Here is a 288,358-nt window from a genome sequence, read left to right as displayed (position 1 = left end):
TAATACACCTTAACATGGCGCAGAAAAAAATCATTCCCTAAATATTCATCCTTTAGTTACAGGTATTAGACCAGTAATAATTACTTGTGTTGTAATTGTGTATAACATTTCAGTACGCCTTATTTATTTTCGCCTGAAGAGTACGTTGATATGATCCTGATTTATGGAGAATGCCTAAAAAATAGAAGAATTTCTTGACAATTATAATATCAACAAAGGTTTCCAAATCGAAACATTCCAAGTGAAGAAACATTTAAGAATTTGCAACGCTCACTTAGACAGGGACATTTTCCAAATAATAAACGAGGTACAATTAAACGCACAGTAAGATGTAACCAAAACCTTATTAATGTACTAGGATATGTTAATTTTAATCCCAAGGTGTCTGTTAGAACCCTTGCCAATGAATGTGGCATTTCAAGAAGTTCTGTGCATAGAATTCTCAAATATTTTAAGTACCATCCTTTTAAAGTGCACCTCGTTCAAGGATTACAGCCTGTTGATGACCAAAGACGTCTTGATTTTATTGCAAAAATGATGTTAAAAATCAATGATGATCCACTTTTTTTATCAAAAATATTGTGGAGCGATGAGGCTAGATTTCACAATAATGGTGTTGTCAACCGTCACAATTCCAATTATTGGTCTCCCGTGAACCCACATGAAGATTGAAACACGATTTCAGAATATTTGGGGTATAAAGTTGTGGTGCGGTTTATTTAATGGCCGTGTTATAGGTCCTTACTTTTTTAACTGCACTCTAACAGGTGTTCGATATTTAGACTTTTTAGAAAACATTCTACCCGATTTGCTAGAAGATATTCCTCTTCACGAGCGTCAAGAAATGTGGTGGCAACAAGACGGAGCTCCTCCACATAGTGCGAGAATCGTTAGCGACCACCTACAAAACCGTTTTGATAACCACTGGATAGCAACCAACTCTCCAGAAATTATGTGGGCGGCACGTTCACCTGATTTGTCACCTCTTGACTCTTTCTTTTGGCCAGCGATAAAAGATATTGTTTATCAACCAAAACCGCAAAATGTAGAGAAATTAAAAGAAAACATAAGACAAGCATGTCGCCAAATTACTCCCGAAATAATTCGAGCCACATGTACCAGAAATCTTCTGGAACGATTCGAAATGTGTGTTGCAGCAGGTGGGTTACAATTCGAACATTTAATATAAATAATATTAGTTAGTTAGTTGGTGTTTTCATTTATATTTTTTTCGTGTAATTTTTATTGCGTTTATTTTTATTGTTCTTTTAAGTTTTATTGTTCCTAAGGTTGTATTTTATTTGTACGAGTAGTATGTTCAATTTGCAATTTATTTAAAGTTTGCAATACAGTGTTTTTGTTTTACTTTCATTCTTTTATTTTGTGATATTGACGATTTATCTAATTTCAGTGACAAATAAAGCATATTTCTTTTCTATTCAATTTTTTAAGGCCATCTTGATTAATTTAACAAAAATAAAAAATAAACTGATATTTTCTTGATACCTTACAACCCATTCTATTTTTAAACAATCTGTTAAATAGACGATAGAGGACCACATCCAAAACTATAAAAATGTACGGGGTGCTATTAAAAAAATTTAAGTTAGGGGTTGTAACTAAGCGATGAATATTTAGGGGATGATATTTTCCTCGCCATATTAAAGTAGAAATAGTTTAATATTAAAATGGAATAGATCAGTTTTTTCCCCTTTAAAAAATCTATATTTTGTTAAGAAATATAGCCTGTATAAATTAGTATGGGACACTTAATTAAAAAAATAAAAAATAAATTGATTTCTTCATTATTTACGAACCGATTTTATTTTTAATAAATCTGTTGATTAGACGATAGAAGACCACATCCAAAACTATAAAAAAATATACAGGGTGCTGTTAAAAAAATTAAAGTTAGGGATTGTAACTAAGGGATGAATATTTAGGGGATGATTTTTTTTACGCCATATTAAAGTGTATTATAAGTACAATAGACCACTTTTTGTCCCATACGAAAATCTCTATTAGTTTAAGAGCGTGGCTAAATTAGTGTGGAACACCCTGTATATAGTCCTTTTCATGAGCATTTTTCAATTCGTCACAAATGATAGAAAAAAAGGTAAGTCCGTGATAATACAGATTTATAACATTTATTTAATATGGCATTTTAGTTAAATCGGACAGTTGTCACATTTTATTTGCTATTTGGCATAAAAACAAATCAATTGTGTTTATTGCATTTATAAAATGCTGTTTTCTTTGATTTGTATATAGTCTTATAAATTGTACAGATTATATTCGTAGATATATTATATAATTCGTAAATAATTTTTTTTCGATTATAGCGCCGTCTATCGACAACTAGAATAAATGTTATAAATGTCTCTAATCACAGACGTGCCTTTTTTCTGTCACATACAATTTAATGCGTTAGAAAGAAATCGAAAAACTGTGATGCACTGAAATATGCTCATGAGAAAAAGTTTGCCTATTTCCTATTTCTCTTTGCCAACGAACACTCCATTGGATCCCACCTTAAGAAAAACAAAATGGAACGTTCTGGAAAGCTTATCGGGTGCTATGCGTATCTACGTTTCAATAGAGACCAGAGTAGAGAATAGAAACGGTGGAATATTTCGGCGGTGAAGAGAGAATTCTCGACTTCTTTAAAGCACAGGGCCGCAATCAGGGGTATGTTACAAAACATTATGTTTAAGTCTCATCACGTCTAATCGAGTTGTTAAATTTTGTCATAGGAAATAATATAATAGTAAAACTTTAAATGTTTTATAAGATTTTATAACTTACCGCGGTTTATTTTACAAAAATAAAAATATTTGCGGGTATTTTTACTTTAAAACCGGTTATAAAACCACAAAGGAGTTTAGTGATAAGTTACTAGACCTAGGGCTCGAATAATCCTAATAAGGCCCAAACCAGATGGGCCACTCTCTAGCGCTACTCTGTGGATCTACAAAGCAGCTTCCGATGATTTACAGTAGGTTATTATGTGAAGTAGACGTCGCGTCGCACCCCAGACGAGCGACTGTGGTCAGCCACAGTCGCCGAGCCTCACTGCTAGTGGCGTCCTCTAGTGGCAAACGCCATTCAGATGGACCACTTTTGTAGCTGCCGGAGATGTTTATGAGAATTTATAGGGTGAGCACCTAAAATTAATTTCGATTCGGAACGGTTTTTGATTGAAGTGCAAAACAGATCGGATATATTATGTGATACAAGAACCCGAGGGCATATTTATAGGGCATTCAAAGGAAAAGCGCGGGACGTCATCTTTGAATTATTTGTTTCTAATTTTAAAGAAGGTAGCCCCATCGAAAAGAATAAATCCCATAAGCAATGTTTTTCTCTATTTATATTTACATTTTATTATACATTGGCTGCATTTGAACTGAACAAAACAAATACAATATTGTTTGTTTATTTATGTTAAATAGTGGGGTCCCATCCTAGGTCAAAAAAGGTTTTATTGTTTGTTGTTTAAAACAAAACGATAAGATATCAGTTAAAAGGGGGTTGCAAGCTAACATGTTTTTCACTTTCACTCAGTTGTCAGGTTGTATCAAACTATTTTACGCCTGTAGGATACCAGATGTAATGGTTGATTTTTTATGTGCTTCTTTTAGTCCTGTCGCAAGGGGGGTACAACGGACTCCTTAATTCAGATGGACTAACCCAAGTTTTTTTATGTATTTTGACCCGTAGAACACGAATTTTTTGGGTAACAATTTGACTCCGGATGTCGATAAGATTGTTATATACAAAGAACTTGAGGAATCACATAACAGCGATTTTTCGCAAAACCAAACATTTTTTTGTATTTTTTGGGTTATTCTCAGCAAAAAATGGTCTTACAAGTTTTTTCGTAGGATGCATAGTTTTCGAGATAAACGCGGTTGAACTTTCAAAAAATCGAAAAGTGCAAATTTTAACCCAAATAACTTTTAACTAAAAAATAAAATAGGAATTATGCTTACTGCATTTGAAAGTTCAAGTCAAATTCTATCAGTTTTGATTATTTGCATTGCTAAAAATTAAGTTTTTATTTGTTAAACAAAGCCATAAACACATAGTGTTTCCCGTGCCCAATGCATGCGTTTTAACGTACGTAATCTAAACCACATTCAAATAGCAAATTCCCAACTACAAACAAACGCACGTGTTACTATTCGCCGTCTCATTCGTCAAGAGGCTGTTAAATGTAATTTATTGCCCCAAACGAGGTGGATTCTCATTTTACAGGTCCAAACTGGTCAGTCTGCAAATTCAAATTGTATGTAGCGTGTTGGTTTTTAGATACACTTCAGGATGACCCTGTTTAGCTTCCATGCGCGTTTGTGTACAGTTGGGAATCTGTAAAATGAATGGACTTTACGTAGAAATTGTCTGTATGCGCGCCTACTCGTTGGATTTCAAATGAGAAATGCATTGAAAACATCATTTAACCACTATGTGTTTATAGCTTTGTTTAACAATAAAAAATTAATTTTTAGCAATGAAAGTAATCAAAACCGATAGAATTTGACTTGAACTTTCAAACGCAGTAAGCAGAATTGCTATTTTATTTTTCAATCAAAAGTTATTCGGGTTCAAAAATTGCAATTGCGATTTTTTGAAAGTTCAACCGCGTTTATGTCGAAAACTATGCATTCGACGAAAAAACTTGTAAAAACATTTTTTGCTTAGAATGACCCAAAAAATACAAAAAAATGTTTTGTTTTGCGAAAAATCGCTGTTATGTGATTCCTCAAGTTCTTTGTTTATAAAAATCTTATCGACATCCGGATCGACTGTTACCCAAAAATTCGTGTTCTACGGGTCAAAACACATAAAAAAACTTGGGTAAGTCCATCTGAATTAAGGTGGCCGTTGTACCTCCACTGGCGACAGGACTATTTCTGTGATATAGCTGATTTTGTCCGGTTCTTCTTAATTCCATTTATTGAGTTTATTGGTATTTTTTCAAAAGCGTTGAAATTTTATAAAATATTTAAAACTATGGACATTACAAACACTGACTTTGACTAACACACTTTTTTAAAAGATTATTAGGCGGCAAGTTTTTAATAATTTGAACAAGCTTACTTTTTTTCTTACTCATTACTCCACTTTGCAGCGTAGTCGCCGGCGCTAGAAAATCGCCTGTTTCAGCCACTCTGTGAATACACAGAGTAGCGCTGCAGAGTGGCCCTGCAGAGTGGCCCGTCTGGTTTGGGCCTTACAGCTCGCAGGTGCACTTTGGACTCTCTCTCCTGTCGTTTCCCCATTACTGAGGATCGTGATTTCTTCCAATATTCCTAACAATGTTTCTCCATTGGTCTCTATCTTCAGCTGCTCTAAGAGCTTCGCAGAATGAGTTTCCAGCTGAATGATTTATTTGGTCAGACCATCTAGTTGGTGATCGTCCTCTTGATCTTCTCCCGGAACGTTTCCAGAAACAATTAATCTCTCCAAACTTTCGTCACCTCTGCGAACCACGTGACCAAAGAATTGCAGAATTCGTTGCAGACATATTGTGGACAGCCTTTTTTTAATATTGAGTTGGTTTAGAATGGAAACGTTTGTCCTATGAGCTGTCCAAGGTACGCGCAGCATTCTTCTCCAGCACCACATCTCAAAGGCATCAATTTTTTGGCGCTCGCATGCGCGATGAGTCCAAGTCTCTGCTCCGTATAGAAATATTGAGAATACAAGGGCATTCACCAGTCTCATCTTGATATTTTGAGAGAAAGATCTGTCTTTCCAAAGTTTAGTTAGGCGACTCATCGCATTTTTTGCCATACCAATACGTCTCCGAACTTCTGCTTCACAGTTACCATCGTTAGTTATACTAGACCTGAGGTAGACAAAGGTGTTTACTATCTGGTATTCCTGTAATGTGTTAGTCAGTTGAATAGTGTCAAATCTGTCGACCACCATTATTTTTGTCTTAGCTTTATTGATTTTCAGACCAACTTTATTGCTTTCGTACTCAACTTTTCGCAGAAGATCAAACATTTCTTGCTCATTTGCTGCTATAAGTGTAGTGTCATCAGCAAATCTTAAATTGGAGATTTTTCTACCACCTACTGTTACTCCACCGGCCCATCCTTCTAAAACCATCCTCATGACATGTTCACCATAAATGTTAAATAAGTCAGGTGACAACACGCATCCTTGTCTAACACCTCTCTCGGTCTTGAATTGGTTTGAGAACTTCTGATCTAGTCGTACTGTCGCTATATTAGACTGGTACAGATTTTTAATAAGTGTCACCAGGTGCATTGGTGCGTCCATTTCTATTAAAATTGACCACAGATTTATCCAGCTTACACAATCAAATGCCTTTTGGTAGTCAACGAAGCATATAATCATAGGTACTTGAAATTCTCTAGACTTTTCAATGAGTTGTCTCAGGTTCAGGATTTGTTCCCTTGTACCTTTACCCTTTACAAACCCCGCTTGTTCCTGAGGTATTTGGTAATGTAGATAGGTTTTTAATCTGTTTTTGATGATATGCAACAAGATTTTACTAGCATGTGTTATTAGTGACAGTGTGCGGTAGTTTTCACATCTGGTAGTAGTTCATTTTTTGTGTAGTGGGATATAAATTGAGGTACACCAATCAGATGGCCATTTACCTGAATTCCAAACAGCGACACAGATAGAATGGATGATATGTAATCCTTTGTCACCTAGTAACTGTAGTATTTCACATGGTATTGAATCAATGCCTGGGGATTTATTTCTCTTTAGTGATTTAATTGCATCTTTGACTTCAGCGAGTAAGACAGTAGGGTCTCTAGGGTAGTCAGAAGGTCACTGATTATCTGCTGATACCTCGTTATTTTTATATAGCTCGCCACAGTAGTTTCGCTATGTTTCCAATATTTCATCAGTATCGGTCTTTAAATTACCTTCCTTATCTATTACAAACCACGTTTGAGGTTTAAATTCTCTGGTAAGGAGTTTGATCTTCTGGAATAAGTCCCTCGGTTCATTTCGACATCCATGTTCCTCTATCTCTCTGCATATTTGAGAGATGTAATCAGCTTTATCTTTGCGGCACTGTTTTCTGATTTCTCTCGATAACGCTCTGTATTCATCGTTTGTTCCGTATCTAGTTTTATGTTCTTTTCTGCGTTGAATCACAGTCCACGTATTATCGGATATCCATGGCTTACGGCCAGTGGAAACCGCTGCCTCACAGTCTTTTGCAGCCTCGATTTCCTTATCTTTGAGATAGATCCAAGTGCTCTCAGGCTCACTATCTACTTGGTCTATAGAAAGAGCATCTTCTAGGTTTTGTTGGAAGTCATTGATTTTTGATGGACTTAGAGACATGACTTTTCTCTGGGGTGTTCATTTGGGGACTTTGACACGAAGTCGAACGTTCAATACCAGGAGTTGATGATCGCTTCCACAGTCTGCGCCAGGAAATGTTTTACAGTTGATGGACGACGACTTCCATCTTGATCTTATTAGGATGTAGTCTATTTGATTCCTTGTTCGTCCATCTGGGCTGCGCCATGTGTATAATCTCCGTGGATGATGTTGATATAACATGTTTGTAATTGTAAGATGTTGTTCTACACAGAACTACACTAGACGGTCGCCATTCTCATTTCTCTGTCCCAGTCCATTTTTGCCCAGCACTCCTTCAATATTTTGATTAGATGACCCCACCTTGGCGTTAAAATCTCCTAAAATTATGACGAGTTCACGATTCGGAATAGCGCGAACAGTTTCTTCTAGACGACCATAGAACCTGTTGATGTCTTCTTCTTGTGCATCTGTTGTAGGGGCGTATACCTGGACAAGGTGTAGGGTATTGGTGGATATTCTAATTCTAAGGGTTTTTAAACCTTTGGACAGGCCAGCTTAAATACGAAGGATTATTTGCACACGGCCTCGGCGCTGACTTCAGAAACCAGCGTGCAATATGGACGCGCCCTTAGAATCAATCACTTTGGTGTATTTTTAGTTTTATTTATTTTAACAAGAAGAACATTGTATTAACATAGACAATTTATATTTTATGACACAGTTATCTAAATATAGTCCTAAGTTTCTTTCGAATTAGTTTCCTAATTCTCCTCACTCCGTAATATCTTCGATTTTCTTCTAGAAATACAAGAAATGCAAATAGCAGTCCTAGACACCACAGGAAAAATATAAACTTCAATTTTTCCAATGTTAGAGCCCTTGGATTATATACAAATAATGTATTTTGGAGGTAGTTCCTAGTAAGTTCAGCTTCGTTGCTTGTCCTGAAAATAATTATAGTACGTTATTTAACGGTAAAATATTGCAAAACCTCTAAATTTTAAAGAACCGTTTGGATTGACATGAAATTTGGCATACATATAGCTAACAAGTCAAAGAAAAAAAGTGATGTTGTGCCGATATGTGCTTTTGCCCCGGGGGTGGTTTTCACTCCCTCTTGGGGGTGAAAAAGTATTCGTCCAAAGTAAGTCCGGAAATTGATAAACTGACTAATTTTAAGTAACTTTTGTTCTATACGGTGTTTTTCAACATGTCAATACTTTCGAGTTATTTGCCAGTGAATATGTTCATTTTTTCAACAAAATAACCACGCTTTTAGACGTTTTTTTGCAAATAACTCAAATAGTAAGTATTTGTCGAAAAAACATTCGTAGCAAAAATGTAGCCTGTAAAAAATTTTAAAAAATGATGTATATATCACGTTTATATACCTAGTAGAAGCAGAGTTATAGCTAATTAAAGATAGGTTCATATCCGTCAAATTCCAAATGGAATAATTTAACGTGAAATAACCAAAAATGAAGCACATTTCGGGGAAAACTCATTAAAACTTATTTAAAGTGTTTAAAAAAAAATTCTAGCATCAAAAGTAAACAAGTTACGCTCAAAATAAAGTTAGTCCCTTTTTTTTTGTTAAAAAAATCTGGAAAATCATCCCCTAATTAGTATCTCAAATGAACTTAATCGTTACGACTTCACAAATTTCTTGACTCATGTATGTACTGTTTATATGATCTGTAAGTTTCATCGGTTCAAAGTCCATATTATTGAAAGGGCTGTAGTTAAAAGGGGTTGAACGAGTCACTGATCACGAATGTAAGCCAATTTAGAAACAGCAAATCTTAATTTTTGTCTAACAGAAAAACAAAAAAATACATGATATTCAGAAAAACAATGCTGACTTTTTTGTTTTTCGAGATTTTTGGTATCTCTAACAATTTTTAAGTTATTTTGAAAACAAGCATATTTTTCAAAATTAAAATTTTTAAAAATTTTAAAACCAAATTTTTTTCCAAAATAAGCACTTTGAATGGATGAAACTTACAGATCATATAAACACAACATAAGTAAAATAATTTGTGGAGCGGTAACGATTAATTTCACTTAAGTTGCTAATTAGGGGGTGGTCTTCCCGATCTTTTTTTTGACAAAACAAGAGGGACCAACTTTATTTTGAGCGTAACTTGCTATTTTAATGCTAGAAACTTTTTAAAAAAACAGAAATAAAGCTTTTTTTTAAACACTTTATAAAAAAGTTATAATGGGTTTTGCCCAAAAAGTGCTTAATTTTTTGGATATTTCATTTCGAGGTATTCTATTTGAAATTTGGTGAATATGAATCTATTTTTCATTGGCTATAACGCTATAACTCTGGTTTTACGAGGTCCAGAGACCTAACGCGTACACCATTTTTTTTTACTTTTTTACAGGCTATATTTTTGCTAAGAACGTTTTTTTGACAAAATACTTACATTTTGAGTTATTTGCGAAAAACCGTCTAAAAATGTGGTTATTTTGTTGAAAAATGAACATATTCACTCGCAAATAACTCGAAAAGTGTTGACTTGGCGAAAAAGCTCTATGTAACAAAAGTTACTTAAAATTATTCAGTTTATCAATTTCCGGACCTACTTTGGACGAATACTTTTTCACCCCCAAGAGGGGGTGAAAGTCACCCCCAGGGCAAAAGCACACATCAGCACAATATCACTTTTTTTCTTTGACATGTAAGCTATGCGTATGTCAAATTTCATGTTAATCCAAGCGGTTCTTTAAAATTTGGAGCAAAAACCGTGAAAGAATGGACTATTATAAAATTTTTGATTTAGTAATACAGTAAAACCTGTCAGTAACGGCCACTAAAAATGAAAGAATTATTGGCTGATATAGAAAGGTGGCCGGTATTGCCAGTTTTTGTAGTCTACATATAATTGGTTTGGGGAATTTTTAAACTGGCCGTTAGTACAGGTCTCCGGTTTTGGCAGGTGGCCGTTAACACAGGTTTTACTGTAATAAAAATTTTAGTCTCTGTGTTAGTTAAAAGAATGTATGCACAATGTATTTTTGTATAAATTCAGTAACACTAAATTTGCTAAAAAAAATTAATTCGTATAGTTACTCGTACAAACTGTCGCCATTAAGAATTGTCCGTTACCATTTGTTGTGTTACGAACTGTAGCGTTACGACATGTCATGGAACCTTTGAGCACATTGTTTTGGTGTGAAGCATCTCATTTTGTATCTTATAATATCCCAAAATCTGCGCTACGTCGAGAAAAATTTCAGAACGGACTTTTTCATCTTGTAGAGTTTTTCTAATGTATTTGAAGGGTTAGAGGGAAAAACGATGAATGTCAATTTTCGGTCATTTTGCGATTTTTGTGCAATATGTTAGCTTGGACAGAGTACTATCAACCTGTGAATGGCCAAGGGGAAATAACAATGAGAATCGTCTTAAAAATACGTCACAAGAATGGACGCAAGGGGGAAAACAATGAATATGTAACTTTGATTCTCATTTTACCGAAAATGCTTCCAGGTAGACAGTCATCGTTCTTCCCCTCGACCCTTCATTTGTTATTCTATGCACCTGATTTATCGTTGAGTGGATTTCTCTAAACCCAAACTTCTGATTCTTTTTCCTCTAACCGGTTTTGGTCTCTTCAAGGGTATGCATGTGTATAGTTGTCCCATTTTATCTTTGCCCATGCGTCACGATTCATTTTCAAACAAATCAGGTCAAAACATAAAGTGAAACGTACGCCAATGTGTATTGGGACCGTGCAAGTTCGGAAGAGCAACACCTGGTTTCATAGCGCAGCTATGCACATTTTTAGCACTTTTAATTATATTGGCCAATTATATTAGTCCTGGTTACTGGATAATTGTCAATAGGCTATTGATTATGTACTATAGAAAGGAACTACAACGTTAACGGGGTTTTATTATTTCATATGGTCAATGAATCTCTATATATGAAAAAACCGCGGAGTGGTACCATTTAAAGGGGTGCGTTTTTGAGAAATGGGTGAATTAGTCCCTGGGCACAGGTTACATTACGGTGAGTTCTATGCACTTTTGTTACAAACACAACTACATAAAAATTGTTCCTGGTTAAATTTCCTATCTAAATATAACTTTTTAAAGTCAAAGATACGTTTTTTTACAAAAATATATTCAAAAGAAAAAGCACAAAGAAACCCAAAAGAAAGAAATTTTGTTTTTTGTCACATAACTTTTGTCCACGGGGATATAGGTATAGACATTGCTTTACAGGAAAAAAAACCTACATATTTCTTCTTTAAAATGTTGTTTAGTAGAGGTCATTAGGATTTACAGTTTTCGAAATATGATTTTTCAAAGTTCGCCACTCACAGCAATTTTGGGCAATTTTCCATGTTATTTCGCAAATATTGTTCTGTAACTTTTTTCTACGTAACTTTAGGCATATGCAATGGTACATGTAAGAGGAATATAAATAAATTACCTTTAAAATGTTCTGCTGTATAATGTTGCACGTCTTCTTTTAAAGGGGTTATCTTTATCAAGACTTTATACTTTTAACGAGTTTTTATATTTTTTACGATTTTTTTTTAATTTCCCATTATAACTTTTTTTTTAGATTCAGGTGTATATTGTATAATAAAAAAAGAAAGTTTATTCTTTTTACTTTAAAATGGTGTATTATAAAAAATTCTAGTATTATTTTTGAATTAGATATGCTTTTTCAAAATGTAATAAGTACTTGCAACGATTCTTGATTTTAGGATTATTTTTTAAATTCCTCATTATAACTTTTTTATGTGAGTGTGTTATAATTGGATCTTATTTTTTATAGGTAATATTTTGGATTCACTTAACTCGGCCAGGCAAACTTTAAAATATGGACTAAAAGGGGTAGTACCCTGGGTTGGCTGTATACCTTATAGTTAAACAAACTGGAACATGAAGTAAAACCGCTTCTATGTAAAAGGTATATTTTAGTAAATATACCTTTTACATAGAAGTGGTTTTACTTCATGTTCCAGTTTGTTTAAAATATGGATTAATTCTAATATTTCCTGTCAAAGCTCCTGCACCACAAGCTTTGCTTGAAAAAATAGCATGTAAATGTACCAAAGGATGTACAAAAAACTGCGGTTGTAGGAATATAGGAATTAGTTGTTCAATATTCTGCAAAGGGTGCATGTGCATGGGTACTAATTGTGGGAGCTCTAAGATAACTGAGGTGTCAGAGGAAGATATTGAAGCTAATGCTAACAAAGAGATGGACTTTGATTTTGAAAATTTTTTAAAGGTCAATGTTTAAATAATTTTAACTAAAGTGATGTTTTCTAAGACTAATGTTTATGTAATTTTTGAAAAAGAAATAATTTTAAATAATACAGATAAAAAAATATCAAAGAATCACTCGGTTTTCATTACATATTTAAATATAATGAACCATTTTAAAGAACAGAAAGATGAGAAATGAGAAATTTCAAAAATAATCGTAAAAAATGTAAAAAATAATATTTTTTTTATATCAGGTACTGTATAATATATAATATAATATTATATTATATATACTATATATAATATAATATTATTTTATTTTGATATTATATTATAAAAAATCGTTAAAAGTATAAAACTTTGAAAAACCATAATCTCTTTAAAAAAAAAAGTCGTAAAACGTTATACAGCAGACCGTTTTAAAGGTAATTTATTTCTATTCCTGTTACATGTCATTGCATATACTTAAAGTTACGTAGAAAAAAGTTACAGAACAATATTTGCGAATTAACAAGGAAAATTGCCCAAAATTGCTGTGAGTGGCGAATTTTGAAAAATCATATTTTGAAAACTATAACTCCTAATTACCTCTACTAAACAATATTTTAAAGAAGAAATATGTAGGTTTTTTTCTGTAAAGCAATGTCTATACCTATATACTCGTGGAAAAAAGTTATGGGACAAAAAACAAAATTTATTTCTTTTGGGTTTCTTTGTGCTTTTTCTTTTGAATATATTTTTGGAAAAAAAGGTATCATTGCCTTTAAAAGGTCATATTTGGATAGGAAATTTAACCAGGAACAGTTTTTATGTAGATATGTTTATACCAAAAGTGCATAGAACTCACCCTAATGTAACCTGTGCTCAGGGACTAATTCACCCATTTCTCAAAAACGCACCCCTTTAAATGGTAGCACTCCGCGGTTTTTTCATATATAGATGTCCTTTGACCATATTAAATAATAAAACCCCGTTAACGTTGTAGTTCCTTTTAGCTATCTTATTTTGAATATAATCAATAGCCTACAAGGCCATAGTCCAAAAATATAATAAGAAGAAAAAGTAAGATTCAGGTTATGTTATTAATGGCCGACTGGTAAGGATGGCGGTTGTTGACAAAACACCGGTTTTCGGTTATACCGTTTTTTTTTTACTTACGGTTTAACCTGCCGGTTATAACCGGTCAAAAAAACCGGTTGTTCCAAAAACCGGTGTTCGGTTTTTTAGTCATGGCCAATCCAAATAGGTTACATTTACATTGCGCTTTAGTTCGCGATACTCCATTCGAATGGATATCAGTCCAAATCAGTATAACAATCAGTCATCAGTGTTGTGAAATCGGTTTCAGTCACCTTAAAATTTCTAATTTACGCGCGGGGGCGAAAAATTTTCCCATTTTTTCTCTGAATTCAGTATTTTTTCCACGTATCCGGTTTTTCACCGGTTATTACTTTAAAAAGAAAAAACCGGTTATAACCGGGACAAAAAATAACCGGATAAACCGATAAACACACATGGGTTGCACGGGACGGTCGTCTTCACTGGCCGGTCTTTTGCGAGGTGTGTGTAGGACGGGGCAGCTAGGTGGTCACTTGATGCGGAACGCACGCGAAAAGTGCCAGAGGGAAGTTAAGAGTAAGGTCGACGGGTCAGTGTATATACTCGCTAAGAGTGGTCCCAGACCCGTCGGCTGGAGAAAGAGGAGGTGAGTTCAGTTGGTAGGCGATCCGACACGTTGAAGCGTGGCGGATTAAATCCAACACACCTGGGACACCTTCCCAGACGGTCTTTAGAAGATTCTCACATCCCAAAAAAAAGGTTATGTTATTAAAACGTAAACATTGTGGTATAGGTCTAGGCCAAACTAGTTTGTCCTGAAATCGGGTTTGGCCGGTAACATATATACATCGACGTTCGTTTCACTTTATGTTTTGACCTAATTTGTTTGAAAATAAATCGTGACGCATGGGAAAAGTTATAATGGAAGAACAATATTCATTTATCGTTCCGTATGCCTTGTAAATTGTAAAAGGCTGTCACCAGAATTTTGTTTTCCAACATGAGTAGTCTTTAGAACTTTTCTTTAGATTTCTCGTTAATCGATGTCGCTATTTTGTCCTTTAGAAAATTATTCCTTATTAATTATTGAAGTTATACTTCTTTACGATCGATAGTGGAATTTTATAATGCCGGGCGCATGCGCACACAGACAGTATGTAGTTCGTTGCTAATCTTTCAAGATAATATGTATCAGTAGTCCATTCTTTCACGGTTTTTGCTCTAAATTTTAAAGAACCACTTGGATTGACATGAAATTTGGCATGCGTATAGCTTACATGTCAAAGAAAAAAAGTGATATTGTGCCGATGTGTGCTTTTGCCCTGGGGGTGACTTTCACCCCCTCATGAGGGTGAAAAAATATATGTCCAAAATCAGTCCGGAAATGGGTAAACTGACTAATTTTATGTAGCTTTTGTTCTATAGAGCTTTTCGCCAAGTCAACACTTTTCGAGTTATTTGCGACTGATTATGTTCATTTTTCAACAAAATAACCACATTTTTAGACGATTTTTCGCAAATAACTCAAAAAGTAAGTATTTTGTCGAAAAAAACGTTCTTAGTAAAAATATAGCCTATAAAAAAGTAAAAAAATGGTGTACGCGTTAGGTCTCTGGATCTCGTAGAACCAGAGTTATAGCCAATAAAAAATAGATTCATATTCACCAAATTTCAAATAAAATATTTCGATGTGAATTATCCAAAAAATTAAGCAGTTTTTGGGGAAAACCCGTTATAACTTTTTTAAAGTGTTTAAAAAAAGCTTTATTTATGTTTTTACAAAAAGTTTCTAGCATTAAATTTAAGCAAGTTACGCTCAAAATAAAGTTGGTCCCTTTTGTTTTTGCAAAAAAAAAATCGGGAAGACCAACCCCTAATTAGCAACTTAAATGAAATTAATCGTTACCGCTTGACAAATTATTTTACTTATGTTGTGTTTATATGATCTGTAAGTTTCATCGATTCAAAGTGCTTATTTTTGAAAAAAATTGGTTTCAAATTAAAATTTTTAAAAATTTAAATTTTGAAAAATATTATTTTTTTCAAAATAACTTAAAAGTTGTTAGAGATACTAAAAATCTCGAAAAACAAAAAAAGTCAGATTTGCTTTTCTGAATACCATGTATTTTTTAGTTTTTCTGTTAGACAAAAATTGATGAAGATATGGTGTTTCTAAATTTGCATACATTCGTGATCAGTGACTCGTTCAACCCCTTTTAACTACAGCCCCTTCAATAATAAGGACTTTGAACCGATGAAACTTACAGATCATATAAACAATATATACATGAGTCAAGAAACTTGTGAAGTCGTAACGATTAAGTTCATTTAAGATACTAATTAGGGAGTCATTTTCGCGATTTTTTTACCAAAACCAAAAGGGACTAACTTTATTTTGAGCGTAACTTGTTTAATTTTGATGCTAGAAATTTTTTTTATAAAACAAAAATGAAGGTTTTTTTAAACACTTTAAATAAGTTGTAATGAGTTTTCCCCGAAATGTGCTTCATTTTTGGTTATTTCACTTTAAAATATTTCATTTGGAATTTGACGAATATGAACCTATTTTTCATTAGCTATATCTCTGCTTCTACTAGGTGTAGAGACGTGATGTATACACCATTTTTTTAAAAATTTTACAGGCTATATTTTTGCTAAGAGTATTTTTTCGACAAAATACTTACTATGTGAGTTATCTGCGAAAAACCGTCTAAAAGCGTGGTTATTTTGTTGAAAAAATGAACATATTCACTGCCATATAACTCGAAAAGTATTGACTTAGTGAAAAAACTCTATAGAACAAAAGTTACTTAAAATTAGACAGTTTATCCATTTCCTGACTTTCTTTGGACGAATATTTTTTCACCGTCAAGAGGGGGTGAAAACCACCCCAGGGCAAAAGCACATATCGGCACAATATCACTTTTTTTCTTTGACTGGTTAGCTATGTGTATGCCAAATTTCATGTCAATCCAAGCGGTTCTTTAAAATTTAGAGGTTTTGCAATATTTTACCGTTAAAGAACGGACTGCAGCTCTGTCAGCGCAAATAAGTCATATTATATCATATAAAAGGATATATTAGTGTTCTTAATAAATGTATTATTTATTATAATGTTTGTGTCTTTTGATTTGTCTTCCTCGGGAATAAGATATTTTATAATAATAGTAGGTAAGTATATTTAAAGTATTTTTGTATACCACTTGGTCTAATAAATTTGTCAGTATGTATGAGAAATCTTATAACCTGTCAAAGCAAAAGGGATATAGCTCAGTGGTAAAGCGTGTGACCGGAGATCAAGAGGTGCCGGGTTCAAATCCCGGACGATTCAGATTTTTTTTTATATTTTTGGTATCGTTTTAATAAAAAAAATTTAAAAGTGGTAGGTAAAGAAAGTTAGTTTAATATTTAAAAAAGAATGTGTGTGTACTTTGTACGCACGTAAGAAGTTATACTTCTATTATATGATTTAAACGAAATTAATATACTTTTTATTTATATTTTGTTTAAATATTAAACTAATTTATACTTACTACTTCTCAAACATTTTTATTAGAAGTGTCAAAAATTAAAATAATAAAAGAATAAAACACACACAAACACATTAAACAAGCCACAAATGATGTCTGAACATTAATTGTCGAAAATTTTTTTAACTAAATACGTATTTTCTGAAAATACAATTATATAATAAATATCCTTACAATCATAAAATGTATTAAAAAAAAAACAAAAAAGAAAGTTTCTATTGGGACTCGAACCAGCGCTGATAAGAGCGGTTGGTATTGGAATTCATTCGCCTTCTCCGCTTAGCCACGGACACTATGTGTCATTATTTACGAAGATCGACTAACTAAACGGATTAAACTTGTGATATTTTGATATTTTGAAAACTGATCAAATTATTTTAATTTTGAATTGAAATGATTTAGAATTGAAAAAATACAACAAAACATAGAGTAAAAAAACAATATATTAGGTGAATATTGACAGAAATTTTGATGGTAATCAAATTATATAAATAAAAGTATTACATACTATGTATTTTGGCAGATCAAATAGGTAGGTTTATACCCATGATACATTAACAATTATTACGTACCTGTTGCTTTTAAAAACTATTTAAAAGTCACTACAATATTATGAACTTTTTTGTTTCTGTCCTCACAACAATAAAACTAATATATTATACATTTGTTTACCTTTACCTTTACCTCCAAACCACAGCTGCCATATTGGATAATTTTTGACATGTCATTTGAACATCCAATCAGAACAAAGTTATAATGCGCATGCGCCGGGCTGATAGGTTTTGTCATATAAAAAAATCACCCTCTATCGCCGGTAAAGAAGTATAACTTCAAAAAATACAAATAACCTGTTAAATATATTAATTTCGTTGAAATCATAATAATAGAAGTATAACTTCTTACGTGCGTACAAGGTACACACACATTCTTTTTTTGCTTACATGACAGTTAAACTTGTTTTCCATTCAGAGCACACCACGGGCTGTTTTGAGTAGTTCAAGAGAACGAAATCTTCATAAACAGATGGTGGTGGTCTCTGAAACGAAATTAAATCTTAAACTGTCATATCAATATTTCAATTACAGTATGCGCCAAAACAAACTACACTGAAAAACTAAAGCTTTATTAAACATGAAAAATTAAATAACAACATTTCAAATAATGCGAATTTTAAGTTTTGCTTCTATACAAAATGTGTTCAAAGTGCTCGCCATTGCGTTCCAAGCAGTACTCATAACGCTTAACAAGATTGCTCAGCATGTTATTAAAAATAGGCTGCTGCATTCTTTTGAAAAAGGTCAAAATTTTTTCACGGAGTTCATCAATAGTTGCCGGTGGGTTTTCTGTAAAAATGGCTTGTTTCAGCATACCCCATACGTAAGCATCAAGAGTTGTTAGATCAGGTGAATGAGAAGGGTAAGGAAAATTCGTGTTACGGGAAATTACGCGGTCTTCAAAATTTTCTCAAATCAGGTCTAAGGATGCTCTCGTGGTATGACAAGTAGCCCCATCCTGTTGGAACCATTGGGTATTCAACTGTATGTTTCTAGCACGACAGAATTGTCTAAAATCAATAAAAAATGGTGTCAAAATTTGTTCTCTATATCGCACTTGATTTAGTGTAACGGGTCTTCTACGCTCGTCTTCCACGAAGTAGGGGCCCAATAATCCATTACCTGACACTGCGCACCAAATCGTTACACGGTCACTATGAAGAGGTTTCTCTACGACGATGTCTGGTCGTTCAAAACCAAGAAAACGATTTGCCTGTCGATTGATAAATCCATTCAGATGGATGTGACATTCGTCTGTAAACCACACATTAGAAAAAAATAGGGGTTCATAAACCATTGCCAAGACTGATGCACAATAAGCAACTCTTGATTTCTTGTCTTGTCTTGTCTTGCCAAGTTTTGCCCAATCTGTATTTTATAGGGAAAACCACCAATCTTCTTAAACATTCTTCGGGTAGAGGTTTCACTCAAATTCATTTTTAGAGATGTTCTGCGGAGACTTCTGAAATAGCCTTCATTGATTCGCATTTGTAGCCACGGTAACTGGACGACCAGTACAGCTTTTGCGTTGAGTTAGAACGCTTCCTGTTCGTCGAAATTTTGCAACGACTCCTAACAAGTCCTTATTAGTCGGTGCAGACTTCTGAAACTCTTCCCGAAATTGATTGGCAACTATTAACAAACAGGGGCGTAACAGAGGCCCCCGCAGCGTGAAGCTTGCGGGGGGCTCCAATCGCTTAGGGGCCCCATCTTGTCATCTGATGTTATGTAAAATGTTATTGTTATATTATTTTACGTTGTGTGTTTAAAATTAAAAGCGTAAATTTCTAAATAGACGTATTTGCCAAGTGAATCATCTCATAATATCTAGAAACTTAATCCCTTCCGGCCTACCGAAATTTTATGGTAACGACAATAAACTATAATGCTTTGTACGTGACTACTGAAAGATTTAAGAATTGCAATTTGCCGAATTTTAGAACAATATTTCTAGATCTAAAAATGGGTTTTCTCTTTAATCTTTACCTACATTTAGTATTTCGATACAAATATCCAGAGGCGTAACAGAGGCCCCCGCAGCATGAAGCTTACGGGGGGGCAAAATATGTCGAGGGCTCCATCTTGTTGTCTAATATAATAATATGCAAAAACGTGTTGTTATATTATTTGCAAACATACGTTTTTTAAGCAGTGCAGTATTAAAAATGAAGTTGTCCATCCGAATTAATAAAATTGTAGATATATTCGCTGATAGTACACGAAGAAAGTTGTTTATCTCATAGAATAATACTAATGTAATCATTTAATAATTTTTGTTCTATTTTATTCTATACCAATAAAGATGAAAAATGTAAGTCGTCATAAACAATGCATGAATACACCAATAGCTCAGTAAATGACAGTTTTGGAGTGAAATTATCAGCGTCACGACGGACGTATTTGCTTGACAATTTTGATTTAGGTTCTAGTTACACTCCACTTCAAAGTTGGATTTATGCCGTTTGTTGCTTTTACTTCGGGGGGTGACACCCCTCCTTGGGGTGAAAAACATACGTTTAATATAAGTCCGGAATTGTATAAATTGACTAATAAGCAACTTTTTTTCTTCTATAGAGTTTCTTTATCTATGCTAATACTTTTCAAGTCGTTTGCGAGTGAAAATGTTTATTAAAAAAAAACAACGTTTTCAGACGGGTTTTTCGCAAATAACTCAAAAATAAGTATTCATCGAATTAAATATTAGATATCGAAAAAAATATATAGCAAAAATGTAGCTTATAAGATACAGAAAATGGTGTACTTATTCATGAAGTCTATCGACACTGTAAAAACAAAGCTCATGAAAAATTACTCTTATTTGTTAATTCCAAATCGAATATTTCAACCTGAAATAACCAAAAAATGAAGCAATTTTCGGGAAAAACCCAAAACTTTTTTTAAATGTTAAAAAAAGCTTAATTTTTATTTTTTATAAAAGTTTCTAGTACGAAAACTATACGAGTTATGCTCAAAATAAAGGCCCCTTTTTTGATAATAAAATCGTGAAAATCTGCCCCTATTTCGCACCCCAAATAAAATTTATCATTAGCGCCTTACCATTTATTTTAAATATTTATTGTTTATATGATCTGTAAGTTTAACCGGTTCAAAGTTCTTATTTTTGAAAAAATTTAAAAGTTTTTTTATTTGGAAAAATGCCTTTTTTTCAAAATAAGTTATACAGTATTAGTGATACAAAAAATCTCAAAGAGTAAAGAAATGTAGTAGTAAATGTCTTGCTTTTATAAATATTTTGGCTTTATTTTGTTTTTCTGTAAGACAAAAATTGGTTAAGACATGGCTGTTTAAAATTTGCATATACTCGTGATTAGTGACTCGTTCAAGCCCTTCAACTAGACCCCTTTTAAAATTAAGCACTTTGAACCGGTGAAACAGGTCGTATAAAAAAGTTAGGTAATTTGTAAAGCGATAATGATTAATTTCATTTGGGGTGCTAAATAGGGGGAGATTCTCACAATTTTTTAGCAAAAAATGGTATTAACTGTATTTTGACCGCAACTGGCTTAGTTTTGATGCTAGAAACTTTTGTAAAAAATAAAGCTTCTTTTAAACACTTTAAAAAATTTCTAATGAGTTTCCCCGAACAGTATTTCATTTTTTGGTTATTGCACGTTGAAATATTCGATTTGGAATTTGACGAATAAGAAAAACTTTTCATGAGCTACAAGTTTTTTTTACTGAGTCGACAGACTTCATTTTTGTTTCATTTTTTTTATAAGCTAGATACATTTTTGCTAACAATTTTCTTTGCGATCGAATACTTACTCTTTGAACTATTTGCGAAAAATCGACTAAAAACATGTTTTTTTTTTGTTGAACAATAAACATTTTTACTCATAAATAACTCGAAAAGTCTTGAGTTGACCACTTCGGTGGTGACACTGAAAATTACACGGTATCGCCATATTTTACGTTGATTTACTGGGCTGTAACACATATAGGTATTTGTTACACATGTCGCATTTAGTAATTTTTTAAAGGGGGCCCCATTTCCAATTCTGAGGGGGGGGCCCGACGGAGTTTGTTACGCCACTGTTAACAAACTAGGTCCATTTGATCGTCCATTCCCGTATGAGCGGAAATAATATTCAATAATAAATATTTTTTCTTGCGTTGTAAGCACCATTTCGAATCTTTTTAACAGTTTGTTAGAATAAACAATGTTTAAAAGTACCATGACAACTATTGTCACTTGTTTCATATGACACGATTATATTTCACAGGCTTCCTGATTTCAGTGTCCTTTGTTTTGGCGCATACCATATTTTGTATTAAATATACAGTACATACTATATTAAAATGAATAATGTTTACCAATACTCAATAATGCCACTATCCCGAAGGCGCAAGACAATATCAGAAAAGGCAGGTTCAAACGGTGCGGATTTAGAAAAGAAGAACGTGTTGGATCCTTCTCCGGCTCGTAACTGAGTAATACCAATTCTAATATTTGTGTCTTCATAAAAACTGCACTTTGAAATATCATTGTAAATCGTAGAATGAGAACGATTTTGTGGATACCTTATTATCGGTGCCTAGAATATAGAAAATATTAAGTATTCACTGGTGCATTAAGGGGGTAGGCGCAAAATCTTGGTCCAATGCTATTTAAATACATACATTTTTTCGCATCCTGAAGTATTTTTGAAAAATTTAAATGCAGAATGAAAGATTACATTATTACCGAAGGCCGAAAGTCCCTGAAAACTTCTATAATGTTTATTATAAGTTACAGGGGTGAAAAAATAGAGAAAATTTAGTGTGATTTTTAATTTCAAATATTTCATTAAAAAGAGATTTTTTGTTTATTCTAAGGACTTTCGGCCCTCGGTAATAATGTAATCGTACTAAATCATCCTGGAGGAGATTACTAACTCAGTGAGCTTTATTAGTGGACTGTTTAGCATAGGGTGAATTTAAAAATAGAATAAAAAAAATAACAGTAAAAAAACCAGACCTTAAAGTAAATTGTAATAAAAATATTTCCTACCTTGTCATTTCTCGTTGCACAAGCTGGAGCAGGCCTGCTATTTTTCGTACTGCTATTGCTGAGTAGTATAAAGTATAAATCACTCGCGAGGACTATATTGAGTTTCTATACACTTTTCGGAATGATTGTAAGTGACTGTTAACCAAGAGAGTTGGTTGGCGAATTGTCTTTTTAAAATGAGGCGAGTAGGCAGGTAATTACATACAAAAAACTTTAAGGTTTTTACTTGAAAATAATGATAAAAATTAATACATACTCACTGAATTAGGTATTGGCCTACTCGTATATACGGGGTGTCCCATAATATTGAAAAGAAAATGAATTAAAATATTCTTTACAAAAACAAGAAAATTAAAAATTGTTATTCCTACTTATGTGGACGAACCACAACCGCCCACCACAATACGCAGTATTGTTACGGCTCAAAAGGCAAAGGACATAATTTTACTATAGAGCGTTTATATATACCACTATTAGTTTTCACTGTGGCCACTCTAACTATACCATCAGATCCAGGATGAACCTCAATTATACGGCCCAAAGGCCATTGTAGCGGGGGAATATTATTTTGGCGGATTACCACTAAGGTACCTAGTTGGACGTTTGGAGACGGAGAATTCCATTTAGCCCTTTGATGAAGAGTTTGGAGGTACTCCTTAGACCACCGTTCCCAAATCTGTTGGTGCAACTTATTTAATAATTGCCAACGATTCAACCGATTGTGCGGAACATCGAGCAACGTTTCTTCGAGCGGAGCACTCAAAGGCTCCATGGTCAAAAAATGTCCTGGAGTTAACGCACTAAGATCGTTTGGGTCTGAACTTAACGGGCATATTGGCCTCGAATTCATGATGGCCTCAATTTGAGAAAAAATAGTATATAACTCTTCAAAAGTTAGTACTTGTTCTCCAATTGTGCGAATTAAATGACCCTTTACCGTCTTAATATTAGATTCCCATAAACCTCCAAAGTGTGGAGAAGAAGGGGGAATGAGATGCCATTGAATAGATTCATGAGAAGCAGCTTGTGATGCCAATCTGTTAAGTTCTGCTCTGGCTCCAACAAAGTTAGTGCCATTGTCACTATAAACATGTTGACATCGGCCTCTACGACTGACAAATCGCTTAAACGCAGCTAAAAACGCGTCAGTGGATAAATCAGATACGAGCTCTAAATGAAGAGCTTTTGTTGAGAAACAAATAAAAAGCGACAAATACGCTTTAAGAGTTTGAGACTTTCGAAGTTTGGAAGCTCTTATAGGAAAAGGGCCCGCAAAATCAACTCCAACATTACTGAAAGGTTTTAGTTGAGATATTCGAGCTAGCGGTAGATTTCCCATTAACGGAACTGGAGACAAAGGATTCACCTTAAAACATTTAACACATTTAGACAGTACTCTACGAATGGCTCGTTTGGAAGATATAATCCAAAAACGCTGAGAAATTAGGTATTGAACAGTTTGAAGCCCGGCGTGTAGATATTGCAGACGAGTAGATTCAATAATCATATCAGTTAATTTACAACTGTTAGGAAGTAATGCCGGAAATTTGCGATCATACGAAATGGGCGCATTAGCTAGGCGACTACCTGCACATAGAAAATTCCCTTTGCATCGATAAAAGGTGAAAGCTTTCTTAAATTTTTTGGAAGCAGCTGTTTATCTTGGATAAAATTTATTAAAGTATTAAAAAAGATCTGCTATGTTCGTTTAACAAAAACCAGTAAGGAGTTATGTTGCTCCAATAAACTTAAACAACCTATTTCCAGATTACCATATCGGTTTTTGGTTACATAATGGAAAAAACGAATAATGTAACACAAACATCGAACACACCTATTTAAAGACGAATGACGATCCAATAAAATATCTAAAAAATTATTGGGAATTTCAGCAATCAATGCGACAGTCCGCACTTCCAAATTTACATTAGTAGACTCCTTTGAATTAAGTTCAAAGAACGTTAGCGGATCAGATTGTAAGAAGGTTGGCCCCGCCCACCATTTGGAACAGTTAATTAACTCAGAGGGTAAGCAACCCCTTGAACCAATGTCAGCAGGATTTTCTTCAGAAGGAACATAGTGCCAACATGAAGAAGTTACTCGTTCCTGCACATAAGCTACTCTATTGCTCACAAAAGTTTTCCATTGATGAGGGGAAGATTGTAACCAACGTAATGTAACAGCAGAATCAGAATAACAGTATATTTCCTTGATTTCTACTTTATATTTAATAACAGAAGAAACAAAGGAGACTAGTCGAGCCACTAAAACCGCAGCAGACAATTCTAATCTTGGAATAGTAAGTCCCTTATTAATGGGTGCGACCTTAGATTTAGCTATAACAAAAGAAACAAAAGGTTGGCCTGAAGGTGATAAGCATCGAAAGTACAAGACAGCGCAGTAACCTTTCTCGCTAGCGTCACCAAAACACTGAACTTCTAAGCGTAAAATATCGTCAATTAATAAACGACGATGGAGCATCATCCCAACCAATCTTTTGAGTCCATGTTCTTTGAATAAGGTGTTTAATTAGAAATGTTATTGGAGATAAAAATCCAAGAGGATCAAATATTTTTGCTAAATTGGACAAAAGATGACGTTTTGTACAAGAAGAGTCTAAAACTTGAACTTTAAAAGCAAATGTATCCGAAGAAGCGTCCCATTCCAACCCTAATACTTTAAGTGTTTTGGACGAAATATCATCATTAAATGTAAGAGGTTTTATTGCTAAATCTGATACAGCTAATCCTTTCAATAAATCGGGTACATTACTGGACCATTTTTTCAACTCAAAACCTCCTTCGGCAAGTAAGGCAATAAGTTCGTCTCTTAGTGCTAAGGCATTTTCGAAACTAGGACAGGAAGAAACGATATCATCAACGTAGGTTCCAGTTTTAAGTGCCTCGGCTGCTAGAGGAAACGAATCCCCGTCATCATTAGCCAACTGATGTAGACATCTAATAGCAAGATAAGGAGAACAAGAGAGACCATAAACAACTCTGTTGATACGAAGATCTCGAACAGGTTCAGAATTATTAGAACGCCAAAGTACTCTTTGATAATCTGTTTGAGTAGGATTAATTAAAATTTGCCTATACATTTTAGAAATATCGGCCGTAATTACATAACCATGCAATCGAAAATTAATCAAAATTGTACAGATGTCAGTCTGAAGCTTAGGACCAGTGAATAATTTGTCATTGAGTGAGGGTTGATTTGGAAGATGCCCGGAACCATTAAAAACGACCCTTAATTTACTTGTTAGACTTTCAGGTCTTAAAACACAATGATGCGATAAATAGTAAACATAAGGTGAATCGAAGTTATTCAATGGGACAGGTTCCATGTGACCGAGCTCAACAAATTCCTTCATAAAGGTGCGGTATTGGTCATAAAGTTCAGGAGATTTTTGAAGCCTTCTTTCTAATGAATAAAACCTACTAAGATCAAGTGATCTAATATTAGGAAAGACAGGATTTTCTTCCTTAAAAGGTAGATCTACTACAAAGCGTCCTGAATGTTCACGCGTATAAGTATTCATAAACATATTTTCCACTTTAGCGTCATCAGGAGCTAAGCAAAAAACTTCAGGGACTGCTTCTAATTCCCAGAATTTCTTTATTTGCTGATCCAAAGAAACCGTATCTTCAACTTGGCAAAATAAAGACGTAAGAGTAGGTGCCTTTGAAATATTTACTTTTCCCATAAGCACATAGCCAAATATAGTATTAATTGCATCAGGTTCATCTTGATTGCCGTAAATACGTCCATCCAAAAGAATTGTAGAGAATACATCAGCTCCTAAAAGAATGTCTATGGATCCTCTACGAAAGAAGTTATCATCTGCTAACTTTAAATTAGCAATATGGGGCCAAGTATTAACTTCTAAATTACATAAAGGCTGATCCTCACATATTTTTGTCAAGACTAACGCATCGGTTGTCAAAATAGGAGAAGATTTACGTACTGGTTTAAAAGAAATGGTAACCCCACCTAAATTAGTGTTCGACTGCATAGAACCTAATCCTTGGATGTTAGCTGAAGTTTTCATGGGACGTAAACCTAAACGCCTAAGGGTCTTTTGACAGATGAAGGACGTCATGCTTCCCGAATCTAACAGACACCTAACAGGTTGGTAGTTACCGTGACAATCAAGCACCTCAATACATGCAGTGGAAAGCAAAGTACTTTTATCAGCGGAAGAAAAACACACAGAAACGGATGATCCAGTCGTTGAATTTAAAGTGGATGCCGCCGAATCTTGAACATTCTCTTCTTTCTTAGAAGAGGAGAAGCAAAGTAGTGTATGATGTTTTTTATGGCACGAGTGACAAGTCCATGTAGATTTGCATAGGCTAGAACGATGTGATCCAAGACAGTTAATACACATCTTGTTCTTTTTTATTAATTGAAATCGATCTACAGGAGATTTTGCCAAAAAAACGGAGCATTTATAAATGGCATGGGTATCATTAGTTTTACAGATAGAACATTTTGGTTCAGGTTCTGTTTGAGCAAGCAATGATGTAGATTTGGAAGAATTAGGTTTTTTAGAAAAGTTAGATTTTGGTTTAGTGTGAAAATCAATATTATCTAAAGCGAGACAACTTTGATTTAAAAAATCAATCAGTTTTTTATAGCTTGGGATGGTTGAATTATTATGAAAAAGCTCAAAACGTGTTACTAAAGAAACAGTTAATCGTTTTAAAATCATTTGAACAAGTATAAAATCCCAATGTACTGTGGGTAGTCCTAGCTTATTTAGAGATGCCACATTTTTCGAAAATGTATCTAACAACTTGCGTAGTTCTTTTGGATCTTCTGAAGTCAGTTGTGGTGAACTTTCAAGGTTATTCCATAAATTGGCAGCGATTACCCTAACATTATTAAACCTTTCACAAAGCAGATCATAGGCAATTGGATAATTGTTTGCTGTGATGTCAATATGATCCACAGCATCGCGCGCTGCACCCTTTAAACACGATAGTAACAAATTAAATTTGTCAATTGGTTGTAAGTAAGTAAGAGTATGAACGCGAGCATCAAACTGATCTATAAAACTTCTAAATTCAGTTATTTTTCCACTGAAAGATGGCAATTCCGGTTTCGGTAAATTAAAATAATTTATAGGTAAAGGATTTTGAGACTGTGAAGTTGATGTAGTTTGCTGACTTGATGTTGAAGATTTTCTAAAGGCTTGCACGTATGTTAATTTAATTTTATAATATAATTTGTCAAAATTACTACGGCAATCATCTTCGACTTTAAATAGCGCGTCCTCATTATCTTGCTCAGAAACTAACATAATTATTTTATTATGAAGATCATAAAAATTGTCACGAATTTTTTCCAATCCTTCATACATAACTTCCAAAACCGGGTAAAAATTCTTATCGTCAGCAGCTACCTTTAAAGCAACAGCATGAATTTCAGTCATTTGTTGCACTTCAACTTGTCTTAAAGATTGATATTTTTTAATTTTATCTGCCATTTTGTAAATTTAAATGTAGAATTAATAAATTTAGAAAAATATGAAATTAGCGTTAGGAAATAAAATAGGTTCACCACACGAAAATTAATAAAATACAACCGAACTTTGTGCTAATAAAATAGAAAACTATGTCCTCTGCTATTTGAATATTTATAGACAAAAAATAATTATAAAACATAAACCCTTTAAATAAAAATTACTGTGTAAAATAAACACACAGTTTCATCTATAATAGAGTCAACCTGTATAATAATTATTATAACAAAATTTGTCTATTGGCCGACGTTGACAATTTAATAATAATTACTTTTACATTAATGTGTTCCTTTTTTACTTAAAAAACAACATTAACTGAGGTATAGGTACCACTAACGATCGGCACAAACAAAAAACCAATGTACTAATTGATACGTGATTTTAATTTTGTAAAGAATATTTTATCGCCTTATGTTAAAGAATAACAAAAAATAAAGTCAAAGGAAATGCGGTTAAATAACCTGAATTTGATTCTGATCTTTGTAAATTAGCAAAGTATGACAATAAAATCAAACAATTCAGGTTTAAAAGAAACTTTCCCCGACTATATTACCCTCTTAGAAAAATGAAAAATGCAAGAAAAAAATATAGAAAATGGATCTATCAGGCTCGTAACGGATCAATAAATCATCCTGGAGGAGATTACTAACTCAGTGAGCTTTATTAGTGGACTGTTTAGCATAGGGTGAATTTAAAAATAGAATAAAAAAAATAACAGTAAAAAAACCAGACCTTAAAGTAAATTGTAATAAAAATATTTCCTACCTTGTCATTTCTCGTTGCACAAGCTGGAGCAGGCCTGCTATTTTTCGTACTGCTATTGCTGAGTAGTATAAAGTATAAATCACTCGCGAGGACTATATTGAGTTTCTATACACTTTTCGGAATGATTGTAAGTGACTGGTAACCAAGAGAGTTGGTTGGCGAATTGTCTTTTTAAAATGAGGCGAGTAGGCAGGTAATTACATACAAAAAACTTTAAGGTTTTTACTTGAAAATAATGATAAAAATTAATACATACTCACTGAATTAGGTATTGGCCTACTCGTATATACGGGGTGTCCCATAATATTGAAAAGAAAATGAATTAAAATATTCTTTACAAAAACAAGAAAATTAAAAATTGTTATTCCTACTTATGTGGACGAACCACGTACATTATGCGTTTGTTAACCGAAATAGCATTGGATCAAGATTTTTGCCTACCTCCTTAAACGAAAAATAAATTTTTGGTTAATTCATTCGAATATTTTTAATGTGTTCAAAAAGAAAGTGGGTAGCTCGCAACGGACCCCGCAGAAACCTTATGGGAAATGGCTCTCTGTCAAATGCTCTGAAACTTTGGGTTCTGGTAGTCCTTGATTCAATGGGCGCGTTGCTCCAAAAAATCATGGTTTTAAGATATAAGCCCCTGAAATTATAAGTACAGTGAGGACGTTTGAGTTGGAATAAATTCATTTTCTCGAGAACGAGTGACTCTGGAGATAAATTACGAATCAGGTCGAGTTTATTTTTAAATTATAATTTTTTGGCTTATATATCATACTAAATACGTCGTCCATCTGGGCGTGATGACGCAATCGATGATTTTTTTTAAATAAGAATAGGGATCGTGTGATAGCCCATTTAAAAGGTTATTCAACTCTCTCTTCATTAATATAAACTCTAAAATAATTATTTATGCAGGGTGTCCAAAAATTTTTTTAATTAAAATAATTGAGACAAAAAGCAAAACGTATATAATTTATTTAATTCGAAATACATTTTACTGTTTTCCGAAAACAGGAAAAAATGTTTATATGATATAGTCCTGTCGCCAGTGGGGATACAACAGGCCTCCTTAATTCAGATGAACTTACCCAAGTTTTTTTTATGTAGTTTGACCCGTAGAACACGAATTTTTTGGGTAACAGTCGATCCGGATGTCGATAAGATTGTTATAAACAAAGAACTTGAGGAATCACATAACAGCGGTTTTTCGCAAAACAAAACATTTTTTGTATTCTTTGGGTGATTCTCAGTAAAAAATGGTCCTACAAGTTTTTTCGTTGGATGCATAGTTTTCGAGATAAACGCGGTTGAACTTTCAAAAAATCGAAAAAGTGCAATTTTTGAACCGGAATAACTTTTGACTAAACAATAAAATAGCAATTCTGCTTACTGCATTTGAAAACTCAAGTCAAATTCTATCGGTTTTGATTATTTGCATTGCTAAAAATTAAGTTTTTATTTGTTAAACAAAGCCATAAACACATAGTGTTTCCCGTGCCCAATGCATGCGTTTTAATGTACGTAATCTACGTAGAAATTGTGTATGAGCGCCTACTCGTTGGATTTCAAATGAGAAATGCATTGAAAACATCATTCAATCGCTACGTGTTTATAGCTTTGTTTAACAATAAAAAAATTAATTTTTAGCAATGAAAGTAATCAAAACCGATAGAATTTGACTTAAACTTTCAAATGCGGTAAGCAGAATTGCTATTTTATTTTTCAATCAAAAGTTATTCGAGTTCAAAAATTGCAATTTTTCGATTTTTTGAAAGTTCAACCGCGTTTATGTCGAAAACTATGCATCCTACGAAAAAACGTGTAAAAACATTTTTTGCTTAGAATGACCCAAAAACTACAAAAAAATGTTTTGTTTTGCGAAAAATCGCTGTTATGTGATTCCTCAAGTTCTTTGTTTATAACAATCTTATCGACTTCCGGATCGACTGTTACCCAGACTTGGGTAAGTCCATTTGAATTAAGAAGGCCGTTGTACCCCCACTAGCAACAGAACTAATAAATAAATATTGTTTTTCGCTTAAATTCAATATTAAAGCTGGCACCCACATGCCCCTTAGCAGTTTGAACATTTAATTTAAGCGAAAAGTAATGTTTCTTTTTCAAATTAACATTTCTTTTGTTTTCTGACAGCAGTAAAATGTATTTCGAATTAAATAAATTACATACATTCTTCTTTTTGTCTCAACTAATTTCATTCAAAGAAATTTTTGGGCAATGTATAAATAATTATGTTAATATTTATATCAGTGAATAGAGAATTATGAGCTGTCACACGACCCCTATCCTTATTTAAAAAAACATCGATTGCGTCATCACGTCCAGATGGATGACGTCACTAGTATGATATATATGCCAAAAAATTATAATTTAAAAATAAAAATCTACCTGATTCGTAATTTATCTCTAGGGTCGCCCATTCTCGAGGAAATGAATTTATTTTAACTCAAGTGTCCTCACTGTACCTATAACTTCAGAGGCTTATATCTTAAAACCATGATTTTTTGAAGCTACGCGCCCATTGAGTCTTTTGTTCTACTCATCAAGGACTACCAGAACTCAAAGTTTCAGAGCATTTGACAGAGAGCCATTTCCCATAAGGTTTCTGCGGGGTCCTTTCTGGAATGGTGTAGCAATTCACCAGTACAAAAATAGGCGAAAAAGATTATTACGGAACATTCGCCAAAATTTACGGCAAATTTAATAAGCAAAGACAGGAAAACAGTTAAAGCCATAGTAGGTGTGCTAACAGGGTCTTTAAGCTGAATAGGAGACTATGCAAACCTATGCAGATCCTGTCCCCTAGAGAGGAAGACACAGTAGAACACATTATGTATATGTCAATGTGACAGCCTGGCAAATGCGAGGTTCTTTGGAGTAGGCGAAGCAAAATCACCGATGAGGAGTTACGTGTAAAGTTCAGTCTCGAAGTTATCAAACATTTAAAAAGGGTCAGGCTAGAGAATGTCATCTAGGACTAGAAGACCACAATAGACCTGAAAAGGTTAAAAGAAAAGGTCTGTTGACAAATTTATATATTGGTTGATGATTACAATGATGGAGTTACTAAGAAACAAATTCAAACTTGCAAAGTTTAGTACAAAAAGCATTAGTTTTACTAGCATAGTAAAAAAGGAACAAACGTTTAAATGAGGCATGTTCGAAGGATGCCATCTTTTCTCCAGATAAAATGAACTTTTAATATTTTGAATATGGGTAATAAAGAAAAAAATCTACTGAATCTAATTACGATACCAAAGTACACTGACCGGCAAAAAAGTGGCCAATAAATTTCGAAAATAAAAATTCATTGGAAGTTTTATGCACTGTTTCATATTGCGTCTCAATTTAAATATTTATTGCGACCATGTATGCTTGATTTTGACAGTTTGTGATTTATTTTTAAACTTTAGGTTTTTGTTTTCTGTAGTCGCTGTTTATCTTAAAAGTTGTAAACATTTAATTAAACAATAATTTGTTTTTTAAACGTGGATTTCGACTAAGTGAATAATTAAGATATGGTATTATGTACCTACAGTAGATGTTGCTCGAATTATCGCATTGCTACAAGACGGGAGAAGTCAAGTTTATGTATCCAAAACTTTAGGTATTCTAAAAAATTACAGTACAGAGAGCTTTCCATCGCTTTATAGAGACTGGTACATACTCACGTCGACCTGGTTCTGACCGTAGAGGAGTTACCACGCAAAGAGATGATGGTTTTATTGTGATGGAACTTTTAAGAAATCGCCATTTCACTGTAATTTATGCGCCTTTCACGCCTCAATGAAAGAGGACTAATGACAAGAGGGCCGGCTATTGTTCCCGAATTACAACCCACACACTGAGGAATCGATTAATTTTAGGTCGACAACATTATCACTGGGATATACAGGATTGGAGCCGAATTTTCTTTACTGATGAATCGCGGTTTTGTTTGAAGTCTGGCGATGGACGAGAGAGGGTTTGGAGATGGTGAAATAAAGGATGTGCCAAGTTTGTATGTTCCAGAGAAGAAAGTTTGGCGGTGGTTGTGTTATGGTTTGGTCTGGAACCTCATTTGAAGCTCGAACTTACCTTATTTTCATCAGTGTCTGCCCCTGAATGCTCACCGGTATATAGTGGATGTTTTAACAGGAGCAGTAGTTCCATTTGATCCATTTATTTATTTATTCTTTTAATATGCTCATGAAAATATATGCTAATGTCTTATATCTATTATATAATTTGATTTAATGTCTATGTTAAAATTGCTGCACTATTTTTCTCCACTGTAGCCTATTTTTTGCTTTCTCTTTCCAGTCTGTAATTTCCATCGAACCTATATCTTCTTGAAACTTTTCGTGCCATCTTTTTCTTGGTCTACCTCGTCTTCTTGTCCCAACTAGTCTTCTTAACAGCACCTTCTTTGGCATTCTTGACCTATCCATCCTCTCAACATGACCTGCCCACCTGATTCTTTGTGCCTTTGCGTATCTTGTTATAGTTGATTCCTTGTAAAGCATCCTTAATTCTTGATTAGTTCTTCTTTGCCGACCGTCTGCCGCATTTGACCCTGAAAATAGTCCTCAGTACCTTGCGTTCCCGTCTCTCTTTAATTCGTTTTCTATTTTGTTTTGTACCCATGTCTCACATCCGTAAGTGACTGTTGCTCTTATTACAGTTTGGTATATTCTGATTTTCGTCTTTCTTGATACATAATTTGATGTTAATAATTTAGCTTTAGCTATCCTGTGCTTTAGTTCATTTTGCTCGTGTCATTTTTCATCTATTATGGCACCTAGATATGTAAAGTGCTTTACTCGTTTAAATTTATATTCTTTTCCATCGAACGCTGTTAACTTAGCATATCTTCAGGTTCTCTTTCTGTGTTGCCTAGCACCACATACTTCGTCTTTTCTTCATTTATTTCTAGGCCGAATTTTTTGCCTCTCTGACTAATCTTCTCATGATTTACTTTAATTCGGTATTAGTTTTTGTTAGCAGTGTAAGGTCGTCGGCGTAGGCCATGCATTGATGCTCGTTACGGTAGATCGTTTCTTGTGTTTCTATTCTGCTGTTCCTTACAATTGTTTCCAAAACTAGATTCAATAACACAGTTGATAGAGGGTCACCTTGTCTGAGTCCTTTTTTGACTACAAACTCTTCCGATTTGTGACTGTTCCACACTATTTCGTTAGATGTCATATTAAAGGTAATTCTTATTAGCTTGATTAGTTTTTCTGATATGTTCATTTGCCGGAGGGCTTCATACATTTTTTTCTGTTAATTTTGTCATAGGCCTGTTTAAAATCTATGAAGAGTGCATATAAAACCATTTTATGTTCGTAGCAGGTTGTTTGGATTTCTTTTATGTTAAATATTTGCTCTGTCGTCTATCTATTGTTTCTAAAGCCTGCTTAGTATTCTCCTATTAATTTCTCTGCGTATACCTCTAATCTTTCTCTCACAATCCTAGCAAATATCTTATAGCACACGTCTAGCAGAGCAATACCCCTGTAATTTTGCAGCATCGTTGCATCCCCTTTTTTATGTAATGGGATTATCCAGGCTCTGGCTGGACTTCTATCAGTTCATACACATTTTCCAGTAGTTTTATTCCCCCTGCGTGCAGCATTTCTGCACTTATTTCATTTTAACCTGGACTTTTATTGTTTTTCAATTTGCTAACAACTCTTTGCACTTCGTCTTTGGTTGGTTCAGCTATTCTTATATCTGCTTCCTCTGTTCTGTCTTCGTCCTCTTTCTGATCTTCATCCTCACTGTTTAGTAAAGTTTTAAAATACATTTTCCATTCTTTCATAACTTTTTCCGGCTCACTTACTAGCTCCCCTTCTATGGTCTTTATGTAGCTTGTTTTGCTTTGGTAACCTTTTTCTACTTTTTTTACCTCTTGATAAAATGATCTTGTTTCATTGTTTTTAAATTTTTTTCTATCTCCTGTAACTTTTTTTCATTGAATTCTCTCTTTTTCTTCCTGCAACTTTTCTTTAACTGTTTTCGTACGTGGTTATACTCTGTTTTTGTCGTTAGAATTGGTCAACATACATATTCTTAACTTTTTCTTCTCTTCTGACAGCTCTACACACTCCCTATCAAACCACTCCATAGTTCTTGTCTGTTTTCTAATTCTGTGTATAAATTTTCTGCTTACTTCTTTTGTAATGTGCTTTATTTGTTCCCATCTTTTTTCTACATCTGTGGCTTCATTATCTGTTTCCAAAAACAATTTTTTTATTTCTTCTTGATACTTTTGCCTAGTTGTTTTTTTTTTCAGTTTAGTTACTTCGTATGATTTTGTTCTTTTTGCATCATTCTTCACGATTATTTTTTCTTCTACTTCCGTTTTACATTCAATTTTTACTAAAAAATGGTCTGAACTGTAGTCTGCTCCTCTCATACTTCTGACATTTGTAATAAATTCCGCATGTCGTTTTTCTATCATTACATGATCAATTTTATTAACGGTTTTTCCGTCCGGAGATGTCCACATACCCTTATGTATCTCTTTCCGCTGTGGCTGTGTACTTCTTACCACCACATTTATTTCCATTGCAAAACTTATCAGTCTCTGTCCGTTGTCATTTGACTCGTAGTGTTTGCTATGCTTTCCTACTGCATTTCTGTAGATTGCCTCTTTCCCCACTTTTGCATTTACGTCTCCCATTATAATCTTGACGTCATTTTTCGGTATCTTTTCATATTCCATCTCCATTTTTTCGTAATATATGTCTTTTATCTCTTCATCTTTTCCTTCGGTAGGGGCGTGTACATTTAAAATGCTTATATTTCTTATTTTCCCTTTTAGTCGTATATAACACATCCTCTCCGATATGGGATTAAAACTCATAATCTTTTCTCTTAGACCTTTTTTTATAATAAAACCTGTTCCCAACATCCTATCTGCTCCTCCACTTTTGAAAAAAACCACATTTTCTAATTCCGTTATTTCTGACCTCAATTGTTTTGTTTCTTGTACCCGTATAATATCCAATTTATATCTTCCTACTTCGTTTACTAATTCCTTCATGGCTCCTTCCTCATAGGTGCCGCGTACATTCCATGTTGCCATTCTTATTTCCTCTTTTTTTCCTTTTTCCACTCTTCTTTTTTCTTTACCCATTTTTTTACCTTTTTCATCATTCTCTGCTGAGTCACACTTTTGATTTTGATCTCTTGGCTTTTCTGTCTTATGGTTTTGTTTTGCCTCGTTATCTTGTTTATACTTCGTATTATCATTTTCCAATCTCATGTATTTGTCCGTTGCTTTAGTCGTTATAATTATTGGAGTCGTCTCTGCATTCCTTTTTAGTTTTTTGAGAGTCCTTTCTGGTTGTTCTGTGTGCTTTCTGTCAGTTTACCATTATCCTTATCCCATTTCATATACTTTCCATTAATATTTAGCTTCATATACCCTATTTTTGTTGTATTACCCTTATCTTTTCCTCCTTCGCTATATTCCTAATTATAGCCTGTATCTCTCTTTCCATTTTTGTCATGTCAAACTCTACATATACTCCTTGTCCTGTTATGTTTCTAAGTTTACTTTTGTTCCTTAATACCGAGCTTTTATCCGTCATATTTTTCATTTCTGCCAGAAATGATTTATCACCCATTTTTCTTCCTTCCCTCAGTTTAACCTTTAGTTGCAGATCTTTCTCAATTCGTTCTATTCTGTCATTTGCTTCATTAAGTCGTTTTTCTAACTCCTTATTCTTTTTCTCCAGCTGTCTGACACAATTCAAGGTTTCTTGTTGCTCTCTGCGCAAGTTCACTTTGGTTATCACTCTTAGTCGGTGTTCTCCTCGTTACCTTGCATTTTCTAAATAAATCTTCCGCATATTACCCATCCCTACCTCTCTTATTCCCGTTCTCTTCGCTGCTGCTTTCATACTCCACTCTTGCCGGACCCGTCTTCTTAATTACTCCACCTCCACCACTGGCCATTTTTAAGGATTATAATAATTTGTAAATTTATTTATCAATAATTATGTAGTTAAAAATTTATTTGTTTACTTTTTATTTTGTTCGTGGCGTACTATCCCTTGATCCATTTATTGGGGAAAATATTTTTCGTCTTTATGCATAATAATGCACTGCCACATACTGCAAGAATCATGAGAAATTATTTGGGGGAAGTAGGAATTAATACTCTATAATAGACAGCCTGCAGCCCTGATTTGAATATCATCAAACATTTTAGGGATAAACTTCATCTTAGGGTTAGAAGTCAACCAGGTCAGCCAGAAAGTCTTGCAGAACTTCAATCAGGGCCCCCGCAAGGTTGACTGGCACCCGCGTGCAGGACATATTTTAGCGCCCTTTAAATCTACTACTAATAAAACTAATAAATATTTTTGAAAAATTTAAACGCAGAATGAAAGACTAGACTACATTATTACTGAGGCCGAAAGTCCCTGAAAACTTATATAATGTTTATTTTAATAAGTTGCAGGGGTAAAAATAAAAGAGAAAATTTAGTGTGATTTTTAACCTGGGACCAGTCGCGCTGTAAGAAAAATCTAACATTTTTTCCTTTTTCGTGATAACTCGATGAAAAATTTTGCAACATAGCTTTCCACTTGTAAGTGCTTCGAGGAAGGGTGTAGTAATGCGTGGGTTTTTTTATATATCTTCTTCTTTTTTTGGAATTTATGGCTTTGGTGAGAATTAATTAGCTTTAATAATTGTTAGAAATAATATTTCTAACATACCAAGTAAATAAAAATACTATAAACTAAAAGTTTGATGTAAATTCGTATTTAAATTCGTTTTGTTAGATAAAATCTAACGCGCGACCGATTACGCGACAGAAAAGGGCGCGACTGTTCCCGGGTTAATTGCAAATATTTAATTCAAAAGAAACTTTTTATTTATTCTAAGCGACTGTCGGCCCTCGGCAATAACGTTATCTTTCATTTTGCGTTTAAATTTTTAAAAAATACTTATTAGTTTTCTCAGGATTCGAAAAAAATGAATACATTTAAAACACATTAAAAATTTTGACAGGCGACATTTTGCGCCTTTCCCCTTAAATTTTTTGCTACATTAATGAAACACCCTGTATATTAAATTGAAAATATACATTTAATTAAATAAACAATAATATTTGGTCATTTCAAAGTTTTCAAACAAATTTTATATAGGTTGTCTGCATAACTAGGAACCATATGGGAAACTGTTTTATTATTAATTTTACGAGAAAAAGTTATTCTTCATAAAAAGATCTGCATTGTCTAGAACTCAGAATACAACCATCAACTATCAAATTTTAGGAATCTTATGCGAGGTATGTCAAAAAATATGAGTTTCGGTCAAGAGCAAAGTACGTTTAGTTTTCACAATATTGAAAAGTTATTATGAAAAGTTGTTCAGCATTAAAAACTATGTTTCTATAATATGCAATTACATCCGTCTAATTACAATATTGTAATCTAGAAAGTCACTTTACTCTTGATCGAAACTCATATTTTTTAAACATATCTCATATTTATAAAATTGATAAAATTTGATAGGATTTGATGGTTGCATTTTAGATTTTAGACCATGCAAAGATTTTTATAAAGAACATTTTATCATACAAGAATTGTACTTTTCAACAACGCCCTTTTCGTTTATTAGAAATAATGTGATAAGTCATTTATTATTAATAATTAGCCCTTTTCATATATTACAAATAATGTGATAACTATTTTATTATTATTAATTAAATAATCATTAATAATAAAGGAGTTATCACATTATTCATAATAAATGAAAAGGGCGTTGGGGTCTGTAATTTGAGAAAATAAATTTTCAATTAAAAGGATGTAATTGCATACAAAAAAATAGTTTTTAATTAATTCCAAACAACTATTCATAATAATAATTTTCGATATTGTGAAATATAAGGTACTCTTGATCGAAATTCATATTTTTGATACTCATAAAGATTGATACAATTTTATATTTGGTTGTATTTTAGTTTTTAGACTATGCAAATAATTCTATGAAGAATACATTTTTTCCGTAAAATTAATAATAAAAAAGTTTCCTATATGGTTCCAAGTTACGCGGGCACAATGTCTTATTTTTCTTTTTTTTTTTTTTAAATAAATTGTAAATTGTGGATTTTATTAGAGGAAACCCGATTATATTTAAAATGAATTATTATTATTCTATGTTATGATTATGATACTTACCATTTTCACAATTATTAATTTAATTTCCACACCACTTAAAATAACAATAAAAAAAATTGTCCAATATTTTTTACACGAAAACAAAAGTTTAAAATCAGGGCAAAATTAACCCAACGAATACTGCAATAATAGTCGTAATTATTAACTTCAATATAAAATAAACAGTATATAATATTTGTACCTAATAGACGAGAAGGGAAAGGTATTATCAAATAATCATAATTCATAGAGTATTTGTTAACTTCGAGTAAAAGATTCACTTTATAGGAGTAAAACTGCTTGATCCAGCAATTTTTGTTTTTGTAGGAGTAAACTGCTAAGTTGCGTTTTATGGGTGTTAATTATTTATGTTTCTACTCGTCAAGGAGTCTGATTTGATGTTTATTTGACTATTTTGAGTGTCGCTTGAATTTACGACATAAAATCGATTGGATGGTATGCCAAGCGTAATTCAATCTACTTCAAAGAAAAAAATTAGGAAGAAACAACAAAATATATTTTTGACGGAGTAAGCTCAACATTTCAGGACGGGAATAATAATTTTTTCAGTAATAACACAATATTTAATATTTGAGATTTCTCTAGCTGTTCATAAAATAATTAAAATTGTGTATAAAAAATTATTATCTTATTTAAAATAAATATTTCTTATTTACCAAACCTTCGGTTTGGCGCCCCTTTGGGGTTACGCCCGCGTGCGCCGTACGCATTGCACGCCCGGTTACGGGGGCCCTGACTTCAATATATGCTTTGTGAAGAATATGAACGTTTTCCTTAAGTTATTCAAAAATTGTGCCTTTCCCTTTCACATTGTATGCAAACGGTTATTGACCTTTTAGGGCATAATACCAGATACTAGACAATTTTGTTCAAGTTCACTCGTAATTTTTATTGTTTGTAATTCGTTTCGATATTAGACAATTTTCTAATCCTTCTAGCCTTCTAATTAAATAAATTATGCTCAGGAATCAAGCAGTAATGGCAAATTTTTGTTTTATTTATTTATTTATTTATTTATTAATATTACGGGAAAACCCCATTAACAGTTGCAATTAACAAATAGTAAAATGTAAGATGTATGTAACAGATTGAGAAAAAATATAATCAAAAAACAACAAAAATAATTCAACCTGCAACAATGTTCAAACAACCAACAATTAACATTACAACCCTAAATTTATAATTAAAGTTTTACACTAAACTAAAGTATTAATTATTCTATGAAATTGATTCTATTAAATTGAGCCCTGAACCCACTTTCAGACATATCAAATATTTCCAAATGAAGTTGGTTAACATATCTCGAGTATCTTTCTATTGGCAAATTCATACCATAATTTGTTCGATGATAGGGTATATGAAAAGAAGAGTCGTTATGTCTCCTATTTCGTGTGACAATCTCAATGTTAACCGACTCCAACAATTCAGCACTATCAATTTTCCCTGTAACAATTTTATGCAAAAAATTTAATCCAGCACAGATTCTCCTTTCTGAAAGTGTTTTCAAATTCAGTTGTTTTTCCAGAATTGAATAATTATGATCAGAGATCCCAATATATAATTTGAATCCACAAAATCATAGAAACTTATGCTGAACCTTTTCTACAGTATATTTATGGACAGCTTGGTAAGGAGACCACACCACTGATCCATACTCAAGTTTAGATCTGACTAATGAAGAGTAAAGGCTTCTGACAGTGTCAACAGAAAAATGTCTACAATTTCTCACGATGAAACCCAACATTTTGGATGACTGTATTGTGACAGAGTTAATATGATCGACAAATGTTAAATTTTTGTCGAAAATTACTCCCAAGTCTTTTATTTTTGATACAGTTTTTAATGGTTGCCCACACAGTTCGTAAGAAGTGTCATATTTTCTGGAACCCTTAAAAAAACTAATTAGACAACATTTTGATATATTTAGGTTTAATTTATTAATGTGACACCACTGCGTTAATCTGTCAAGATCGTCCTGCAGCAGTTGTTGATCAGTTTGGCAATTCATTATTCTGTAGGTTTTGAAATCATCAGCAAAAGCGAGACCTTCACTGTTTTCAAAACAATCAAAAATTGAGTCCACAAACAGATTGAAAAACATTGGGGAACAGTGCCCCCCTTGGGGAACACCAGAAGTTACACATATTGCATCCGATTTAAAAGCACCTATTTTGACCATCTGTCTACGCTCTGACAATAAACTTTTGATCCAACCTACAGCCGAAACATCAAACCCTATATCAAATAATCTCCTGAGAAAAATATTATGGTCTACTTGATCGAAAGCCTTTGAAAAATCTGTGTAAACTGCATCAACTTGCTTGAATTCTTCCAAAGCTTTAATTATTTTTGATTGATATGGTAACAGATTAGTTAGAGTTGAACGACCTGAACAGAAGCCATGCTGATTCTTATTTATTAGCCCACGACACATCCAGTTTAATTGGTCGCTGATAATACTGTCAAACAATTTTGGAAGTGATGATTGAATGCATACACTCCTGTAGTTCGTAACATCGTTTTTGTTCCCACTTTTAAAGATGGGCGTGATAAAACTATCCTTCCATTTTTCAGGAAAAATTGAGGATCTTAAAGACTTATTAAATAATAAACTTAGTGGAACCACAAGGGTACATACACAATATTTTAACAGGCTACTTGGAACACCGTCGGGACCAAGGGTATTTTTACTAGGTAAAAGAGATATTTTTTCGTATATTTCTTTTGTAGAAATATCCGAAAACTTATAGTTTTGGTAAATATTTGTGGGTGTACCAAGGTCTAGTTTGTTCTCTGGGTTACTTGGGGTGTACACTGTTTGGAAGTACTTTTTGAACAAATCAACAATCTCTTGCCCATCATCTGCTTTATCCTCGCCGTATATTATTGTTTGGGGAAGAGAATGGTTGGTTTTTAAGTCCTTTATGTACCTTCAAAAGTATCTAGGATTTGATTTGAATTCTTTATCCATCAATGAGATATACTGAGACCAACAAACCTCCCGAACTTCTTTGCAATTTGAACGCAGTCTGGTAAAAATATTGAGGTAAGCCTGAGATCTGGACTGAATATAGGTGTAGTGTGCTCTCCTTTTTTGAGAAATAAGCTGTCTTAGTTCCTTTGAAAACCACCTAGGATAAGTGCTGGTTTGGTATTTTTGGTATTTTGGTATTTTTTTAATTTTTAATTTGGTATTTTTGGTATTTGGTTTTATAAATGAAATATTTTTGAGCTTACAATATGAAACAGTGCATAAAACTTTCAATGACTTTTTAATTTCGGAAATTTATAGGATGGCCACTTTTTTTGCCGGTCAGTGTATATAAAATATTTAAACTTACTACTTACTGTAAATAGGAGTGCCATTATTCCGTCCATTACAATTGCGTGTCTCGGTTTTATTAAATTTTCACACACGTTGTCCGAATAGTGAAGATTGTTAAAAATTTTTTGACAGAATAGAGCCGAGGAATGCTGGCAGTAAGTACTAAGAAAGTCGTAGTCGTTGGGAGTTAGCTACAGTTAAATTAAATAAATTGAACATTTATCTACTTATTATAATCATTGAATGATAAACAACATCAAAAAGAAAACAAAGTAAAGGTTTCTAGTTTCAACATTCGAACCGTTAACACGTATCGAATACGAGCTAGGTAGTTGTTATCAAAAAAAATTAGCAGAAAATTTATCGTTTATTCAGTAAATATAAATAAAATTTTATTTACATATAAGTTAAGTTTTTGTAAAAGTGGTACATACAACTAAAAACGCAGTAAGTGATATACGGCATATTATCTACTTTTCACGCAATTATTTGAAACAATAAATATTTTTATTGTATTATAATATACAATTGTATATACTAGTATCATTTTAAACACATTTTAAATTTTATTGCGGTTTATACTAATAAGAACTGAAGTCGGTTACCAATAGAGGGGCAAGGCCGCACTCATTCTTGCGTGTGATACCTGTTCTTTTAAAATGATCTCCACCGAAGCAAGCATGGATCAACAATCTCAGCATAACATAAATTCATCGAAAAGCTACTCAGCGGTGACAAATCAATTCACATTTCCTTCAAAAGAACAGGTACTAGTCTTTAGTGCAATCGAAAATACTCCACTTCATGAATACCTAATCCCTCTTGGTAACATTATTCAACCAAAAAATATCATTTTTGCCTCCCGCCTTTCGAACGACCGAGTTTGCATGTACCTCGCGAATAAAAATATCCTAGATGAGTTTTTAGATAACTATGGCCAAATCACTATCCGAGGAGAACTTTTAAAGGCTAGAAGACTTATAACACCTGTCGAACGAATTGTCATGTCAAATGTATGCCCGACCATTCCACACCATGTTCTTGAAAAAGAATTGCCAAAAATCGGTCTACATCTTGTATCTCCCATAATATTTCTAAAAATTGGCGTAAATCTTCCCGAGTACAGCCATATCCTAAGCTTTCGACGGCAAGTATATGTTAGCCCTCACAATTTAACCATCCCAAGCGCCATAACAATAACATTAGAAAACACAAACTACACAATATTCTTTTCTCAAGATGGAAACGTCTGCTTCAAATGCAAAAAACCAGGACACATGGCAGCAGTCTGCACCGAACCTACAAAGATATCTACGACAGAACAAACTCACTAAAATACTACACCTGTAACTGATCTGGCTGCACAAACAGCAACATCATCGATTCCTACGCAAACCCTTACCAGTACGACTAACCAACCTAAAACGTCCCAATCAAATCAAGTTCCAACTACATCATCACACCAAAGTACCTTTTCAAAATATTCTGAGTCAAAATTACCAAACGTAAATATAGAAAAAACCGAGAACAAAGCAACTCATTTAAACGCTCTATAAGTGAAGTCGCCTCTCCAGAAACCGACAATGCACTTCAAGAAACCCCATATTATTTGATATTTGATAATTTCAACTAAATTATTTATATTTAACATCTCCAGTTTGAGTGGAAAGTAGTATTTTTATTACTTCAGCCTCTCCAGCGAGAAGCCCCTTCATTTTTATTTTCAGAATAGCCACAACTAAACAGTTATTTTCTTTTTTCTTTCTTCTGTTGGAGTATATCTTTCTTTTTACTTTCACTCCAACAGAAGTTCTTCTTCTATTTGTTTCACTATTAATAAATTCAAACATAAATACATTTCATCTTCTAACAATTCCACCACTAATTTGTCAATAAATACTTCTAACAACGCCTCGTCTATTAATGTGCCTGCCTTTTCTCAGAACACAGTTCTGAACTCTAGCCTTCCTCAATTTTCTGACAAGCAACGTCAACATCATCTCAAAACTCTTAATTCCAGCAAAAATAAAGTCAAATCTAATAACTTAATAATTAGCAAGTCAGACAAAGGCAATTGTCTGGTTATTCTAGACCAAAATCTCTATATTGACAAAGTCACCACTTTTCTCTCTGATAATAACTTCGTGTCACTCCCAGAAGGTCCTTCCAAAAAATTCATTAACAAACTCAAAGATAACCTCAAACCATTTACCGAATTTTTCTCTGAACAATTTGCACCTTACTATAAAATACCCAGTAATCCTTTAACACCAAGACTTTATGGCTTACCTAAGATACATAAAGAGGGAATCCCCATTCGTCCAGTTGTTAGCTTCATAAACACTCCTGTTATCATTCTTTCAAGATTCATACTCAATCTTATTAACAACTTGACGAACTTTACCCCTCGTTTCTCTGTCAAAAACACAAGTCACCTTGTCAACCATCTCCAACAAATCCAACTTCGCCCTAACATTACCATGCTTTCTTTTGATGTTAGCAATCTTTTTACTTCAGTCCCAAAACAAGAAACTATTAATCTGGTGCACTCTCTTCTAAGAGCAAATTCCATTACCATTTCCACCACTGATTCAATTATTCAATTATTACAATTTTGTCTAGCTCAAGACTTCTTTGTATTCAACAATAAATATTACAGACAACCTGATGGTTTAGCCATGGGTAGTTGCGTATCTCCTCTTTTAGCTGATATTTTTATGGATCATTTAGAATCCATACATATCATGAAAAATCCTGAAATTCTACGTTGGTATCGTTATGTTGACGATTGTTTATTGATCATCTCAGGTAACTCAAATACAGCTGACTTATTACTTTCTAAGATTAATCAAATCCATCCCAATATTAAATTCACCATGGAATTAGAGTCATCCCAATCAATTAACTTTCTTGACCTCACTATTACCAGATTACATGACCACTTCGATTTCAGTATCTTTAGGAAGCCGACACAGACTGACCATGTCATACCTCTATCTTCTAACCACCCTATGTCGCACAAACTTGCCGCCTTTCACAGTTACATACACCGCCTTGAAACCATTCCCCTGTCAGAATCTAATTACAATAAAGAATTAAACATACTTCGTCAAATAGCTTTTAATAACGGTTATGATCCACACATCATAGACAAACTCATTCATAAAAGACAGCTTAAAGTCTTACGACATGCTGCGTTCCCTAGGGATTCGACAACCAAACCTACTTATGCTTCCATACCCTTTCACCAAGATAAGCTATCTGGGGATATTTCGAACATTATCAATTGATCAGTAGACAACATCCAAATTTCCTTTAAAGTATCCAACAACTTAGGACAATCTCTATCTAATTCCAAAGATAGCATCAATTTACTTGAATCGTAGTGGTGTTTATAGACTACAATGTTCTGACTGTGATGCTACTTACATAGGAAGAACCTGTAGATCACTTGCTTCTCGCTCTCTTGAACACACCAAAAGAGAGAACACCTCTACCTTTTCACAACATCTTAAAAAAAACCATAGGTTGAATATCCCAGATGATGTTGCTCTACTTCACAACATCCCACAGAAAGACTTCTTAAAATTAGACTTGTACGAGGACCTAGAAATAATCAAAGAAAAACAAAAAAGTCCGAATTGTGTCAACCGCCATGTTTCGTTCAATCGGGACTTCCAACCACTACATCGACAACTTTTTTCTTAATATATTTACAATATGTCTTTTAACCTCACTTCATCTGCTTCATTCTCAGTCACACTTTTAATATTTCATCTGTTACTAGTCACAATAATCCTTCTGTCATCTTCAGCCATCTCACCAACTTTATCTATTCATAACATACATATAAATTACTGATGTCATCATCTGCAAACACCCATTTTAAACAAATTTTCATTTGCATACAACCCACCACTATATTTCTACATATGACTATTATCACCATACCTTCTCCATCTGTCATCACCAATATATAATACTCATCTCTAGCAAAACCAAATCAACAGCTTAATTTTTTCTCCCCCCCCCCCCACCCAGCCCCTACTATCATCATCATATTACGGTTTTGGTTTTTGGACCCTTAGAGATCCGGGCAGCCTGCATTGCCTTTAAGAAATAGTCGCCTCAGTCTGAGTTTGTGCTTTCATAATGATACATCCCCTAGATTATTTAAGACATTTTTACACCTTAGACACCCCCATTGTGATTTCTTACACACTTACGCAAATTCCAACAGCTACTAATAAGTTAAATAAATTCGATACCTCTAAATAACCACAAAATTGCTTTTTTAAATCTTCGATCTCTTGATAATAAGATTTTATACGGTATTTAGTTGTCGAACACTAAACTCCTGTGTAATGTGGTTTGCCTAACTAGTTCCACTTACAGTTAACGAGAATCCATTTTACAATAACAACTAGTTAATGAATTTTATATGATAATTTTCACATTGGGTGTGTTGTTATATCATTTCTAATTTTAACAATCTGCATACCTTACTCTTAAATATGACAGGTTATTTTAAACTACCTGTGGAACTGTCGTTTGTCTTGTCATCGTTCCGAGGTTCCCAACCATTTCATTTTCACTTGCCGTCTCACTTCCAACATGTGAACAAGTCATACCTAGCTCTCAGATGTTACCTAGGGCAAATTAGATAATATTTTAAACATCCAGGCTTAAGGTAGCATTTTATACTAATGTTTCCTTGACGGACTACTTTTACTGGGCTTTGACCCACATATTTTTGTTTAATACTATCTTGGTGGTTAAGCATGTACATTGCACGTGAGTATAACCTAATATTTTTTTAACCCTAGTCAAAATTTCAACATCTTTGCCTTTTTTATCAGGTTATATTCATTTTAGGTAAGCACTGATGATGACTGGTAAACCAGTCGAAAACTAGTTATGTGAATTTGATGTGGCCCTTTTGAGGGTTTTTTAAATATACCTTTTATACAGGATTTATTGTTTTTTGTATCACATGGTATAGAGCCAGCTACAGAAAAACTTTTTCCTTGTGGATTTCCATATTATTTTTCCGGGGATTTTTTGTACGGGGATTTTTTGTCTAGGGATAATTTGTGGGGATTTTTTGTCCGGGATTATTTGTCCGGGCCCCGTAATTACAGGTCTTATATAGGTTTATCTTTGTGTTCTTACTTAGGGTCTTGCTTCTCAGCATATTTCTATTAATTACATTGATTTAATTACATGTTTCAGAATTCTTTTCTCTGTTTACTGTTTTCCGGTTTTCCTATTGTTACTGTCAAATAGCTAAAGGTGGATACAGTTTCAAATTTATGCTTCTGCTATTAGATATTTCAACGAGTAAAATCAATCATTTTTTATTATTAATAACAGTATTTATTGTTATTTGCCCCTTGCTTAAGTTTAAACGATAAAATTTACAATAACTGAAATATATAGATTTACTTATTTTACTTACTACAAACGAGTATCCCCTTTCTATTAAATCATGAAGATATGTAGTAGTTGATTTGCCAAAAGTGAGGTAAGCTTTAATAACCGCATTAAAGTAAGCATCCGACGTAACACTTGCTATTAGCCATGCAGCTAGTAGTAACTTCATTTTACCTCTATACGGCATTTTCTTGAAATTTGTTAGTACACTTAGTGGTCGATCGGCAAATATTCCGACAGATACCTAAAAACAAATTAATGATGCTATTTTGTGCAATCTTTCTTCAGATAGCCATTGTTCTTTCCTTTCACACATTATTCGTGGACCAAGTAGATGGGTTTACCTGTGTGTCAGGTAACAGGGTGTCCTGTTACCTTTGCTGATAAACTTTCTCCTGTAAAGTTTAAATTTAAGTATGTGTTTGAGTAAGTCATTTAGAAGAAATGGGTACATGACAGGCGATTCTGAACAGCAAAAGACCTTGCCAGGCGAAAGGGAAAGATTAGGATTTTTTCCTAAAATTATTTTTTTTTTGAAAAAAACTTTGCTGACTTTTTTTCATGGAACACCCAGTATATTTTTTTGTAAATTGAAAGAACGGTCATTAACGTATCAAGTGATATAATGTTTTTTATAATCGGTTGTCAAATGACTAATATGGCCATAAAAAATTAATTTTTAAAATGAGAGGTGCAACGTGTATATTACATAACTAAATAACGGGTCTAGGACGTTTCATCGCCGCCGTTTCGATGCCGCCAGTTCGATGCCGATGCCGGCCGATTCATCGCCACTCAATTAATCGCTATCTGATATATTTCCGAATTTTCGACAGTTACAATTATTAGTTATTTTTAGTATTAATTAGGAATTCTAGGAAATGCGAGATATGACGGCGATGAAATGGACTGGCGATGAACCGGCGGCATCGAAACGGCCGGCGATGAACCGGCGGCATCGAAACGTCCCATTCCGCTAAATAACATAACTAATCAAATTGATATAACAATATGTTATGTGATTTCCACATTGCATCTCTCATTTTAAAAATTAATTGCTTAGTCATTTGATAACCGATTTTTAAAAACATTATATCGCTGGATAGGTAAATGACCGTTATTTCAGTTTACAAAAAAAATATGCTGGGTGTTTCCATAAAAAACTTCAACAACGTTTCTTTTTCAAAATACGCCATTTTTTTATTTAAAAGCGATATAAAAATTCAATTCATTCGAACAAAACTTTTACTAAAATAAAACATTTCACCGAAAACCGCATATTTCCATCTTGAGTCGTTTAGAAGTTATAGGCAGTTAAAATGGGGGAAAATATAAGTGGACACCCGGTACTACAGTGTCGCTCCCGCTTGATTAGCAATTAAAAAACAAAGTAGTTTTCGATATTGTATTGCAAAAAACTCTTCGAGATTTCAGCAATCGATGTTTAAAGAATATCTACTTACCTTGGCAACATTGAAATTTTCAGTATTTCACCTGAAATAGCTTAGCTTCAGTGTTTTGAGTTAAAAATGGCCGATTTGGCAACTTTTAAATTTTTAATCGCTTATATGTCAAAAACTATTAACCTAAGAGAAAAGTCACTAAAAACTTTTTCTGTTTGTAATGATTCAAAAACATAAAAAACTTTTTTCGATGCAAAAAAAATAATTTTAGGAAAAAACCCCAATCTTTCCCCTCGCCTGGCAAGGTCTTATGCTGTTCAGAATCGCCTGTCATTGTAAACATTTCTTCTAAATGACTTACTCAAACACATACTTAAATTTATACTTTACAGGAGAAAGTTTATTTTACCCCTAAACTATGCACTTTTCGATTCACCTGGTAGATACACGGGCAGGGCTCGTGGTTTTTAGCCTTGGTGTGCTATGAATGATCAAAATACAAATTCTAGCCTTACAGGAAGACTGTTAGTCGGAGGGTTCATTAGCTCTTAGACTATAAGTGAAGGATCCAGGACTGTATTACCTCAATGTACCCGTGTGTCTAGTATCGTGGCGGTTACTGTATAGCATATGTATATCAGAAAATTCCACGTACCTCTATGTCACGTTGTAGAGATTGTCGATCTCCATACAATCTTGTTGATATATTTAAAATATACGCAATAATACTAGTAATTACTAGTAAAACCGGTACATAGTGTGTTTTTAATATCTGACTGATGAGTATGTTACTGATACCCAAAGAAGATTCATGCTCGGTGAGAAAGAAAGTGACGTAGGTCGCAAATCGGTAACCCCACATAAAATCATAGAATTTCGATCGGTATTCTGTTACCACTGAACCTCCTACAAGTATATCAACACGTCCTGCTGAAATCTAAAATAACATAAATCATAATTAATCATTAATAATTTTTAATAAATCAATTTATTAAATACATTACAAAGGGCCTAGCCGGGTAAGATGATGAAAACTGCCCCCAACTCGATTCGAATTCCATATAGGTCACCGTTTAGCATATATAGTTAAACTTTTTCTGAAATTTTTAGCCCCTTAAGTAGTCATGTGACCCACCTAGAGCCTAATTAGGGTTTTTATGTTTTTATTTTTGATCTCAGCCGCATCGAGAACTAGCGAAAAACTTTAAATACAAAAGTTGTAAGCTTTAAAAAGTTCTGTCCGAAAAAAATTTCTATTTTAATTTTTGGGGGGAAATTTAAATTTTAGAACGATTTCAAAATTTTAAATGAGTATAAAAAATAACTAAGAGATTCGTTTTCACAAAAAAATATATACAGTATGTCCCTGTAAGTTGTATCCATATGGAAAATTTTTTTATTATTAATTTTACGAAAAAACGTTATTCTTTATAAAAAGCTCTGCATGGTGCAAAACCTAAGATTTAACCATCAAAATATCAATTTTTTTGAATATTATACGAGGTATGTCAAAAAGTTTGAATTTCACTCAAGAGTAAAGTAGCTTTATTTTTCGTAATATTGGAAATTGCTATTATAAAAAGTTGTTTGGAATTAAAAACTATATTCTAATATGCAATTACATCCTTCTAATTGAAAAAAGTTTTTTTTTGAGAAATTATGGATAACTATCATTATTTTTTCAGTTATTTCAATTCTGAGAACTCTTTTATTATTAATTTTACGAAAAAAAAAGTGATTCTTAATAAAAAGTTTTGGATGGTCTAAAACTTAAAATACAACCATCTTATATCAAATTTTATCAATTTTATACGAGGTATGTCAAAAAAAATAAATTTAGATCAAAAGTCAAGTACCTTTATAGTTCAGAATATTTCAATTAGAAGGATGTAATTACATACTGAACCATAGTTTTTAATTCTAAATAACTTTTCATAATAACAATTTTCGATATTGTGAAAAATAAACGTATTTTACTCTTGAGCGAAATTCATATTTTTTGATATACCTCGTATAAAATTGATAAAATTTGACAAAAGATGGTTGTATTTTAGATTTTAGGCCATGCAGAACTTTTTATTAAGAATCACTTTTTTTCGGAAAATTAATAATAAAAGAGTTATCTGAATTAAAATAACTAAAAAAAAATGTTAGTTATCCATAATTAAAAAAAAAATTTAAATTAGAAGGATGTAATTTCATACTAGAATACAGCTCTTAATTCCAAACAACTTTTCATAATAGCAATTTTCAATATTGTGAAAAATAAAGCTACTTTACTCTTGAGTGAAATTCAAACTTTTTGACATACCTCGTATAATATTCAAAAAATTTGATATTTGATGGTTAAATCTCAGGTTTTGGACCATGCAGAGCTTTTTATGAAGAATAACTTTTTTCGTAAAATTAATAATAAAAAAGTTTTCCATATGGATACAACTTACAGGGACATACTGCATAACGTGTATTTTGGCATAATGTTTCACTCTGAATTTTTTCAAATTTTAAAAATTGGTAAAACGCACCTTTAAAAATAAAAAACCGTATTTTTTCGGTTTTTTTCTTCGTTTTTTGATACAATTTTATACATATTTTTCAAAAAAGGTAACACCGTCACTAGAATAGATAAAACACTAAAAAATAATTGTGGTTTGCTTAATAAAATTTTTTTGTAATGCCATCCATTTTCAAGATACAGGGCGTTGAAGAAAACAAAATTTTACACATTTTTTACGATTTTGCCGAAACTACTGGCAACATTGTAATAAAATTTGGCAAGTTTTAAGAGGTAATTGTTGTGCATTTTTGACATACAATTAAGAATTTTATATTTATCATTGGAGCGCATAGGGGTAATGGTGTGAACTTAAAAAAAAAAGATAGTACGCCACTGACATATTTCAAGTTGACAATCGTTTTTGAATTTCCCGTTCAATTTGTGACAAAAAATCTATCTTCATATTTTTACATACGACGCGCCATTTTTATTAAAAAAATAAAACATCTTAACCCTTACAAAGTATTCGAACTTCTAGTAGTTTCTACATCTTCATAAACTCGTACATCCACAATCAACTATTTTTAATGGGAAATAAGCCACAATTTTACCAAAAAAATTATTTCATTAACGTTTAAATAAAATACATATACATAAATATACTACGTCCGCTATAACTTTTCCCATGCGTCACGATTCATTTTCAAACAAATTAAGTCAAAACATAAAGTGAAACGAACGTCGATGTGTATATACATTTTGTAGACTATATACTATATACTACACACATCGGCGTACGTTTCACTTTATGTTTTGACTTAATTTGTTTGAAAATGAATCGTGACGCATGGGAAAAGTTATAGCAGACGAACAATAAACTGCTCGTCAAAAGTTAGGGATATAGAAAATTATGCTGATTTTCATAGTTGATTTTTTCGCTAATAGACGGATTCCGCCATTTTTTCTGTTTTAGATTTTTCTTTAGTATTTACACAGTTGTGCAAAGGTTTACTCAAACTTATGTTTTGTACTTATACCGGGTGGAAGAAAAGAAATGTTTTTCTTATAGTAAGTTTGAGACACCCTGTAAGGAGAACGAGGTACAAATGTGATTATACATCAGAACCATATTGTAGCCTTATGTTTTGTGAACATGTTGTTGTTTGAATGTCCCTGATATATTTAGAAACAAAAAAAAATAGACGGTTTTGTAATTTAACATGTGTTATAATCGAAACAAAAGTTTGAGACACCTTGTAGGCAGAAAAAGGCACAAAGGTGAGTATACCTCGATATTATGTTGTAGTCTCATCTTTTGTGAATATTTTATTTTTCTAATTTCTCTGATATCTTTAATAACAAAGAAACTAGACGGTATTACTCTTTAATAAGTGTTTATGTGTTTCACATGTGTGATGTGGCGCAAGTCGTCAGTTAAAATACATATTAAAGAGTAATACCGTTTAGTTTCTTTGTTATTAAAAATATAAGAGAAATTAAAAAAATAAAATATTCAAAAAATATGAGACTACAACATAATATCGAGGTATACTCACCTTTGCTCCCTTTTCTCAATACATGGTGTCTCAAACTATGTTAAGTTACAAAACCGTCATTTTTTTTTGTTTCTAAAGATATCAGGGACAATCAGGGACAAAATGGTCACAAAACATAAGACTACAATACGATTTCGATGTATACTCACATTTGTACCTCGTCCTCCCTACAGGGCATCTCAAACTTAACATAAGAAAAACATTTCTTTTCTTCCATCCGGTATAAGTACAAAAAAAAGTTTAAGTAAACCTTTGCATAACTGTGTAAATACCAAAGAAAAATCTAAAATAATAAAAAAAAATTAGCGGAATTCGTTAATCTAGTTATGAAAAAATCTACTATAAAAATTCAGCAGAATTTTCTATATCCCCAACTTTTGACGAGCAGTTTATATCGTACATCCATTATAAAAACTAATTCGAATACTTTGGAACCGTTAATATATTTTATTTTTTGCAGCAAAACGGCGCGTCGTAGGAAAAAATGAGAAGATAGTTTTTTTATCGCAAATTGAACGAGGAATTCAAAAATGATTGTTAATTTGAAATATGTCAGTGGCGTACTATCTTTTTTTCTTTAAAAATTCAGATCACTACCCCTATGCCCGCCAATGATGAATATCAAATTCCTTAAATGTATGTCAAAACATGCCCAATAACTACCTCTTAAAACCCACCAAGTAATGTTGCAAATTAATAGTTTCGGCAAAATCGTAGAAAATGTGTAAAATTTGGTGTCTTTTGGTCCACCTGGTATACAATGAAAATTTTCCTATTTAGCAACAGCATTATTACAGCGAGATTGTTAAAAATAAGGCTATAATATGTTAAAAAAATCACTCAAATCCGTCAACAGGTTTAGGAAATTGGAGACATCAAAAATGACCAATTTTGTGGGCCGCTCGTTATCTCTGCCGCGCAGTGTAGTTTAGCTTTATTTATACAGTTTTCTCCTTTATTTTTTACTGAACTTTGCTTGACTGCCACCATATCTGTTTATTGTCAAACTTCTTTCCACTCCGTAGTTAAATTAAACAAATCACATTGGCAGATGCCAAACCTCAACCCCTCAACGCTTTGATCTTTGAGAGGAACAGTAATTGTGTTCTAGCGTTACAGAATAAAAAGAGGTAAATATCTATCTATCTTCTTCTTCTTTAAGTGCCATCTCCGCGGCGGAGGTCGGCAATCATCATAGCTATTCGTATTTTAGAGATGGCTGCTCTGAAAAGTTCATTTGATGTACATCCGTACCACTCTCTCAGGTTGCGCAGCCACGATATTCTGCGTCTCCCTGTGCTTCTCTTTCTTGAATCTTTCCCTGCATAATCAATTGGAGCAAGCTGTATCTCTCTCCACGTGTAATATGTCCGAGATATTCCAATTTTCTTGTTTTGATGGTATTTAGGAATTCCATTTCTTTATTCATCCTTCTCAGAACCTCTTTGTTTGTAACGTGTTCTGTCCACGATATTTTCAGAATTCTTCTGTACACCCACAGCTCGAATGATTCTAGTTTTTTCATTGATGCAGCATTCAAGGTCCAAGCTTCCATTCCATAAAACAGAGTCGAGAAAACGTAGCACCTAGCCAACCTAACTCTTAGCTCCAACTTCAAATCTCTTGTGCAGAGATTTCTGCACTTCCTCATTCTGTTAAAATTTGCTCTAGCCTTTTCTATCCTGATTTTGATTTCCTGTAAGTAATCTCCTGTGGAGTTGATCATTGTTCCAAGGTATGCATATTGATCGACTCGTTCGATATTGGATCCGTTTATGACGAGATTTTCGTTATTTCTTTGAGTTTTCGATATTCTCATAAACTTTGTCTTCTTGACATTCATTGTTAGCCCGTATTCTTCTCCAAACTTTGCTATTCTGGTCACCAGCCTCTGAAGATCCCCAATATTTTCAGCTAAGATGACAGTGTCATCCGCATATCTAATGTTGTTAATGGGAACTCCATTTACCTTTATTCCAGCTGTTTCACCCTCAAGAGCTTTTTTCAAGATCTCTTCCGAGTAGGCATTAAAAAGAACCGGCGACAACACGCATCCCTGTCTCACTCCACGTCTGATTTCAATTTCCTCTGACAGCTGATCGTTAACACGTACTTTTGCTCGTTGCTTATAATATAAATTCGATATAATCCTGAGGTCATTGTAGTCCAGCTTCTTTGATTCCAGGACATGCATTAATTGTTCATGTCGCACTTTGTCGAATGCTTTATTATAGTCAATAAAACAAGCATATATATCTTGATTGACGTCCAGGCACCTTTGTATAAGTATGATAAGTGAAAAAAGAGCTTCACGAGTTCCCAGGCCTTTGCGAAACCCAAATTGCGTATCATTAATGTCTACGTCTAGTTTATGATATATTCGGTTATGAAGGACTTTCAGTAGCAACTTTAGCACATGGGACATCAAACTAATGGTGCGGTAGTCGCCGCATTCTCTTGCGTTTTTCTTTTTATGGAGGCAAATAAAGATCGGCGTCATCCATTCTTTGGGTAATGTGCCTGAGCTATAAATGTTGTTCAAGAGTACCACTAAAACATCAATATGCTGCTCATCTATAATTTTTAAAAGGTCGATAAGAAGCATGTCAGGTCCTGGGCTTTTACTGTTCTTCATTGTTTTTAACGCATGTATTATTTCTTCCGTTGTAATATATGGACCTATTTCTCCTGAAGTAAGTTCTATGTGTTCCAGGTACCCTCTTTCATCATCGAATAGTTCAGCGATGTATTCTGCCCAACGTTGTACTTTCTCATCGGTCTTTGTTATAGCGACCCCGTGTCTATCCAGAAGTGCACCAGTTAGATTTTGCTTTCTTAGTCCAGCCATTTCTTTGACTTTCTTATGTAGGTTAAATAGATCGTATCTTTTTTGGAGATCCTCGATCTCTTTGCATTTCTCTTCAAAGAGATCGAGGATCTCCAAAAAAGATACGATCTATTTAACCTACATAAGAAAGTCATCTACATAAGAAACCTACACCTACATAAGAAAGTCACCTACATAAGAAAGTCTACAAAGAAAATTACCTACATAAGAAAGAAAGTCATAAGAAAGTCATCTATATATACAAAAATAAAAAAAAATATTTACCTCTTTGAGCCCGATGCTTTTTGCTCCAGTAAAATTTTCTGCCGTGAACTGTTTAAATTTCAACCTAAAATTAAGTTTTTGACTCATAATTTCCAAGAGATTATAATCTGTACCCCACAAAGCCGTGTTTTCAGAGTCATTTCTACAATAACACATAAAAATATAATAAGCACACAATATTATAACATTGGATAATAATTTGAAAAAGATTATCTTGAGGTTTGAAGTGTTTTATGGGTATGCAGTTATGCTGATTTCAAAACTGTTCTGAGTTTTGTTCTAACCTGTAAAGTTTTTTCTCTACACCAAAATCTTTCATGGATCAAAGGAAACACTATTTGCTCTACTGTTGGCTCACACTAATCTTTGATGGATGGAGTACAGCTGAATGCCACATTTAATAACAGCGACAGGTCTATGTATACTGAATTTGTTCAGTTTCATCTACATAATATCGCATTTTGGTAGTGGTATAGTCTTGATATTATCTCTCCGTCATCTATCGAAGAATTTTTCAAAGTTTTAGAATGCAAAGACTTTTTTGACGTCACGCACTCAATGAATAAGGACTTGTATGTAAAAAAAGGACTTCCCGAAAAGAGCAGTCAATGCTTTATTTGATCTGGTCTGGGTCGAGAATTTTTGTGCTTCAAACTTTTGATTGGTGCTGACTAGAGATTTAAAATTTCGGGAAAAATTGGGTACAGGGAAAAAACCTGTTTTTTTTCGGAAAAATACGGAAAAATTGAAATTTGTTACAATAAACTAAACAAATTCTGCATCCCGTATTAAAATCGATAAATTTGTAGAATTGGATAGATCTATATTATCAGAAGTGCCGTTTGTCTTTAATTATAAAAGACACAATATTAAATATTCTCCAACAAGTTGACCAGACTAGTTCTCTTATCGAAAGCTTGCTAAAATATGTTGAAGAACTCTAGGAATTTTGTTCTAAGTAGATTCGCATTGCAGCCAATCTTCTTGGTGCTCGCTTTAAAGGAGAACAATTGAATGAAGACCAACTAATGGAAGCTATAGACTTACATTTCTGAAATGGCTCATTCACTAAATCTAGATGTAGCGAAAGTGGTGGCAAATCTGGCCCAATTTAGAACAAAAACTGGATTCTTTTGCTCTAAATTCTTTATGGGATAGTGCGAATTATACTCATCCCGTTATATGGTGGCAAGGTTTGTGCACATCGCAGACACTTACGCCAATTACCTCCCGAGTTTTAAATGGATCTCCATCTTCCGCCTCTTCAAAAAGAAACTGGTCTTTGCACAGCCTCATACATACAAGCAAACAAAATATCAGTAGCTTGGAGGAGTAAGGGCGTATCTGCTATGATAATAGCATGGTAGTATATTATCACAGGATAAAATTCAAAAGTTGTTGCTAATCATTTAAATTTGGTTATAAACGAAAAACAGATATTTATTTACGATGCTAGACCAGATCCACTTTTAGAAGAAACTGACAAAAATCATGTTGTTTTATCCGTCCAGGATGATGAGGCAGCGTTTGAGTCTGAATCAGATGCTTGGTCTGAAGATTCAGACTCAGATTAAAATATACCACTGAGCGCTTTGGTTAAATAATGTACTTTTTACGTTTGGAGTTTCGGTTTTGGTACTTTGAATTATTAGTTAATAATTATAATTTTTGACCGTATATAGGTACGTCATGTTTGTACTTATATCTTAGATATTATTATTATTATTATTTTTACAAAATATATTTAAACGAATTTAAAATTGGTATTTTTTCACGTTTCAAGTCTCAATGCATTGAAATTTTCCCATTTTTTCCAATTTTTCCAGTGGTCTGGAAAAAAAAACGGGAAAATAACATGTTTTTTCCCAATTTTTCCCGTTTTTTTCAGATATTTTAAATCTCTACTGCTGACTACACTTCTCTATGTGTGATTGCGGACTGTGGGTCCCTCGCTGTCGTAGTATTGGTGTTTCGTCCCCCAATAGATATTTCATGCATTGTGTCCATCTAACAAGTTTTACTCCAGGGAAATAAGTTACAAATAGACCATGTTCGGGATACTCAAATATCCAGGTAGCTGACTACTTTTTTAGTTGTTGTAGACCTATAGAAAGAAAACCTACCTGTTTCCTGCCAAGAGTTCGCATCCGTTTTTTAATTATTAACAATTTAGTACAAAATCTCGAATTTTTCGATTTTTTGCACCCCATTCAAAAGCTAATTAGTTGACATAAAATTACAAAATTTTATTTTTAGAACATTAAAAAACCATCAAAATGCCTATTTTTAAAATTTAAAAAGTTAATTTGTTGCTACGGAAACTGCAAAATAAGTGAAAATCGTTATTTGTTAATAGATTTTACAAAAACTAACTTAAAACTTTAGTGTTTCACCAAAAGTTGGGTATTATGGTACTTAACAAACCCTCAAAATTTGGGACCGATCCATTAATTAGTTTAAAAGTTATTCTATTTGTTTATCCCAGAGACCTTTATTTTGCAATAACATACGACAGAAAATAATGAAGATAGGGCAGTTCTGCGTATGCCAAATGAAAGTAGAAAAGTGATAATATCAAAATATATTAAAAAAAGATAAAAAAATTATCTAATACATATAGCCAAAAATTCTAATGCCAAATTTTTGAAATTTTGTAGTTTATAATTATTTAGAATAACTTTAAAAATATTGTACGCAAAAAAATCGTTTTACATATTCGAAAAGCTCGTGTTTTACACGAATTTTTAAAAATGTAGTTCAATTGGTGACTAGTGGTGGTGAGTAAAGGGGGAGCTGGGAGCCGACAAATGCACAAGTTCACAAACTAAAAATATTTCAAAATCATTTTATATCAAATCATATTCTATATCTCGGGATCTACTGAATATATTTTGATCTTTCTTTTTTTAATCCCTATGTAATTTTTCTGTACATTAGAAATATGCAATTTATCTATGAATAGACATTTATTAATTAATTTGTTTGTAATTTGTAAATAAACAGTCTAATTTGTTTAAACGATTTTTGAAAAAAATAATTTTTTCCAAAAATCCATGTTTTTATGCAGACTATTATTATTATCATAGAAAAAGTTAAGGTATACTTCAATAAATAAATTATCTTCAATAAATAAATTATCTAATAAAAATAATTGATTTATTAAATTGTACTTTAACTTTTTCTATGATCATTAATAATACTATGATTAAGAAAATAGATTTAAAAAAAATATTTTTTCAAGAATGGTTTAAACAAATTAACTCTTTATTCATTAATTAATTTATAAAAAAAATTGCATATTTGTAATGTACGTAGAAATTACATACAAATTAAAAAAGAAAGATCAAAATCCATTGAGTTGATCCGGAGATACAGAAATTTGTATTATTTTGAAGTTGTTTTTTAGTAGGTATTTTAACTCGGTTGATTTGTAGGTTCCCCTTAGTAACCGTTTGAACTACATTTTTAAAAAATCGTACAGGGTGCTATGAAGGTACAATGTTTGTGCACATTTTTTAGCAGAACATACAAATCCCATTCTTTAAAATGGCATCAATGAGAGTCCTTAATTATTATAAACAAATTAGCTGTGAATTAAAAAAAAAACACATTGCTAACTTTGTCCCAAATGAAACCGGGCTAAATTTTATTATTTGAAAATTCGTGTTAAAATACTAGCGCTTCGAATATACAGGGTGTCCCGAAAAGATTGGTCATAAATTATACCACAGATTCTGGGGTCAAAAATAGGTTGATTGAACCTCACTTACCTATATACAATATATATATATAGTGGCTAAACACCCCTTTAGGGGTTACGCCGCTTACGCTCTCTAGATCTATGTTTTGAGGTAGATCAGTCCTCATGTTCGTTATTTAATTTTCTCTGTTATTTTTCTCCACTCATTCCTGTCTCTGGTTTTCCCTTTCCAATGTCGTATGCCCGCATTGTTGAGATCACTTACTACTTCTTGTAACCATGTAGATCTTGGTCTTCCACGTCTTCTTTTGCCAGCTGGTGTCCATTCCAATATTGAGTATATCGTCGTAGTTGATCCGGATCTCCATATGTGTCCTAGCCATTTTGCTCTTTGCTGTTTTATTTTACATACTATATCCTCCTCAATTTCTTCCAGTAACTCAAGGTTCGTTCTTTGTCTAAATTCATTGTCATTTATTTTTATTGGTCCTAATATTGCTCTTAGTATTTTTCTTTCTTGTATTCTAAGGTTTTCCTCTTGTTTATTTGTCATGCTAAGAGTTTCGGCTGCATACATCATCGTCGGTCGAATTATTGTTTTGTATACTTTCATTTTTGATTTCTTACTCAATAACTTATTTTTAAGTAATTTTTTATTTGCATGGAAGCTCTTATTTGCTGTAATAATCCTTTCTTTGATTTCGGTTTCTCTTTCTCCATTGTTTGTTATTAATATTCCTAAATATTTAAATTTTTCGACTTCTTCAAAAGTGTATTCTCCTACTCTAACCTTTCTGTTTTCAAAGTTTTTGTCAAATCTCATTATTTTGGTTTTCTCTTGGTTTATTTTTAATCCCATTACTTTTCCTTCTGTTACCATTTCGTTTAACATTCGTTCCATTGTTTTTCTATTTTTTGTTATTAGCACAATATCATCAGCGTATGCTATTATTTGTCCTTCTCTCGTTCGGAGGGTGCCTTTGTTGATCTTCCTGACGACGTATTCTAGGGCAAGATTAAACAGAGTTGCTGATAATGAATCTCCTTGTCTCACCCCTTTATTGATGACAAATTCTTCTGTGTCGCCTACTTGAGTTTTTATACTAACTACAGTTCTACTCATTGTCATTTGTATTAATCTTCTTAATTTATGTTGTATTCCCATTTCTTTCAGAGCTACCATTAGTTTTGATCTATTTATTGTATCAAATGCTTGTCGAAAATCTATAAAAAGCAGTTCAATTTCTATTTTATATCCATGAGCTTTTTCCATAATTTGTTTAACTGTATGTATGGCATCTGTTGTAGACTTTCCCTTAACAAATCCGCATTGATAGTGTCCTATGATATTCGTGGTAGCTTCGGTCAGTCTTCGTTGTATTAAGGCGGACATGATTTTATATGCTGTGTTTAATAGCGTCAGTCCTCTGTAGTTTTTACACATCTGTTGATCTCCTTTTTTATGAATCGTGATAATTTGTCCTTTGTACCATTCTTCCGGCATTTTTTCTTCGTCCCATATGTCTTTTATTAAATTGTATAATCTATCTTTTAATTCTTCACCACCATATTTTATAAGCTCCATATTGATACAGTCCGATCCTGAGGCTTTACCATTACGGCTGCTATTAATAATTTCCTCAACTTCCTCTTTTGTTGGTATTTGTAGCTGGTTTCCTAACATCATTGTCTCTTCTCCTCTGTTTTCATTTAGGTCTTGATCTTGTTGTTCTGTTAATAATTCTTTAAAATAGTTAGTCCAAATTTCTTTATACTCTTCATCGTTTTCTGATACTTTTCCATTTTTATCTTTTATGCTTTTTATCTTTCCTTTAAACGTTTTGTTCTGCTCACTAATTTTCTTATAGAATTCTTTTGTGTTTCTGTTCTTACTCTCTTTTTCTATTTCTTTTATCTTATCATCCAACCACTCACGTCTAATTTTCCTTATTTTTTTCTTACATACATGCCTTATTATATTGTATTCTTCCCTATAATCCTGTCTATTTGTTCTTATCCACATTTGTCTCATTTCTACCTTCTTTTTTAACATTTTATGGCATTCTTCATTATACCATTCTTGTCTTTTTTTGTTTCTTTTTATCCCTACGTGTACTTCCGCTGTTTCATTTATACATTTTTTTATATTTCTCCATTCTGTTTCTATATCCTTTGTAGGTTTAGATTGTTCCTTCAGTTTTTTGTTCATGTCATCAGCATATTTAATCCTTATGTCTGGAGTATTCAGTTTTTCTACGTGCCATTTATTTTTTGTTGTCGTGTTTTTTAGTGTTCTTTTGACTTTTTGTCTTACTTTTGCAGTCACCATAAAATGGTCTGTGTCTGCATGTGCACCTCTGTAGGACCTCACGTCTGTGCACACCTATATACAATAGTGCACACAAAAAAAGTTAGAGCCCTTTGAAGTTACAAAATAAAAATCGATTTTTTTTCATATATCGAAAACTCTTAGAGATTTTTTATTGAAAATGGACATGTGGCATTCTTATGGCACCCCATAAAAATTTTATGGGGGTTTTGTTCTTTTAAACCCCCCCAAACTTTTGTGTACGTTCCAATTAAATTATTATTGTGGCACCATTAGTTAAACACAATGTTTTTAAAACTTTTTTGCCCCTTAGTACTTTTTCGATAAGCCAGTGTTTATCGACATATTTTGAATAGTTATCGAATCCACCACATATTTGTATATTATGGTTAAGTACGATTATAGTGACCTGTTAATAATCTGAAAATTTATTCATTATTTACATTTTTAGGTATACTTTGAAAAAGAAGCCACATCTCGACAAAAAGTGACTGGTCAAAAAAAGACTAAGAGGCAAAAAAGTTTTAAAAACACTGTGTTTAACTAATGGTACCACAATAATAGTTTAATTGGAACGTACACAAACATTTGGGGGGTTTAAAGGAACAAAACCCCCATAAAATTTTTATGTAAATATATTAAAAAAGAAGCTGCATCTCGATAAAAACTGGCTTATCGAAAAAATACTTAGAGGCAAAAAAGTTTTAAAATCGTTGTGCTTAACTAATGGTACCACAATAATGAATTAATTAGAACGCACACAAAAGTTTGGGGGGGTTTAAGGGAACAAAACCCCCATAAAATTTTTATGGGGTGGACAAACTTCACTATAATTTTGTTTTAAGATGTTCCTGCCATATGAATGGTACATGTCTATTTTCAATAAAAAATCTCTAATAGTTTTCGATATATTGAAAAAAATCGATTTTCATTTTGTAACTTCAAAGGGCTGTAACTTTTTTTCTGAGCACATTTGTACTAAGGTAAGTTAGGTTTAATCGAAATATTTTTGACCCCAGAATGTGAGGTATAATTTATGAACAATCTTTTCGGGACACCCTGTATAAAAAGATTGTTTCTACGTATAATATTTTTAAAGTTATTCTAAATGTTTATAAATTACAAAATTTAAAAAATTTGCCATTAGAATTATTGACTAGATATATTAATTATTTTTTTTTATCTTTTTTAATACACTTCGATACTATCAGTCTTCTACTTTCATTTGGCATACTCAGAATTGCTCTGTATTCATTATTTTCTGTCTTATGTTATTGCAAAATAAAGGTCTCTGAGATAAACAAATAGAATAGCTTTTAAGGTAATTAACAGATCGGTCTCAAATTTTGAGAGTTTGTTAAGTACTAAAATACCCAACTTTGGGTGAAACCCTAAAATTTTATGTTAAATTTTGTAAAAGTTATTAACAAATATCGATTTTCATTTATTTTGCAATTTGCGAAGCAACAAAATTGACTTTTAATTAAAAAATCGGCATTTTGAAGGTTTTTTAATGTCTCAAACATTACATTTTATAATATAATGTCAACTATTCAGCTTTTGAATGGGGTGCAAAAAAACGAAAAAATCGCGTTTTTTGCACTAAATTGTTAATAATTAAAAACAGACATGAACTATAGGCAGGAAACAGGTAGGTTTTCTTCCTATAGGTCTACAATAACTAAAAAAGTAGTCAGCTACCTGGATCTTTGAGTGTCCTGAGAAAATCCTTATTTCTCTGGTAGACAAGGCGAAAACGCCGGGTTCATTGGGAAAAATATTCCCATGAGATTTTTTTGCATAATTAGATTCGTGAGACATCCCAGAATAAGGTTCAAGATGTCGCCCACGTGAAAAGTGGGCCAAATTTTTTTTAACAATTCTTTTTAATCAAATTGCAAAAATTTTTATTTTTGGTCCGGACAATTTTTTTATAGGTTTTTTGGACCATTCTGGATAAAAAAGGTCTCTTATTATAATTTTTCTCTAAAGTTGATCGTTTTCGAGTTATAAGCAATTTAAAATTGAAAAAAACGAAAAATGGCGATTTTCAAGTCTTAATAACTCGGTTAAAAGTTATTATTATGAAAGTCAGAAAGTGACTAAATCAAAGTTTAATGCCACCCCTACAAGATCTTGAAGAAATTTTTGTCATTATTTTATTACTAATCTGTTATTTTTAAGTAATAATATTGAGCGTCATGCACGTGGTAGCCGACCGTAAATGCTGAGTGCGAGAGAGATGCCACTCCGGCAGTCCAATTGTGCATCTTACTTGCACTCACATTTACGGCTGCCTACCTCGTGCATGGCGCTCATTATTATTACTTAAAAATAACAGCTTAGTAATAAAATAATAACAAAAATTTCTTCAGGATCTTGTAGGGGGGCATTAACTTTGATTCAGTCACTTTCTGACTTTCATAATAATAACTTTTAACCGAATTATTAAGCCTTGAAAATTGCCATTTTTTGTTTTTTTTTTCTATTTTAAATTGCTTATAACTAGAAAACGATCAACTTTAGAGAAAAATTATTAGAAACCTTTTTTATCCAGAATGGTCCAAAAAACTTATAAAAAAATTGTCCGGGCCAAAAATATTGATTTTTGCAATTTATTTAAAAAAAAATTTAAAAAAAAATTTGGCCCACTTTTCACGTGGGCGACTTCTTGAACCTTATTCTTAGATGTCACACGAACCTAATTATGCAAAAAAATCTCATGGGAATATTTTTCCCAACGAACCCGCCGTTTTCGCCTTGTCTGTGGACTATTTTTCTTAGTTTCTATTATGATGTTGTGGTCTAAGTCCAAAATTACTCCTTTAGTATATTTTGTCTTTAGTATATTGTCATTTCATTTATTTTCTTATGGATGTTGTTATGTAGTCATCGCTCTATTTTGTTTGTAAGTATACATAATTTATTTTAAAAATATTTGCCTTAAGTGGTGTAACATTTAAAAAGAAAAAGGGGTTGCTTACCCACGTTGTACGCCAATGGGAAGGAAAATTGAAGGAATTTTCTCACTAAAATGTGTAACTTAGGATATAGAAAACATTTATCACATTTTAAAAGATTATATTCTTCTTCATGTGCCATCTCCTCTGGGAAGGTCGGCAATCATCGTGGCAAGTCGCACTTTCGATACTGCTGCTCTAAAGACATCAGCAGAAGTGCAGTTAAACCAAGCTCTTAAATTGTTTAACCAGGAGAAGCGTCTTCTTCCACGACTCCTTCTACCCTGTTTCTTCCTTGTATTATTAATTGTAACAAGTTTTAACGCTCGCCCCTCATGATATGTCCCAGATATTGCTGTTTTCGTCCAGGGTAATAAGGATTTTCTCGGAACACTCAAAGATCCAGGCAGCTGGCTACTTTTTTAGTTATTGTAGACCTATAGGAAGAAGACCTACCTATTTCCTGCCTAGAGTTCGCGTCCGTTTTTTAATTATTAACAATTTAGTGCAATAATCGCGATTTTTTCGATATTTTGCACTCCATTCAAAAACTAAATAGTTGACATAAAATTACAAAATTCAGTTTTTTAGAACATTGAAAAACCTTCAAAATGCCGATTTTTAAAATTTAAAAAGTTAATTTGTTGCTACGCAAACTGCAAAATAAGTGAAAATCGTTATTTGTCAATAACTTTTACTAAAACTACCTTATAACTTTAGTGTCTCACCAAAAGTTGGGTATTGAGGTACCTAACAAACCCTCAAAATTTGAGACGGGTCAATTAATTAGTTTAAGAGTTATTCTATTTGTTTATCCCAGAGACCTTTATTTTGCAATAAGATAAGACAGAAAATAATGAAGATAGAGCAATTCTGAGTATATCAAATGAAAGTAGAAGAGTGATGGTATCAAAATGTATTAAAAAAAGATAAAAAAATAATTAACATAGTCAAAAATCCTAATGCCAAATTTTTCAAATTTTGTAGTTTATAAACATATAGAATAACTTTAAAAATGTTGTCCGTAGAAACAATCGTTTTATATATTCCAAAAAATAGTATTTTAACACGAATTTTCAAATAAAAAAATTAGGCTGGGCTCATTTGGGACAAAGTTGGCAATATGTTTTTTAATCCACAGCTAATTTGTTTATAATAATTAAGGAATCTCATTAATGCCATTTTAAAGAATGGGATTTGTATTTTTTCTTAAATAATTTGCACAAACATTATACCTTCACAGCACCCTCTACGATTTTTCAAAAATGTAGTGCAAACGATTACTAGGGGGAACCTACAAATCCAGCTAGTTAAAATACCGAAAAAGCAATTTCAAACGAATATAATTTTTGTTGTATCTCCGGATCAACTCAATGGCTTTTGATCTTTCTTTTTTTAATTGGTATGTAATTTTTACATACATTACAAATATGCAATTTGTTTATAAATTTATTAATTAATAAACAGTCTAATTTGTTTAAACAATTCTTGAAAAAATATTTTCTTTACAAAAATCTATTTTTTTTATTCATAGTATTATTAATGCTCACAGAAAAAGTTAAAGTACACTTTAATAAAAAAATGATTTTTATTAGATAATTATTTATTGAAGAAAATTCCACACCTGTAATTTTGAACCAATCAAAATACGTTATTTTGACAGATCACCATGGCAACGGAGGTATTTTATCGGAAATTTTTTGCTCGTGGGGTACCCAACAGCGAATTATAGTGGAAATTTTTTGACGTCTACAATAACAGAACATTTTTGACAGACTGGTTTTTATTTGTTTACATAATTTAGTTTTGATTCATTTTAGTTACAAAGCTAAGATGTTTTCTATATTCTTCGGACACCTCCTCTCTTCTTAATGGCGAAAATGCAGGACTTTGAATGTTTTCAATTAAGTTTCTATGTCTAATAAAATATATATAATATTTAGACACTAATTTATTTACCTTTTTCCCATTCAGTACTTTCAATTTTGCGTAGTTTAGTTTTAAAAACGCCAAAAAATAATTTTCTATCACTTGTAGTTACTCAAAACTTATGTAAAATTGAAGAATATACTATTTTCTATCTTGAAATGGTATTCCCATGCAACTACAATGAGTAGAAATTACGAATTTGAAAGCCTAAATAATTGCTGACAAAGCTATGGCGCGCTATTAATCTGTTCATGCAGCTTTGGATTTTCAAATGCAAATTTGGTGTGGAATTTTCTTACCGAATACCACGCGAAGTCAAATTAATATCCGGAAATTTTTTTTTGATCATGAATATTTTTAGAAAATTTCCCGAGTCGCAGACGAGGGAAATTTTCAAAATATTCATGATCTCAAAAAAATTTCCGGAAATAATTTGACCTCTAGTGGTATTACTAGTGATAATTTATTTATTGAAGTACACCTTAACTTTTTCTATGATTAATAGGGATAGTATGATTAAAATCATGGATTATTGGGAAAAAATTATTTTTTCAAAAATTGTTTAAGCAAATTAGACTCTTTATTAATTAATAACTGTCTAGACAAATTGCATATTTGTAATGTACAGAAAAATTACATGAAAATTAAAACAAGAGCGATCAAGATATATTCAGTAGATCCCGAGATATAGAAAATAATAATAGTTTTAAGTTGCTTTTTTTAGTTTTTGAACTCGTGCATTTGTCGGCTCTCAACTCCTCCTTCACTTACCACGACTAGTCGCCAATTGAACTACATTTTTAAAAATTCGTGTAAAATACCAGATTTTCTAATATGTAAAATGACTTTTTCTACGGACAATATTTGTAAAGTTATTCTAAATGTTTTTAAACTACAAAATTTCACAAATTTGGCATTAGGACTTTGGCTATGTATATTAGATAATTTTTTTATCGATTTTTAGTACATTTTGATAGTATCAGTTTTCTATTGTCCTTTTCATGATCATTTTTCAGTGCGTCACAAATGATAGGAAAAAGGGTAAGTCCGTGATAATACACATTTATGACATTTATTCTAACTTGACATTTTAGTTAAATCTGACAGTTGTCACATTTTATTTTCAATTTAGAATAAAAACAAATCAAATGTGTTTCTTGCATTTATAAAATGGTATTTTCTTTGATTTGTATAGTCTTATAAATTATACTGATTATATTTGTAATATTATTATCTAATTAAAAAAATTATTTTTTTTTATTATGGCGCCATCTATCGACAACTAGAATAATCACAGAACTAGAAGTAATCACCGACGTGACTTTTTTTCTGTCACATACAATTTAATGCGTTAGAAAGAAATCGAAAAACTGTGACGCACTGAAAGATGATCATGAGAAAAAGAATACTTTCATTTGGCATACGCAGAATTGCCCTATCTTCATTATTTTGCTGTCTTATATTATTGCAAAATAAAGGTCTCTGGGAAAAACAATTAGAATAACTCTTAAACTATTTAATGGATCGGTCTCAAATTTTGAGGGTTTGTTAAGTACCCCAATACCCAACTTTGGGTGAAACACCAAAGTTCTAAGGTAGTTTTAGTAAATGTTTTTAACAAATAACGATTTTCACTTATTTTGCTGTTTGCGTAGCAACAAATTGACTTTTTAACTTTCAAAAATTGGCATTTTGAAGGTTTTTTAATGTTCTAAAAAATTAAATTTTGTAATTTTATGTCAACTATTTAGCTTTTGAATGGAGTGCAAAAAATCGAAAAAATCGCGATTTTTGCACTAAATTGTTAATAATTAAAAACGGAAGCGAACTCTAGGCAGGAAACAGGTAGGTTTTCTTCCTATAGGTCTACAATAACTAAAAAAGTAGTCAGCTACCTAGATCTTTGAGTGTCCCGAACATGGTCTATTTCTAGCTTATTACCCTGGAGACTGTAGTAGAGAATATTCTGTTAGATTATATCAATCTTTAGGGATATTACATCGGTAGATATTATAAAACCCATTAAAACATATACCAAAACAACAAAATGAAGTCAAAATAGATGGCCAACTTACCATTGAGCTTTATTCAATATTCTGACAATGCATCAGAAACTAGACCCGATACAGCCACAATACAAAGACTATAGACTAAGAGCCGCTATAGGTGAAATTTCTTAAATCATTTTAGGCACGACGGGACCCTATAACTTAAATAGTAGAACCTAAAACAAAACGTTTGAACACTGTGTCGTCACTTTTCAGTGGCACATGCGTCTACAGTGGCGCATCAAACTTTCCACTTATGGACGGGATACATAAATTAAAAAATACCCTCCCTCATTACCAGAATTTAATTTTTTTCATTTTTTAAAGTTCTATTTGATTAAGACATAAGATTCATCGTAATTTTAATCCACCACCCCCTTCTCCCTGCCCCCACCATCAAAAACTTTATTTTTCGATTTTATTTTTTTTTTGGTGGGATGCAATCAATTTTAAAATTTCAAAAAATTCACACGCATAGTTAAGGCTTTTATAAAACACGTCTATTTTTTATAGACCTGTAGGTTGCGTGTACATAACCTCAAAAAAATTTTAAAATTTGTTTTTTGGAAAAAGGTATATAACTTTTTTTTGGGGATAGCTGCAGATCTAATTTTTTCTTAGTCTTGTGTATTTTATCAAACACTATATTTCTAATTTTTTTCAGATTTTTCTGTAACGCTGATCATCTTCAAAAATCCAAAAAACTGTTTTTAAGGGGGTTTTGGGGGGTTTGAACGTGTTTTTCTGATTTTTAAATATTCTAAAGGACTCAGTTATTTCAAGTTACATATAACCTATAAAAACAAAATTGATTTGATACATTATGAAGTCTATAAAATAGGGAAAATCCCCAAAACTCCCCAAAAACAGTTTTTCCGATTTTTGAAGGTGAAATTTTTGAGCCTTATGGAAAAATCTGAAAAAAATTAAAAATATAGTGTTTGATGAAACACACAAGATTAAGAAAAAATTAGCCCTGCAGCTATTCCTCAAAAAAAGTTATACGCTTTTTTGAAAAAAAAAAAAATTCTTTTAATTTTTTGAGATTATGTACACTCTACTTATGAGTCTATAAAAAATAGGCATGTTTTATAAAAGCCTCAGCTATGCGTGTGAATTTTTTGAAATTTTAAAATTGATTGCATCCCACCAAAGAAAATAAAAACGAAAAATGAAGTTTTTGATGGGGGGGCAGGGGGAAGGGGGTGGTGGGTTAAAATTAAGCTGAATCCTATGTGTTAATCACATAGAACTTAAAAAAATAAAAAAAATTTAATTCTGTTAGTAAGGGAGGGTAACTTTGAATTTATTTTTCCCGTCCATAAGTGGAAAGTTTGATGCGCCACTGTCGACGCATGTGCCACTGAAAAGTGACGGCGCAGTGTTCAAACGTTTTCTTTTAGGTTCTACTATTTAACTTATAGGGTCCCATCGTGCCTAAAATGATTAAGAAATTTCACCTATAGCGGGCCTTAGTCTACTACAAAAACGGCAGGGATGAGAGTACTGAGAAGAATTACAAGAAATACGCTGAGAGATCGAAAGAGGAGTGAAGACACTAGAAGAAAATGTAACGTACAGTGTATAAACAAATGGAAACCAAATAGAAAAAAAAAATAGAATAACCACATACACATATAGTCGAGGAAATGAAGCTGAAAAAATGGCAAAACCTCGCAATTTTTTCGTCCAGCATCGATTTGTACAAAAATTTGGGATTGGGCTCATTACACCCTCTAGTTCATTTTCTATATTGAGCCGTTGTACGCTTTTAGTTTTTTAAGGGTGAAAACTACCCCTAATTGTAAAAAATTATAAAATAACATTTTTAACTTTAATATTGTCAACATTTGGTTCTTATTAGTTACATAATGATTGTTTTATGCTTTTAGATATACTATCCTAATATTTCAACCCTTAAAACCAACCTTGTTGGAGCTATATATTAAAAAATTTACTTATCCTAAAAGAATAATTTCGGCTTGCATCTATTTAAATAAAAATTTGGGATTACGATCGTCTCATCCTGTACTTCACATTCTATATCATTCTTAAGGGCGTTGATTATTTTTAGGGGTGTAAACTACCCCTTATTGACAAAAATTATATAAAAACATTTTAAACTTTAATATGGGTAAAATTTGGTTTTGATTGGTTAAATAATGAGTGTTTTATACTTTCGGATATAATCTCATAATATTTCAACCCTTAAAAATCACCCTTAACAACATTACAGTTTTTATAAGTAGATATTTTAATAGATCTGCTTTACAGAATACAGAAAAACAAGTAGAATTAAAGAATTACAAAAACATTTATTTACACAAAAATTAGAATTTACAAATATGTACAAATACAAATACAAATAGCTTTTTAGTCATCTTCCAGTATACGAACCGGTTCTGTGGTACTATACATACATTGAAAATTATCCATAAGCAGACTATCCGAATTTTTCGAAAAAAAAAACTCTTTTTATAAATATAGCTCCTTCATTTTTGGCGATAAAAAGCTTTTTCAAAAATAACTTTGTAGGACTTTTAAAGAGTTATAAGATTATGTAAACTAAATTCCGTAAAATCCCTTAGTTTTTAATTAGGGTGGGTTTAAAGGGCTCGAATAAGGGGGTGTTTGCTCGTAAATAGAGGTTTTAAACAGCTATATCTCGCTAACTGTTCATTGTAATGAAAATATATGCAAAAGGAAATTTTAGTTATTAAAAAAGCTACAATTTAGTAGTCCCTCATTTTTTTCGTATCTTCAGTATTTTCGAAGATATTTTGAAGTAAAATGTGAAAAATGGGAAATTCCTAAAAATTAATTTTTTTAAACTCCAATTTTTCTAAAATTAGGCCTTTTAAATAGGTCAAACTTCTTGGATGTATTGATAATATAAATATAAAAGGAATTAAAGAAAGGTGAAGACCAATTTTTAATTAGCAGGATAGTTAGGGGGTTGTTGTCACTGATTTTTTCATAGAGAAAAGCAGGTACCGACATTTTTTGATCATAAGTCGCTTAATTTTTAGGCTATAAACTTTTTAATATTATTTTTTGAAAGGCCTAACTGTAGACTTAAAAAAAGGTTATTTAAGTTTTCCTCGAATAATGCAACGTTTTTCGGTTATTTTACTTTGAATATTTAAAATTATGTATTTGACGAAAAAAGCTAACTTTTAACATGCCATATCTCGGTTTGTATTAGTCTTAAAGATATTACAGAAAAATAATTTGGTTTGTGTTATAGTCCGTTCTTTAACGGTAAAATATTGCAAAATCTCTAAATTTTAAAGAACCGCTTGGATTGACATGAAATTTGGCATACATATAGCTAACAAGTCAAAGAAAAAAAATGTGCCGATATGTGCTTTTGCCCTGGGGGTGCTTTTCACCCCATCTTGGGGGTGAAAAAATATTCGTCCAAAGAAAGTCAGGAAATAGATAAACTGGCTAATTTTAAGTAACTTTTGTTCTATAGAGTTTTTTCACTAAGTCAATACTTTTCGGGTTATTTGGCAGTGAATATGTTCATTTTTTCAACAAAATAAGTACACTTTTAGACAGTTTTTCTCAAATAACTCAAATAGTAAGTATTTTGTCAAAAAAACATTTTTAGCAAAAATATGGCCTGTAAAAAATTTAAAAAAATGGTGTATATATATCACGTCCCTACACCTAGTAGAAGCAGAGTTATAGCTAATGAAATATAGGTTCATATTCGTCAAATTCCGAATGGAATACTTTACCGTGAAATAAACAAAAATTAAGCAAATTTCGGGGAAAACTCATTACAACTTATTTAAAGTGTTTAAAAAAAGCTTCATTTTTGTTTTATAATAAAAAATTCTAGCATCAAAATTAAACAAGTTACGCTCAAAATAAAGTTAGTCCCTTTTGGTGTTGGTAAAAAAATCGAGAAAATCACCCCCTAATTAGTATCTTAAATGAACTTAATCGTTACGACTTCACAAGTTTCTTGACTCGTGTATATATTGTTTATATGATCTGTAAGTTTCATCGGTTCAAGGTCCTTATTATTGAAAGGGCTGTAGTTAAAAGGGGTTGAACGAGTCACTGATCATGAATGTACAAATTTAGAAACACCAAATCTTAATCAATTTTTGTCTAACAGAAAAACAAAAACATACATGATATTCAGAAAAGCAAATCTGACTTTTTTTGTTTTTCGAGATTTTTGGTATCTGTAACAATTTTTAAGTTATTTTGAAAAAAAAAACATATTTTTCAAAACTTAAATTTTTAAAAATTTTAATTTGAAACCAATTTTTTTCAAAAATAAGCACTTTGAATCGATGAAACTTACAGATCATATAAACACAACATAAGTAAAATAATTTGTGGAGCGGTAACGATTAATTTCATTTAAGTTGCTAATTAGGGGGTGGTCTTCCCGATTTTTTTTTGCAAAAACAAAAGGGACCAACTTTTTTTTGAGCGTAACTTGCTTAAATTTAATGCTAGAAACTTTTTGTAAAAACAGAAATAAATCTTTTTTTAAACACTTTAAAAAAGTTATAATGGGTTTTCCCCAAAAAGTGCAATTTTGTGGATATTGCACGTCGAAATATTCTATTTGAAATTTGGTGAATACGACTTTATTTTTCATTGGCTATAACTCTGGTTCTACGAGATTCAGAGGGCTAACGCGTACACTATTTTTTTACTTTTTTATAAGCTATATTTCTGCTAAGAACGTTTTTTCGAAAAAATACTTACTTTTTGAATTATTTGCGAAAAACCGTCTAAAAATGTGGTTATTTTGTTGAAAAATGAACATATTCACTCGCAAATAACTCGAAAAGTGTTGACTTGGCGAAAAAGCTCTATAGAACAAAAGTTACTTAAAATTAGTCATTTTACCCATTTCCGGACTTATTTTGGACATATATTTTTTCACCCTCGAGAGGGGGTGAAAGTCACCCCAAGGGCAAAACCACACATCGGCACAATATCACTTTTTTTCTTTGACATTTAAGCTGGATCATGACAAATTTCATGTCAATCTTCTTTAAAATTTAGAGCAAAAACCATGAAAGAATGGACTATTACTAAAAGATACAATTTTGATATTCACAGTTTTTTTGATTAAATGCATATTTTCCGAGGTATTCTCAAAAATCCCTCTAATAAAGTCGATTTTTTCGTCGAAAAACTGTTACTTTCAAGCGCGAATAACTCGAAAAATATTAGTTTTACGAAGAAAATGTAAAAAACATTTTTTTCTTATAATTACTTTTTACATCGATTTACATGGTTAAAATGTAATAAAAAATTGCCGCCCCCGAGATGGGGTGGAAACCACCCCCAAGGTTTTAGCGTACAGCGGCATGATATAGAAAATGATCCTTGGACTATTCCCTACCTTCTGTGAAAATTTCAAGTAAATCCATGCTGGACGAAAAAATTGCTAGCCAAAATGCTTCATTTCCTCGACTAATAAGCAGAATGTGACAACCTTACATAGAGGCATGAGACCGCCCATGAACAGCAAAATTGCTTATAAAGAGAAAAAAAGAAGGTATTTTATTTACCTTGTGGACTAAACCGATCGTATGCGGCAAAATAAACAGTACTGAAATGAATATTGAAATGTTAATGATTATTTACCTATATAGAGTGGCGGCTCGTGGCCTTAGAGACAGGGTCGGCAAGATTTTTTTGTCTCCTCATATAGGTATACCATCCAGAGGCGGCTTTACCTATTGTGCAGGGTGTGCGGTGCACACGGGCGCCGGGATGTTGGGGGCGCCGAGCACCAAAGAACTGCCCTTTACTTTGTTTCAACAGAAAATATGCTTTAAAACGATTAATGAAAAATTACATTGTAACTTAAGCGCGATTTATAGATTGCCGCCCGCCCGGCTGTCCGTCCAACGAACAGGCGGCAACCTTTTGATTCGTTTGAAGATATACCGACAATTATTCCTAAATCGGTTGTGGAACCTATAAAGATCAAACTGCTTGGGACTTGCAGGGCATTTTCAAAGGCGTTTGTACACGTGTCGCGGGGTAATTTTACCCTGGGTAATTTTGGGCAAATTACCCCTTAGAAAAGCTTTGACGGAATGGATTAAGTATTATATTTAAGTTAACATGTACTACTATTTACTTGTGTACTCAAACCTGTCAAATTTCTTCAAAAAATTTTCAACCATCTCATAGATAAAATAGTTCATTTTTAATTAAATATTTTTAACAGATTTGGGTAGGTTGTTCTGATGCCGCACTGTGGTTCAAAAAGCTGAAAACGAGGTCATGAACCTTTAAAAGCGGTATATTGTTTATACACTTTGGAAACATGGCTAACTTGTCCCTGAGCTAAGAATAAGAATACATCCTTTCTGATCCTTATACCTGCGTATTACGACTCTACGATAGTATAAGAAGACAACTATAAACATGAACATCCCTTAGATAGGGATTTTTTCTTTTACCTCATGACCACGTTTTCCCCATTTGGAACCACTGTACGCCGTGAATACCTATTGGCTCCCGACATCATTTAATATTGCACTATCTGCATCTGGATTTTGGTTTACATTATAAGCGTACCTAATACCCTCTAATACCCTGTGTACTATGGTTTGTTTTTAAACCAGGAGGAGTAAACTAAAAAGACAGATTCACACAAAATAAAGAGTTCTAAAAATAATGGTTTTTTATATAAAAGTACCTAGACTAAAAATCTAAAAATTAAGGAATAACGCAGAAAACTCAAATTATCGTCGATATAACTTAATTAACTTATGAAACGCCAGTAGTGTCAAAATTTCATAAATGTCATTAGTGTCAAAATTTCAAACAGTGGAGTAAACTTGCCTGAGATTGGACCAGTAATTACAAACAAGCATTACGGCGCGGTAAATTTGAATTACTCCTCTTGGTGTAAAAACAGACCATAGTACTAGAAGGTACCTATTTGACAATTCCATTTTGACTGCGCGTCTACCAAAGGGCACCAGGGCATCGACTGCACACGGGCGCTATATGGGCTAGAGCCGCCTCTGATACCATCTAATTAAAAGGCTTAAATTATCATAGGAGATTTTTTTTGTTTGGTTTACTTGACATTCTCTCTTGTCATAGTGTTTCGACAATACGTTTTGAGTATTTTGAGACAAGAGAAATCCCGTTCAATTCAGGCAGAAGTTAGTGGTAATAAGAGAATTTATGAACAGTTTGTTGTAGTGAATTGCAGTACTTACTATATAAAATTATACATATTTGTAACTTATCCCACTTTGGAAAATATTTGAATCAGCATAATTTTTAAGTAACTTGTAAATAAATATATTGGAAATTTTTTGGCAAAGATAACTTTTAAATTTTGAATTATCAAAGAGGTCAAAAATTTGCAAATCTTCAAAATTCGAAAAACAAGTATCTATTTGCATAATAGCAGGTATCCAAAATTTCAAAATATACTCGTTTTCGAGATATGTATCATGCCTCTGTCTTTTTTGGGGTGGTTCGAAATTATCAAGCGAATCCATAACGTCACTGCATATATATTGGAAACTTCTATCATTACGAAAATCTCTGAGGTTTTGCACCAGCTTTCTTACTTTATTTTTAGAATAAATAATGACAATTGACTGATTTTGAACAACAATGAATATCAAATGGTTTTGGGCAAACACTTTCTTAAAAAATATTTAAAAGAATATTAAAAGAGTAATCATTTAATAAAGCTCTCAAACTGATTGCTTCACGGATCGAGATATCACCGCTTTCAAAATCATCGCCTTCGATAATAAAATAAAAAACTTCCAAAAAGCTGTTAACGAAAATCTGCTACAGTGAAAACTAACCGAGATTTAAAATTCCATCGCGTCTGACAAACTGTTTGCATTTTTTTTCGAAACAAATTGTTCTAAAACAGTAGTCTGTTTAGGCGAGCTAACATGGCAAGAAAAGACGATATTCTTTAATTTTTTACACGTATCCTGCAAAACTATATTCATTCTAAGCGCATTACAGTGAATAAATAAAGCTTGTGGTGCAATAGTTTTAACTTTTGCCTGGAGACCATTCAATTCATCGGACATCACGGCAGCGCGGTCGTAAATTTGCCTTACTAATATATTTTTGATATCCAAAAATTTTAATGTGTCCTTTAAAACACCAAAAATATATTCTGCCTTATTGCTTTTAATGACGTCTGTAAAATCTAAAAACCTCTCATAAATATTACCACGTAACGCCTATCGAACAACAATTGATAGTTGTGAATGACATGATAATCAGAAGTTTCATCTACTTCTAGCGAAAAGCAAATGGTTTTCAGAATCTCAGATTCAATAACGTTATTCAAAATGTAACTAATTCATTATATTAGTTCATTGTGTACTGTTTTAGACACGCCTCTAAATATCTTCGAATCAGAAAAAAATTGGAAAATTTAAAATCGTATTTCTTAAACAATTTTATTAGTTCTCTATAATTACTTTGACTTAACGAATGCTCTGATTCATCATGTCCCGTAAATGATAATTGCTGACAACTTAAATAAATTACAATATCAATTAAACGACGTAAAACGGCGTGGTTATTTTTTAAAATTTCTGCCGATGCTCCCAAATGATACATCGGCAGATTTAAATGTGCCATACCTGCCGCTTAATGCCTACGGAGAGAAATATACGTTTGGTTTCTGTTCGACTCGCATTTCGTTGAGTCTTACGTGTAAATCGTCAAGCTCGAGATGAGCTGGGGTAGGCTTGCCGAAAACAGTCAGATGAATGGCTCGGATTATTCATTTTTTGAAAAGTCTCTTATGCGCAGGGATCACTTAACGCTCGGATTGGCCGAATCCTTTTAAAAACCATGAATAAAATTCAGTCTGTATTACCTGACAGATTTTTTTATTTCACAGATACAAATGACATCAACTCTGATTAAATTAAATATTAAAAAAATCTATATCTATAAATGTGTGGGTCGGCACTGCCGACCCTGCCGACCCTGACCGGCCGCCACTGTTTATATATCTATAATACATGATATTATAGCCTTGCAAACATCATTCACGAAGACGCACGTTCATGATAAAATAGATGTTAAAGATGCCCTCTGGCCAGTGGCGGATCTACGGGGAGGGAAAATGAGGAAATTTCCACCCTAACAAGGTCCAAAATAAAAGAAAAAAATAGTTCAAACATAAAAAATTATTAGCTCACATGAAACCGAAACCACAGAAAGGCAAATCCAACCCAATAAACACGCTAGTTAGGAAAATTAAGGGAACTTAATGCCTATAAGTTATTATTTATGTGTTTTATGTAATTTGAATTTATCTTTTTTATGTCTTTTGGTTAGTTTTTCATTGGAAGTTCCCCCTAAGGCAATCCCCTCCCAAGGCAAATTTATAGATCCGCCACTGCCTCTGACACGAAAAAATCTTTAATTCTAGCCCACAATTCCAAAATGGCAGATAGTGACCCCTTCAGCATTCCCCATATGTACGCATCTGGTGGCGTTAGTTCTGGTGAGTGGCAGCACCAAAAACGATGGCACAGTATTCGAAGAGACTCCCTGACAGTGTGTGTGACAGGTTATCCCGTCTTGCTGAAACCATTGTTGATTTTATGCTTGGACCGTTTTCGTGACCTTTTCCGTATGGCCGAAAATAGTACTCCACTATGAAAATTTTTTCTGCAAAACTGAGAACCATCCTGAAGTATCTAACATTAACATTTCGGTACTGTTTATTTTGCCGCATACCGTACTACGTTTGATGTTTTCCGAAATTATGAAACTGGTAGACGACATATCTAAAATTTAAAAATCTAAATTGAAAATATAAGGGAATAAACATCAATGGCCGCTACCTCAGTAATCTACGATTTGCGGATGACATAATCCTGATAGTTACTGACCTACAAGAACTGCAAACCATGCTTTCAGAACTACACACAGAATGTTCTAAAATAGGACTGAAAATGAATTTAAACAAAACAAAAGTCATGCACTCCAAAGAAACCGTGACAATAATAAACGACAAAGTTATAGAAAAAGTTGAAGAATATATATACTTAGGGCAAAAAATAATACTAAATAGGTAAATTCAAACGGAAGAAATAAAAAGCAGAAGAAAGTTAGCATGGGCAGCATTCGGCAAACTGAACTATATACTCAGAAATCAGCAAATTCAACTACATCTTAGATCTAAAGTTTTTGATGCATGCATTATTCCGATATTAACATATGGGGCACAAACATGGACAATCACAAAAAAGAATATCAACATACTCAGAGTTACTTAACACGCGATGGAAAGAGCAATGCTTGGCATATCACTTAAGGACAGGAAAACAAACACATGGATAAGACAGAAATCCAAAGTCACCGATGTGGTACAAAAAACATTAAAAATGAAAAGGGAATACGCTGGACATGTAACTAGGAGCGATCTAAACAAATGGCACAGAAGAATTCTAACCTGGAGACCATACCAACACAAAAGACCCAGAAGCAGACCTCCTATGAGGTAGACAGATGATCTGAAACGAACTGCCGGGAAAAATGGACTACAAGTAGCGTACAACAAAAAACAATGGAAAGGAAGACTTGAAGAGGCTTATGTTTAGATGTGGACGTGAATGGCTAGACGGAGAAGAAGAAGAAGACGACAAATATCGTGGCTTAAAACATTCACGACTGGACCGGGTTAGATATACAGACGCTTTTAAAACAAGCAGAAGATAGAGACGAATATGCAATGGTTACAGCCAAACTTCATTAGTGGAGTCGGCACTAAAAGAAGAAGAAGGTTTTATTGTACACAATGAACATAACTTACTTTATGGAGATATACGGAGGAGATTCATCATAAGCTACAATAAGTCTACGATTTTCAAAGTTTCGAAAATAATTTTCCATTTTCGTTCTCATAAATTTGTAAACCTCATGAACACCATTTTTTGAATCGAAGTACACACTATTCTTTAGTAGATATTTCTTTCTATGACCGCAGAAATAAAGAGTTGTTTTCTGTAGATCATAGACAAAGGTAGGAAAAATCTGTGTTCCTCGAAGGCTGCAATGTTCCGGTGATACTCTCTGTATTATGATTAACGCTATATCTCTTTTCAATAAATTACCCGAAGTATTTGCGAATTTTTCATAGTCACGAAACTCATATAGGATGACTATATTAATATAGCTTCTATCATTTGGTCTCGCAGGAATATTGGCATGGTCTAGATTGATTATAACAATACCTAAAATGAGATTTTATTTAGTCTATTCTATACGTGGAAACAATTTTAAAAAACAGTTTAAAAAATTGTTTATATTGTTGTTCTGAAGCTATTTCCTTGTGGCATTTTTATAATCAACTATTTATAATGGGAAATAAGCCACGATTTTACAAAAAAAAAAGATTTTATTAACGTTTCGAAGCCCAAATCGGGTCTCGTTGTCAAAATACACAATACTACTATAATGTTATATTATTATATTATTATAAACGTTAATAAAATCTTTTTTTGGTAAAATTGTGGCTTATTTCCCGTTATAAATTGTTTATAGTTCCAAATTTATGACTATGCTTTTTCTCATGAGGATCATTCAGTGCGTCACAGTTTTTCGATTTCTTTCTAACGCATTAAATTCTATGTGACAGAAAAAAACGCACGTCGCACAGTGGTGAATTTCGCCGAAAACCTGGCCAAAATGTAAAAATCTAAGTTTATAGGTATACCCTGAGAAATTTTATATGAACCTTGCTCTGTAGTATTTGAGAATCATAAACGGCCGTTAAGGGTAGAAGCAAGCAGATCATGCATGGGCGCCCATCTAAAAATATTTTAAGGGAGGGGCCAGACATGAAGATGTTGCACATTACATTTTGTATACTTTGGATGACAATACATTATAGTTTAAAGCAACAGAAAAGCCAGGGGGGCCGTGGCCATGCCCATGGATATGGGCGCCTATGAGATCGTATATTAGTATAAAGTTGTGATTGAACGACAGCGGACCAAATAAAAATTAAGTGTGTTATACATTGTATATACATTATATATATTGGGGGATTGTTTGGTTTTCATTTAGAACTATAAACGTATATTATTTTGTTAGTTTATAGTGAATGCTATGTCCGGAGATCAGTGGAGTATTTTAATATACTTTTTAGACTTTTTTCTTCGTAAAATGGACTTTATTTACAACATGTTTGCAAATTGGCAAAAATGTTCAATCGTTTTAAGTTTTCCAAGGGAAAAGTAAAAAAGTCTACTTTGCTCAGCAAAGATATTTTGTTTAATAAATAGTTCAAAATGTATATAAATATTCCTCAAAAAATCATCTGCAGCCGAATGCATCCTTAGCGGAATTTCTCATTTTAAAGAAATATAACATGCTGTAGAATTTGTTGGCAAAATTACCGACTAAAATATCTAGAAAGTTGCGTCTGAGTTTAGCGACCAGACTATACATGAACAGACTTTAATTTTATATGGTCAGTTAATAAAGTAAGAACAAAATATGAAGTATTTGATCCAGTAAATTTACAGTTTTTTTACACAAGAGCCACCGTTTTTTGTTATTTTTTTTGCTTTCTTCTTCTTTTTCTTGATCATTAAATCCTTTTACTCTTATGTATATAATTCTGTTTTTGCTTCCTTACTTTTATATTTTTTAATAATTTTGGTCGTGTGAGCCAAAAATTTTAATTTTTTAAAAATGAAATGCATAAACGAAACTTTTTGTTAAGAAGCCACACATTGGTAGGTAATATTTATAATTAATCGGATCCATTTACAAAACAATTAAGATGTATTAAGAGTTGACCTACCTGTTTTTGGCTTCTAAATATATAGTATCGTTTATGGGTTTTATTTAAAAAAAAGTCAAACTTTTTTGACTCACACGACCAAAATTATTAAAAAATATAAAAATAAGAAAGCAAAATGATAGACCTATACGTAAAGCTTTTTAAAGATTAAAAAAAGAAGAAGAAAGCAAAAACATAACAAAAAACTGCGGTTCTTGTGTAAAAAAAAACTGTAAATTTTCTGGATCAACTGCTTCATATTTTGTTCTTGCTTTATTAACTGACCATAACATTAAAGTCTCTTAATGTAGAAATTCTCCAGCATGTTACAGTTTTTTAAAATGAAGAATTCCGCTAAGTTTGCAACTTGTTGTAGATGATTTCTTAAGGAATATTTATATACATATTGAGTTATTTATTAAGCAAAAAATCTTTGCTGACCAAAGCTGACTTTTTTACTTTTCCCATTTTAAAACTTGGTAAACAGAAAACGATTGAAGATTCTTGACATCATTTTGTAAATATGTTGTAAATAAAGTTTATGTTAGGAAAAAGAATCTAAAAAGTATATTGAAATACTCCACTTGCCTCAAGAAATAGCATCCACTATAAAATAACATAAAAAAATATGAAAAAAAAAAAGAATCTAAGAAACGCTTTTCTTTAGTTACGGGTGACTAAAATTAAAAATATTATAAAAAATCAACTAAAAAGCAAAAAAATTGAAAAAATCTAACACGTCCGTCAAAGAAAAGCGTGGCGCGTGTTCATCGAATACACGGTTTTCGCCCCACGCTTTTCTTTAACGAATATGTTAGATTTTTTCAATTTTTTTTGCTTTTTAGTTGATTTTTTATAATATTTTTAATTTTAGTCACCCGTAACTAAAGAAAAGCGTTTCTTAAAAACTTTTTTTTCATATTTTTTTATTTTTTACTTTTTAGTCTTACACTTTTCAAACATTAAAATATATCGTCATGTTTATTAAAATATGTATAAAACATAATATATGATGTACTAACATGAAAAGTAGTCGGAATCGGCAAAAAATTTGAAACTTTATTGTTTATTTATGAAGCATAACGTAAACAATTAACGCAAAAAGTGAAATTATGTATTGTTCATATCATTATCAGTAGTAATTGCACAAGAGCTCTGAAATTATTGAATTTTTCCCGAGTGACACTTTGACAGTTTTAATTTCACGAGCCGAAGGCGAGTGAAATTATGTCAAAGTGTCACGAGAGCAAAAATTCTATATTAATTTTAGAGGTCGAGTGCAATTTGTTGCGATTATTTCATGAATAAAACTGTTCAAAACCAAAATTTTATTGTAATTTATTTATGTAAGTACCATTAAACACACAGTTTTTATAAATATTTGACGATTGAAAGTAATCACTTTTATAATTTTTAAAACATTAATTGTCATTAATGTCACTGAATGTATTTTTTCGTAGCAAAGAAGGGCATCTGACTTAATATACTCAACGACGGGAGATTATCAAAAATTATCGATTTAATTCAGATTTCTGTAGCTTTCTATTGGTCAGAATCTCCTATGAATGAAATAATCTATACAATCCGTAAAAGTTTCAAGTTTTTACATTGTAGAAAACAAGAGAATTTAAGCGTTTTCCATTAAAATCGTTTTTTTTTATTTAAACAATTAATAAACATGAAAAAATTTTTTTTATTGACTATTCGTGTATTGTTCCCCCGAATGCATATGTTTGCAAATTTTCATTCATTTGCATTGAAGAAACGGCAGTCAAATTAACGTCTAAAAATTTGACGCAAACTATTGAACTAAATAAAAGCGTTTAAAAATAATACACGTATATAGTTTTAAACGAAAACCTAACAATGCCTCAATTGTATAACATACTTTAATTTTATTCGGTCCGCTTTCGTTAACTTTACACTAGTATAAATATGTGATATGCTTGTATTGTTCTACCTTAAACGGCCGTTTATGATCCTCCGAAACCTACAGAGCAAGATTCACATAAAATTTCTCGGAATATATAAACTTAAATTTTTGCATTTTGGCCAGGTTTTCGGCAAAATTCACCACTGTGCGTCGGTGATTACATTTCGTCGGTGACATTTATAACATTTATTCTAGTTGTCAATAGATGGCGCCATAATCGAAAATAAAATAATTTGCGAATTATATAATATATCTACAAATATAATCTGAACAATTTATAAGACTATACAAATCAAAGAAAATACCATTTTATAAATGCAATAAACACAATTGATTTGTTTTTTTGCCAAATTGCAAATAAAATGTGACAACTGTCAGATTTAACTAAAATGGCCTGTCACTAAAATGTATATTATCACGGACTTACCTTTTTTTCTATCATTTGTGACGCACTGAAAAATGCTCATGAAAAGAAGCATATAACAATTTAAAATAAATTAAACACAATTTAATGTTGCACATGGTCTTGGAAAAAAGGCGGCACTATTTAGTATTATAATCTGCTGGGAAGACGAATCTTCGTGATGACGGTGGCTAATTCAATACTTTTCCCTGTCTAAAAAGTGCACAACGTCCATAAAGAAGTTTTACTTCAAAAATGTATTTCGTCGAAGCAATGACGGTTGGGATCACGGTCGCTAATTAAATTCCTTTTCCCCATCTAAAAAGGGCACAAAGTTTCTACAAAAGTTTTCACTTCAAAAATTTATTTTTTCGAAGCGATGATGGTCGCTATTTTAACACTTTTTCTCCATCTTAAAAGGGCACAATATCCCTAAAGAAGTTTTCACTTCAAACATTTATTTTGTCGAAGAAATGACGGTTGCCATTGCAATACTTTTTCCCCATCTAAGAAGTGCACAACGTCTTTAAAGAAGTGTTTACATCAATAATTTATTTCGTCGAAGCAATGACGGTCGCTAATTCAACACTTTTTCCCATCTAAAAAGTGCACAACGTCCCTAAAGAAGTTTTCACTTCAAAAAATAAGTTTGGCCTGCCACTATGTTATCGAACACCCTGTAACATTGTAATTAATTTTATAATGTGAAGCTCAAAGTTGGCTACAATTTTTGTTATTAACTTTTATTGATATCTATTACTATAGCGGATCTATTGAGCTTTACCCCACTAATAATTCACCCTGTATAAGAAAAATGATTGTAACAATTATAATTGATTTACTTAAAAGTCAAACACTTACCTCTTGTCAAATGGCGTAATATGCCTCCCATAAATAAATTCAAATATTCAGCAGTCAAGTTGTCTATTAAAAAGATCTTACCGTAATCATTAAATTTTGTCATTATATTTGTCATTCTGGTGGAAGCTTCACGTTCAGGATATACATCCGGAAAGTTTGACCACTTAGCAGCGAAAGACGACGACACGAGTAATAAAATTATTAACATTATTTTGAGCTAAAATAAAAATAGTTTTTAAAAGAAATATTAAAATTGTATAAACGATGCAATATGTTTAACAAAACGAAGCCTATCCTCCACCACAGTGGCGGCTTTTGGGGGTAGGCAGGATAGGCCGGGCCTAACCAATAATTTTAACAGCTTTAAAATTGAAAAACATATATTCAAAAATTATGTTAATGCATGTAAATAACTTTTAAATGTACTAAATCACTCAATACATTAGCTTCCGTTAAAACAACTATGTTATAAATATCACAGAAAGCATTGAATCGTATCCAGGCATTTTAAATATCATTAATAGGCCCGTTCGGAGCCGGCCGACCCCGCTCACATAAGATCTCCGTACAAAAAGCGTTTGAAGTTAAGTCGCTTGCCGGACAACGATTTTTATATTGTCGTGTTATGCTTGCTGTTTAGGCACCAGACGATCGGGCCTTCGCCAACCATCGTTGCCACTTGTAACGTAATTATCGAATTGTAATATAAATTTTCTTTTAAGTTATGATAAAAAAATATGTAACTGTAACATAATCTATAATTATTGTAACATAATTTTAAACAAACGGAATTTATTTCTGGAATCTGGCGATAATAAAAGATTCACACAGAATATGGCGCTAAATTTCCACAAAAAGCTTTGGACTCATTGATGGATACATATGAACTACTTTTTAATAAATCCTTATTAAAAACTGAACTGGAGATGATTTTTTCTGCTATTCATCGTGAAAATTTTCACGATAAGAGTTTGTTAGAACTAATTAAAAGTATGTTTGACAACGAAACCAATGAAATTCTTCTTGAAAGCTACAAGTTATTTTGTTTACTTGCTACAATACCTGCAACAAGCGCTTCAGTTGAAAGAACCTTCTCCACTTTAAAGCGAATAAAGTCATCTCTTCTCGGTGTCTACTGATTATAGAAAGAGAGAGACAACAGGGGTAAACAAGAGCAATATAAGCAACAGAGAGAAAAATGAAAGAACAGAAAAAGAGCGGCTGTGCGCGCGAGAGAACGGTCTGGAAAGACGTGCCACGCGCGGGTTTAGTTGGTAGGCATTGTAACACGGACGCATCCGGAGACAAGGCCCCCAGAGGGGAACTGCTTTCGGATGTACTCCGTTTACTCTGAATCCAACACACGCCAGGTACGATTCATTTGGTACGGTCTTTAGAAGATTCCCACTCTCACACAAAAAAAAATATCTATTATACACACTGGCGGCTATTTTTTTGGGGGTCATGGATCTTGAGGGTGATTACTTTTCTCTGATGCAAGGTCACTTTTAGTCTTACCACCAATAGGATAAGTGGGTTTTCAAATATTTGGGGGGGGGTCATGACACCGTGACCCCTCCCTCTGGATCAGCCACTGATTACACATAGCTATATGTAATTTGCTGGCTTGGTCTACCCAAAATTTTACCCCACCAGCCGCCACTGCTCCACCATGAACAATATCTCTACCAAAGTGCGAAATAAGTCTGTATAATTTCATTTAAAAAATTTGATACGTCTTCATACCTCTTTAAAACCAAAGCCTTGGAGAAAATAAATAGCCATCACAAATATATAAATAGGTTTATAAAACCACTCTATAAATCTGAACTGATCCAAACAATCAAGAGTATCAAAAGCAAATCTTCCTGTAGTATTGATGTTCAATCGATAAAAACTTTTTCAACTCATCTCACTAATAATTAATGATTCTTTTGAGAAAGGTAAATTTCCAGAGTGCCTAAAGACAGCCATCATTATTCCTCTTCATAAGGGTGGTGAAATATCTCTTACCTGCAATTATAGACCTGTTGCACTATTACCGGTACTCTCCAAAATTATTGAAAGACTCATAAAAGCCCGACTGATGTCCTTTCTCATTGAAAACAATATTTTTCCATAATCAGTTCGGCTTTTTAAATAATAAATGCACCACTGATGCCATGTTTTCTGTACTACATGAGGTTTATCAAGCATTGAACAATAATCTTCACACTGCCACCGTTTTTTGTGACTACGCCAAAGCTTTTGATTGTGTAAATCACAGCATTTTGATAAAGAAACTAAATTTCTACGGAATTCGAGGTATTTCTTTAAATTGGTTCCAATCTTATTTGGATGGTAGGAAACAACTGGTTAGAGCAAATGATACAGACTCTAGTCTCAAAAACATTGTATGTGGGGTACCTCAAGGTTCAGTATTGGATCCTATTTCAAAAACCTTTCTTGGTTTCAAAATTCAAACTGTATCAAAGTTATTCTTTTGTGGCACGTTTTACTTCAAATTTAGCAAATATTATGTAAAAATCTTTTAAAATAAAACTAAAATTTTATTTTGCATCAAAATGAAAATACATTTTTGCGCCACGTAATATTCATACAGGGTAGCGAGAAAGTATAGAAACACGGTAATTTCTCGGAAACCGCTTGAACGATTGTTATAAATTTTGGTGGGTAAGGGTATTCTAACACGGCCGATATTATAGTGGTAATTACACTGTTGTCAAATCTTCCGTTTTTCTGGAAATCTAATAAACTTTCTTATTTTTAATAGAACACCCTGTATATTTTTTGCGTTTTGAAGTCCCTAGAAATACTGATTATTTTTTATGTTATGTTCCCTATACCTAAATGCCATAATTTCGGAGTTATTGCTACATTTATTTAAAAAATAAATTCTTAACAAATTATACAAATTTATTTTTTTGAAAAGAGTAGATATTATTTTAGGTTCTTTGAGTTATTGGGAACAAAAAAGGTCTTTTGTAATTTTCCTCAAAAGTTAATCCTTTCCGAGTTATAAACAATTTAAAACTGAAAAAAATCGAAAAATGGCGATTTTCTGGGTTCAAAAACATAAGTAAAAAGTATTATTTTTGAAACTTTGAATTACCTAAGTTCAAGATCAAACCTTATTTTATCAGATGCCGATAAGTGATTTGGTCTTATTTTATTCTAAAACATTATTTTTTAGTTGTTAATGATGCGCGATAGCCCGTCCCCTCATATGAGCTTTATTAACAATAAAAAAGCAATGGACTAAGTTTTCACTCTAATGGCATATAACATATCCCACCAGAATGAAAACAATGGGAACCTTCTCTGGTTACACCTCCGAGGCTTCTACAATTTGCAAGCCATACGGATGCTGAGACTAAGGAAGATGAGGGAATTCTACAATTTACAATTCACGTCACATCTGCTCAGCGCGGTAAAGTTCCAACGAGACTGGTTCCCTTCATACTCCACACAGAGTAAATGAATGGAGTATGAAGGGAACCAGTCTCGTTGGAACTTTACCGCGCTGAGCAGATGTGACGTGAATTGTAAATTGTAGAATTCCCTCATCTTCCTTAGTCTCAGCATCCGTATGGCTTGCAAATTGTAGAAGCCTCGGAGGTGTAACCAGAGAAGGTTCCCATTGTTTTCATTCTGGTGGGATATGTTATATGCCATTAGAGTGAAAACTTAGTCTTTTGCTAGCAGTTGCCGCTAGGGCATCTATGCCATTTCGTTCGTTGCAATTCGGGACTGCACACTGGGGTTTGTTTTGGTTGGATCAGGGAGAGCAGCATATGTGCCTCCTGATGAGAGACTAATAAGTTTCGAAACCGGTAGAGGTGCTTGCAGCACTCTCTGATTGGGCTGGAATATGGTTCGGCTGTATTTTCGTTTTGCAACGAAATTGAAAATGGTTATTCATTTTTTATTTTTTAAAAAAGCAATGCTTTAGAATAAAATATGCCAAAAATTCTTATAGGGATCTGATAGAAAAAGGTTTGAGCTTGAATTTAGGTATTTCATAATTTTAAAAATGATTTTTTTACTTGTGTTTTTGAACCTTGAAAATCGTCATTTTTCGATTTTTTCAGTTTTAAATTGTTTATAACTCGGAAACGATTAACTTTTGAGAAAAAATACAAAGGACCTTTTTTGTTCCCAATGATCTAAAGAACCTAAAATATTGTCTACTTGGGCCGAAATAATTGATTTTTATAAATTGTTAAAATGTTTTTTTTTATAAGTGTAGCAATAACTACTACGAAATTATGGCATTTAGGTATAGGGAACATAACATTAAAAATAATCAGTATTTATTAAGGACTTCAAAACGCAAAACATATACAGGGTGTTCTATTTAAAATAAGAAAGTTCATAAGATTTTCAGAAAAACGGAATATTTGACAACAATGTAATTACCACTATATTATCGGCCAGATTAGGACACCCTTACCCACCTAAATTTATAAAAATCGTTCGAGCGGTTTCCGAGAAATTACCGTGTTTCCATACTTTCTCGCTACCCTGTATAAGATCTTTTGTAGCTGGAATATTGTATGCGCCACTCATTTTTACGGCGTTTAGCGGTTTTTATTCTTGTATTATAGTATGAGAATAGAAAAAGCATATTTTTATTCTATTCTAAAAATATGAAAAAACGAAACGTTTTTGCCGAAAAATTCGTGTTTTGACTTCTGTGGGATATCAAAAAGTCATAAGTCGATAAAACTAAAAAATCTGTACAGCTTTACCTCGAAAAACTCATAAGCTAATAAAATCTTTTTGAATTTTTTGTTACCATGATCCAATGATGAGTTCTGATGTCCACCGCAAAATTAATTATATTTTGAGGTGTCTTCAAAAATTTGCCACCGTTGGCTTATTTTTCAATATTTTTTCTTGAATAATCTATGGATTGTACTTAATATACCTATTCAATTTAAAAATAAAATAATTTTATCATACTTTCTAAAAGATTGTGCTTGAAATATTGATTTCAACCCCACGGTCCCCCTTAAGGATAGCTATGACACGATTTTGATAGGCAACCCATGCTAGAAATATTTGACTATATATGAAATTTGATAAAAAAAATGTTTCATCCGGAAAGCCGATGGGTGCAGATCGACCTATATTCGGATCTTAAACTATTACTATTTAAATAATGAATGGGTTTCATGTGTGAGTCCATACTATTGTAGTAAAGAAAAGAGAGACGTTCTCACAAACAATTTAGTTTACAACTGACGACCGCTTTCGCTGTCTACAATATTCACAGCATCTTCAGGTCACGGTAAAAGTAAAATTAAATGCTACAAATAACAAGAAACCAGAGTTATTTAAGTGGTCTGGTTGAAATCAAAGGGTAATGATCAAGCCAATATTAAAGTATATATTATATTTATCATCATCCAACCAATTCACGTCCACTGCTGGACATAGGTCTCCCCAAATTGTTTCCACACTTCACGGTTCTGTGCTGATTTTTGCCAGTTTTTACTAATCCGCCTGATATCATCTGTCCATCGTGTAGGCGGCCTTCCTCTACTTCGTTTATCTTCTCTTGGTCTCCACTCCATCAGCTTTCGTGCCCATCTTGAATCTTTCAGCCTGGCGACGTGTCCTGCCCAGTTCCATTTGAGCCTGGTGATACGTTCTACAACATCTGCGATACCGGTTGTTTGTCTGAGATCTTCATTTCTTATTTTATCCCGTAGAGTTACGCCCAGCATGGATCTTTCCATGCGCCTTTGAGCAACCCGCATTTTCGACGCTGTTGCCTTGGTTAGAGTCAGTGTCTCTGCCCCATATGTCATTACCGGTAGCACACATTGGTCAAACACTTGTCTTTTTAAACCGATCGGTATACTGCTCCTAAATATGTCTCTCAGAGCTCCGTAGGCTGCCCAAGCAAGAGTTAATCTTCTTTTTTATATTATATTATATTTATGCATACATATAAATACTCACATGTAGGTAAATATGGTGCATAACCCTCACACTCACATACATGCACGCATTCAAATGTAGTGGCAACAAAAGTATGTCAAGTAGGTACATATAAGTATAAGATATACACTTACTTTCCGGTATAAGGGAAGAATATAGTAGTATTCAATATCATACTTTTTCTCTATACTATGCTAAAGGGAGAGTTGGTAGAGGGACAGATTTGAATGTAATATATTAACAAAACAATTGGCAGGATCTTGAGGGGATAAGTAAGGAAACACGACATTAAACCGTGAAACCAAAAAATGGTTAGTTATATATAAAGTGATGTTGTTCGAGCCATTGTGCAACGCCGCCCCTGATGTGTGCGCCTTTTAATGCATGTTCCCTTTGCCCCTCTGCCATCCCAACGAAGGAAGAAGGAACGCAGTCAACAGTTCATCTAAAGACTTTGAGTGTAGCATACATGTTTTTTGTATAATATTTTTATTTCAATATATTCGTCAAATCAAAGTGCAACAATTTCTTAATTCATCTCAGCAATCAACATCATTTCCATGGTCCTTACGAGCGAATGCGTTCCAGTGCAATAAATACTAATTAAGTGTATTAATTAAAAAAAATACATTCACAAAATCAACATTAAGGGCCGCCAAACAGTCGATTTTAAACTCATCATTCCACATCCCGAGACGAGAGCTATTTTTAGAATCGACACCGACCCTTCTTGAGTGCCCCAGCGAGCCAGGCAGCGCAGTGATAAAGAAAGTGAGTCTCAAATATATTTCCTTACACCCTCACAGATGTTTACCAAATATTTTATCTGTTTTTAATTGCCGATGCATAGGGTTGCATGTTATATTTTATAATACAGTTTTATACAGGGCGAATTCATAATTTTTTTCTTTTCCTTTTATTAAATCGAATTCATTTTAAATTTTCTTTTTTATTAATAGAAATTAATTAAATAAATTTAAATAGAAAATTGAAATAAAATTTAATTAGAATTAACACAAATAATCAAATATAATTTTTGAATTTTTCTGGTTTTTATTTATAATTAAAATCTTTATTATTTAATTAAATTTATTTTATCTAATTAAAATGTCTGATTCAGATATAAAAATTTTAAAACAAAAAAGAGCTACCATCGAACGCTCTCTGACAAGCTTTGAAAAATATTTAGATACACTCAAAAAAGACAAATTAACTGATTTAGATATTTTTACTCTAAAAGAGAGAGTCAATGATTCTACATATCTACTAATAGAATTTAAAAATATTAATAGCGATATTGAATTATTGTCTGACAATGCTGCACTAGATGAACTCGGCAAAGAGCTGGATTCATTTGAAACTAAATTTTATAATATTATAGCTACAGCAAAATTATTGTTAAAAAATCACGACGGTTCCACATGTGCACCAGGTCGATCAGGTGGTATAAAGCTGCCGGATATTTCTCTAAAAAAGTTCAGCGGACAGTTTGAACAGTGGCTCGAGTTCCGTGACTCGTTTACTAGCATTATTCACCAGAACAATAACCTAACCAATATTGAAAAGTTTTTCTATTTGCGGGGTGCTCTAGAAGGCAATGCTGCGGCATCTATAAGCAACATTCGGTACACCGCGGATAACTTTACAGTAGCATGAGATACGTTGTGCGAAAGATTCGACAATACTAAAAAACTATTGCATGATCACATAGGTGCTTTATTTCTTTTGGAATCTATTCACAAGGGTTCGCATGATAAGTTACAACAATTAGCTGACAATATCTCAAAACATTTGGGAGCAATACAGCAATTAGGTCAATCTATTCAAAATTGGGATTGTTTGTTAATATTTTGGTTTTGTCAAAAAATCGACAACGCATCTCTAAGCGATTGGGAGAGACAAACGCGTAATACAACCAAATCACCTACTTTGGAACAATTTCTGACATTTTTGCGTGAGCGAGCTAATTTTGTAGACTCTTTAAATTACAAAAATAATATTTCACCTAACACACACAATAATAAATCACATCAGGTTTCTCGGACCGCGAAGACAACAAAGGTTTTCATGTCTGGACACTACACTTGTTCATTTTGTAAGGGTGAACATTCAATATACAGATGCAACGATTTCCTAAAACTTTCGGTCTGCGATAGAATCCAGTTCGTTAATCAAACAGCAACATTATGCCCTAATTGTCTAAGAGAAGGACACACTAAACATAAGTGCAAATTGGGTCCATGTAAGAAGTGCAAATCAAATCATAATACACTTCTCCATGACGATAAAAATGACACTCCGTTAAGTGAGCAATGCTCAGGTGAAGGGAGCACAAATGTACTAAATAGCAGCGTATCTAATTCTATATCGGTAGGACAGGTTTTATTATCTACCGCATACGTTCTCATTTGTGACAATCAAAACAATCTTCACTCAATTAGAGCTCTCCTTGATTGCGGATCCCAAACTTCCTTCATAACAGAAGGCATTCAACAAAAACTCAATCTTCCCACTCAAAACACTAATTTGTCAATATTCGGCATAACCAATAACATTTCTTCTGTCAAAACCAAGTGCCAGGTATCAATCAAATCAAAATACAATACCTTCCAGGCCAATTTGACTTGCTATATCTTACCAGAAATTACGGGTTATGTGCCAGCTAATCTTCTTAGTATCTCCGAGTTGCAATTTCCCCACAATATCAAACTTGCAGATCCCGAGTTTTTCAAACCCTCTTCAATTGATATGCTTATTGGAGCGGATCTGTTCTGGCAACTTCTAGGTGCCAACAAGATATCCTTAGGGAAAAATAAGCCCCATCTACAAGAAACTAAACTTGGATGGATTGTTTCCGGAACTCTTGGAGCCGCTAGTCCCAATACGGCTTCATGCAATATTAGTGCCAATCAAGAACTGTCTCAAGCTCTCGCTAGATTTTGGGAGCTTGAAGAACTAGATAATCACAAGGTTTTTTCACAAGATGAGATTTTATGTGAAGAAATATTCAAAACAAGTACAACAAGAAATTCTAAAGGGCGATTTGTTGTAAATCTACCCTTAAAACAAGGACCAGAAAGCTTAGGCGAATCAAGAATTCACGCGGAGCAACGATTCTATGCTCTTGAAAGACGTTTGGTCAAAAATCCTACATTGCAATCACGATACATTGAATTTATGACCGAATACGAGAAACTTAATCACATGTCAGCTATATTAGACCAAAATGATGGTCAATGTCAATACTATATACCTCATCATGGAGTAACAAAAGAATCTTCCGTTACTACAAAACTACGCGTTGTTTTCGATGCATCTGCTCCTACTACCAATGGAATATCTTTAAATAATATTCAACTAATAGGACCTATTCTTCAACACGACCTATTTTCTATACTTTTGAGGTTTCGAAAATATGCCTATGTCGTGTCTGCCGATATCGCTAAAATGTATCGGCAAGTCCTAATAAATCCAGAACAGCGACCATTGCAGCGGATCATATGGCGTCAAGATCCTTCAAAACCTTTACAAACGTACGAGTTAAACACTGTCACCTACGGTCAAGCTTCAGCTAGTTTTCTCGCTATACGTTGTTTGGTACAATTAGCAAATGAGATTGAAGATTCCAAGCCAAAGGTTGCAAGAATAATCAAGGAAGACTTTTATGTCGACGATATGCTAAGAGCTGATTCTATTCAAGAGGCTCAAGAGATTTGCAGCAATGTATCCAAGGTATTAGAGACCGGTTGTTTTCACCTGAGACAATGGTGTTCCAACAACTCACAAGTTTTAAAGGATATATCAAATTCTGATTCAGCTTTCGACATTTTAGAGTTTCCAAGCGATGACAATAAGACCAAGACTTTAGGGCTACTATGGTCGTGTTCGAATGATAGTTTATTCTATCATATCAATACAAATTTTTCTAAACAAAAAATCACTAAGAGATCCATTTTATCTTCAATATCAAAAATCTTTGATCCTCTAGGTCTATTAAGCCCATGTACTCTCATAGGTAAAATCATTATGCAAAACCTATGGTGCAATAAATTATCCTGGGATGACAATCTACCTGAAGAACTCTATTCTAAATGGATCAGCTTGCAAAACGAACTTCCTCTATTGAACAATTTGTCAATATCACGGCATGCTATATTATGCAATCCAGCAGAATTGCAGTTGCACGGCTTCTGTGATGCATCAGAACGTGCATATGGTGCCTGTGTATACATTAGGAGTTCCGATAAAAATGGCAAGGTACAAGTAAGTTTGTTGTGTGCAAAATCCAAGGTTGCACCTGTAAAAACAGTCAGTATTCCTCGTCTAGAACTTTGCGGTGCCTTGCTATTGGCTCGCCTAGTTGATAAAGTTCAGACTTCCATAAATCTAAAATTTAATCAATATTTCCTTTGGTCCGATTCAACTATAACGCTGGCTTGGGTAAGAACCAGTCCAAATTTACTAAAAACTTTCACAGGTAACCGTGTGTCGGAAATACAATCACTAACAAAAAATTACCAGTGGAAGTATATTTCAACCAAGGAAAATCCAGCAGATTTAATTTCAAGAGGCATGTTTCCCAGTCAAATATTAAATTCTGAAACATGGTGGCATGGTCCATCTTGGATAATTCTAGGCTCACAATTTTGGCCCAATGAACAATTTAAAGTAGACCACCTACCAGAGCTAAAAACTCAAACTCTATTAGCTCAAAATGCACCAGATATTTTGAGCTTTCCGTTTGATCGATTCTCTAATTTCTCTAAGATGTGTAGAGTCACGAGTTACATCTTCAGATTTGTAAATAATTGTGCTAAGAGAAATAATCGCAACACCGGTGTTTTGACATTATCGGAGCTAAAGTATTCTCTAAATGCATTGATCAAGGTTAGTCAAAATCAATCATTCTGTAACGAAATTAAAGATTTATCAAACAACAAGTACCTGGCATCAAAGAATAGGTTATGTGGTCTCACTCCATTTCTAGACCGTCAGAATATTTTGCGCGTTGGCGGTAGACTCAAGTATTCTGACTACAATTTCAATAAAAAACACCCCATTCTAATTAATGGGAATCATCATTTCACAAAACTATTGTTTCAAGAACAACATCTTATATTACTACACGGTGGTGCTCAGTTACTTCTCAATACTATAAGAGATATTTACTGGCCCACATCCGGTCGCAACTTAGCTCGTGCTACTGTCAGAAAGTGTGTAAGATGCTTTAGATTTAATGCAAAAACCATTCAGCCTATAATGGGAAATCTTCCTAGCGCTAGAGTAATGCCTTCTAGTCCATTTACAATAACGGGTGTTGATTATGCAGGTCCATTTCTCATAAAAGACAAAAAAGGTCGTGGATGCAAAACCACTAAATGTTACATAGGTCTTTTCATTTGCTTTAGCACCAAGGCCGTACACCTAGAATTGATTTCAAGTCTCTCATCTGAAGCATTTTTACAAGCCTTACGAAGGTTCGTGTCCCGCAGAGGAAAACCCGAAAAAATATTCTCAGATAATGGAAGCAATTTTATAGGTGCTCAACGAGAATTAGCATCTCTTTTAAATGCACTTGAAGTAAGAGACAAATTATGGTCACTAACAAATTCCCTAGAAATTGAATGGCAATTTATACCGCCCTATTCACCTCATTTTGGTGGACTCTGGGAAGCCGGAGTAAAATCATCTAAATTACATCTAAAACGAGTTTTGTCAAAAACTGCGCTTATTTATGAAGAGTTTCAAACTTTAATAATTCAAATAGAGGCAATTTTAAACTCACGCCCTCTTTCTCCTATTAGTCCAGATCCTAATGACCTCAGTCCTTTAACACCTGCTCACTTTCTTATTGGAAAACCAATCATAGCAGTTCCAGACCAAAATCTAACCGATGTAAAGGTCACCAGACTAAATCGATACCAGCTTCTCCAGCAGATGTGCCAAAGCTTTTGGGCAAGATGGAAAACCGAGTACATCTCCCAGCTACAAGTCAAGGGACGCTGGAAGAAAAATCAAGAGTCTCTCACAGATGGAGCTTTGGTCCTTATAAAGGACGACAACATCAATCCAACCCATTGGCAGCTAGGCCGAATACTCAGTGTACATCCTGGAAGGGACAACATCAATCGAGTAGCTACAATCAAGACTTCTACTGGCATCATTAAACGTGGGTTCAACAAAATATGTCCACTACCTCTAGATGATTGAAAGGAGCCTTTCAAGGTGGGGAGGATGTTCGAGCCATTGTGCAACGCCGCCCCTGATGTGTGCGCCTTTTAATGCATGTTCCCTTTGCCCCTCTGCCATCCCAACGAAGGAGGAAGGAACGCAGTCAACAGTTCATCTAAAGACTTTGAGTGTAGCATACATGTTTTTTGTATAATATTTTTATTTCAATATATTCGTCAAATCAAAGTGCAACAATTTCTTAATTCATCTCAGCAATCAACAGATGTTATTTTTATATTTTTAATTAATAGTGTATATTTTAATTTAGTTGGGATTATTAGATGTTGTTCTGGATGTTCAAGAACTTATAGATGTAAGATTGGTTGTGCAATTTTCCTAAACAAGATTGGTCAGTTGTGTATTAGTTGTGGTGTGATTGTGAAAATGTTTTAATTTGATTTGTTGGAGATATTGAAATTAAATTGAACAATAGTAATTAGGTAAAATTTGCTAAAATTTTTGTAATATTAAAAGTATCAAACAATAAAATCAGCAATAAATAATTCAGAATTAAAGTCAAGTGTAAAGGTAACTGTACATGAAATTAAATTTATAGTAATATAAAGTTATGATTATTTGTACAGCAATGAGACTTTATGAGATATTACTAAAAAAGTTGGAAAAAGGCAAATATGAAAAAATAATAATAGATGAAAAAAATCTTTCATTTATGTTAATATCTGTTGAATTTAAAAAATAGTTGAGTAGATTGATATTAATATTACTATTTATACAAAAGTAATATTACTATTTATACAAAATATGAAACTCAACTCAACCGGCGTGTCTGCCAAGAGAAAAACAGATGATGAAATTGGCGAAACTGAATATAATAAAGCATAACTTACAGACCGAACTTTATTTTCGGATACTTACGTATACAATTTCTAAGTATCACCAACAAGCAAGGAATGAAAATCAATTAGACTGAAAACTTTTATCCTCAAATGGAGCATAAATATTAAATAAAAGATTAACCTTGATAATATTTTTCCCGTCTTAAATTTCCCGTCAAATAAAAAATAAAAAATTGTTGCAAATAGATAAGAAATATTACATCCGTTACAAGTAGTAAATAAGAGCCTCCATTGTACATTTTCTTGACTTTTAAAATACACAGTATTCGTCAAAATAAACAACCGAAAGTGAACATTGTACATATTCATTTATTTAATTTACATAATTTAGATTTTACAGATTATCTAACATATTTATAAAGAGTGGTTGGACTGTTATTGAAAACAGGTTATCGTATGTCGTAGTTTTTCGATATCTGACGATAGATCTTCTGAAACACTGATTCCTTCAGCATACTCCAAATATACAGGGTGTAACGAAAATACAGGTCATAAATTTAATCACATATTCTGGGACCAAAAATAGTTCGATTGAACCTAACTTACCTTAGTATAAATGTGCACAAAAAAAGTTACAGCACTTTGAAGTTACAAAATGAAAATCGATTTTTTACAATATATCGAAAACTATTAGAGATTTTTTATTGAAAATGGACATGTGGAATTCTCATGGCAGCAGTATCTTAAGAAAAAATTATAGTGAAATAATTTTTGACACCCCATAAAAATTTTATGGGGGTTTTGTTTCTTTAAACCCCCCAAACTTTTGTGTACCCCCCCAAACGCTGTTCTTTGACGAATGTGTTAGATTTTTTCAATTTTTTTATTTTTTGCGTTTTAGTTGATTTTTTATAACATTTTTAATTTTAGTCACTCGTAATTAAAGAAAAGAGTTTCTTAAAAATTTTTTTTTCATATTTTTTTATTATAAAGATATTTTGAATATGTGTCAAATCCACCACATATTTGTATATTGTTAAGTACGATTATGAAGACTTGGTAATAAGAGGAAAATTTATTTATGATTTATATTCTAAAATTTATATTCTATTCTAAACGATACTTATTATTCTTTCTACTAGTCATTCGAAAAACCTTCTTAAAAACATAAAAAAGCTGAACAAATCTATAAGACTATGTGGAAAGCTGTACTACTTTTGATCAACGTACAGATGTGTACGAACATTTTTTGCTACTGGAAAATTAGTTGTACGACTGGAAGAATGAATAAGAAATTAAATGTGATTTTCTTAATTATCGTTCTATTTTAAGGTACAGTCCCAAGTAGCACAATAAAAACATTTTAGTTTTATTTTAGGTTTATAAAGGTTTTATTGTGGTAAATAAGAAGATAATGGTTTTAAAGTTACCTTGTAGATATACTGTCAGAACTTTAAAACTGTTAAGCATTTGTCACTAGTTTTAAAGTATCTAATAAGAGTACCAAATAAGACTAATTAATCTTAATAGATAATTTTTCTTATTGTAGTTTTAAAATGGTTTATTCTCAGTTCACAAAGTTCAAAAGTAATCAGTCTCAGTTCAAAAGTAATCAGTTTTATAAAGAACTTCCGGACTGTTTGGTTTTATTAGATTCTTGTTTGTTACCTTTTAATTTTAAAGCAGTTTTAAAGATTCTCCTAATATGACTAATAAAAACTATTATTAAAACTACTTGATCTCAAGACTATTATGTCAGTTAAACATGTGCCTTAAAACTATTTTTGTAGTTGTCTTTAAAGTTGCTTTCTTAAAAGCAATTAGTAGGCTATATTAAAACCAAACGCTCTTAACTGAATCAATTTGGTTATCATATAGACTATAGACTAAACTATGCTTCTCATTAGAAACACTAAAACTAAACCCATCCCCTCGTCTTTCCTGTCCAAAATGGTCGGCCATTTGTTTTAGAGCGAAATAACAGTGGTATAGTGTGTTGTAAAAAGTGGAATTACAGTTAGTATCGAAGAAATATGTCGCAAGTGCTTAAAATAAAAACGAACGGGTCATTTTAAAAGAAAAATAAAACACACACAGCACTACGACGCGCGACGCCTCGATTTTAGGTTAGATTCACATTAAAACCGAGTGGCATTATTGACAGCAGTATTAAAACTAAACGGTTTTAATTCCAAGGCAACCTTGCTTTTATGTAGAATATATGCTCTTGGCAAGGTATAAAATAAAACCATTTGATCTTATCAATTCTCTGTCGACAGACCAAATAGTTTCATTTTGATTTCGGCCATATTGCTTTCTGGAGATGCTGAAAGCCATGATAGATTAAAATCTAAGGCTTACATAAAAATTATAAATAAGCGACTTAAAGACATAAATTCGATTTATTTTAACATTTAAACATTAAAATTGTAGATAAAATAAATTTTCTTTCAAATTAATATTTTTCGGATTTAAATTTTTTTATTATTTTTATTCTTTAATCGCCAAAAGTCAGAAATTTTAGGGCGCGTGAGTTATTTAGACCTCTTTTTGTTAACATTATCAATAAAGTTGGGTGCGCAAGTGTTTTTCTACCTTGACAGTCCAAAATAACCAAGTACTTTTTATTATTTTATGATTACAAATGCGTATGTACCTATCATAACACATGTAAAAATTTGTTGGCCTATATGGAGTATATGGGTTTAAAGAATCGTTTAATATGGTAAATCGTCTTTAAAAAGTCTCCAATTACGAAACCTTTTTAAGTTTGCTATAAAACTGTCTGCACTTGAAAGTGTCTTTTAACATGGTTTTAAAAGTACCTTCACAGCAGCTTTAAAACCAGTTGCTTAAGAAAACAAAGTTTTAAGAAAGTTTTTATTTTTGGTTTTAGGCTAAGGCTCCACGGGCGGGAAATTGACGCTAGCAGTAGCAGTAAAATGAACTTAAGGTTCCGCGGAACGGAATAGGGATAGCCGAACTGTACCGACTACAGGACTTGTGCGTAGTCGGTTCAGTTCGGCTATTCCCATTCCGTTCCGCGGAACCTTAAGTTCATTTTACTGCTACTGCTAGCGTCAATTTCCCGCCCGTGGAGCCGTAGCCTTATGACCTCTTTAAGAGTGGGCCCTTTTATGCTGAAAGCGGTTTTATTGCAACCTTAAGGTTTACTTAAAAATCAAACGGTTTTAATTTTAGTTTTATTCTACAGTTTTAAAGCATCCTTAAAAGACTTAATAAATCCGTTCGGTGCTACTTGGGGTATTGTGCGAATTAATGTGAACAAACAGAATTAATATGTAAATATGATTTATTTAGGCCAAAGGTAAATTTAGATACTTACTTGAGATTTTTTCATTAATTAGTATTTAATATGTCCCGCTTTTACTCTTATGACTTCCTGGAGTCTTCTAGGCATGGAATCTATAAGTTTTTTGCAATTGTTTGTGATTGCTTCATCTCTAAACCGCACCTTAACCACTGCTTCCACCAGTTTTGTTTTTGTCGTACAGTCAAATTTTTGCAGTTTAGTCTTACATATTGCCCACACATTTTCAATAGAATTAAGGTCAGGTGAATTCCCAGGCCAATCAAGAAGGGTGATATTATTATCCTTGAAGTATTTCATCATAACTTTCGATACATTGCACGGAGCTGAATCTTGTTGAAAAATTGCAGTCCCTTCGGCCTGTACTTTGTCAAGCTTTATAGCTAAGCGTTGCCCTAGCATGGCTTTGTACTTTTTACTGTTCATCATACCTCCAATAGGAATAAGAGTGCCAGTTCCTGAGTATGAAGAACAGCCCCAGAACATTTTTTTGGTGGGATGTTTAACTGTTTGGTTAATATGGCTAGCTGAAAGTGACTCATTGGCTGCCTTTCGTACGAATTTTGATCGCTGGCCCTGCACTAAGAAGTGGGTCTCATCAGAAAATAACACTTTTCTCCAATCTTCTGCACTCCAATGAGCGTATTTTTTGCCCAATTTAGTCTTTTTTTCATCATAGGCGTTGTCAGAAGTTGTTTCTTCTGCGGTCACACGGCTCTTCTCCCTCCTTCTAAGAGACGTCTGCGTACCGTTAAGTCGTGAATTTTTATTCCAGCCTTTTTTAAATCTTGCTGGAGGTTATAACTTATTTTTCTGGGATGAAGTTTGCGATCGCGCAAAAGAGAGGCTTCATCTCGAGGAGTAGTCTTCCGTTTTCTTGAAAAACTGAATTTCGATCTCTGTTCAGTCACATTAATTCGCACAATACTGTAGGTACTTTAAAAAGTCTATGTTACAGAAAAAGGCTGAAATTCGAAATGTATAAAAGTAGATCTACTAGTGATCTTAAACATATTATATTATGTGAAAGTAAATAGTATGTAGCAATATAGAACAAAAACTTACCATTATTAAATATAAAGATATTTTTCGTCCATGATTTCTCTAAAACATCAAAAACTTACATATTTATTCACAAAAACAGAAAAATATAGTGTATAAATGGAACTTACATTTAATGATGTGTTTTCGTGTTCTCAAATAATATAAATGCGAGTCAAAGAAAATGTGCATGTCAATAGTGTTGGCGGCTTTTAATAAAATAGGAATTAAGTGAATGTATAAAACTAACTAGCATAACATAAAAGCTTTATTGAGGTCAATATTTCATAAATAGATTTAATTGATGGAGTTAACATTGTAAGTGAAAGTCTAAATAAAAATAAAATAAATATTTGTTTAAAATAGTCTGCTGGCGTCGGATGTGCCGTTTACATAGAAAATTTTCACTAGTAATACCACTAGAGGTCAAATTATTTCCGGAAATTTTCTAAAAATATTCATGATCAAAAAAAAATTTCCGGATATTAATTTGACTTCGCGTGGTATTCGGTAAGAAAATTCCCCACCAAATTTGCATTTGAAAATCCAAAGCTGCATGAACAGATTAATAGCGCGCCATAGCTTTGTCAGCAATTATTTAGGCTTTCAAATTCGTAATTTCTATTCATTGTAGTTGCATGGGAATACCATTTCAAGATAGAAAATAGTATATTCTTCAATTTTACATAAGTTTTGAGTAATTACAAGTGATAGAAAATTATTTTTTGGCGTTTTATTTTAAATTATGTAAACAAATAAAAACCAGTCTGTCAAAAATGTTCTGTTATTGTAAACGTCAAAAAATGTCCACTATAATTCGCTGTTAAGTACCCCACGAGCAAAAAATTTCCGATAAAATACCTCCGTTGCCATGGTGATCTGTCAAAATAACGTATTTTGATTGGTTTAAAATTACAGGTGTGGAATTTTCAGAATTATATTCAGTACAATTAAAATCAGATTGCTCAGTAGTAGTAGTAGGGGAGGAAATATGTTAAATTTGCAGTTACTCGAGCGTTATGGGGACCAAATGGGTTGTGAAGAGTAGGTCCTAAAACCAAAAAAAGTTAGGTTAAGTTTTCCATAAAGTGGGGGACTTTCCATTTTTTAATTTAATTTTCCATTTCCAACAATCTTTTTTTTCCGATTATAGCGGCATCTATCCATAATTCGAAAAAATGGCTTGAATAAAAGTTACTTATTTTTACGCAAGGAATCCAAATCTGCAATAAACAGTGGGGAGTCCTACTTAAGATTTAAAAGTAACCCCCCACCCCACCTCCGTGAGGGGTCGTGTTTGGTGTCATTCGATAGATTTTTCAAGAATATTGAATATGTATATTTTTCAGTTTTTCGATCTTTTCACGAAATATCGCGGGGTTCGTATTTTAAATTTACCCCACCCCTCTCCGTGGGGGTTCGTGTTTAGTATCATTCGATAGATTTTGGAAAAATATTGAACATATATTTTTTAGTTTTTCGACCTGACGTTCGTTTTGCGAAATATTCGCTTTTTTTTGTGAAATTTTGTGACTCATTCATTTCCTTACGCCCCGCTCAAATCTTCAGATTTCTGAGTTTTCTGACAATTTCGAGTTTTTCTAAGGATAAGTTTGTTTTTTTTGGATCCCCCTTAACGAGCTCCCGTGTATTAAGAGCCAATATATGTTAGAGGTATATTTACAGGGTACAAAGTTTTCCCCATGTGATAATCTGACGCACTCGACTAACTGCAAAAATCCCCGCTTGGGCTCCCCTTCCACAATATTCACAGCTGAATTGGGAGCTGTTGTCAAGGAGTTGGATTGGATAATTAATATCAAATTATATTTCGAAAGGTATACCTATAATTTTATTTGACTTACATTCTCTCCTCCTCACATTCAGTCACTTATCTAAATACGTACTATATACCAACAGACTAATTCTCGATGTTTATAAAAATCTAAGGGTTTTATAAAAAACTTGTTAACTTTGTGTGGGTAAAAGGTCACTCTAATATTCCAGGCAATTAAAAAGTAGACCATTCGACTAAAGACCCTACTTTACTGAGTCTAAAATTCAGTGAGTTGCCCAAATACGCAACTATTTAATTACAGCTTAATTCGTTCGCGGACACGACTGCATATGCAGACACTTTCAAAGAAAATTACTGCCTCCAAATGTCTACGTGTCCACGAATGTGTTAAAGAAATAAGTTAGGATAACTTATTCTCTTAGAATTAGATCTCAATCTCAGACAAATAATAGGAAAGTCTAGAGAATTTAATCTAGAAACATATATTTGTGCTTCGTGAAGTAGCAAAAAATGTTTCGGATACTTAAAAAAAATGGGCAACCTAAACATACGATAAACCTATGATTCAGTCAATTTGTACTCTACGAGCTCCCTAGTGGGAAAGTTTTGGGGTAGTTCTGATTTTTTTCATTATATATGGATTTTGGGCTGCTGAATCCGAATATGAGGTTTGCGAACAAAATTTCTTGCCGGAACATTGAAAAAATCGCGAGAAAATCAAAAAATTTCAGCTTTTTTCCGCTTTTTTGCTCAAATCTCGAGAACTATTAACTTTTAGTAAATGGTGTGTTTACAGCAATTAAAGTACTTAAACTTATCTACAAATATCACTATTTATTTTTTTCAGACGAACCGTTCGGTCTAAAGTGCAAGTTGAAAATTGACAATTTTTAACAGACTCGGCATAACCCACTTTTTACATTCCAAAACTTTAGTTTTTATTAGAATGCTGTCATTTGATAAATTTCTCCTAGTTTTCTGTACAAATAATAAATGTTAGTTCATAATTTGAATATGATATGTCTCTTCTCACAGCTTCCATGAATCCATTCCATTCTAAAATACCGAGAATGTCTCTGCTTTTCCCTTAGAGGCACAGCAGATCAGGCACAGATGGAATCACAGTTTCAGTTGGTGTGAACATTCCCTTCGGATCTTGATTTCTGATAAATCTTGAGGTTTTGTCCTTTCAAAATGTATTAGTTGAACAGCTCTCTGACTTCCATAAACCTCAGGTGCGGTGCGGGTTTAGTTTTTAGCCGAGGAATGGATTGGTTAGGAGCTATTGCATGTTTTGGTGCAATACAAGAAATGACACCCATGGCATAAAAAGGTATCCGTCGGTATCCGTGGTAAAATGTGATATCCGTCAATTGTATGTACGTTAACCCTTTCTGTCCCAACGCTGCATATACATATGTTTTTGAAAAAGTGGGTCTGTATTCCCAGCCGCCGTATATATCGTCGCCTCAAAGCAACAGTAGGATATGTAAAAAAAAATGACTTTTGGGATAACCATTTCAAATGATTGGAAATAAACCCTTCTGTTGAGTGTAACACTAAGATAAATAAAAAGTGGAATACTTTTTTCACAATATTACATATCCTCGTGTAGCTTAATTTTTTTTAACTCATATGCTATAATGTAACACTAAGACAACATACATATCCTACTGTTGTATTTTGTCGTTTACTAATTTTGGTCATAAAATATTAATGCAACACTAAGTTATCTTACGCACATCCTACTGTTAATGTAGTTATTGCCGAATTGCGAATATTTGTCTTTGTTTATATTAAACGGCTTGCACCCAGACCCACAATATTTATTATCTTCAGAAATCTTACCACAGTTCTACTATTACATTCATATTAAAAGTTGTATTGTGAGAATGAAAATGAATAATTCAGCCTCAGCCAATTTAAGTTATAAAAAATCTAAAATATCTAGTATAAGTCAATTTTATCTGCATCCGATGTGACCACAACTAATTCTGATTAATTTTCCATTCTCTTTTGTTTGTCATTTTCGTTGTCGAGTTTTAAAATTGTCTTAAAACATGTATATTGAGTTTATAATTTATCTAATAAAATGTTTGAACAAAATGTTTGAACAAAATTGTTTTTTTTTTATAATAAAATGTGTAAAATTTTAATCAAAACTTCAGTACAAATAAAGTTTATACAGTGAGGACGTTTGAGTTGGAATAAATTAATTATCTCGAGAAGGGGTGAATTTGGAGAGAAATCCTGAGACAGTTCGATTTTTAATTTTAAATTATGACTTTTTGCCATATACATCATACTACTGACGTCATCCATCTGGTTGTGATGACGTAATCGATGATTTTTTTAAATGAGAGTAGGAGTTGTATTATAGCTCATGTGAAAGGTTATTTAATTCTCTATTCAGTAATGTAAATATTAACATAATTATTTATACAGTGTGTTCAAAAAATATTTTTTTTATTAAATTATTTGACACAAAAAGAAGAATGTAAGTAATTTATTTAATTAAAAATTCATTTTACTACTGTCAGAAAAACATGTGATAATGTTTATCTCAAAAATAAACATTACTTTTCGCTTAAATTCAATGTTCAAGCTGCTAAGCGACAGGTGGGTGGCAGATTTAACATTGAATTTAAGCGAAAAACAATGTTTATTTATAAAATAAACATTTCTTTTTGTTTTCTGACAGCACTCAAATGTATTTTAAAGTAAATGAGTTACATACACTCTTCTTTTTGTCTCAATTAATTTAAAAAACAAAAAATTTTTTGGGCTCCCTGTAAAAATAATTATGTTAACGTTTATATTAATGAATAGAGAATTAAATAACCTTTCAAATGAGCTATCGCACCACCCGTACTATTATTTAAAAAAATCATCGATTACGTCATCACGACCAGATGGATGACGTCATTAGTATGATATATATGGTAAAAAGTCATAATTTAAAAATAAAAATCGACCTGTCTCAGCATTTCTCTCCAAATGCTCCCATTCTAGAGATAATGAATTTATTCCAACTCAAACGTCCTCACTTTATAACACATATTTACGGATATCGTTAAAAAACAGATTAACTGTTAGAGCAACAGTAGGACAAGTAACTTTTTTTCCAATTATTTTTCACTTTTTTATGAATTAATATAAATATTTATGTAAAAGTATGTATGTAAAGTTATATACTCAAACAAAATTCCATGTAAATCCATTCAAATATAAAAAAGTTATTAGGTAATGAATAATTCGTAAAAATTTCAATTGCGTTTTTCTCGAAACTACAATATTTGACATATCCTACTGTTGCTTTGAGGCGACGATATACGTTCAAGGTGTTATGGTCTCAATTAGTCGAGGAAATGAAGCATTTTGGCTCGCAATTTTTTCGTCCAGCATGGATTTACTTGAAATGTTCACAGAACGTAGGGAGTAGTCCAAGGATCATTTTCTATATCCTGCCGCTGTACGCTAAAACCTTGGGGGTGGTTGCCACCCCATTTCGGGGGTGGGAATTTTTATTACATTTTAACCACGTAAGTCGATAAAAAAGTAATTCTAAGAAAAAAATGTTTTTTACATTTTCTTCGTAAAACTAATATTTTTCGAGTTATTCGCGCTTGAAAGTAACAGTTTTTCGATGAAAAAATCGACTTTTTTAGAGGGTTTTTTGAGAATACCTCGAAAAATATGCATTTAATCAAAAAAACTGTAAATATCAAAATTGTATCTTTTAGTAACACAAACCAAATTCTTTTCCTATAATATCTTTAAAGACCAATACAAACCAAGATACGGCATGTTCAAAATTAGCTTTTTTCGTCAAATGCATAATTCGAAATAATAATAATAATAATAATAATGACTTTATTGCTTTTTTTTCAAAAAAAATACAAACTAGACAAACAGTAATAATTATAATAAAGCAAAAGGCGACGTTCGCTCTTAGATGATGTTCCTAGAAACACCAGCTAAGAAGCGCTCTTCCACGTAACCGCAATACAAATAATTACTATTCTAGTGTAACCTAAAGACCTTATTTACATGCTAAAATAAATTTATCGTATATGATAATAACACTAATTATCTATTTTTATTGAATAAATTTTTATTGAATAAACTTTGCAATCATTTAAACGAATGTAGCCAAATTTACTGGTTTATAATCTAAATTTTAATTTTATGCTATTATTAAATAGAGACTTTTTTACGTTGGATTTAAATTGAGAGATGGGTAAAGGTTTGAAATTTTCAGGGATCATATTGTACAGATTAGCAATATTGTAAGAGAAGCAAGATCGAAATAACGAGGTTTTGTGTTTCGGTATATTAAGTTTATTTTTGAATCTGACATTAATATTATGTACTTCTGACCTTTTTTTTAACTTTTTTATATAAATAATAGGGCTTTTTGGTTAGCATTATTTTATGAAATAATACTGCCGTCCGTTAGCTAAAACATCACTAAGCCACACAGACCGATTTTGAGATATGAGCAAAAAAGAGGGGAAAATTTTCAAGACATTGCTACTTTAAAACTATTTATCGTAGAAGTATGTATGTTATTTCGAAAGGACCATGTTTTAATTCTCTTCCAATTAAATAGAGTTTCAAACAAAATTTACTTATTTTATGGTTTAAAAAAACAATAGAAGTGGTTTTAGCTGTGTCATTTATTATTTATTACATATGAAAACCTTTACTAAAACATCGCTAACCATACTTTAATGACGTTGTAGTTTAGTATTTTGGAACAAATGTTTGATGCAATTTTTACATAACTAAATTATCAATAATTCCGACACTATAATATCGCTACGGTATTTAATGACGTTATAGTTAAGGTTTTGATTTAATTTTTAAAACAAAACATTGTCTAAAACATCACTAAAAGTGTTTAATTGTTTATTGGCTAAAATAGTTTACTCCAGTAGCCATTTTTTATATTATATGCTTAACTAAAACATCACTTATTTGATAACCTTTCCTTAATAGCGATGTTTTAGCTAAGTAATAATGCCTTAGATTTGAAGCAATACAGCTAAATGTCTTTAACCAACAAAATAAAACGGCAAACTTTGGACAAGAAATATTTATTATTATTAAAGAAATGAAAAAGGTATAAAAACAAAGTAACACTCATAGGCCAAATAAAAAATCGAACAAAAAATAAAACTTATCAAATGAATATCAAATTTTTAGATGAAAAGAATGTAATTATTTATGTACTTAATTTCGTAGACTGGTCTAAGAAAAATAACAAAACACATAAAAGACGGGCACGCAGGATAGATTGAGTGGATATGATGGATAAGATTTTGATGAGACATACAGTAGGAAAAATGAAAGAATACGCATGAACGAACATATAAAACACGCTGTATTTTCCTGTCACCGTGTCACACAAAAAAAATTTTGTGTGACACGGTGACAGGAAAATACAGCGTGTTTTATATGTTCGTTCATGGGTATTCTTTCATTTTTCCTACTATATTTCGCGTGAATCCGAAAGCACTAATAATAGTACTAACATCGCGAATGGATTTAGTGTCCGCAGTCATATAAACCCAAATAAACAACAAATAGTACTAATACTTGTTTCATGAATCAGGAACTAGATTTATTTTTAAATGTCGTATTTTAAAACATTGTTATCCGTCCTGTCCGCCCATCTCCCAATCATAGAAATTGTTTCTCTTTTAATATTATCATTAACAATATTTAAAAATTATCAACGTTAACATAAATCTAGTTTCATTCCCCTCCTCGTCATCAGTTTTTTTGGTAATGTTTTCCAAAATGTCAATTTATGTGGCGGTACTATAGGCGTTAATTTGTCAATTGACGTAGTTTTTCGGTTAAGTTCAACGCTTTTTGGAGAAGTGCGAAATGTGAGAATCATACAACTTGGATTTTTTAAATATCTGTCAGTCATAAATTCCAGATATATAAAATCTTCATTAAAATTATTTTTATATAGTAACCCAAATGAATTTCGTTTAAAACAAACATGTTTCATATTTTATAAGTAACCTCTTGGGTTACTTTTTTGTATACGCCTCTCACTTATCAAATTTGGAACATTAACAAAATTTTGTGGTGAAATAGATTTGACTATCACTTTGGAGTTATTTATCGAAACAACTGCGTCTTCGAAATCAACTGCAGTGGAGCAAAAGTTTGATTGTAAGTAATTAAACGTGGACAAAAGATTATACTTTTAAAGGTTCTTGGTAGCATTATGATCTTTTTTAAATCTGAAGATATATAAAATACATTGTCACTTTGAGCCAGATTTTTACGCTTAGTATACAACTCCCTGGCTTGCGTATACTTAAGACGATGTTTTCGAAATTCGACACAAGGATTGCAATCTACTACAGTATTACAATCATGTGATGTTTGCTATTTATGTAAATTAAAAGACTCACACATTTCGCACTCCTCATTACCAAGTCGAGTGAATGAAATATTCAAAGTTTTGAGTTGTTTGCGATAAACCTCATAGGATATATTTTATTTTCTTCTGGATATTTTGAACAGAAATCTTTGTACATAGAAGTTATATTGATATCGCTCGGTAAATATCGTCTCAATGACGCGTGCTCGCGTCTGTAGTGTGCTATGCAGGATTGAATGATTGTAATACATACATACTATGGGGTTATTAATTAACTGGCGATCTATACGAGGCGTTTTCTGGTGTTTTCCACGCATGTCGGATTGAATGGGATTTGTAGCATCAAGTGACCACAATATCGCGTCGTTATTTTTTTTATAACCCAAGGTAGTCAAAAAAAAAATATTTTACACACGTCAATAACAGATCCACTTCTTTTCTTCTTAAACGCAAAACATCTTTTCGGCTTTCTTTTAGGTTCACTTGTGTATTTTCTTTTCGGAACTGCTACAGCCACTTGAGACATAACAAAAACTCTTCGCTGTTCAAAAGACAAACTCCAAAAATCAGAGTTTAACTGTGCTCTATCTTGTTTAGTAAATTGCTCAGTATTCTAATTGCTTTTTAGCTCTCTTCTCTTTAATCCGTTCACCTAGGCCAGTGTCATACTTCTTTCGTTTCTGTGGTTGGAAATCAAGTTCACTTCTCCCCGTACCAGTGCTTTTCGTTTGCATAGTGTTACTGTTTTTGTTTTTATTAGACCAATCTACAGTGTGTCTTCTTGGCTCTTTTTTTTTCATTTTCAATGCATCTTAGTTCTCGAAAATCTGTCGTAACACGTCTTTTTTTATGTTTATTTGACGATAGTGAATTACGGAATGTATGAGATGGTGAAGATTTGGTGAGTGTAGCTGTATAAGTAGAAGGCTCGGTTAAATTTGTAGGAAAAGTTCGTAATTGACTTTTCTTCTTTGGCAATTTTCGGTGCGAAGGAATGTTTTCTGACAAATTTAAATCGTCTGAATCTTCGCTTGAATCCGGAATATAATATTCGTCAAGAACTGAGTTGTCTGAATTAAAATCTAATATATTAGGGCATAATGATGGTGTTGTATTATTATCAGGGTGAAAAGAATTATGTTGGATAGAATCAGGTACATTACCAGAAGGAAAATCATCTGCTGCCATTTCTTCATTACAAAACATATCAGTGTTTTCTAATGATACGCTGGGAGAGGCTTTGTTTAGCATAGTAATTTCATTTATCAAATTTCGGGATTGGTAAGATGTTAAACTATTTTGAGTCTCACTAAATTTGTTGAAAACTGCCGACGTCATGGAATATGGTCGAGCATACAAATTGTTTACAAATTCTGTTTTCTGTTCGCATCTTAAAGTAATCCGAACTTGGTATTTGTGACGTTACCATATCTAATATGAGTTGAGATCGCCGGGAAATTTTAGAACTGCAAAAAACGAAAAATTACATTTACTAGGAATAATAATAGGTATTATTGGAATAGGATTAGAATACAAGTAAATATTTCTTAAACAACATAAACTGTCATACACACAAACACACTATCATGGAAACATACAAAATATACAATCTTTCATCTTGTACAGTACAAGTCGTAATTAAGATTCCATTAACTTTTAAGCGCATTTGTTAAAAATTTTAGTAATAATAACAAGGAGGAACTTACCAAGAAATTTTCTTAGCAATATTGATGATTTGGCATGAAATAGCCTGTTCACCAAAAGCGCGTGACGTACTTTCTCCGACCAACAATAGAACAATACTGACAGATTGACACTGACGATATACGATATGACATATGACCGCAGTGTAGGACAGTTGAGACGGTGAGTGGGAGGTCGCCTAGTGATGTTTTAGCGTAGTATTGTTACTTAAAGGTGTTTTAGTTATGGAACTTCTAGGAGATTATTTATCGCAAAATACGCTAAGGGCGGTTAGTGATGTTTAAGTTTAACATCGTACAGCAATATTTTAAATGTTCCTTAGCTTTAATATCGTTAAGAAATTTTATCGATATTTTAGTGTAGTAATTGCGTATAACGGGTTTTTAGTTAAGTATTGTTTCGCGATGTAGTGAAATAAACCTTGACTAAAAAAAAGTTAAAGTATGTTAACGGTCTTATAGTTGTATAACTTTGGGCAACGTGGTTTTAGCTAGGTAGCTTAAATGAAAATTTAAACAAAATACTATTATTGACGGCGGTTCCTGATGTTTTAGTTAAGTAATGTGGATAAACGTAGTTTAAGCTGTGTAAAGTTAAAATTTTGTTGTAGATAACGATGTTTTTGCTTATGCTATCTTTGAAACTACAAAACTTAGAAATACGAATCCAGGACAGATCGATAGAGAATTTTTTTTTATATAGTGTGGCATCTATAACTCAAAATCGGCCTATGGTGGCTTAGCGATGTTTTAGCTAACGGACGGCAGAATACTGATCCGTGAAGAATACGCCTGTTACTAACATTTAACCATCCTAGATCTGCAAGATGCTTAGAAGTTGGATTTCGACGTCTGATACCACAAATGAAACGGACACACATATTTTGAATTCGTTGCAAACGATTCTGATCTAGTTGTGTTAATGCTGGTCCATATATTACATCACAGTAATTAAACTGTGAAAGCACTAGACTATTGCAGAGCATAATTTTAGTGGTTCTATTAAACATTTGTCTATGTGAGAATAAAAGTTTTAAATTACAAAATGCTTTCTGAATTATTGATGAAATATGATTAGAGAACGTTAGGGAGTCATCTAATATGAGTCCCAGGTTTTTTTCACAATTAGATAGAATTAAATTTTCGTTATTGATTTTTAAATGTATTTTATTATTTACTCGATTTTTCTCTATTCTACGTCCAAACAGCATGGCTTTGGATTTTGAGGGATTTATGCCTAAGCAGAATTTGTTTGAAATGTCTGAAATAGATTTTAGTTCTTTATTAATTTTAGAACAAGCATTTTCAACTTCTGATTCTTTAAACTCTAAGTACAATTGTGTGTCATCTGCATAATAGTGAGATTTCATATAATTTAAATAACTTGAGAACTGGGAGGTGTATATCGAAAACAACAAAGGTCCCAATATAGAACCTTGCGGAACTCCTCGTGATAGGTATATTTTATTTGACGACTTTTTATTTAAAAACACGCTTTGAGATCTTTGATCTAAATATGACTTCAACATTTTTTGCGCTTGTTTACTAAAAGACATAAAATTACATAGTGAGAGAAGTAGAGGGTGGTTAATTTTGAGGTATGACTTTCGACTCTTTCCAAACAGAAGGGAAAATAGATTTTTGTAGACAAAAATTAAATATGTGAGTAATAAATGGTAAAATGTAGGGGCAACAATAAAGAATCATAGTGATATTAATGTTATCATGTCCAGAAGCGTTTGATTTTATTGAAAGTATTTTTTCATATACCTTTAACTCATCAATTACTGTAAAACTAAAATTATCAACACCAGGAATTTTAGAAGAAGAATAGTGGTTTAAAACGTCAGCATCAGGAATGTCGTGACCACCAATACCATGAACGATTTATTATAATTCAAATGAAAATAACAGAAAAACTTTGCAGTTTTCGAGGAAAATTTAAATACCATTTTTTTTCAAGCATACAGTTAGCCCTTTCAATAAATAATAATAAAAAGTTTCTAGCCTAAAAATTAAGCGACTTATGATCAAAATTATGTCGGTACCTGCTTTTCTCTATGAAAAAATCAATGAAAACAACCCCCTAACTACCCTCCTAAGTAAAAAATTGGTCTTCACCTTTCTCTAGTTTCTTTTATATTTGTATTATTAATACACCCAAAAAGATTGACCTATTTAAAAGGCCTAATTTTAGAAAAATTGGAGTTTAAAGAAAAATTAATTTTTTGGAATTTCCCATTTTTCACCTTTTACTTCGAAATATCTCCGAAAATACTGGAGATAAGGAAAAATAATGTACAACTAAATTATAGCTTTTTTAATAATTAAAATCATGTTTTGCATAGATTTTCACTAAAGTGAACAATTAGCGAGATATAGCTGTTTAAAACCTCTATTTACGAGCAAACACCCCATTATTCGAGCCCTTTAAACCCACCCTAATTAAAACCTAAGAAATCTTTCGGGGAATTTAGTTTACACTGTCTTATAACTCTTCAAAAATCCTACAAAGTTATTTTTGAAAAAACTTTTTATCGCCAAAAATGAGCTATGTTTATAAAACCAATTTTTTTTCGAAAAATTCGTATAGTCCGCTTATGGATAATTTTCAATGCATGTATAATGTATAATACCACAGAACCGGTTTGTATAGTGGAAGATGACTAAAAAACTATTTGTATTTGTATTTGTACATACATATTTGTAAATTTGTATTTTTGTGTAAATAAATGTTTTTGTAATTCTTTAATTCTACTTTTATGTGTTGGTTCAGAAGAGAACGATATTCATCTTACTATGGAAAATAATCAAAAAATTAAAGCCTGCCAAGATTATAAATATCTAGGAGTAACATTTGATAAAACTGGAATTGATAACAAAGAAATTACTTCCAGAATTATACAAGCAAAAAGAGCAATCCGATGTCTCAATAATATTCTTTGGAGTACTCAAATATCGAATAAGAGAAAATTTAATATCTACGAAACTATGATTAAGAGTAGTTTATTATATGATGCTGAAACTTGGAGGCTTACAGAAAAAAACAAAAACAAAATTGAAGTAGTGGAAATGGATGCAATCAGAAGGTCATTACGTATATCCAGAAGAGAACATATCAGAAATGAAGACATTAAAAATCGAATGGGAATAGAAGGAACAATAATGAAAGATATAGAGAGAAGACAACTGATCTGGTATGGACACGTAAACAGAATGAATGACGAGAGACTTCCAAAACAATGTCTGGAATGGCAACCTCCTGAACATCGGAAGCGAGGGAGACCGAAAGTTAATTGGACCACCGGCATCCGGAAAGCGATTAGCGCGCGAGACCTCAGGGATGACCTGTGGCAAAATAGGAAGAAATGGAATTTGGGAATCGGACAACGCCGCAAGACGTTCTAAACCGACCATATATATATAATTCTACTTTTTTTTCTGTATAGATCTATTAAAATATCTACTTATAAAAACTGTAATGTTGTTAAGGGTGGTTTTTAAGGGTCGAAATGTTATGATATTATATCATAAAGTATAAAAAAATCATTATTTAACCAATCAAAAAAAAATTTACCCATATTTAAGTTTACAATGTTTTTATATAATTTTTGAAAATAAGGGGTAGTTTACACCCCTAAACATAATCAACGCCCTTAAACATGATATAGAATATGAAGTACAGGGTGAGATGATCCTAATCCCAATTTTTTATGTAAATCGATGCCAGCCGAAATTATTCTTTTAGGATAAGTTTTTTATATACAGCTCCAACAAGGGTGGTTTTAAGGGTTGAAATAATATGATAGTATATCTTAAAGCATAAAACAATCATTTTGTAACTAATAAGAACCAAATGTTGACAATACTGAAGTTTAAAATGTTATTGTATAATTTTTTACAAATAGGGGTAGTTTTCACCCTTAAAAAACCAAAAGCGTACTACGGTTCAATATAGAAAATGAACTAGAGGGTGTAGTGAACCTAATCCCAAATTTTTGTACAAATCGATTCTGGACGAAAAAATTGCGAGGTTTTGACATTTTTTCAGCTTCATTTCCTCGACTATATTTACCAAAGCCGAAAATATGCGTTGCTTATAAAATTTTAGACTCATTGGTGTCCCAATGCGGTAGAAATATGTCCGAAAATGTTAGATTATTGTTCCCAAAGCCTCAAAATGTTGGCACCTAAGACAGGTCATGCGGACCCATTGCCGTATATATTTGTTCACATATTTTAGATATATGCTATATTGTAGCACTGGTGGCAACGCCCATAGGTAGCTGCTAGAAGGTGAAGCGTTTGTAGCCACAGAAAAGACCAGAAAAAAGAAGCGAATCGAGATACATGTGTGCAAGATGCGGAGTCGGCCTTTGCGTAGTGTCATGTTTTGAGGAGTACCACACAAAAGAAAACTTTTAATGGTAATTTACATTACATTATTTTTTTAAGTTAGTTACGTTTTTTCTAGCTGGTTTTGCTCTCTGATGAGTAGGGGAGACCGGGGCTGGTTGACGCATTTTTTACATTTTTGGACCTAGATGCTAAATTAAAAGATTTAGTACAACTTTTTGCTCAATGTATGAAAATTTAATCTTTTGCGCAAGAGATGTTGTAAAAATAAACATCTTACAGACAATACTTTATGTTCAATTTGAGAAAGAAAATTGTATGTCACTGTGCGCCAACCAGCCCCGCCACGGGGTTGGTTGACGCAACACATGGGGTTGGTTGACGCCCATATTATAAAGTAACAAAACAACGAAATAATAAACACAAACCTTATTATTAATGAAAAACACTGGTGTATTTAAGTTTCTAGAATCTAAATTTAACTCAAATAATAAATTAGGTATAAAACCAACAGCATAAAATATTTCCTTTTTTTTACTTTTAAGTGCAACCAAATTTTGAATGAAATAAAAGTTATAAATGGTTTTTTTAGTTACTAAAAAAGATTTAAATAAAAAGTATATGACCAAATACATATTCTGTAAGTAAACTTAATTTTAGATAGGTAGTCGCTTTTACAATTTATGCAAATAAAAAAATTTCAGGATCACTAGCACAAGCTTCGTGTGCCCACTTTTTGCAACTACTACATTGTATCCACTTTTTTTATGAGGCGCTATTTTGATACGTGTCTAAACAAAAGAAACAGAAGCATTCTTCACCCTCCGAGTCGATGTCCTTAACAACTTTCCTCTTATTTCGTTTCTTTGATGCAGCTTTCTTATCTGGGGAAGTGCTTCCTTTAAGAGTTTTACTATTATTTTACACTTCTTCAACAGCTTTTTTTATTGGAGTGTAGGTTAAAATTACTGTCTCACGCTTCCTTCTTTTATATTTTGTATCCTGATTTCTAGCCGCTGCTTTTGGTAGTGGTTTCAAAAGGAACGGACACTCTGCTCTTTTTGATTTTGCATTGATTTTTGTTGTAACATTACTTTTAGAATCCTTTGAGCACAACTTCGATCCTTCATCAGTTTTGCTCAAAGATCTTTCAATATGTTTGTGAGCATCAAGTGCCTTCAAACACTCTGGTTGCAGCTGTTCGTTGGATTGGTGTGACTCTTTTGTTGTGGGACCTTCAAAACTTGAAGGTTCGCTCTTTGGCAGTCCCTGTTATGGATTTTACATATATTTTTAACTCACTAACTGCTCTTAACATAATATCTGGTGTAGTTTTACCTTTTTCGGACTTTCTTTTAAAAGAACGCATTTCCTAAAGCAAAATTTCAAATCAGTAAAACTATATTTATGCTCGGGGAAGGTTGACGCATGCGTCAACCAGCCCCTAATCGAATGCGTCAACCAGCCCCAGAGAACAATTTTGGATAATTATGGTAATCGACTCTATATTAATTAGTTTTTGGAAAATATAATGATTGTATCTTATAGTAGTACTTCCAAGCTTCAATAAAAACAAAGACCGAAGTATTATCTTTAAAAATGGGATTTCTAGAACAAAAAATGTATGATAATAAAAATTTACTCATCATTGTAAAAAAACTACAAAACGCTCTCTACACCCTATTAGTTTTCGCGCCAAACTGAAACTACCTTCCGAGAGTGCGCTCTGTGGGAAGCCTTGGAACTTGTGTAAACGCGTGATTGCCAAGTTTCTTAGTTTTAAGAAAATTGCACTGCGTCAACCAACCCGGTGCGTCAACCAGCCCCGGTCTCCCCTACTTTTAAAAAGAAAACGTTTAAGTTGGTTAAAAAAAACTCATTAAAAAACATGTTTTGGTCATTTATTTGTTTATTTATATGCGACGTATATATAAGGCAATGGGACTCTAAGCATGAAAAACCTTTGGGATTGAGGGACAAACATGCAAATTAAGGCCTGGCATAGAAAGGGTTAAAATCAGCGTTTTCGTACACCTGTTTTGTAAAGCACGGCTGGACAATTTTTTGCGGGTCGCCTGCGATTGCTGACACTTCCAGATAAGCAACGTCCAGATAGTTGGTCTCACCATTCCTTGCAGGGTTGGCAGTTTTCTCTACAAAAAGTACGGCTCAAGAAAATAGGTTGGTGTAGTTTCCTCTTTGGGGTTTTGTTCATCCTATACAGAAGCTGTTCGCCTGGAAGTGTCAGCATTCGCAGGCGATCTGCCGAAAATTGACCTGCCGTGCTTTACACAGCAGGAATACCACACTTTTCAAGTCATATGTGGCATTTCTTGTATTGCACCAAAACATGCAGTAGCTCCTAAGCAATCCATTCCTCGGATAAAAAAGAAACCCGCGTCTGAAGTTTATGGAAGTCAGGGAGCTGTTCAACTAATTCATTTTAAAAGGACAAAACCTCAAGGTTTATCAGACATCAAGATAACAAACAGATCCGAAGGAAATGTTCACACCAACTGAAACTGTGACTCCATCTGTGCCTAATCTTCTGTGACTCTAAGGGAAAAGCAGAGACATCCCCGGCCTATTAGGACGGAATGGACTCATGAAAGCTGTCACAAGAGACGTACCATACCTATGAACTAACATTTAAAATTTATACAGAAAACTAGGAGAAACTTATTAATAAAGTTAATAAAGATAATAAAGATAATAAAAAATAAAGTTTTGGAATGTAAAAAGTGGGTTTTGCCGAGACCGTTAAAAATTTTCAATTTTCAACTTGTATTTTAGACCGAACGGTTCGTCTGATAAAAAAAGTAACTAGTGATGTTTATAGATAATTTTAAGTACTTTAATTTCTGTAAACAGACTATTTACTAAAAGTTAATAGTTTTCGAGATTTGAGCAAAAAAGCGGAAAAAAGCTGAAATTTTTCGCTTTTATCGCGATTTTTTCAATGTTCCGGCAAGCAATTTTGTCCGCAAACCTCATATTCGGATTCAGCAGCCCAAAATACATATATAATGGAAGAAATCAGAACTACCCCAAAACTCCCTAGTCAAAACACAATTTTGTTGAATCAATATTGTAAGTCGTGAATATAGATTAAAAATTAATATAATTCACATACAAGGTTATGATACTTGATCGAACGAGAAATAACCAGCCAGAATTACAAAACGTAGCAGGGTATGAAATGGTAAGCCGTTTCTATTATATTGGTTGTATTATCACAAAAAATGGTGGATGCGAAGAAGAAATAAGTCAACGTCTTATAATGGCCAGATCAGCAATGGTCACATTTACTAAAATCTGGATAGATATGGCATAACCAAGAACACCAAACTGCACTTGGTACAGGCGCTTATTTTTCCTATCGCTAACTACTATGCTGCAGAAACTTGGATCATCAAAAAGTCCGACTCACAAAGTATAATGGCCTTTGAAATGTGGGTATATCGTAGAATGATACGCTTACCTTGGACAGAACACCGCACAGATATCTCAATATTAACAAAACTCGACATCAACACTAGGTGTACAGTTTTCCTTTAGCCCACCTTAATTTGAAAGAAGAAGATATGGAAGAAGAATTGAAATTGTCGCCATAGCTACTTAAATTTTTTTTATATAGATCAATTTTGTTTCATATACTGGTTTTGTAAATTACATTTTCCTAATACATGTTTAATAATTAATACATTTAAATCAGTATAAAATTATTTCAACCACTGGAAACACAAAAAGAGAACCACCCTGATATACAGTCCAGCTCCAGCCCCAAGTCTATTCATTGGTCCTTCGAGCCGAATAGGCATATCACAATCATCAATCAAAATATAATATGGCGTTTTGAACACATAGCCAGAAGACAGAAAGATATGGAGAGATTAGTGGATGAAGGCAAACTGATGATAAAAGAACTCGAGAAAGATCGTCTCTTTGATGGTCAGATCAAATACAGAGCACCATCTGTTAATCTCTGTATAAGGCGAGAGAAGAGTGGATAGCAACCAGAGGAGGAGGATACGCTTCTTAAAATGTTTTTTGGATGATTTTTTCTAAAGATTTCTTACTAATTGTTCACTATTGTTAAAAGATATCTTGCAAATAACCGCACTGAAAATGTCAATAAGTTCTTTTCAAATGATTTTTTAATAACAAATTTGATCTGAAAGTCAAAATATTACAAATAATGAGTTTTGTTATTAATTTTTTTCTAGATGCTACCAAAATAAGAATTTTTTTTATTAAAAGTTGGAACTTATAAATCTAGCACAGGGATTGAAAGTGTTTGTACGCCAACGTTATGATATTTCAGGTTTCAGTTTCAGGAAAACATAAAGATGTGCAATTTAATCGTAGCTCTATGACTTTTCAGCAAGGAATGTCTTCTCCTTTCTATTGATCTTCTTTCGCTAATTTTTTCCTGCTTTATGAGTCGAAGCAGTTTGTATTTGTTATTTCTCATGTGTCCAAGGTAATGAAGTTTCCTCTTTTTAAAGTTATTACAACTTTTACTTTTTATGCACTTTAAAACTTCGGTGGTGGTTATTCTCTGTATCCATGAAATTCGTAATATTCTACGATATAACCAGAGCTCAAAAGCTTCTATTTTCTTAATGTCGTTCTTCTTTAGTAACTAGGATTGGAGGCAGAAGGCTGGATGATTATGATGGATAAAATGAAACATCTAGTATCTATAATAAATTATTTTATTTGAGTGCTAATGACCAGTAATTTTTTTTATATTGTTTATTTACAACTTTTTCAAGCCGAACCAAAAACCATCTCCGTCCAATGTAAAGTTCTGTCTTGAAATCTTAATGGGAATCTTCGACTTTTCCACAGGAACTATTTCAAATTTCCTTAAAAGTTGGAAAAATAAAACTTTCACATTCATAAGAGCATATCTAGATCCAATGCAGTTACGAGGGCCTTCTCCAAACGGAAGGTAAGTGTATGGTGTAAGATTATCTCTATTATTACTACCAAATCTTTCTGGATCGAATTTTTCCGGATTTGGATAATATTTGGGATCTTTGTGAATACCCCATATTGGAAACCAGACTGGTGTACCTACTGGAAGTGTTACGTCGTTTTCGTCTGGACGTTCTGCTGGGATTGTGTAGGGTTTGTTGCATATCCTTTCCAAAACAATGGCATTGGGCCATTTCCTCATTAGTTCTGAAAAAAATACATTAGGCCAGTCTACAAAATTATCTATTCATACATTACGACTAACTAATTGATACCGATTGATTAATAAAAATAATAATGATTTGCGAAGAAAAGCAGATAAAATACAGATTTTATCCAAACCAGAAAACCCAAACTAAAATACAGATATTATTTAACAATAAAACACTGAAAACGTTTGTTTTTTATACTTCCACAAAATTTATTATAACTATGTGACTACAGCTGTTTCGGCAGAGTGCCTTTCTCAAGTGATTTAGTTTACTATGTGTTTGCCTTTTTAAAGCTTTTAACTGAAGAGGTTGAGGAGTGGGGAGCTGTTTGTCTCGAGTTGGTCATTCAGAATTATATCTGTATTTTTTGATTTATTCATTTTCATAGATTCTAATAAAGATAGCTTAAGGCCTTTATTTTGAATAAGCAGAATTTCAAACTTTTCATTAAAAGAATGATTATGATCTAGAAGGTGAAGTGCGTATGTAGAAGTGTCTGTTTTTCTATTGTTGAAAGCCCTTTTGTGTTCTGCTATCCGTTTGTCAAAGGTTCTGCCAGTTTGACCGATGTAAGTTTTCGGACAGTCACTACAAGTTAGTTTGTAGACACCACTCTGTAGTTGTTTTCTCTTTCGGCTCTTATTGTTCTTAATATATTTGCTTAAGTTGTTGCTAGTTCTGAAAGCTGGTGTTTTTCCTTTCTTTTTTATGTATCTGGCTATTTTTGTTGTTATCTTGCTAGTATCTGGGTTCTTTCTGTGGTGGTGGATAGACTAATTTCAGGGCTTTCTTAAGGAGCTTTTGGTTTAAAATTGTATTAATTGTTTGTTCGTTATAGCCATTGTTTACTCCTATTTGTTTAATGATGTTCAGTTCTATTTCGAAGTTATTTTTTGACATGGGAATTTCTGTCAGTCTATGTATCATGCTATGGTAGGCTGCTAATTTGTGTTGTGTAGGATGGGATGATGAATTGTGTATAGTTGTGTCAGTATGGGTAGGTTTATGATATACGCAGAACTCATGTTTGTTGTGTAGTCTGGTAATTGTTACATATAGAAAGTTTATGTACTTATTCTGTTCTGTTTCTATTGTAAACTCAATATTACTATGAAGTGAATTATTAATGTATGATAGAAATTAGTCAAGTTGCCTGTTAGTTCCTGTAAAGCATACTAGTATATCATCCACGTATCTTCACCAATATAAGAACCATAAAAACTGTGAATACGGGATGTTTAGAAATTGTTCTCTCAAGCTGGTTCATAAATATATCTGATAGCAATGGGCTGAGAGGATTACTCACAATAAGTTCTGCACTGTTGTTTGTGTATATTTGATTGTTGAATTCAAAATAGCCTTGATTTATGCAATTTTCAAGAAGGTGTAAAATGTTAGATTTAATGATCGGATTTGTACTATTATGGTCTAAAAGATTTTTAACTAGAACAAAAGTTTCTGTAGGAGGAACACTAGGAAAAAGATTTTTTACGTCAAATGAAATTAGTCTGGAGTTGTTGGGCAATTGAAAATCTTGTATTTTATTAACTAGTTCTAGTGTATTTTTTATGGTGAATTTAAGTGATTATTTCATTCATAGGAGATTCTGACCAATAGAAAGCCACAGAAATAAAAATTAAACTGATTATTTTTTGATGATTTTAACCTCCAATCGTATGGTAAGATATTTGATCACGTGTTTAATTCTATCCAATCAGATTAAAATTATATTGAGAATTATCTACTGTAGAAAATTACCGATATAATTTTTTTAAGTATGTAGATTGTTTCTGTTTAATGGTAACCAGTCTCCTAGTTTTGACAACTGTCATATTTAAGAAAATATCCATAATATACGTATTAAAAAATAATCTTACGAATATCACACGACAGTAAGAATAAATAAGAAAATAATTCTTCACTTTTACTCAAATTTGTTGTCATTGAGCAATAGCCACTCGAGCCCTGCGGGCTCTTGTGTCTTTTGACAGACAACTATTTTTCGAAAAGCTGTCGCATTATTTTCAATTTAGTCACACTCTCTTGTGATATTATACCCGATTATTTCATTCATAGGAGATTCTGACCAATAGACAGCTACAGAAATCTAAATTAAACTGTTAATTTTTGATAATTTCCCGTCGTTAAGTATATTACGTCAGATGCCCTTCGTTGCTACGAAAAAATACATTCAGTGACATTAATGACAATTAATGTTTTAAAAATTATAAAAGTGATGACTTTTAACCGTGAAATATTTATAACAACTGTGTGTTTAATTATACTAATTTGTACTTACATAAATAAATTACAATAAAATTTTGGTTTCGAACAGTTTTATCCATGAAATAATCGCAACAAATTGCACTCGATCTCTAAAATTAATATAGAATTTTTGCCCTCGTGACACTTTGAAATAATTTCACTCGCCTTCGGCTCGTGAAATTAAAACTGTCAAAGTGACACTCGGGAAAAATTCAATAATTTTAGAGCTCTTGTGCCATTAATACTGATAATTTTTGATAATTTCCCGTCGTCAAGTATATTACGTCAGATGCCCTTCGTTGCCATGAAAAAATACATTCAGTGACATTAATGACAATTAATGTTTTAAAAATTAAAAAAGTGATATATTTGATATATTTTAAGTTCTTATTTGGTAAATTTTCGTGTAGTTGACCTGAAAGATTCAATAGGCTTTCGAGATCATTTGTATAAGTTTTTATCAAGCTTATTGGGTCAGGGGTACCATGAACATTTTCCAATATATCTACTAATGTTTCATAAAATATTGAATGTGTTACTGAAGTATCGTCATAATATATTAGTTTAGCTGAATTTTTTATATCTTCCAGTACTTGAATTGATCTTAATGTGATTGAAGACTTTTCCTTTTTTAATTTTGGAGCTGGAATGGAGCTATATTCACCACACCGTGGTCAGTATCTCGAGACATAAGCGTTTTTTGAGGTGTGCCACTCGTCTATAAAGCTCATAAATTTTTTCCTATTGTATATTTTGTCTTTAATTTTTCCAGAAAACTTTAAATACTTCAAAAATATACAGTAACATTTTCAAAAGGAAATATTTAAAGCGACCAAAAATATAGCGAGTTGAAATTTGAAAAATTAACTAAATTGATTTTTCGCATTTTTGCATAAAATTTGATTTTTGCACATGTTCCACCAATTCTAAATAAAAATAAACTTCATATTCGAATTCAGCGGCCTCGAAAACAAAAAGAATAACTAAAATACTTGGTCATACACCTGAAAGTTGATTTTCGTGGTCGGTATAACGTCATTTTAGGGGTTGCTGCCGCTCGCCTATATCCTCGTCGAACCACGCGTACACATCTATGGACAAATTAATCAAAGTCCATATTTTTCAGTGTACCTACGTTTCTTAATGTGAATTTGGCGTCACATATATTGTTTTTTGAAGCACATGTCTATTTCTCCAAGTAAGAAATACTTCAAAATTATAGCAGTAGGTACTAAAGAATTAGCTGAACTGAAAAATTTGTATTTTGAGGTCACTAAACAATTGAATACTTCACGAGTTAAATATTATTCCATTTCTTGTTAAGTAAGTTATCGAAAAAAATAGAACTGGCAGTATCTTTTCCTAAGGATTAATTTACAAGATATATTGTATAATTTTAGTTTAATTTTATTTTCTGCAAAGATATCAGTCATCAAAAACATTTGTCCACAGATATGTACATTAGGTTTTAATTCCATACTTATATGGAAATGGTTTTAATTCCAAATTTATATTGATATTATTTTAATGTACACGTTTCTGAAATTTTATTCAAAATTATTCTTCTTTTGATTTTAATATTTAGACAAGAAGCTTTTTTCTATTACTTATTCTAAAATAAACATTATTTAGCGAAAATATTTCTTTTTTGTTACCTTTAACACAATGATGAGCAAAATGTACAAATATTATATGAACCCAACGGTCACATATTATGTGCACATATTTTTTTTACTTTTAAGAAAAAACATGGTAAACATTGTTTCGATAACATATTTAGAAGCCATTCAGATCAGAAATTCATAACACTCTGACTAATTTTGCCGTCTATATCCTCGGGTCCGACGAGGATATAGACGGCTCATAATACTGCACAATATCAAATATTTTGTAAAAAATGAATGGTATTATTGACTTATAGGGACTGCTTTGAATGACTAAATGAATGAATATAGTCACTTAAGTCAGTATAGCAAACTAATACGGTTAAAATTACTAAACATTTATGACAAAAAGATTAAAACTTGAGCTTACCTGAAACCACCATATCCAAATAATTCATGGTCATGATATTTTCATATGTAACATTTCCTTGGCAATTTTCATATATTTCAATAATCTCCTTTCTCAGCTTATCTTGAACGTCTGGGTTTACTGCTAGCTCATAGGCCATGAACCGGTTAGATGTTGCAGTGGTATCAAACCCACCGAAGAAAAATATTAAAGCTTGAGCAGCTACGTCTGTGCTTGAAATGTTTATATTTTCCATAGTTTTGTTAGCTAAAAGAATATAATCAGTTTGTACGAAGAACTTCAACATCTGATTAACGGATTACCACAACGTGTGATAAATATGGACTGAAGCTAAACGCCACAACGACAAAGGTGATGGTTGTAAGTACAAACACCAATACAACTAGAAGTGATAACATCTTATGGATATAAACTGGAAAGAACCAACACGATTTGTAAGGAGCGCAAAGATAAGTGTGGAAAGTACTAAAAACCCATTAATGAATATAGAAGATTAAATAAAATAGAAGCAGAACAATGGACCGTCTATATAGAAGAACTATATAAGGAATATACTGTAGTACCTGAAGAAGAGGAAGAAACAGGAAATGAAGATGACTTCAACATAGACAGAACTAGAAATCACAAGAGAAGCAATAAGAAGTATAGACTGAAGCTAAACACCACAAAGACAAAGGTGATGGTTGAAGTACAAACACCAATACAACTAGCAGTGATAACATCTTATGGATATAAACTGGAAAGGACCAACACGATTTGTAAGGGGCGCAAAAATAAGTGTGGAAAGTTCTAAAAACCCATTAATGAATATAGAAGTTTAAATAAAATAGAAGCAGAACAATTGACCGTCTATATAGAAGAACTATATAAGGAATATACTGTAGTACCTGAAGAAGAGGAAGAAACAGGAAATGAAGACGACTCCAACATAGACAGAACTAGAAATCACAAAAGAAGTAATAAGAAATAACATACGTAAACTAAAAAACAGAAAAGCCCCAGGACCCGATGGGATACCAAATGAACTAAAATACGAAGGAGAAACCTTAATGGAAATCAGAGAGATCCTCTTTCAAGAAATAATATGTAGCCAGCGTGTACCAGACCAGTGGAGGACCAGTATAACAGTACCTATACACAAGAGAGGAAACAGCAAAGACCCTAGCAACTACCGTACCATCACCTTGCTGAGCACAACTCTTAAACTTCTAACAAAAATACTTGCCAATAAAATAAATGAAGAATACACAATTAGTGAGGAACAACAAGGTTTTCGGAAAAATAGGTCCACAATAGACGCCATATTCATAGCCAGACAAATTGCTGAGAAAGCGCTGGAATATAATAAATCTGAATTTATGAGCTTTATAGATCTGACTAAGGCCTTCGATTGTGTAAGATTGAAAGATATGCTAAGATTGCTAAAGGAGAAAAATCAGCCCAACAGGATGATAAGGCTAATTAAAGACATTAATACGAAGAATAAAACCAGAATATAAGTCGAGAATGAACTAACATCGGAAGTAGAGATCTACTCGGGAATCAAACAAGGGGATAGCTTGAGCCCATTGCTTTTTAATTAAGTAATGGATAAAATCATAGAAGGCATTTTAAAGTAGTGGAAAAGGATATAAGATGGCAGAAAATAAAATCCTCTGTTATGCTGACGACGCAATCTTAATCTCCGATAACGAGGATAACCTACAGCGAATGGCACAAACTTTCAATACAGTGGCGAAGAACTACAACATGAAAATATCAACAGCCAAGACAAAATCCCTGGTAGTGTCAAGGGAACCCATAAGATGCAAATTAGTAATTAACAACGAAATAATTGAACAAGTCTCGAGATTCCAATATCTGGGAGTCAAAATATGTAGTTATGGAGACGTTAAAGAAAGCGTCCGAAAGCAAGCAAATAAAGCCAATTACGTGTCAGGATGTCTGAGGGATGTTATCTGGAGAAACAAAGAAATGAGGCTGGAAGGGAAAGTACGCATATACAAATTATGTGTAAGACCGATCATGACGTACGCGATAGAAACAATAAGATGTGACACAGCAGAAACCAAGAGGATACTGAGAACATCAGAAATGAGAACGTTGAGGTCAATAATTGGGAAAACACTGAGAGACAGAAAACCGAACGACAGAATAAGAGATATCTGTAACATACAAGATATAGTACAGTGGGGAAGACAGAGACGACGAGAGTGGAATCAGTATGTGACGAGAATTGACAGCGAGAGAATAGCCCGTATAGCCAGGGATTCGAAGTAAGAAAACAATAGGAACCTTTAAAAGGTGGCGAGATAGCTGGCACTCAACATCACAGCTACGAATACAAGCTCAAAATCGGTTAAGAACAGGCCAAGAGGCCTACTATAAGAAAAAGAAGAAGAAGAAGAATTTAATAATACAAGGCAAGATAGATGAAAGAAAAGGGTGAGGTCAAAAAACAACGTCATGACTTAAAATCTTGAGGGAATAGTTTAACAGATCATTTGTATCCCCTTTCTGAGCTGCCTTCAAGGAAATTACTATAGTCAATTTGATAGCCAACGCACGATAATCGAGTATGACACAGGAAGAAGAAGAAATTAAATATTGTGTCGATTATGATGAACTTACCGAAATATGAAGATGTTTTGGCAGTTGCATAACCCGTTTCTACAGCAGTTTCTTCCTCAAACGTACTCCGACCTTTTCTAGCTTCCATCAATAAGTGAATTAAATCTTTTCGAATTATTTGTTTATCTTCACGTATTTTAATAGATTGTTCAACGGTGTTCACAAAAAACTTTGACACTCTTTCGGAGAAAAATCGAAAACCAAATAGCTAAAAAATTGTTAAAAATATTTAAAAGTTCTATATTATAATTATATACAAGAGAGGAGTAGTTCTAATGCATTTACATTCAAAATTTATTCTTTATACCGAAGAAATATTCACTTGATCATCAAGAAGCTAAATAAATAGCGAGTCTTAATGAAAATCTAAGCCACTACTTAAAAGATAGGTATTAGCAGATTGAGCAGCTATATGAAGACGGCCCTTTTTGGAAAGCAACAATATAGGCTGAAAAGTAAGTCAGATGCAAGAAATAATGAAGCTAACACATACAATAAATGACGAAATCAACGAAATACAACTAAGATGGTTTGGTCACATACAAAGAATGCATGAGGACAGAATCCCAAAACAAGTACAAAATTGGAAACCGCAAGGTAGAAGAAGAAGAGGTAAACCGAGGAAAAGTTGGCAGGCAGGAATAAACAAAGCCATGGATGAAAGAGGTCTGCAAGTAGATCAATGTGCGCACAGAGAGGAATGGCGAATAGGTATCGGAAAATGAGAACGTTGTAAACCGATAGTATATATAAAAATAAACACACGGTATGTATATTACATTAATGATCCACTCTGGTGCAATTAATACTATTAGAAATAGCAGCGATCCCCTATAGTATTTTTACTACAAAAGCGATATTACGTAGGTCAAAATTTTTGAAGTAAGAGTTTTGTTTATTATAAACATGGCAATAATGAAAAGTCACATTCTAATGTTTTGACAGTTCTCTTACGTCAAAAATTTTGACCTACGTAATATCGCTTTTGTAGTAAAAATACTATACCAGTAAAGTCCGTAAATTCTTTAACACATTCCTAAAATTCGTAGAAAGACATATTTGGAACACAAGTAGATATGTTCAATGAAATGGGTACGAACCACGTAGAAAATAATGAAGTAGAGAATGAAGTAGAATCTCCAACCATAGAGGAAATTCTTGAAGCTACTAAGGCCCAGAAAAACAATAAAACCCCGGGAAATGACGAAATACGGTATGCGGCAAAATAAACAGTACTGAAATTCGTTTGCCTCAAATTTGTATGTGTCAAGCGCCGAAACGTACTGAGTGTTTTCCGAATGTCGGTCGTTATAACGTATGTGAATGTCGTGATAATGTTAGGTGCTTCAGAATGGTTCTCAGTTTTGCGGAAAATTTTTTTATGGTAGAGTATGTACTATTTTCTGCCATACGGAAAATAGACGAGGGCATTTAGCACAAAATAAAAAAATTTTAAATACAGCACCTAGAGACTTGCAGTTTTTTGCATTATGTTCAGGATGACGTCAGGAAAAAAGTCTACTATTCAAAAATAGGTGGAAATGCATAATTGCACTGTAAAGTGCATAAAATGCATCCAAAATTTCATAGATATAAAAATAAAGTCAAAATTAGTATACTAAGGAACAAAATTTATTTTTTTGGGGTCACTGAATACGATTACGCCATCAGAACTGACCCCCGGATCACCTGGTGCCCAAGATCAGTGCAAGAGACGTCATCTTCTGGAGTTTCGATGGTTTTCGGCATTAAATCGATGCAAACGGATTACTAACGGGTTTTAGGGGTCACTAAGTACCTACTAATATGCCATCAGAATTGAAGTACGGAGTACCTGGTGCCCAGGGTCGCTACTAAGACACGTCATCTTCTGGAGTTTCGAGATATTTCGGCACTAAATTGATGTAACTGGACTATTCGGAGAATTTTTGAGGTTATTAAGCACGAATATGCCATCAGAACAAACCTCTGGATCACCTGGTGCCCAAGGTTACTGCAAGGGACGTTATCTTCTGGACTTTGGACTTTCAGTATTAAGTCGGTGCAAACGGATTATTCGAGGATTTTTGAGGTCGCCAAACACGAATATGCCATCAGAATAGACCACCGGATCACCTCGTGCCCAGCCCAAGGTCAAGGCAAGGGACGACATCTTCTGGAATTTCGAGTGCTTTCGGTATTAAATTGATGCAAACGGATTACTTACAGGGTTCTGGGGTCACTAAACACATGATACTATAAACAACAGTTATTTATAGTATCATGGCTAAACACGAATATACCATCATAATTAAATTCATTCCGGAGTACCTGGTGCCCAGGATCGCTACTAAGGCACGTGATCTTCTGGAGTTTCGAGAGTTTTCGGCATTAAATTGATGTAAACGGATTATTCACTGGTTTTTTAGAGTCGGTAAACACGAATATGATATTAGAACTGAACTCCGGAGGACCTGGGGCCCAGGGTCGCTAATAGGGCACGTCATCTTCTGGGGTTTCGAGGGTTTTCTGCATTTAGTTGATGCAAATGGTTTATTGGAGGGTTTTTGAGCTCTTTAAACACGAATATGCCATCACAACCGACATCCACTGCACCTGGTGCCCAAGGTCACTACAAAGGACGTTATCTTCTGAAGTTTTAAGGAATTCGCGTTCATTAACCCCAAAAACCTATGAGTAATCCGTTTGCATCAATTTAGTACCGAAGCCTCCCGAAGCTCCAGAAGATGACGCCCTAGCAATAACCTTGGGAACCAGGTACTCCGGGATTTGGTTCTGATGGCATATTCGTATTTAGCGACCTCAAGAACCCCTCAGTAATCCATTTGCATCAATTTAATGCCGAAATTTCTCGAAACTCCAGAAGATGACGTTTGTTGCAATGACCCTGGGCACCAGGTGCCTCGTGGGTCTGTTCTAGTGGCATATACGTGTTTAACGACCTGAAAACCCTCGAGTAATCCATTTGCATTCATTTTATGCCGAAAACCCTCGAAACTCCTGAAGATGACGTTCCTTAGTAGCGATCCTGGTCACCAGAAATTCCGGAGTCCAATTATGATTTCATAAGCGTGTGTAGCAACTCCAAAAACACGTAAGTAATCCGCTTGCATCAATTTAATACCAAAGGCCCTCGAAACTCCAGAAGATGACGTCCTTTGTAGTGACCCTGGGCACCAGGTGATCGAAAGGTCTGTTCTGATGGCATATTCATGTTTACCGACTCAAAAACCCCCCGAGTAATCCATTTTTATCAATATAATGCCGAAATCTTTCAAACTCCAGAAGAGGACGCCCCTTGCAGTGAGCTTGGTCTCCAAGTGCACAGGGAGTCGGTGGTGATTAGCGACTTTAAAAACCCGTAAGTAGTCCGTTTGTATCAATTTGATACCGAAAGCCCTCGAAACTCCAGAAGATGACGTCCCTTACAGTGGCCTTGAGCACCAGATGATCCTAAGGTCTGTCCTGATGACATCTTCGTGTTTAACCCCCTCAAAAACCCCCCGAGTAGTCCAGATACATCAATTTAGTGCCGAAATCCCTCGAAACTCCAGAAGATGACGTGCCTTAGTAGCGACCCTGGGCACCAGGTACTCCGAGAGTCCAGTCCGATATCATATTGGTATCTAGCGACCCCTAAAACCTGTGAGTAATCCGTTTGCATCGATTTAATGCCGAAAACTATCGAAACTCCAGAAGATGACGTCTTTTGCCGTGACCTTGGGCACCAGGTGATCCGGGGATCAATTCTGATGGCGTAATCGTATTCAGTGGCCCCAAAAGCCCATCAAATAATAAATTTTGTTCCATATTTTACTGATTTTGACTTTATTTTTATATTTATGCAATTTTGGATGCATTTTATGCACTTTACAGCGCAATTATGCATTTCCACCCATTTTTGAATAGTAGACTTTTTTCCTGACGTCATCCTGAACATATTGCAAAAAACTGCAAGTCTCTAGGTATTGTATTTAAAAATTTATTTATTCGGGTGTTTTTAGTGCTAAATGCCCTGGTCTAAAAGGAGTCTTTTCGAATACTGCGCGATCATTTTGGGAGTTGCCACTCACCAGAACTAACGCCATCAGATGCGTACATATGGAAAATGCTGATCCATTTCGGAATTGCGGACTAGAATTAAAGGTTTTTTATGCCAGGGGCACGGATCTAGAAACGGAACAGATCTATAAATTTGCCTTGGAAGGAGAAATTTGCCTTAGGGTGGAACTTCCAATGAAAAACCAACCAAAAAATATAAAAAAGATAAACTCAGATTACATAAAAGACATAAATAATAACTTATAGGCTTTAAGTTCGCTTAATTTTCCTAACTAGCGTGTTAATTGGGTTGGATTTGTTTTCTGTGGTTTCGATTTCATGTCAGCTAATATAATTTTATGTTTGAAAAATTTTTTTCGTTAATTTTGGACCTTGTTATGGAGGAAATTTCCTCATTTTCCCTCCCCGTAGATCCGCTACTGGCCAGAGGGCATCTTTAACGTCTGTTTTATCGGGAACGGGCGTCGTCGTGAATAATGTTTGCAAGGCTATATCATGTATACTAATAGATATATAAATAATCATAAACATTTCAATTTTCATTTCAGTACTGTTTATTTTGCCGCATACTATACAAGCAGAACTATATAAGGTAGGTGGCGACCACCTAGCAAGTCACGTCCACGCGCTCATCAAAGACATATGGCAAGAAGAGAAAATACCCGACCACTGCGACTGAAAGAAAAGAAGATAGACACTGGATCAAATATTTACAGTCAAGCAGACTGAGCAAATCATGGGAACACGATATTGATGTTCACCACTTGTTTGTAGATTTCAAGCAGGCATATGACTCAGTCAAAAGGAACAGACTATACTATACAGGGTGTTTGGTAAAGAATGGGCCATAGTTTAACCTTTGATTCCTGAGTTTAAAATAGGTCGATTTAAGCTAACTTACCTTAGTACGAAAGTTAATAATAAACGAAATGCACAGTGTCAAAGTAAAACTTTTATTTTATTTATTTTTGAATATTTCCTGACAGGTATTCTTTTTCTCATCAGCATCTTTCAGTGCGTCACAGTTTTTCGATTTCTTTCTAACGCATTAAATTGTATGTGACACGTGAAAAAGGCACGTCGGTGATTACAGACATTTATAACATTTATTCTAGTTGTCGATAGATTACGCTATAATCGAAAAAAAGTTATTTACGAATTATATAATATATCTACGAATATAATCTGTACAATTTATAAGACTATACAAATCAAAGAAAATACCATTTTATAAATGCAATAAACACAATGAATTTGTTTTTATGCAAAATTGCAAATAAAATGTGACAACTGTCAGATTTAACTAAAGTGTCATGTTAGAATAAGGGCCGGTTGTTCAAACGCTAATCAACAATGATCATTATCAAATATTTAATTACTGTCACCAACTGTCAATGTCAACTTTGATTGGGGTGCTGAAATCATAATTATTGATTACAATTAAGAAATTACTTAATCAATTATGTTAATAATTGTTATGTTAATTGATTAACTAATCTCATAATTATAATCAATTATGTTTGCAACAACCCAATAAAAGTTGACATTGACAGTTGGTGACAGTAATTAAATATTTGATAGTGATCATTGTTGATTAGCGTTCGAACAACCGGCCCTAAATGTTATAAATGTGTATTATCACGGACTTATTATCCTTTTCATGACCATTTTTCAGTGCGTCACAAATTATAGAAAAAAAGGTAAGTCCGTGATAATACACATTTATGACATTTATTCAAACATGACATTTTAGTTAAATCTGACAGTTGTCACATTTTATTTTCAATTTGGAATAAAAAAAATCAATTGTGTCTATTTCATTTACAAAATGGTATTTTGTTTGATTTGTATAGTCTTATAAATTGTACAGATTATATTGATAATATTATTATGTTATTTAATAAATAATTCTTTTTTGATTATGGCGCCATCTATCGACAACTAGAATAACTAGAAGAAATGTTATAAATGTCTGTAATCACCGACGTGCCTTTTTTTCTGTCACATACAATTTAATGCGTTAGAGATAAATCGAAAAACTGTTACGCACTGAAAAATTTTCATGAAAAGGACTATACCTTTTTTTCTATCATTTGTGCCGCACTGAAAAATGCTCATGAAAAAGACCATATATGGGATAACAACACGAAATTTAGCAAGCGGGGTTTTTTGGGATGAGAAATCTAAATTCGCCGCCAAAAATAATGACCCAGGCCACATACGTCTTTCAGCGCTCATTAAATAAGTTTAATTTTTTTATCCACCACTCTATATACTTTTTGAAGCAAAACTTTTATTCTCTTAATATTTTCGCTTAAGAAAGGTACATTCATCTCGATAAACTCAACTATTTTCGAGATAAACGTATTTTAAATCGCGATTTCGAGATAAACGCATCGGCATTATGCCGATGATTTTTATTATGAATAGAACATCAACAGAGCACAAAATTATACGCAGAGTTAAAACCGCAAACGAAAAGGATAGGTTTGGAAACTAACACAGAAAAAACAAAAATGGTGATACATACGATAGTCACACAGAATATAGTCCTACAAATCATAATACGTGAAGATGACATTGAAACGGTTGGAAAGTTTGCATACCTGGGAGTAGAAATACATGTCGACGGATCAGAAGATGGAGAAATACGGAAGATAATAACGCAGTCACAGAGCTTATTTCGTCCTCTCCCATATATTTCGGTCTAAAAGTGTCCACCGAAATACAAAGATGAGAATCTATACAACCTTAATTCGACCAATAGCATGCTATTGCAGTAAAGCATGGGTCCTCAAAACATCCAAAAACAAACTGGACACATTCGAAAGGAAAGTACTGAGGAGAATACTATGACCTGTGAGAGAAAACGGAATTTTCAGAATTCGATACAACAATGAGCTTTGTCAACTTTATAAGGAAACACTCATGTCAGACTTCATTAGAATACAAAGATTGCAATGGGCCGGACATGTGTTAAGAATGGGAGAGGATAGGCTACCAAAAAGAACGCTAGAATGCAGGGAAAGAGACCGTTTGTAAAGCCAAGAAAGCGCTGGGAAGGCAGACGAACAAGGTTAGAGGCAAAAAATAAAGGAGACCAAGGCTTAATTTGGGCTGTAGTGCCGTAGAGAAAGAAGAAGAAGAATTGATGAAAGAGGTCTTCAAGTAGATCAATGTGCGGACAGAGAGGAATGGCGAATGGGTACCGGAAGACGGAGAACGTTGTATACCGATAGTATATATTATAAAAGTTAACACACGGTATGTATTGTACAGGGTGAGTCACCACTAACGGGACGGAAGATTACAGCGAAATGGTAAAAGATTTGTAAACATTTTTAAATGAATAGTTTGTAAGTTGATAAAAGCTACATTTTAAAAATTATTTGGAAATATACAGGGTGTCCCAATAAATGGAGACGTATCAAAGTTATATTTTTTCTTATGGAACACCCTGTATTTTATTGCATTTTTCAATTGTCCGCAAAAAATAAGGAATAGTTTCATAAGGTTTCCCTATACCTATGTACAGAGTGTTCGGAGTTATGTTGACTTTTCTTAAAATTTAAAGTTTTAAAAGAAGGGTTATTCTCAAGTTATTTAAGAAATTATAAAAAAATTACTCCTACATTTAAATAGCTGGATACTGGTTGAATGTGTTCCATTATTGATTATTACGCATTTATTTAAAGAGTGTTAAAAATTTACAGTTTCATTATTGGATTATTCAATATATCATACTATCCTTATTTTAAATGGAACACCATGTATATTAATAAATAATTATACTAAACAGATTCCCTCTTTCGAATGGTGTATAGATGTTCTATACCTAGAATAGAATATAGAATAGAAATATGCTTTATTGTCATGAAAAATTGTACAATTTTATCGACAAAGCTTATAAAAAGTCAAGAAAACAAAACAATAACAATCCAATTTACTAAAATTACATAAATCGTCAATATATTTACAATAACAACAATAATAATGAAGTTAAACAGAAATAATCAATTGCAAAATTTAAGTAAATTGCAAATGCATAGTCTACCTAGTAATTAATAAGTTTAAAAGTTAAGCTGCTGCATATGACACCCAAATATAGACAAAAAAATGATAATAAAAATACTACTTGTGCAAAGGGTACTGTAATTTCTTAGTTATTGGTTAAGAAATACTTCCACTGAATAATATGGTCTTTCAGATAGGTAGGCTTTTGTCAGTTTACGGAATTTGGGGAAAGATGCTGCAGATTTAAGTTGTAGAGGGAGATGGTTGTAAAGTTTTTTTGCGGAATATAAAATAGATTTCTTTACTAATTCAGAGGACGGGGTCGGCATATAGACGTCAAACGTAGAATTTCTCGTGAAGTAGTCATGCTTAGGTCTTGGTGGAAAGACATGTAGGTATTTACGAATTAAGCAAACAGTTTCTAAAATATACAAAGATGGAAGGGTTAAAATTCCGTGATCTTTGAAGTAACTTCTACAATGTGTTGTTCTTCTGAGGCCAAGCAGATATCTAATTGCTCTTTTTTGTAATTTGAAAATAACATCGAATTGGGCAGCTGTACCAGAACCCCAAAAAGGAAGACCATAACGAAGATGTGACTCGAATAAAGAAAAATATGTTATTTTGGAAGATGCTAAATTGAGTTCATTCGAAACAGATCTTAAAACATAGCAAGCTGAGGATAGTTTCTTCTTTAACAAATCGATATGGTGGGACCATTTAAGGTTGCTGTCTAAAAAAATACCAAGAAATTTTACAGAATCAACGGTACTGATCTGGCTGTTATTAAGAGGTAAGGGTTGAAGAGCTCCTTTATAAGAAAATGCTACTGTTTTATCTACGTTAAACGAGAGTAAATAAGAGTCAGACCAGATTTTTATTGTAAGTAGATCAGAAGTTATAGTAGCATGAAGAGTTGCAATAATTGAGTTGCTCCAAGTGATACTGGTATCATCAGCAAAAAGAAAGATTTTTCCATCGATTTTTAAACTAGTGATGTCATTAATAAAGATAAGGAAAAGTAGAGGACCCAATAGTTAACCTTGAGGTACCCCACATACAATGTTTTTTAGACTAGTATCTATCATTTGCTCTAACCAGTTGTTTCCTATCATCCAAGTAAGATTGGAACCAATCTAAAGAAATACCTCGAATTCCGTAGAAATTTAGTTTTTTCATCAAAATGTTATGATTTACACCAGCGGTTCTCAATCTTTTTTGGTGACGGAACCCTTTTGGAAAGCAAAATACTTAACGGAACCCTAAAATAAAACAATAGTTTTTAAAAGTGTATTTTTAATTAATTAAAGCATATATTAATAAGCATAATCAAATTCCAATGTAACAGTTACTTATTACTTACTTACATAACAAGTATAATAATAGAATATAATATTAAAATAAAAAAACTCTAAAAGACAGTCGGAACAACCAAGTTTTATCATACAAACGGTCTTTCAAATTGAAATAAGTATCTGAAAGAAACATTTGTTACTCGGCTCTAAGTTCAAATAGCCTTGTTAAAGTTTTACCCCGAGACAGCCATCGCACTTCTGTATGGAGCAGCGTGTTTTATATTTGCTGCCGTAATCTTCACACAATAATGAGAACAATCGGGAATATGGTCGTGATTTGATAAAATTAATTCTCTTTACTGCTTCATCCATAACTAACTTTAGATTTGACGGCATTTGCTTCATCGCAAGTGTTTGTCTATGCAGGATATAATGGCTGGAGCTATAATTAGGAGCTTTATTTTTTATTCGTGACACTAATCCTGCTGTTTTACCTGTCATCGCCTTGGCCCCATCTGTACAAATGTCAATGCAATCGTTCCAACTGAGATTATTTTTCTTAAAAAACATAATTACTTTATTAAAAATTTCCTCTCCGGTTGTGTTTGTGGACAGCGGTGAACACATAAGCATGTCTTCATCAAAAGAACTTTCATATGGATATCTCACGATAACCAGCAAGATAACCAGACCAGCGACATCAGTAGACTCATCTATTTGCAAGGCGAATCGTGTTTTTTGTAGACGTGTAACTAGGTAGTTCTTGTTTGACGTAGCTGGCCAGATCATGAATAGGCCGTGAAACAGTATCGTTCGATAGCGGTACAGGAGGAAGATGCTTTGCACATTTTTCATCGAGCATACATTTTGTTATCTCTAACACACATGGTTTTATTAAATTCTCATCGATATTGTGCGCTTCACCTGCTTGTGCCATGCGATAGCTAACTAAATATGATGCCTCTGTGGCCTTTTCATTGAAAGTTTTGGTTACATGCATTATAGTTTTTTGACTTTCCAATAACTGTTCTTTTTTACGTATAAACATTCTTTAATCTTGTTTTTAAACTCGGGGTGTACAGTTTCTAAATGTCGGCGCAACTTAGCAGGTGCTATTGGAACTATTAGGAAACAGTTTACTACATAAAATGCAGATAGGTGAGCCGTTGGAATCAACAAATCCGAAACTGTGTCATCATACTTCCTATTTTTCGCCTTTGAAACAGTGGAACTTGACGTCGTTTCATAATCGTCTTGACCGGTAATTGCTGTATACTCTGCGCGTACTGCTTTCGAACATTCGGCTTCGGTAGAAGATGTTGTTGCATCACGTTTAACGCCTTTAAGCCAACGTTCCATTCTTCTTTATTAAAAACCACAAAATAACGTACGATCACAAACAACAAAAGTACAAAACTGATACAATCAGAATAAAGCAGTAGAAAAATAAACATTTTTTTCTAGTAGGTAGGTAATCATCGCTCCGAACCCTAATCGTCGACTGAGGACATCGTTGACTAAGGACTAAGTCACCAAAGAATACCCCAACCAACCAAGTCGTGTATCGGCGGTAACAGGCTAGTAAAATTGTATGAGGCAACAGGAGGCAACTAAGTTCGACCTGTGGTTCGACCACGCATCGTGAATCGTGCTATACCGCGTCAGAAAAGTCGAACAGAGAGAGGTGTTTTGAATTTTTTTCTAAATTCTCGCGGAACCCCTACAGGGGTATCGCGGAACCCTAGGGTTCCGCGGAACACACTTTGAGTATCGCTGATTTACACAATCAAAAGCTTTGGCGTATTCACAAAAAACGGTGGCAGTGTGAAGATTATTGTTCAGTGCTTGATAAACCTCATGTAGTACAGAAAAGATGGCATCAGTGATGCATTTATTATTTAAAAAGCCGAACTGATTTTGTGATAAAATGTTGTTTTCAACTAGAAAGGACATAAGTCGGGCTTTTGTGAGTCTCTCAATAATTTTGGAGAGAACCGGTAGTAGTGAAACAGGTCTATAATTGCAGGTATGATATATTTCACCACCCTTATGAAGAGGAATGATGATGACTGTCTTTAGGCACTCTGGAAATTTACCTATCTCAAAGGAATCATCAATTAGTGAGATGAGGACTTCTAACACATTTTCTGGGAGATAAAAAAAAATTTTTATTGATAGACCATCAGTACTACAGGAAGATTTGCTTTTGATACTATTGATTGTTTGGATCAGTTCAGATTTATCGATTGGTTTTATAAAGAATGAATTCGAGACCTTCCTTGAATTAGGGAGATAGGCAATGGGATCTTGTTGTGGCAAAATAGTTGATGTAATATTTTTACTCACATTAACAAAGTATTCATTTAGATTTTCAGGGTCTGGAAGGGAAATTGTCTGAGCAGTGTGGGTTTTATTTCGAAGATCGTTTATTATGGACCAAGTTTCTTTTGCAACACTTTTTGAGCTTCCCAGACGGTTATGGTATTAGTCTTTTTTAGCTGATTTTATAAGTTTAAGATAGGTTGCCCTGTACTTGGTGATATATTCAGCGAGAGAGACGTTGGTAGTAAATTTCCTGATATAGAGAAGAGAACGCATATTCTTGGAAGATATTCGGATACCTTTAGTAGTCCAGGGTTTGCGATGTTTTGGCTTAATTGCAATTAAAGGAAATGCTTTATTGAAGATTCAGACAAGCTTATCTAAAAAAGCACTGAAATTATTATCCACGTCCATAGCAGGAAAGCGCCACTCAGCGGTTAAGCATAAATTTTGGAAATTACGAAAGTTCCGGGTGGAAAAAATCCTGCCTAAACGTCGGGTTTTCGAGGAGGGTTTGCTTAATATATTAAACTTCGTATAAACTGCTTCATGATCAGATAGTCCAGCATTAATAATTGTAGAGTGGACATCAAGGGGTGAAAAATCTGAGACAGTATAATCAATTATGGTAGATGAAGTTTTTATAATTCTTGTAGGAGAATTACCTAGGCCTCATAGTTTTGTGTAATTTGCAATTATTTAAATTCTTAATCGGTAAATCGATTTTAAAACAAAAGATGTAGTTAAAATTAATGTCATTGTGTGACATTGTCATTTTATTACAGTAGGGTCTGGTAATTATCAAAAATATAAACATTCGTGTATGATATTCAAATTTAATTGTACCAAAAAATGAACAATCACGCTATCTACGAAAGCCACCTAGGTCACCAGGATTGACAAAGGTGTATTTTTTAAATGGGGTTTATTAAAAATATTGTATATTATGCAACACTTCCAACTACTCCAGATGATATGCAATTAAGAATTTCGAACGCTTTTGCGTCTATAACACCATCTATGTTAAATAATGTAAGATGTAAGCAAATCATTTAAAGATAAAATCGCTTGTTGTAATGCACAAGAAAGCAAATATTTTGAACATCTATTACATAACTGATAATTTTTTACTTATAGTAATTTGTTGTTCATTTTGTATTATTTATGTATTTGTTTTAATTAAATTCTTTGTTTCGTTATGTATTTAATTATTTTCAATAATGGTAGGGGAGCAAAGGATGCTAAATGTGCAGTCACTCGAGCGCTTTGGGGACCTATTGGGTTGTGAAGAGAAGGTCCTAAAACCAAAAAAAGTTAAGTAAAGTTTTCCATTTTAATGGGCGCTTGCCATTGTTTAATTTAATTTTCGAGTTTTTTTAAGGATAGATATTTTTTTCGGCCCCCCCTTAACGAACTCCCCTGTGCTAAGAGCCAATATATGGTAGAGGTACATCTACAAGATACCAGGTTTCTCCCCATATGATAATCTGACGCGCTCGAGTAACTGCAAAAATCCCCGCTTGGGCTCCCCTACCATAACGAAAAAATTTATTTTACACATCAGCAACTAAAAGTAAGTATACATTTTTATTTACAACTACACTCGTTTATACCAACTATGCCAAGATAGTGGGTTTAAAAATCGAGAGTGACTCTAAAATAAATACATATTTTTAAAATCGATTTACCGTTTAAAAAAATTGTAAATTACGCAAAAAAACTATGACTCCTAGTTATAGAATATCCATATACCATTCGAAAGAGGAAACTTTGTTTATTTAATCCAATCTTTGTTTAATCCAATAATTAAACTACATTTTGGACACCCTGTAAATAAATGGGTAATAATCAATCATGGAATACATTAATTATAAGATAATTACCAGACCGTACTGTCATTCAATGACAATGCGATACAATGACATTAATTAACTACATCTTTTTTTTTAAATAGATTTACAGATTAGGAATTTAAAGAATTGTAAATTACGCAAAAACTATGAGACCTGGGTATAGGATATCCATATACCATTCGAAAGAGGTAAATTTGTTTAGTATAACTATTTACTAATATACATGGTGTTCTATTTAAAATAAAAATCATATGACACATTGAATGATCCAACAATGAAACTGTAAATTGTGAACACCCTGTAAATAAATCTGTAATAATCAATCATGGAATACATTCAAACAATATCCAACTATTTAGATGTAAAGCAATTTTTTTTATAATTTCTTAATTAACTTCAGAATAAGCCTTTTTTTTAAACTCTACATTTTAAGAAAAGTCAACATAACTCAGAACACTCTGTACATAGGTATAGGGAAGTGTTATGAAACTATACCTTATTTTTTCGGATAATTAAAAAATGCAATAAAATATAGGGTGTTCCATAAGAAAAAATATAACTTTGATACGCCGTCATTTATTGGGACACCCTGTATATTTCAAAATAATTTTAAAATGTAGCTTTAATCAACTTACAAACTATTAATTTATAAATTTTTTGAAATTTTTTACCATTTCGCTGTAATCTTCCGTCCCGTTAGTGGTGACTCACCCTGTATATGTACCTTAATGATCCACTCTGGTGCAATAAACACTATTAGAAATAGCAGCGATCTCCATCCAGTAAAGTCCGTAAATTCTTTACCACATTCGTAAAATTCGTTGGAAGGCATATTTAACGTATCAAGTTCTATTCCAAGAGCTACTGATACAATAACGTCGCATGTAAATCGGTTAAAATGATCTTTCAAATCCAACTCTATAATATTTTCCTTTTTAGATTCGAAAAAGTTTACAAACTTCTCTGCCTCTGCCATCATACATTTGAACATGTTTTTCATTTTGCTGCTGGTGAAAGCCGGGCTCAATATCATTCTCATTTCTTTCCATCTTTGACCTAAAATGCATAGGAACTATTATGATCCAACCATGACAGGTGAACTCAGTCAACGATAAAAAAAAACCATGTTTAACGCCGGGAAGAAACCATGAAACTCCACACTAGGGTGGTGCGACAAAAGTCAAGTTGATAATTCCGTATCGCTATAGTGCGAAAAAGTTGCGATTGGTAATTACAAGAAAAATAAAAAAATAATTATTCAAATCGGACTTTACCTTCCGATCCCGCAACGGACCTAAAGATTATCAAAAAAAAAAAATGAAATTTTACCTTTTTTTCAAAAACTTTTATTTATCTATCGAATACGTTTTATTTACCTCTATAGTAAAATTTATTTACACTTTGTATGGTTGAGTACTAAGAAAATTGTTTTACGCATTTAACGGACATTTTCCAATTCCGCAAGGTCAATCAAAATCTATAAAAATTTGAAATTTTTGATAATTTTGATAAATTAAAAAACATTTAGTTATCTCATTTTTTTGTTACATTGTGAAGCTCTTCGCTTGTTTAGATATTGTATGACAATATTTAAACAATCCAGATCTCAAAACGAGGGGGTGGTTGCACTTCTAGCTCCACACGCACCCTTCTCTCCAACTAACCAATGAGTGTGTGTTTTTTACATTATTTAAATATGTACATTTTTTTTTCATCTGTTTATGTCCAGCTCTCAAACACCAACTTTGCATTGTGATTTCTTGGTAAAATCTGGCAGCATGGATCTTGATTTAAATGTTGTCCTGGTGCATCCATCTCTTGATTGAGGCCCACATACATTAGCATTAGACTAGACGATGCTTCCGTGGCCAACTTGAGACACCGCTTATCAGCTGGATTGTGGCAGGGATAGTTTTGTACATTCCAGTCTGACATGTCGCCCGATGTAATACAAGGAGTTATATCTTCATTTGAAACTGTTCGAGGAAGTGGTGGAGAAGATAGTTTTGCAACATTCCAGTCTATTATTGTAGTTTACTCCTGTGCTTTAAAATTTCAAGTAGTAGGGAGAAAGAAAAAAAAACATTAGAGAGCTAGGGCCAAGGAGAGTGTTAAAAGCCGGACAGACTAAAGCTAAGGGCAAAAGTATTAGAAATTTCATCCCTCCTACTTTAAATTTTCAACCACAGGACTACACCGAAATAATAGACTGGAATGTTACAAAACTATCTTCTCCACCAGTTCTTCGAAGAGTTTCAAATGAATATATAACTTCTTGCATTACATCGGGAGACATGCCAGACTGGAATGTACAAAACTATCCCTGCCACATGCAAGCTGACGAGCGGTGTCTAAAGTTGCCCACGGAAGCATCGTCTAATGCTAATGTATGTGGGCCCCAATCAACAGATGGATTCATCAGGAAAACATTTAAATCAAGGTCCATGCTGCCAGATTTTACCAAGAAATCACAATACAAAGTTGATGTTTAGGAGCTGGACACAAACAGATGAAAAAAATGTACATATGTAAATAATGTAAAAAACACACACTCATTGGTTGGTTGGAGAGAGGGGTGCGTGTGGCGCTAGAACTGCAACCACCCCCTCGTTTTGAGTTCTGGGTTGTTTAAATATTGTCATACAATATCTAAACAAGCGAAGAGCTTCACAATGTAACAGAAAAATGAGATAACTAAATGTTTGTTAATTTATCAAAATCATGAAAAATTTCAATTTTTTATAGATTTTGATTGACCTTGCGGGATCGGAAGATATTCGTTAAATGCATAAATCTATTTTTTTTATTACTCTACCATGCAAACTGTAAACAAATTTTACTATAGCGATAAATAAAACGTACACCAAGGATAAATAAAAATTATTGGAAAAAAGGTAAATTTCATTTTTTTCATAATTTTTAGGCCTGTTGCGGGATCGGAAGATAAAGTCCGATTTGAATAATTATTTTTTTGTTTTTCTTGTAATTACCAATCGCAACTTTTCCGCACTATAGCGACACGGAATTATCAACTTGACTTTTTCGCACCACCCTACTCCACACCCCAAATAGTCCGATCAAAGAACAATCTGACCCCAAAAAAAATAAAGGAAGGATGAAAATTTGGGAATAGGTAGTGGAAATTGTCTATTATTATAAAAGAAAAAGTTTACAATTGTACATCCCCTCCATTTTTGTAAAATGGAGGGGAATACCCCCCTCTCGAAGATGAAAAAAATACATTTAAAATAAGACCGGAATTGGATAAAATGACTAATTCTAAACAACTTTTCTTCTATAGAGATTTTTCACTAAGTCAATACTTTTCGAGTTATTTGCGAGTGAATGTGTTCATTTTTAACCAAAAAAAAATGGTTTGGACGGTAGTAGAAAAACTCTATAGAACAAAATTACTTAGAATTAGTCATTTTATCCAATTCCGGACTTATTTTGAACGTATATTTTTTCACCCCCGAGAAAAAATTTTTCACCCCGTAGTTTCCAATTTTTGTAAAATGGAGGGGATGTAGAATTGTAAACTTTTTCTTATATAATAATAGACAATTTCAACTTCTCTTCTTCTTTAGGTGCCGTGTCTGTATTCAGACGTTGGCCGTCATCATGTTTATAATTTCCTGAAATCTCTTTCTATCGGCTACTGCGCGAAATAATTCTTCTACTGTGCAGCCACACCATTGCCTAATATTACGCAGCCATGAAAGTTTCTTTCGACCAATCTATCTCTTTCCCTCCACTTTTCCTTGTATTATAAGGCGAAGCAGATGGTATTTAGGTCCTCTAATTATATGGCCGAAGTATTCTGTTTTTCTCCTCTTTATGGTGCTTATGAGCAGACGTTCCGAATTTATCATTTGAAGAACATCTTCATTGGAAGTGTGCGAAACCCACGATATCTTTAGGATTCGTTGATAGCACCACATTTCGAATGCTTCTATTTTGTTTAGCATTGTGGTTTTTAACGTCCATGTCTCACAACCATACAATAGAACAGACCACACATAACATTTCAGCACCTTCTTTCGAATATTCATCGACAGGTTTCTATTATATAAAACTGGTTTCCAGGTCATAAAAGCCTTCCGTGATATTTCGATCCTAGTTATTATCTCTTCATCAGAGTCACAATTTACATTTAACCAGCTGCCAATGTACTTGAAATGATTTACTTGTTCTAACTCCTCTCCATCAAGGGAAAGCCGACCTTGATCTATATTAATCTTTCCAACTGCCATCCACTTTGTTTTTGAAATGTTGATTTTAAGGCCTCTCCGAGAGCTTGCTTCACTGACTAGATTTAGTAGTGTCTGAAGATCTTGTAAATTTTCAGCAAGAATGGCTGTATCGTCAGCGTATCTAATATTGTTGATTACTTCTCCGCCTAGCCTTACTCCCTCTTGTCTGTCATCCAAAGCCTCCCTAAAGATTTCTTCAGAGTACAGATTAAAAAGGGTGGGTGATAAAACACAACCTTGTCGTACTCCACGTTTTATCGGCAGTTTTTCAGTACGACTGTCTCCAATTTGGATAGAGGCTACTTGATTGTAATATAAGTATTTCAGCAGTCTTATATCGTAGTGGTCAAGTTCTGCTGCCTGCAGGCAATCGAAAAGTGTATCATGTTGTACTCGATCGAATGTCTTCTCGAAGTCGATGAAACAAACATAAACGTTCTTTCGGAATTCACAACTTTCTTGTAATAGAGCGCGCATACAAAATAGTGCTTCTCTAGTGCCTAGACCAGCGGTTCTCAATCTGTGGTACATGTACCACTGGTGGTACATTTCATTATTTGAGGTGGTACACAAAACTCAAAACAGCCAAAATCAGCACCACTATTGGCACAATTATAGTTAATTAGATCACCTAGCTAGATAGGTATTTAATTAGGTGGTACCAAAAATAATAAAAAATATTTGGTGGTATCTGACTCAAAAAAGATTGAGAACAGCTGGCCTAGACCATTTCTAAATCCGAATTGCTTATTACCCATTCTAGTTTCGCACAGAAGGAATACTCGGTTTTGTATAATACGTAAAAGTATCTTAAGTGTGTGACTCATCAAACTGATTAGTCTAAAATCGCTGCATTTGGTGGGCCTGCTTTTCTTTGGTAATGTTATAAACAGTGACTTCAACCAATCATCTGGTATTTTTCCTTCGTTGTAAATTTTGTTAAAGAAAGTAGTCAAGTAGGTAATGTTTCAACACTACAATTTACATTTCAATAGTACAATTTCAACTACCTATTCCCAAATTTTCATCCTTCCCTTATTTTTTTGGAGGTTTTCGTAAAATTTTGCGTTCCCTGATCGGGCTAAAACCAAACTCGTAATAATAGCCCTCCATACGTATCGTCTATTAAAATATTTAAACAAGTATTTACGAAAATATATTTATTTTAATACTTAAACTCGTTCACAATGGTCAAAATTAATCACACACCAACTTATAATACTTTTCGCCACGAACTTAGGATACCAATTCAGCTATCTATCGCCTTCCGCTGTGTTTATATCATCACCGCACCACCAGTAGGCCCGTATCGACTCTGTCCCAAGCTGTTGACCGTATAAGGAAATTAGTGCCACCAGCCGACGCGACGACCGTATTAGGAATTGAGTGTGACTTCTGGCCCAAGCTTATATCCATATAAGGAAATTAGTGACTCACGGCGACCATTAATGAATTAACACTTCGTTAAAATTAAGGAGAAAAAATTGGCATGGTTCGGACATCTAACCCGGATGTACAATAACAGATAAATAAAAAGAGTCCGAGAAGCAAAACCAATAGGGAAGAACAGAAGAGGACGACACATTAAAGGAAGGAATAGTGATATCTCGCAGATATTACAAAGTAAGGGTAAAACCTAGCAAGAAGCAAACAAATGGGAACCAATAGGAAAGAATGGAGAAAGTTCATTAAGAGCTAGACGCAACCCCCGGCACCTTAGAAGAGGACCAATTAAGATTGAATGACTGGCCCAACACCGAAAAGATCAATGGGTCTACTGATTAAGTAAGTAAGTTATATGTATAATAAAATATTAAACATACTTTCCAGAGAGAACAAATTGTTTCCCCATAACGGATCTATGGACGCCGGTATAATTTGTCTGTGATTCACAAAATGATCAAAATCCTTAATAGTAATTTTTTTAACTAGCTCAGGATCTCTAACCACAAAAATAGGTGTGGTGAACTGATAAGTACCAAAATATCTGAAACAAAAAAATATTATACTATGTGAGTACTACATATCGTCGACCTAATGTGAAATATGCAGCCCAAAATACAGGATTTTACAATGATTTTACAGGAGAGTCAAAAAACTAACTGTGCATAACTCGACTTGTATACAACTACTTAAATATAATATAAAAATTGCAAAAGTCACTAAACAATTTAAATTCACGTTTTTTAGTAATCAATATGTTATGACATTATAACCCGTACCCTGTAGGTACCTACTCACCCGTTTACAATGAAAAGACTTTTTATTATATGTATAAACATCATAGAAAAGTCGATAGAATATAACATACCACTGGTACTTATCTTCATAGACTTTCACAAAGCCTTCGACACTGTGGAATTAGACAGCATTGTAACTGCTCTGAACAATAGTAGAATAGATTACCGGTTTACAAAGTTAGTGCAAACATTATACCAAAACGCCACAATGCGTGTAAAACTACATGATACTACCAGAAAAATTCATATCAAGCTAGGTGTGAGACAGGGTGACACTCTCTCACCTAAATTATTTATAGCGGTCCTCGAATACGCCTTTAAAATGCTATAGTGGTAAAATAGAGGAATAAAAATAGATGGAGAAATGCTCAATTATCTATGTTTTGCTGACGATATAGTACTTATTACCGAAGATCTACCGAATATTTTACCGAATATTTTATGACGGCCTACAAACAGCATTACATACTACACCAGCATACTACACAATAGTTATGGGCGACTTTAACGCGAAAATGGGCTTTAAACAAGATGATGCAGAAGTAGCAATGGGCAAGTATGGCTACGGCGAAAGAAATGAACGAGGGCAAAGACTGCTTAACTTCTTTCACCAGGAAAATTTATCCGTGATGAACTCTTTTTTCGATAAAAAGCCTCAGCGTAAATGGACACGGATAAGCCCAGATGGCAGTGTCAAAAATGAGATAGATTTTATCATAACGAACAGAAAAGAAATAATTAAAGATATTGAAGTACTTAACAAATTTTCGATAGGAAGCGACCACAGATTAATCCGAGCAAGGATAAAATTAAATGTCAACTTGGCAAGAACAAAGATGATCTTCAAAACACGAAAGAAGAAATGGATTCCCCCAGAAAACAACGACCTCTATGAAGATATACTAACCAGACGTATACAAGACTTAGAAAACGAAATAGAAGACATCGAACTAGCAAATAATCTCATAACGGAGGCACTTAAAGAAACCGAAAGGAGTGCTGCCCGACGGTCGTGACCCATAAAGAAAAATTAAGCCAAAATACCAAAGAGTTAATAAGTAAAAGAAGACAACTGACGGAAAAATACGACTCCAACTACACAACACTGATAAATTAAATAAAGATATCCACCGGTCAATCCGAAAAGACATAAGAGAAAACAATACAAGAGAAATAATTCAAATAATTCAAGAAAACAAAAGTTTAAAAGTTTTGCGGCGAAATACGAATAACATTGGCAACAAAAATATGTACAGAATACGAAATAAAGACAACAGCATTGCTACGGATAGAGCCGAAATCCTTAAGGTTGTCGAATCGTTTTATCGCGAAATGTATGAGAGCACCAACGCAAGGCAAGATCAGCTCCTGTCCAAAATCACAAACCAGGGATCAGAATTAATGCCAGAAGTAACACCATACGAAGTTAAAAAGACACTTTCAGAAATTAAAAATAATAAATCCCCTGGCGATGACGGAGTAGTGATCGAGGCAATCAAACAAGGTGGAAATAAAATTATCCAGGTTTTGGCCAAACTTTTCACCGAATACATTTACCAAGGAAAAACGCCTTCTTAATGGAACAATGCAGTCATTGTTTTATTGCACAAGAAAGGTGACATAACAGATATAAAAAAACTACCGTCCTATCAGTCTGCTATCACACATATATAAACTTTTCACAAAAATTATCAAAAAGAGACTGGAGGCTAAGTTAGACTTCTATCAGCCTAGAGAACAAGCTGGCTTCAGATCCGGATACAACACTAACGACCACTTACTGGTAATAAAAATCTTGATCGAGAAGTCTGCGGAATACAACAAACCATTGGCACTGATATTCGTGGACTACGAGAAAGCGTTAGATACCATAAACCAGCAGAAAGTGTTAAAAGCATTGACAGAATGCCGAATAGATTATCGCTATACTAACATGATAAAATATATCTACCACAACGAAACGGCTAGCGTAAGACTATCTGATCAACAAACAAATAAATTCTGTATACAGCGAGGAGTACGGCAAGGAGACACCATCTCACCAAAGCTGTTCACAACCCTTTTAGAACACAGTTTTAAGAAGGCAGATCTGAACGAATATGGTATCAACATAAATGGAGAGAAGCTCAGTCATTTGAGATTCGCAGATGACATCGTCTTTATAGCCGATCGTATGGATGATGCAATAATAATGTTGAACAAGTTATATCACGGTTCCTTAGAGGTCGGACTAAAGATTAACATCAACAAGAAGCAAATAATGACTAATCTGGTGCTAAATCGTAATATTGTTCTTGATAGAATGAAAATATTGAGCAGACTGCATCTTATAAGTACTTGGGACATGAAATTCGATTGGGAAGAGATAACCAGACGTGCGAGCTCCCACGTCGCATAGGATTAGCCTGGGCAGCGTTTGGTAAACTGAGCTATGTATTTAAATCGGATTTACCCATATGCCTGAAAAGGAAAATCTTTGACCAGTGTGTATTGCCTGTACTCACTTATGGAGCGGAAACATTAACACTCACAAAAAAGGTAGTGAACAAGATTCGCATAACTCAAAGGGCTATGGAGCGCCAGATGTTGGGTGTCTCCCTGAGGGACCGAATCCCAAACGAAGAAATACGTCGTAGAACAAAAACAGCGGACGCCGTCGAAAGAATCGCGTCGCTCAAGTGGAATTGGGCAGGACACGTCGCCAGATTGTCAGACAACCGATGGACAAAACGTATTGTCGAGTGGAACAAGCACTACGGAGCAGAGGACGACCACCAACCAGATGGGCTGACGATCTGAAACGTATTGTCGGCAACTGGATGCAAGCCGCACAAAACAGAGAAAGATGGAAAGAGCTGAGGGAGACCTATGTCCAGCAGTGGACGCGTACGGGTTGATGATGATGACCAAAGATCTGGGTGAAGCACAACAAATGCTACTAGAATTAGAAAACGTATCTTCAACAAGGTCTAAAAATGAACATCAGTAAGACCAAATTTATGACAAATTTAGTTCCCAGCGAACACCTAACCATCCTAAATCAAGTGGTAGCATTGATAGAAAAGTACATATATCTCGGTCATGAAATCAGAATAGGCAAGGACAATCAGACTTGCGAATTTCAACGACGAATAACACTTGATTGGGTGGCGTATGGTTCACTAAGAGACATCTTTATGAGCAACATCCCGACAGCTATGAAACGGAAGACATTTGACCAATGCGTTCTTCCTATTATGACATACGGAGCAGAAAGTCTCACGCTCACAAAAACAACAGCACTAAAAATGCGAGTGGCACAAAGGCGCATGGAAAGATCGATTCTCGACGTGACAAAAAAAGACAAAATAAGGAACCAAGACTTAAGGAAAATAACAGGTATCACTGATGTCGTTGAACGTATAGCCAAGCTGAAATGAAATTGGGCAGGTCACATAGCGCGACTGAAAGACTCAGGATGGACCAGAAAACTAATTGACTGGCGCCCAAGCGAAGACAAACGCAGCAGAGGACGACCACCAACACGCTGGATGGACGACATTAACCGAATATCCAAGAAATGGCAACAAGAAGCACAAAACCGTGAAGAGTGGCGAAGAATGGGAGAGACCTATGTCCAGCAGTGGACAGAAGAGGATGCATCATGATGATGATAAACATCAGAAAAGCACCGATACGTTTGAACAGTTTGACTACTAACAAGAGCGGACTTGTTAGGACTTGTGCAGATTTCATATGTTTTTCAAGATTAATGGACTTACGCATATGTCATTTTCTCGGTTTTAGCAAAATCTGGTAAAATATATTAGAATAAAACAGATCTGTAAATAGCTTTTGAATGATGCTAACAGATGCCATCAAAAGTATAAATAGGCCAATCAAGTTAGGTTTTTACTAGACATAACGGAAAAGACGAGGTTTGACAGTTGAAATGTGTAGTATGAGATATTACAAAAAGACTACTATCTTTGGATTCATCAATTTTTTAGTGGAACATTTTTTAAATAAACAATCAAAACGTCAAACTTAGCTTTTTACTCATAACTTAAAAACTTGTTTATTTAGAAATTTGACGTCCACAGGTAACTTTATCAGAAAAAAAAGATACATCGAATGAGATACGCCAAATAAAAATCGGTTAATAAACAAAAAAGTTATTGCAAAACGGATGACAAAATCACTGTTTTTGAATATAGTTAATAACAATTTTATTGTTTGTTAAAATACGTTTTAATATACCCAAAATGGAGGGCAATATGGTGTTTGAATGGTGTGCAAAAAATGGTCCAGATCTGTTAAATAGTTTTCGTAAAATTGAATTTGTTTATAAAATTTTTTGAAAAACGAGCTAAATTCTGAGGCTGGTCCAGTTAATATGGCTGAATGTATCTCAATAATCCGGGGCTCATTTCCTTAGTTAAGATGTATGCTAACAGCTTATGGAAAAAAAAGGTAAAAAAATTACATATACGTACACAAAATTATTTGTTAATAAATAGCAGTTTTTAAGCTTATAAACAATTACAATAATTTCGTAGAAATTAGATCAAATTAAATGGCAATAAAAAATACGGAAAGCTGGTTAAAATACACAACCTTCAAAAAAAATTTTAGGTCCTACGACCCTTGGGGTCTGAGATAGCCCCTTTTTTGAAAAAAGCACTGTTACGTTAATTAACAACACTAAGAGCTGAAATTAACCAATCTTTTATAAGAAAAGTCAAAGTTTTTAACAAAGTTTTTAGTAAGAAAAAATGTTAAAAATTGTTTAAATAGGAGTGTTATAAACACAGAGTATTTTGCGTTCCGACTAAAATAAAAAATACAGTTCGTAGTCGACTGACTGAATAGTGGGCGCGGTTGGCGACCGGCATGCGGCAGCAACTATTAAAATTACGTTATCCCGACCACAAAAATATACTTTAAGGTGAATGACAAATTTTCGTCATTCCTTATGTTGTCGAGGTCTCTGAATCCGAATATGGAGTTAATTTTTTTCTAGAATTAGTGGAACATGTTCAAAAATCAAATTTTATGCAAAAATGCGAAAAATAAATTTTGATGATTTTTCAATTTTAACTCACTGTATTTTGGTCGCTGTAAATACTTCCTTTTGAAAATTTTGCTGTGTTTTCTTTGAAGCATTTAGATAACAATGATAGATAACAAGGAGATTTGTCCAAAATGACTCAACACGTTAAAAGAAAAGTTGTTAATTTTTAAACATTTTGTCGTCAGATTTCGTTAGTTTCATGTTTACTTAAAAAAGTTAAGTGACAAACTTTTTAGTTTATAATTTTAATTAACACAGAAATAAAATATCTTTTATGAAGAAGTTTTCCAAAAAAATTTAATTTAAAATATGCAATAGGAAAAATGTTATGTGACTTTAAAGACGAGCGACACACCCCAAAAAAAGCTTATTTCTCGGGATACTGGTACTAATTTTGGTCATACTTTATATTTTTGATGGTGCTCAAAACTAAAACTAGGGTTGTTTTGAATTTTACGTGGGGGAACATTATCATAATCTCAACTTTACCCTAAAAATAAAAAAAAATCACGTTTTTTTAGTTTAATTTGTTACAACTCTGTCCATTGTAATATTTTTTCTGATATTTTCACAGATATATTTCTCACCTTTCTGAAGACAATGGGACCTGCTTCAATATTTCTGTCTTGCCATAAAGAAAGTTATAAATTGTTTGAAGTAAAAGGTGCAGATTCTTGAATTGCAAAGTTTAATCGCAAAAGTTGAGTAACAAAATTTGAAATTTAGCTGTTTAATGAATTTTAAGTTAAAATCTAGAGTACAGAGAACAAAATGTTTTATAGAAAAAAAGTGGTGTAACTTTTAATTTTAAGAAAAACGTGATTTCATCTTTTTTTATTTTTAGGGTAAAATTGCGATTTTGACAATGTTTTCCCATCTAAAATTCAAAATAAAACTCATTTTCGTTTTCAGCACCATAAAAAGTATAAAGTAAGACCAAAATTAGCCATTCACCACACCGTCGTTGATATCTCGAGAAATGAGCGTTTTTTTTGGGGGAGTACCACGTACCACTCGTCTATAAGGTCGCGTAACTTTTTTTCTGTTGCATATTTTGACTTTGTGGCCTTTTTATTGTTATTTTTTAAATTCATTTATTTAAAATATAATTTTACTAAATAAATGTGCAACATAATAATATTCATAAAATTCAAGTTTCTACCAAAATATATAAATATAATATTAAGCTTCAAATCCGGTATACTGTTAATGTTAAAAATGGGCTGCAACGGTCTATCTCTAGTCAGCGAATTTATTCTCATTCGGCTGCGCCCATCATTTTTTTTTTACTTTAGTCGGAACGCAAAATACTCTTTCTTTATAACAACACTGTTTAAATTTTTAACATTTTTTCTTGCAAAAAACTTTGTTAAAAACTTTGACTTTTCTTATAAAATATTGGTTAATTTCAGATCTTAGTGTTGTTAATTAACGTAACAGCGATTTTTTCAAAAAAAAAGGGGCTATCTTAGACCCCAAGGGTCGTAGGACCTAAAAATTTTTCTTAGAAGTTGTGTATTTTTACCAGCTTTCAGTATTTTTATTGCCATTTAATTTGATCTAATTTCTACGAAATTATTGTAATTGTTTATAAGCTTAAAAACTGCTATTTATTAACAAATAATTTTGTGTACGTACATGTAATTTTTTTTACTTTTTTTTCATAGAGTATTAGTATACATATTAACGAAGGAAATGAGTCCCTGAATATTGAGATACATTCAGCCATATTAACTGGACCAGCCTCAGAACTTAGCTCGTTTTTCAAAAAATTTTAAAAACAAATTAAATTTTGCAAAAACTGTTTAACAGATCTGGACCATTTTTTGCACACCATTCAAACACCATAATGCCCTCAAGTTTAGGTATATTTAAACATATTTTAATAAACACTAAAATTGTTATTAACAATATTCAAAAACAGTGATTTTGTCGTCCGTTTTGCAATAACTTTTTTGTTTATTAACCGATTTTAATTTGGTGTATCTCATTCGATGTATCTTTTTTTTCTAAAAAAGTTACCTGTGGACGTCAAATTTCTAAATAAACATGTTTTTAAGTCATGAGAAAAAAACTAAGTTTGACGTTTTGATTGTTTATTTAAAAAATGTTCCACTAAAAATTGATGAATCCCAAGATGGTAGCCTTTTTGTAATATCTCATACTACACATTTCAACTGTCAAACCTCGTCTTTTCAATTATGTCGAAAAAGGGCTTATTTTTTACTAACTTGGTTGGTCTAAAAATTGAATATTCTGGACTTACGCATCTTTCATAATATTAGGCCAAAGATATCACCTGGAAAGTGTAACAGTTAGTTTACAACTAAACTAAATATATTATCTAATCTAAACTTTATACTTCGTGGTATCTAATTGAATAAGACATTAATTTTGATTAAAATGAGACAAGAAAAAGTATACCTTCAAGAACAAATCAGATGTCTTTATTATTTATTTATTGCACACGATAAGATGAAATACTAACAAAATGGATAAGATACGTGGAAATATAGAAAAAAATTCACGCCTTAAATAAGTACACGAAATGGGACAAATACCAACATATTGGCTTAACTCTCTATTTGTGCTGCTTAAGAGCACACAGTAGCGATCAACAGGTAGCAACAAACGCGGTCCAAGATTGCGAAAATTCTGCGAACTTTCAAAAGTGAGGCAACATTGCGTCGGTAATTCGACACTGACAGTGACGTTTATACTATCAAAAACAATAATTTTTATACACATAGGCGCGAAATGTTGCCAAGTCAGTGACGTTCGATTTCTTGTTATAAAAAAATCGATTTTTATTAGTTCCAATGTGACACAAAATCTAGGCACGGGATAAAAAAGTTTATTTTAAGAAAGTGTAGTTTTTTGTCTTTCAATGGCGGTACAGGCTTCTTTTTTCAATATTTTATTTGGTTATAGTGTAATTTCCACATACTAACATATTTCTGAAATTGGGCTCTGTACCGCCATTCTTTATTACATTACGAATATGTGTGCCAAATATCTCGACAAAATATTCAAAATTAGAGCCGTAATTTTGGAACGCGTTTGTGGATACCTGTTGATCGCTACTGTTTGCTCTTTTAAAAATTAATCCGATGTATAAAACTGAAATATTAAATTTTTTGCACATATCCATATTTGCCATTATCTCAAAAGATCAATTTTACAGTTAGGCCACTGTGCTTCTGAACAACTCAAATTATAAATCTCAATTTTTTTATGCTGATATGTTATTATTTTCCATCATCATAAATATATGCTATAAAAGCAACTACCCTTATATTAATAGAATAATCATGCCTAAACTATGACAGATGACAAAAATTATATATGGTTTCCTCTTACTAAAACAATTTTAACGCGAAATAAATTGAAATAAATTTAAGTGGTACTGAAGTAAGATTAAATCAACTCTAATTAGTTAGTTATTGTCGTACGTATTACTTCATTATAGGTACTCACTGCATAACAAAAACTTGAAAGCTCTTGCGGTAGGTAGCTACAATAGGGAACTTGCACTAAAAATTTTTTTTGCATAAAATTGTTAATTTATGTTTTAAAATGTTATATTCAAAATATTACGTCTTAACAATGAATAGTGTACGTACAAAATCTGATCAAAGTTCCGCGCCTAAAATTTCCGTTTCAAACAACTTCAAAAGCGAGAGCTGGGGTCTGACGTCATAGGCCACTCATAGCGTTTGCCCGTTCGGTGGGCTATTGCATTTAATGCAGTTTGCCCATAGATAAATAATATAGTTGAAAAATATCTTGTTTTACTCTGTGGCAAAAATAATTTTTTCTATGACAGGCAAAATATTAACATTTTATCTCTCTTGACATGTATCAAAAAGTTCTTTTTTATGAAATTACTTTTGTCGTTTCTTGTGTTGAAGAACAAGGAAGAAACAAATAACTTCAAAATAAACAAAACTTTTAGTAATAAAAGTAAGAGTAACTAAAAAGTATTGGTGCTACTATAGTATGCGGTCTACAGTCGGGTTTCTACTATAGCTTGCGGTCTACCGAGGGATGCGGTGTAAGTATGATGCTGAGATGATAAAGATATTAACTTGTAAAATTACAATAATGATTCTTCTTATTTATGCGTATTATTAACTTTGTAAAGAAGGATTTTGTTGGCTATGTACACGTTCTATCGGTACGTCTGCTAATCACCATAATATTTTCTCAGAAGGCTTTGAACACAATAATAAAAGGCTCCAGTAGGTACTAATACACGTTACAATAAAATATAATCTTTATTATAATGCAAATTACACCGTAATCTTTTCCAGGATATACGAAATCCTTCGATTAGAGGTAGGTATAATGGTACCAAACTATTGTTATAAACGGTTTAAACATGCTTATTAATAACTCTTATTTATTTGCCTTGACACCTCGCATTTCTCCAATAGAATAGCTTTCACTACTTTTTATAAAAGTTGCCACCATGAAGACATCAACGGTAGGTAAATTTTCAGACTTACCCTCGTCCGTCATATTATGCGTTTTAAACTCTTTACAAAGTAGCACTCAACTTTATCAATTTCAGTTTAAAACTAAGCTGATTGGGGAATTACTTATTATAATATATAAGATGAACATAAATAATACCTAGGAATCTTCCATTAAAGACGATTAAAATGTAATATATACCCGTGATACCTACCCTAATCGCGTTGTTTCCGACTGCTAAGCCCGGTTGACCGTGGCCCGTGACGTCGGACCAACAGAAGGACGTTCAAGAGCCTCCTAAGATATTTGAATTTTATAGCATTTTCAAAGCGTCGTAATTAGCGTACGGGTTAAAAATATTTGTTTTTTTCGCATGCAAGCGTTTTAAGATCATGTTACCTTATGTTTTTTAATATCATTTTAATATTTAAAAATTTATGCAAGTTCCCTATTCTCAAGAAAATTGATATATCTCGTGCAAATATCTCGGACAAATATTAAGTACACGTGGAGAGAGATAAGTACAACTTGCTCCAACTGTTTAGGTAGGGAAAGACTCAAGGAAAAGGAACCATAGGGAGACGTAGAATATCCTGCCTGCGCAATCTGAGAGAATGGTATCGATGTACATCAAATGAACTTTTCAGAGCAGCAATCTCTAAAGTCTTAATAGCTATGATGGTTGCCTACTACTGTCGCGAAAATGGATACACTGTATTCATTTTAATAATCTTAAGTAAGATGAAATCAAGGAGATTACAATATGTGTGAAAACTGTAGAATTTCTGCGGGAAAATTGAATTTTCTTTTGTATAGCAAATCGCATATGCTGCGACGTTTTTTGAAAAGGTAGTTCAACTTTCTTTAAAATGTGGTGTCACTTAACCCCCTATCCATTAAATATTTTGGGGGTTGTGTCTGCACCTGCTAGAGGTTTAATGTAATTTAATTAAAAACTGGTATACAAAACATCCCCCTCACAAATGAGTTTGACGTGTTTTCGCATTTTTTAGATTTTCTTTAGGGATCGAATTACAGAAGGTGATAACTGTTCAAATTGACACACTGTATATGTGTTCAAGAAAGAGTCGAAACTAGTCAAATGAAAATTGCCAAAAGTTTACATTTTGCTTATTGTATACGATGAGAAAAATAAAGTTTTCCTTACCTTTTATTCGGAAATGTATTATATATCCGACCAGAACTTTCTGCAAAACTTTCTTGTTTGAGCACACTCTTGAACGACTCACCAAATAGCCATGGAGGATTTGCTTGAACGACTCCTCTATCTTTCCAATAATTTTGAGATTTAACTATCGTTATATAAAAAATATAAACAAGCAATGCAAATATTATAAATATTAATATAGAGACGAACATACTGATAAAACAACGACGCGGACAAAATTTTTTATTTGCAACTTTGTTTAAACTGCAATTGTGTTATATAATATGGGGCTCAATTTAAATCAATAAATTTAACTCAGGTTGTTGTTGAACATACTACGCTAATCTAATCTTCAATGAGGATTTTATTTTGATCACACGAACAATTTGGTTCCCAAACAGTGGCTCCCAAACTTGAATCAGTTTGTGGCTCACTTATCACAACCAAACTTATAGGAATGACTATGTATTTCAAAGCAATATTTATTTCTTTTGAAAAAACTTGTTATTGTTGCGAGGAATAAAGGTGTTTATTAAAAATAAACAAATCGATAAGACAATCAGATAGTACAGCTCGGTACGGTATGGGTTATTTACTTGAGTTGCAAATTGAACGAAAATAAATAAACTTTTGCGTCCAAAAACGAAAATATGCCTCCTGTGGGGTTATAGAACTTACAACGGGGAAATATTATTGGGCTTGTGAAGCAAGTAATGTTCTCGGAGGGACATAGCTGCAGAGCTAGGCGTAACACAGGTCGTTCTGTCCAAAACCTATGCTAGGTAACAGGAACTAGGAAAGCTCAAAAATAAAGCAAGGGAAAGTCGCCAAAAAATAATAACGTCTCGTCACGATCGTTTAATTGTCCAATCAGCTGGAAGACACCCAACCATTTCTCGCCAGTATCTTCAAAGGCAGCTTTTGGAAGCTACAAGTGTAACAATTTAAGTTGAAACGATAAGAAGAAGAGTTCGTGCCAAGAAGTATACAGCAGGAGACTGTTATGGGTTCCCGAGTTATCCAGGCAGCACAAGATTGATTGCCTAAATTGGTGTCTTCACCACTAAAACTGGAACATTGGGAATTGGCAAAATGTGCTATTTTCAGAAAAAGTCAGAATTTGTGTAAAATCAGATGATCCACGAAATCGTGTACTTAGAGGTCAAGGAAGACAAACAAGATCAAAAACTGTCAGATCATGTCACAAATAAAGAAGGGGAAGTGTAATATTCTGGAGAGGAATTGTGATCCGTAAAAAAACTCCTTTAATTTTCATCCAATCAACTTTAACTGCTCACAGGTATATTGATAACCTGTAGTAAGGCTCTGGAGAAGTGCAACAAGAGAAAATTTAATTTTCATTCATGATAATGGACCTCCACATACCATTAGAGTGACTAGAGGCATCACTGAAGCAGAAGGTATCCCTTGTTTGGAGTGGCCTGCTTGCTCACCCGAGTTTAACTCTATAGAGTATTTGTGGGATATGCTTAAAAGGAAAATTAGAGCTCGCCATTATAATCCACAAAACACCGCACGGCTTGTACAAGCTGCTCTTGAAGAATGGAGCAACCTACCAGAACAAAATGGTGATAATTTGATTAGGAGCATGTCCACTCAAACTGAAGCTTACATAAGGACTAGAGGTGATAACACTGACTACAAAAAAAACAAAAAGATAAATATAAACAATTTAAACATTACTCGTTTCCATGATGATTCCGATGATTCCATATAATTTTGGTTGTGTGTATACGTCGTGATTAATAAATAAGGGGGTAGACGAAAAATCTTGGTCCAATGCTATTTAAATGCATTATTGTTTTTCGAATCCTGAGAAAACTAATAAATATTTTTGAAAAATGTAAATGCAGAATGAAAGAATACAATATTACCGAGGGCAGAAAGTCCCTTAGATTAAACAAAAAGTTTTTTTAATGAGATATTTGAAATTAAAAATTACATAAAATTTTCTCTTTTTTTTCACTCCTGTAACTTATTAAAATAAACAACATTATAGAAGTTTTCAGGGACTTTCAGCCGTCGGTAACAATTTAATCTTTCATTCTGCGTTTCAATTTTTCAAAAATACTTATTAGTTTTCTCAGGATTCGAAAAAAAAACGAATGCATTTTTTTTATTAAAATTAATGTGCTTTGAATGCATTTAAATAGCATTGGACCAAGATTTTGCGCCTACCTCCTTAAATGGAAATAATTTTTTAGTTAAACTTTATTCAAAATGCGTGTCAGATTTTCAAATATTTTTGAAAAATTTAAATGCAGAATAAAAGATTACAACATTACCGAGGGCAGAAAGTCACTTAAATTAAACAAAAATTTTCTTTTGAATGAGATATTTGAAATTAAAAATCACACCAAATTTTCTATTTTTTTTTTCACCCCTGTAACTTATTAAACTAAATAACATTATAGAAGTTTTCAGGCATTTTCGGCCCTCTGTAATAATGTAATCTTTCGTTCTGCGTTTCAATTTTTCAACAATACTTATTAGTTTTCTCAAGCTTAGAAAAAAATTAATGCATTTAAATAGCATTGGGACAAGATTTTGCGCCTACCCCCTTAAATGGAAATAATTTTTTAGTTAAAGTTTATTCAAAGTGAGTGTCAGATTTTCAAATATATTTGAAAAATTTAAACGTAGAATGAAAGATTACAATATTACCGAGAACAGAAAGTCCCTTATTAAACAAACAGTTTATTTTGAATGAGATATTTGAAATTGAAAATCACACCAAATTTTCTCTTTTTTTTTTCACCCCTGTAACTTGTTAAAATAAACAACAATATAGACGTTTTCATGGACTTTCGGCCATCGATAATAATGTAATCTTTCATTCTGCTTTTCAATTTTTTAAAAACACTTTTGTTGACATTTGTTATAAAATGGAAATCATTTTTAGTTAAACTTTATTCAAGATGAGCGTCAGATGTATTAAAATTGTCATTAAAAAAAATAAAGGCTACCCAAATAGGCAAAATGGCCTCATTCTCAGAATTAATTTTTTATGTTCCTGTGATTAGTAAATAAGATTCTGCGCAGTTTTATCCCTTAAAAACCATGCAAAAACATAGTATTTCGGGCTTTAAAGGTGCTTCGCCCAATGTTTAAATTTCCAAACGACTCATTTATTCAAATTTAATACCACCTATAAAAAACCTTGAGTTGATCTATTTTGAAGTCTATAAACTGGAGAAAATTCCCCAAAACCTCTAAAAAATAGTTTTTCGGATTTTTGAAGGCAGCGCACCTTACTTAAAACTCTGAAAAAAATATGTTTTTTGTATTAGCGTTTTTAGTTTTTATCATTCTCTGTTATATTTTTCCTTTTTCTCAAAGCGCGTGTCAACACGCTCCGTCGAAATTCTTTTTTTACAGCGCTGCGCCTCGAAGCACATTTTGGGAACCGCTCCACTACTATGTAATCGTAATAATTTACTTCTTCCCGCCATGCATTATATTTATATTAATATTTATTTTATTTCAAACAAAAATCTTATCAGAAGTGACAGAAATGTTTAATATTTTGTTTTAAATGACAATAACTAATTATTAAACGAATGATAAAAAATAATACTGCGGCCTAATTTGTGCTTATAGCAATATAGTCTATGTTGTGAGGCCGATCGCATAGGAAATAGCTATTTGTATAACAAGGGAGGAAAGTGCTACTTTTCCTCCCGAGAATGAAGTTCCGTCGCTACGCGACGGGCAGTAATCATTCAAGGGAGGAAAAGGCACTTTACTCCCATGTTATACATATGGTTTTTCTATTAGAAATAGTAGATAATAAAAGGTACAAATAATAGTAAACAACCTATTTATTTTAACCGAAAAACCGTAATATTACAATATACAAAGAAATTAAGATACGTGTTTCTACAACGAGATATTCTTCTAGACTACTTATCGAACGCAGAACTAACACTAACATACAGTTCTGGCATTCACATCCTTTGTAACATGTGCAATTTTAGGTAAAAGTTTATCGCCCTAATGCATTCGGAGAATTGGCCCAGCCATGAAGAGAGACCCCACATGTGTATTCTAACACTTAACAAAAATAATAAAGTTGAATTCCAACATCCCCTCGCAACTAAAATTATTTTTGAATTAGTCAAACAGACCCCCTTTACTACTTAAGTACTCTAACTTAACCCTATTCAGCGGTTTAGTCAACATATCGGCTATCATATCCTCGGTAGGACAATACCTAAAGTTAACAACCCCTTTTTCTATATAACTAATTCCGGCTCTAAACCCACAAATTCGTTTATAACCTGTTTTAAGCAAATTGCTTCCTGACATCCTTCAGCCAATCCTATGTACTCTGCTTCAGTTGATGATAGAGACACGCAATTCTGTTTTCTACATCCCCAATTTATAGGCGAACCCCGTAATAAAAATATATACCCGCTATTTGATTTTCCGTTCCCCTTGTCTTCTGCCCAGTCAGCGTCTGCATAGCCGTATAATGGACTATCTGTCCCTTCTTGTCCTAAAATAAGCTTTTTATATTTACTTTTCTTTAAATATCTTAACACCCTCTTTGCTTCGTTCCAATCTACTTCATTTGGATTTTTATTCTGTTGGCTTAGTATGGTGACGCTTGCCAATATATCCGGTCTAGTATTTACCGCAATATATAATAAACCATCAATCAGTTGTTGATATATTTCACTGTTTTTCACCGGCTTTTCTCTGCTAGGCTTATAGTATCCAACATCCAGCGGTATATTGAACTCTTTTCCATCTTTCATCATAAACTTGTTCAGCAATTTGTCAATATAACTGGCCTGATTTAAACTACATATCCCTTTATCGCACATTTCAATCTTCATACCTAAATAATCTTGTAATAATCCCAAACTCCTTATATAAAAATTACATTTTAGTTTCTCTTCAAATATATCAATTATTACCTGTGTATCCTTTGCTGCTATTAAAATGTGATCCACGTATATAAGTATGTAAACCCTTTCATTATTTATTACCTTGATATATAAACATGTATCAATATTGCTTTTACAAAAAAAATTTCCTTAATGACGTGATTTCCTCTTCCATAGCTTGCTTCCATTTTTCACTATCACTTCTTTTAAGCGCTTCTTTAAAGTTTTTAGGTTCTACTTCTTCGAGTTCTGTCAACTTTGCTATGTAGCGCTCAGGTGGAATACCTTTATTTATTCTGCTAGATCTACGATCACCTGAATTCTCTATATCGAGATCTGTATCTAATTGATAGTTAGAATCACCGTCATCGTCATGGGATTCTTCCCAACTTAAGCTCTCATACGTGTTAGATGTGTCCGTAGAATTTTCTATTTCCTCCGTGTTTTCAAAATTTGCAACCTCTCTGTCTTCTACGTCGTTTGGCTTTATTTTTTCCCGTTCCATCATGGACCCAATGGATATTTCCTCACTTTTTGCCTCCTTTTTCTCGACGCATATATTTCTCTTGGAAAACACCACACTACGGCTAATTGTAATACGTTCTGTATCTACATTTAACAATCTATACGCTTTTGATTCATCAGAGTAACCTACAAATATCAGTGACTCACCTTTTGGATCAAATTTATCCTTCATTTTTTCTTTGGGAATGTGGCTATAAACCGTAGACCCAAATATTTGCAAATTCGACACATTCGGTGTTACTTTATGCCACAATTCATAGGGCGTTTTTTCTTTCGACTTAGTAGGTAATCGATTTTGCAAATAATTGGATGTCACTATCGCTTCCCCCCAAAATTTCTTTGCTAAACCCGCATCGATTAACATGCACCTAGCCATTTCAACTAGAGATCGATTCTTTCTTTCTGCAACCCCGTTTTGTTCTGGAGAGTACCCCGCTGTATATTGAATTTTTATACCTTTACCCTTTAAAAATTCCCTTAAATTATTATTTACGTACTCGCCACCCCTATCCGACCTAATTACTTTTGGAACCCTACCTAACTGATTACTCGCAAATTCTATAAACTCTTTTATACATTTTACCGCTTCATTTTTATGATTTAATAAATATATAGTTGTATATCTAGAAAAATCATCAATTAAAGTCAAAATATAACGTTTACCCCCTGGAGTAACAGTCTTCATGGGCCCGCAAATATCCGAATGTAATAAGTCAAGAATATTAAATGTATTGCTATGAGAAAATTTTGGAAAACTCTTACGTAAAATTTTACCTTTCATACAGCATTCACAAGTTTCCCTAATCCTACAGTCTGTCATATCAATCCCGACTGCCATTTTCTTTTCCATTAAGTGTTTGACTGCATCCATGTCCCTGTGTCCAAATCGTCTATGCCATGCATGTTGACAGTTGCTGGAGTGCTCCACAGCACTCAATCCATGGTCCACAGTTGAAAGTTTGTATAAGTCCGGTGAAGGCACCGCACTCGCGACGACTTTTCCGTGTAAAGCGATTTTACACTCGTTTTTATCGAATTGCACATTATGTCCCGCACTTGTTAGCTTTTTCACCGAAAGCAGATTTGAGTCTAATCCCGGCACATACAACACTTCGTCGATTTTTAAATTTTCCACTCCCGATCTAGTCACGCACTCAATAAGTCCTGTTCCTATACCCTGAACCTCGGAGTATTGCCCTTTCTCCGCCAAACTTACAACGCCTTTTCTGCTACCGTCAAATTGGGTATAGAATCCTTTGTAATTAACCATGTGGCTCGAAGCTCCTGAGTCCACATACCACGAAGCAGAATCCCTTTTTCCGTCCCTTGAGCTATAATTGACCATAAAACATGCATCATCAGTACCTTCAGTGACTTTATTGGCCTTTTCCTTCTTAAACGCTTTGTACTTAAAGCAATCTCGTTTAAAATGGCCCTTTCGGTTACAAAAATAACACTGCCTTGCTTCTGCCCTTGCAGTACCATTATTTTTGTTACCCTCGTATACTGACTTCATCACCGAATCCTCCTGATTTCTTCCCAAAGCTCCCTGACGTCTCCTGTACTCATCTATTAATTTACTCGTAACAAATTCTAGAGTAAATTCACTCGATGGCCTACTTTCCAGCGCTGTAATCAAAAAACTGTATGAGTCTGGAAGACTTCCCAGCAAAATTCCTGCTGAGAACCTGTCCTTAATTTCTTCCCCTAAGGCGGCCAGTTTATTCAACGATTCTAGGAATAAACTAATGTGTGCTTCCATATCACCATTCTCCTCTAGCGATAGCCTACAGATTTGCTTTAACAAAAACACCATACTAGACAAACTTGATTTCTGATGATACTCCCTTAGCGCTATCCACGCATCGCGCGCGAATTCCCTGTTCCGGATATGCACTAATTGATTAACGTCAACAAGTAAGGCTATAGTTGACAAAGCCTTATCATTTTGTTTTTTCCAAGAACTGCTTCGATCTGCTTCTAATGGTAACTCACTCGAAACTATTTCCCATAGATCAGCATTGATGAGTAACATTTTCACTAAATAACTCCAAGATTGATAGTTCTTGCCGTTCAACTTTTCGACGTTATATTTCGCACTCTCCGCCATTATGTATTCGGTTAACACGAAAATTTCGCGACTGTACACTTTTAATTATTATCTTAATACAGGTGAGCTAACAACGTAACTGAGCCCAGAACCTATTAGAAATAGTAGATAATAAAAGGTACAAATAATAGTAAACAACCTATTTATTTTAACCGAAAAACCGTAATATTACAATATACAAAGAAATTAAGATACGTGTTTCTACAACGAGATATTCTTCTAGACTACTTATCGAACGCAGAACTAACACTAACATACAGTTCTGGCATTCACATCCCTTGTAACATGTGCAATTTTAGGTAAAAGTTTATCGCCCTAATGCATTCGGAGAATTGGCCCAGCCATGAAGAGAGACCCCACATGTGTATTCTAACACTTAACAAAAATAATAAAGTTGAATTCCAACATTTTCCACCTACCTCAAATTAATAAGAAGTCATTTTTCATTTTTTACTTAATTTATTTATGTAACTAACCAACAAAATTTATTAAAACTAAAACTAACAAGTAGGTACAATATAACCGTCAACTGTCAAATGTAAGTCAAATTATTAATGTAAACATTGTTAAATCAAAATAACAATTGACTGTTTTTTACCATACCTATTTTACCTAATAGAAAATAGATATTGTACAGAGCGTCAATAAGTTATATTTCATGAATGAAATACCATGACCTCACTTTTACTTTTCCTCCCTAGGGAGGAAAATTTTTTTCCTCCCTAGGGAGGAAAAGTCAAAGTGACGTCATGGTATTTCATTCATGAAATACAACTTAGGGACGCCCTGTACAATATCTATTTTCTATTACGTAAGTATCTATACATTTTAATGTTTGTTTATAAAACACCCTGTATTTTGTAGAATGGTAAAAAACAGTAAATTGTTATTTTGATTTAACAATGTTTACATTAATAATTTGATTTATATTTTACAGTTGACAGTTATATTGTACCTACTTGTTTGTTTTAGTTCTAATAAATTTTGTTGGTTAGTTACGTAAATAAATTAAGTAGAAATGAAAAAATGACTTGTTATTTGAGGAAGGTGGAAAAACCATATGTATAACATGGGAGTAAAGTGCCTTTTCCTCCCTTGAATGATTACTGCCCTTCGCTACGGGTCGGGCAGTAAACTTCATTCTCGGGAGGAAAAGTAGCACTTTCCTCCCTTGTTATACAAATAGCTATTTAATTCGGTTTCTTTGCGCATTTCAAAAATATCCTTACTAAGGGGATGGGTACGTATTTTCGGCTGCAATGCTATTCAAATGGGGATTCATTCTTTTCGAATCCTGAGAAAACTAATAACTATTTTTGAAAAATTTAAAGGCAGAATGAAAGATTGCGTTCTACCGAGGGCCGAAAGTCCCTGAAAACTTCTATAATGTTTATTTTAATAAGTTACAGAGGTGAAAAACTAAGAGAAACTGTAGTGTGATTTTTATTTCAAATATCTAATTCAAAAGAAACTTTTTATTTATTCTAAGGGACTTTCGCACTCGATAATAATTTAGTCTTTCATTCTGCGTTTAAATTTTTTAAAAATATTTATTAGTTTTTTCAGGATTCGAAAAAAATTTACACCATGTCCGTGGTAATATTTTCCAAATCGAACATTCGCTATCTTTGTCATACAACGCACTGAGTCAAATAGAATATGATGACAAGACAGTGACAGTTTTAAATATTTGACATGGCATCGGGAATATTTTTTTGAGTTGTTGATTAAAAAAATATTAATAGTGTATTAATAGATAAGATGTTCAAAATTGTAAGCGCTCCATAGTAAAAATATATTAGATATTAAAAAATCACTTTAACACTTTTCCTCTTTTCTCGATTGAGTATTAGTTTTTGTTGAACATATAAATTATTACAATCACTGAATCCATAGTTAGTGAAAAAACTATCACATTTATTAACAGAATTAATAATTTGCAATTATACAAATAACAGTTACTCAAGAACATTCAAAAGCCATCTCTTTGAAGTTAATGATGACATTGTCAAGTAGAATGACATTCTAGTAATGTTTACTTATCCATACCAGTGTGAATTTTACTACACGTAATTTGCCGTAAAGACAGAAAAAGTAGGGATAGCAGTCAAATATTTGCGAATTATGTACCGATGGCCTTAAACATGAAACGGTCTGAAAGGTACCGGGTGAAGTTTTTGGACAGAAATTGTTTAACACTAGAAGCTCCAGCATGTTTGCATACCTAGAAGCACCGAAGCCGTCAAAGTGATTAGAATAATTGTCTATCGCCAGTCGTTTTTGGTCTTTTTTACTTTTTCATCCTTTTTTACTTGAAAAATCCTATATTGAGTTAATACCTACTAATAAAAATATAAAAATATTCCAATCTGTATTGGAATCAAAAGGTAAATATAAAGATAGAAGAACAAGAATCCGAGAATATTAATATAAAGAGAGGAGTAAGACAGGGTTGTGTTCTATCGCCGCTACCGTTTAACCTGTACAGTGAAGCCATATTTCAGGAAGCGTTAGCGGAGCTAAGTGATGGAATCTCTACAAACGGAAGAATAGTAAATAACGATTCGCTGATGACACCGTTATAATGGCAGACACCCTAGAATCGCTACAAGAATTGCTAAATGGAATTAACGATTATTGTACTCGACACGGAAAAAATAAACAAAAAAAAATTCATGATTGTCTCAAAAACAGAACATGGAAATGAAAGGTTAATGATAGAGCAAACCCAAATAGAAAAAGTTAAGACATACAAATATCTGGGAACCTGGGTTGATGACAAAAATGACCAAAGCAAAGAAATTAATGTCCGAATTGAAACTGCAAGGCAAGCATTTATAAAAATGAAGACACTGCTTACAAACAAAGACCTTCAGTTGCCTCTCAGATTGAGAGGACCTACATATTTTCTATATTGCTATACGGAATGGAAGCTTGGACATTGAAGAGACAACACAAGAAGAATAGTAGCGTTCGAAATGTGGTGTTACAGAAGAATTTTGAAAAGTCAGTGGGTTCAAAAGATTACCAATGTTGAAGTGCTACGACGTTTACATAAGGAGTTAGAAGATATGAAGAGTATAAAAACTAGAAAACTGGAATATTTGGGTCACATTACCAGAGGAGAAAAATATGAGTTGCTGAGAATTATTATGCAAGGAAGGATCCAAGGAAGAAGAAGCATAGGAAGAAGACGCATCTCCTGGCTGAGGAACCTTAGAGAATGGTTTAACTGTACTTCATTACAACTATTCAGAGCAGCAGCCAACAAAGTGACCATAGCCATTATGATATCCTACCTCCGATAGGAGAGGGATCTTTAAGAAGAATAAAAGTAATATTTACCTAATTTAAATAAATTATTTAATTATTTAAGTACAATTTATGCAATAGCAAAACTGTTTCATTTTGCTTGTACAACAAGACCCACAAACAAATTTTTTACATATAATGACAAACACATATTTTATTTTGTTGCAGTTCCCTGTTTGCCATTGCTTATTTTTATTATTTGATTGGGGTGTTGTACCTCTTGGATTTGTATCCGTTGATGTTGTCCTGCTCATTATGGTCTTGTCGCAATTCTTCTGCTAACTGAAAGTAGAAAAGTTTGCCTAGATATTTGACTGCCAGTAACTTCCTTATACAGATTCCAAGAATTTAGTCCTGCCATATCTAAGATATAAAAAAGCCTGCAACAGCTGATTATGATGAAAATCTTCTTGATTTGGCTTCTTGAAGCTGATTTGGTTGAAAACTGTATGGTCATCTGATGGCCATCATCTGCCATGGAGTTGCTCCAATAAATACCTAATATGAGTGAACCTTTGCTCAGATTAAGAAAAAAATTGTTCATGTGACACATCCACATTTGATTGGAAAATATAATTCATATACGTCATATAAAATTTGTCATATAACATAATTGAGGGGGTTAGAAGTAAATGGGTTTAAGTGCACTTTTTTAAAATTTTACTCTAAGTACAGATTCGCATACTTAAATGGTATTAGACTTAATGGTAAAACGATTTAAGCATATTTCGCCCTACAGTAGCCGTCTATCGCCATTACATTTAGTTCACTGAAAACAATTGCAATTTGTTTTGGTAGTAAACAGGTTTAACCATGCGCTTGAACAGTTTTACCACACAACTATTTTTAGTATTCTCTAAAAAAATAGTAATAAACGGGTTTAAGTGCGCTTGAACCATTTTACCACAAAAGTATTTTTAGTATTCTGTAATGTGTAAACACATGTTAATACAGGATTAACTTCAAGTAAATAAATATTAGATTTGTGACCGATTTTGAAGACTAATTAAGTATTATGCAACGTGCCAGTTGTAGTTACACTGTAGATAACAGCTGGGACAAAAATGATTAGTAATATGTAGTTAAAAGTTCGAATGCAGATAGAAAATCTGCACTTGAACCGTTTTACCAGTAACATTTATCAACACCATGTACTGATTCAAGTACATTTTTTTAATAGTTGAAAAAAAGGAAGGATGTAGTAAGAGTAATAATATAGGTACCCTTATATTTTTATCATTTTATACACTGGACATGTTTTAGTTTAATGACTCCTAGTATTTATAAAACTCAAACAACTTTGAAGCTGATTATCTCAGAACTATCAAAACTGCACTTAAACCCTTTTACGTCTGGCCCCCTCAATTCGTCAATGGGAGGAACTGATCTTATGGTCTAGAATATAGCTAGATATCGAGTGGTAATTCACTTTAAAAAATGATGGTGGTGTCAAGGATTCATAATTTACAAGGAAAAATAATAATTAATAAAGAAAGTGAATGTATTTTTTTGTTTTAAAACCTTCTCGAGTATACATTGAAATAAAAAAAATAAAATTTTGTAAACAAATTAAAATTCAGGAAATTAAGGGTTAAAAAATCTAGATTCAATCAGATTGTTCTCTATAATAATAGCGCAGCGAAGCACAATATAAGAAATTATCTGAATCATGACTTTCTACTATTTCCTGTTTGTTAAATGGCAAAAACGAACCTGATTTCTGTGAACTAAATGACTATAAATATAGGATATTTGCAGTGGCGGCTCGTGAGTAAAAATATCGGTGGGGCACTTTTATTTTGAGCGGCAAATACGAAATTATGAACTCCGAAAAAATGTTGCTAGTTACAAACTTACCCATGTATTTAAGGATTCTAGTGAATAGTCCTTTTTTTTTTTTCATCACTAGGTGAGGAATCTGCAAACAGACATCGCGTCGGAGCTAAACATTTCCGACAGTGCTGGGTTCCTGAGCTAAAACCTCATCAGTGTCACGTCGACCAGTTTGGCCCTAAGTCGGACTTCCCTGCCCTCCGTAACTTCGATGTAGCAGGGACCAGCTGAACCTCACCACTCTCATACTAGGGCATCAGGGTGGAATCGCTCGTTAGAGCATAACTTCTCCCCGATGTCCTTCTTTTGCCCGATTCTCAGTCACGCATCAGCTTCCATCTCTCGCACTCATCTGACCACCACGTCCTTTACCCCTATGCTGTCAACCACTCCTTTTTCCTACCTCTACCTTCTTTTTTATCGACAGCACCTTTATCACATAGTTGTGGATGTTATCCCACCATCGCTCATCCATCACAACATACCTGTTTTTGGTCACTATATCGTTATGTTCCTTTATTGATCTTCTAAAAGCCGAATCTAACTGTGATTGTATATTTATTGACCCTAATAATTGGTATTCAACACAATACTGGATGTGTTTGGAGTTTGGAGCTAACCTTATGTTTTTTAATTTTCTCTGAGAGATGTTTAATATCATTTACACCACGGATTGTCCAAGACTCGTCCACTTGTGGTTAAAACAATAAACACTTAAAACAATAGAAGCGATTTGTCTCCTCACAATCGAATAACCAGTCTGCTAACAAATAATGTTTCTCATTGAATTTACGATTAAAAGTTCTATTACCACTTTGTCCTGCCTGAATTATGTCCAATTTTGGTCTAGGAGGTCCTATTGTTTTGTATTTAAAAAATTTTCGAACTCTAAAGTATTTTTGTCTTAATAAAGCATACACTAATAATATTTGTTGCCATATCGAATTATTGGATATCGACATCGACAATAATGAAGTCAGTATTGAGAATTGTACACTTAACACAGACCGAAAACTACGCTCGGGCTGTGTCCTAGGTGAAGTATATTGGTACGATACCGACTGCCAAGCCAAATCCCGTAACGTTGCCAGTTACTACCTGCATCTGATGATATTTCTTATTTCGCACACGGCAAGTCATCATCTAGCGCCCGATATTTTTCTAACTTGACAACAGTGAGTCCGGTCGCTCGGAAAAGCGCCCTTCCTGGGGTGCGGGCATAATTAAAAACTACACTGTGTAGTAGTTTTTAATCAATGGTGCGGGTGAACGCTGTTAATTTATATTTCTAAACTTTTTGGAGCGTCGCGTCGCATCGACTGAATATTTTTATTAGATTTTTAAATAAAGAAAAATTCATTCAATATAAATTGTATGAGATATCTACTACATTAAATGAGCTAGTGGGAGGGCAGTGCCTCAAGCGCCTCCCTGCCACAGCCGCCCCTGGATATTTGATTTAATTTGATTTGATTCAAGATAATTAAAAAAACTAATAACATAAACAAACATAAAATTATTGTATTGCAGGTTGATTCGAAATTGTCTCTAATTTAACTAGACAAATTTTATTGTAATTTTCAAGGTGACCAAATGAAAACGACAAAGATGAGTTATCACGAGTTAAAAATAACACAAGAAAATTATAGCATCGTTGTAATAAACTATTGTCAGTAGTACTTATACAACGCTTATACTGTTGACGAAATACATGCTGATTGTACCTATAGGATGGACAAATAAAAACAGGTATAGGGAAAAACCACCCTGACGAGTTAGCATTGAATTTATTGGACAACTGTACATAACTAAATAGATTACACATTAGAACTCCTCTTGACTTACCATTTAGAAAATACGTGTCTAGACTTAGTTTTAGTTATTAGTAATAAACTCACTAGAAGTTGATAGTCATTGGACCAAAACTTTTGCTTACATGTTAGTTCAACAAAAACTTATTTTCGTTCATTCAACAAAATACTTGTTATGTATCTAACAGATTGCGTTTAAAAGAAATTAAAAATTTACATTGATGATTTTCTAAAGCTAGTATGTAACTTCCTTAATCCAAATTTCCAACCATTTCCATCAAGATGAAAATTACTTCTATTAATTTTAATGGGAATCGTCGATCTTTGCACTGGAACCAATTCAAATACCCGCAACAGATAAAAGAATAGTACTTTAGCCTCCACCACGGCATATCGGGAACCAACACAGTTTCTCGGTCCTACACCAAAAGGAAAATATGTGTAGGGTTTAATGTTTGATTTGTTTGTGTCGTCAAATCTATCTGGATCGAACAATTCCGGATCTGGATAATATTCTGGATTCCGGTGGAGGCCAAAAGTGGGTATGCAGACAATAGTGCCTTTTGGCAAGGTTACGTCTTTTTCGTGCGGTAGTTTGGCTTTAAGGGTGTAGGCCTTGGTGCAAATTCTTTCAATGGCTATACCGCTGGGCCATTTTCGTAAGGTTTCTAAAAATAATATTTATATTATAAAGGCTGCTTAATAAATTTCTTACACAAAGTGTTATTACGGCTCTGGTGGTAATATAATTTTTACCTTTAAATGGTGGTCCCTATCTAAAAGTGGCCCGCCAAACCCCTGGTATGCCTAGCAGTTATATATTGCAGCTAGGATCAATTTAAATACAATGTATCTGGAGGCAGATTTTATTAGTTTTAGAATTACAACTCTCACGTATTTGTGCAATAAGCCGTATCAATTTAGAATTCGTCTAGTCTGGACGTCGCTTTTATTAGTTTTAGAATTACAACTCTCGCTTATTTCCGTATTTGCGCAAAAAGTGATCGCTTATAAATTCATAAGTTTTGGGCGCAATTAATAGATAGTGCCTCACTTATTGTTTAAAAGCTACATATCCAAGTTTAAACTGCAAACCTTTAAACTGTAAAAGTGCTATTGTGTTTGTATTTTGCGAACTAGTGTGAATTGGGCAGTGAACACGGTGGTTGAAATATGAAAGCAAAGTACCCCGCACAAACCTTGTGGAAATTAGGTCCCACTACAACTCAATCGTATGAAGAATTTTCAAGATATAGAGGCACAAACTCGGAAAATTATAAGATTTACTGGGTATTCCAATTCCCTGAGTTACTGGTTATCTGGCAACATGTAAAAGTTTGGACCAAGGAAAAATACTAAATCCTTTTGATTGAGTTGTGCTCATGAGAACTTTTTTATTAGGATGCTTCAAAGAGTATTTTCCCAAAGTATGAACGAAATCCACTGGGATCTAATTTCCATAAGGTTTGTGCGGGGTACTTGCTTACAGAAAGAAAGAAAATAAAGAAAAAATAATATTGTTATGTTATTGTTATTATTTTATGTATATTATTTACTTTTTTCTTGGAGAACTTCATATTATGTTTGTTCTGTGAAATTATTTTGTTTATTGTTCATCTTGTTTCTTTATTTTTAGTGCTTTTAGTATTGACCTCCTCTTTTATAAAACAGGATCAAAGAACAAATACCTACCAGATATAACATTGTCCATATATTTCATTTTCAATAAATCTTCGTAACTGACAGATTCATCGCATCCGTCAAAGGTATTGTTAATTTCATCTCTGAGTCTATTCTGTATTTTAGGGTTTACGACTAGTTCGTAAGCCATAAACCTCATGAGAGTGGATACAGTATCGAAGCCTCCAAAGAAGAAAATCAGAGATTGGGCTAAAATATCGGTGTTTGTAATATCTGCCTTAGATTTTATTTGGGTACCTAAAATATAAAGCATATAATAGCATATTTTTACAATTTTAAAATTATTTTTAATATGAAAAATTTTTTAAGCTGGGATCCAACGGAACGAGACGTGGCATGCCTCAAGAAATAGAAAATATGTAAGAGGAAATATGTAATCGAAAAAGTAGCGTAATAGACCAGTAAGGATCCGTGAAAAAACGTCTATTTTTGGATGTGAGAGGTGGCATTCGGATTTTTGCAGATAAAGTTAGGTGACACCTTCAGTAATAATAATTGACTTATGCTCCTTCTCAAATACGCCCGGAACATTAATAAAAAAATTAAAATATTTAAAATTTTCGAAAAACGTCGATTTTTTTCTGCTTTCTTTGCTTATAACTTTAAAACGATTCGTTTTGGAACAAAGTCGTAAAGAAATAAAATAAAGATAATTAAATTTTGTATGATATACAACTGGTCAAAAATGTCTTAACGTATTACCTTTTCTGCAATATAGCAATAAATACAAAATAAGGGGGCAAAATACGCCTGTTGTTATTCAATGTTTTTAACCACTTTAGTGGCACTTAGAACCTTAGTAAGTCACTTAGGAAATTCTTTGTAACATACTTCAACCGTGTACCAAATTTCATTAAAATCGACCTAATAGATTTTGCATAACCTAAATGTTTTTAAAAAAGTTCAAATTTTTTAAAATCTTTCTGAACAAAAAGTAGACCATTTAGAAGTTGGCAAATTTTTTTACATATAAAGAGGTGCTCTACCTATCTAATACACTTTACAGAATTAAAATCGGATTATTTAAGGGGCCTCAGCAATGTTTTAAACTTATAAACAATTTTTTGGCTTATAAAAAATTAGCTTTGTTTAATAATAAAAAAAATCATTTTTAGCAATGCAAATAATTAAAACCGGTATAATTTGACTTGAACTTTCAAATGCTGTCAGCAGAATTGCTATTTTATTTTTTAATCAAAAGTTATTCGCGTTCAAAAATTTAAATTTTTCGATTTTTTGAAAGTTTCACTGCGTTTATCTCGAAAACTGTGCATCCTACGAAAAAACTTGTAAGAACATTTTTTGCTTAGCCAAGAAATACAAAAAAATGTTTTATTTTGCGAAAAATCGATGTTATGTAATTCCTCAAGTTCTTTGTTTATAACAATCTTATCGACATCCGGATCAACTGTTACCCAAAAAAATCGTGTTCTACGGGTCAAAAAATACATAAAAATCTTGGGTAAAAAAAGTCCATCTAAATAAAGGAGCGCGTAGCACCCCCTCCTGGCCACAGCACTAATTTGTTTATAAGCCAAAAAATTGTTTATAATTTTAAAACATTGCTGAGGCTGCTTAAATAATCCGATTTGAATTCTGTAAAGTGCATTAGACAGATGGAGTGCTTCTTTATATGTAAAAAAATTGACAAATCTTTGTATGTTCTAGTTTTTGTTGTGCAAGATTTTAAAAAGTTTTAATTTTTTAAAAAAAGTTTGATTGCAAAATTATTATTCAAAATCTAGTAAGTCAATTTTAATGAAATTTGGTGTACGGTTTTAGCACATTACAAAAATTTTCTAAGCGAATTAGGAAGATTCCAAGTGTAACCTAAGTGATGGAAAATCATTGAATAATGACAGGCTTGTTTTGCCCCCTTATTTTATATTTATTGCTATTTTGCAGCAAGGGTGATAAATTAAGACATTTTTAACCAATTGCATCTGATAGAAAATTTAATTGTCTTTGTTTTATTTCTATACGGCTTTGTTCCAAAATGAATCGTTTTAAAGTTATAAACAAAAAAATTAGAAAAAAATCGATGTTACTCCAAATTTTTAAATATTTGAATTTTTTTATTAATGTTCCGGGCATATTTGAGAAGGAGCATAAATCAATTATTATTAATGAAGTTATCACCTAGCTTTATCCGCAAAAATCTGAATGCCACCTCTCACATCCACCTAAAAACAGATCCTTACTGCTCTATAAGCTCTCCCGTCATTGGTCGGTAAGTGAATACGGTTCAAAGGTAGTCAGAAGCTGAAACACACCCTTCCGACTCGATTAGCGACTGGTACGGTCAATGCCGTGGCAATTTTGTGGTCTAGCGACGTTGTGTTGGAATTTTTATCATTGTATGAATTAATTATTCTGGGACAAATTACAAGAAGTGATTAATGATGGAACAGAGAAAATTGTGATCACAGGAGACATGAACAGTAGAGTAAGGAAAGAAGCAGAAAATGGAACAATGTCATCGGACCTTATGGGGAGGAAAAAATAAACAAAAATGGAAAATTACTACTCGAATTTTGTCTAGACAATAACCTGGTGATTATGAACACACAGTTCCAACATAAAAGGATACACAAGATCACAAGAGAAGTCAAATCAAGAGACGAACAATCAATTATAGACTATACTATAGTGCCAAAAAACAGAGAAGAACTGGATAAGAGACGTAAGGGTGAAAAGGGGTTATGAAATTGGTAGTAACCACTATCTACTAGAAGCCACATTCAAAAGCAAAAGAAAAGGAATAAAAAGAAATGAGAACATAAACAGAAAACACAAAGAAATAATAAAAATTTATAAACTAAGGGAAGAATAAACGAAAATAAGATACACAGAAGTGCTAGAGAAAGAGATGGAGAATGAACATGAAATAACAGAAACAATAAAAAATAATGGGAAAAATTTAAAAATGCGATGATAAAAACAGCTAAATTAATATGTGGAACTACAAGAAATAACAGAGGGAAACGAACTTCTTGGTGCAACGATGAAGTGAAAAGAGAAATAAAAGAAAAGAAGAAATTATCGAAAGAATACATAGAAGACAAAACACAACAAAAATATGAAAATTAGAAGAGACAAAGAACAAAAGTTAAAGAGATAGTTAAAAAAAAGAAAAAGAAAAGTTGGGAAAAATTCGGAGAGAAAATGGAAGAAAACAGCACAGAAAACGTAAAATTATTTTATAGAACACTGAAAAACCTAAGAAGCAACAAAAGAAACGAAACTAAACAAATAATGAACAAGGAAGGAACAATAATAAACGACGATAAGACAATAATGGAAAGATGGAGGGAACATTTCCAGCTGAGATTGAATGGAAATCAAGCGAATACAATGGAGAAGGAAAGCCACATCAAGAGAGTATCCATGAGAAACACGGAAAATCCAGAAACTACATAAAAAGAAGAACTGGAAGAAGCAATAAGAAAGATAAAGATTGGAAAAGCACCAGCAAGCGATGAAGTAGCACCAGAAGTGATGAAATATATAGGAGTAAGAGCAAAAGAAAAATTGTTATACATAATAACCTGATATGGAAGAGAAAAGTAATACCTAGCCAGAGAATGGACAAATGCAGTAATTATACCTATATACAAGAAAGGAAACACAACAAACTGTAAGCACTATAGAGGTATATCACTACTATGTGTAGCAGCAAAAGTATACGAAACCATAATAGAAAGGAAAATCAGAAAAGAAATAGAACACAAATTAGAGGACGTACAAAGTGGATTCAGGAAAGGACACAACACACAAGACCATATATTCACCATGCAACAAGTAATATAAAAAGCCTTAAAGAAAAATAGAGAAATATATCTTAGCTTTATAGACATGGAAAAAGCATTCGACTTAGTCACAAGAAAAGATATATGGGAAAGCCTAAAGAAGAAACAAGTACTTAAGTGAAGAACTGATAGAAGCAACAAAAAGTATATAGGGTAACGGGTACAGTGATTGGCCACTTAAGGGATTTCAAATTGAATTAAAATTGTAAATTGGTATATTTTAATGTGAAATATTTTGTAAGGGTTTTTTAATAACGATGAAATATCAAATTTTATAAAAACTTAGCGTATTTTAGTAAAAATAATAATATACATAAAAAATTAACACAAATTTAAAAACATACAAAATTACACAGTTATTGGCCATGCAAACATAGTTATTGGCATATAGAATTACAGTTATTGGCCACTCATAAAATTCCTAATTTTCTTTTTTTATTTGTGCAGTTAGGGCACACAAAACTATTTAGATATTCAATTTCTTGTTGTTTTTTAACACAACTACCAATATGGGAGCCTCTGACACAAAATAAACATTTTATTCCAACTTTTGATTTAGGAATATTTTAGGAACAAGAATAGCACAATCCTGTATACAAAAGATTATTATTTACAGACATGTTGGTGTTGTCTGATTGTTTCACCAATATATCTGAGAGAATTTGTATTTTTTTATGTTCTGGATATCCCTCTGTTTCGAAAAACAACTTTCTTTTAGCCGACTCACCAGCACGTTTTTCTTTGCTGGTTTCCAAATTTGTACATTTGCTTTGGGAAGTAGTCCTCAAATTTGATGAATTCTTATTGTTGGAGACATCAAAATATACGTTATCAATTGAGGGCAGAATAGCGTTTTTCTCTACAGAATCAGGAAATTGGTTCCGTGGCAGTTCGTGGTTTTCTTTGGCGTTAATCACTTCTGGTATATGTACTCTAACTCCACTTCTCAAAGTAGTGCTTTTAATTGTATGATCAAGAAGTGTGTCTGATTTAAAAGTATTTGTATCTAAAATATCACCTGTATTTAGTGTAACATTTTCTCTTTATTCTTCACAATATTTTGACATTTTTTGCTCTCGGAATTGGCTCTTGTGGCAATTTTTTTTATTACTTTCTTCTTGGTTTCTTTATTTTTTTTACCTTTATTGTTTGCTTTTGCGTCAATTCGCTTTTGTTTTCGTTCTAATTTTATTTTTTCTTGTTCGTGTTTCTCTTCAATTTTACGCCTCTCTGCATTTTGAAGATCTGAAGAAGTGAGCACGAAAGGCAACCGTTCTGTTTGCTTTTTACCCTTTCTTTCTGGGGTTTTTGGCCAAAAAAGAATTTGTCAATTGAGGTGTCAATTTCTTTATATAATGAGTTGTCTTGATTTACTAAAGGCAGATTATCGGATGTCGATTGAATATCTAAAGTCATTGTATCTTCTGTGACAATAGTATCTTTTTGTTTGGGTTTTCTCGTCTAAACTTTAATACTGCCCGGTTCCAATTTGCCTTTAATGGTTTAAATGCAGCAACATCTGCAGGCTGTATAATTCTGGTCGCATTGGGATATAATGCCACTAAAATAATTTGTAACTTTGAGCATAATTCACTGGTTTGAATGGTTAAGTGAGTTTTATGTCCATCAACGAACAAAATGACTGGAAATTTAGTGTTTTTTGCAACTAGCTACTTATATAAGACGTTTCCTATGTATTCATAGAAGTTTTCATTCTTGATCCATCCCGTATCGCTATAGGCTATGCCCCATTCTCGAGGAACTGAATTTATAACATTGCTAGGAAGTCGTTTGTATGGGTAAATAATCATCGGTGCTGTTATTTCTTCAGATGCTGCAAACCTAAACATAACCGCCAAATTAACTTTGGAGTGATGTTCTATTTGATATACATTTTTGCTTCCCTTTACAGCCAACACTCGTTTATTTTTGTGACACAAGAGGAAGCAGGTTTCATCCCCATTAAAAACACGTGAAGGATCTTGAAGAATATCAATGTAACGTTTACGGTGTAAATATTCTTGAACACCGGTGAACCATTTTCTTATATCTTTTTCAGACACAACTGAACTTGCTGCTGTTACCGCTTCTGGAGTTCGCTCGCTTAAATCTGGATGTCTCTTTAAAAAGGATCTATACCAACCTCTTCCGGGCCGATTGTCAGTAAAAGGATTAGCACGTGGATTTGCATCAAGAAAACCTTTAACCGAGTCTTGTATATTTTCCACTCTACTGGAAAACCTTTGTCTTGGCATGTTACGATCCAATTCTATAAACGATTCTCTTGGGACCAAGGTTAGTTTTTTCATTAAATTTTTCGCTTGCTCTAAACTACAGTGTTGCTCTTGGCACATTAAATTGTTCAGCGGCTTTCCGTTGGCTCATGCCAGTTTCTATGGCCTGAAAAGCAGACTGAAGGTCTTGTTCTCTATATTTTTTGTGATATGTTTTATTTTTCCGGATATTTGGCATTTTTTATTCTAAAAATAAAAATCATTTAATAGTATCTAATAATGTTATCTACAATACGGACGTTTCAAATTTGATTCAGATTGCCCGCATTGGCATTAATTTTATAACAACTAAAATAATTGTAATTTCATAAAAACGAATCAGGACAAAAAAGATATTCTTATTACACATTACAGTTATTGGCCACCCTGTGGTTTAGTGATTGGCAGTCGGCCAACCACTAGTTATTGCCATAAAAAATAAGAAAAAATGCTTGAAATATGTTGTGTTGGGCCAAACTAATCAAAAAGAGCCTAAATTATAATAAATATCTTAATTTAAAGTAGGTACAGTAATTGGCCGGTAGGCCAATCATTATAATGCGGACATATTTAAGATACGGTGCTTGGCCACTAAAATTTACCGCCAAAAAATTATAACCTTACTATTAAAACCACTGATAACGTAAGATTTACCCCACTAAATCATCACAAAACATTAATATAAGCAGATACACAATATTATTAGCCAAGATAACTCACCTCATGAATGGCCTTCCTTAACAAATTCTTTAAAAAACTCTTAAAACTGGATGCACCTGTTAAGCTTCGAACAACACACGCTGTCACAACTAGACAATATTAACTGAGAGAGATAATGGCTAGACCAAATATATAGCAATGTTGCCGAATTGCAATGCAAATACATTTATTTCCTTATACTTTCTAAAAATCTTAATATTTCGGATTTTTGTGAAAGTGGCCAATCACTAGTGACCGGCCAACAACTGTACCCGTTACCCTATGTTACGGAAAATTACGTAAATCCGGCCAATAACGTTATTGGCCGGCCAATATCGACCATGGCCGGTTGAATTGGTCATTGTCGACAATGGCCGGATATTAACGTTATTGTCTATAGAAACTGGACATTGATGATAATTTTAAATTCCTGATAAAATTTCTATTATTGCCCGGCCAATGTCGACAATGCCCGTTGTTAATCGGTCAATGTTGAAATTTTGACTAAAAGATAGGTTATGTGTACTATAGGTTTACTATTTTTTACCTCATGTGTGTATATTGTGTATTGTTTTCGTGCTGAAATTACTCGTAAATTTATTTATTAAGTGTTATCATGGACATCAACGATGTGCGCACTCGTTTTAATAATTATACATATAAACTTAATAGTCAAGTGAAAACGTGATGACAATAAATCATTTTTAAACTGTGACGAATACAATAGCCGAATAAGTGAAATTAAAGAACGAAAATTATTTTGAGAACACCGGGTGCTAAAAAGACAATAAAGCACTATAGAATGAAATTCAATGATCAAGCCAGCTCCCACCAGCCATCTACCTCTTGGAAGTTTAAACATTAATTTAAGCGAAAAACCATTGTTTATTTGTGAAATAAACATTTTTTTCTGATTCATGACAGCAGTAAAATGTATTTTGAATTAAATAAATTAAATTAAGCAAACGACCCCTATTGTCATTTAAAAAAATCATTGATTATGTCATCGCACCCAGATGGATGACGTCACTAGTATGCCATATATGCGAAAATATCATAATTTCAAAATAAAAATCGACCTGTTTCGAAATTTTTCCTTAAAGTCGCCGGTTTATGAAACAACGAATTTATTCCTTTCATTTGCACCATACTGTATATAAAAATATTATTATTTCCTTGTTTGTATTTATGAATATGTTACCCATATTATGATAAATAAAGATGTTTTATTTATTTTTAATAGCTACTTATATTTCTGCAACTACTTTCAGAAATATCTTAGTATCTCATTTTAAACACTTATTGACTTACACCGATTGGCTTCTGAGGCATCGATTTATCAACATTGGCCATTTGCTTCTGGCTATTGTCGTTATTGACCGGTTATTGATGAAAAATCTAATTTTACCTTAAGTTTTTACAACATTGGCCAATATTTAAGGTTATTGTCGTTAATGGTCGGGCATTGTCGTTAATAACCAAGGAAAATGGACATTCACGACAATGCCCGGCCATTAACGTCAATGTCCAATTTACATAATTGACCGTAAGATATACATGAAAATAACAAATACAGTAAGGAGTTAGACAAGGGGGAAGTCTCAGCCCAGTGCTATTCATAAATGTAATAGATGAGATAGTGAAAGAATGTAAGGAAACTTTCAAGAAATACTGCATCGGTTGGAACAAAATGCAAATGATAAACGCTGAGATGTGTATATTTGCAGACGACATAGTATTAAGATAATAACGACTCAGATAATGAAAATATCAAGGAAATAAGGGACGGAAGATCAAATAGAAGTAATGATAGACCAACAAAAAATAATACAGACAAATTCATACAAATACTTAGGAACAGTAATCAACAACAAAGGAGACATCGACAACAGAATGGAAAACACAGGAAAACTGTTCCAAGCACTAAATAGAGGATTCCTTAATAACAAAGAAATATCAACAAAGACCAAGATGACAATATACAAAACAATATATAGACCTACGGTGACAAATGGAGCAGAAAATTGAATATTAAACAAAAGACAGCAGAGCAGAATTCAGGCAGCAGAGATGAAATACCTCAGAAGAACGATCGAACTTAAAAGAACTGATAGAATCAGAAATGAAGAAATAAGAGAAAGACTCAAAATCAAACCGATACTCGACTCAATTAAGGAGAAAAAATTGGCATGGTTCGGTCATCTAACCCGGATGGACAATAATAGACAGTAAAAAAGATAGTAAAAAGAGTGTGGGACGCCAAACCAATAGGAAGGAATGGAGAGAGTTCGTTAAGAGCTAGGACACCTTAGAAGATTGTAAAATATTGTAATTAATGAAATGGGTCTACTGATTAAGTAAAGTAAAGTAAAATGAATTAATTAACTTACAAAATTTTCTACCGCCAACACTGCCAACACCGCCAACACTATTTCACAGTAACGTGGGGTGCCGACCGTGCTCTCTTTTCTTTTCACTATTATATAAATATTTTCTATTTCTCTTTTAAGTGGTGAAGTGTGCCACGTCACATTTCATAAAATTCCGACTTTAGATTAAAAAAGAAAGAATTTACATACCGGCATCTGAATCTAAAGCTGTGGAAAATCCAGTATCTATAATATTTTCTTCTGCAGGTTGTTGTACACCTTTTTTAGCCTCCATTAAAATATGTATCATATCTGGGCGTACAATTCCATTTTTTTCCCGAGCTTCCATGGTACTCTCCAGTAGTTTTATAAAAAAATTTCGTACTCTGCTGCTATATACTTTTATGTCGAAAAACTAAAAAGCAATAAAACAGACGATAATAATGTTATCCAATAAGTAAAAGTTTATAAATACTTTTAGATATCCGAAAAGTGATTGTAGATCTACCGTAGAAATCTAGTACCTATATTAGACCGTAGAAATCTAGTACCGTAGAAATATATATTGTACCAAAATTTACAAAGACGACAGAATGTTTTAAAAATGTTCTCCATTTCAGTCTAAATACTATCAGATTCTTTTAATTTGGAATTATGAAACCATCGAATACTTCAATTGTCCTGAATAGTCAACTGGAGAAAGTTCATGGAAGTATTGTAGTGTATAATAGGGTAGGTGGGGGCAAAAGTACGCACTTACATTTTTCATATATTCATTTAATATATTTGTACTATTCAGTAGCATTGGATGAGAAACTTTGGCGCAATCAGGGCGAATACAACAACAACAATGATTCAAAAATTATTTTTGTACCTTTTGATCTAATTTTTTTTTTAAATTGATTGATTCTTATTCTTAATCTTTCAAACTCAGATTATTATTGGTTAGGCATGTTGAAAGTTTATTGTTAGCAGACTTCTTCTACATGACAGTTTGAAGTTCACATGTGCATAGTTTCATATTGAGGTTAGATATATTACTGGTTTGCCGGATGGGGCAAAAGTACTCACACAAATGGGGCAGACGTTTGCAGTGCATACCTTTGCCCCCAGTGAGGTAGACTTGGCAAATGCATGTTTCAAGTTGAGCTTGATATTCTATCAGATAATTTTGTCTCAATTGCAAAATGTCTCAAATCCGCAAAAGTATGCATATGCGTACTTTTGCCCCATTGGGTGGGGCAAAGTTACGCATTTACATTTTTTTTTTCAAAAATACAACTATACTAACTAATAGTCCAAGTAATGAAGCTTAAAATAGGACAAAACCTCGCAATTTTTACAGAATGCATCGATTTGCTTGAAAATTTGAGAATAAGTAGTGGATAGTCCAAGGATCAAAATATATATCATGCCGAAAGGCGCTTTTACCATGGTGGTGGTTTCCACCCCATCTCGGGGGTGGAAATTTTTTATTATATTTTAATCGCCAAAGTTGGTAAAAACGTTCATTTTAAGCAAAAAACGTTCCATACATTTTTTTGACAAAATTGATAGTTTTCGATTTATTCGCTATCGAAAGCGTTAGTTTTATATCGAAAAATCAATGTTTTTAATAAGTTTTCTGCTAATAACTCCAAAAGTTTTCGTTTTATCAAAACAACTTTACCTAACAAAAATGTACATTTTGAAAAAAATAAACAAAACCGTTTTTTTTTTATTTTCTTTAAGACCAATAGTAATCGAGCTATATTTTATTATAGGTTGGCTCTTCTTCGTCAAATGTTAAATATTGTAGTTTCAAAGTCAAAAGACGGGAAAACTATGCATTTTTCGAGAACAACTTGTTCAAACTAATTTAAAGTACTTAAGAATATCTTCTACCTCCAGAAATAAAAAAAGTCTCTAGCTCAAAAATTAAAGCAACTTATAATGAAAAGAATGTCAGTCCCCATTTTTTTTCAGCGAAAAAGTGATCGTAAGCCACCCCCTAATCACCAACCTAATAAAAATTAGTCATTAACCTTATTTGGTCTTTTTTATTTATGTATTATTAATAGGTTCTAGAAGTTTGACCGGCTAGTAATGATTAGTTTTTAACGACTACAATGGAGTTAAAAGCGAATAACAAATTTTTGTAGTTTGGAAAAAAATGGCCTTTTCTTCAGAATAGCAAGATCAGCATCAGAGATACGAAAAAATGTTTAAATATGAAATTGTAGCTTATTTAGTTTCCAAGAACCTGGCTTGAAAAAATTTTTTTACGGCTAAAAGTGAGTGAGCCATTGACAATTAAAACTTGTAATAACATGCAAAAACCACCTTTACCAACCCTTTCAAAGTCACCTCTTTTTGCAACTGAGGATTTTAAAAAGATTTAATATGAATAGGCTTATAGATCTAGTAAAGACCTACAAAATTATTTTTTACTAAACTTTCTAAGGTAAAAAATAAAAACGTTACGGTTAAAAAAATCAATATATTTTTTTGAAAAAAAAAGGAGAAATCCAATTGAAAGCATAATAATGTAAGTTAGCGGTGTTTTTAGTCATTGGCCTTATTCATTCTTATTTATTTATGTATTATTAATAGATTCTAGAAGTTTAACTGGCTTAGAATGATAAGTTTTAAAAAAAACTGGAGTTAAAAGCGAATAACGAATTTTTGTAGTTGGGTAAAAAATGCAATTTCCTTCAGAATAGAAAGATTAGCATCAGAGAGATGAAAAAATGTTTCAATATAAAATTGTAGGTTATTTAGTTCCCAAGAACTTGGTTTGGAAAAAAAAATCTACGGCAAAAATTTAGTAAATCGTAAATGAGTAGGTATATCGAAAAACATTGATTTTTTCTATACAAAACTAACACTTTCGATAGCGAATAAATCGAAAACTATTCATTTTATCAAAAAAAAAATGTATAGAACATGTTTTGCTTAGAATGAATGTTTTTATCAACTTTTGCAATCAAAATACAGTGGAACCTCGATAACTCGGATTAATCGGGACCGCGGCCGATCCGGGTTATCGAAAATCCTGGTTAGCCGGAGAATATGGCAAAAATTAATAAAATACGGTATACTTACAGATAAACTCAGTTAGAATTGAAATAACATGAAATATATATAAATATGCACAGTACCTACACATCTAAACTACTAAAAACACGCAAACACATAGGTACGTAAGTAAACGGAGGCAAACAATATAAGACTGTACTACACACAATACAGTCACCACAATCGGAACGATGTTATGTTATTTAAGAACAGTGAAAACTAAAGACCATTGTTTAAAAAAGAATTTTTTAATAGTCTTTTAGTCTTTTTTAAACAATGCTAAGACAGTTTGAAATAAATATGTAAAGGAATACTACAGACAGGTGTCTGTTGTTTCTGCCAGCGTGTGCCATGAGTCATTTTTACTATCGTATAGTTCAAATTACACAAATACAAATTATCTCTCAAATATTATATTACATACATTTTTATTGTTGAAATGTTTATCTGATAATTAACTATTTTGATGGGAAATAAGCCACAATCAAATTGAAAAATAATTTTATTAACGTTTCGACGCCCAAATCGGGTGTCGTCATAATACAAATTTACTGAAAATCAAAATGTTTATCTGATGAAAATCGGTCCGGGTTAGCCGGACTTCCGGGTTATCGGAGGCCGACTTATCGGGGTTCCACTGTATAATAAAAAATTTCCACCCCACGAGATGGGGAGGCAACCACCCCCATGGTAAAAGCGCATTTCGGAATCATATAGATTTTGATCCTTGGACTATCCACTAATTATTCTCAAAATTTCAAGCAAATCAATCCATTCTGTAAAAATTGTGGGGCGAAAAGCTTCGGTTCCTGGACTAGAAGTTCATTCCCAAGATACGCCTAAACCCGTTTCCCGGTTTTTTTTATTGAACGAAGGCCGTCCTTGACTAGCAACGGTGATAAGCGGTCTCCTTGTCTAAGCCCTGGTGTTATACTAAATCGCATCGATATTTTATTTCCTATTGTTACCTGTGCACATGAATCTGTCACGCAGATTTGAGTTAACGCCACTGCTTTTCTTGGTATTTCCATTTCTATCATGGGGAGTCTGCAGATCATAATATGCTTCTTTTTATCGAATCATAGGCATGCTTGCTGGAAATCTACGAACATTTGGTGTACCTACATCTAGGTTGAATTCTTAGTTAATTTATACAGGGTGTTTCATTGGGAAACGGAAATACTTTAATGGTGAGTAGAGGTCACCAAGGCGGTTCTAGGTATACTAAATTTTTTGCCCTATTGACTTTTATATCCGAGTTACAGGGTGTTCTATCGATTTTGCTCATTTCTTTCCTAAGCCATAACTTTAGAACCACCCTGTATATTTTTTTAATATTTGGTACACATATCTCTCATTCAAAACCCAAACGACCGACATACTAATCACAAGAAAAATCCAGGTCCGTATTAACAAAAAATTATAAAATAATTGTGACCTTAAAACAACACCCTGTATATTGAAATTTTGAAAATCTGTTTGCATAATTGAAAAGAGCGCAAAAAACTAAGCCTAATAGTTTGCTTCGATTTTTCGGCCAGACAATTTTTTGACTTTAATTTTGAAATTATATTGAATTTTTTTAAGGACTCCTCATTAAAAACCAGGTATTATTAACTTTTAAATATAAATTATTAAATTTATTGAATAAATACTCATTTTAAAATGAATCAATATTTATTTACCACATTGGAAAGACCCAATTATTAATCATAAGAAAAATCCAGGTCCGGATTAACAAAAAAACATAAAGTAATTGTGACCTTGAAACAACACCCTGTATATTGACATTTTCAAAAATTGTTTGCACACTTGAAAAGACCACAAAAATCTGAGTTTATCGATTCACTTTGATTTTTTGTGCAAAAATTTATTAACTTTAATTTTGAAATTAAATATATTCAAATTTTTAAGAACCCTGAAATTAATAAGCAGGTTTTAAAGCGCTTTTATTAATAAATCATTCAAGTTAATGAATAAATTCTGATTTTAAAAATAATCAGTTATAATTTACAGCATTAGAGGGACTTACTTACTAATCACAAGAAAAATCCAGGTCCGTATTAACAACAAAATACAAAGTAATTCTGACCTTGAAAAAACACCATGTATATTGAAATTTTTAAAATACGTTTGCACACCTGAAGATAGCACGAAAAACTAAGTTTAATGTCCTGCTTTAATTTTTTGTGCAGACAATTTAATGACATTACTTTTAAAATTATCTCTAAATTTTTATTATGAGTTCCCAAAGTTCTTAAAAATTTCGACATAATTTCAAAATTAAATTCATTAAATTGTCTGGCCAAAAAATTGAAGCTAACGATTAAACTTAGTTTTTTGTGCTCTTTTCATACCTATGTGCAAACGGATTTTGAAAATTTCAATATACAGGGTGTTGTTTCAAGGTTATAATTACTTTATATTGTTTTGTTAATCCGGACCTGGATTTTTGTTTTGATTTGTAAGTGGGTCATTCGAATGTCGTAAATAAGTATTGATTATTTTTAAAATGGGTATTTATTTAATAACTCTAATAATTTATTGTTAAAAATGCTTTAAAAATCTGCTTTTTATTTCAGTGTTTTTAAAATTATCAATATATTTAATTTCAAAATTAATGTCATTAAATTTCCTTCACGAAAAATTAAAGCAAACCGATAAACTCAGATTTTTGTGGTCTTTTCAAATGTGCAAAAAAATTTTGAAAATTCCAATATACAGGGTGTTGTTTCAAGATCACAATTACTTTTTTTTTGTTAATACGGACCTGGATTTTTCTTGTGATTAATAATTGGGTCGTTCCAATGTGGTAAATAAGTATTGATTAATTTTAAAATAAGTATTTATTCAATAGCTTTAATAATTTATAATTAAAAGTTAATAATACCTTCTTTTTAATGTCAGAGTTCTTAAAAAAATCAATATAATTTTAAAATTAAAGTCATAAAATTGTCTGGCCGAAAAATTGAAGCCAACGATTAGACTTAATTTTTTGTGCTCTTTTCAAATATGCAAACAGATTTTCAGAATTTAAATATACAGGGTGTTGTTTTAAGGTCACAATTACTTTATAATTTTTTGTTAATCCGGACCTGGATTTTTCTTGTGATTAGTATTTCGGTCGTTTGGATTTTAGAGGAGACACATGTGTAACAAATATCAAAAAAATATACGGGGTGGTTCTAAAGTTATGGCTTAGGAAAGAAATTGGCAAAATCGATAAAACACCCTGTAACTCGGTTATAAAAGTCGGTAGGGCAAAAAATGTAGTATACCTAGAACCGCCTCGGTGACCTCTATTCACAATTAAAGTATTTAGGTTTCCCAATGAAACACCCTTTATACTTCAGGGAAATAAGCTAGAAATAGACCATGTTCGGGACACTCAAAGATCCAGGTAGCTGACTACTTTTTTAGTTATTGTAGACCTATGGGAAGAAAACCTACCTGTTTCCTGCCTAGAGTTCGCGTCCGTTTTTTAATTATTAACAATTTAGTGCAAAAATCGCGATTTTTTCGATTTTTTGTAATCCGTTCAAAAGCTAAATAGTTGACATAAAACTAAAAAATTTAATTTTTAGAACATTGAAAAACCTTCAAAATGCCGATTTTTGAAAGCTAAAAAGTTTATTTGTTGCTACGCAAACTGCAAAATAAGTGAAAATCGTTATTTGGTAATAACTTTTACTAAAACTACTTTAGAACTTTAGTGTTTCACCTAAAGTTGGGTATTGTGGTACTTAACAAACCCTCAAAATTTGAGACCGATCCATTAATTAGTTTAAAGTTATTCTATTTGTTTTTCTCCAGATACCTTTATTTTGCAATAACATAAGACAGAAAATAATGAAGATAAGGCAATTCTGCGTATGTCTAATAATGAAAGTAGAAAAGTGATACTATCAAAATGTACTAAAAAAAGATAAAAAAATTATCTAATATAGTCAAAAATCCTAATGCCAAATTTTTGAAATTTTGTAGTTTATAAACATTTAGAATAACTTAGAATAACTTTATTTAAAAGTATTGTTCGTAGAAAAAATTATTTTACATATTCGAAAAGTTGGTATTTTACGCGAATTTTTAAAAATGTAGTTCAATTGGTGACTAGTCGTGGAAAGAGAAGGGGGCTGGGGGCCGACAAATGCACGAGTTCAAAAACTAAAAAAGGCAACTTAGAACTACTATCATTTTCTATATCTCGGGATCTACTGAATATATTTTGATCTTTTCTTTTTTAATTTGTATGTAATCTTTTGTACATTACAAATATGCAATTTGTCTATTTGCAATGTGTTTAAAAAATTTGTTTATCTAATTTGTTTAAACAATTTTTGAAAAAATAATTTTTTCCCAAAAATCATGTTTTTATTCATAGATCATTCATAGATTATTCATCATTTTATTCATAATCATTATAAATCATAGAAAAAGTTAAGGTATACTTTAATAAATACATTATCTTCAATAAATAATTATCTAATAAAAATAATTTCTTTATTAAAGTGTATTTTAACTTTTTCTATGATCGTTAAGGACACTATGATTAAAAAATAGATTAAAAAAATTTTTAATAAATGTTTAAACAAATTAGACTGATTAATACTTAATAAATTTATAAACAAATTGCATATTTGTAATGTAGGTAGAAATTACATACACATTAAAATAAGAAATTTCAAAATCCATTGAGTTGATCCGGAGATACAAAAAATTGTATTAGGTTGAAATTGCTTTTTCGGTATTTGAACTCGGTGGATTCGTAGGTTCCCCCTAGTAACCGTTTGAACTACATTTTTGAAAAATCGTAGAGGGTGCTGTGAAGAGACAATGTTTGTGGAAATTTTTTAACAAAAAATACAAATCCCATTCTTTAAAATGGCATCAATGAAATGACTTAATTATTGTAAACAAATTTGTAATGAAATACTAGCTTTTCGAATACATAAAAAGATTGTTCCTACGGACAATATTTTTAAAGTTATTCTAAATGTTTATACACTACAAAATTTCAAAAATTTGGCATTAGTATTTTTGATTATACTAATTAATTTTTTTTATTTTTTCTTAATACATTTTGATACTATCAGTCTTCTAATTTTATTTGGCAGACTCAGAATTGCCCTATGTTCATTATTTTCTGTCTTATGTTATTGTAAAATAAAGGTCTCTGGGATAAACAAATAGAATAACTTTTAAACTAATTAATGGATCGGTCTCAAATTGTGAGAGTTTGTTAAGTACCAATAGGTCTGGATCCCACTTATGAAAAAAAAGTTGATTAATAGCAAGCTGAAAATTTGTTAATAGCTTAAGGGTGTCTAGCCGGATAAACTTTGATATATGGGAACACTGGAACAGGGGCAGTTTTAACTGTGGAACAGGTTAAAAATTTGGAACGGTCACACCACGAAAACGGCACATTTATTTTGTCCGACAGAACAGATTTGAACTCTCCGAACAGAGATTAAACTCTCATGCAAAAATCAGACTGCTATATATCACCTGTCATAATTCCTGTCATTTGAAATATTCTACATGTTTCACTCATTAAAACGCCCAATTGGTGATAAATAGCAGTCTGATTTTTGCATGAGAGTTTAATCTCTGTTCAAAGAGTTTAAATCTGTTCTGTCGGACAAAATACATGTGCCGTTTTTGTGGTCTGACCGTTCCAAATTTTTAACTTGTTCCACAATTAAAACTTCCCCTGTTCCAGTATTCCCATATATCAAAGTTTGTCCGACTAGACACCCTTAAGCTGTTAACAAATTTTCAGCTTGCTATTAATCAACTTTTTTTTCATACGCGGGATCCAGACCTACAAATTCTAAGTTAAATCTAGTAAAAGTTATTAACAAATATCGATTTTCATTTATTTTGAAATTTGCGAAGCAACAAATGGACTTTTAACATTCAAAAATCGGTATTTTGAAGCTTTTTCAATGTTTAAAAAAAATCAAATTTTGTAATTTTATGTCAACTATTTAGATTTTTAATGGGATGCAAAAATCGAAAAAAATCGCGATTTTGGCACTAAATTGTTAATACTTAAAAAACGGACGCGAACTCTAGGCAGGAAACAGGTAGGTTTTCTTCCTATAGGTCTACAATAACTAAAAAAGTAGTCAGTTGTCTTTGAGTGTCCTGAGAAAATCTTTATTTCTCTGGACCAATAATGTTTGCCGGATCGTGAATATTTGATCTGTTGTTGACCTTTCAGCATGAAAGCCGCATTGGTAGTCGCCTAGAAAATCTTCCGAATACAGCGTGAGCTTCTTTATCAAGATATTTGATAGAACATTACATGCTGTGCTAATAGCGATATGCCTCTATAGTTTCGAAATTGTTCCTTATCACCTTTCTTGTTTATGGGTATTATAACGCTTCCATTCCATTCTCTATGCATTTTAGGTTGTTACCATCCTCTCAGAATAATGTCATAGAATTTTGATGTAAAAGAGTCCTATTTTTTTTATACCTTCTAAATTTATACCAACATTTTCTGACGCTATGTGATCTTTAGGAGATGTTATCGCATTCTTTACCTCTTAAAGTGTTGGGCTGATATTTCCAGATCTACAGGATGGAATGTAATATCTGCTTCCTCCATCTTACTTTCAATATTTAGTAACTTCCGAATGGTGCTGGTATTTGCTGTTCTATGTAGCTATTTTTTTTAGTTCTTAGTAGTTACCTGGTCTGTGCTCTTCTTATGTGAAAATCATTTGTTCCCATCTGTAAAGTTTAATATCATTTTCAATTCTTTGTTAGTTTTTTTGATCTGAGTGTTGCTAATATTATTTTTTCACTGGTGTCAACATCGGACCTCAGTTTAATCGATTTTGTTTACAATTCGTCTTTTTGGCACATAAGCACGCGCAGCAAATGTGCCTATCCGTCCAGTTATCGGCGTTTGACACACTTCAAAGGACAACATTTGTCCTTATATATATATATATATATATATATATATATATATATATATATATATATATATATATATATAATATATATATATATATATATATATAATATATATATATATAATATATATATATATATATATATATATATATATATATATATATATATATATATATATATATAAGAAAGTCGAGTTATGTTAGTTACACCATTTATAACTCGAGAACGGCTTAACAGATTTTTATGAAATTTTACAAGTGTATTCTACCGGACTGGGAATAGGCCTAACGCTGATTTCGTGCCCGTACGTCATAAGGGGGCTTGCCCCTCCTGATATATTTTCTTAATTTTTTGACAAACCGTTTTTTTTATGAAAAATTTTTTATGATGTAGAAGCAAAAGATACATACAATCCTAAATTTTCACTTTTTTTATCTTCAACCGTTATTTTTTAATAGCCATTTAAATATTTTACATCTTTGTTGCCATACTCCTCCGAAACGAATTGACCGATTTTTATGAAATTTGGCAGGTAGACTCCCTCTACCTGCCAAATTTCATAAACATAGGTCATTTCTTCTCTAGCGCAGTCCGTTTCCGAAATAGCGAACCGTAAGCCGTAGCAAAATTCTGAGCACAGAAGAAGAACGAACGGGAAATTTCATAAAAGAAAAGTGCAACAGATTAACTTTTGGACTCAAATTGGATAAAATATGATTTTTTAATTTTACGCAATTTTCAAAAAATCTTCCTTTCGCCTGGGCAAACCATCCAGTTTATTTATGTTTATTAGATGAACTAACGAAAAAATATCATGTACACTATTGCATGTATTAAATGATTGATAATATTTTTTGTTATTGTCATAATTAATTAATATTTAGAATTTTAACCTTTAACTACCCGCGCATCAAAATATAAAATAACTACTCGCGTGGCGTACTTTATACGCCACAAGAAAACACACTTAAAAACAGCGGATTTGTTTTTTTTTTGAAAAATTACACTTATTTGTTTATTATAAACCTTACTCGGCGTCAGCGAATACCTGGAGTTCCTTTTCAGTAAGCAAATTGGGATAAATGGATAAATAAAACTGCTAATAAAAAATTGTTTTAAATGATATTTTTTACCTGAGAAAAAGTATTGTTTATAAAGAAAAATATATTTTTTGCCATAATGACTAAAAAACATTTGAAATTTGTACTTATATTACTAATTGTATTACTATAATTGTGGCGTATGTTATCCACCACCAGAAACAACAAAATAAACTGTAAATTACGATCTTCCTAGAACGCCGATTATAACGAAACAAAATCCAGTGTAAAGCACATTCCAGTGATAGGTTAGATAAATAAACAACGACAAAAATTAAATTTTTAAATACATTTGTATTAGAATTCTTATATGTGGCGTACAAAAATACGCCAGCGTGTGTAGTTAAAGGTTAAGGTATACTGAATTCGCTCTACCGAGATTCACTTTGACACATTCGGAATAGGAAACATACAACACAAAAATTCCTACCTCACACTATTAACTGCTAAAGTCAACTTAATCTTTCATTAAACAAAGAAGAATTTTTAGAAATAATGGGAGTGTCTACTAATCTCATAAAATGTTGTGGAGTTTATTTCTACAAAATATTTTTATTTTGTACAATAAATAATTTTGTCATTTATTATCAATACATTATAAGGTGTAAATAAATAATTATTGATTGGTGTAAGGTTTATGTTATTTTATGTCTGTTTACTATTAATAATATTGGCTATGAGCAGGTGCGTTGGTTGTGTAGTAATTTCCAATCACTTCTGACAACTGAACTTCCCAAAAAAGAAATTACTAACGTCAGTGTCAAAGTGAATCTCGATAGAGCGAATTCAGTATATGAATTAAAATAATAAAATTTATTTTACTTTAAAAACTAAACAGTTTTTCCATTCTCTTAGGCCAAAAATATTTAGCTACCTACTACATTCTCATATTTTGACGTTTATTTGTGTCAGTCGAAATAATTTGTCAATTTTGAGGTTAATGCCCCTTAATGCTAACTAGATTGTCATCGAGAAAGCTCAGTTGCCTCAATTATCTCAATATAATACAATTTATGTATTTATGTATCTAAATCTATATATTGTATGTTCCCTATGTTCAGCTGAACGATTTACGTACTGTATACGTGGAATATATTATAATTTGTCATATTATGTATCTTTCTTATGTATTGTACCCTCGGAGATCGCTGGGAAAATTTACACCCAAAATGAAAAAATCCAGTTTGGCAACACTGTGTGAATGTTGATAGTAACATATCCCTTTTAAGATAAACAGAACTGTAATTTAGTCCAGACAAGTTAATATATTTTTTGCCAGCAAAAATGAGATTTTTCAACCAAATACTATTTCAAATATGATGTGCAAAATAATTTTTAATTGGGCTCTGCTAATGAGTTTGCTTTTTTGTCATTAAAGTAGAAAAAAATATAAATTTTACCCATTAAATTGTTATCGTCCAGTTATCGTCTTAATTATTTTAACTTTTAATAACCGTCGACTATTTCTGAATGATTAATGAGTTGTTAAAACATTTTATCTGTAGCGGCTTCTGGAATGCATTAAAACTATCGAAATTCATTCGACTATACCTATAAATTTTGCATTATTGTGAAAAAATGTTTGGACATATAATTTTCTTTTTTATTCGAGCAAATTGCATTTCGATCAATTTTCATGTCTAGCAATTCATTTTCGAGCAGTTGATTTTGAGTAATTGATTTTTAGCAATTGCGTTCAAGCAACTTATCTAGAATCAAAATAATGACAGATTATCTAATTATGACACACTATCTAAGGTGCAACGAAGTTCACCGGGTCAGATAAAGATATAAGATAAACAAAAAGATTGTAACTGTTGCACTACAAACTTTACTTTGTTACTTCTAACTGAACTTTAGTAATTCAAACATCATGTGTAATTAATTAAAAAATAATATAATAAAACCTCATTTATATCGAGAATTTTTGTTTATTAATTACGAATTCCTTTTGTTTATTTTAAGTTTATTGTATACAAAAGTTTGTTTTTACCTATTGAGGCAGTACGAAGTCTGCCGGGTCAGCTAGTTATTTAATAAATCCTAAATATTTAATATTTGGGCGCATACAACGTAGCTGCATAACAAATATCATATATTTATCGAAGTGTGGTGGCGGCATAATAGAGCTACCCATCACAACAGATAGAGAAGTGGTAGATAAAGAAAAAAAAACTTACTTTAATTATACATTCCGGCAAAGCAAAATGAAATAAATATATAAAGGACCTAATTCCACTAGAATTAGTAGCCTCCACACCCATTTGATAAAAAGTATTATTCGGTCTCCTTAATGTATTAGCTCGAACACCAAAAACCGTTGTAGCAATCACATCGCAAGTAAAATGGCGAAAAGCAGGCTTAAGGTCTATTTCTACTATCTCATCTTCTTTTTCTTCAAAAAAAGTGACGAAATTCTCGGCGCAATCTTTCATCAGGTTGAACATGAATTTCATTTTACTGCTGGTGAACATGACCCGGAAAAATAACCTCATTTCTTTCCATTTGTCGCCTACAAAAAAATAATACGTAAGAATTTTTTAATCGGAAGCAATCAGTAAAATAGCATTAAAAAAAACAAGCGAACTCTCCATTCAATATCAGGGAATTTATATTTTTAATATATCTACACTCAACGAAAAAGATACGTAATATTAATAAAAATGTTAATTCAGACAAAAAAAGCAATACTTAAAATTTGTCCAATTCTTGGTTTTATTGGAACAACAAAGCGATGTTCATAAATTCATTATGTTTGCTAGTTGTTCCAATGTATTACGTTTATTGAATAGATGAACATCCATTTATTAATATTACGAACACTCACTGAGCCAACGAACACTATTCATTGAAACAACAACGTCGTTAATTGACCGACGAAGACTATTCGTTGTGTCAATAACAGTGTTACTTCTCCTAACGTATTTCGTTTATTTCTACAATTATTTCCGTTTATTCTTACAAGCAATTCTATTCATCCCTACTATGAGCGTATTTTATAATGATAATTACTGAATGCGTTAGATCAATGTATGATATTAATTGATTAATAATAATTTTGCAAATCCTCCTTTTTTGTCGTAAACCTAATGGACATTTTATACTGTGGGATTTCTCATATGATTTCACTTATACATATAGTGCGCTGGAAAAAGTGTTGTCCCCTTATTAACTTATTTATTTTTAACACATAAGCAAAACGCTCGGACAGGTCGATTTTTAAAATAATCAAAGTATATTATAACATCAAAGTTTCGAATTTTACGCGATCCCTCTTCAGGTGACAGCCACAAATTTGGTTTTTTTAATGGGAAAGTAGATCATGTAACAGCTCATTTAAAATTTCTCATTTGCTCAATTTTTTTTGGAATCCTGAGAAAACTAATAGTTATTTTTGAAAAATTTAACCGCAGAATAAAAGATTATATTATTACCGAGGGCTGAATGTCCCTTAGAATAAACAAAAAGTTTCTTTTGAATGGTATATTTAAAATTAAAAATCCTACTAAATTTTCTCTTTTTCACCCCTGTGATTTATTAAAATAATCATTATAGAAGTTCTCAGGGACTTCAGACCCTCGATAATACTGTAATATTTTATTCTGCGTTTAAATTTTTCAAAAATAGTAATCAGTTTTCTCAGGATTCGAAAAAAATGAATGCGATAATAGACACACGAAAACTTCCTTCCAGTACGGACTACACTTGGAAACGAAATGAAATTATTCGGCACTTCGGCAGAGGTAACAGCATTGTTTAACAAAGAACCATAAGGAAAAGCCGTTACATTTCAAATGGCCAATCAAAACATTTATTGTTTCAACAACTTCGTTTATTGTTACCATGAACGCATTGATTGTGTTTATTAAACGCAGTAGTAGATTGATTAATGCATTAGTTGTCACAACAATCAGTTTACATCTATGGAATAATCAAATATTAGTCTATATTAACAACATTTGTACATTGTTTTAATGAAATCTGTACGTTATCACGATAAACCAAGGTAATTACTTATCATCTACGAAATCAAGAAAGTGTTTTGCTGCCAGAATTACCATTATTTATTAAATATACGAAACTAAATTATTGTCTGAATAAATTAAGTGTTATTGATTAATGTACTCTAGTTATTTTCACAATTATTATTTAATCATTGTGACAATAACCAAATATACTGATCAATGTCTAAAAGTTCATTGAAACAAAAAATTAAATTGTTGTTACAACTAAATACTATTCAACAATCACTGTTAATCAATATTACGAACTAAATTTTTGAAGTTATACTTCTTTACGATCGAGAGTGAAATTTTATAATGCCGGGCGCATGCTCACACAGACAGTATGTATTTCGTTACTAATCTTTCAAGATATGTATGTATCAGCGCTGTCAGCGCAAATAAGTCATATTATATCATATAAAAGGATATATTAGTGTTCTTAATAAATGTATTATTTATTATAATTTTGGTGTCTTTGGATTTGTCTTCCTCGGGAATAAGATATTTTATAATAATAGGAAGTATATTTAAAGTATTTTTGTATACCAGTTGGTCTATTAAATTTGTCAGTATGTATGAGAAATCTTGTAACCTGTCAAAGCAAAAGGAATATAGCTCAGTGGTAGAGCGTGTGACCGGAGATCAAGAGGTCCCGGGTTCAAATCCCGGACGATTCATATTCTTTTTTTTTATATTTTTGGTATCGTTTTAATAAAAAAAATTTAAAAGTGGTAGGTAAAGAAAGTTAGTTTAATATTTAAATAAAATACAAATAACCTGTTAGGTATATTAATTTCGATGAAATCATAATAATAGAAGTGTAACTCCTTACGTGCGTACAAAGTACACACACATTCTTTTTTTTGAAAGTTGTCTTCTTCTTGACTGGCATTACAACTCGGGGTGAGTCTTCTACGATATTGCGAATCCATTCCCATTGTTATACCCTAATCCTAGGTAAATCGGTTTCAACATCATCCTTTTATCTTTTTCTGGGACGGCCTACTGATCTTCTACCCTCTGGTCTATCAAAAAACACTGTCTTTAACACTAAGTCTTTCTCTGATCTCACCACATGACCTGGCCATCTTATCTGGTTAGTATTTATATGTATGACGATGTTTTCAGTACTATACAAAGTCATCAATTCAGAATTTCGGCGCCCTCTCCACTCTCCTGTCTGCTCATCAAGATGCTTATTTATTTCTCGCTGATGTAAGTCCACATTTCGCTTCCATATGTAACAACTGGGCGAATAATTGTCATGCACAGTTTTAATTTAGATTTTCCTTTCAGCAGCCTAGATCTTAATAATGATGATAGGGAGTATAATGCTGTATCCCTGCAGCTATCCTTACTGAGACCTCTTTTTTATGTGGTTGTCTTCTATGATTACAGCCCCCAGATATTTAAACTCTTTTACAACTTCGACGTTGTGCTCATTAATAATTATATTCTGCCTAACTCTTGCTCTTGGATTTTTGGTTACGAGCATGTATTTCGTCTTCTCTTCATTTACTGGAAGGTCCAGACTACCTGTCTCTTCCTCGAGTTCCGAAAACACTTCTCTTACGTCTCTTGTAGAATGACCGACTGTGCTGAGGTAGTTCATCATTCTTTCTACTGGGATTTGGTTTGGTAGACGTTACCTTTTTCTTGCCAATTATCCTAAGCTTTGTGCTCTATATTTACAATATTACTTTACAGTATTACTTTAAAAAGTACTTCGAAAATCTGGCGGTACTATATTATTTTAGAATGACTTAAGAGCCACCTTATTGGAGGTAATAATAGTACCAGATATTACTCTTATTGTGTGAATTACAAAATCCCGTGAGCGGTTGCTAGTCCTTCAACGGGCGCCTCCCCGGGTGGCGGAAAGGGGAACGCCTCTCAGATATGGGTGGTAGCGGGGAAATTAAATACCTAGGATTGACCAAAAGAGCAGATAATATTTAAAATACCATGAGAATACAATAGAGCAAAAAGAAATACTTCTGATTATATACACCGACGATCTTAAGAAATATGCTCAAACGAATAGATGACATCAGTGTATAGAGATCAATGAAAGGCACAAAGCAAGGGGATAACAAAAATAGATGGAATAAGTCTTAACAGAGAGATAGGAGGTAAAAAAATGCCTATATGTTACTTGCTATTTCACCTACTTGAAGAACAAGTATATCCCTAATAACACAAAGCATTCCAGGAATGTTCCTAGAAGGTAAACACAGGACATTGAAAACATTCCTGGAATGTCCCCAAAAGCACACGAATGTCCCTGGAAAGTCCCAGGAAAGTGCTGTGTCAGCATTTTAAACATTCCTTGAATGTCTTGTTGGAACATTCCATGAATGTCTACGAATGTTCTTTGAACATTCACAGTATATTTTTTAGACTGAATGTCTTGTTGAAGCATTCCATGAATGTCTACGAATGTTCTTAGGACATTCAAAGTATATTTTTTAGACATTCTCTGAAATATATCGTCAGTGATGTGACAATACCTCCTATATGTTTTTTCATAGGTTTGCAGGAGTTGCAGGAGTTTTGCAGGAGACGAAAAACATTTTTTAAGGTCGCCTCCTGTTTTCATACGAAGTTTTGACTTGTTTTGTAGTAAATAGATAGTTGAATTTACTACAAAACAAGTCAAAAAATATATGAAAACAGGAGGTGGCCCAAACAAGTTTTTCATCTCCTACAAAATTCATGAAAAAGCAGATAGGAGGTATTGTCAGATCACCTACGATATACCAGAAGTATATGTGGCCATACCAAATAATACATCCTTGATAAATATAAACATTTTTATTGCACAAAATCTTGTCATATATTTTTTTCCATAATCATCACTACGATGACGATTTATTGTATTTAATTGTACATTACAATTACAATCTGCTCATAACTCTGACCAATGAGCAATTTTAATTTAACCTAAATTACTACTGTTCCTTAAAATGAAGAGCTTACCCCCATAGCGTCTCTTATCTAATCTAACAGGCACACAAGCACTATGCTCTGCTTTTCTAACCGCACTATTCTAACATACATACACAGGCACACAAGCATTATGCTCTGCTTTTCACTATCTCCTATCACTCAAACTAGTTAAAAAGGCTTTGTCCTCTTCAATCTTCTAGTTTGCCCAGTAGTATCGAGGAGCTGGATTTCCTCAATATTCTTGTAGGTACTTACGAAGCTGTTGCTTGTGACTTCCAACTTTACTCCAACTTTAAAAACAAATCCAGCTGTAAAATATTTATGTGCCTGAAGGCTTTTGTATGCTTTCATCTGCTGCTTAGAGTAGTAACTGTGAGACTCCACCAGATATGTATAAATATCTATAATAGTAATTTGGTGGAATGCACTTTATGGTAAAATCCAATTCTGACTGAATTGTATATAAATCTAAATCCCCAATTATTTTCAGCTTCAATAAATATCTAAAACAATAAAAAAAAATGTTATTGCTTGCAAAATGCATCAATATTGATAAATATCAGAGAAAAATGAACAGTAAATAAAAATTGTTTCCCCTACCTTTCTTCAAACATCTGGAGTTTCCAATAATAATTTCCTTAAATAATCACTTTGCAGTGTGGTAAAGTTTATAAAGTTCACAAAATACAGCAAACGAAATCAAATGAATCCAAAATAGACAAAATACGACGATAAACAATGAAATGAAATAAAATGATATTACAAACATAACCTCTGTAACCTGTAACTTTTTGTATGCCAACCAGAAGTCACGTGGTTTGGATTGCCTAAATACATGTATACACGCGCGGCAAATTTGAAAATTAATGCAAATTTAATAGTAAATGACCTCTCTTAAAATATAGGACATTGGGAGTATGTTCACAGAATGTCTTGTGGTAATATTCCACCAATAACTTAATCAGATGTTCACCGAATGTTCCTTGAATGTCCAGGACATTCAAACATTAATAGAACTTTGATAGTACATTCCTGAAATGTTTTGTGTTGTTAGGGATGTTGATGATGACGGGTAGAACAAGAAATACGTGTCAGAGGATGGTCTTCTTCTTCAGGTGCCGTGTTTCACACTCTTACTTGGTGCAGAGTACAACATGATAGGGGTTTAGATGGGTAAACTGTTGATGCATTAGTGGAATAGATTCCTAGCACCGCCCGATGGTTCGATTAAGCCTGGGTCCACAGTTTACTTTAATCGTTATTGACTCTGACTTTATCTATCCTCGTTAGAGGTCGTTAGAAACACGTATCAGAGGATAGTACGAGACTTAAATTGAATGGAAACGCCGCAATCTATGTTTATTACGTATGTACACTAAGCATCAAAATTACCGCACCACCTTAAGAATGGGACATTTTAATAAACGAAGCATTTGCGGACATATGTTTATAAAGCAAACGGTCATTATTTTTTGATGTAGAATCACCCCTTAGAGTTTGTCGCACTTACCCTTAAAGAACGTTGCTAGTTGTTAAAGTACATAACTTTTTTATTATCCAACGTAAGCGAATAAATAAAAAAGCAGAGTATTAAGAAAGCCTAAGGCTACAGTTGAGTTCTAATTTCAATATTTTATATACGCTAGAATATTCCACAGAATGTTCCAAACTTTGAGGAAAAAACACACTATCATTATTACACCCGGTATACAATGATACTTATCTGTTTAGCAGCAATATTGTTACATGGATATTCTTGAAGAATATGGCTATAACATATTAAAAAAATCACTAAAATCGGACAACAGGTTTAGGAAATACGAGACATCAAATATGTCTCATTTTTAAGGTAGTGCATTAATTTTGATGGTTAGCGGTATATATTTTTTGATGTATATGTTACCGGCCAAACCCGATTTCAGGACAAACTAGTTTGGCCTAGGCGAAACTAGTTTGTCCTAAACACGATAGGATAAACTAGTTTAGCCTGGGAAAAACTAGTTTATCCTGATATTAATACGAACACTGCAGGATAAACTATTACGGCCTAGGATAAACATTATAGTACACCCATAAAGCTAAAATAAATAAACTGAATAAAATACACTGTAATTGGAAAATAATCATTTTTATTAAAACGATGATTCGTTCTTCAAACTAATGAACAGTTGGTAATACAAACAATCATATTATAAAAAATAACCAGTGTTTTTTATAGAAATAATAATTATACCTAAATTATAAAAAATATTACATTAAAAAAAGTTACATAAGTTATTAAGTAAGAAAAAATAAAACCCAGACCATAGGTTTTGGAGTAGACCAAATTTGCTACCAACTTTGTAAAATCCTTCGTCATTTGTCTGAAGAATAACTACAATGATGTTTCCGAAATCACTTTTACCTTTGTCAATATCTGAAATAGGTGTAGTCAAATTATCTACACTTCTTCTATATTTTTGAATTGTCAGATAGATAAAGATTTCTTGGTTACTAACTTCTTCAACGTTAGAAGTTGTTATCATCACTGTCTTCTCTTAGAATACCATTGCAATAATTATTATTCTCTATTATCTTCCTTATTCTGGGTTTTATTTTTTCTTATTTAATAATTTATCTAAAGTTTTGGGGTATTAAGGTCTCTAATAGGTTTCTAATTTTTTTTAGAATTCGACATTTTGCCATTAAACTTTTTTAGAGATAGCAGATGTAAACTAAGGCTTTAAAATGAAAGTGCAAGAAGGTAATGATACTCCGCGATTCTAAGTGTCACCGAAGCACCCCATTGAAAAATATATAATATTTTTTTTGATTAAGGTATAATTATTGTTTCAATAAAGAAACACTGATTATTTTTTATAATATGATTGTTTGTAATAAAAATTGTCGATTAATTTGAACCAAGAATCATTATCGTTTTAATAAAAATGATTATTTTCCAATAACAGAGTATTTTATTCAGTTTATATGAATAATAAAATATAATGGTACGGCTTTGTAGGTATAATATAATGGTTATCATAGACCATACTAGTTTATCCTGCGGGCCCATATTAATATCAGGATAAACTAGTTTGGCCTAGGCTAAACTAGTTTATCCTATCGCGTTCAGGACAAACTAGTTTGGCCTAGACCAAACTAGTTTATCCCGAAATCGGGTTTGGCTGGTAATATATATATTTTTTAGGTAGGTATCTAGTTTTAAAACCTCATAGAGTTGACTGAATTGGATGAGTATAATAGCTACCAATAAACCTCGACTTTAATTGTAATTAATATAATATTTTGTACAATAGTGACATAATGGCAGTTAATTAGATATAATTTATAAACTAATTTAGAAACTAATAACTGTTATCCTTTGTTTATTATATGATATTAAAATTATAAAAAAGCATCTTAAAGTGGCAGAAAAACATCAGAAGAAAAATTTATATTGTAAAAAATTATTGTGTGAAATCTTTAATTATACGTTTAAAAGACAAATTGAACATGAAGTAGGTATAATTTTACTAAAGTAAATATAATTAGCATATAGTAATAATTTGATAGTTTTGCATATGTTAACAATATGCTAACAACAAATTATTTCCGCCAAATAATTTCCGAATAAACTAAAATTTGAAATACTTATTTTTGTATTTTTTTAATTTAAAAATATGTGTCTACATTTTTCTATATGTCTGACAAGATGCGAATTTCAAAGGAGCCAAGTTATTTTAGTTGTTTTTCTCTAATACTCGTATGTTGTAGGTAATTCATTAAAGTTTATACAATAATAGTCCAAGTTGCCAAGCCACTCCCGCATAGAAAAATTTATGAATCGGTTTCTGTGCGAATTACTGTTAAAAAAATGCGAAAAAAATTTTTACTCCAAAATTATTTGCTACAATAATTTTTGATCTCATTGAGGTTATGTCAATAAGTAGCATTTCTTTTGTTGTGTTTACAAAAAGCGAAGAACATATTTCTAGAAATGAGTCCCTATCGATGAAAGTACAAACCAGAAATTAACACGTTGACGGACAGTGCGTCAAATGTATAAGCAAGTGTTGTGACACTATACAGTGATGAGCGCGCTAATAACCGGCAAAATAGCGCAAAAGATGGAAAAAATAATACATTGAGACACAAAAAGAGATGGAACTAGTGGAGATGAAAATGATCTTTATAAACACATAAATTAACATTACATTACATAGTTTCCCACCTTTAGACGTGTCAAAGGAGTATGAGAACTGTCACTGTGACAGTAGAATCTTATAAAATATTCCGGTCACAGACGTCTAAAGGGGGGAAACTATGTAATGTAATGTTAATTTATACCTTTATAACGACCATTTACACCTCCACTAGTTTCATCTCTTTTTTTTTCGCAATTTATTATGTTTTCCATCTTTTGTGCTATTTTTCCGGTTATTATAGTCTAAGAGCTAGTGAACCCCCCGACTAACGGTCGTCCTGTAAGGCTAGAAATCTTTTTAGTGATAATTCATAGCACACCAAGGCTAAAAACCATGACCTGGCAGGCCTCAGCGGTGCACGTGTATCTACCAGGTGAATCGAAAAGTGCAAATTTAGGGGGTAAAATAAACTTTCTCCTGTAAGGTTTAAATTTAAGTATGTGTTTGAGTAAGTCATTTAGAAGAAATGTGTACAATGACAGGCGATTCTGAAGAGCATAAGACCTTGCCAGGCGAGGGGAAAGATTAGGGGTGTTTCCTAAAATTATTCTTTTTGCATCGAACAATTTTTTTTAGGTTTTTTGATACATTCCAAACAGAAAACGTCTTTAGTGATTTTTCTCTTAAGTTAATAGTTTTTGCTGCATAAGCGATTGAAAATTTTGAAAATTGCGGAATCGGCCATTTTTAACCCTAAATCGGACATTTATCTAAAAATTTCAATGTTGCCAAGGTACGCAGATATTCTTTAAACATTGATTGATGAAATCCCGAAGAGTTATTTACAATAAAATATCGAAAACCCCTTTGTTTTTTTAATTGCTAATCAAGCGGGCGCGTCACTGTAGTATAAGTGAGGATGTTTGAGTTTGCATAAATTCATTATCTCGAAAATGGACAAATTTCAAGAGAAATCCTCAGATAGGTCGATTTTTTTTTGAATTAGGACTTTTTGGCATATATATAATACTAGTGACGTCATCCATCTGGGCGTGATGACGTAATCGATGATTTTTTAAATAAGAGTAGGGGTTGCGTGATAGCTCATTTGAAAGGTTATTTAATTCTCTATTTAGTAATATAAACATTAACATAATTATTTATACGGGGTGTACAAAAAAAAATTTCTTCTATTTGTCAAATTTAATCAAAATAAATTAAATTAAAAAAAAATTTTTGTACACCCTGTATAAATAATTATGTTAATGTTTATATTAGTGAATAGAGAATTAAATAACCTTTCAAATGAGCTACAACACAACCCCTACTCTCATTTAAAAAAATCATCGATTACGTCATCACGCTCAGATGGATGACGTCACTAGTATTACATATATGCCAAAAAGTCCTAATTTAAAAATAAAAATCGACCTGTCTGAGAATTTCTCTCGAGATTTGCCCATTCTCGAGATAATGAATTTATGCCAACTCAAACGTCCTCACTTATACCACAGTGTCGCGCCCGCTTGATTAGTAATTAAAAAACAAAGGCGTTTCCGATATTGTATTAAAAAAGCTCTTTGGGATTTCATCAAGCAATGTTGAAAGAATATCTACCTACCTTGGTAACTTTGAAATTTTTAGATAAATGTCCGATTTAGGGTTAAAAATGGCCGATTTCGCAATTTTCAAAATTTTCAATCACTTATATAACAAAAACTATTAACTTAAGAGAAAAATCGCTAACTAAAGACCTTTTCTGTTTGGAATTATTCAAAAAACCTAAAAAAATTTGTTCAAGAATAATTTTAGGAAAAACCCCTAATCTTTCCCCTCGCCTGGCAAGGTCAGAATCGTCTGTCATTGTACACATTTCTTCTAAATGACTTACTCAAACACATACTTAAATTTAAACCTTACAGGAGAAAGTTTATTTTACCCACTAAATTTGCACTTTTCGATTCACCTGGTAGATACACGTGCACCGCTGGCATCTAAACATTCCGTATATGTATTTGGACCATAGGAGTTTTCTATTGGTTCGTTGCAGCACGCGGTAATATTTTAACCAATAGGCGGCGAGGTTCCAGATTCATATACGGAATGTTAGTCGGTCCCAATTCATATACGGAATGTTAAATATCGTACACCGAAAAAGATAAGTTTTTTTAGAGTCTTTTAAAAGGAGATTGATTTTAAAATACTTGTTACTGTATTATTAAATAAAAATAAAACAATTATAGTATTTCGAATGTTATTTGGTGGGAAATTCATATGCGGAATGTTAATTATTCGTAAACCAAAAATGGGACTTTTTATTACTCAGTTAAAGGAGACTGATTTTAGAATACCTATTTTATTGATGTATTATTAAAGAAAAATAAACAATGATTAGGTACCTATTTGGTGCGAAATTCATAAATGGGATGGTATATATTTGAGAGACATATTTCTTTATTTGACTAAGATTTCGCTTTCTCAGAATTTTTAATGACTTGCGCGTGTTGTTAAGTAGTTTAGATCTGTTTCAGCTATTCAATTCAATTCTGTTGAAGTTAGGGCTGTGTGCTATGAGACGAAAATAAATGTTAACTTGGTTATAACGTTTGCGGTTGTGTTTTAAATATTATTTATTCTGGTTTATATATTTATTTTGGTCTACGAATAATTAACATTCCGCATATGAATTTCGCACCAAATAACATTCGAAATACTATAATTGTTTTATTTTTATTTAATAATACAGTAACAAGTATTTTAAAATCAATCTCCTTTTAAAAGATTCTAAAAAAACTTATCTTTTTAGGTGTACGATATTGAACATTCCGTATATGAATTTGGGACCGACTAACATTCCGTATGTGCATCTGGAACCTCGCCGCCTATTGGTTAAAATATTACCGCGTGCTGCAACGAACCAATAGAAAACTCCTATGGTCCAAATTCATATACGGAATGTTTAGATGCGCACCGCTGAGGCCTTCCAGGTCTTGGTTTTTAGCCTTGATGTGCTATGAATTATCACTAGAAAAATTTCTAGCCTTACAGGGCGACCGTTAGTCGGAGGGTTCACTAGCTCTTAGACTATTAGCGCGCTCATCACTGTATGTATTTTGCACAGTAGAATAGGGAAAATGCAACGTCTATAGGCGTAGTGTCACATTACATCAATAGGGCTTTTCATCGATTGTCATTTGTTTCGAGCCTCTGTCATGTGTCACATAACAATATATATCTACGTCATACGTCTTTGGTTTGTATCATTGGTTATATCAATAACGTATGACATAGATATATTAATATTATGTGACACATGACAGAAGCTCGAAACAAATGACTGTGAATGAAAAGCCCTATGGAAATTAGACGTCTATAGACGTTCTGTCCGTCAACGTGTAAATAAAGATGTGGTTAGACTAGTAACGGCATACACGAAGATAAGATATAATATAATGAATACGAGGTATATAAGCCTAGTGTATAAACTATTAAAAATAACGAATATGGAACTACTTCATAGAATAACAAATAAAGCTTTAGAGACAGAGTAAGGATTAAACCTATAAGGCAGATATGCAAAATGCAAGGAATAAGCTGCAGGTAGATCAAGAGGAACACTGAATGAACCCAACACAAAATTCGAATCACAAGTATAGAGCTTTAACAATAAGACTAAGAAAATGGTGACAATATCTGGAATGAAGAAACCTAAAACCAGTGCCGAATTAACCATTAGGCAAAGTAGGCAGTTGCCTAGGGACCTCGGCTCCAAAGGGGGCCTCGTAGGGCCCAAAACGAAAAAATAATAATTAGAATTAAATAAAAACTATAAATCATATTTGTTGCAAGTTCAAATATCGCGCAATACCATAAACTCGGTTTCACACGGAAAGCCACAGCTACTGAAGCTGCAAGCTGCAACCAATGGAAATGCACGTGAATAAATAGAAATAGCTGAGGGAAACATAACTTACGTAACTGAAGAAGACGAAAAAACATACAATGACAGTTCTATCCCAATTCAAGATAAGAACCAGAAACAGAAACTAAGTTAGAAATTGAAGTTAAAGGTAAATTGGGCCCAGAATTCGGAAACAACATAATATTATGGAATACCTACCATAACTGAAGAAATATGGAAATTTTTCATTGGGGAAGGTTCTTCAGAATGTAAAAATTTTGATGTAAGTGTTTCAGCATCAAATAGAAATTTGAAGGCATTACAAGGTTTTTTACACAATCTATGTTTTTTCGAAAATATATCAGTGTAACAAATATTAAAAGAGATTGGCTAACGCACTCTCCCTCAAATGGAAATGTTTACTGCTTTCCATGTATTCCTTTTTTCGGACATAGCGAACATTTGACGAACACTCATCGACAGGCAGCGCCTTCATGGTCGAATTGACAGCTCTTTGCAAATTTAATTTAATCAAGAACGAGATTACTGGATTCAATTTCTGAAAAGAGTAGTCTCTGTGGTTAAGTTTCTATCTTCTCGCGGATTAGCGTTTAGAAGTGATACAGATATCCCTCGTTCACAAAATAATGGGAACTACTTAGGCATTTTAGAGCTACTTGCAGAGTACAATCGTCTTTAAAAGCTTTCATTTAGCTAATTACGTCAAAAAGGGTACTGAAAAGCCTTCTTACTTATCTTCAAAGATCTAGGAAGAAATAATAGAAGTAATGGGAAAACACGTTTTGAATACAATAATTGTTAAAGAAATTAAAGAAGCCAAATACTACTCCTTAAGTGTCGATTCAATACCAGATTTGTCTCACATTGACTGAGTAGCCATACTGAAGAAAATCTTTCTTTTGCTATTTTAATCTTTTTAAATGACTGTGGCATTGATCTAAACGACATACGACATGAGGGGAAAATCATTCAGCAAACGTGTCAGGCAAATTTAATGGTATCCAGGCTGATTTATCTAAGATTAACAAACTTGCAATTTACATTCCTTTTGCCGCACACTAGCTTAATTTAGTTGGAGTAAGTGCTCCTGAAAGTGGCGTTGGAGCAATATCGTATTTTGGGTTTATTTAAACCTTGTACAACTTTTTTTTCAGCCTCTACCCAACTTTGGAAAGTTATGATCAAATGCTTAAACGAATCTCCACTAATCGATCCCATTCGCCACGATATTAAAAGAACAAGCACGACAAGCAGCATTAGATGGAGTGCAAGGGCTGACGCAACAAGAGTCTAAAAGTTACGTCTTTAAATTTGCTGTGCATTCTGTTGCTGAAAACACTAATCAAAAGGATGAAACAGGACAAATTCGCCGCTTCAGAAGAAGAATGACGCAACCGCAAAATGCAAAATTCTTAAGCAGAGCAAAAAAACGATTCTTGATATCAAAATCATAGAGTATGATAAAAATTAGCCATTCACCACACCGTGGTCAGGATCTCGAGATATAAGCGTTTTTTGGGGTGTGCCGCTTGTATATGAAGTAACATAACTTTTTTCCTATTACATATTTTGACTTAAAATTTTCCAAAAAACTTCTTCATGAACTATATTTTATTGTTGTGTTGGTTAAATTATAAACTAAAAAGTTTGTCACTCAACTTTTTTAAGTAAACATGAAACTAAAATAACACAATAAATTAACAACTCTTTTTTTAATGTGTTTAAACATTTTGGACAAATTTCATTGTTATACATACTTCAAAGATGACACAGTAAAATTTTTAAAAGGAAATATTTACAGCGACCAAAGATACAGCGAGGTAAATTTGAAAATTCATCAAAATTGATTTTTGGCATTTTTGTATAAAATTTATTTTTTTAACATGTTCCACCAACTCTAGATAAAAATAAACTTCATATTCGGATTCAGCGACCTCGAAAACATAAAAATAGACCAAAATTGATCATTTACCTTAAATTTGATTTTCGTGGTTGGCATAACGGTTAATGCCGCTCGTCTAATATATTATAGATAGAAAAGCATTATTTTTCTACGAGAATTCGAGAATCTGGTCAAGTTTGGAGCGCTGTAAAACCTAGATAACAAATAAAATTAAACAACTTTATAGTGAAATTTGTTTATTGAAAAATCCTCTACAAAATCGCTATGATGATATTTTATTGTGAAATGAACGTAAAAAGAGTTATAACTTCCAAAAGGAAATTTCTTGCAAAATTTTCTCTTATTTTTGTTTATAACTTTTTTGTTGGTCACTTTACAATAAAAAGTAATAGATATAGAATTGTAGAAAATTTAATTTGCTTCATTTTATGTTAAATTAAATTTTCTGTAGGGTAGCTACTTTACGACATACAGCGCGAACGCCCTTTACACCACTTTTTCCAAGATGGCGGCCGGGGGACAAGGGCCTCAACCCCAAAAACTTGAACTTAAGCTTCTACTGAACCCCCTACATATTAAAAAAAATAAAATTGACTCCTATAAGAAATGCACACTAAATATAACATTTCAATGGACTAGTATACATCTTAATAATATTATTGATGTAGAGGTATTATGTTAAAGATAATTGTTGTCTTTGCCAGGAAAACAAATCCATAGAGTATGACAATGAGAGCTCTAGTTTTTAAGATTAATAGAGTATTTTTAGAGCTTGACAGTTGTGTAATACTTTAAATACAAATTGAGAAGTTTACTTTCGAAGTATACTCCAGATTTAGCCATACGGCTCACACTCCCTCTAAGGGGAAAATTGACTCATCCCAGATACGTACGGTATCAAAAGGATTGAGCTCTGGTGGGACTCTTTCCATGTTATCGAGCCCTAGGTGACTTGGTATGCAGGTGTATCTCCCAAAAATTTTCGTACACTTCTGAGAGGTATACTTATTATTATAATTATTACTTACCTTTCAATGAAAACAGGTTATTGCTCCATATTGGGTCCACATTTTCTGGTAACCAAGAACTATGATCTTGAAAATGCTCAAAATCCCGGACTGTTATATCCTTTATAAGGTCCGGATCTTTAACAATTAATATCGGAAAGTTAAATAAATATGTGCCATAGTATCTGAAAAAATAAACAAGAATAAATATAGCCTGGCACTTGTCAGAAGTGAATACTGCTTTTAGCGCGTTATTAGTACACATAGTTTCAAAAGTTATGCATCACCCCTCGTATTCACGATGTTTACGCTTTTATAAATCCGTATCTTTATCACATATTGAATGGGTCTTTTTTATAAAAAATATACCATTTTTGGTTTTTTATTTTGTTTGATTACCCATTTAATTGACCTGGTTTTGCCAAGCTGTAAAAATTTGAAAAATTTATTATGGTGAAATTTTTGAAAACGTGATTAAAAATGAATCGTACTTTAATTTCTGAGTTGGACCGTATAAGAGTTATCGATTTAGTTGAAGAAGGCCATTCACAGCGGTTCGTGGCGGAAAGAGTGGGCGATTCTCAGAGTGATGTCTCACGGATATGGAATAGGTTCCTGGAGACAAACTCGATACGGAGTAGAGCTCGGTCTGGTAGACCCCGAGTTACCAATGATCGACAGAATAGATGATATATCAGAATTTCCATCTGTAGAAATTCTTCTATGTCTGTACCAGACCTCCAAAGAGAATTCAGGCATGCTACAGGAGTCAGAGTATCGTTGGCTACAATAAGAAGAAGAATTTTAGACCTAGGTTTGAGGAGTCGTCGACCAATAAGAGTTCCTCAGCTACAATCTAGACATGTCTTGGACTGCCTCCAGTGGGCTCAAGAACACATACAGCTGACCCAACAGTTTTGGAATTTTGTGCTTTTTTCAAACGGAGACCAGAATCTGCTTAAATAGTGATAACAAGCGAATTCGTACGTGGCTAGTTGTGCAGTCCTTGTTGGCTCTCGCCACACACGAATTCGCCGGTTATCACAATATAAACAGATTCTGGTCTCGTCTGAAAAAAGCACAAAATTCCAAAACTGTTGGGGGAGCTGTATGTGTTCTTGAGCCCACTGGAGGCGGTCCAAAACATATCAAGGTTGTAGCTGAGGAACTCTTATTGGTCGGCGTCTTCTCAAACCTGAGTCTAAAATTCTTCTTGTTATTGTAGACAACGATACTCTGACTCCTGTAGCCAGGCCCGGCCCCAGGGGTGGGCGAACTGGGCGGCTGCCCAGGGCGGCAAAGTTAGAGGCGGCAAATTTTAGAGGACAGCCAATTTTTAAATTGAAGAAATAATAATCATAGATTAACAGATAACACATCATAACAGATAACATATCATAGATTTACAACTAACTACTACAGTTACAAAATGTGCAATGGTGAAAATGTTTAGAGAAAGACGTTAATTTATTCTGACAAACAATTGTGTATTGTTTTTTCTGTAAAATAGTTTCTAATGTAACATTAAATTGACTGAAAATGGATAATCATTTTAAACCATATGGCTGAAGCTTTGTCCAGCCACGCTAAGTCTCCAGCTCATCTACAGTCACAGCGACAGTGGGTAGAACAAACAATTAGACTAGAATCGAGCAAAACCATAGACGAAGAAACACAAAAAGTTCTAAATTCAGACACTCACCATTGGAAAAATGTAATAAAACGACTTATATCAATAATACATTTCTTAGCACAACAATGTCTTCCATTGAGGGGCGATTCTGATACACTGTTTCATAAAAACAATGGTACATATATTTTTAAAGCTTGTTGAGCTCTTTGGAAAAACTGATTATGTTTTACAAGAGCACGTTAGGAGAACAACGAATGGTAGTAACAAGCAGCCTTACTACTTGGGAAAACGTATTTAAAACGAAATTATTCAGCTTCTTCATAACCAAATCAAAAATAAAATTTTAAACTTTTTGAAATCAGAACAGTATTATGGCATAATTTTTGGATTGTACACCTGCTATTTCTGGGGTGGAATAGATGACTATTGTTGTACGTTTTATCAATTTAGGTTCCTGTTCACAAAGTGTTAAAATTGCAGAACATTTTCTTGCATTTGAGCCTGTACTGGAAGCCACTGGCTTGGGATTACAGAAGTTATTTTGCAAAAACTGAATGAACTGGGAATGCGTTTTAAAGATATGAGAAAACAAGGTTATGATAATGGGGCAAACATGAAAGGGAAGAACTTAGGAGTTCAAAACAGAATTTTGAAAATGAATCCTAGAGCATTTTTTATCCCATGTACTAGCCATTCACTCAACTTAGTCGCGAAAGATGCTGCTAAATCCTCACAGTTTGCAGTTTCTTTCTTTTCCTTAGTGACAAAAATTGCCAACTTTTTGCAGCATCTATTCATCGTTGAAATCATATATGTTCTAGCCTGACATTGAAACCTTTGTGGTTTCAATGAAACTACAAACTACGAAACTAGATGGAAAAGTAGAATTGATGCAATTACCCCTATCAGATACCAAATACAACAACGATAAAACAGTTGCTCATCAGGCAAGCTGTTTGGCAAATCAAATGCGCAATTTTATTTTTCTTTTTTCTGTGGTAATATAGCATCTCATGAGTCTACCAAAGGGGGGGGGGGGTTGCCTGTAGGGTCGGGCCTGCCTGTAGCATGCCTGAATTCTCTTTGGAGGGCTGGTACAGACATAGAAGCATTTCTACGGTTGGAAATTCTGATATATCTATTCTGTCGATCATTGGTAACTCGGGGTCTACCAGACCTACTCTATTCCGTATCGAGTTTGTCTGCAGGAACCTACTCCATATCCGTGAGACATCACTCTGAGAAACACACACTCTTTCCTCCACGAATCACTGTGAATCGCCTTCTTCAACTAAATCGATAATTCTTACACGGTCCAACTCAGAAATTAAAGTACGATTCATTTTTAATCACGTTTTCAAAAATTTCACCAGAATAAATTTTTGAAATGTTTACACCTTGGCAAAACTAGGTCAATTAAATGGGTATTCAAATAAAATAAAAAACCAAAAAAGGTATATTTAAAAAAAAAAAGGCTCATTAAATATGTGATAAAGATACGGATTTATAAAATCGTAAACATCGTGACCAAAGTGAAACATAGCATCGACCAAGTAATAGCTTACAAATATCTAGGGCATGAGATTCGCTTAGGCCGAGATAACCAGACAACTGAAATACAAAGAAGGATAGGTCTCACATGGGCTGCCTTCGGTAGATTAAATAACATTTTCAAGTCTAATATTCCAGTTTGTTTAAAAAGAAAGGTTTTTGACCAGTGTGTTTTGCCGGTTCTTACATATGGTGCAGAAACATTAACTCTGACAAAAAGAACAATAAATAAAATAAGAGTTACACAACGCGCTATGGAAAGATCAATGTTAGGTATTACCATCAGAGATAAAGTACCAAACCTAGAAATAAGAAGAAGAACAGGAGTCACGGAGGCAGTTGAAAGAATAGCCATGGCTAAATGGGCTTGGGCAGGACATGTTGCCAGACTGACGGATGACAGATGGACCAAAAAGATTCTGGAATGGCGACCAAGGCAGGAGGCATATCGAAGCAGAGGACGACCACCGACTAGATGGACGGATGATATCAAGCGCATCACCACAAATTGGATGCAAGAAGCTCAAGATAGAAATAGGTGGAAATTTTTACGGGAGGCCTACGTTCAGCAGTGGACAAATATAGGCTAGTTGATGATGATGATGAAACGTCGTGAATAAGGGGGGTGATGCATAACTTTTGAAACTATGTGTATAATGTGTAGGTTAATGATAGTTTTCGTCTGCTTATTACTGAATTGCTAATATTTCTGGGAATGTCAGATTATATTCGATTCGATACGATGGTCCGGCATATGTAGGTTTAGTGAACCTTAAGAAAGCATTTGACAGAGTCAAATTAAAGGACGTTATCCATTTATTGGATGCAAGCGAAGAACCTCTAAGAATATTATTAACACGATCGAAAATATCTAAAATTAACAACTGGTGCTGATAAAAATTGTGGATTAATAGAAAGTGTGTTATTGACATTTGCAGAGATTTTGCGAAATGCAAATAAAAATATAAAATTTTCCTTTTAATTTGATAACTTTTTACAAGCATATCTTTGATATCATCAATTGCAGAAATGGGGTTAATGCCACTGGAAATGTACGCGAAAACAGAACAGAAAAATATCCTTCAGAAGATAAAAAAAAGTATGATAAAACAACCAAGAGGATATTATTGTAACTCTTTTGACGAGAGCACTAAAATTGCGGCTGTAAAATGGAAAGATAATAATGTTGTCACCATGTTATCTAATAAACAGCATGAAACCTAGAAACCATGAAAGCCAATCCAAAAAGTAAGCCGATATTCAACAAAAAATAAACAAAAAATTCAAATAGATCAACCATTTGTAATTTCGCAATACAACAAATTTATGGGCGGAGTCGACTTGATGGACAACAACATTTCGAACTATAGAATAAAAATACTAGAGAAAAGTGGTACTTTCCAGTATGGATATGGATGCTGGATGTTTGTGTAACTAATGCTTGGACACTAGAATGACAATTTGAATAAAAAAATGACAACTTAGAATTTAGAAGACATCGTACATTATTGTCTAATTAAGGAAAGTCAGGTCCTTTCTACTGGACCTCAAAATATTGCAATAATTCCTGCTCCATCCACATCAACACAACATCTAATTATTACTGGTTCTTAAAGATGTAGATGTCGTGTATGCTCAAATAAAACTATAAAAGCTTGCGATAGATGTGGAATTCCACTACAAGATTAATGCTTCAAAGATTATCATACAAACTAGTTTAAGTAATACAATTAAACTATGCCTGCTTCATTGTTGTCATTTTAGAGATTAAATGTTTAACTTGTTAGAAGAAAATAAAATAACATGTAATTGCACAAAAATTATTATTTTTATTTTGTGCCACTATGTGCCTAACGGGTCGTTAAAGACCCTGCATGTTTTTCAAAAATCAGTATTTGAATTTTTTTTTACATATATATTCTTGAGAAAATCAGCTCAGTAGTTACCAGCTCAGTAGGGAGGTTGTACCGTCGAATAATAATAAAAAAGAATAGAATCAGAATACGAAGACATGGAAGAGTGGATTTCGTGCAGGAAAATCGTGCACTGATATTCGTTCTGCAGCAGGTAATAGAAAAACGGAAGATAAGGAATCTATCTACCCACCTTTTGTTTGTAGATTTGGAGAAGACATACGATACGGTACCTTTGAAATAACTGTTTCAAACATTGACGAAGGTAGGTCTCAGTAGAGAGTATGTGGATGCTATCGCAAATATATACAAAAATGCAAGAAGTGTCGTTAAAGAAGGAAACTTTATACCTGAATCATTCCCTATATCAAAGGGCTTAAACAAGTCTGGCTCCGACTTTATTTAAAATGTATATTCAATCATCGCTAGAGTAAGTAGTGGAGGAAACAAGTATCTGGAATGGGAATAGACATAGGCAGTGGTAAATGTCTAACAACTGTGTTTTTGCAGATGATCAGGTAGGCGTAGCGAATGATGAGGAAGACATTGACTACACGTTTAGAAAACTAAAGAAAGAATTTGAAAAATGGGGCCTCAATATGAATATGTCAAAGACGGAGTATCTTAAAATAGGGGATGATGAAGAAGATCCAGAGTTAGAAATTAGAACTAAAAAAACATGTAATGAATATAAATATCTCGGATCTATAGTATCTAAAGAAGGCACTACCAAAAGAGACATCGAAAAGAGAACGCAACAGGGCAAAAAAGCGGTAAACATTCTAAGCTCTCTACTGTGGTCTAAAGATATAAGACAAAAAACGCAATTGACAATCTATCGTACCTTGGTAGAGCCTATTATCACTTATGGGGCAGAAGTTTGCCAGATGACGAAAAAAGATAGAAAAAAATAGAAGTAGTAGAAATGGTCTAAGGAGAGCGCGTGGTACCTATATCTAAAAAAGATCACATCGGGAATGAAGATATTAGAAGGAGGACACATACTGTATATTCCAGTGTAGATAGAATTGAAACTAGATAACTAGTGTGCTATGGTCACGTGAAACGAATGAATGAAGATAGATGGCCAAAGAAAGCTTTAAATTACATACCACACCAAAGAAGAAGAAGAAGGGGAAGACCTTCTGTTGCCTGGGAAGAAAATGTACGGCACATTATGAAAGATAGAGCCATCAAAGAAGACGAATGGATCGACAGAAAACGATGGCGGTGGGAAATGCGAGAAGCGGCAGAGGCTGTAGGAACCTCGCTTATAGATAGATACATAGATATAAAATTATTGATATATTTGATAAAAATAGTTAATGGCATAAATGGGTTAATACAACTAGACGGCTTACCTAGCATGTTGAAGTTTATTACCAAGTCTCAAAACCAACTCGGAAAAGCTTTCCCTGGCCAAAACAAAGTTCAAAGCCTCTCCAAATAAGTACGTTGTCTTCTCTTGGAAAATTCCCTCCTTTTTCCAATAATTGTGTGGTTTTATAAAGAGAAAATAAAATAAGAGTAGGGAAATAACAATAATCAAGCAAGTAGAGACAAATACTTCAATCATCTTTAGCGAGAACAAATTGACTGATTAGGGAAGCACAGTTTTAAGGATTTTATGCAAATACATGTAATATATATTATATTCTATTATATTTATTATAATACTAATTAGTAAAAGTGGATGTATATGTTAAATCACGGAGTAATAATAACTACTTTTATATATACAGGGAGGCAAATTTCTCAATATATAAATACGAGATTTTTTGATATGCGAATAGCCCAATAAAATCAAAATGTAATACAGGTTGGAATAACCGTACAGGTTGGAATAAATTTTTTACCAAAGTTTAGGTCAAAACAAAAGATATTTTTAAGAAAGTATATGATTCATATAGGGGGATCATTGTTTAAAGAATTAAAAATGGGTAATTTTTGCACAAATTTTACTTTTTAATCTGCTGCGATAATTCATGTTTTCGTTAAGGTTTTTACAATTTTTTTTCTGCAAAGCTGAACAAACAGTCTTTTATATAAGACTTACTAAATTAAATTTGACCGTTAATTTATTTAAATAATTGTAAATCAAAATTAAAAAACAAATTTCCAAAAAAATGTTATTTGCATTATAACTAAGCACTATAAAACATTTTGTTTTGCAGAAAAAGTTGCTATATGGCACCAGTATAAATTGAAAAAAAATTGGTTGATAAATATTGAGTAGTTTATGAGATATTTAATTTGTTTATAAAAAATTACCATTTTTTCAATTGCAAAAACGCGATTGTTGCCGATAGAGTAAGTATACAAGTTTTTAATATCTCATTTTTTTGCTTTTATATATATTTTAGATAAATGTATTGACAAATTAAAATTTTTACCCATTCAAAATGGCGTTTGATTGGTGTAATTTTTTTAACATTTGTTTTTTTTTAATAACACCGCCTGGATTTTAAACTCTTGAAATTATTTTTTCTATATTCCTGTTCCTGGTTGTTTTTGACACACTTACAAAAGAAGAAAATATCTAGATCCATTTTTTATCGAAATAGCTTTTTCAAGTTTAAAAATTCATAATTTGGTTATTTATCAATATTAACATTTTGAAGGGCGTAAGTACATCTATCAACCCTTCTACTTAACAATGTCATTTGTATATAGAGTTTAAATTTTAGAATATTTTAAAAAATTATGATTTTTGTAGCGACCTTAAATGAAACCTTTTATCATGAAGAGTGGTGCAGTAGTACTTTGCAATTTCTTCGTTAATAATGGACCAATTTCAATGTCTCTTTTTAGTTTAGGGTAGCATATAAAAATAATAACATCTAAATGACACTTTTTACAATACATATTCGTCAATTTGTTATAAACATTTTTTTTTCAAAATATTTTTTCTCTATCTGTGATTTTAAAAACAAAAGATGTAGATCTTTGAAACACACTCAGTGATCAAAAGATCCAAAGTTACTGGTTTTGACGACCACTCGTACGAAAACAAACAAATGAAATAGAGAATGCGGAAAAATCCCCTTACGAACAATTCACACATCCACTACTTCGGGCTGGGATAAATTTTTTGAATAGAATCAAAGATCCAAACACCAGTTCTTAGAAATGTGTTTCGCCCTCTTTAACCTCTCTGGGCTCATCAGTGAAGATGAGAGGTTGAATATCTTCAGACACATTCCAATCAAAAAACAACATTCGAGACCTAGACAAAGCAGGAGCGTAAATCTACGCCCAATCTGACAATGACCGTCTCAAGTTTTAATTCCCTAATTACAGTTGAGTCCGCGAGTCTTTACCCGTGCGTCATTAATACCTGGCGAGATAAAACACATACTCTTTATCTACAGTTGAGTCCGCGAGTCTTTACCCGTGCGTCATTAATACCTGACGAGATAAAACACATACTTCTTATCTAGCATCGTTCTCTTCCACGCATGAAACTCATGACAAACTAGCTGCCGTTTGTTATTAAGTTAAAACACATGTTATTTTTGTGAACCATCTAGACTCAGTGCATTGAAAAGAGATAGGTACAAAAAAAGACGATTCGGTATGTTTTCATATTTTAAGCACAATTTGTTTGACGTCTCTGCTTTGTTTACTTTTTGGAGCTGTAAGTCAGTTGAATTTTTTGCGATTTTTGTCGAATTTGTGCGTTTTGAAGTTTCTTGATTGTACACAAACAGTTGTTTTCACAACTAATTTTATATTGTACTTTCAAATTTTAAGGTAAATAATTATATTTTGGCAATTAATATTTAAAACATTCAAAGCTAACGTCATTCACACAGTAAAGAAGTGATTGTGTTTAGGTTTCCGTCAAAGTGAATAAAATGACAATTAATTAGTTAGTAGTTATAAAATATAATATTACTTCTTATAAAGCTCTTTTAAAAATTGTACTTTGATTTTATCAGTGGGGAAAATCCTTCTTAGCCTTAGTCAATGGCATTACTTTTGTTAATTGTTGACGCTCAACATATTGCAAAATACTTTTAAATAAATAATAAAAAAACCTATTACATCAACACACTGTAAACGTTGTTGTGTATTTAATTATATTTTTTATAAATTGTTTATTTATTAATCAGTAATGATATTAAAAGGATTTATTAATGTACTTCAAATGTAGCTGCAATTATTCTGTCAAAAATTTTGAAACAAAACTTACATTTGACACTCTATTTATTTGATAACGTCAAATTTTATAGTGAAACCCGTAATCGGAACAGTAGCCACTTTCTGTTACTTTTTGTTTCGTGAAATAGATTTCCGACTTATTTCGTATGCTTTAAATGATGACGCACGGGTAAAGACTCGCGGACTCAACTGTAGCATCATTCTCTTCCACGCATGAAACTCTTAACAAACCAGCTGCCAAACGTAAGCATTGTAAGACTGCTCAGTGAGTGATGAGCATTCATCTCTCAAATTTTTAAATTCAATATAGTATAATATAGTATAATATTGCGTTCCAAATAATGGAATAAAATGCATCTAAAATGTCATTTACATCCTCTAAACAGTACAACTCAATCCAATTGATCTGAAGCAAATAATTATTCAAGGCACCATAATCCGCCTTGTGAAAGTTATAATAAATATTAGTTTCCAAATTGATATATTGATTATCAAATAATATTAATGCTTAAGTGAGGTATATAATTTGGACCACATATACTACACACATCAAGGTTCAAATTTAGATAAAAGGCCATCTCAGATTTTAACTTTTACAAAAATGGCGGGCATGAAAAATGGCGACTATACATATGTGACTTATAGCACGATAACATTTGAACTTAAAGTCCGATTTCAACCAAATTTGGTATATAGATTCTTTTTTTAATGTCAAAGACCAAGGTCTTGAACCGGAAGAATCGATTTACCAGAAGTTGTGGTTTTCCTGATTTTTATATAAAAACATGTTGTTTTTGTACCAATCCTTTCACCCTGTATATATTAATTTTTCAAAAAGTTAATAACGGCGTTGAAAAGAGCGTAAAAATATTTTTTAGGAAATATTTTGAACTCTTTAGTTATGTTAATTACCAATTAATAAATGCATAACTTATCTGAACATGTACCTATGAAACTATGTGCGGCGCATTAGTGCAAATAATATAAGAATTATTGTACATTTAATGGTAAAAACATATAATCTGGACCACACACACTAAACATACAAAGATTCAAATTTAGATATGAGGCCATCTCAGATTTCGTCTTTTACAAAAATGGCGGGCATTCAACATGGATCTACCGCACATAGGTACGTGTGAAGATACGTTATGCATTTATTAAATGGTAATTATCATAACAAAAAAGTTCAAAATCTTTTCTAAAAAATATTTTTACACTATTTTCAATGGCGGTATTACCTTTTTGAAAAATTAATATATACAGGGTAAAAGAATTGAAAAAAACAACAACATATTTTTACATAAAAAACAGTAAAAACACAACTTCTGGTAAACCGATTCTTCCTGTTCAAGACCTCGATATTATTCATCAAAAAAAGAAACTTGATACCAAATTTGGCTAAAATCGGACTTTTCATTCAAAAGTTATCGTGCTATTAGTCACATACGTATAGCTGCCATTGTGAATGCTCGCCATTTTTGTAAAAGGCAAAATCTGAGAAGGCCTCATATCTAAATTTGAACTTTTGTATGTGTAGTATAATATACTACATATTATGTGGTCCAAATTATATGACTCTACCATTAAATGTACAATAATTCTTATAATATTTGCACGAATCTGCCACACATTGGTACATGTGAAGATACGTTATGCATTTATTAAATGGTAATTATAATTAACATAACTAAAAAGTTCAAAATATTTCCTAAAGCATATTCTTACGCTCTTTTCAATGGTTTTGTTACCATTTTGAAAAACTAATATATACAGGGTGAAAGAATTGAAAATAAATTATTTACATAATATAAAATAGTTTGACATAAAAAAACAGAAAAAACACAACTTCTGGTAAACCGATTCTTACAGTTCACGCCACCGATCTTGTAAATCACAAAACGAACCCAAGTAGCAAATTTGGTTGAAATCGGACTTTTCATTCAAAAGATATCGTGCTATTAGTCATATATGTATAGTCGCCCATTTTGAATGACCGCCATTTTTGTAAAAGGCAAAATCTGAGATGGCCTATCTAAATTTGAACCTTTACATGTGCAGCTTATGTGGACCAAATTATACGCTTGTATCATTAAATGTGCAATTCTTATAAAATTTTTCACGAATCTGCCGCACGAGTGCGAAGACGTCCTACAAAGATTACTGCACGAATTCAACATTAACGCAAAAGAAATGAATATGAGAATATCAGCCCAAAAAACAAAACGTTGAGTAATAGCCAAATAACCAATAAGATGCAAATTGGAGTTAGACAATCAAATTATACAAGTAATGACTTTCATATACCTGGGAATTATTCTATTAGCCGACAACAATATCGAAGAAGGGCTAAAAGACCAAATTAATTAAATCCAGTAGAACGGCCGGATGCCTAAACGACACAATTTGAAAAAACAAACACCTAAGATTGGAAACAAAGGCCCGAATATATAAGTCAGTTATTAGGCCAGTTATGACTTACACGGCCGAAACAAGACCAGATACAAGCAAAACACGAAGACATCTGGAAACCAACGAAATGAAGATCTTAAGAAGGATTGCTGGAAAAGAACTACAGGATAGGGTAAGAAGTGAGGAAATCAGACGCATATGATGTGGGGTAAACAATATAATTACCAGGGTAACGAACAGAAAAGAAGAGTGGAATAAACACATAAGCAGGATGTCTGAATCAAGGATAGTAAGAATAGCCAGGGACAAGTCACTGTTAGGCAGAAGAAGTGTAGGACGCCCAAGGAAAAGATGGAATGACAATTTAGAGGCAGAATGAAAGGCACCGTTGAAGAAAAATAGGCAGTACTGCCTATATAAAAGAAGAAGAAGAAGAAAATTAAACATTTATTGGTGTTTATGTCCATATGTATAAAATGTGACATTCCTTGTTTTTCCCCTGTATACTCTTCATATATGGTAGGGATAGGTTTACAGTTGTTGTTCTGAAGCTACTTCCTTGTGGTATTTTTACAATTAACTACTTTGAATGAGAAATAAGCCACAATTAAATTGAAAAAATAATTTTATTAACGTTTCGACGCCAAAATCGGGTGTCGTTGTCAAAATACAAAATATATATTATTAAATTAAACAAAAATTTTGTTGCTTAGTAAAAAGATCTTCTAATAATTTATTTAATCTGACTCATTTATATCGGCAATTCAGACATATATTATGCATTTTAATTATTTAACTAAACGTTAATAAAATTATTTTTTCAATTTCTAATTGTGGCTTTTTTCCCATTAAAAATAGTTAGTAGATTTACAGGGTACAATGTTTCACCCCATGTGATTTTCTGACGCGCTCAAGTAACGCGAAAAATCCCCGCTTGGGCTCCCCTACCATAGGGTATTGAGATGTACTAGCATTATCGTTATTCCGGATTAATAATACCAATTGCCGTGGTAGTGAAAATTATAAGAGATTGGTACGCCACTGTATCGATAAACATTGTAAATTAGTTGCTCCGCTATTTTATTCGAATTTCGGATAATAACGAGCTTTTTAATTTACAAAAGTGTTTTAGGGAAAAAGTTAATAGTAAAACTTATCAGTGAGAGTGTCAGTGAACAAATAAACTATCGAATAAGGACGAGAAGTTAACAAATTGTGTGAATATAAGGTGTTGTGACGTCGATTGGTAAAAATTACGCATCCGAAAGGTAGAATTTTGGGTAATTTTTGGCGCCGGTCGATAGGCAACACATTCTACACTAGACCTGTATAGTAATTTGCATACACATTCCAAAGGCCTTATTTGCGAGTATATTTAGCACCAATTGATAGGCAACATATTTTACATTAGACATTGGCTGAGTGTAAGAGCTAATAGGGCTTTTCATTCACAGTCATTTGTTTCGAGCTTCTGTCATGTGTCACATAATATTAATATATCTACTTCATACGTTATTGGTATATACCAATGATACAAACCAAAGACGTATGACGTAGATATATTAATATTATGTGACACATGACAGAAGCTCGAAACAAATGACAGTCTTTGGTTTGTATCATTGGTATATACCAATAACGTATGAAGTAGATATATTAATATTATGTGACACATGACAGAAGCTCGAAACAAATGACAATCGATGAAAAGTCCTATTATGGACGAATTGCTAGAAACAATAGAAACAATAAAAGAACTTTTAAAAGAAATGAAAGATATGCATAATGAGAGAAAAGAATTAGTAGCTCTGGTTAAAGAAATGACAAATTAATGGAAGCAAAGCCTGGGAGAAATAAAAGAAATAAGGAGGGAAAATGAAAAAATGCGATCTCAAATTAAAATTCTGGAAGATAAAATGGAAAGCATGGAAAAGAAGGAACGGCAAAACAATATAATTATAACTGGCTTGGAGACTACTAAAGACATAAAACTCCTGAAAGAAGAAGTAGAAGATAAAATCATAACATTCCTAAACGCAAAATGTGAGATAAAGGAAATAACCAAACTAAACAAAAGAATGTGTAAAGTGGAATTATGTTCATCCAAAGATAAGGCAGAAGTAATGAAAAACAAGAAATTGCTAAGACAAAGAAACAAAATTTTTTATAGATGATGACTACACAACCCAAGAAAGGGACGTACAAAGACAATTAAGAGAAGTTGCAAAACAACAAAGAGCACAAGGAAAATTCGTAAAAGTCAAATATCAAAAGATTATTGTAAATGATGAAATATTAAATTGGGATAAGGTAAACTGCTCGATTAAAAAGGAAAGCAATGATACAAATTCAAAAAACTAATGATAAAAAAGGTACCTGATAAGGAGACAAATTTGGCAACGAAAATGGAAATGAAAATGGACTTACAAAATGTAGAAAACGAAAATAAGAAACGTAATGAAAAAACATCAGATATTTGAAAAATAGCAACATGGAATGTCAGAGGAATAAGTGGTAAAGAATTGGAATTAATAGAAAATCTTTGTAAGACTGATTACAGCGTAGTAGCCATCACAGAGACAAAGAAGAAGGGCACCGGTACTCAAATAATAGGGGATAGTAATATGCTAATTTTTGGAGGAGTAAAGGAAACGGGATAGGCTTGTGCAGGAGTAGCTTGTTTGATACCCAAAAACAAAATAAAAATGATAAGAAATTGGGAGTTTATTAATAAAAGATTGCTGAAGGTATCAATGAGCTGCAATAAAAATGAAATGGTAACATTAATTATAGTATACGCACCAGGCGAAAACGATAATGTCGAAAATAAAAATAAATTTTGGGACCAGCTGCAACAAGAAATTGAGGAGTATGGGGGATCACTTATAATATTGGGCGATTTTAATTCCAGAGTAGGAAATGAAAAAAAAGGCAAGGAACTATTGGAAAACATGGAAGAACAACAATAAATACAAATGGGAGAAGATTATTAGAATTCTGCATTGATAATGACCTAATCATCACGAACACTTTCTTCGAACATAAAGAAATACATAAAATAACCAGAGATGTTCCCCAACGCAATGAAAAATCAATAATAGACTATATCATAGTTTCGCGGGAAACAAGAACTAGAATAAAAGATGTTAGAGTAAAGAGAAGCTTCGAAATAAGTAGTGCTCATTATTTATTAGAAGGAAAAATTAAAATAAGCAGAAACGAAGTTGATAAGACTCAGGAACCTACAAGAAACTACAGCGGAAGAATTAGGATATACAAACTAAGGAATATGGAAACCAGGAATAAGTATGTAAAAGAAACAGAAAAAGAGTTTGAACCGATTGATAAAAGTGAACATATAAACAATGTGGAAGTTAAATGAACTATATTTAAAGAAATACTCTTGACAACGGCAGAAAACGTTTGTGGATTTGCAAGAAGAAACAACAATAAAACACAGACGAGTTGGTGGAATGCAGATATTAAAAAAGAAGTGAAAGAGAAGAAACGTTTATGGAAAGTGTATCTACAAAACAGAAATCAGTTGGTCTACGATAAATATAAAGACCAAAGAAACAAAGTTAAAACAATGGTTAAACGAGAAAAACAAAATGCATGGGAAGATTTTGGGAAAAGTATGGAAGAAAATAGAACTCATAATAATAAATTATTTTAACGAGTCCTAAAAAATATGTGAAAGGAACCACAAATGAAGCTGCAGCAGGTTAAAGATCGGAATGGGAATATAATAACTGAAGAAGACCACATTATAAAAAGATGGAAAGAATATTTTATGGAACTTTTAAGCAAAGACAAGACAACAGCAGACAGTAAAACAGTAACGTTAAACAATACAAACACAGAAGAACAAGATGTAATTGAGGACAATAAAATACAAATGAATGAAGTGGAAGATGCCTTAACCCAACTAAAAATAGGCAAAGCTGCAGGTATAGATGGATTAGATGCCGAGTTGTTGAAATATCTGGGAGAATTGGGCACAAAGGAACTTTATTAACTGTTAAACCTAACATGGAAAACTAAAAAAATACCGAGTGACTGGAACACGGCTATAATATTGCCTATACACAAAAAAGGAGATTCGAGAGAATATGGAAAGTACAGAGGCATATTGTTGCTCTGTTCAACATTAAAAGTCTACAAAATTATCCTAGAGCGGAAGCTCCGGAATTTAGTCGAGCCTATATTAGCAGATATTCAAAGTGGGTTTAGGCCAGCACATAGCGTCGAGGACCATATCTTCACTCTACAACAGATCACCGAAAAAGCCATACTAAAAGATGAAACGGTATATTTGGGATTCCTAGATATGAAAAAAGCTTTTGACATGGTCAGCAGAGAGGGAATATGGCAAAGCTTGGCAAATAAGGAAGTGGATATGGAACTGATAACCACAATCCAGAGTTTGTATTGCAATACCATAAATCAGGTAAGAACAGGCAATCTTATTTCCAGAAAATTTACGAATAACGACGGAGTCAGACAAGAAGGCGTATTGAGCCCCCTACTGTTTATCTGTGTAATAGACGAAGGAATTAAAAAGTGCTGGCCATAAACAAAAAAATATACCATAGGATACAAAAACCTACAACAAATAAAAATCGAAGCCTGTATATTTGCAGATGATATTGTTATTGTGGCAAGAAATGAAAGAGCTCTGAAGGAGAACATACGAATCTGGGAGGCAGAAAAATGACAATCTAATAATTAATATGGAAAAAACAAAAGTAATGGCAATCTCGAAGAAAGATGTTAAGCTAAATATTGAAATCCAAGGAAAAAAATAGAACAGGAAGATACAATTAAATACTTTGGAATAATTTTAAATAAGAAGAGGACACAAGAAGACGAAATTGGAAATAGGATAAAAGCAGCCACAGGAACATATCATTCGCTGTATAAAAACTTGTTAAATAAAAAAGAAATAACTAGGAAAAGGAAAATGATAATATTTAAAACAGTTTACGTATCTATAACTACATATGTAGCAGAGAATTGGATATTGAACGACAAACAAGAAAAGAGATTGCAAGCCGCCGAAATGAGGTATTTAAGAAAAGTCGTGGGAGCTAGGAGAACAGATAAAAGACGTAGCGAAGATATTAGAAGAGAATTAAAAGTAAAATCATTAAAGGAAAAAATTCATGAAAAGAAATTAAAATGGACTGGGCACTTATTTAGAATGAACGACGGCAGACAGGTTAAAATGACATGGGAAGCGAGGAAGATAGGGAGAAACAGGAGAGGCCGACCAAGAAAAACGTGGAATACAAGTGTGATGGAAATATTGCAGAATAGAGGAAAATCGTGGCAGCAAGCCAAAGAATTAGCTAGGGATCGAAAAAAGTGGCGTAAGTTCGCAGATAATAACGAGTAAAGAAGACACCTCGACACCTTATGGTATAAGAGGATCATCGATTATGTATGTATGTAATAAAATTATTTTTTCAATTTAATTGTGGCTTATTTCCCATTCAAAATAGTTAATAGATTTACAGGGTACAATGTTTCTCCCCATGTGATTTTCTGACGCGCTCAAGTAACGCGCAAAATCCCCGCTTGGGCTCCCCTACCATAGGGTATTGAGATTACCGTTATTCCGGATTAATAATACCAATTATCGTGGTAGTGAAAATTTTTTATTAATTTTAAAAATCAGTCTAATATTTGTACAAATAAAAAATCACCAATAAAGTATAGAAGTAAATGAACGGCGAGTCAAACGAAGGTCCATTTGTCCTCTTCTTCTGTCAACTAAAGCTACGTCTATCTCATCGTTTCTCCTAAAACAGTTAATGGAAAATAAGCGGTTAACAAAAAATATTATAGACTGCGGTTATATATAGCGGTTAATAAAAAATATATTATACACCAACAGAAAGCTACAGAAATAAAAATTAAAGTGCTTATTTCATTCATAGGAGATTCTGACCAATAGAAAGCTACAAAAATAAGAATTAAAGTGATTATTTTTTAATGATTTTAACTTTCAATCGTATAGTAAGATATTTGATCACGTGTTTAATTCTGTCCAATCGGATTAAAATTATACTGAGAATTATCTACTGTAGAAAATTACCGATAGAATTTTTTTAAGTAGATTGTTTCTGTTTAATGGCAACCAGTTTCCAAGTTTTGACAACTTTCACATTTAAGAAAATATCCATAATATACGTATTAAAAAATAATCTTACGAATATCACACGACAGTAAGAATAAATAAGAAAATAATGCTTCATTTTTACTCAAATTTTTGTCATTGGGCAATAGCCACTTGAGCCCTGCGGGTTCTCGTGTCTATTGCCAGACAACAAATTTTCGAAAAACTGTCGCATTATTTTCAATTTATTCTCACTGTCTTGTGATAGTATACCCGATAATTTTTGATAATATCTCGTCGTCAAGCATTATGTCAGATGCCCTTCATTACTATGCAAAAATGAACATTCAGTGACATTAATGACAATTATTGTTTTACAACTTGTCACAGAGAACACCAAAAAAACACGTTTAGCAAATATTCAGGTGAAGGTACCAATAAAAAATGAGTTAAAATGATTTAAAAGACAGTTTTATTCATGAAATAATCTCAGCGAACTACCCTCGATCTCTAAAATTAATATCGAATTGTTCCCTCGTGCCACTTTGACATAATTTCACTCCCCTTCGGGTCGTGAAATTAAAACTGTCAAAGTGTCACTCGGGAAGCAATTACTACTGATAATTTTTTATAATATCCCGTCGTCAAGCATTAAGTCAGATGCCCTTCGTTACTATGCAAAAATGAACATTCAGTGAGATTAATGACAATAATTGATGTTTTACAACTTGAGAACACCAATAAATACGTTTAGCAAATATTCAGGTGATGATATGAACAAAATATTAGTTAAAATAATTTAAAAAGACAGTTTTTCATGAAATACTCAGCGAATTACCCTCGATCTCTAAAATTATTATCGACTTGTTCTTTCGTGCCCTTGTGCCACTTTGACATAATTTCACTCCCCTTCGGGTCGTGAAATTACACTCAGGATACAAATCGATAATTTTCGAGCTCTCGTGCAATTACTACTGATTATTTCATTCATAGGAGATTGTGACCAATAGAAAGCTACGGAAATAAAAATTAAAGGGCTAATTTTTGATAATATCCCGTCGTCAAGCATTACGTCAGGTGCCCTTCGTTACTATGCAAAAATGAATATTCAGTGACGTTAATGATAATTAATGTTTTACAACTTGTCACAAAGAACACGTTTAGCAAATATTCAGGTGAAGATATCTATAAAATATTAGTTAAAACAATTTAAAAAGATAGTTTTATTCATGAAATAATCTCAGCGAATTACCCTCGATCTCTAAAATTATTACCGACGTGTTACACTCGTGCCACTTTGACAAAATTTCACTCCCATTCGGGTCGTGAAAATAAAACTATCAAAGTGTCACTCTGAAAACAAATCGATAATTTTAGAGCTCTCGGGCAATTACTACCGATAATTGTATAAATAATTTATAAAATTTGTATAAACCACATTTAGCCCAGTAAATGAATGGGAAATACGGCGATACCGTGTAATTTTAAGGGGCAGCACCGAATTGCATGAAAATTAGGATTTAGGCTCTACTGACCCTCCACTTCAAAGTTGAATTTGTGTCGTCGGTTGCTTTTTATTTTTTAGGGGAGGAAACAACCCCTATTATAAAAAAATCGTATAATTGTAAATTAAAGCGGGTAATTGATTCAAATCATATTTTAATAAAATGAAGGAATGTCAATTAACATGAAATAACATAGTTTAAGATTTTGTCACAGTTTAACCCTTAAATTTCACCCCCTAGAATAGTTACAATTCAAACAAACAATGTAATTGAATACCATGTCGTTACTGATTTGCATTCAAATTTGATTTAGGTTATATTTACCTTTTATTTCAAAATGTGAATACTGCCGTTAGTTGATTTTAATTTTTTAGGGGTGAAAACTACCCCTATGATAAAAAAATCATATAATTGTCAATTGAAGCAATTTGGAATTATCTAATTATACGGTCACATTAAACTTAGATTCCTTTACTGATTAAATTTTTTGCCACATAATTTCTACCGTTATAAAAGTGACCCCTTGAGAAGAAATTCGAATAGTTACATTGTGTATACAGTGTGGGCCAAAGAAAACAGTCCACCTCGATATTTGGCAGTATTTATTAGATTTTAACGTAATGACGAAACAGGTTGATTTTTGATCTAATGGGGACACATTTTTACGGTACATACATCTGTCATTTGTCAACCCCCTCCCTTCCACTTCCCTCACCCCTTATCTTTACATAGGGAATAGGACTCGTGTGGTAGCGCATTTGAAAGGTTATTAAACTCTCCATTCAGTAATGTAAACATTAACATAATTATATACGGAGTTCAATTGCTTGAATTATACATTATAAATTCGATGACTAAAATGATACTGCCAATATTTATGAGTTGCGTTGCTTCGACAACTTTATTGGAAGATAGTCCTTTACTCTGTAAATCAACTTTAACTTTTGTAGTAAAAATTGTAGTATTTGATCAAAATTCTCGTGTTAGTGATCTCATAATAAGTCACGAGGGAAAAACCAGGAAAATAAACCTTATTATACTAACCCGGCATGGTAAGTATTTGGCCTTACATTTAGTTTACTCTCAAAATTCACTACAAACTCTGATTTTATATGTAAGTTATTTTAAAATATAAATGTACCCTAATATGTTATGGACTTAAAACGAAATTACAAAAACCATAGATAAATATCTTTTAAACTATCTCATATAATAGTACAAAATCCTTTATTTTAAGAGAAAAGACATCAAGGAGAATCCAAAAATGCAAAAATATACAGAGTATTCCATTTAAAAAAACATAGGTTTGTGTCACCCTGTCAATACGAGTGGCCTTGTATATGTGAAAATATATTTAGGGTATGGTCCTATCTGTGCCCCGACTTTATCTAAATAACTTTTTTCGTATCTCTTACTACAAACGAGTAATTGGACTTCCTCGCACTAATGCCCCATCCTGTATGCTGTTGGTTTTTTACTCATAACTAAGTTACTTTTTAAGCTATAAAGTGCTAAAAAAAACCAATTTGTAGGTTTTTCTAAGGGCAATAAGAGTACGTAAATATATTTTTTTAATCCCTTATTTTTTAAAAGAGTTTGAGTTAAAAGGGCTTGAACGAGTTACTAATCACCAGTGTATGCAAATTTTGAACAGCCATATCTTACCGAATTTTTATCTTACATAAAATTTAAAAAAACGGAGTGTTTATGCGAGTAAAAAACTATATTTTTTTACTGTTTGAGATTTTTCGTAGCACTAATACTTTTGAAGTTATTTTGAAAAGAGTGTAATTTTTCCAAAATTAAAAAAAAAAGTTTTTTTAATATAAAACCAAATTTTTCCAAAAATAAGCACTTCGAACCGGTCAAACTTACAGATCATATTAGCAACACATATATAAAGTAAATGGGAAAGCAATAACGATTAATTTCATTTGGCATGTTAAATAGGGGGAGATTTTCACGACTTATTATATAAAAAAAACGGGCCAACTTTATTTTGAGCGCAACTCGCATAATTTTGATGCTACAAACTTTTATGAAAAATAAAAATAAATATATTTTTAGACGCTTTAAAAGAGTATTTATGAGTTTTCTGCGAAAAGTGCTTCATTTTTTGGTTACTTCAGCTTGAAATATTCGATTCGGAATTTTACGAGTAAGAACGTATTTTTCATGATATACAACTTTGCTTCTTCTGGGTTTATAGTCCAAGTGAATACACCAATTTGTTCCTTTTTTTACAGGCTACATTTTTTCTAAGAATATTTTTTTCGATAAAGTACTTAGTTTTTTAGTTATTTGCGAAACACTGCCAGAAAACGTGTTTTTTTTTGTTGAAAAATGCACATTTTCACTCGCAAATAACTCGAAAAGTATTAAAGCAGTTAAAAAACCTTATAGAACAAAAGTTGCTTAGAATTAGTCAATTTATCCATTTTCAGACTTATTTTAAACATATGTTTTTTCACCCCCGAGAAGGGGTAAATTTCACCCCCCCCCCCTCAAGTAAAACCAACCAACGGCGCAATTTCAACTTTGAAATATAGGGTAAGTAGAACCTAAATCCAAATTTTCAAGCAAATCCGTCTTGCCCCTGAAAATTACACGCCAAACCGGTCATTTACTGGGCTAATTTAGTTGTATGTCATCTAAAGAAGTACGTACGAATCTTTAAAAAATGTTTTCAAACCATCCATTGGTCGATTTGTTCTAAAATATTCTCATATTATACAAATTGTCTACGTAAGTTGGGCAACCATATGGGAAACTTTTTTATTATTAATTTTACGAAAAACGTTCTTCGTCTTCAGCCTCAAGATCACCAACTGAATTGATTACTAAACTTTACACTTTTGTCAAAAAAGGTTTCAAAAGGAAGGAAAAAATAACCCTACAATCTCTCTCTTGTCGTTTCCCCATTACTGAGGATCGTGATTTCTTTCAATATTCCTAACAATGTTTCTCCATTGGTCTCTATCTTCAGCTGCTCTAAGAGCTTCGCAGAATGAGCTTCCAGCTGAATGCTTTATTTAGTCAGACCATCTACTTGGTGATCGTCCTCTTGATCTTCTCCCCGGAACGTTTCCAGAAACAATTAACTCTCCAAACTGTCGTCACCTCTGCGAACCACGTGGCCAAAGAATTGCAGAATTCGTTGCAGATATATTGTGAACAGCCTTTTTTTAATAATGAGTTGGTTTAGAATGGAAACGTTTGTCCTATGAGCTGTCCAAGGTATGCGAAGCATTCTTCTCCAGCACCACGTCTCAATGGCATCAATTTTTTGGCGCTCACATGCGCAAAGAGTCCAATTCTCTGCTCCGTATAGAAATATTGAGAATACAACGGCATTCACCAGTCTCATCTTGATATATTGAGAGATAGATCTGTCTTTCCAAACTTTAGTTAGGCGACTCATCGCATTTTTTGCCATACCAATACGTCTCCGAACTTCTGCTTCACAGTTACCATCGTTAGTTATACTAGACCTGAGATAGATAAAGGTGTTTACTATCTGGTACTTCTGTAACATGTTAGTCAGTTCAATAGTGTCGAATCTGTCTACCACCATTATTTTTGTCTTAGCTTTATTGATTTTCAGACCAACTTTATTGTGTAGTGTCATCAGCAAATCTTAAATTGGAGATTTTCCTACCAGCTACTGTTACTCCACCGGGCCATCCTTCTAAAACCATCCTCATGATATGTTCACCATAAATGTTAAATAAGTCAGGTGACAACACGCATCCTTGTCTAACACCTCTCTCGGTCTTTAATTGGTTTGAGAACTTCTGATCTAGTCGTACTGTCGCTATATTAGTAACTGTATTATATTACTGTAACCCTACAATAGTATTTCTCAAATTATAGTCCTTTATAGGAGTGAAGAACTGTTTGGAATTAAACAAACAAAAAAACAGAAAAATGTTTGATTAAGTTTGACAAATTATAATTTTATTATTTGTACTCCGATTTTCAAGATTCTTACACTAATTTGTAGGTACATGTATTGATGTCGTTTGAATTTATTCCGGTAATAATTTTTTTGCTTAGATGGTATTACACGGGGGTGAATTGAAGCGTTGTATGTTCTAACTTTAAAAAATTCTGTGGAAAAATTGAACAGCTGCTTTTGTTTCATAGCACTGTCATATTATCCCGGAGGGATCATTAAGATTTTGTTATTTGAATTATCCAAATATATCTTTTCTTGTAAGAGCTGTATAAGGTTTTGTATATAAAAACACTGATTTTCTCGCAACCATAAATATCTTAGATGGAAGTTGGATTCATAAGATTAGCATGGCGCGATTGCAACCCAGATCTCAATCCTATTGAGCATTCATGAGATGAATTGAAAACAGCTATTCGCTGTCATCTTAGGCCTTCAGAAAATTTGGTACCGTTATGGCCCTGGTAGAGGAATATCGGGCTATTCCCCAGGCAAGGATAACACATATTTATTCGAAGCAAAACAGATTGAGAGTCGTTGCTGCGAGAGGTGGACATACCCGCTATTGAATTGTTTTGTTTTGTTGTTAATTTTGTTTTGTGTTGTTAATTTTAGTGCGTTTGATATTTTTAATTAAATAAACTTTCAAAGCAGTATTTTCATTTACAGCTTTTACAAAAAAAGAGATATTCGGATAATTTAAAAATCAAAATCTTAAGCGTGTGATACACACGCAAACTTTAAGTACGCAGGTTTAAAGATCGCGGACTTATTATAAGAATTTTGAACGTGCGAGAGTTTTCTCGTGCGGTAGTTTTGACGCACTTATTAGTCGAGGAAATGAAGCTGAAAAAATGGCAAAACCTCGCAATATTTTCGTCCAGCATCGATTTGTACAAAAATTTGGGATTAGACTCATTACACCCTCTAGTTCATTTTCTATATTGAGCCGTTGTACGCTTTTGGTTTTTAAGGGTGAAAACTACCCCTAATTGTAAAAAAGTATAAAATAACATTTTAAACTTTAATATTGTCAACATTTGGTTCTTATTAGTTACATAATAATTGTTTTATGCTTTAAGATATACTATCATAATATTTCAACCCTTAAAACCACCCTTGTTGGAACTATATATTAAAAATTTACTTATCCTAAAAGAATAATTTCGGCTTGCATCGATTAACATAAAAATTTGGGATTAGGATCATCTCACCCTGTACTTCATATTCTATATTATGCTTAACGGCGTTGATTATTTTTAGGGGTGTAAACTACCCCTTATTGTCAAAAATTATATAAAAATATTGTAAACTTAAATATGTGTAAAATTTGGATTTGATTGGTTAAAAATGATTGTTTTATACTTTAGAATATAATATCATAATAGTTCAACCCTTAACCACCCTTAATAACATTACAGTTTTTATAAGTAGATATTTTAATAGATCTATACAGAAAAAAAAGTAGAACTAAATAATTACAAAAACATTTATTTACACAAAAATACGAATTTACAAATATGTACAAATACAAATACAAATAGTTTTTTAGTCATCTTTCAGTATACGAACCAGTTCTGTGGTATTATACATACATTGAAAATTATCCATAAGCGGACTATTCGAATTTTTCGAAAAAAAATCGTTTTATAAACATAGCTCCTTCATTTTTGGCGATAAAAAGTTTTTTAAAAATTGACGTTGTAGGATTTTTGAAGACTTATAAGATTGTTTAAAGTAAATTCCGTAAGATCCCTTAGATTTTAATTAGGGTGGGTTTAAAGGGCTCGAATAAGGGGGTGTTTGCTCGTAAATAGAGGTTTTAAACTAATCTCTCTAACTGTTCACTTAAATGAAAATCTATGCACAAGGAAATTTTAGTTATTAAAAAAGCTACAATTTAGTAGTCTGTCATTTTTGTCGTATCTCCAGTATTTTCAGAGATATTTTGAAGTAAAAGGTAAAAAATGGGAAATTGCAAAAAATTAATTTTTCCTTAAACTCCAATTTTTCTAAAATTAGGCCCTTTAAATAGGTCAAACTTCTTGGGTGTATTGATAATACAAATATAAAAGGAATTACAGAAAGGTGAAGACCAATTTTTAATTAGGAGGGTAGTTAGGGGGTTGTTTTCACTGATTTTTTCATAGAGAAAAGCAGGTACCGACCTTTTTTTGATCATAAGTCGCTTAATTTTCAGACTATAAACTTTTTATTATTATGTTTTGAAAGATATAAATGTATACTTGAAAAATGTTATGTAAGTTTTCCTCGAAAAATGCAAGGGTTTTCCGTTATTTGGCTTTGAATATTTCAAATTATGCATTTGACAAAAAAAGCTAACTTTTAACATACCGTATCTCGGTTTGTATTGGTCTTAAAGATATTACAGAAAAAGCATTTGGTTTGTGTTGCTTAAAGATACAATTTTGATATCTACAGCTTTTTTGATTAAATGCATATTTTTCGAGGTATTCTCAAAAAACCCTCTAAAAAAGTCGATTTTTTCGTCGAAAAACTGTTACTTTCAACCGCGAATAACTCGAAAAATATTAGTTTTACGAAAGAAAATGTAAAAAACATTTTTTTCTTAGAATCAATTTTTACATCGATTTACATGGTTAAAATTTAATAAAAAAAATCGCGCCCCCGAGATGGGGTGGCAACCACCCCCAAGGTTTTAGCGTACAGCAGCATGATATAGAAAATAATCCTTGGACCATTCCCCACCTTCTGTGAAAATTTCAAGTAAATCCATGCTGGACGAAAAAATTGCGAGCCAAAATGCTTCATTTCCTCGACTATATCCTTTTCACACAATAAGAATTGGGTCGGACGAAGATACATTATATGTATTTTGCTCTGTTGTTTGGTATATTAATATTATTAACACTTTGTGGCTGAGGGAGGTACATTATACGATGTCTGATATGTATCATTACAAATGGGTATTTTTTGTCCATACTTTTGTCCTAATGTACTGTAATGCGTATTTAATTCATTTGCAATTTCTATTTTTTGAATTATTATTTCTTATGTTTTTAATTAAAAGTCTGTTTTTATAATCGTTATTCTCCTAAGTTATTTGTGGGATCTTGGATTAGTTCATCTAAGTAGCTCATACAATATATGTAATAAACTATTCTAAATGGGAAATAAGTCACAATTTAACTAAATAAATGATTTTATTAACGTTTCGACATCCGACATTTTTTTTATTTAAATTGTGGCTTATTTCCCATTTAGAATAGTTTGTTACAAAAATGCCACAAGAAAATAGCTTCAGAACAACATTACAATCTATGTTTTTCATGTACAGAATTTAAAAGACCCCCTGTCATCCACTCGTTTTTAAATGTTGTCCCCTTCGTTTTAAATATTTTTTTTTAGATAATTTCACACAAGACGTGACGGCCGGCCTACTCCAGTCTTCACCGAGTCATTTACCCTATAAAACTAAATATAATTTAGTACAATAAAAGGTATAGTTATATTATATGCAGCGAAATCAAATTATAGCGTTGTGGTTACTTTATCGTCGAAGAAAGAGAATTAAGAGGAGCCAAATTTATTGGGTCCATCCTATGACCGCAAAAATATACGATTTATATATTTTTATATTTACACATAGTGATGGAACAGCCTCTAAACTCAACGTTAATTGCAACTATGTAAAATAAAATTTATTATAATATACTTAGCAGTATTAATTACTGTTATTATCAATAACATATAATTAATTTGGCTCTACTTACTAAATGTGTTTTTTTCTTTCACCTAATTCGTCAAATCACTGTTAAGTGCACGGCATACACTATTTCAAGCATTTCTCGTCAAGTTTTTATCTTTATATATTTCTATTATTTTGTCCCCAAAGAACAGGTCTCGCTTCAATCTGAGACATCATAATATAAAATATATTCACCTACTTCAAACAGCCACAAAGTGTAAATGAAAATAATGTACCAAACCACGGTTATTAGACTTTATTACGGTTGTCTTGTCCGACGGTGGTGGGGAGACTTATATTTTTGACTTTACGTCACAAGAGTTTACATTCCCATATTTTTAAGTGATTTTCGATCATTGAATGTGTGTTATTGTGTATATATGTGTATTATTTGTGTTATTATGAAATAATTAGACAAATAGTACACATTTTATCTTATACCGGGTGGTGAATCGTAAAAAGGGCCATAGGAAACTCAATGTAAAATTCTGAGTTGTTGAATTCCTGGTTCCCTAATTATTTTACATCAAAAGTCATGAGAGAATACTTGTAGAGAACTAAAATCTGTATTAAAATCAAAAGTTAAAATTGTTCTACGATTTAAATGCATTCCAAAATTTTGAAAAATATGATACATTTGCCACAATAGGTATGCGTGTAAAAGTAGAGCCACACGTTACTATTTAACTGACAGTGCTCACACCATTGACTGAATAAAAAAATCTTTATTATTAATCCTTTCTCCGCAACTGAGGGTATCTTATCAACTGTATTGTTTTTAAACAATAAATAATAAAATAAAAATATTGACAGTTCAAAAATGTGAATAATATTGCATTGTGTGTGGCCTAAGTTTGGGCTGAAAACTAAAATGTATTACATTTTTACAAAATTTTGGAATATGTTTAATTACGTAGACCAATTTTAACAGTTATTTCCAATACAGATTTCAATTCTCTACAAATAGTTTCTAATGCCTTTTGATGTACAATAATTATTAGGGAAGCTGGAATTCAACAGTTCAGAATTTTACATTGAGTTAATGCAAAATTTTGACGCATGTCAAAATTCTCAATGTGTTTTAATTGTACTCATTTTTTTCGAATCCTGAGAAAACTAATAAATATTTTTGAAAAATATAAACTCCGAATGAAAGACTACATTATTACCGAGGGCTGAAAGTCCCTGAAAACGTCTATAATGTTTATTTTAATAAGTTACAGGGCTGAACATAAAAGAGAAGTGCGATATTTAATTTTAAATATTTCATTCAATAGAATCTGCTTGTTTATTCTAAGGGGCTTTCCGCCCTCGGTAATAATGTAATCTTGGTTTTCTCAGGATTCGAAAAAAATCATATTACGATTCAAATGACAGTAAACTCTCGTGACGTAATCTCACCCTTAATGTTCATTGGTTAGTCGATTTAGGCTACCGTAGTAATGTCTAAGAACCGTGGTACCAAACAACTAAAGAAACATTTGTGCGACTGAACAAGAATATCAAAACTCATTGCGATGTCGTCGAGAAAAGATGCTTTGTGCTATTTAGGAATTTTATCGTATTATATGCTTCGTATTGTATCCTATCGTATTATATATTTTTAATACTAATAAAAAAAGACGTAATCTAAAAGTGTAGGTAACAAACAAAATATCATAGATAAGAGGATAATATTTTCATTAGGAGGATAAAACAGCCTAAAAATAATTAGGTTTACTCAAAAACAACGGTTTTCTCAAAACTTATAAAATGTAACTTGTCTCCTTTCAACAATAAACGATTGAATTATTTCTAGGCAATTTGCTTAATTAGTGAAAATATAAGTGTACCTTTAAACGCAATAACATGATGGCTCGAGGCTCGTGGCAGTGATACATATATAGGGTGAGGCAGATAACTGGCCTATTAGAAATATCTCGAGAACTAAAGGCAACAGAATCATGAAAATTGGAATAAAGGGGTTTTGAAGGATGATCTATTAAATGAAAATATTTTCATCCCTTTTCAACTTCCGGTGATACTTCGTTTTTTTAAATGGGACACCCTGTATATTTTTACATTTTTGGATTCTCCTCAATGTCTTCTTTCTTAAAATATAAGGTTTTGTAATAATATACAGGGTATTTTAAAAAATAATTACGTTTTTTTATTAATTTCGTAGCAATATTCACACCCTGTAGAATTGTAGTAGTTTGACATCTAAAACTCTACTTACGTTCAAATGATTTTTAATATACTCTACTATTGTTAAGAATCATTAGTATAGCTAAATTTTTAAATTTAGTATACAGGGTTGGTCGAAACTCGGAATGAGTATTTTCTGAGTTTTCTTAAATAGAATACCCTGTATTTTTGTATTGTAGTGAAATGATATTTTATAGTACTTTTTTATTTCTTAAGCATTCCCTATACCTAACTGCTTTAATTTGTGAGTTATTGGTGATCCAAGCTAAACATTAATTGCAACAAAAAATACGTAAAATTTTATTAGGCTGGCCATGAAAATACTCAATCCCAAATAATTTTTCAGAAATAAATACATATTAATCCAGCCTGGTCCTTAAAATTACCAATAATGGTTTAGCTATCGAAATACCTATGTACTTAGTTAAGATTGTTGGTGCGATTAACAATTAAGCACAAATTAAAGCAGTTAGGTATAGGGAATGCTTAAGAAATAAAAAAGTACCATAAAATATCATTTCATTACAATACTAAAATACAGGGTGTTCCATTTAAGAAAACTCAGAAAATACTCATTCCGAGTTTCGACCAACCCTGTATACTAAAATTAAAAATGTAGCTATACTAATGATTCTTAACAATAGTAGATTATATTAAAAATCATTTGAACGTCAGTAGAGTTTTAGATGTCAAACTACTACAATTCTACAGGGTGTTAATTTTGCTACGAAATTAATAAAAAAACGTAATTATCTTTTAAAATACCCTGTATAATATTACAAAACCTCATATTTTAAGAAAGAAGACATCGAGGAGAATCCAAAAATGTAAAAATATATAGGGTGTCCCATTTAAAAAAACGAAGTTATAAGCCACTTCCGGTATAACCGGAAGTTGCAAAGAGATGAAAATATTTTCATTTAATAGATCATCCTTCAAAACCCCTTTATTCCAATTCTCATGAATCTGTTGCCTTTAGTTCTCGAGATATTTCTAATAGGCCCTTTATTTGCCTTACCCTGTATATGTAATACGGGTTACGAGTAAGATTTCAAACTTGTTGGATCGACGGCGTACTTACTCGGCGGACTTAAAGTACGCGTATTTGCTGTGATACATGCGCGAAAAAGGTCGTCGAGACATAAGTTCGCGTACTTACTCGCGTGTGTATCACACCCTTTAGTGATCCCATCGGGATAATACGAAAGGACTATGAAACAAAATAAGCTCCTCAATTTTTCTACAGAATTTTTTAAAGTTAGGAAAAAATAGAACGCTTCCATTCACCCCCGTATAATGCCATGTAAGCAAACAATTTTTGTTACCGGAATATTAACAAACGACATCAATACATATACCTACAAACTGATGCAAATATCTTGAAAACCGGAGGACAACTAATAGACTAAGAGCCGCTATAGGTGAAAATTCTTAATCATTTTAGGCACGACGGGACCCTATAACTTAAATAGTAGAACCTTAAAGAAAACGTTTGAACACTGTGCCGTCACTTTTCAGTTGCACATGCGTCTACAGTGGCGCATCAAACTTTCCACTTATGGACGGGATACATAAATTAAAAAATACCCTACCTAATTAACAGAATTTAATTTTTTTCATTTTTTTAAGTTTTATGTGATTAAGACATAAGATTCATCGTCATTTTAACCCACCACCCCCTTCTCCCTGCCCCACCATCAAAAACTTTATTTTTCGATTTTATTTTTTTTTGGTGGGATGCAATCAATTTTAAAATTTCAAAAAATTTACACGCATAGTTAAGGGTTTTATAAAACACGTCTATTTTTTATAGACCTGGAGGTTGAGTGTACATAACCTCAAAACAATTTTAAAATTTTTTTTTTGAAAAAAGTATATAACTTTTTTTAGGGATAGCTGCAGATCTAATTTTTTCACTATATTTCTAATTTTTTTCAGATTTTTCTGTAACGTTGGTCACCTTCAAAAATCCAAAAAACTATTTTTTAAGGGGGTTTTGGGGGGTTTGAACGTGTTTTTCTGATTTTTAAATATTCTAAAGAACTCAGTTACTTCAAGATACATATAACCTATAAAAACAAAATTGATTTGATATATCATGAAGTCTATAAAATAGGGAAAATCCCCCAAAACCCCCAAAAAACAGTTTTTCGGATTTTTGAAGGTGGGGAGACCTACGGAAAAATCTGAAAAAAATTTAAAATATAGTGTTTGATAAAACACATAAGATTAAGAAAAAATTAGAGCGGCAGCTATTCCTCAAAAAAAGTTATACGCTTTTTTGAAAAAAAAAATCCCTTTTAATTTTTTGAGGTTATGTACACTCTACCTATGGGTCTATAAAAAATAGGCATATTTTATAAAAGCCTCAACTATGCGTGTGAATTTTTTGAAATTTTAAAATTGATTGCATCCTACAAAAAAAAATAAAAACGAAAAATGAAGTTTTTGATGGTGGGGCAGGGGGAAGGGGGTGGTGGGTTAAAATCACGATGAATCCTATGTGTTAATTACATAGAACTTAAAAAAATAAAAAAAAATTAATTCTGTTAGTAAGTTCTGTTAACTTTTAATTTATTTATCCCGTCCATAAGTGGAAAGTTTGATGCGCCACTGTCGACGCATGTGCCACTGAAAAGTGACGGCACAGTGTTTAAACGTTTTCTTTTAGGTTCTACTATTTAAGTTATAGGGTCCCATCGTGCCTAAAATGATTAAGAAAGTTCACCTATAGCGGCTCTTAGTCTATAATAAAGTTATAAATTGTCAAACTCAATCAAAAATTTTTAGTCGCTGAATTTTGTGCCGGTGTCTATAGATTTTTGGCGTAGATTGGCCCGTATATCCATAACAATAATTCACGTTACAAATGAGAGAGTTAAAAAAATCATGAATAGAAAAGAGACGATTATTGAGAAGAGTCACCAAAAGCAAATCTGCTGATATGGCCACGTGCAAAGAATGAAAGATTATCGACTCCAAAACAAAAAATTATGGAATAACAGCGAAAGAAGAAGGAGGGGAAAATCTAATATGATGGGCTTCTGGAAATTGAAAGGTCATATCGGAGAGCGACTTACGTCCAGGTGATTGGAACAAAAAAATACAACAGAAACCTGTAACTGGAAGGGGAATGCAAGTATTAATCAGTACCAGGGGCGTAACAAAGGCCCCCGCAGCATGAAGCTTTCGGGGGGCCCCAATCGATCAGGGGCCCCATCTTGCCGTCTGATATTTTGTAAAAATCTGTTATTATTATATTATTTTACGTTGTGTGTTTAAATTTAAAAACGTAAATTTTTAAATAGGTTCATTCGGCAAGTGAATCATCTCATATCTAGAAACCAAATCCTTTCCGGTCTCCCGAACTTTTAAAATTAATAAAATTGTAGATATATTCGCTGATAGTAGTGCACGAAGAAAGTTGTTCATCTCATACTATGTACCTACTAATGTAATCATTTAGTAATTTTTGTCCTATTTTATTCTATAAGTACTAATAAACATGAAAAACGTAAGTCGTCAGAAACAATACATGAATACTTACACCAATAGCTCAGTAAATGACAGTTTTGGAGTGAAATAATCAGCGTCAAGACGGACGTAATTGCTTGACAATTTGGATTTAGGTTCTAGTTACACTCCACTTCCAAGTTGGACTTATGCCGTTGGTTGCTTTTACTTCGGGGGTGATACCCCCACTTGGGGTGAAAAACATACGTTTAAAAGTCATGTATAAATTGACTAATTATAAACAAATTTTGTTCTATAGAGTTTCTTTATCTATGTTAATACTTTTCAAGTCATTTGCGAGTGAAAATGTTTATTTTTCAACAAAAAAACCACGTTTTTAGACGGGTCTTTCGCAAATAACTCAAAAATAAGTATTTTATTGAATTAAATATTAGATATCGACAAAATATTTGTAGCAAAAATGTAGCTTATGAGATACAAAAAAATGGTGTATGTACTTATTCATGAAATCTATCGACACAGTAAAAGCACAGTTGAAGCTCATGAACAATTATTCTTATTCGTCAAATTCCAAATGGAATATTTCAACCTGAAATAACTAAAAAATGAAGCACTTTTCGGGAAAAACTCATTAAAACTTTTTTAACTGTTTCAAAAAAGCTTTATTTTTATTTTTTATAAAAGTTTCTAGCACCAAAGCTATACGAGTTACGCTCAAAATAAAGTTGGCCCCTTTTTTGGTAAAAAAAAAAATCGTGAAAATCTCCCCCTATTTCGCACCCCAAATACAATTTATCGCTAGCGCTTTAGCATTTACTTTAAATAGTTATTGTTTATAATATAATCTGTAAGTTTGACTGGTTCGAAGTTCTTATTTTTGAAAAAATTTGGTTTCATAGTAAAAAAAGTTTTTTCATTTTGGAAAAATGTTTTTTTTTCGAGTATTAGTGATACGAACAATATCAAAGAGTAAAGAAATGTAGGTTTTGCTTTTAAAAATATTTTGGCTTTATTTTGTTCTTCTGTAAATTTGTTTAAGATATGGCAGTTTAAAATTTGCAAATACTTATGATTAATAACTCGTTCAAGCCCTTTCAACTAGGGCCCTTTCAAAAATAAGGACTTTGATCCTGTGAAACTTACAGGTCATATAAAAAAGTTAAGTAATTTGTAAAGCGATGATGATTAGTTTTATTTCGGGTGCTAAATAGCAGGAGATTTTCACAATTTTTTACCAAAAGATGTTAACTGTATTTTGAGCATAACTGGGTTAGTTTTGATGATAGAAACTTTTATAAAAAATAAAAATAAAGCTATTTTAAATACTTTAAAACAGTTCTAATGAGTTTTCCCCGAAAATGAATTCATTTTTTGGTTATTTCGCGTTGAAATATTCAATTTGGAATTTGACGAATGAGAAAAACTTTTCATGAGCTACAACTTTTACTGGGTCGATAAACTTCATTTTTGTTTCATTTTTTTTATAAGCTACATTTTTGCTAACAACATTCTTTTCGATCAAATAAATATATACTCTTTGAACTATTTGCGAAAAATCGCCCAAAAAATTGTTTTTTTTTTAAACAATAAACATTTTTCTTCATAATTAACTCGAGAAGTTTTGACCACTTCGGTGGTGACACTGAAAATTACATGGTATCGCCATATTTTACGGTCATTTACTGGGCTGTAACACATATAGGTATTTGTTACACATGACACATGTCGCATTTAGTAATTTTTTAAAGGGGGCCCATTTCCAATTCTGCGGGGGGGCCCCGACGGAGTTTGTTACGCCACTGATCAGTACTTCTATATAAATAAACACCCCCGAAGAATAAGAATAAAAATAGAGACAGCTCGCGGTGCTCGCGGTTAAAAACATGAAACAAATACTGTGTGGTTGAAACCTAAGCCTACAATTAAAAGTACGTATGCTAGTACATAGAAAGTACGTAAATGTTATGTTTTCTCAGATTTGTATGGTGTAGAGACGTGAACGCTAAATAAGAAATGCATGAGTAGTAGGGTGGATCGATTATCGCAATATTTAAAAAAATTGACCCATTGATTTGGAATACCCACCAAAAGTTTCCTTTAGTAACGACAATAAAAAAGTGTTGTTACAACTTTTTGATAAAATTACATCTTCTGCCCTCTATCGGCCTTTGAAAAACGAAAAAAAAAAATGTTGGAATAATAATCACAAAATAAAAAAAAATTGACAAATTGAATCGGAATACCAACCAAAATTTACCTTTAGGAACGACAATAAGAAAGTATTATTACGACATTTGGATAAAATTACATCTTCTGTCCTCTACAGGCTTTTGAAAAACGAAAAAAACAATTTTTTGGCATTATTAACAGAAGCCCGGTCCTGGCGGCTCCGGTTTGTTTAGTATATTGGTCCCATCTTCGGGGTGCGGGGTGCTGCGGCTTTGGACTTTCAAGAAACAAACTGAGAAGAGCAAGAGATCAATGAAGAAAAGGTTTTATGCAAAACTTCCCCGAAACTTTGAAGGCTCCATATTTTTAGGTCACGCAGTACCCCTTTCTGGATCGGCTCTAAGCATTTGTCAAAGTATTGTGAACTTTTTAGAGATTTATAAGTATAATCTAGAAGAACTAGTGGTATTAGGATATAACGGAACATTGGTAAATACGGGAAGAAAAAATGGTATAATTTCTCAACTAGAGTTAAAGTTAGGCCGTCCTTTACAAAGATTTATCTGCAAATAGATAGCTTTTATCCTCAAAGAGCTTTTGCAGGAACTATAGGAAATCAAATAGTGCATTGCAAAAATATGCCGGTTGTAAACTGTGACATTACTGACTGTGAGTTACCAGAAGTAGATTTAATTGACTTTAGCGTCGATCAGAAATATTTGTTTCAAATTTGTGTCGCAATTTCTACAGGGGAATGTTCTGTGGATTTATTAAACCAAAGCCCTGGAAAGTTAAGTCATTCTCGATGGCTATCGTTGGCGAATCGCATTATACGTCTTTATGTTAGCACTAAAAATCCAACATCAGAATTAAAGGGACTAACCAAATTTATTGTCACGGTTTATGCTTCTTTATGGTTTCAGATCAAATGCAATTCATCATGTGTGAATGCATGTTTTACAAACAATTAAGCGTAGTCTAAACTTAGAGCAAAATTTGAAAAGTTTTATAGACCCTGTAATTCAAAGAAATGCCTATTTTGTACATCCGGAAAATCTTCTGCTATGCATGCTGCATGACACTAGCCCGCATATAAGAGAGCTTGCACTTCGTCGCATTCTCAATGCAAAAACTAAGGCCAATAATGATTCATGTAACATCCGACCTTTTATTATTCCACAAATTAATTTTGAAGCAGATGACTATATTGATTTTATTGATTGACAAAACAATAAAATAACTTGCCCTCCATTGCTTCAAGGTTTGAAAGTAGAGGATTTGAAAAATATTATTTCCGGATCTCCTGTGAAAATCATTGACATCGCTACATTTTCCTGTCACACCCAATCTGTAGAGAGAATCGTGAAGCTCGTATAACTGAAGCATCTTCATCGGTTATTGGATCACAAAAAAGAGACAATTTTATCAAGGCAAAAATTGATTCGCGCAAAGATATGCCAAAATTTGAGTCCAAAAAAACTACAAAATTAAGGGGGAGGGTAGGGGGTGGGTAGAAGAATAAATATGACATATTTAAAAAATATTTCAATTGGATATAATTTTTATAATAATAACATGTACTTATTACTTAACTTTTCAATTAAAATCATAAGTTCGTATTTTTTATTTTTTCAACCCCCGATAGAGGGCAAAAGATTAAATTTTTTTTGAAAAATCGCAAATAAAGGTTAGGTTTGTAATACCAATTGGCAACTTTTGCGCACTATTCCAAAACAGTTTTCGAAACTTCGATTTTTCGATCCACCCTAATGAGTAAGCTGCAAGACATTAAGGGCATAGGCACAAAATGTCGCCTATCCGAATGTTCAATGTGTTTAAACGTAATAATTTTTTTCGAATCCTGAGAAAAGTTTTGAGAATTTTTGAAAAATTTAAACGCAGAATGAAAGACTGCATTATTAGCAAGGGCCAAAAGTCCCTTAGAATAACCAAAAAGTTTCTTTTGAATGAGATATTTGAAATCAAAATTCTCACCAAATTTTCTCTTTTTTTTCACCCCTGTAACTTATTAAAATAAACATTATACACATTATACTTCTGCCCTCGGTAATAATATAATGTTTCATTCTGCGTTTAAATTTGTCAAAAATATGTATTAGCTTTCTCAGGATTCGAAAAAAATTAATTCATTTACAACCCATTGAATATTTTGACAGGCGAAATTTTGCGCCTATTCCCTTAAGATGGGGGTATACTGAAGGGTGTTGAAAATATCCGGGAAAAACCAGATTAACTATCCAAATAGTACAGGACAGAACGAACAAACAAAAAGAGGTTGTATTGAAACTACAACTGAGACATATTACATGTCTCCATAGAAAGAGAAGAATGTATTTGTTGAGAAACAATAGGGAACAGTTCGCTGGCAGTTTTATTCAACGGTTCTGAGCACCAGACTCCATGGTCAGAATTGCCATGATAGTAGCCAACCTTCGTAGCGGCGAAGACACATGAAGAATAAAGTATATGGAAAGAAGCTAGTTGGAGCATCATAAATGCTACCCTGATTATGATGGATCATACAATAATCAAATATTTTAATATTTTATCAATATACTTACAGATTAATAATATTAACTACGATTCCATCATCTGGTCTCCTGAAAGCTACTGTGAGTACGTAGGGATCAAAATACGACACTTCAATTCTCACCGAATCTGGAGGAATAAATTTGGAAAAGTGACCCATCGCATAGAACATCGGTTGTTTATAGAACTCATCTGCTGTTTTATTAATCAGTATGGGCGAATCAACAAAGTTGTTTATAATATTAGGTCCTCCTTTAATATTTAAAGCTATATTCCAATCAAGCCAGCCAACAAACCAATGTCGTAGATCCTACAAACCAATATCATGTTTTAGTTTACAAAAGGCCAAATGCATGGTTTTAAAATCGACAAGGCAAAAACGGCGGATTCGTTAGAAAAAATATTCCCATGAGATTTTTTTGCATAATCACATTCGTGAGACATCCCAGAATAAGGTTCAAGAAGTCGCCCACGTGAAAAGTGGTCCAATTTTTATTAACAATTTTTTTAAATCAAATTTCAAAAATTAATATTTTTGGCCCGTATATATTTTTGTTAAGTTTTTTGGACCATTCTGGACAAAAAAGGTCTCTTGTAATTTTTCTCTAAAGTTGATTGTTTTCGAGTTATACCCAATTTAAAATTGAAAAAAACGAAAAATGGCGATTTTCAAGGCTTAATAAATTGGTTAAAAGTTATTATTGTGAATGTCAGAAAGTAACTAAATCAAAGTTTAAAGCCTCCCTACAAGATCCTGAAGAAATTTTTGTCATACTTTTATTACTAAGCTGTTATTTTTAAGTAATAATAATGAGCGCCAGCACGTATTTTTTTTCCTGGAAGCCGTCTGTTGTGAACCGGTTGTACTGCAGCCACTTGGCTTATTGTACATGCCAGCACGTATTAGGCGGCCGTCTATGGTGAGTGCGAGAGAGATGCCATTCCGGCAGTCCAATGGGGAATCTTACTCGCACTCACATTTACAGCCGCGTCAATACGCTCTTACGGATTATTGTTAATAATTAGCTGTAATAACAGCTTAGTAATAAATTAATGACACAAATTTTTTCAGGATCATGTAGGTTGGGTAGGGGGGGGGGCTTTAAACTTTGATTTACTCACTTTATGGCTTTCATAATAATAATTTTTAACCGAATTATTAAGTCTTAAAAATGGCCATTTTTGGGTTTTTCAAATTTTAAATTGTTTATAAGTCGAAAACCATTAACTTAAGAAAAAAATTACAAGAGACCTTTTTATCCAGAATAGTCTAAAAAACCTAAAAAAATTTGTCCAGACTAAAAATAGTAATTTTTGCAATTTGATTAAAAAAATTGTTAAAAAAAATGTTGATCACTTTTCTCATGGGCGGCTTCTTGAACGTTATTCTGGGGTGTATTACAAATGTGATTTTGCAAAAAAAATCTCATAGGAATATATTTTCCAACGTATCCGCCGTTTTCGGCTTGTCTAAAAGCATATCTAATAAGATGTAAATTAGAGCTGAAGGGTCAGACAATAGGACAAGTCATGGAGTTTAAATATCTAGGCATCACACTATCTAGTTAAAGAAAGCTTGAAACAGAAGTGGGAGATCAAGTGAACAAAACAAACAGAGCCGCACGTTGCCTTAATGGAACAATATGGAGAAATAAAAATATCGGAAAAGAAGTGAAAGGCAGAATTTATAAAACAGTCATCAGACCAATAATGACATATACGGCAGAAACACGACCTGACAAAGAAAGAACAAAAAGAATGCTAGAAACAGCAGAGATAAAAACCCTTCGAAAAATCGATGGTAAGACACTATGGGAAAGAGCTAGAGGTGCAAATATAAGACGGAGATGCAAGATGCAATATAAGACAACATTCATAACTGGATAAAAAACAGAAGAGTAGAATGGAACGACCATATAAGCCGAATGACAACAAACAGTATAGTAAGGACGGCGAGAGATGGTTCCTCACTAGGAAGATGATCAGTGGGAAGACCACCCAAAAGTATGGAATGACAACTTACTGGAGGCACATTGAAAAACAGACAGCGTCATTTGGGTGTTACCAGAAAGTTGTCTCCACGAGAATTTACAGATTTATTGTTTAGATCTGGGACTTCTCATTTCTCTCTAATAGATGTCACTACCACTATAGCGCCCAAGACGCAGAATTATTTTCATAATTCTTCTTAAATATGCAGCTTGGTTTCGTTTAGATTCAGAAGTGTTCATGTAACCCCACTGAAAAAGTCTGGAGAGACCGAAACGGACGTATAGGGATGGTGGATCATTTCTGAACCGAAATAAAACAGAAGCTACTTTTGATAATTAATTTTTAATTTAACTACTATTATTTTTGTTCATGTTTTTAACATTTTAATCTCTTTCTCTCTTTTCGTATTTATTATTATAAAAACGTTGTTACAGAAGCATCTTAACCTTCGTCGGGCGGCATAGGTACAATTGTAACTTTTGAGTTTTCAAATTGTGATAACTTTTTTTTTTCAAAGAGGTAGAGCCTTAAACTTTTGTGACGTCTCTACATTTATCTAGTAGATTGTGTGAGTCAAATATAACAAAAAAATATTTATCCAGTTCCCAGAAGGAGGCTTAAATATAAATACTACCCCCATAAACGACAGCATAGGTACATTTATACCTTGTACATTTTTTTAAATAAATAATTTTAAAAAACAATACATACATACATACATAATCGGTTGCCTCTTTTACCATTAGGTGTTGAGGATTCCTCCTTTATATAATACTCTCTGCAAATTTACGCCACTTCTTCCTATTTGCTGCTAAAACTTTTGCTTCTTGCCACGATGTTCCAGCTTTTCCTTGGTCTGCCCCTCGTGCTTTTACCTACTGCTTTGGCCTCCCATGTCATTTTCACTTGTCTCTCACCACTCATTCTTATCATGTGTTAAGCCCATTTTAACTTCTTTTCTTCAACTTTTTCGTTGAGCGATTTTACCTGTAATTCATGTCTTATATCTTCGTTTCTTCTTTTGTCTAATCTTCTTGCTCCCACCACTTTTCTTAAGTACCTCATTTCTGTAGCTTGTAATCTTTTTCTTTGTCTGTCATTAAGTACCCAGTTTTCTGCCCCATATATTGTAATTGGCATATATACAGTTTTATATACTGTCATTTTGGTTTTCCTCGATATTTTTTTTTTGTTTAGGAAATTTTTATACAGTGAATAATAAGTTCTCGTTGCCAATTTTATTCTGTTTCCAATTTCATCTTCTTGTGTTCCTTTGTTGTTTAACATTATTCCCAAATACTTAAAGAGATCTACTTGCTCGATTTTTTGCCCTTCGATTGCAATATTTACAGTTGCTTCTTTGTTGGCTATTGTCATTACTTTAGTTTTCTCCATATTTATTATTAAGTTGTAGTTTTTTAGTTCTTCAGCCCAGATTCTAATGTTATCTGCGAGAGCCTTTTCAGTTCTTGCAACTAATACAATGTCATCAGCAAATGTACAGGCTTTAATTTTTATTTGTTGCAAATTTCTATACCCTATAGCGCATTTTTTAGTTTTTTTCCAACACTACTTTTTAATAACTTCATCCATAACGGAAATAAATAACAGTGGGCTCAACACTCCACCTTGTCTAACCCCGTCGTTATTAGAAAATTCGCCGGAGATTAAGTTACTTGTCCTGACCTGGTTTTTTGTGTTGGCATACAAACTCTTTATTACACTTACAAGTTCTTCATCTACTTCCTTGTTTATCAGGATTTGCCATATTCCTTCTCTATTGACCATGTCAAACGCCTTTTTCGTATCTAAAAACGCCAGGTACAGTGTATCGTTTTTTAACAGTGTTTTTTCAGTAATTTGCTGTAGTGTGAATATATGATCTTGTACGCTGTGTGATGGTCTAAATCCACTTTGTATATCCGCCAGTCGAGGCTCAACAACTATTTCTCGTAGTTTCTTTTCTAGGATAATTTCGTAGATTTTCAACGCTGAGCAGAGAAGTGATATACCCCTATAATTACTGCACTCTTTCGTGTCTCCCTTTTTGTGTATAGGCAGTATTATTGAAATGTTCCAATCCTCTGGGATTTTTTTGTTTGTCTGTATTTTCATTGTTTAAAAGTTCCTTGAAATAGTCTCTCCACCTTTCTATAATGGGCTCATCCTCAGTTATTATATTTCCGTTTCTATTTTTTATCTGCTGTAGTTTAATTTCCGTTTTACTTCTCATATTCTTTAATCCTCTATAAAATAATTTTGTATTTTGGGTACTATTTTCTTCCATAGTTCTTCCAAATTCTTCCCAGGCGTTCTGCTTTTCTTGTTTTATTCTTACTTTAACTTTGTTGCGCTGTTCCTTGTATTTATCATATGCCTCTTGATTTCTTTTTTGTATGTACATTTTCCATAGCCTTTTCTTTTCTCTGACTTCTTTTTTAATATCGTTGTTCCACCAGCTTGTCACCACCAAAACAATACATTTTGTATTTAAATGATAATGAATGTTAGTGTGGATTTTAACACGTAGGTACATATCGTTTTATATCGTTTTAGACAAAGAATGTTGGTCACACAGGTAGAAAACATACTACACAAGTATTTCTCATTTTACGCTGTTTTTCCGTTCCTTTCGATAAACATGACAACTAACGGTTACTGGAGTAGATCCACGAATTCTGTAAGATACTGGAGGAGTATCTACTTCAAATACATACTCTGTTTCGACCGAGGCCCAGTTTTACAGCACTACGAGGAAAATGACTCCTAATCATCATCCGGTTTTTACTTTGAGATTGAAGTATAGGCAACCAAATACTTTTAGAATGATCCTTTAGATATTTTAGAATGATTTCCTGCATTAGTCCTTTGTTTTTTTGTGATGGATTATGCTCTCGATGTATACTTGCTAAGCCTAGCATGCTAAGCCAGTGACGTCAATCATATTATAAAAGAAGGCCAAGGGCCAACGCATTGTTCGACATAAAATGCTAAGTGAGTATACGGTCGAATACTCATCCAACATTTTATCCATGTTATCAATACCGCTTTGGTTTTATTGTAATACTAAATTATTTCCGGCTTCGCTACTTCACTGTCTTCTACTTTTCCGGTATCTCTATTTTTTCTAACTGTGTCTACTAGCCCTACCAACGACATATGCCATGAATTCAAGAATTTAGCGAATTTAAAACTGGTAAAAAAGATATTTGTGGTAACATTCTGCCCATAACCTTTATAAGACGTAACCAGATCCAAAACTGTTTGTTCGCAAACGTAAGTTTGATGCTGTTTTTCCAATATAAATATGGTCTTGTACGAGATAAGCGTTTGATGCGTCACAAGTCAAAAATACTTTGATTCCATATTTAGTGAGTTTGGAAGGTATTGTGTAAAATTTGTACGGCCTCTAAATGGAAACAATTATTATTGTTCGTCGGTGGTTATGCACTGGGATGGTTTGGAGCTTTGTTGCAAATTTTTATCCACCATTGTCTAGATATCTCGTATAAGTGCAGCCTTATCGTTTTTTTTGCGTTCTTCGCGGGTATTTTCGTTGTCCATAATCCACACCTGACACAACTTTTCTTTGCTATTTCTATATACACCTCTTTTGTCGCCATTTCGGCAAACCAGATGTACAGTGGGTGATCATATTATTAGAGCCACCTCAGAAAATTTTGCTTTTGTTTAATAATGGTATCTACATAAGTTTTTCTTTATACGGTCCACGTTGCCTTTGAAAGTTTAGAAATGGATGCTATGTTTCTGTTGGAGTGATTAATATTGAATATTAAAATTTTTATTTCTGCTATTTTCCTTGGTGAGATGTTTTTGGATTTCCCATGATGTTCTGGTACCACTAGTGTAACAAACGGGCAATTTTTACTAAATTCACAAAAAATAGTATAGGCCTGTCAGAATATCACTAGAGAGCAATGGAAACTCACAAAGTTTATTATAACTCTAAACACCAAGAATACAAAATAATAGGCACACGAGTTGCAAGCTAGGCTGGGCAGCACTGACAAACAATGTCATCTGAGTCACGCATTGCCACACATGCGTGTTGCCACTATTGTCAGACTATTTATTGCACTTTCATAAAGTGTAACAAGACAGCCAAATGGAAACAAATCTCTTAATATATGATACAGCTCAATTATATTCCCTTCCTCTAAAACATTGAATTTTACTAGCTGGTTCTAATAATATGATCACCCACTGTATAATCACTATTATTCAGGATGATTTTTAGGTATACACGTATTGACAAACACCAAAAAACTAAACGGGGATCTATGTTTCCAATTGAAACTCCTCTTCCTAGTATTTGTTTACGACCACTATTTTCAAGTTTATTGTTATAGTAATTTCAATAATTTACGATAGATAAGAGCGGTAACGTCATAGCGGCTTCTAGTCTTTGTTTATAAATCCGTACAAGAACAAATTACTGAATATTATTATTTATTGAAATATCCACAATTTTTTTCCAGTTATGCTAGTAATAAATAATATCTTAAAATTAACATATATTTCCTTTTAGATTAACGAATTTTTAAGAAAATATATAACAGATACATTTGTACCTATGCCGTCTGTTAACGGTGTAAAATTATGCCGCTCGACAAAGGTTCAGAATTTCATGGATGGATCATGTGACTAATACCGAGGTTTTAAGGGGACTGGGTAAAATGCGAGATTATTCACAATTTAAAGAGTGCAAATTCTAATACCTCAACGAAGAGATGAATATCAAATCAACAAGAGATATGGCTTATTGAAACTCATTCTTAAGGCAAGACCTTAGGGAAAAGAGGACGAAGAAGAATAGAGGGAGAAAAAGAATATCTTAGCATCAAAACTTGAGAAAGTAGTTCAATACAATGACAAGTGGACTATTCCGTATAGTTACCAGCAAAGTTAGGATAGCCCTGTCAATTTCCAACATCCGGAACAAAAGGCATCGAAGAAAATTATTATAAATTTTTGAAACGAGATTATGATTAAAATATATACTGTGCATATAGCAAAACTGGTAACTATGAAAGTCTTTATTTTCCTGGGCCCATTTGATTCAAAAGATCTCCGTTTTCACTGAAACTAAACCTTAATGTGTTTGCTCCTCATTGTTATTTCCTACACTCAATTTAGAATTTTTGTACCATGTAGAAGTTTATACATGTCTTTTGCTTGGTGTGTCGCAAGCCTAAGTAGGCCCCAATAACTCCAATCGAGGTTCTAAGACGACCGTAAGCGCCCAGCGCATTAAAGGCGGAAAACTAATGCTGCTATTATAAGTTTTTTTATACAAAATATCCTCTGGATATGGCAAAAGAAACATAAAAATCTATCGGGTTTTGGAGAGCTTATACATGCCACGTATATATCAGATCTGCCAAAGTTCTGAGCACATATTTAATAGTTAATTGAAGATGTTCAATAAATCAATTAGTGTCAACAAAACGAGTACAGAGCAGACAATTTTGTGATTAAAAAAATGCTATATTGTGCTTTTCGTACTTCCGGGCCTAAAGTGACAACTTCACTCCCTTGTGACAGGTACTAAAGTGTCACATTTAATCCCTCCGGGATTAAATATTGACGAAACTCCCGGAACGATTAAATCACAAACAAACGAATTTAAGGGATATTTTATTGAAAAATATATATCTTCTCTAATGTTAATAACCGATTTCAGCATTGAGTAATGTGCCCAGAGAGTTGAGGCACAAACCGCTTTTGATTTATCATCGAAGTAGACTAACAGCGCATTTTCAGTAGGTTGTCTCACATTTTTTAAGCGGCACCACTTTTTAAAAGCATCGTACTGCTGCTCGTATAGTTTTCTAGATTTCGGTGGTAACAATTCTTCACCTACTTCGGCTGCTCTTTTATCAATATCAGATACACCTTCTTCACTCATGATACCAATAATTATCAATAACAATGTTTCTTTACAATGACACTAGTAATGACAATGTTTCTAAATTATAACTGTCACAACGCAATGTTACTATGGTAACTTATTTTAAAGACAGTTTATTAAATGAGTTGAAGAGAGAAAAAACTGATTGAAATTATTGAAATAATTAATAAAATCATACCGGAAGTACGAAAAGTATCGTATATACCTTGCGACTGAAGTACATTTAATCCTTCAGGTAAATTATGGCCCTCCCTGCGGTCGGGCCATAAACTTTACCTTCAGGATTAAATGTACTACTTCAGTCCCGCGGTATATAATGTACTATTATCATGAATATTATCCTTATAAAATAAGGGGAATATTGATACAAGGTATAGTTCTATCTTTATTACAAAACTAAGACAATTAGAAACAATATATTATATTTTCAATTAGTTGTGCAGTTATTAATCTTTGTAGATGGTATGAACATCGTTATTATAGTTCTTACTTTGCTATAAAAAAGCTATCCGAGTGAAAAAGGCTGTTAATAACGATAAGATCGATATTAATAAAGTGAAAGCAATATACTTTATCTCCACCAAGATTAGCATCTCGGTACCTAGGTATATTTGGAAATTGAAAAAAATAGCAATATTTGTTTTAGTGGTTAAATAACTTCTTTCTACGGCCGTGCTAAAAGAGCCACTTTCACGCACGCATTTCGTTTCCGAAAGTTGCACTTTCCCGCACGGCGTGCCTGAAAGTAAATTTTCCCGCACGGCGTACGCGAAAGTAAAATACCTTGTAATATGGCATTATAATATATTATAATATATGCAATAAACTAATATTTAGATATTTACTAATTTATTTCAAATTTATCTTATTGTGTTCATGTTTTAATGAAATTATCAGTAGTAATTGCACAAGAGCTCTGAAATTATTGAATTTTTCCCGAGTGACACTTTGACAGTTTTAATTTCACGAGCCGAAGGCGAGTGAAATTATGTCAAAGTGTAACGAGAGCAAAAATTCTATATTAATTTCAGAGGTCGAGTGCAATTTGTTGCGATTATTTTATAAATAAAACTGTTCAAAACCAAAATTTTATTGTAATTTATTTATGTAAGTACCATTAAACACACAGTTTTTATAAATATTTGACGATTGAAAGTCATCACTTTTATAATTTTTAAAACATTAATTGTCATTAATGTCACTGAATGTATTTTTTCGTAGCAACGAAGGGCATCTGACGTAATATACTTAACGACGAAAGATTATCAAAAATTATCGATTTAATTCAGATTTCTGTAGCTTTCTATTGGTCAGAATCTCCTATGAATGAAATAATCGCGATTATTTCATTCATAGGACATTCTGACCAATAGAAACCTACAGAAATCTGAATTAAACTGATTATTTTTTAATGATTTTAACTTCTAATCGTATAGTAAGATATTTGATCACGTGTTTCATTCTGTCCAATCAGATTAAAATTATACTGAGAATTATCTACTGTAGAAAATTACCGATAGAATTTTTTTAAGTAGATTGTTTCTGTTTAATGGCAACCAGTTTCCTAGTTTTGACAACTGTCATATTTAAGAAAATATCCATAATATACGTATTAAAAATAATCTTACGAATATCACACGACAGTAAGAATAATTAAGAAAATAATGCTTCATTTTTACTCAAATTTGTTGTCATTAGGCAATAGCCACTCGAGCCCTGCGGGCTCTCGTGTCTATTGCCAGACAAAAAATTTTCGAAAAACTGTCGCATTATTTTCAATTTATTCTCACTCTCTTGTGATATTATACCCGATAATTTTTGATAATATACCGTCGTCAAGTATATTACGTCAGATGCCCTTCGTTGCTACGAAAAAATACATTCAGTGACATTAATGACAATTAATGTTTTAAAAATTATAAAATTAATGACTTTCAACCGTCAAATATTTATAATAACTGTGTGTTGTGTGTATATAATAGCTGTGTACAAATTGTACTAATTTGTACATACATAAATAAATTACAATAAAATTTTGGTGTTGAACAGTTTTATTCATGAAATAATCGCAACCAATTGCACTCGATCTCTAAAATTATTATCGAATTTTTGCCCTCGTGACACCTTGACATAATTTCACTCCCCTTCGGGTCGTGAAATTAAAACTGTCAAAGTGTCACTCGGGAAAAATTCGATAATTTTAGAGCTCTTGTGCAATTACTAGTGATAATTCGATGTAATAAAACTATTTTGATATAATATTTAAAATTCAGATCAGTAGACAGTTACAATGGTTTTGAATCCTCGTCATGGAAACCAATATCTTTGTCGTGGTAACCCATTATATTGAGAGTTTGGTTTTGACAATCTTGTCAAAGAATTAATATGTGTATTTTCACTTCTAAATTAAAATTGATATAACTCTATTTTTTGTGGCTTTTTTCCAAACGTACGGCTCTAGAAAAAATATTGTTCCTAACTCATGCGGAAAGTGTCTTCCCCGCACTCGACTGCTTGCCCGAACCCCGCTATCGCGTCGTTCGGGTCAATGGCAGTCTCGTGCGTGAAAGTATCACTTTCCGCACTAGTTAGGAAAATAACTATATCGAGAACCTGACGATGAGCTGAAAATTGTAAAGCTCGAAATCGGTAGTCCAACGTACGAGTACAATCAGACTAATTCTGAGAAAATATTTTCTTTTCTTTTCTTAAAATGGACTCACATGTGCAAAAAATTTATGATTTTTACTAACCTGAATGATGCCCGTAGCATAATCTTCTCCTCTTTCCCAAGAGCCTAACACGAGCCTTGGTTCCCATGGAACTTGACCTAAAATTAATAACATAATTGCCATTAAATAATAACTATTGTGGTTATTGTATGTAATGTGACGGATTGAAACTTATGAGGATGCAAAAAATCCTAAGATATATCGAATTATTCGTAAATACTAATTTTAAAGTATAGCTATATCGATTTGTTTTATTTTTTTTTATCAACAACTTAACTTGTAAGAAATAATCCGAGTAGCTGAGAACAGATACGCATTTACTGTTTTGATCGCTAAATTCAATTAAAAGAAACAGCACATAAATAAGAATAATAGAGATCAGAAAACCTTAATTCACAAAGTGACATTTTCTGCACTTTTATTAAAACGCAGGAAATAGGGGAAGGTTGGAAAGAAAGAGGTAATAATAATAGTTTCCCTTTTATACTACTAATGCGGCTTTGGGATTATAGCAGAGTAGTCTGCTATCTTTATATGCCGACGGATCAGAAGATGGAGAAATACGTAAGAGGATAATGCAGGCAAATAGAACTTATTTTTCCCTCTCCCATATATTTAGGTCTAAAAGTGTCCACCGAAATACAAAAATGAGAATCTATAAAACCTTACATGATATGGCAGTGAAGTCTGGGTCCTGAAAGAAATATCCAAAAATAAACTCGACACAGTCGAAATGAAAGTACTGAGGAGAATACTAGGACCTGTGAGGGAAAACGGAATCTTAAGAAACCGATACAACAACGAGCTTTATCAAATTTATAAGGAAACACCCCTGTCAGACTTCATTAGAATACAAAGATTGCAATGGGCCGGACATGTGATAAGAATGGGAGAGGGCTATCAAAAAGAGCACTGAACGCTAAAAAGCAGAGAAAGAGAGCTGTTGGAAAGCCAAGAAAGCGGTGGGAAGACACAGTAAACAGCGACGCACAAGCCCTTTTAGGAGTCCGTTTATGGAGAAGAGCAGCCACAGACAAGCAAGGGTAGAGGCAAAAAATAAAGGAGACCAAGGCTCAATTTGGGCTGTAGTGCCGTAGAAGAGAGAGAGAGAGAGAGAGAGAGAGAGAGAGAGAGAGAGAGAGAGAGAGAGTGTGGTGTGTGTGTGTGTGTGTGTGTGTGTGTGTGTGTGTGTGTGTGTGTGTGTGTGTGTGTGTGTGTGTGTGTGTGTGTGTGTGTGTGTGTGTGTGTGTGTGTGTGTGTGTGTGTGTGTGTGTGTGTGTGTGTGTGTGTGTGTGTGTGTGTGTGTGTGTGTGTGTGTGTGTGTGTGTGTGTGTGTGTGTGTGTGTGTGTGTGTGTGTGTGTGTGTGTGTGTGTGTGTGTGTGTGTGTGTGTGTGTGTGTGTGTGTGTGTGTGTGTGTGTGTGTGTGTGTGTGTGTGTGTGTGTGTGTGTGTGTGTGTGTGTGTGTGTGTGTGTGTGTGTGTGTGTGTGTGTGTGTGTGTGTGTGTGTGTGTGTGTGTGTGTGTGTGTGTGTGTGTGTGTGTGTGTGTGTGTGTGTGTGTGTGTGTGTGTGTGTGTGTGTGTGTGTGTGTGTGTGTGTGTGTGTGTGTGTGTGTGTGTGTGTGTGTGTGTGTGTGTGTGTGTGTGTGTGTGTGTGTGTGTGTGTGTGTGTGTGTGTGTGTGTGTGTGTGTGTGTGTGTGTGTGTGTGTGTGTGTGTGTGTGTGTGTGTGTGTGTGTGTGTGTGTGTGTGTGTGTGTGTGTGTGTGTGTGTGTGTGTGTGTGTGTGTGTGTGTGTGTGTGTGTGTGTGTGTGTGTGTGTGTGTGTGTGTGTGTGTGTGTGTGTGTGTGTGTGTGTGTGTGTGTGTGTGTGTGTGTGTGTGTGTGTGTGTGTGTGTGTGTGTGTGTGTGTGTGTGTGTGTGTGTGTGTGTGTGTGTGTGTGTGTGTGTGTGTGTGTGTGTGTGTGTGTGTGTGTGTGTGTGTGTGTGTGTGTGTGTGTGTGTGTGTGTGTGTGTGTGTGTGTGTGTGTGTGTGCGTGTGTACAACAAAACATAGAGTAAGAAAACAATAGGTATGTAAGATGAAGAGTGGTAGAAATTTTTTTGGTAATCAAATACATACATTTTCCAAATAGGTAAGTACCTACCTACGTAATTTTTTATTACAATACTGAAACATTTACAATTAAGTACATACCGTACCTACCTGTTGCTTTTAAAAACTATTTAAAAAGTTACTACAATTATAAACTTGCTTTTGTCTGTGTCCTAACAACAATAAAAACTAATATACAATATTTGTTTATCCATAACCTCCATATTGAACAATTATTGTCATGTCATTTGAACACCCAATCAGAGCAAAGGTATAATGTGTCTGCGCCAGGGACCAAGGTTTTTGATGAATTCGCGCATATTAAATTTCACTCTAATCGCGCCTAAAGAAGTATAAATTCAAAAAGGTCTTACCTCGACAAGCCTCTGTTCCTATTAAAAACTTGTCAGGATGATTGTCATGTGTTATGTCCAATACAGTTGTTGGGATAATTTTATCAAGATACCAATGAACTCCTATACCATCGACATACCGCCTTGTTGCAGGATTTGCCAACATCTAAAAGATGTTTACATACTATTTTTCTAACTTTCAATTATTTTTTAAATATTAATATTAGTCTTTAATACTTACTTCATCTATAAACCAAGGTAAAAATATCCGGTTGTCATCTAATGTTACAATTTTGATATTCGAATAATTAGAATCTCGTATCGTAGGTCCCAAATGATTTGCTACCCATTTTGACTAAAAGAAGATTATTAGTATACTTTGAGCTTATAATTTAATAAAAAAACATAGTTTGCAATCCTTTCGATCCATTCATTAGAACACAAAAGAAGTTTATATTAACAAAATCAATGGGAAAATCCCAGTAGCTGGCTGTATACCATAATTAAAAATCATACAAAACAAATAAAAACGTCGTTTGTACAATGGTATAAAAAGTTTATTGAAGAACTATTAAAAAGTCATCCAAAAGGATTCGCAAAACATTTTCGATCTAGATCAGATCATTTTCAGTGCGTTCTGCTTAGTAGATGAAACTAGCAACCTTGTTGCTAGAATCATGTTGCCCTTTGAGCACTCTTAACCAGTGGCGGCTCGCGACCTCAGTATGCGGGTAGGCTACACATATACTTCGGGTAGGCGACAAAAAATATCCTACAATTTGTAATACATTTTGAGCCGTCTTGCAATACGAAATGTAATCTATGAGCGCAACAATGTGTAAAAATTGCTTTTGGAGCATCTACTTTAATTTTTGATTGTAATCCGTTTAAAGAGCCAGCCATTACACTTGCACCATCGTAAAATTGAGCAATTTATTTATTTTTGTAATCATATGGCTCAAGCACGTTTGAAATTAAACTATATAGAGCGTCTGCAGATCTATTCTCGCTAACATCAAAAAACCCTAAAAATCTTTCTGTTACCTGACCAACTTTTTTAACAAAACGGATTGTTAAAGTACACTGTGATTTTTCGCTTATATCAGTAGTATCGTCCGCTAGTATAGAAAAAAATTGACTTTTATTAATTTCTGTTGAAATTTCATTTTTTACGTAATCGGCAAGGCAATCTATTAAATCATTTTGTATTGTTTTTGACAAACCCGTGAACACCCCTTCTATTTTTTAACATGATCCTGGATTTCCTGATCGCGTTTAACTACTAAATTAAAAATTTCTTTAAAATTACCCATGTTTGAAGAATTATGGCTCTCATCACGACCGCGAAATGCAGGTTCTTGTTTTACTAACAGAATTGTAACATCAATTTCTTCAACTTCTTCAATCTTTTTCAACTTCTTCATTATATATCTTATTAGATAGAGAAATTTGTCCAGCTAAAGCACTGTCAATAGTTTCTTTATTTTTTTCTAACCGTTTTAAACCTAAGCAATTGTTTAAATGTTCTTTGGAAGATTCATGTTTTTTTACACTAGCTGATAAATTTTTCAAATCTGAATATCCCTGACTCACCCAAACATTTTGCTTTAAATTTGAGAGCAACGGACAAGGCCAACAGCAAAGTGAATTTTTAAAATAACTTCCGCTTAGCCATTTATGATTTTCATACCATATTGTTTTAAACGATCTCGAAAATGGTCGATTGTCTTTTGTCTTATCTGTGGATAAAATTGTTAAATTTGGTAAAGGCCGGCCCATTGAAATAATTTCTGACCTTTCTTGATTTTGGCGCCTTGAATAAGGCGTCTCGATCAAACTGCATATTACATCGTTTAAAATATTCATATTCGATGACTAAAGTTTTTCCACCAATAAAACTAACACACCTACGTTTCAACAACGTCAAATATTACTTATTTTATTTTTGTATCACATAATAATTTACTCTTCGAATAAATTGATAAGTTAACAATTAACCTCGCTTTAAATTTTTAATTATCTATAAATTCTAATAACACTTCTATCTATATCTATAAAATATAGTGGACGACCGGCAAATAACTATTCACAGATTTATTTGTCGTTAGTGAATTATTACTAAATTAATATAAAATTAAAATGCCCTTCAATAGACCGATCTCAAATTTACCTGTTTATTATTCAGTTTTCATAAACAAATTTAATTTGTCCTACCTAGTTTTATTCAATACTTAACCTACTAATAACAGCCAAAATCAAAAAACAAAATTATTTAAAACAGTTTCACAAGACACAAGAGAAGCAACTGATAAAATTTTGGAGGTCCGGCTATAAGACTCTGTGCCTATGCGCCCTTTCAAAATCGTAGAATACGCGAGACCTGCAGCAGGCCTGCTCGCGTAAACAGAGAGAGATCGCACGTCAATTCGGTGTTGGCGTCGTTCTATTTCAGGCTACGTTTTTAAGTGCCTGACCCAGGAAGAATATAGAATCTTATACAGTACTACTGATACTACAAGGAGCGTACAATAATTATAACTACGGAGAAAATTTTTTGGATATTTTTACAAATAATTTGGATAATTTTTGCTATTTTATTGTAGGTATTGTGTCAAAATTTATAAATTACAATTTTGAAATAAGTAATTTATATTAATAATTTATATTATTGTACTACATTTGAAGAGGGTAGGCGGCGCCTACCTTGCCTACCCCGACGGGCCGCCCCTGCTCTTAACAAATTTATTTTTTAACATCGACTTAGAGTCGCTACTAACATCAGATTATTAACATGTAAATCATATTTCTCGATGTCACCTATTTTATAAGGTTGCTAGTTTCATCTACTAAGGGAGCGTTCAAGTATTACGTAACGCGGTTTTTGAAGATTTTTGACCATGCCCCCCCCCCTACGTAACGCACCTTAATGGGGCGTTCACGTATTACGTAACGCAATTTATGAAGCAATTTTTGCTAATTTTTTTTAACCCTCCCCCCACAACATGCGTTACGTAATACTTAAACGGTCTCTAAGCAGAAAGCACTGTAGGTGATCTGATCTAGATCGAAAACGTTTTGCGAATCCTTTTGGATGACTTTTTAATAGTTTTTCGATAAACTTTTTATACCATTGTACAAACGAAGTTTTTACTTGTTCTGTGTGAAATAAATATTAATATAAAAAGGGTATCAATAAAATAAAGTTGCTATAGAAGGTGTACGAATAAGCTTGCACAATATGTGAAATTATGAAAATAATTTCAGGGGGTATAATATGTGGACTGTAATAAGGATATTTTTAGGTGAGGTTTACTGGTTCAAATGGAAATATAAACGGGATTATATCAACAGACAATATTAACAATCGAGTATATAAAAAGTCTTACCAAAATTCTTAACTTGCGTTTTGATTAGACACGTGCACCAGTTTGCCCGCGCTTTGACTAACCACGTGTCTCGCGTTCTGATTACCGCGAACTCATAGGTGCCGTAACACTCGCGGATTAAATTGTCTTTGCACTATTTTTAATTATTGCTAACGTTTATCGGTTATTTTACATCTATTATACTGTCTTATTTTGCGGAGCTTTGTTGCCAAACGTAAGCTAACACAAGTGAAAGTTCATCGTTAGCCGTCATAGGAGAAGAAGTTCATGTATGTATCCTCAAGTGATGAGTGGTACTCAATTATACAAGTTGATCCTTCGACGGACCGTATTGGAAGAGAGCGGTTGTACCCTCACGCGTGGCGGCGTGGCGAGTGGTACTAGCCACAAGTTGACCCTTCAATGGGCAGTAGTCAAAGATATCGTTTTTCTCCTTATCTCCTTCGTAATTTCGCAAGTGTCCAAATATTGTTTGAAAAAAGTAGGAAGGGATGAAATTAAGTGGGAATGAATTAGGTATTACTGGACAGGGCAGGGTTGGCTTTGTACTTATTTAAAATTAAGGGTTGTAATTACAGATTTAATACAGTAAAAAATATAATCATATTTTTTACACGTGAAAATTGAACAGAAGGGACTAGATCGGAAAAATTTCTAGTATAAAAGAGATAAAACAAGCATAGCTATTAGTATCTTAGTACTAGTACTTAGTACTTAGTACTTAGTACTAGTATCTTAAGCATAGGTATCATTTTGAATGGTCAGAGGAAGCATTCATGGAAATGACAACACAAAGAAAACGAAAAAAATTAATCAAGAGAGCCCTTGAACATTTCTTAGTTTGTGACTAAAGTAACATTTTTCTTTCCTTAATAGTGTTAAGTATTTCTTTTTCTTTTTTCATCTTTCTTAATATTTCCGTGTTTGTTAAGTGTTCTGTCCATGATATTTTCCACGTTCTTCAATAACACCAAATCTCAAAGCTGGTAAGTCTTTTTTTAATTGAATTGTGTCCGTAATCGTCCAGGCTTCAACTCCATACAAAAGGACAGAGAATACTTATTATCTCAATACTCTAGTTCTAATAATTTATATTCCCAGTTTTTAATTGCATACTGTTTTCATCTTATTGAAAGTGCTTCTGGCCGTCTCAATTCTCAATGCGTCGTTTTATTTCAAGGCTACCATCCTTTTATGACGAATATTTGGAAAGCTAGGTCAAGGAAGTAGAAGAGCATTCTGGTTGAAGTACCTGAGATCCTGGTTCAACACAACATCTGTGTAGAATTCACGCGCTGCTGCAGACAAGATAAATATTACCATGATGATTGCCAAATTTCGTCACTGGTAGGCATATGAAGAAGAAGAAATCGAAAAAAAACACGTTTGTAAAAATTAAAAACTAAGTTAAAATGAATATGAAATATAAAAATATAAATAGATTACCAAACCTCCAGCTGAGAAGGCAATCGAAGGTATAGGAAGAGGGGTAAATCCTGCAGAAGGTTCATTTCCTGTAGTTATTCCCCAAAATTCCAGTTTATTTTCTTTATATGACTCCAAAAACTTTACATAGTAGTTAGCCCACGGTTGTAACATATCCTCCCTTAGCATTCCAAACATGGTGGCAAAGTGAGGAATCAATTTCATCCATTTAGGGGAAGTCCAAGGTGAAGCCAATAATTTAAGTTTGCTGTCTGATAGTTCCATGGCTTGTTGTAGGAAAGGAATCTGCAAATTAAATACATACATTAGAATTAGGGGTAAATTTTGAACCTACATCGTAGTAACCCTTTTTATGTATTGGTTTAATAACCAGTTACATATATAGACATTTCCCTTGGGAGGGGAAATTTGCCTTAGGGGAACTTCCAATAAAACACCCACCAAAACACATAAAAAGATACATCCAAAGACATAAATAAAAACTTATATCCATAAAGTTCCCTTAATTCCTAAATAGCGTGTTAATTTGATTGAATTTTATTGTCTGTGGTTCCCTTAATTCCTAAATAGCGTGTTAATTTGATTGAATTTTATTGTCTGTGGTTTAAGTTTCATGTCAGCTAATGTATTTTTATGTTTCTTTAATTTTGGACCTTTTGAGGGGGAAATTTCACAATTTCTCCTCTCCGTAGATCCGTCTCTGTTAATATTTTCTAACACATAATTTTTCTACAACTGTGTTAAAAATGCTATTTTTAGCACTCCATACGAGCTTTAAAAATGCTACTATGGCACGGCAGTTCGTATTGACCGTATAGGCAATTTTGATGTAATGTCAAAAAATATAAAAATGGAATGTCAGTCAAGTTCAAGTAAAAGTTTTTGTAGATATTGTCCTGTAATTACTTTTGTAGAAAAAAATATTGTATGATATGCGTGTTAAAAAGTACATTTTTAAGGCACTCATGTGAGTGCCTTACATAAACTCGCTGTCGCTCATTCTGCAAACTTTCACATGCGTGCCTTAAACGTGTACTCTTAACACTTATTTCATAAATAACAGTTATTTAATAGTTACTATTAATACTTCTTCTTTAATTAATTAGTAATAATATAAGATTTAAATATTAATTATGTAATTCCAAACTTGACTTAATTTCTAACGTCAATTAAACAAAAATGAATGTTTAATATTATATTGATTCAGTGAATTTGTACTCTACGAGCTCCCTAGTAGGAAAGTTTTGGGGTAGTTCTGATTTCTTTCATTATATATGGATTTTGGGCTGCTGAATCCGAATATGAGGTTTCCGGACAAAATTTCTTGCCGGAAAATTGAAAAAATCGCGAAAAAATCGAAAAATTTCAGCTTTTCCGTTTTTTTGCTCAAATCACGAAAACTAGTAACTTTTAGTAAATGGTCTGTTAACAGAAATTAAAGTACTTAAAATTATCTACAAATATCACTATTTACTTTTTTTTCCAGACGAACCGTTCGGTCTAAAGTGCAAGTTGAAAATTGCCCATTTTTAACGGTTTCGGCAAAACTCACTTTTTACATTCCAAAAATTTAGTTTTTATTAGAATGCTGTCATTTGATAAATTTCTCCTAGTTTCCTGTACAAATAATAAAAATGTTACTTCATAATATAAATATGGTATGTCTCTTTTCATAGCTTCCATTAATCCATTCCATCCTAAAATACCGAGAATGTCTCTGCTTTTTCCTTAGAGCCACAGAAGATCAGGCACAGATGGAGTCACAGTTTCAGTTGGTGTGAACATTCCCTTCTGATCTTAATCTCTGATAAACCTTAAGGTTTTGTCCTTTCAAAATGTACTAGTTGAATAGCTCTCTGACTTCCATAAACCTCAGGCGCGGGTTTAGTTTTTAGCCGAGGAATGGATTGGTTAGGAGCTATTGCATGTTTTGGTGCAATACAAGAAATGCCATCCACGAAGTAAAAAGTATTGTATCCGTCGATTGTATGTACGTTAACCCTTTCTGTGCCAACTCTGCATATATTATATTATGTTTTTGAAAACGTGGGTCTGTATTCCCAGCCGCCGTATATATACGTTCAAGGTGTTATGGTCCCAAAGACTCAAAATGTTGGTACCTAAGACAGGTCATGCGGACCCATTGCCGTATATATTTGTTTACATATTTTAGATATATGCTGTATTGTAGCACTGGTGGCAATGCTTATAGGTAGCTGCTAGAAGGTGAAGCGTTTGTAGCCAGAGAAAAACCAGAAAAAAAGAAGCGAATCCAGATACATGTGTGCAAGATGTGGAGTCGGCCTTTGCGTAGATTTATGTTTTGAGGAGTACCACAAAAAAGAAAACTTTTAGTGTTAATTTACATTACATTATTTTTTTAAGTTAGTTACATTTTTTCAAGTTGGTTTTGCTCTCTGATGAGTACCTTTGAAAAGAAAACGTGTAAGTTGGTTAAAAAAAACTCATTAAAAACATGTTTTGGTCATTTATTTGTTTATTTATATGCGACGTATATATAAGGCAATAAGACTCTAAGCATGAAAAAACCTTTGGGATTGAGAGACCAACATGCAAATTAAGGCCTGGCATAAATAGGGTTAAAATCAGCATTTTCGTACACCTGTTGTGTAAAGCACGGCTGGTTAATTTTCTGCGGATCGCCTGCAATTGCTAACACTTCCAGATAAGCAACGCGCTTGCTCAAAGTCTTGTAGCGGTAGTAAGGCCCAGATAGTTGGTCTCGCCATTCCTTGTAGGGTTGGCCATTTTCTCTACAAAAAGTACGGCTCAAGAAAATAGGTTGATGTAGTTTCCTCTTTGGGGTTTTTTTTCATCCTATACAGAAGCTGTTCGCTTGGAAGTGTTAGTCAAAATTGACCTGCCGTGCTTTACACAGCAGGTGTACGATAATACTGATTTGAACGTACATACAATCGACGAATACCACACTTTTCACGTCATATGTGGCTTTTCTTATATTGCACCAAAGCATGAAGTAGCTCCTAAGCAATCTATTCCTCGGATAAAAAAGAAACCCGCGCCTGAGGTTTATGGAAGTCAGGAAGCTGTTCAAATAATTCATTTCAAAAGAACAAGACCTCAAGGTTTATCAGAAATCAAGATAACAGATTCGAAAGAAATGTTCACACAACTGAAACTGTGGCTCCATTTGTGCCTAATCTTTTGTGGCTCTAAGGGAAACGCAGAGACATTCCCAGCCTCTTAGGACGAAATGGACTAATGGAAGCTGTCACAAGAGACATACCATACCTATGAACTAACATTTATTATTTGTACAGGAAACTAGAAGACATTTATCAAATGACAGCAGTCTAATAAAAAATAAAGTTTTGGAATGTAAAAAGTGGGTTTTGCCGAGACCGTTAAATATTCGTAATTTTCAACTTGTACTTTAGACCGAACAGTTCGTCTGAAAAAAAAGTATATAGTGATATTTGTAGATAATTTTATGTACTTTAATTTCTGTTAACATACCATTTACTAAAAGTTAATAGTTTTCGAGATTTGAGCATAAAAGCGAAAAAAGCTGAAATTTTTCGCTTTTTTCGCGATTTTTTCAATGTTCCGGCAAGAAATTTTGTCCGCAAACCACATATTCGGATTCAGCAGTCCAAAATCCATATATAATGAAAGAAATCAGCACTACCCCAAAACTTTCCTAGTCAAAACACAATTTTATTGAATCATAAATAATTTTCAAAAATTACATTCCAGTCCTTTTGAGAAGATTTTCTCGACTTCCGAAAAATAATATAAAATTTGTTATTTCATTACTTCGAATACTCTCTCTCTCTCTCTTACACCGTTTATAATACTCCGCATAGACGTCATCCCCCACCGGTACCTTTAGAATCTGTGCACTGTATTACGTGTCGTTGCCATTACATTCTTTGTTGCTTTTTCTCAAAATGTAGCTTAGTTATCAGTTATAATAATAATTGTAATGACCTTACTAACCTTATAGTCCAAATCTTCTTGGGCTAACTTAAATTCTTTTAATTCTGGATCTGGACTGCTTGAATCGTCATAAGTGTATATCCGTTCGGAAAAATCAGACGCTCCCATTGGAACTCTCAGCATAGTATATTCAATGCTATCTGGACCAAAATATGATCTGAAAAAAAAACCAATAATCTCTAATTCCTCTTTTCATTACTGAATATTAGTTATTATTACGGAACGGTGATCTCTGCCTTGGGCGAGTAAGACCAGTAAAGGTGAATCGATGCTTGTCTATATCCAAAAATGTTCTAATCTGGAGCATTTTATTTTTCGTATACTCCTTTTTTCCTCAATATCTCCGGCCATTATGGCAGTGGTAGATTAAACCTTTCTTATTAATAATGATTTGTTAATACGTATCTGAATTTACAAAAATGTAAGTTTTTAGTAGAAATAACTGTTTTGAAATTGTCAAACACAAGGCTTTTAATTGATTTCATTGTAACAATTTACCAAACAATTTGCAATGTTTTGTATATTAAACTAGAATTTGAACACTCTATATTCATTATGTTTTTTAACATATTATCGGAAAAGACTATCACCATAATTATAAAAGAAAAGTAGATAAAAGGTCACAGATAGATCTCACACTACCCTAGAGCGAAAGAACAAGCGCTAGCACAGTGAGCATGAGCGTCAACTTTTCAAAAAGATTCTTCTTAAATTTTTTTTTGAAATGAACGCTAAGGAAATAAAACTACTTACTTCATTAAATTTTGTTGCGCTCCCTCGCTTAAACTTTTAATATTAATCCCAACAGCGTCTGTAAATCCTCCACCAAATGCTACGATAGTTTGATAAGTCCTACTCCTATCGACAAAAATTGGATTCCAAGCATTACTGGTAATGTTTTTGAACGTTCCTTCACTCTTGCTAAAACGCAACCCGGCTTTGTTAGACGTATATATTATACCATTTGGAGAATCGACTTTTTCCACGGGTGGTATGAAGTCACAACTGCTTGCACTGCATATGCAGACGGTACCTCCGTTTCCATAGTCTTGGCTTTGGCATTCTTCTCCTACAATGATATCAAAACCTACAAGAGAAATCATATAATTTATTTGTGAAAGACAGCTTATATTTAATTTCAGTTTAGAGAAGATCCATCATCCACATACGTACGTTTGTGTCTCTCCAGACGTCTTCAGTGGGGCTACATGAACACCCCTGAATCGAAACAAAACCAAACTGTCTATTTATACTGAATTATAAAAATAATTCACGTATCGGACGCTGTAGCTACATCTATTAAAGAAATGAGAACTTCCAGATGTAAAGAATAAATCTGAAACCACTCGTGGAATTAATTTATGGGTACATCCTTAATCTCTGCTTTTTACAAAGGCAAGTAGACGACGAATATAGAAGGTGAAAGGGACTCTACAATATGCAGTCACATTCCGTCTCTTCGTAAGACAAATTCCTATGAAAGTTAGCTCATATTCATTAAACATATAAGTATGATAAGAACAACCAATACCCAATAAATAGACTGGTGCTCTGGTCTATCCAATTCATAAAAGAGGTTCCAAATTAGAATTTACTAGATAGAGCAATTTGACGTTAAATGTGAGCTATAAGATACTGACAAGACTAATCGCGAAGCGATTTGATGCATATTTATGCTCTAAGTGCTATTATTATGGAATTTATCAGTATTAGTCCAGGGCGAATCTGTTTTGAGATGGACGTTGAGAGGTGACTCTAATTTTTTGCATAAATTGAGAATTAACCCATATAATAATAATTTAGTTATCTACCCATATTAAATAATCAAAATGTCAAAAAATGAAGTAAAAATTCGATTTTTTTTTCTTCGTTTCTTGATTATAACTTTAAAAGTATTCACTTCCGCGAAAAATTGAGCAAAAATAAAAGTTGCGTAATTAAATTTACTACAATATGAGATTAGTTAAAAATTTTTAAAATTGTTACCCTTGTTGCAAAATAGCAATAATTGCGAAAAAAACATAAAAAAACAAGTATTCGAATTTTACGTTTTTCAACCATTTCTGCTACACTTAGGACCTTCATATTTCACCCCCAAAAACATTATAATGTGATAAATTTAATAGATTTTTCAAATAAAATACTGCAAATTTCATTAAGATCGATTTAATAGATTTTGCAAAATAAATTTTGCAGTCCAGCTTTCGCAAAAAATTCATTTTTTCAAAATGTTGCAGACCTGAAAATAAAGCAGACAGCAAGTTGAATTTTTTTATCATATTAAAAATACAGTAGCTTTCATTTGCAATTTTCAAAATTTAAATCGCTTAACTACCACCGCGTCAGGAATTTATTTAAATAAACATTAATTTTTGGTGTTGATTTGCACCAAAATTTCTTTATCTAATATATTATTTTCTTACTTTATATTTTGTTGTATGTTTATATTTTAATTCCACAAAAATCAAACTAATTTGATTATTGTTTGTGAACAATTGTTTAAACATATTTTCTATGCCCAATCAGAGCAAACTATCCGCTGTCCTGCGCGTAGCACCAATAATTAATGTTTATTTAAAAAAATTCCTGACGCCGTGGTAGTTAATCGATATTAATTTTGCAAATTGCAAATGAAAGGTACAGTACACTTCTATGTGCAAAAAAATTTAAACCTGCTGTCTGCTTTATTTTCAGTTCTGTAACATTTTGAAAAAATGAATTTTTTTTGCGAAAGCTGGATTGCAAAATTTATTTTGCAAAATCTGTTGAACCGATATTAATGAAATTTACAGTATTGTTTTACTGTATCATAAAGTTTTTCTTGGTGAAATATGAAGGTCCTAAGTATAGAAAAAATGGTTAAAAAACGTAAAATGCGAATACTATACTTGTTTCTATATGTTTTTTTTTAATTATTGCTATTTTACAACAAGGGTGACAATTTTTAAAATTTTCAGATAACCCTATATTATAGCAAATTTAATTGCAAAACTTTTATGTTAGTGCAGCTTTTCTCGAAAATGAACACTTTTAAAGTTATAATCAAAAAACGAAGAAAAAAATCGATTTTTTTTACATTTTTTGACATTTTGAGTATTTAAACAATGTTCCGGACCTTTTTGAGTACAAGGATAACTCAACAATTATTATATGAGTTATTTTCAAGCAATTTCTGCAAAAAAATATGAGTCACTTCTCAACATCCAAATGTACTAATATTTTTATGGATGCGCCCTGGTCTATATGGCTTTCAATGGAGAAGGTCAACAAAATTAGTTATCGACAATACCTAACTTATTTAAATAGTACCTTATATTATACTTAATAACTAGTTTATTAATACTGTTTATAGTCCAGAGAAATAAGATTTTTCTCGTGACACATCCCCCTCCAGGCCAAAACCAAATTTTTTGAGTCCTAATATCCTTTAAGTTTTCTGCAGCCGATTTTGATGATATACATACACAGTTATAAACAAATGAAGATAAAAAAACGGTAAATTTTCGCTTTTTTCGTCTATAACGAAAAAGTTAAGCATTTTAAAAAAATTTGAGAGCAAGAAACTTATAAATCGTCTAAAAAATTTCAATATGGCGTTCGCTGAATATGTCTATTCTTATTGGTTGCTTAGAAAATTGCAAAATAAATCTTAAATTCTGAGATTTTATAAATATTTATAACTTATGTAAAAATGAACAGAACCTTCTTATTACACGAATTGCTGAGACTTCTGGTGCTTAAATTATATTTTAAATTTCAAAACAATTGGTCAAATAGTTTAAAAGTTATTTAATTTTTTTTATCCCAATTTCATTTTTCTTGCAACACTATAGGTAAGTCAGAAAATTATGAGGTTACAGTAAGACTTCTGACAGTTTATGGAAGAAGAGCATTTGTACTATTGACATAATTAAAAAAAATGACCAAAATTAATTTTAAACAGTGTAAAATTATTTTGCAATAACACGTCGATTTTTTTCTTACTTATAAACAGTTAGAATAACTTTTTAACCGTTACCCGTAGAAAAATTATTTTTTCATATTTGGAAAGACTGAATTATTATATATAGGTCTGGATCCCGCGTATGAAAAAAAAGTTGATTAATAGCAAGCTGAAAATTTGTTAATACCTTAAGGGTGTCTAGTCGGACAAACTTTGATATATGGGAACACTGGAACAGGGGAAGTTTTAATTGTGGAACAGGTTAAAAATTTGGAACGGTCAGACCACAAAAACGGCACATGTATTTTGTCCGACAGAACAGACTTTAACTCTCCGAACAGAGATTAAACTCTCATGCAAAAATCAGACTGCTATTTATCATCAAATGGGCGTTTTAATGAGTGGAACATGTAGGATATGTCAAATGACAGGAATTATGACAGATGATAAATAGCAGTCTGATTTTTGCATGAGAGTTTAATCTCTGTTCGGAGAGTTTAAGTCTATTCTGTCGGACAAAATAAATGTGCCGTTTTCGTGGTCTGACCGTTCCAAATTTTTAACCTGTTCCACAATTAAAACTGCCCCTGTTCCAGTGTTCCCATATATCAAAGTTTATCCGACTAGACACCCTTAAGCTATTAACAAATTTTCAGCTTGCTATTAATCAACTTTTTTTTAAAAAACTCAAAATTTATGATTTATTTTGCAATTTTTTGAGCAACCAATAAGGATAGACATATTCAGTGAACGCCATATTGAAGTTTTATATGTTTTTTATACGATTTATGAGTTTCTCACTCTTAAATTTGTTTATACTTAACTTTTTGGTTATAGACGAAATAAGCGAAAATTTACCGTTTTTGATCTTCATTTGTTTATAACTATGTATATCATCAAAATCGGCTGCAGGAAACATATGTCCTTACTACTAAAAAAATTTAGTTTCGGCCTGGAGGGGGTTGTGTCACCGACAGGATATTTTTTTTCCTTATTTCTCTGAACTATTAGAACAAATATTACGCAATCATCACATCTTTTTAGGTCCAAAAGAACTCTCTTAGGTTCTATCTTTCCTTTGAGTACCAATTGACGAAAAGTTAATCGATCTCCTAGTAATATACAGGGTGATTGATTAGTGTGAGAAAGCTCAGTAGATCTGTTATAGTAAAAATTACAAGAAAAAGTTATTGACAAAAATTGTAGGCAGCTTTAAACTCCACATTTTAAAATTAGTTACAATCTTACAGGGTGTTCCATAAGATGATGGCAGACCAAACTTATGTTTTTTTTAAATAGAACACCCTGTATTTTATTTTAAATTTGAAATCTGATTTACTTCCACATCACAACAATATAAAGTTTTATTATGTTATACCGGGTATTTAAAAAGTTATAACCAATATTACCTGAAAATTGTATCAAGTTTAACTCCCTGTAGGTATAATTAAAAAGGAGTATAGGAACATTGATCTATTGCAACCATAGTTTTTTAATAATTGTTAAAAATTATAAATCATATTCGTTTTCATAATATTCATTAAATCAAATACAGGGTAAGTCAAAATGCAAGTACATTATTTTCTTGGTAATTTTAAATAGAACACCCTGTATTTTATATCTCTATCGAAAAGTACTAATATCATACTTCAAATTTTATGAAGTATTCCATATACCTAATGTTATCAGTTTTCTAGATATTTTTATTTTTCCATCAAAGTATTAATTTGGTAGATATTTTAACGTTTACCAATAATTATTGTGAGTTGGCCATGATTGATTTGTCAGAAACTGACAGTTTGACATTATTGTTTATTAATTCAGTATTGGGGTACACCGTAAATTAGCAACAATTATTATTTAGTATTTAAGTAATTAATTTAATTTAAATTAGCAATAATGAATTTTACTACTGATGAAAAAATGGTAGATATGATCTGGATTTTGGGGGAATGCAATAAAAATTCATTACTATCAGCTAAAATTGATCAAGAACGGTTTCCAGATAGGCGACAACTTAGACAAGATACATTTGAAAAATTGAAAGATCGATTTAACCGCACTGGTTCATTGAATTATGAAAAACATGAACGAACAAAAACTAGTGTGACAGAGGAAAACGAAATGAGTGTGTTGATGGCAGATACAGAAAACCCACACACAAATATAAGGAGTATTTCCAATGAACAAGAACTTAGTTACTACTCTGTTCAAAACGTTCTATCTAAAAACAAGATGCACCCTTATCATATTCAAAAGCACCAAGAATAGCACAAATGAATAGTATTTTGTGAATGGGACTTAGAAAAAATTAATGAGCAGAGATTTTTTTGATTATGTCCTATTTGGTGATGAAGCTACATTCCATCGAAACGGTTCTGTTAATAGACATAACTTTCACTAAGATTCAACAAGTAATCCATACCACATAGTAACACATAGTCAAACAAGATGGTCTCTAAATGTGCGGGGAGGTATTGTCGGTAACCATGTAGTAGGACCATATTTTTTTTGAAGATAACTTAAACGGTGAGATTTACTTAGATTTTATCGTAAATCAGTTACCGATATTACTAGAAGACGTTCCACTTAATATACGTGAACAAATGTGGTTTCCACATGTCGGTGCTCCTGCGCACCACAATGAATTAGTACGTGGTGAACTTAATGATCAGTTTGGTGAAAGGTGGATCGGAAGGGATGGACCGGTAAGGTGGCCTCCATTGTCACTGGATTTCAATAAAATGGAGTCATTTTTTTGGGGTTACGTTAATAACGAAGTATACAAAATACCTCCAACAACAAGGGATGATATGAAAAATAGAATCCGAATTGCCTTTCAAAATATTTCTTTACAAATGCTTAATAATGTAAGCAACTCTTTCAATGACCGCTTTCAAGTATGCATAGATGTTTTGGGAGGTCATTTTGAACACCTTACTTAAGTAAGATAAGTTAAAATTACTGTTGTTTTTTGTTTTTCTATGTGTTATTTTTTTTTCGTCGGTTATTTTTTATAAATTTTATTTGAAATAAATTGTTTTCTTTTCTGTGTCGTTATTTCGTTCCTGAATTAATAAATAATAATGTCAAACTGTCAGTTTCTGACAAATCAATAATGGCCAACTCACAATAATTATTGGTAAACGTTAAAATATCTACCAAATTAATACTTTGATGGAAAAATAAAAATATCTAGAAAACTGATAACTTTAGGTATAGGGAGTACTTCATAAAATTTGAAGTTCGATAGTAGTACTTTTCGATAGGAATATAAAATACAGGGTGTTCTATTTAAAATTATCAAGAAAATAATGTACTTGCATTTTGACTTACCCTGTATTTGATTTAACGAATATTACGAAAACGAATATGTTTTATAATTTTTAACAATTATTAAAAAACTATGGTTGCAATAGATCAATGTTCCTATACTCCTTTTTAATTATACAGGGAGTTAAACTTGATACGATTTTCAGGTAATATTGGTTATAACTTTTTAAATACCCGGTATAATATAATAAAACTTTACATTTTTGTGATGTGGAAGTGAAGCAGATTTCAAATTTAAAATAAAATATAGGGTGTTCCATTTAAAAAACATAAGTTTGGTCTGCCACCATCTTATGGAACACCCTGTAAGATTGTAACTAATTTTAAAATATGGAGTTTAAAGCTGCCTACAATTTTTGTTAATAACTTTTTTTGTAATTTTTACTATAACAGATCTACTGAGCTTCCTCGCACTGTATACTAAGTATGCAGTCTTCTTATTTTTTACAGAAACAAAAAGTTTTCTATTCTGGAAGCCCGCTCTCCTTAATAATTTCTAATTTCTGACTCTGTCCGTAAATGATATTCAAAGATATTCAAAGACTTAGTTTGTTAATGCAGCTGGTCTACAATGATCATGTTTTCATTCAGTACGAGAGAACAGGCCAAATATAATACTTCAGTATCTTGTATATCAGGTTGAAATCCAACTTGCGATCAGTCAGAAAACGAAGCCTCAAAAAAGCATCTCTGGCTTGTTCTATTCTGCTCTTTATTTATTATATGCTTCTCCGTTTTCGAGAGGTAAACGGCAACTATTTTGAAAATTATTTGAAGTAAAGAGGATTAATATTGATACGACCCAAGATAGAATTGTATGAAGAAATGCAATTAGGGAAGCCAAACCCGCATAGGGATAGGGCAAAGAGATGTAGATTTCAACAAAAAAAAAAACAAAAAAAAGCAAAATAATAAGAGAAAAAAACTAAGAAGATGTAAATCTCCGAGATGTTGAATCGGGTTTATGTCTTAGCGTAGTAAAAAAACTAAATAACAATAATAAAAAAAAACAAATTAAAAATATATAAAAAAACAAAAAAAAATTAAATATTTACAAAAAAATATTTAAAAAAAATTTAAGGATAATAATTGTAATATGTTAGTTTGTTATGTATTTAGAGTTAGAAATATACAGAAAAAATTCCTCTGATTGAAAAAAAAACATTGTTTGTTTTTAAAATAACAAAATGTCTGGCTAATTGGCTCGGCCAAGGCCATCAAATTCATAAAAAAAGGCAAAGAGAATCAAATAGCATGATTGGTTTTGTGTGTGTGTGTGTGTGTGTGTGTGTGTGTGTGTGTGTGTGTGTGTGTGTGTGTGTGTGTGTGTGTGTGTGTGTGTGTGTGTGTGTGTGTGTGTGTGTGTGTGTGTGTGTGTGTACTGCCGAAGCGAGTGCATTGGTCTTAGTAAATAAATTTAACTATCCTTTAACTCAGAAAAATTCATTTATTTCTCGTTTTAACAAATTTTTTCTACCAAGCTGGACATGAGCGAATTAGGAATAACAAGTTCTTGTAAAATCCGCAAAAACATACAGTTTGTTCTATTTAAAGTAAATAAGGTGAAGGGCTTTCCCGATGAAACTGGAAGTAGACTAGTGACAAAACATATGGCGTCAGGGCCTCGATTTTTGACTCTTCGCTTCGTAGTCCTGTCGACAGGAGGGGTACAACGGCCTCCTTAATTCAGATGGACTTACCCAAGCTTTTTATGTATTTTGACCCGTAGAACACGAATTTTTTGGGTAACAGTTGATCCGGATATCGATAAGATTGTTATAAACAAAGAACTTGAGGAATCACATAACAGCGATTTTTTGCAAAACAAAACATTTTTTTGTATTTCTTGGGTCATTCTAAGCATAAAACGTTTGTATAAGTATTTTCGTAGGATGCATAGTTTTCGACACAAACGCGGTTGAACTTTCAAAAAATCGAAAAACTGCAATTTTTGAACCCGAATAACTTTTGAATAAAAAATAAAATAGCAATTCTGCTTACCGCATTTGAAAGTTCAAGTCAAATTCTATCGGTTTTGATTATTTTCTTTGTTAAAAATTATTTTTTTTTATTGTTAAACCAAGCTATAAACACATAGTGCTTACAGTCGGCAAAATGAAAGAATACCCATGAACCATCACATTCACATCAAGCACTTATTTTGTATTTGCAGTCTTTTTCTATAAATAACAATACGTTTGTTATAGAAAAAGACGGTAAATACAAAATCAGTTATTGATGTGGTGGTTCATGGGTATTCTTTCATTTTTCAGACTGTAAATGATGTTTTCAATGCATTTCTCGTTTAAAATCGAACGAGTAGGCACGCATACAGACAATTTCTACGTAGATTACGTAGATTAAAACGCATGCATTGGGCACTGTAAACACTATGTGTTTATAGCTTTGTTTAACCATTAAAAAAATTAATTTTTAGCTATGAAAATAATCAAAACCGATAGGATTAGACTTAAACTTTCAAATGCGGTAAGCAGAATTGCTATTTTATGTTTTAATCAAAAGTTATTCGGGTTCAAAAATTGCAGTTTTTCGATTTTTTGAAAGTTCAACTGCGTTTATGTCGAAAAATATACATCCTACGAAAAAACTTGTAAAAACATTTTATGCTTAGAATGACTTGAAGAATACAAAAAAATGTTTTGTTTTGCGAGAAATCGCTGTTATGTGATTCCTCAAGTTCTTTGTTTATAACAATCTTGTCGACATCCGGATCAACTGTTACCCAAATAATTCGTGTTCTTCGGGTCAAAATACATAAAAAAACTTGGGTAGGCCCATCTGAATTAAGGAGGCCATTGTACCCCCCTGGCGACAGGGCTATCGTTATCGATCGTATTCGCTTCGTATCTGTTTAGTATACGAAACGAATAGGTTCGATAACGAAGCGAAGGGTCAAAAATCGAGGCCCCGGACCTCGATTTTTGATCCTTCGCTTCGTTATCGAACGTATTCGCTTCGTATCTGTTTAGTATACGATGCGAATACGTTCAATAACGAAGCGAAGTGTCAAAAATCGAGGTCTAGATGCAGTATGTATCATTGTTTGATGAATAGCGCTTTTTAATTTCAAATATATTTAGTTGGTTCCATACTTTATTCCAATACTGTAGATTAAAGATGGTTGAAAATTTCGAATATTTAGGTCAGAAATAGCTAATTTAAACTGCAGTCAATTTGAGAAAATATCGAATAAGAGCTGGTGACAAAACGTATAATGCTGTTACTTATTTGGAAAATAAAATAAAATATGGGTCATCACGAAATAATATGAAGAAAAACTAAATTCTTAACAATGAAAATTTTCAGATGAATGTATGACGATATGTGTGACCAGAGTACTAAAGCTGGAGCATTTCGGAGATGCAATGAGAGGTCCTAAATATAGGTTGCTACAAAATATTATATATTATGCAAGGAAAAATAGCAGGCATACGCAGTCCAGGACGAAGAAGAACTTCATGATTGAAGAACTTGTGAAATTGGTATGGTGTTGATACAATCATGCAATTTAGAGTGGAAGTGAATAAAATTAAGATAGCTATGATGGTAACCAACATTCTGAAAGGGCATGGTACATAAAGAAGAAGAAGAGTACTAAACCAGCTAAGTCAACCAGCTCCATGGAAAGCTAACTCAGCTGGTAGAGGTGAAAAGAGCTGTAACCAGACTGCTGTGACGTTTAGAGCATTTGGACCACGACAGATGTGCTAAAAAAGTCCTCTGTATTTCACCAAATACAGAGATAAAGGCATATACAGGCATATCAGTGAGTTTTCCGGAGCAAGGCGTAAGAGGCAAGAAACTCTGAGCATAAAACCGGGACAACTGGAAGATACCGGTTTAAGAGGTCCAGGTGCTTAATGATGAGTAAGATATGCTTTAGCGTTTTAAATTCTAAAACAGGAAGAAGCTTCTGATAAATATTATACAAATACAAATATAATAACAAAGTATATTGCCGACATCAGCAAATAAATATAGCGTAAAGATAACATTATGGAATAAGCGAATTATATGGATAAAAGTGAAAAACTGACAAACAAGAGAAAATATCTCTTATTTAATTTAGATACTTTAGCTTTAGAAGATCGCAGTAAGTGCACGTCGGAAGTGTGCGATTGTATGAAGTCAATTATCAAAATTTTGTTAAATATTTATTACATACCTGTAATTACCAACCAAATTTTAATGATATATGTAACCATGTCAACCTCTTCTTCCGATGGTCATTCGACGATACAGAATGAAATGTATATCTATGTTTATTCAGTAAATGGTAATTACCTTTACAACATATCATTTTTCTACTTACAGAGTGCGTAATACATAGGTTTGTCTTTAAAATAATATGTGAAAATATATTTTACGAAGAGTATTTTGCATTCTCTTAAAACAATACTTATTTTAAAAGCTATTTCCTTTGTTTTTTCTTTTTATTGAACAATATTGCCTGTTATAAACTTAATATATTTATGTTGTTTGTAGGAATTCCTTTTTAACTATTATCTCTCCTTAATCCTTATATTTTTATACATTCTATTTATTTCGGCATGTCTTTCTATAATATGTAACATTTATACGGAAATTGTTAATTATGTATAACTCTACTCTTCTTAATTTCCAATCTGATATGTTCTGTCTGACTCTGTTTATTTTCAATTATTATTAGTTCCTTTATATTGTTCTACGCGCCCATTTGTACCAAGCCTATATTATACCAGATTATTTATACTAGATTAATGTCTTCGTATTTGTTACTGCCTATTACTTCAAGCAGCATTTTTCGGGAATTCCAACAGGTCAACGTTAGGTTGATCAATCCTTTCGTTAATCAGCTACCTTCTCCATATTCTATCTGTCATAAATGGGGCGAAGACAATGGCTAGAACGAATGCCGTCACTTCTAATATTTTCGACTTGATATTTTCTTCTTTTCCCTCCCCCGTCTGGGCTGTGCTACTTCCACTATTTCCCGCTTGATTGATCAATATTTGTTCCTCTTTTTCTTTATTGTAAAAGTTTCCCATTTTTAGGAGGAGAATTCCCGTTTTATTCCTTCTTTTATGTTCTTTTTGCTGGTTCTTTATTATTGCTCATTTTTTATTGCTCGTTCTTTATTTTCACCGTCGCCATGAGGCGTTGGGCTAGTGTGATGGAAGACCAACGCCACACTTCAAGTGTATTGCAACGTGAATAATAATAATAATAATAATAGCTTTATTGCCCAACAGTTTCCCATTTATAGGACAAATACAGAAAAAAAAATCACATAATTCATTAGTATAACATCTACAAAGTAATAGTAGAGACCTAATCTAAGTAAAGAGAAGCCATTTTTAACAAATCATTAAGTGAGCACGAAAAAATATCACAATGATTGCAAATACTATTATAATTCTTACACATGACAAAAAGAGGCGATTTAACTAATATATTTGTTCTTGCTCTTGGACACTTAAATAAAACGTTTGATCTAGATCTAACTCGAGGAACGTTGAAATTAATTTGTGCTAATAAATCACTACAGTCAATACTGTTATGTAATAATTTATACAAAAATGTTAATGAACTAATTTCTCTCCTTAATTCTAAACTAACCATGTCAACTCTACAACATAATGTATTATTATCACATCCACGGTTAGGATAGATTCCATCAATTTTAAATATCAGATATTTTATAAGTTTTCTCTGTACTTTTTCAATATCTTTTGTATAACAATTATATATAGGATACCAAACTAAACTGCAATATTCTAATTTTGGACGTACTAGAGAATAGTATAATAATTTTATTGGTGTTATGTTGGTGAAGTTTCTGCAATTCCTAATAATGAAACCGTACATTCTCATAGCTTCAGAAACTTTTTGTTCAATATGCAAATTGAAAGTTAACTTGCAGTCAAAAATGACACCTAAGTCTTTGAGGCTATTAGATTTTTCCAAAACAGAGTTCTGAATTATATAGTTAAAGTTAACTGTCGTCAATTTCCTGCAAAAACTCACTACTTTACATTTTGCAGAATTTAATAGTAGTTTGTTATTAGTACACCATGTATCAATAGCAGTTAAGTTACGCTGAAGTTCTAAACAATCGCCAATAGTGTCGATCTTACAGAAAATTTTCAAGTCGTCCGCAAAACACAATTTTTTACAGTTAATTTCTTGAAACAAATCATTAATATAAAGTAAAAATAATAACGGTCCTAGATTGGAGCCTTGCGGAACACCAGACTTAGACAGAATTAAATCTGACTTAAAGCCATTATAGAATACATACTGTCTCCTTCCTATTAAATAACTACCAAAGAATTTAATTAAATTAACAGAAAATCCTAAATTTGATAACTTGGATAATAAATACGGATGAACCACCTTATCAAATGCCTTCGAGAAATCTGTATATACGACATCAATTTGTCCTTGTTTATCTAATACTTCAGAAATAAATTGTGTCATCACTACCAGGTTTGTGACGGTAGATCGTTTATCTATGAATCCGTGTTGAAAAGGTGCAATATAGCCGCGAACACACGGATATATACGATTATACAGAACAATCTCGAAAATCTTTGAGAAGTTACACAACAGAGAGACAGGTCTGTAATTAGATATATCAGATTTAACTCCATTTTTAAATATTGGACATACTTTTGACTCTTTCCATATTTCAGGATATTTTCCAGTTTCCAAAGATAAGTTAAACAGTTTTTGAAGCGGTTTGACAAATATTCGTGTACAATCTTTAACTAGAAATGCTGGAATCTTATCTGGACCAGTCGTCATTTTATTTTTTAATCTTTTAAAAGCTTCCAGAATTTCATTTTCTTCAAATTTCAAAAAATTAATGGTTGGTAAATTAAAACCCTGAACGCTGATGTCCTCTGGTTCATTATTGTCAGTAGATACATATACTTTTTCAAAAAATGTTTTAAAAGCGTTGACAATATCCTGGGGATTATCAAAAGTATTTCCCTCATAGCACATTTCACCTGGAATTCGCGATGACTTATTTTTAGTATGTACATAAGACCAAAATGATTTTGTTTCAATGGTAATACTGTCTTGAATGTTTTCAATGTAATTGTTATATGCAGTTTTAATTTGCTGTTTAATAACTTTGCGCAATCTTTTAAATTCTATGTGATATATTTCGTTTCCTGTTTTTCTATACTTTTGACGGTTTTTGGCTTTGAGTTTAATATTTTTAATAATATCTGAGTGATACCAATTTGGATACTTATGTTTTTAATTTTTGTATACCGGAACATATCTATCAACTATTGTATACAATATATTATAAAATTGCTTTAATGCTATATTTACATCATCGTAATTATCTAAAAAGTCCCAATTAGTTTGTAATAGTTCAGAATACAGAGAAGTGAAATTTGCTTTCCGAAAATTATACATTTTCGAATTAGAATTTGGTAAAAACCTAATTTCCTTTTTTCCCAAATTATTAA

General features: G+C 32.8%; 3 protein-coding genes across 4 annotated transcripts; all 3 read right to left on the bottom strand.

The window, feature by feature from the left end:
- Positions 1-7,992: 7,992 nt before the first annotated feature.
- On the bottom strand, positions 7,993-56,668 carry LOC114340307 (uncharacterized). Its single transcript, XM_050642044.1, has 6 exons — positions 56,533-56,668; positions 50,023-50,304; positions 47,990-48,208; positions 42,555-42,722; positions 22,034-22,254; positions 7,993-8,264 (listed from the first exon to the last, which is right to left on the bottom strand). Exons 1-6 carry the CDS (start codon positions 56,617-56,619, stop codon positions 8,042-8,044), a joined length of 1,200 nt encoding a protein of 399 aa, XP_050498001.1. The 5' UTR covers positions 56,620-56,668; the 3' UTR covers positions 7,993-8,041.
- Positions 56,669-121,808: 65,140 nt separating this feature from the next.
- LOC114333880 (uncharacterized) lies at positions 121,809-221,029 on the bottom strand. The gene is made up of 12 exons (XM_028283875.2): positions 220,777-221,029; positions 214,340-214,503; positions 198,590-198,921; positions 185,533-185,737; positions 176,164-176,409; positions 174,689-175,139; positions 159,968-160,237; positions 148,854-149,017; positions 143,502-143,833; positions 129,232-129,439; positions 126,601-126,846; positions 121,809-122,296 (listed from the first exon to the last, which is right to left on the bottom strand). The coding sequence occupies exons 1-12, from the start codon at positions 220,989-220,991 to the stop codon at positions 121,869-121,871; spliced, it is 3,261 nt and encodes a 1,086-aa protein (XP_028139676.2). The 5' UTR covers positions 220,992-221,029; the 3' UTR covers positions 121,809-121,868.
- Positions 221,030-231,629: 10,600 nt separating this feature from the next.
- LOC114333882 (lysosomal acid glucosylceramidase) lies at positions 231,630-285,147 on the bottom strand. Of its 2 annotated transcripts, XM_028283877.2 has the most exons (9): positions 285,058-285,147; positions 274,349-274,682; positions 273,596-273,752; positions 269,615-269,899; positions 265,024-265,137; positions 264,804-264,948; positions 262,360-262,436; positions 251,715-251,992; positions 231,630-231,795 (listed from the first exon to the last, which is right to left on the bottom strand). In XM_028283877.2, exons 1-9 carry the CDS (start codon positions 285,095-285,097, stop codon positions 231,696-231,698), a joined length of 1,530 nt encoding a protein of 509 aa, XP_028139678.1. In that variant the 5' UTR covers positions 285,098-285,147; the 3' UTR covers positions 231,630-231,695. The 2 variants fall into 2 exon arrangements, with proteins under 2 accessions (XP_028139678.1, XP_050498000.1); XM_050642043.1 differs by lacking the exon at positions 251,715-251,992.
- Between the last annotated feature and the right edge of the window lie 3,211 nt (positions 285,148-288,358).

This window comes from Diabrotica virgifera, chromosome 1, assembly GCF_917563875.1.
Source record: "Diabrotica virgifera virgifera chromosome 1, PGI_DIABVI_V3a".
NCBI lineage: Eukaryota > Metazoa > Arthropoda > Insecta > Coleoptera > Chrysomelidae > Diabrotica > Diabrotica virgifera.
This window is presented reverse-complemented; position numbering and strand designations above follow the sequence as displayed.

Bases quoted from the DNA above. Each gene is read 5' to 3' on its own strand.
- LOC114333880 (XM_028283875.2), bottom strand. From the start codon at position 220,991: ATGATTGAAGTATTTGTCTCTACTTGCTTGATTATTGTTATTTCCCTA. The intron at 214,504-220,776 runs GTAAGCCGTCTA...TTATTTTTTCAG, and splicing joins AATAAACTTCAACATGCTAG to ATACTATGGCACATATTTAT. The intron at 175,140-176,163 runs GTAGGTATTTGT...TATTATTTTTAG, and splicing joins TATGGACAATGTTATATCTG to AAACCTTACGAAAATGGCCC.
- LOC114340307 (XM_050642044.1), bottom strand. From the start codon at position 56,619: ATGAGTCAAAAACTTAATTTTAGGTTGAAATTTAAACAGTTCACGGCA. The intron at 48,209-50,022 runs GTACGTGGAATT...ATTTGTTTTTAG, and splicing joins CTCTACAACGTGACATAGAG to GTATCTGTCGGAATATTTGC. The intron at 22,255-42,554 runs GTAAGTAGTAAG...TCTATATTCTAG, and splicing joins TAATGGCACTCCTATTTACA to GCACCGATAATAAGGTATCC.
- LOC114333882 (XM_028283877.2), bottom strand. From the start codon at position 285,097: ATGGTTACATATATCATTAAAATTTGGTTGGTAATTACAG. The intron at 273,753-274,348 runs GTAAGTAGTTTT...TTTTTTTTTCAG, and splicing joins GCGCAACAAAATTTAATGAA to ATCATATTTTGGTCCAGATA. The intron at 265,138-269,614 runs GTAATCTATTTA...ATCTTCTTTTAG, and splicing joins CCTTCTCAGCTGGAGGTTTG to TCAAAATGGGTAGCAAATCA.